The sequence below is a fragment of the Schistocerca serialis genome, chromosome 1 (assembly GCF_023864345.2).
Source record: "Schistocerca serialis cubense isolate TAMUIC-IGC-003099 chromosome 1, iqSchSeri2.2, whole genome shotgun sequence".
NCBI lineage: Eukaryota > Metazoa > Arthropoda > Insecta > Orthoptera > Acrididae > Schistocerca > Schistocerca serialis.
The window spans coordinates 809,462,589-809,741,501 of record NC_064638.1 but is presented as its reverse complement, the minus strand read 5'-3'; the positions used below and the strand labels follow the sequence as shown (position 1 = coordinate 809,741,501).

Below are 278,913 nucleotides of genomic sequence, written 5' to 3'. Positions count from 1 at the left end.
GCAATGTCATGCATGATACCAAAGAACACTTATGTGAGGAAATTAAGGCTTGTGCTAGGAATAGTAGTGAAGAAATGAGATCTGTTGCACAAGAATTACGTAATACACATGCAGCCAAAACAAAACTACTTAGAGATGAAATCAGTGCAATCGCCAAACAATGTTCAGAAAACACAACACAGTTACGCGACGAGTTCAAATTAATGTCAGCAGAACTTTCATGCACTCTGAATGCGAAAGTCGACAAGAAATTTGAACAGCAGAACAGCCAAATTGATGAACGTTTTAATCACCACCTAAAAAACAGTGAAACGCGTTACTGTAAATTCATGCAGAAACAGAACAAAGTAAAGAAACAAGTGATGGAAACAATTACTACACAGAGATAGAAAGACAAGCGTAAGTTGTTTACGAGAGCAAAAACATACGTAGACAACAACATTGCTACAGGATCAGACGAAATCAGTACTATCAAATAGCTGAACACTGAATTCCATGGTGAAGTCTCCGATCTTAAAACAAAAACAGACACTAACATTCAGACTTTGGAAAACAAATACACAGAAGATTTTCAGACAGTGACCAGTAGACTTAAAGAGTTGGAGTTAATACAGGATCCCGATGCCATTAAAGCAGACGTTAAGAAATTAAACAAAACCACACGTAAAAATGCTTGCCCAACGTAAAGTACCGAGAGACTGGAAAAAAGCGCAGGTGTCGCCTGTATATAAGAAGGCTAGAAGGACGGATCCTCAGAATTACAGATCAATATCCTTAACATCGGTTTGTTGCAGGATTCTCGAACATATTCTCTGTTCGAATACAATGAATTTCCTTGAGACAGAGAAGTTGCTGTCCATGCATCAGCATGGCTTTAGATAGCATCGCTCCTGCGAAACGCAATTCGCCCTTTTTTCACGTGATATCTTGCGAACCGTGGGCGAAGGGTATCAGACGGATGCCATACTCCTTGACTTCTGGAAAGCGTTTGACTCGGTGCCCCACTGCAGACTCCTAACTAAGGTACGAGCATATGGGATTGGTTCCCAAGTATGTGAGTGGCTCGAAGAGATCTTAAGTAATAGAACCCAGTACGTTGTCCTCGATGTTGAGTGTTCACCGGAGGTGAGGGTATCATCTGGAGTGCCCCAGGGAAGTGTGGTAGGTCCGCTGTTGTTTTCTATCTACATAAATGATCTTTTGGATAGGGTGGATAGCAATATGCGGCTGTTTCCGGACGATGCTGTGGTATACGGTAAGGTGTCGTCGTTGAGTGACTGTAGGAGGATACAAGATGACTTGGACAGGATAAGTGATTGGTTTAAAGAATGGCAGCTAACTCTAAATATAGATAAATGTAAATTAATGCAGATGAATATGGAAAATAATCCTGTAATGTTTGAATACTCCATTAGTAGTGTAGTGCTTGACACAGTCACGTTGATTAAATATTTGAGCGTAACATTGCAGAGCGATATGAAGTGGGACAAGCATGTAATGACAGTTGTGGGGAAGGCGGATAGTCATCTTCGGTTCATTGGTAGAATTCTGGGGAGATGTGGTTCATCTGTAAAGGAGACCGCTTATAAAACACTAATGCGACCTATTCTTGAGTACTGCTTGAGCGTTTGGGATCCCTGTCAGGTCGGATTGAGGGAGGACATATAAGCAATTCAGAGGCGGGCTGCTAGATTTGTTACTGGTAGGTTTGATCATCACGAGAGTGTTACAGAAATGCTTCAGGAACTCCGGTGGGAGTCTCTAGAGGAAAGGAGGCGTTCTTTTCGTGAATCGCTATTGAGGAAGTTTAGAGAACCAGCATTTGAGGCTGATTGCAGTACAATTTTACTGCCGCCAACTTACATTTCGAGGAAAGACCACAAAGATAAGATAAGAGAGATAAGGGCTCGTACAGAGGCATATAGGCAGTCATTTTTCCCTCGTTCTGTTTGGGAGTGGAACAGGGAGAGAAGATGCTAGTTGTGGTACGGGGTACCCTCCGCCACGCACCGCATGGTGGACTGCGGAGTATGTATGCAGATGTAGATACTAAAAATTACGATCAGGTAAAAGCACTGACTGAAAAATTTGATGAATTGGCCAGTCGTATCGAAAATAATAATGACACCAAATCAGACGATACGTCACCAGTTTCCTTCAATCAAACACCCGAATTCCAAAATATACAGCAGACAGTCAGTGAGATAGGTTCGTCCAACGATACATTACGTAGAAAATTGTCATCTTTATAGCAAGAAGTGACAGGAATGAGAAACGTTTCAGCCTGGAACACGTCACAGCATATGCCACGCAGCCAGTATAACTTAGGTAATTTGCAGAGGGTAAGTGACATAGATTCCGAACAGACACAGACAAACAGATTATCATACAATCATGAATCTGCTCTGATATTCAGAGACGATAATTTTGATTACAAGTACTTTCTATAAGGTATTTAAAAATGATAAAACACACCTGGATTGGATACAACAATTTGTTTTTGCATTTGTACCGGCTTGGCCTGTAATGCATAACTAAAATTTATTTGCAGCTTTTGACCTCAGGGGATTCATTACACTTCGATGAACATGTGCCGTAGTGCGCACAGGGCCCCGAGCTGTAGTAGTGCTATTTTTTCTTTAGTTTTCTGCACTGCTGCCTACTCTTTTACTATTCTTTACATCTATCAAAACAACTCTTCAACTATCGATCTATCTAGGATTAGGAATGAGTAAAGAAAATCTGATTTGACAAGTTTTACCTGAAAGTGACAGTTCTCATTATACGCTCCAGAAATGACAACCACCAGAACTTTAATACCAGACAAAATTTTAATTATCAGTATCGTCAAAATTATCGGCAAGAGCAAACTCATTTTGGCAACAGTAGAGGCTTTTCCCCACATCAGCAACAAAACCAGCCGGTTAGCATACCTAACCAACAACATAATGTGCGAGGTCAACCAAGCTTTAATGTTTCGCCGCCTACACGTATAGCGTCGGCTCCGCCAAATAGTAACCCACGACAACAAGGAAATCACTGCGTAGCTACAGAAGACAAATCATTTCAACTCCTATCGCAACGCGCCGTATAGTAATGACTACCATGACAGACGTAAAAGTACTGAGCGCAGTTTTCAGCGCACATTTTATAACAGCAGGTTTTGTCAGAATCAGAATCATCCACAGCAGATTATCATGAATAAACCAGACAGTCGATATCATCCCCAACCTAATACGTCAGGACGAAATTACAGAACAGTACAGATAGATGCCACAGCACCCGCCTGCAAATAACAGCACGTCAGAAAGAATTTGACTAGATACAGTACAGGTTGCATCTTCCAGCAACGTAAGCAATGCTTTTGTTACACAGAATCTTGTTCACGAAAATGTTATTACTTTTGACGACATCCGAGACACACTTTTACATGAAAAATCAGTTATACAAAAAACCATTTCCCACCCTGTTATTGAAGTAAAGATTTGATCATCCACATTTTCAGCAGTAATCAATTATAAATGAAGAAACTTTCAACGAATGTTACAAAGAGAACACATATCCTACGTTACCATTAGGCAAAACTAACGTAAAAGGAGCAGTATCTGGTAAACGAGTAGATGTAAAACTACAGACACACTTATCATTTTGTATTGCAGGTCATACGTTCCACACAAATTTTTGGATTGTTCCCTTACTGACAATAGACGTTATTTTAGGTACGAATTTTTGGTGCAACATGACGCAATTATTGACTTTCAAAGTTCCTATTTGATGTTAAAGGATGAAAAGGCACAACTGGCATTAAAATTTCAGCACGCTTTATCAGCAGAAGAACAGGCAATTAATCGAACAGAGATCATTTTTACATCGCGTAACGCAGAATGTCATTCCCCGTTGTTCACAGATACGTATGTACACAACTACAATACACCAGACGAAGCTGACTATGACGTTATGCAAATTATTTCTGAGAAGGTATAACAGAGCAGTGCAAATACAGATGACGAACGTACTCAACTACACAATATTCTTTTACAGCAAGCTCCAGTTTTTGACAACATTCCTGGTACTAAGTCGGGTTTTATGTATGAATTTCAAGTTAAATAGCACGACACGTTTAAAGCCAAACATTATCCCATTCCATATATTCACAGAGAACAAGTTAAGAAAGAATTACAAGCTATGCTAGACCAAGGGATTATTGGACCGGCAGTTAGTCCGTACATAAACCCGCTCCATATTGTTAAGAAAAACGACGGCTCACTTCGCCTCGTACTTGATTCGCGTCATGTCAACGACATTATTATTAATGAAACAGATCGCCCACAGACACTAGAAGAACTTCTACAGAAATTTCATGGTACTGCTATTTATTCCACATTAGATTTAAGATTTTGGCAAATTCGGCTCCACCCGAACTGCAGAAAGTACACAGCATTTCTCTGTTTTGGTGACTGTTTTAAATTTTGCAAATTATCGTTCGGTCTAACAATTTCTTCAGCAGCATTTATTCGCGGTTTGAATACTATACTTCCGACAGAACTTCAGACAGAATCACAACGTATATAGATGACATCCTTAGCGCAGAAGGTAACTAGTCTGAACACAGTTTGATTCCTGAACAACTGTTGCAAACTTATCATGCACAAGGACTCACAGTTAATCTTAGCAAATCGCACTTTGGCTAAACTTCCATAAAATTTCTTGGACATGCAATTTCAGCAGAAGGCATTGCGCCTGACCCGGAAAAACTTCAAGCTTTACGTGACATTACTGTTCCAACGAGCAAGATACAATTACACGGCCTTCTGGGATTAATTAACTTTTTCCGTAAATTTATTCATTACTCTGCTTTAGACACCCTTAGATTATGCCAGTTGACGAGTAAAAACGCTATTTGGTCCTGGGATAGCCATACCTTGTTGAATGCACCACTTTTATCACACCCAGATCCTACCAGAAATTTTTCCATTGCCACTGACAGTTCTAACACAGCTTTAGGCGTACATATTTTTCAGGAAATTGAAGAAGACGGTACTACAGTAATTAAAAACATCGCCTTTGCAAGTCGCATTCTGTCACCTGCTGAACGGAATTATTCTGTTACAGAACTTGAAACATTATGTGTTGTACGGGCATTTACCAGATTTAGACGTTTTCTTTATGGAAGACATACTGCCTTTTCTACAGATCATAGAGCTATACAGTTTTTACTTTTCGCTAAATTTACACATGATAGGTTAAGCAGATGGAAGCTTTATTTACAGGAATTTAATTTTACTATTATTCACATTCCCGGTACACAAAATATTGTAACAGACGCACTATCCCGTTCTTTCAGAAACAATCAGCAAGACATCGCAACGGAGTCCTGCCAAGCAAATTTTAGCCTCATATACAACAAGTTGCATTTGAAAATTTCATTGCGTCGTCATTATAAGACAGCGCAAGAGCAGAACAAGGACAACGTATGGAAAAAAATTAAACACATTTGGCTAGATAGGAATAACATTACCATCAGAAATAATTATATTGTACGCAACAACATTCTGTTTCGCCGCTTTCACCCTGGCAGCAATAACTGGTTGAGCTTGTTTACAGATTAATTTGGTATACTCATTTAAGTTAAGTACATTATGGAGCCAGAAAATGTTTTCTTATACTGAGACAGAACTGTTATTTTGCCAACATGGAGAAACGTATTCGACGAGTTTTAGCGTCGTGTAAAATCTGCCAGAAAGCCAGACATGACTTCACATATTCCTCCGTTACATCGCATTGTACACAATAAATTGAGACATATGGCCGCTGTAAACATTTTTGGACAGATTCCCAGATCTAATAGAGGTTTTTGTTACATCTTTGTCGCTGTTGAACTCACTTCGAAATTTGTTACCTTCACTCCGTTACGCAAAGCTACAGCTAAATCTATTTTGAAAGCATTTGTAAAACAATTTATATTTCATGTAGGACATGTATTGAAAGTAATTTCCTACAATGGACCACAGTTTCGATCTGCATTATGGACACATATGTTACGAGCTAGAAACATTTCTCCGATCTATATATCCAGGTATCACGCTTCTTCAAACCCTTCTGAACGTTTGATGAAAGAAATTGGTAAACCATGTAGAATATACTGCCATAAAAGACATATTGATTGGGACACATACATACTCTCATTCCAGGATGTAATTAACTCCATACCAAATGAATCTACTATGCCATCTCCGACAGTTATATTGAAAAACGTTGAACCGCCCGACAAAATTCAAGAATTAGTATCTTTTCCTACATCTCGTCGACTACACCATCATGAAATAATTGACATTGCGCTCAGCAACATCAAACGTGTTGCAGAACACAGCAAAAACAGGTTTGTACGCGCCGTGAATTTCACATATGACAGAAGATATTAGTACGTACTCACTATTTATCCAACAGAGGACAGAGTAGATGCACTAAATTTGAGCTTCTATACGCTGGTCCATATAGAATTCGCAGCATTCCTCACCCCAGTGTAGTACATGTCGAAACTTTGAGAACCAGAAAAACCAAGGGCAATCACCATATTTCCAATATCAAAACCCTTTATTGAATGAATATATGCTTTATGACTTTTCACACTGTAATGCTATTTCCAGATATTTATATGACCACTTATCGATAATGATTCTATTTTTTCTTGGCAAGTGCCCGGCAAGGTAAGGTTAGCAGGTCGCTTTTCTTGTCGTTATACCTCAGACCATGCACATTTTTGCAGATAAACTTACATATTATATGACCACTTATGCTCCTATATCTTTGTGACTACTTACTGATGATGATCATATTTTTCTTGGCAAGTGCCCGGCAAGGTAAGGTTAGCAGGTCTCTTTTCTTGTCGTTTTATATCAGACTGTGCACATTTTCCATTTTTTTATGTATATATGATGGTTTTCCTATCGAAAGCAGAATTTTCTCTGTATGCATTATGATATCTTTAAGATATAACAAACACCAGTCGACTTTGACATTTTGCCTTATAATATCCCAATATCTTGGCTATTCTACATTTTTTGCTACTACATTATAATATTGTGTGTACATTTTTGCACTTGAAAACTGTCTATGGTAGAAACAAGTTTTCATTTAATGGGTATATGAATTAAGTGCAAGATATTAATCCATATTCATCATTTTCAGAAAACAATACCATGTAAAAGAAATAAATTAAACAACCACAGTGGTTTACTATGAAATGGAAATTTTACCATTAGAATGAAAGAAAGGAAATCAAAATGGTAGTATGAATAATGAATAATAAAGTGTCTATTTTTTGCAGATGATAATAAATGATGATGAATAGTTATATGAAGCATATGGAAATATGAATAATGAAATTTTTCTTTGCAAATGATGATAATGAAGTCTATATATTAGTTAAGAGATGCTATGTAGTTATTTAAGTATTTGTTGCAGTTCTTTTGGACAGTATGTCATATGTCACGTAGTATAATGACTGAATGTTTTGGGAAAGACAGCTAGAGTACATACATATTAAGTACACGTTTCATTACCTGTTAATTCGATGTTTAATACTTTTCAGCATAATATGAATACATTTCTTCTTTCAGCTCAATAATTCACTTCGTATTTTTTCCAGGAGAAACTTTTCATGACGTTAAAATTATTTCTGAAATAAGTCATTATGTTATATGGTACAAGCACTTAGTTATTAAACCTGTTCTAGTACTTGCATTTTTTTTATCCAGTTGTCTCTATCATTCACGAATATGATCACATATAGTGTACTTGTTTGATAAACTTGCTACAGCTGACTCATGACAAATGACGTTAATAATGCTTACTTCCAGCAATAAGTCAAAAGCAAATATTTTCATGGCCCAGCAATTGACTATTGATCCCAATGCAATGCATTGCTAGCACAAAAAATTTTTTTAGTATTCTCAACTATTATCAGTATATAACAAAATAATGCTACCAGTTTAAGATATATTTCTAGTCCTAAATCTAATGCAAATTTTTCTGATGTATTGATTCCATTATGTCTATGTATTATTGGACTAAACACCTTGAGTACTAGTTCCAATGTCTTACATTTTATATATGTCTTACGTTGCTTGTATGATATGGAATATAGTCACCAGCAGCTTGTTTTTACATTGAATAACTCCTGTTTTGAATGATGGCTTCTGAATAATGAATAATAAATGCTTTGTGACTGGACAATGAGTGCCCATAATTACTGCAATGAGATGACTTCTTAGTAATGTTTTATAATACTCCAGTAATGAAATGACTTCTGAATAATGCTCCATAATACTCCATACATACTACATAAATGCTTTGTAACTGGCCAATGAGTGCCAATAATTATTGAAATGAGATGACTTATGAATAATGTTTTGTAACACTGCATTAATGCTATGCCAATAATTACTGTAATGAGATGACTTATGTTTTGTAACACTCTATACATACTACATAAATGCTTTGTAACTAGCCAATAAGTGCCAATAATTATTTAAATCGGATTACACACTAGTGTAGTTCTGAATGATGACTAGCATATGACTTAATGTATCCTTCACCTTCTGACATACACTCCTGGAAATTGAAATAAGAACACCGTGAATTCATTGTCCCAGGAAGGGGAAACTTTATTGACACATTCCTGGGGTCAGATACATCACATGATCACACTGACAGAACCACAGGCACATAGACACAGGCAACAGAGCATGCACAATGTCGGCACTAGTACAGTGTATATCCACCTTTCGCAGCAATGCAGGCTGCTATTCTCCCATGGAGACGATCGTAGAGATGCTGGATGTAGTCCTGTGGAATGGCTTGCCATGCCATTTCCACCTGGCGCCTCAGTTGGACCAGCGTTCGTGCTGGACGTGCAGACCGCGTGAGACGACGCTTCATCCAGTCCCAAACATGCTCAATGGGGGACAGATCCGGAGATCTTGCTGGCCAGGGTAGTTGACTTACACCTTCTAGAGCACGTTGGGTGGCACGGGATACATGCGGGCGTGCATTGTCCTGTTGGAACAGCAAGTTCCCTTGCCGGTCTAGGAATGGTAGAACGATGGGTTCGATGACGGTTTGGATGTACCGTGCACTATTCAGTGTCTCCTCGACGATCACCAGTGGTGTACGGCCAGTGTAGGAGATCGCTCCCCACACCATGATGCCGGGTGTTGGCCCTGTGTGCCTCGGTCGTATGCAGTCCTGATTGTGGCGCTCACCTGCACGGCGCCAAACACGCATACGACCATCATTGGCACCAAGGCAGAAGCGACTCTCATCGCTGAAGACGACACGCCTCCATTCGTCCCTCCATTCACGCCTGTCGCGACACCACTGGAGGCGGGCTGCACGATGTTGGGGCGTGAGCGGAAGACGGCCTAACGGTGTGCGGGACCGTAGCCCAGCTTCATGGAGACGGTTGCGAATGGTCCTCGCCGATACCCCAGGAGCAATAGTGTCCCTAATTTGCTGGGAAGTGGCGGTGCGGTCCTCTACGGCACTGCGTAGGATGCTTCGGTCTTGGCGTGCATCCGTGCGTCACTGTGGTCCGGTCCCAGGTCGACGGGCACGTGCACCTTCCGCCGACCACTGGCGACAACATCGATGTACTGTGGAGACCTCACGCCCCACGTGTTGAGCAATTCGGCGGTACGTCCACCTGGCCCCCTGCATGCCCACTATACGCCCTCGCTCAAAGTCCGTCAACTGCACATATGGTTCACGTCCACGCTGTAGCAGCATGCTACCAGTGTTAAAGACTGCGATGGAGCTCCGTATGCCACGGCAAACTGGCTGACACTGACGGCGGCGGTGCACAAATGCTGCGCAGCTAGCGCCATTCGACGGCCAACACCGCGGTTCCTGGTGTGTCCGCTGTGCCGTGTGTGTGATCATTGCTTGTACAGCCCTCTCGCAGTGTCCGGAGCAAGTATGGTGGGTCTGACACACCGGTGTCAATGTGTTCTTTTTTCCATTTCCAGGAGTGTAATTACCACCAATTACTGTGATATCATTATGTCCCGTCCATCCTCATGATCATGGAGCACTCTATTTGGTTTTTGCACTAATATTGCATTGATGTTAGAGTATGGATTCTACAAGAATGTGGTGTTGACGTCAAGCTGTCCCCCACCTTGAACGACAGAGATGTTATTATGGACCTACTGTTTGGTGTACCTAATGTACTACTAAAATGATAACATACAATATTAATACAATATTTCAGTGTCTTGGCTACACTGATAAATACTTCAGGGAAGGGAACTTCAGATTGTGTCACTTGGTGTTGTGCTTCTGTAGAAAGATATGGGCTTTTAGTGCAGCTATGTGCAACCCACTGTGCTACAACCATGATGCTATCCTTCCCATTCCTTTCCTAATTCTTGTAAAATGCTAAAGACTTCTACAGTGCATGTGCACTTTATTTATCTTCTTAATATGTTCAGTTCTTCAAACAATGCTAAAGACTTATACAGTGCATGTGCAATTTTTTTATTTCTCACTGTGTTCAATACAGTGCATGTGAACTTTACTTCATTTCTCATTGTGTTCAGTTCTTGTAAAAATGCTTAAGACTTCTACAGTGTGTGTGCACTTTATTTCACTTATTAATATGTGTAATTCTTGTAAAAATTCTTAAGACTTATACAATGTGTATGCACTTAATTTCATTTGTTAATATGATCAGTTCTAAACATGCCAAAGACTTTTACAGTGCATGCGCACTTTATTTCACTTCTCAATATGTTTAATTCTTGTAAAAATGCTAAATATGTATACAGTGTGTATGCACTCCATTTCATTTCTTACTGTGTTCTGTACTCATTGTGTGTATACTTTATCATTTCTTAATATCTTCCGTACTCAGTGCATATGTACTCTATTTCATTTCTTAATATGTTCTGTACTCAGTGCGTGTGCACCCTATTTCATTTCTTAATATGTTCTGTAGTTTTATTTATCAATAACGTTATATATATATATATATATATATATATATATATATATATATATACTCTGTGATTGTAGACCTAGTAAACTAAATAGGTTATAGAAAAATTTGTTGCTCATGGCAAGTCCAATTGACTTACCATCACTGCCAAATTTTTACCCCCCCAGTGGAGGGTTATGTAAGAGGTCCATGAATAAGGAATTTACTGCTAGCGCACTCGAACAGATGTAACTTCAATGGAATGCTCATGCGATGCCTACAATATGTAAGCTATAATAGAATCGCAGACCAGAGAGCAGTGTCGGAAGCAGTAGTAGTAGTAGTAGCTCACAGTCAGGCGGTTGGGTCGAAAGTCAAAAATTGCTATTTATAGCAGCGCGCATATGTAATTTGTAACAACTGATTTTGTACTACTGTTATATCAAGTCCCATGTAAATGTTTTTAGAAACATCTTTTAATAGTAATCTTTCTTATAAAATTAACTTTTGACAATCATTCATCTGAATTTAAAGATTTTACTAATTACTGCTATCCATGGTCATCCCGATTATTGTGAAGAAAAAATCAGTTCTTTCTTTTTATACATGACAAATCTAGCGGCCAGCATTGCACTGGGGTGTGCCAGAAAAATTTCTTATAGGAGCAGATACATACGACTTATTTCAGCTTATTCAGAATGACTTTTCAGGGCCATGACGCAGCATTGCTGACGTCCAAATTTACCAGTTTAGGTTCACAGTCAGTTAATTATTTAAAGGTTATGTGTGAGTCACAATTTTATTGGGAGGTTAGTCACATTTTAATTCTGTGGTTATGGGATTAAACTGTTGGGAGGTTACACTAAATGTGAATGTTAGAATTATTTAATCTCTTTGGAGGTTAGAATGTTACAAATTCCCGTGTACACATCTGCCAACAGATGCTGTGTTTACAGAGTTAGTGGCGGAATGACTTGTAAATTTCTCATGTCGGACGCTGCTGCTATGCGTTTATCTGTTTCCTTGTAGGATGTAACCCCATCTACTAAGATTTTATATAGACCTGATGCAGGCATCGTATAATTTCTGAACTGTGATCGGATATGAACAGTGGACACTATACAACTGTGCAAAGCTATATTGTGCTCGTATGATGTAAAGGTGGCAGGGGTAAAATACAGGGAGCGAAAGGCTATTTACAATTTGTACAGAAACCAGATGGCAGTTATAAGAGTTGAGGGACATGAAAGGGAAGCAGTGGTTGGGAAGGGAGTAAGACAGGGTTGTAGCCTCTCCCCGATGTTGTTCAATCTGTATATTGAACAAGCAGTAAAGGAAACAAAAGAAAAATTCGGAGTAGGTATTAAAATTCATGGAGTAGAAATAAAAACTTTGAGGTTCGCCGATGACATTGTAATTCTGTCAGAGACAGCAAAGGACTTGGAAGAGCAGTTGAATGGAATGGACAGTGTCTTGAAAGGAGGATATAAGATGAACATCAACAAAAGCAAAACAAGGATAATGGAATGTAGTCTAATTAAGTCAGGTGATGCTGAGGGAATTAGATTAGGAAATGAGGCACTTAAAGTAGTAAAGGAGTTTTGCTATTTGGGGAGCAAAATAACTGATGATGGTCGAAGTAGAGAGGATATAAAATGTAGGCTGGCAATGGCAAGGAAAGCGTTTCTGAAGAAGAGAAATTTGTTAACATCGAGTATAGATTTAAGTGTCAGGAAGTCATTTCTGAAAGTATTCGTATGGAGTGTAGCCATGTATGGAAGTGAAACATGGACGATAAATAGTTTGGACAAGAAGAGAATAGAAGCTTTCGAAATGTGGTGCTACAGAAGAATGCTGAAGATTAGATGGGTAGATCACATAACTAATGAGGAAGTATTGAATAGGATTGGGGAGAAGAGAAGTTTGTGGCACAACTTGACCAGAAGAAGGGATCGGTTGGTAGGACATGTTCTGAGGCATCAAGGGATCACCAATTTAGTATTGGAGGGGAGCGTGGAGGGTAAAAATCGTAGAGGGAGACCAAGAGATGAATACACTAAGCAGATTCAGAAGGATGTAGGTTGCAGTAGGTACTGGGAGATGAAAAAGCTTGCACAGGATAGAGTAGCATGGAGAGCTGCATCAAACCAGTCTCAGGACTGAAGACCACAACAACAACATGATGTAAAGTAAATGTTTTATGAAATTAGTTTTTTCGTTTTACGATTCGATAAGATAATTCAGCACAGAGAAATTGTGAAGAAGGATGTATGTCTGATAGGCCAGAAATATATTCGATCTAATATTATAGCCCGTTTTTAAGTGCAGAACGTTGCAGTCTTAGGAGTACGTGTGTTTATGTTCTCTCTCTTACCAATACCTTCCATGTATAGATCCTAGACTCTAGAACAATAATTTAGAGTTGATAGATCCGTAGATTTGGGTAAACATGTGTTCGAGAATTAACTGTGAATGGTTGTACTGAGTATTCATCTGTCCATGTTCACAATGATACTCGCAAATTACAGAAGGGATGGTTTAGCTGTGATACTGAAATTGGGGAAACATGCTGTCACATGTCGTCTCGAACTCCATCGCATATAAAAAAAAGTCTTTACTTGTTCTTCTTCACTATATTCTGTTACATTACGGCAATTTGAAATCTTTTACTATATATGGCTAAATACTTCTAAGCTCCTCAACATGATGACATCTCGCGAAATCTCGTGCATTTGGACGAATTAAAACTCGGAAAACTCATTCATTCACGCGACATGGAGTGTAGCCATCTTCTTCTGAGCGGTTGGGGATTAATTCTCTAACGATGCTGCAGGGAGGGTTGATAAATGGACTTTTACCCTAAGAAGGTGAGAATGTCCTGTGACTCCCATATCCAGAGAGATGGTAAATCAAGTACTATGCTCGAGGTCTTAAAAATATGTAGAGCGCTGTCTGGTATACATAGATGATTTATGTGTTCGAGAATTAAATGTGAATGGGTGTACTGAGTACTCATTTATCCATGTTCGCAATGATACTCGCAAAGTAGAGAAGGGATGATAATGAAATTGGGGAAACATGCTGTCACATGATTGGCCTGTGTTGGAGTTACTGTAAAATTATTCGCACTATCAAGTATGTTTCTTAATGTTAGAGTACATCTACATACATACTCCGCATTCCACCATACGGTGTGTCGCGGAGGGTACCTCGTACCACAACTAGCATCTTCTCTCCCTGTTCCACTCCCAAACAGAACGAGGGAAAAATGACTGCCTATATGCCTCTGTACGAGCCCTTATCTCTCTTATCTTATCTTTGTGGTCTTTCCTCGAAATGTAAGTTGGCGGTAGTAAAATTGTACTGCAATCAGCCTCAAATGCTGGTTCTCTAAATTTCCTCAATAGCGATTCACGAAAAGAACGCCTCCTTTCCTCTAGAGACTCCCACCCGAGTTCCTGAAGCATTTCCATAACACTCTCGTGATGATCAAACCTACCAGTAACAAATCTAGCAGCCCGCCTCTGAATTGCTTCTATGTCCTCCCTCAATCCGACCTGATAGGGATCCCAAACGCTCGAGCAGTACTCAAGAATAGGTCGTATTAGTGTTTTATAAGCGGTCTCCTCTGCAGATGAGCCACATGTTCCCAAAATTCTACCAATGAACCGAAGACGCTATCCGCCTTCCCCACAACTGCCATTACATGCTTGTCCCATTTCATATTGCTCTGCAATGTTACGCTCAAATATTTAATCGACGTGACTGTGTCAAGTGCTACACTACTAATGGAGTATTCAAAAATTACAGGATTCTTTTCCCTATTCATCTGCATTAATTTACATTTATCTATATTTAGAGTTAGCTGCCATTGGCTATTGGCAGTGTCTTTTCCATCCCAACTGTGCAATGGTGCGCTGCTGGTTACTGCATAATGATTGAGTGACAAGGCTTGTTTGTGTTGGGGAAAAAGTTTAGTGGATGGGTGACAACTTATGGCGGTTGCTAACAGTAAAACAGTGATTGCGTACATGAGTGCAAAATGAGGAATAACTCGAAATGGAACACAGGGCCATCATCTATTCCGTCACTGTGACATATGAGTTTAAACGTAGAGGTTGTCAATCACTTTGAGATGGTAGTCATCTAGTTTCCTTGTGTCATAAGTGTCTTTTATTTAAAAATCATCCAGTGTTATGCTAGCCGCCGTAGGAATATGATTTACACTGTGCGATGTCTAGTTTTCTGTGAGAGGTCGTGGATCAGAGGGTCTTAATGTCAATTTAGAATCTGACACAGACCTCGAAGTCGTGGCAGAAAACGAAATGTTTGGCAATCTACAAAAGCGTGCTAGAAAACAGTGTTTGAATCAGGACCAGAGGTATGATCACACTTTAAAGTGGTCTCTGCGGTGTCTGTACATTTAATATGATCGTGTCCACATAGGCAGCTGCAGTTTGAGGTGTCGAACTTGGTGAACCGTTAGGAATGCCTGATGGCTGCATGTTACACTATTCTGGGGAAGTATTGTGAAATCTCTTCCTTCGTGCTGGAATCTGACCGAAGTTATACGCCACTGCGCCAACATCGCCACCTAGGAGACTTGTAAATAGGATGAGCTTTCATAGTTTGTAATGTTGGGGTGGTTATAGAATTATGAAGATAGCATGTTGAAGATCTGTAGTACTTGTATCTAGTTTGGGGACGTACTACATTGCGCGCATTTCCACCGAATGCTCAAAACACAGTCCTGTTGCAGTAACTCAACTCTACACAGTTTGCAGAAGGTGTTAGATATGTCTTTCTCCGACTTCTGCTCACTTCGGACTTAAATTGCAACGAGCACTTGTGGAAAGCTGTAGAAATGGGTGCGACTACAAGATGTGTAGGGTGTGATTAAAACCAGGTTGTAATGTTACTGTAGCAGACAGGTTCGAGGAAGGTGACTCGTTTAGAGATATGAGAGTGCGTGAAATATGATTGACTTGCGGGTGTGAGGCGACGCAAGTACGTTTTTGAATGGACGTAATTTCTAACATTTAGCGTAATGCTGTAGATCTGAGAAGTTAGTGTATATTTTTCTTCTTACGACCTCAATCAGCACATCATCTACTATTACTGTCTGTCATCGCCTATAACTCAGTGGGTATATCGCTGATCATCTGATATGGTCTCGAAACAGAAGGTACTAGAAATACTATAGAATTATTTAGCTTGGGCTGTGCGAGAGAGTCGCAGATACCGTTTATATACAATGTTCCTTAGCAGACCGACTTCCAAATGAGGTAATTTTATCAGTAGGTTGGACCGTGGGCTTACACATTCCTATGATCACAGTCACGGTATTTGTCCAGAAAAAAGAAAATTTCCTAATTCATAGGTTATGTCATACTACAATTTGTAAAGCGGGTATAGCTTTTAACATGGATACTTGTGCGCACCTGTAGAATCAGGAGCTCTTGTGAGAGTAACATGCAATAGTTGCTGGGCTCAGTTTTTTTTCTTTAACATCTGGTCGATTACGTCTCTCTTTCTATGACATGGTGGTGGGACTTGCAAGAAGAACATAAGGGGCATGCACACGCATCGTTGATTTTCGGTCAGTATTATTTCGTATCGTAGGCAAAGTTTATTGACGAAATATTATAATTAGTAGTAGCTCTGGGTATGTGATATGTACATATTTGAGCATCAGGTTTATAAAGTATGTGTTTGTGGAAAGGAGATGACTATGCCCTGTTGTATGGAAGGTATGGATTTGACTTGGTGTACTGTGATAGCAAAGGGAAGAGTATGTTCAGTCGTAAGGCAGGTAAAGATATTTCCAGAGCCATCGCCTTCGGTAGGGTGTATTTCCAATACTTGGTTCATTGCCAAATGACGTTCAATTGAGACCGTGATTGTAAGATGGGCAGCTTTTGTGATCAAGCGGAAATTTGAGAAAATTGTGTATGGAGGTGCGTTTGCACTGTACTGTTACTCGCTTCCATGTAAATAGTTCGTTTGAGTGCTTCTGCACATTTCGGACCTTTATTTAGTTGAGAGAAGATCGGTTGTAATGTGTGCATGTGGCATGTAGAAGACACATTTGCTGTTCTCTAGACATGGGAAAGACCCTAGTTGGCTTGCTAATTATAGGGATGATTTGTAATTTGTTAGATGAGCGAGATCGGTATTCACGGATGGAGATATAATTCCTTATGTGTTTGTTTCTAGTTACTCAGTGATATAGAGCATGTTCGACCTATATATATGCAAAGAGTGTTTATGGATTGATTTTTTTCTCCATGTGCTGTTTAAGGGTTGTGAGCATCAGAGATGAAATATGGTTTGACGATTTAGTAGTTGTTTTGGTGGTTACTGCATTCAGAACCATAATAGTCAAGCTCATGTCCTCGGTGGAAATGCAGTGTAATTGAGAGATAGTATTTAAGTATTTGACGATATGTATGGCGATTGGCTATGTTTAGTTGCCGGTGCAGTATAGTGATAAGTGTAAAATAGTTGTTTGCTGTTGAAAGTCAAGTGTGCAGAAAGAAACAAAAGGCAGACCGTGCTGCCACGATCAGATGCATGAGTAATTAGATAAGAGCAAATGATAATGCTTGATTGATGTTCTGTGTTTGGATACAGGACTCTCTAAACGGCGGCGCAAACGAATGCGTATGTTGAAAGCATGAAATGTAATGCGTGATGTAAAGAGTGCCGTATTAGAAAATCGAAGACGAGCGAATTCGCGTTTTCCTTGTTGTTCTATCGATTGTGATGATGGTAGCAGTACACATGCGCACATCGGTGATGTCTTCCCAAGCATTATGTCCGCTGGTCAGGTTTTCATAATCACAGATAGCACTTGCCTTGTGTGCAGGATAAGACTTATTTGGCTTATGTTGTATAATGACTAGAGATGATGAGTGTGTATGCTATAGTGAGGGACATATAGATTCTACACATAGATAAAGGCGCGAGATTTTTTATGTGGAAAATTATGGGCTCTATAGATAGTGATATTTGACCACGAATGACAACAGTCAAGAGCAGAAATTACGTGTAAATCGGCCGCTGACAGAGTGTTCCAGCAATGGTAATAATATTTAATTGTAGTTGGAAGTGGTAAATATGGTCGTGGCTTACAATATTCTTGCGAGTGTGGTATGTATTTGATGATCTGTATACAAGCTTGCAGGTTTAACTGTCATTGGGATTTAGCGATCTGTGTAAAAATAATTTAACTGCTGAAAGTCCGATAAAGAAAAGGTGACTCGTGTTTCGATAGAGGCGGCAAGTAGTAAGGAAATCGAGAAATATGTATGTTAGAGAAGCAATTAACAAATCCAGCAATAAAATCAAATCAGTGTGGAATGTTAGAAGGGAGACACGAAAAGTAACCACTGGGGTAGGTTGTATTACTGTTAAAGAGAATGAGACCATTTTAATCAACAGTACACAGGTAGCCAATGTATTTAACAATCACTTCTTAAGTGTAGGAGAAAAAATTGGTGAGAATAGGTGAAAAGAAACGGCCAGGCAGTACATGGAAGAGTCAGTTTTGAAAAATTTTAGTCCAATTAAATTTCATCTAACAACCTCTTGTGAAATAAGGAAAATTATTAAACCTTTGGAAAATAAATGCTCTGTTGGAGTAGATGACATCTCTAACAAGTTATTAAAACAATGTGGAGCAATTACAGCTGATGTTTTGAGTCACATCACTGACTCAGGATATTTTTCCAGACAGGTTAAAATATGCCATTGTCAGGCCTCTCTACAAAAAGGAGGAAACCACAGATGTCAATAATTACTGGCCAGTATCCTTGCTTACAGCATTTTCAAAAATCTTTTAGAAAGTAATGTACTGAAGAGTGGTTTACCATCCCAACAGTAATGGGATACTTAGTCAATCACAGTTCGGATTTCAGAGATGCTGTTCCACTGAGACAGCAATATACCATTTCACTGTCCACATAATAGAGTCTTTAAATAGTAAAATGTCACCAGTAGGAATATTCTGTGACTTATCCAAAGCATTTGACTGTGTGAACCATGATATTATGTTAGAGAAATTACAATTCTATGGTATAAATGGAACAGCATATGAGTGGTTTAAGTCATATCTACAGAACAGGAAGCAAAAAGTCTCTTTACATGCTTCAAGTGATTCAAAGTAGTTTGCCACTTCATCTAACTGGGGTGAAATTACATTAGGTGTTCCACAAGGTTCGATCATGGGTCCCCTTCCGTTCTTGATATATGTGAATGACCCCCTTTCTTATGTGAAGCAAGATGCTGAACTGACAATGATTGTTGTTGATACAAGCATAATTATTAATCCAGTAAAAGAAAGTCCGATAGAAAATGACACAAATAAGGTCTTTGGAAAGGTTATTAATTGGTTTTCTATGAGTGGGCTTGCTCCAAACTTTGAAAAAACACAGTATATCCAATTTTCTGCTGCAAAAAGTAAATTCCTTCAATAAACATAATACATGAAAAGAAGTCAGTAACCAGGGTAGAGCATACTAAGTTTTTGGGTGTACATGTAGATGAGAATCTTAGTTGGAAAATTCATATTTTGGATCTCCTAAACCGACTAGTTTCAGAAACTTTTGCAATCAGAATAATTGCCAATTTTGAGGATGTATAAATTAGTAAGCTAACATACTTTGCATACTTCCACTCTGTGATGTCATATGGAATAATATTCTGGGGCAACTCAACACTTAGGCAAAAGGTATTCACTGCTCAAAAGAAAGTAGTTGGAATAATGTGTTGGTTTCATAGTCGCACATCTTGTAGGCATCTGTTTAAAAGGTTAGGAATTCTTACAATTGCTTCAAGTACATTTACACAGTAATGAAATTTTTTCTCAACAGCATGGACCAGTTTAAAATCAACAGCAACATTCATCATTAAAATACCAGAAAAAGGAAAGACCTATACTATCCTTTACTTAACGTATCTTTGGCACAGAAGGGGGCAAAATATGCTGCTATAAAACTTTTTGATAAATTACCAGATGATATAAAATGTCTGACAGACAGCAGTATAGTTTCAAAATCAGATTGAAGTCATACCTCGTTGACAACTCCTCCTATCTATAGCTGAATTATTGAATATGAGTAAATAAATCTGGAGATATAATATATGCATTTTGTGCCATTTAAGGGAATGGGATATAATAGAAATATTTATGTATAACACTATAATGTAAACAAAAAAAAGGTAAAACACTTGTTTCCTGTGCACATTTCTTGTGCATTTGAAATGTCCCACATCATAACAGTTTTTCCATGATATTGATCAATGTAACATGTAACTAACTAACTAACTGTAATTCAGTGTGTAAATTCGATAAGAGTGAATGAGGATGCTAGATTGATTGATTGATATGGTTTGTGGTGGGATATATGAGCATCAAGATAGGGCTGAACCCCCAGACAGGAAAAAGCTGTCTTTGGTCGATCCACTGGCGCTACTTCTATTTGATAATATCCACTCGTTGTGAAGAAATACGTACTTACACTGAGCCAAGTTGTCTAGAATCACTGTTATGTCTGATATCGGAAATGCATCAGTAAATAATAAATGTCGTGTGACTGGGGTCTCCCATTGGGGAGACCATTCGCCGTGTGCAAGTCTTTCGATTTGACGCCACTTCGGCGACTTGTGCGTCGCTGAGGATGAAATGATGATGGTTAGGACAACACAACACTCAGTCCCTGAGTGGAGAAAATCTCCGACCCAGCCGGGTAATGAACCCGGGCCCTTAGGATTGACATTCTGTCACACTGACCACTCAGCTACCGGGGGCAGACAGTGCATCAGTGATCATTTGTGCATTGCGTAATCTGTAATCACAGCAAAATTATTATTTTTTAGTGCCTTCTGGTGTTCTGGGACCAAAATTACGTGTAACCCCCAGGGACTATCGTTATACTCAGTAATACCGTCAGCTAGCTGCTGGTCGAGAAATTCTTCCATTATCGGTTGCATACACTTCGGGACTTAATCTGGTTCTTCTAAACTGTAGCATCATTCCCTGTTGGTATTCTGTGTTGCCTGAGTGGTTTTTCTGAACAGTGTGTGACCTTACCAGGTAGGACATCGAAAAAGTGCAAAGAAGGGCAGCCAGTTTCGTGTTATAACGCAATAGGGTGTAGACTAGATTAGATAAATACTACTTCCATGGATCATGAATACGATCTTTCGTAAAGATGTGGAATGAGTCAAATTTTCCAATACATGACATAATTAGGTTAATTTAACAACATAATTAAGTTAATATAACAACTTTTTTATTTCTTTTATAATTTTATTTCTTTTTTTAATTTACTTCTAAAAATTCCTCTATGGAGTAGAAGGAGTTGTCACTCAGAAATTCTTTTAATTTCTTCTTAAATACTTGTTGGTTATCTGTCAGACTTTTAATACTATTTGGTAAGTGACCAAAGACCTTAGTGGCAGTATAATTCATCCCTTTCTGTGCCAAAGTTAGATTTAATCTTGAATAGTGAAGATCATCCTTTCTCCTAGTATTGTAGTTATGCACACTGCTATTAGTTTTGAATTGGGTTTGGTTGTTAATAACAAATTTCATAAGAGATTATATATACTGAGAAGCTGCTGTGAATATCCCTAGATCCTTAAATAAATGTCTGCAGGATGATCTTGGGTGGACTCCAGCTATTATTCTGATTACACGCCTTTGTGCAATAAATACTTTATTCTTCAGTGATGAATATGATGCCATATGTAAGCAATGAGTGAAAATAGGCGTAGTAAGCTAATTTACTAAGATGTTTATCACCAAAATTTGCAATGACCCTTATTGCATAAGTAGCTGAACTCAAACGTTTCAGCAGATCATCAATGTGTTTCATCCAATTTAATCTCTCATCAATAGACACACCTAAAATTTTTGAATACTCTACCTTAGCTATATGCTTCTGATTAAGGTCTATATTTATTAATGGCATCATACCATTTACTGTACGGAACTGTATGTACTGTGTCTTATCAAAATTCAGTGGGAGTCCGTTTACAAGGTACCACTTAGTAATTTTCTGAAATACATTATTGACAATTTCATCAGTTAATTCTTGTTTGTCAGGTGTGACTACTATACTTGTATCATCAGCAAAGAGAACTAACTTTGCCTCTTCATGAATATAGAATGGCAAGTCATTAATATATATTAAAAACAACAAAGGACCCAAGACCGACCCTTGTGGAACCCCATTCTTGATAGTTCCCCAATTTGAGGAATGTGCTGATCTTTGCATATTTGAGAACTGCTTATTTCAACTTTCTGCACTCTTCCAGTTAGGTGCGAATTAAACCATTTGTGTACTGTCCCACTCATGCCACAATACTTGAGCTTGTCTAGCAGAATTTCATGATTTACACAATCAAAAGCCTTTGAGAGATCACAAAAAATCCCAATGGGTGGTGTTCGGTTATTCAGATCATTCAAAATTTGATTGGTGAAAGCATATATGGCATTTTCTGTTAAAAACCTTTCTGGAAACCAAACTGACATTTTGTTAGTACTTCATTTTTTCAGATATGTGAAGCTACTCTTGAATACATTACTTTCTCAAAAATTTTGGATAAAGCTGTTAGAAGGGACGGTAATTGGTGACATCAGATCTATCCCCTTTTTTATGCAAAGGTATAACAATAGCATTTTTCAGTCTATCTATCCCTGTTCCAGAGAGTTATTACACAGGTGGCTGAGAATCTTACTTATCTGTTGAGAACAAGCTTTTAGTATTTTTCTGGAAATGCCATCAATTCCACGTGAGTTTTTGCTTTTAAGCAAGTTTATTATTTTCCTAATTTCAGAGGGAGAAGTGGGTGAGATTTCAATTGTATCAAATTGCATAGGTATGGCCTCTTCCATTAACAGCCTAGCATCTTCTAATGAACACCTGGATCCTACTATATCCACAACATTTAGAAAATGATTATTAAAAATATTTTCAACTTCTGACTTTTTGTTCGTAAAGTTTTCATTCAATTTGATGGTAATACTGTCTTCCTGTGCTCTTGGTTGACCTGTTTCTCTTTTAATAGTATTCCAAATTGTTTTAATTTTATTATCAGAGTTGCTGATTTCAGACATTATACACATACTTCTGGATTTTTAACAACTTTTCCTAATATAGCACAATAGTTTTTACAATGTTTGATAGTTTCTGGGTCACTACTCTTTCTTGCTGTCAGATACATTTCCCTTTTCCGGTTACAAGATATTTTTATACCCTTAGTAAGCCATGGTTTGTTACATGGTTTCTTATGAGTATGTTTAACTATTTTCTTGGGGAAGCAGTTTTCAGATGCATTTACAAAAGTGTCATGAAATAAATTATATTTTAAATTGGCATCTGGTTCATGGTACACCCCATCCCAGTCTAATTGCTGTAGGCTTTCCCTGAAATTTGCAATTGTTAAATCGTTGACTGAAAGTACTACTTTGGAGGATTGTTTAGTACTGCTGAATGGAGCTATGTCATATATTTTAACTAGCTGTGCACCATGATCAGAAAGACCATTCTCAACAAGCTGAGCATTTATCTGGTTAAACTTATCTTGGTCTATAAAGAAGTTATCTATCAGTGAGCTGCTATCCTTTACCACCCGAGTAGGAAAATCAGTAACGGGTGTCAAATTGAAAGAACTGAGTAATTCTTCAAGATCATTTTTCCTATTACCCTCTTTCAGAGAATCTACATTGAAGTCCCCACAAATAATAATTTGCTTCCCCCTGTGTGACAGATAGCACAACAAGGAGTCCAAATTTTTCAGAAATAGATGAAAATTTCCCGATGGGGACCTATATACAGTTACAATTATAAATGTGCCTTTATTTAATTTAAGCTCACAGGCACATGCTTCTATATGTTTCTCTACACAAAACTTTTTTGTTTCTATACTTTTTGCACAATGATAACTTTTGACATACATGGCAACTCCTCCTTTCTCCATATTTTCTCTAATTACATGTGCAGAGAGCTTATATCACTTACATTTACCTTATCCATATCAGAAACAATGTAATGCTGAGACAGGCATAGTATATCTATTTCATCCTCAGTTTCTAAATCTTCTAAACAAACCAGAAGCTCATCTATTTTATTCTTTAAACTCCCAATATTTTGATGAAATATACTTACATTATTTTTAATTATACTTTTATGAGAACCTTTCCTTATTCTAACATTTGCAGTACTCTCCTGTCTGAGTTTTTCATTGTGCTTAGGCCTAGTTCCTATACCAGTGGTCACATGGTGTTCAGAGAGGCAGATTATGTCAACTGGGTTGGGTGACTTTAATTCATCAATGCAATTACGTAGGACTGAGATACAACTTGGTGGAGATAAAATTTCTGGTGATTGATGAAAATTTATAATCGACAGTTGTGATTGGTGATCCAATGTGCTAGAATTGTGCTGTTTATTTTCTTTCCTAAACTGAAGGTTTGTTTCAATCCTGACCTCTCGTAGAACTTGACATCTTTCTGTCTTACCTATCCTAAAAAAGGTGCTGCTCCAATTCCTGTAACCACTGGTATTTTACCATTCATGGCAGTGCCTCCCCCCCTTAAATTTCCTGATATTACCCCAGCCAGTTTACCCTTCCCTTTCCTGTTGAGATGTAGGCCGTGCTGGTATAGTCCCACCTACTGAGAGTATCAACAGGAACCACACCAATGAGCCCCTGCACCCAACCCAAGCAGCCGTTCCAACTCCAAATTAACTCTCCCAACAGAAGAGTTCAAATAAGGCTGGTCATGGCGGCTCAGGACAGATACAAATTCAACATTGCTGTCGCAATCTTTACCAGGTCACACTCTATACTGTACCCGGGATCTCTGTTGATACTGTTCCCTGGCCCTCCCACAATAACCACGGTGTCTTTCCTGGTAAATCCTTTACAGAGTAAACCTAAATCCTCTGTCACCTGATCCAGACTAGCACTTGGTTTGAAAAAATTTGTGACCTGGTATTCTGGTCCTAATTCCTCCGGCAGAAGTTGGCCTACACCTCTGGCATGAGAACTGCCTAACAACATAACTTTCTTCCTTTTCGATGACTTTCCTACATTCTTTTTCAGTTTCCTATTGAAAGTTTGTTGTGTCCTGTCTACACCTACCTCTGTTTGAGGCCCATCAGTTTCTAACTGAAGCAACAGCTCAAACTTATTTTTGACATTCACCACAAAACTGTCAGACTTAGTTCTAGGCCTGTTCCTTCTGTTACCTGTTGCCACTTCCCACCTCTCTTTGCCCTTCTCCCTCCTTAACCTGTCCAGATCTTCCCTAGCCTGATCTAGCTCAGCCTGAGGGGCAGCAATTTTCCCCTCCTGTTCCACTATCTTCCTATCTCTGCTGCAAATCCTACATAACCACTGATGAGCCTGATCCACTTTCCCGACACCCACGTCACTGCAGTCCTCCCAATGAAAAAAATTACTGCATCCATCACACCAAACCCCGGAACTAACAATTCTACGTCAAGTCAGGCACTTCTCACTCATGGCAAAAATAATACTTTAGCTAGAATAAATCAATTAAATTAGCGAAAATCAAAAAAGACGTTACAAGAATTAAGCCTATTCACAACTGTATATAAGCAAGTTTCTGATTTAAAATTCCGCTGTTTTTCTGAGATCTGTATTAAAACAATTAAGGTATACGCTACTTATTATATATTTCACTCGATGGAATGAAAAAAAAGGACAAGTAAACGAGATACTGTAAGTTTGATTCCCCAAAAACGTTACGAGAATTAGGCCTATAAACAAATGTATATAAGCAAATTTCTGATATAAAGTTACGCTGTTTTTTCTGAAATCTGTATTAAAACAATGAAGTTATACGCTAATTACGGTAGTTTACTTTTTTGTTACCGAGAAACTAGTCAAATTACCGTGAAACAAGAAACAAACAGGTTTACAAAATTTATGCCTAAACGCGACTTCGCGAAGTTACGATCTTTTCGTGTTTTCTGAAAAAATACGCAAAGAAAAGTGAAACCTTTAACGGCAAGGCTAAACGATACACTAATGCACGCATTTAATTTGTTGTCGGTGTTAAACTAAATTATATTCCTGTCTAAATCACTTAACTTTCTGGAAATAGTTTCTGGCGTCACTTACTCGGCGGCCATCTTGGAAGCCCAAGGTCTAGAATCTCTGTTATGTCTGATATCGGAAATGCATCAGTAAATAATAAATGTCGTGTGACTAGGGTCTCCCATCGGGTAGACCGTTCGCCGAGTGCAAGTCTTTCGATTTGACACCACTTCGGCGACTTGCGCGTCGATGAGGATGAAATGATGATGATTAGGACAACACAACACTCAATCATGTTAAAACGCAATAGGGGTGAGAGTGTCACTGATATGATACGTGAGTTGGCGTCGCAGTCACTGGAACAAAGGCGGTTTTCTTTTGCGGCGAGATCTATTTACGAAATTTCAATCACCAACTTTCTCTTCCGAATGCGAAAATATTTTGTTGACACCCACCTATGTAGGGAGAAATGCTCATGTAATAAAATAAGAGAAATCAGAGCTCGAACGGAAAGATTTAGGTGTTCTTTTTTCCCACGTGCCATTCGAGAGTGGAATAGTAGAGAAGTAGTATGAAAATGGTTCAATGAACTCCCTGCCAGGCACTTAAACTAAAGTGTGAATTGCAGAGTAACGATCTTCCGCCACTGGAATTTGCATATGAACTCTCGCACAATCCACTACATTGAACACATGTGATCCCGCTAGCAAATTGTTAAACTCCTGTAAAATCGGAACCGGGTATTTATCTGGTATTGTCCTTGCTTTTAGTGCCCGGAAATCGCAAGATCTCCACGTTCTATCTTTCTTGGGAACTAAATGCAACGGCGAAACCCACAGGCTGTCAGACGGACGGATCATGTTTTCCTACAAAAAATTCTCAAATTCTTATTTTGCTATTACTAGGTGGTAATTTCCGTGGCCCTGCAGACGCTGGTGGACCTGGTGTGGTTTTGATAAAATGTTGCGTATTATGTTTCAAGTCTTTCTTGTCGTATTGTGGTGTAACAATCTCGGGAAAGTGTTGAAACAGTTGCGTAAACTCATTTGTGACGAATGCTTCTCCCACCTGTTTCATGGGATAATGTGCCTGGGTGCCCCTTGTACTGCAACCGGAAGTGTTGTCGATTAGACAGCCATTCCTGACATCAGGCAGCAAGCTGAAATTCGCGAGGAAGTCTACTCCTATTATTGGTTCTACTACATCAGTTACAATAAACTGCCACTGACATCTCTTCCCCAGTCCGAAATCTAACGGCAGAGTTATTTCACTAAACGTCTTAATCACCGAGATGTTTGCTGCGGAAAACTGTAAAGGGCATGGGCTTCACACGAACATGTAACATCTTGTGCAGGTATAAGGAAGCATCCGACCATGTGTCTATGAGGAACTTGCACCGCGAAAGTTTGTCTGCCACAAAGAGTCCGTGCGAGAATGAATTGTTTTGTTTTGTTGACGTCAATGTGGGCTCGGGCTGTTGCTCCTAGCTGGTGATTGAGAAAACGTTTTCCGTCGTCTCTGATTTTTTTTCTCTTTATCGTCAACTTCTGTTTGCACATGCTGCACTGTTAACGTTTCTACTTGGCATGACAGTTGCTGTACTGCATTTGACAACTGTTGAAACTCGTCCTGTATATCTGTATGGAACTTCCGCTGTGTTGCTGCGGTCATCTCTGTTGACGCTGTGCAATGATGCTCTGTGATTGGAGGCAGCGGAAGTGAAATTGTTTCCTGTACTCGGTCAGCCATCTCTGCCAGCTTATCTAAATTCGATTCCATGCGTGAATGTACGATGGTTTGCACTGATACAGGTAGGCGACTTGTCCACAGCACTCACAGCATTGAGTCTGGCATTTCCGTGTCCGCTGCGAGGCTTCTCGGGCGTCGGAGATATTACGAAGGTGTCTTGTCTCCCATCTCTTCATGATGCAATAAATGTAGAATTTGTTGCTCAACCGACTTGGAAACCCGTTGTATTAACAGTGACTTCAGGTTTTCAGATGGTGGGCTGTCAATGATATCTTTCACCATCTTCTGGTCCTACTGGCTTACCACATAGGCGAACTTTGTTTTCTCGTTTGTTATTCCACTATACACAAAATTGGCTTCTGCCTGTACAAACCAAATTTGCGGGTTCTGTGGCCAAAACGGCGGTAAACGTAGAGCCACCCGCGAGATTAAACCTATGTCTCGACACGGATGCATTTTCAATTGGAATTGCTTGAACTCCACTGCTTTCGTCTTCCTGCCGTCCAATTTCTGTACGTGATCGAGTCCCTTCCATTCTTGTGGTCACTTTTTCTTGAGAGCTAATTTTTGTGTTCGTAATATCGGAGTCACCACTGAAGTTACTAATATAATATATTGCTCAAACAACACAGAACTTCTTGAGAGTGTTACTTGGCCTTTGTTGTTTGACTGCATCCACAAAACAAAATCAAATTAGCAATCACATAAAAACTCACAAAATAATTCCAGAAAACAACACGAAGTAGTCAGATACAAAAACTAAGAATAATCAAGGAACCAACGGGGCTCCGTGTGCAGTCATACTCCGCAGCGTTGAACGTTTCTGCTTTAAGCGCGACTACTCGAAATCACTGTCGTTCGCCACAGACTCACTTCATCCTGCCAAAACTATCAAGGCAGACCAGAACCATGAAATCTCTGTCCACATCACTGATGCATAGTATACTTCTGTGTACAAAATAGTGTTACTTATCCAGTTCTCCGTTAATTTCAAGGAATCTACAACATATAATAAATGTCCGCCTTGGTGGCCGAGCGGTTCTAGGCGCTTCAGTCTGGAACCGCGCGACCTCTACGGTCGCAGGTTCGAATCCTGCCTCGGCCATGGATGTGCGTGATTTCCTTAGGTTAGTTAGGTTTAAGTAGTTCTAAGTTCTAGGGGACTGATGACCTCAGATGTTAAGTCCCATAGTGCTCAGAGCCATTTGAACCACATAATAAATCTTTAGGTAGTCCATATCCATGCTGACACAGATCAACTTCCCTGAACCTTGTGGTATCGTATCACACAAACTGATTTTTAGTGCTTGTATCTGCAGTTCATTGGGTACCAACTTCATGATTAGTGAACATTGCGACATTGTAATACTCGTAGCTGTTGCCCCTAGTGGAAACAATGCCCCATCAAGTTCAATTGTACGTTGCAAAAAGGTAATTTTTTCTTGATGTTTAGTAAGAAAGTCGAGTCCCAGGACCTCGCTATACCCCTCGCCAACACATGGCAATATTTCTACATGATCTCGAAAACACTCATTTCCCACGTTAAAGCTGAACAGCGTTGTCCCCAATAACTTCGTGTCATTATGACCCACTCCACGTAACCTGTACTGTGACGAGCTCAGTTTCTTTCTGCCCAAAACATCCAGCCTGATTACGGACACGTGAGCCCCTGTGTTCACCAGAAATTTGTGTTTCGCAACATTTACTTTACCTAGCAAGCAACACTCCGTCTCTCATCTCTCCATACTCTTCTTCAGTCTCGTCTTCTACTGGGAATCCCGTCTAGTGGATGAAGCATCCCAGTTCCCGTTTCACCATCGATTATTAGGACGTTGCTTGTCCTATACTTTCTTGTGACAATCATGGGCTTTATGGCCCACCTATTCACTTTCACAGCATTTAGGCTGACGACATTTTTTCCCTGACATGACCTGTTTGTCCTCATTTAAAACACTTCACTTCAGAAGAAATAGCATTTCGATCACTCTGTCTTCGTGTAGAAATATCAGTCTCCTCCAATTGCGTAGCAATCCTAATGACAGCATGTACACTACTGGCCATTAAAATTGCTACACCACGAAGATGACGTGCTACAGACGCGAAATTTAAACGACAGGAAGACAATGCTGTGATATGATTAACTTTTCAGAGCATTCAGTCAAGGTTGGCGCCGATGGCGACGCCTACAACGTGCTGACATGAGGAAAGTTTCCAACCGATTTCTCATGCACAAACAGCAGTTGACCGGCGTTGCCTGGTGAAACGTTGTTGTGATGCCTCGTGTGAGGAGGAGATATGCGTACCATCACGTTTCCGACTTTGATAAAGGTCGTATTATAGCCTATCGCAATTGCGGTTTATCATATCGCGACATTGCTGCTCGCGTTGGTCGAGACCCAAAGACTGTAAGCAGAATATGGAATCGGTGGGTTCAGGAGGGTAATACGGAACGACGTGCTGGACCCCAACGGCCTCGTATCACTAGCAGTCGAGATGAACGGCATCTTATCCGCATGACTGTACCGCTACAGCCACGTCTCGATCCCTGAGTCAACAGATGCGGACGTTTGCAAGACAACAGCCATCTGCACGAACAGTTCGACGACGTTTGCAGCAGCATGGACTATCAGCTCGGAGATCATGGCTGCGGTTACCCTTGACGCTGCATCACAGACAGGAGCGCCTGCGATGGTGTACTCAACGACGAACCTGGGTGCACGAATGGCAAAACGTCACGTTTCCTGATGAATCCAGGTTCTGTTTACAGCATCATGATGGTCGCAACCGTGTTTGGCGACATCGCGGTGAACGCACATTGGAAGCGTGTATTCGTCATCGCCATACTGGCGTATCACCCGGTGTGATGGTATGGGTGCCATTGGTTACACGTTTCGGTCACCTCTGTTCGCATTGACGGCACTTTGAACAGTGGGCGTTACATTTCACATGTGTTACGACCCGTGGCTCTACTCTACATTCGATCCCTGAAAAACCCTACATTTCGCAGTATAATGCAGGACCGCATGTTACAGATCTCCAGATCTCTCACCAATTGAAAACGTCTGGTCAATGGTGGCCGAGCAACTGGCTCGTCACAATACGCCAGTCACTACTCTTGATGAACTGTGGTACCGTGTTGAAGCTGCATGGGCAGCTGTACCTGTACACACCATCCAAGCTCTGTTTGACTCAATGCCCAGGCGTATCAAGGCTGTTATTATGGCCAGAGGTGGTTGTTCTGGGTACTGATTTCTCAGGATCTATGCACCCAAATTGCGTGAAAATGTAATCATATGTCAGTTCTAGTACAATATATTTGTCCAGTGAATACCCGTTTATCATACGCATTTCTTTTTGGTGTAGCAATTTTAATGGCCAGTAGTGTAAGTCACTTGGGTTCTCCATTCTGGCCCTTCTTGAAATATCAGCAGATATACCTCTTATAAACACGTCCAGAGCTCTTTTCTCTACCTCATGCAGGATCACGGTATATTGGGCTCTGCATTCTGCGTAAGTTCATAGAATTACGAGTTCAGTTTCCTAATCCTGTCAGAGAAGGATTCCACTAATCCGCCGTATTTCTGCGATAGTGCAATGAGTTTTTCCCTAAAGAATCTCGCGCTGTTCTGCTTCCGATAGCGCTGTACTGGACCGTTAGCCAGTTCATCAAATGTCTGGGCCTTACTGAGGGGCGCGCGGGGTAGCTGCGCAGTCTAAGGGGCGCCTTGGCGTGGTCCGTGCGGCTCCCCCCGTCGGAGGTTCGAGTCCTCCCTTGGGCATGGGTGTGTGTGTTGTCCATAGCGTAAGTTAGTTTAAGTTAGATTAAGTAGTGTGTAGGCTTAGGGACTGATGACCTCAGCATTTTGGTCCCATAAGACCTTACCACAAATTTCCAATTTCTTTCTGAGGGTCTAGCTGTACATAATGCACGTTTTCGTGTCACCCACTGACCTTAATCTGCACACATTCAAGGATATTTTTTCCGACCATTTTCCTCCCTCCCCCCTCCCTACTTTGGCAGCAGCCTTTACGTCACTAATAACAATAGATACATCCTCGGTTGCTTTTACGGAAAATGGCACTATGATGTTAGCTGCTGTGATGAAATGGCCAGGTACACTCAACACAGTTTTATTTCCCCCTGAATCAAGGAGTCCTTGGGTCCCAATGGCTTCCACATTGCTCTATTCTCCTATGCAATGCTTCATTGCCTTGCCACTATCGTGTTGTAGTTTCTAAAAACATGGCTATTTGCCCCTTGAAAGTTACCACCATTTCATTCAGAGACGCTGCTCATGTGTCTGGCATTGGTGTAAATTCCATCTGCCAACACCAGAAAAGAAGGAAACTACAAATACAACAGGCAAAAGAAAAAAAATGAATTTAATTATACTCAATCTTTACGTCATATCGTACCTTAATGAGATTCCGCACGCTGTTGTGCTTTGTGACCAAGCCTTCTATACATACTACAGGTAGCTGATACAGCTTAAATATGTGGGAAAGTCATGCCCAGATAAATTACAGTGTGGACACCTCACTGGCTGTAAGTAAAGTTCTCTGGTGTTCCCATGGAACTGAGTCAAATCTCCAGGTTCCTGTGATTTAACAAACGACACTTTTGATGTAATTTAAGCTTCCTATAGCTCAACACGGCAATAAGAAAATATAGACAAGAAAGCAAACAAATATCAATCACTCACCACATTGCATAGTTGCGAACTTCAATTTGTAGCTGTTGACCTCACGTTGAAGCTGCATAGATGGTTGATTGTTGTTGTCCTAGATGTGTGGCTGTAATACCAGGTATAGATGTCTGTACCACTGGTAAACATTTGTTGACATCAGGTATGGGAATCCAGTCCAAGAATATTAAAGTCGTCAGGAGAGAGCCAGGCAGGATGTGATGGTGAGGTTCCAGCTACACTCAAGAGCCCCAAGAAAACATAACTGACAACACGACATTTATGAGGCAGTACTACAGGATTGTCTTCAAAACACCACATCACAGTCAGGCCTCAGCAGCAGCAGAAGGCCAGAATGTATTCGACTAGCAGTTTCGCCAGTGTAGTGGTGTTGTCACGGACCAGTCATTGACACTCGGACGCCGGCGGCCTCTAGCTCTATGTAACGGTCTCCAAAGTGCTCTCGCTAACCCCGAAAATTTGCACTCAGGATTGACGTCTCCAGGTCCACCTAAAGTACTCGCTGGCTTGCAGGGGTTGACTCACAGCTCCTGTTTAAGAGACAGGAGCGAGCAGCATTGGTGTCTGCCGCAGGAGTGGAATGAGCAGCAGAAGTGGCCCTCCCTCTCGAAGGCGGGTGACAGACAGTGTCCAGGTCATCTGGGTCAAGCCGCCAGCAGATCTTCAGAGTGGTGACGGCCTCTGCACCTCATCAGCATTGCCTCAGAAGTTGGCAGTACAGCAGTCAGCAGCAGCATCCTTCCAGTGGGACTCGTGATTCCGTAGGCAATCAAAGACAGCTAGGCAGGCCGAGGGTCGACCTCCATAGCCTCCTCTCTCACTGGATAGCTGCAACTGACACAGGGGCTGAGATATGCACTGGGCAGTTGGCAGTCAGCACTCAGCAGTCAGACATTTGTAAAGAAGGGTGAAGTGTTTATGTTGGCGCTTCCTGTGGGCTCTCTGGTGGTGGGGATGGCAATGACATCATGTGTTCTGGTTTTCCCTCAGTGTTAGCTCTTCTAGTGACTCAAACCACACACACACACACACACACACACACACACAAACTTCTGACTTTCATAACTTCATCTTCCAGATAAATCTTTTCTGCTGGTTTGGCAGCTGAATATTTTCTGTTGTGTTGTACCTAACCTTGCTTACGGCTCTCTGCTTTGTCACTAGCATAACAGTATCTTTTGGCTTCCAAGATGTCATTATGCTTCATTTGCAGACTTGGGCACTTGGTTGTTCTCCGGTGCTGCAGTAGTTTTCTAGCTTTCGTGTGTGCAGCAACTTGTTCAGCACTTCCCCCTAGCTGGCAGTCTACTGGTCATTGACAAAGACGGTTCAGCTTTCAGGGGCTGCCAAGGTAGAACTTCGAAGAATTTTTAGTGTCTGCCGAGGATACTATCCTGGGGCATAACAAAATGAATGACACAACCAACTCATAAACATAGGGCCTAATACATGTGCTGTTTGTGTAATTTCTAGCATAATATGTATTGTGTACTGCCTTCTCAGACATAGAATTGCCCAAATCCTATTCTTACTTTCATTGAACCTGCCGATCCATGATAGTCACGCTGGTGCTTGGGAAGAAGTAAGTCAACCACACTGAACAATAAGAAGTTGTGAAAGGGAAAAAAAGCGACAAAAGCAAAGAGGGCTGCAGAAAGTCAGTGCTCAAGTAGTGTAAGAATGAGATACTGTATTTAGTATAAAATATAATCAGAAGGAGGTCACGCCAAATTCTTATTCAAACAATGAAGAAACACTGATAGGTGTGAAAGTGTCTCTGTTACAGTCAGACCAACAAAATACGAATCCAATGGACAAGACTAATCTAAGAAGGGAAGAAATGTAATGGTTCAAACACCAACTGTCAGGACTGCAGCCCAGAAACTGAAACCAGGCCTCAATCCACCGTTCAATGCCCTGAGAACTCTGCAGCGTCAGCAGACAGGGCTTCTGCAGCCGTTGCTTGTGCATGAGGGATGCCATGCAGACTCCTGCCGCGTGATCGACCGACATGCTGATTATGCCACACCAGGCCATTGACCCCACTCCAGACTTTTCTGTGCGGTGTCGATACAGGGGGCCTTCCTCAACTGTCAGGCCTTGAAAAGCGGATTTAAATCACCAGGACTAGCATGTCAGCAAGTCGTCACAGCTAGGCCATCCAATGACACATGGCCCATGTCGGTTATCATTGCTTCTATGACACTGTCTCTACTGGGGCGCGAACCAACGACTGCTGCCCTAATGTCCACCCCTAGGCACAGGAACGTCACCCCACTGCTATACCGCCACCCTGCAGCCGCCAGCCGCCATCTGCCAGTATGATGCGATAGTTCGGCCACCGCTACCAACGGCAGATGCCTGCATCGCCACGCTCGTACTTGAGTGCTGGGGCCTGAGGATCATCTCCCGTCATGTGCAGCCTGTCTACTTCAGATGTGCTGAACCACGTCAGTTTGTGTTCATCAGTTACGTGTCCTGTCATCTAATGGCTGCCTTCTTCTTCCACTCCATCGTCAACCTCCAGCAGAGAACCACTCGCCCACTCCTACTCTGGAGTAAACCTTATTACAAGACTGTAGTCGACTAATACATCATAGCGATATACTTCGGTCAAGGAGGAGGAGGAGATTAGTGTTTAACGTCCCGTCGACAACGAGGTCATTAGAGACGGAGCCCAAGCTCGGGTTAGGGAAGGACGGCGAAGGAAATCGGCCGTGCCCTTTCAAAGGAACCATCCCGGCATTTGCCTGAAAGGATTTAGGGAAATCACGGAAAACCTAAATCAGGATGGCCGGAGACGGGATTGAACCGTCGTCCTCCCGAATGCGAGTCCAGTGTGCTAACTACTGCGCCACCTCACTCGGTGCTTCGGTTAAGGAATTACAGAACTAAAAATAAATAAATGAATACAATCGAACGTCAGGGGATTTCCCATTTGTTCCTGTAACTTCGAGGGCAAAAAGTTAACGGTAATGACACAGCGGTAAAGTAGTAGATGTCTTTAATTTCATACTGACATGGAAAATGCAGAGAATTGCTTTCTCTCATGCGACATATCGCAATTTAAAAAAAGAAAGATATTGTAAACGGGGTGTATGCTATTAATTGTATGTAAATCTGATACTGTATTTCGTAGTAAACTTTAATGAGTTTGGATTCTATTAAGGCAGTAAACAGAGCAGTAAGTTTCATCCTCAAATTAAGTGTATGTATTTAATTTTTAAGAAGCTATCATTTCCTCTGGTCACAGCGAGTATTACAATTGCAGTAGTAAATAATCGTAATTCGATACTATCGCAAATCGCTCTATAACAGAAAACAACTACATGGAATATGGCGTGTTATGTTTTGATTGTATAGGATAGGATGGGATTGGGTATGGTCCGTGGGCTTGTGTATCGAAATTTTGATACTATTTATTTTAAAAAGGAATACATGGTGGCTACAGAAATAAATCGTCAAAAGTAACCGATTGTGTGTATTCGTGTTTTGTTTTTTGTGGTGAAATTCTGAAAGCTGTTATGAGTGACTAGCCAACACGTTAGCATTGTGATCACTTGCTGGAATAATGTATTGTTTACTTGTATGATGGTGACACCTCCTGAAGGAAAAGAAACCTTGTTTTATGTGTAAGATTTTCACTTAGCTGAATGCACTTTGTTGCGCTTGAGTTGTTTATCTACATTTCCCTCGTATTTGATAGCGAAAATGTTTAAATTCTTTACTTAATTAAACGTTATCGTTTTTTCTCTCTCTTACAGAAATGAAGCAAGATCCATGTTTAAACTTACTGTTTAACCATATGCCATGGACGTCGAATGTGGAGGATTTACATTTTTATCGAATTTCGACTCCGGAAATCTGGCTCGTGTTGAGTTAGTACCACAGAAGTTCCATGGTGCGCAGTTTCGCTTTATTGTATTAATATTCCAAGTTCTCCGTTTGTATCAGTTGTCTATGGTTATTGGAAATTTACCATACTGTACTGATTGCTGACACTCATAAATACAGAAATAGCAACACACATATAGAGTAGGCCGCTCTGTTCTTTTTGTGTGTATGTTGCAAAAGCATTAAAGAAATGGTATGAGCTTTGATAAAGTGCTGTGTATATAATAATTTCTCAACTCAAGATGCCACATCAAGAAAGTGATCTTTCATTTGTGAAATCCAGAGACGTTTGAAGCTACTTCTTGCCCCATCATATGTTATTTTATCCATACACAATCCTTATAATAATATTTGAAAAGTAGCAAACCAAAATGGCATATTTAATAGTGTGTAGTGGTTATCTCTCCTGAAATCTTGGTTGTGGTGCTAAGTGATCTGGTGGCCAAAATCTGTATTCGTTGTTCCCAGCATTCACTCACAGCTTCAATAGCTTTGTACATAATTATCCATAGATTCAAACCTTATTTTGCAAGTGGCTCACATAATTGTAATTTACAACAGTATCTGTTCTTTCCAAGATTTGCTTCAGGTTTAATACTGTTTTCTTTATAATTAACTAAAATCACCAGGCACATTGATGAACATATTATGTATTAGATCTGTTTGTTGCATGTTACATACACATTCAATTATGAAACATACCAGGGGAAGGAGCATAACATATCTCAGACCTAGGCAGAAGTATTAGAAAATTGTATAGAAGAGCACATAAACTTCTCATAGTTTCCTTTAGTTATGATGATAGTTTAGTGAGAAAATAGAATTTACTATTGGAAAGTTAGCCACAGGTTTTCCTTCATATTTCATTACTTCCAGACTGTCATTGTGTACATTATCAGCTGTTTTTCTACTTCCTGTCATTAATTATGAAAAACACAAAAGAAATTGTCAAATATTTGTGCAGGTTTCTCTCTGTTGCCTGTTGTACTTTGCTATCTGGCATGCCAACTTTGGAATCTGCCCAATGTCACTTTGTTTTCTTCACGCTCTTTGTTTTCAGTTGTCTCTTGGTTCGCACACTGGACTCTCTTTTGGGAGGTTCATATCTTCCCCACCATAATCCATATTACGTTTTCCATGATTTTCCTAAATTGCACCCTGTCAATGCCGGGAAGGTTCCTTTGAAAGGTAAGGACCAATTTTCTCCTCCATCCTTGACCTTGTGCTCCGTTTCTAGTGACCTCCTTGCCGGCAGGCTGTTAAACCCTAATCTTCCTTTCTTTTTTTCATTTTCTATCTTATAAAATTTCCATTTCCTTCTTCCATCTTACAGGATACAGTCCCAAATATTTTAGTTTAGCATACTCAAGAATTTTTCTGTTATTATAGGCATATGCTTATAACTCTTGTCCTTTAAAAATTGTCTTATTCTTTGTGAAGGTTTCTTTTTATTTGCCTTCTTTATAAATGAAACATATTTTGCCATCTTCATTAATACATTTGTGAAGTAGGCTTAATTGCCTGTTTTGGCTGTCTGGATATTCTTTGTATTTTGAGGTGTTGAAGCTATTGTTTATTTCAACCTTAGTTCTACAAGCTTTTTGTTCATAGATAAATTATCATAGTCTACATATCTGACTTCCTGTGTGATGAGCCTCTTTCATTTTTGCTTTTTATCTGTTTCTACTTTGTACTTTAAGAGTCCATTATCACTTGCAATTCAAATGTGGTTTAGGACCTTTGCATCCTGTGTGATTTTTGTATTATTTGCTGGATGTAGTCAGTTTTATTTTTGTGAACATACTTTTGGAGTAAAAGTGACCGCTCGCAGAATCATTGAATCATTGACACACACACACACACACACACACACACACCAAAATTTCTACTCAACACTTCTGCCTCCCAGTGAGTGGTCTCCTTTACTCCAGGTATATTCATTCTACCAGAACTTTCGTACTATAACAGTTTTATTTTTAATTACATTCAGTTCCTGCAAATTTAATTTTCTCTTTGCTTTTCTTAGGAAGTGTGTGTTAGGACAACTATGTCCTCCTTTGCAAATTTTACAGTCTGACCTTTTTTTAAAATCACAGGGAGACTGAAATGTTGCCAACTCCCAGCACTGGCGGTAGAAATACGTAAAACAAAAAACAATGTGCCAAGTTTTCAGAAAATTGTCCCTTCTCTAGGTAGGAAATCTAGGGTCTGAATGAACAGATTCCCTTCTCCACTCTTCATCTCATCTAACAAATCCCTCATTCTGCTCAGAAGAAAGAATACATTGTTCTGAAAGCTAGGCGTATTAGTCTCTTAAGCATTTCTCTTGGTAGTCATGGAGACTGCAGATTCTAGATTTAAGCCCTGACGATCCTTCATACATCTTTGTGCTATTAACTACTTTGTCAATAGAATTTTCTATTTTAGCAGTAGTACTAGTACAACCACCTGTCATTTTGACCATCAGAGTCAAGGTTTCTCATTAAAGAATCTCTGTAGTCATTATCATCTTTTAATCGAATTGTCTTATCATTTATACGTCTGTAATTTGCTATAGATCTCCCACGTATTCATCAGAATGTGAACATGTTGATGCCTATACTCGAATTTAATGCAGTATTTTTGTTTAATTTTAAAACACACTTTACTAGTGTGTCTGACTTCGTTTTAATATGATGGCAATATTTTTAATTTCACCTTAATTTCCTCCCTGTTCTGTTGTGCAGTGTTCAGTCCTGCCAGAACCTGAAGAGTTTAGTGAGATACATGGATAATGCCAAGCACAGCTGTTTTTACGTTAGGCCCAAGTGCATATAAATCTCCGACTGGGGTCTGGATTGTGTGCCAGTCAAGTGCCTCAAATTCATATTGTCATTTTACTGTCAGTCTTTGTCTGGTTAGAAATGCATTTAGACCATAGGGTTACAGACTTCCACACCACCGCTGCTGTGTGGCTTAGTGAGCAGACTATCCATATTTATTCTGCACAAAATTATCCATCAAAATAATTACCGTAAAAGACACTAACAGATTCATTATTGTCATGACAAATCATCAGTTAAAAAGAGTCGACCGAAGCGTCCGATCCCACCCGTCGGCTTTGACCCATGACGTAAGGCTGTTGTGGTTTGTGACGTCACGACGGCACGGAATTTAGTTTGTGAGAGTAGCGTGTTTGTAGGTGTCGTTTTGATGCGATCGGTGGTGCTCTCTGGTGGTGTGTTAGGTGATGTTTTTGGTTTTTAGTTTGCGAGTGTGGCGTCGTTTGTGAATTTTGGTAAATTGCTTTTTTATGTCTTTGGTAGGTGTGTATATGACTGACAGGGTCAACAGTTTTCGGTTGTCGGCTATGATGGGGGACAGTGCGTTGTCTCTAATAAAATTTCTTCAACTATTCGGATTTTTGGATGAAGTTGTGAAGTGTTCAGTATGTCGTGAAGAAATGAGGCTTACTTAAAGTTCCGGCATCTCGGACCAGGGACGGCTGTATGTGGAGATGTCGTAAGGATAACAGGTCAAGGGAAGTGTTTGACCCCAATGTGTGGCTGTGAATGTTGGCATCTGAAGATGTTTTTGAGCTATATAGATCAAGGGAAGTGTTCGATCCCAATTTATGAGGAGCTGCTGTTGAGCTATATAGGTCAAGGGAAGTGTTCGATCCCAATTTATGGGATCGGGAGCTGCTGTTGAGCTATATAGGTCAAGGGAAGTGTTCGATTCCAGATGATATTGTGTTTAGTGGTATTTGGGGAGTTTTGTGACGTAGGTTTTTTTCGTCGTTTTGCGTGGTTTTGTATGGGGGTGGGTGTCTACATTTGTTTATATTTACTTTGTCCCCACCCAAAAACCCCCTATTTCCCGCGCTTGTCCCGTTAGTGTCATTAGGCTTTTTGTGGAACGTGTGTTGTTTGTTTTTTGATGTATTTTTGTCCTCATAATGTGTATGTAACTACTTTATATGCGCCATATTGGAATCGTGGTTTATGGTCGTTTCCGCCATATTTGTGCCATCATGGGTCAAAGCAGATGGGCGGGATCGGATGCTTCCTTATTTCTGTTAAAAATATTCCTAGTGTACAAACAATTGCTATGTTATAGAGGCAGTGAACAGTCAGTGTGAGAACAAAAACATGATAGCGCAAATCTTGTTTTCCAGAGCACAAGTGTGTGTGTGTGTGTGTGTGTGTGTGTGTGTGTGTGTGTGTGTGTGTTTAAAAAAAGGCAAATTAACCATCACCATATGTGCAGTAATGTGAAACCCAGCTAAATGTTCAACTTGCACACTATGTTTACACAACAAACTGTGCCAGTCCTTAAATGTTGTTGTCTAGTTGGTTATGTGCTACTCTGTTCTGCTGTTCCACACATCCCACCACATGATGTATTATGTGCTCACTACTCTAGTACATTTGGTGTTACAGATGAGTCTCATTCTACCTTAGGAGATTATGGTCATAGTCATGTTATTTTTTACTTTATCACAGTTCCAGTTGCACACATGGCAAGTTAATAGCTTGTTGATAGTGTTGTTTTTATTGGAAATACGGAAGCGTCCGATCCTGCCCGTCTGCTTTGAGCCTTGACGTCACAAATATGGCGGAAACAAAAACAAACACACACACTTTCCACAAGAAGCCTAATGACACTAACGGGACAAGTGCGGGAAATGGGGTGTTTTGGGTGGGGGGCAAACTAAATATAAACAAATTTAGACGCCTTGCGTAGCTACAACGTGTAAGTGAAGACAGCCATGCATGAATACCCACCCACCTCCCCAGGGGTCGTAACCCCTGCAACCCATAGAAGATAAAGATGCTTCAGTAGCTGATTAGTGTTTTTTGTCTTTTTTTAAAAAAAATCTCACGGGATAGAACGAACAGATCAGAAAGATAAATATAATAAACTAAAACAGAAATTGGAGGAAACAGATAATTAAAATAAGTTATAAGTGTTTTTAAATTTAAAAAAAACTCACGAGATAGAACGAACAGATCAGAAAAGTAAATAAAATAAGATAAAACAGAACTGGAGACAGCCACACTCAAACCAAACTCCGCGCCGTCATGACGTCGCACACGACAACACCCTTACGTCACGGGTCAAAGCCTACGCGTGGGATCGGACGCTTCTGTCGACCCTTTTTATTATTAGCTGCACAGCAAAACTTAAGAGTCATGGCTATTATACTATTCTTTGGGTTTTTTAACATTGTATTGAAACAGCAAGTGGAATTTCACAGGAATTGACTTTGGTAAATTGATCCTGGGTGTAAAGACTTTAAGTTATTGGGACAATTATTACATCACAATTTGACTGTGTGCTTGGTTTCGAAGCACGTGATTACTGTTATGTGCTCTGTATTAAAAAATATATGTGGAGCATATCAAACAGTGAAACAGCGTACTGGCAACTAGTATATGCTTGTGCTCTTGTTGCACCCAGAATAAACTCACATGCATTTTGACAGTTTTCTTCCTTTTCACAAACATCACATTTCCTCCTACAGTCTTTCCATTTGTGGTGAACATATGTTTGCATCCTGATTCATTACACAAAGCTTTGTCTCATCTGAGCCTTCATTTCTCGTAATTATTTTACTACTTCAGTTCACAGGCAAATGTCATCTTATCCAGTGCAACTAACATTACCAAGTATTATACTGGTTAGATGGCGTCAAACAACCTTTTGTGTAAGATTGTTTTTCTGAAATTATACTCTGAAATAAAATAAAATAAAATTCAATTCCTCTCTCACCCCTACTGTCTCCACTATATGAAACTATAACAAAATTCAATTTCTGACACTCTGTCCTAATGAAACTACAACAAAGCTCTGGTCCACAAACTTGAGGTATTTATATTACCAGAAGTACAGTTTAATACTGACCTGTAGCATAGTGAATTTCGGTTAAATTAAGGGTCTGAAACATGATGACACATGAACATAAGTGTGTAGATTTTCCAGATGCATCTGACAGATAGTGTTCTACTTGGTGTGCATAAGGAAAGATTACATAGTATGTTTCTCATTCAGCAATGACATTTGAATGTTCGTTGTTTGTAAGATGTTATTATGTGTCATATAAGAAGGAAAACCATGTACCATGTGTTATTATTCAACTGTGGCAGGGCCATGGTCTGTCAAAACCGTGGTTTATTTTCTATGATACCACTGCCCACATTCGTCAGGATCCTGCATTTGTCACACGAATATGGATTTCATATTCCATGCACAATGCTGTTTGTGACGAGTGCTTAAGAGGACACACATTGTTTGCTTGACCATGCAGAGTTTACAGCCACATCACATAATTTTGTGTCAGGAAATTGGCTTGTGTGCGGCAAGACGAGTATCTACACAATATGGTCAACAACATCTGGAGTGCATGGACTGTCAGTATGGCAACCATTTTTTGTGGCTTCCCTCGACATGACAGCAGAGAGACGTATGCCAAAAGTGGTGCACCCAGTGACAATACTAGTTACAGGAATGGCTCCATGCCAACTTTACAGAAGACTCCTAGTTCTTCATATGTAGAGGCTTTCAAGGAGAACTGACATTGCCAGATTATCGTTGTCATAGAGCCAAACATAATGATATGAAGTTTTGTAGGATACACTACACTACCACATCTTGTTCACACTACAATTTTGATTTTTTAAGGCTGGTGGCTATCTTCGAGGCCTCCATGGCATGATCTCTCAAGAAGAAAATGCAAGTTGACATGTTTTCCATACTGTCTTGACTTGACTGAATACGTACGGTGTTCAACTATTGTCCTGGACAGCATTTTATCCATATCTCTCTCTCACTGAAAACCTGATCATAAGTGACCAAGAGTCTGACACACATTCACTTGCCAGCTACTATGATTGATGAATAGTAACAAGGAGTTAAAGCAGCATAGAATGGTGTTCCTCTACCTCTCATCCAAGCTCAGTTCGATCTGATGCCTAGGCAGGTTAGAGCCGTTTTTACTGCCAGAGGTTGTTACTTTGCATATAAAAGTTTTCACTCTGTATACCCCCAAATCATGTACAAATTTAATTATGTATTCTTCATATTATGCTATATACACACAGTAAGTAAAATTTTGTTAACACATTAACTGCCATATATGTACGATGAATGTTTCATTGCCGGGCCAGGTCAAGCCGTCAGGAGTGAAGCTCTGCTATGGCCACCAGCAGCCTTGTGACAGTCATCATGTTAATGTTCTGATGTTGCAGTTCTAGTGGTCAGCTGTGTATGTTACTAATAGAATCCCATTAACTTTCTGTAATTCACTTTGCCACTGTACAGGTTTATTTGATATGTACAGATTGAAATTTGTTGTTGCATGTACAGTGACACTGAAGTGGCTATTCAGGGAACAACTAATATCTCAGAAATTACTAAAACAGTAGTTGCTAAAATGTGGACAAGTGCATTTTATTTGTTGTTATGTAGGGAGAAAAGATTTGTAGCTGCTTCATTTAGGGGTATTTTACATTCTTTTTGCACTTCAACCTTCGACTGATCTGTGTTTCGGTGTGGGAAATCACACCCAAATCTCTACTGCCATTGTCATGATATCTCATCTTTTTTAACAGTGATTACAGTGAATTTTCCATTGTTAGAAGCACTGCTGGAAGACGGCTAACTAGATGCTATGTGCTCAGTAACAGTTGTGATTCCATTTGATATTTGATTTTAGTTTATAAGCTACAGTTTAAAGTTGAATTTCATTTTAAAGAAGAGAATATAATCTTGAAGTGTTAGGCCAAGTGAGTACTCAGGGTATGGGACAATAGGTTGTTACACGTTGACAGAAAATTCTTTGTAGCAGGTGAGTTTTACAGATGCACATTATTATAATGCTGAACCGCTCAGTGGTTGGTTGAACCAATGGAAAAAATTTGTACATACAATTTCATCAGAGTATAAAGATGATGTAGCAGCTGAGGTGCGTTGTGATTGTGATTGAGAGAATGGCGTTATTTGTTGCAAAGATTACTACAGCATTTAATTTCATTGATCATAAGTATATATCCTGGGTTCATCAGTACTTATGACTGTGAAGTAAAAGGGGGGGGGGGGGGGGTGAGAGTTACATCAAACTGTCAGCACCAGTGTAGGTGCAAGTGAGAACCCTATAGCTTTATTGATCAATTATTATTCAAAGAAGAATGAGCACATTTTGCTGCAGTTAATGTCACCTTGAGGTCACCTTTCAGTGTGTAAGTTTAAAAACTGTGAAACCCCAACTATATTTAAGACACATTTGATTCTCTATCTTCTGACCTCATGGATCACTTCACACACTTCAGTGTTGTCACCAGACTTGTTCAAGATAGTGCCTGAGAAAAATGTTTCTTATCCTCTGGGGACTCTGATGACCTTTCAAGCACTTGAGTCTCTGATTTTAAAGAAGAGAGTATAATTATGAGGTGTTGCTCTTGCTTAACTTTTTGGAACAGTTAAGAACATGTGACTTTACAAAGATTCCACATGGCAAAATGTTAGATGAAGACACAGTAAGAGGTCCTTGACGAACAGTTTTGAGTAGAATACACTATGTGATCAAACATGTCTGAACACCCCCAAAAACATATTTTTTCATATTAGGTGCATTGTACTGCCACCTGCTACCAGGTACTCCATATCAGTGACCTCAGTAGTCATTAGACATTATTAGAGAGCAGAATGGGATGCTCCGCGGACCTCACGGACTTCAAACGTGGTCAGTTGATTGGGTGTCACTTGTGTCATACATCTGTATGCGAGATTTCCACACTCCTAAACATACGTAGGTCCACCGTTTCAGTGTGATAGTGAAGTGGGAATGTGAAGGGACATGTAGAGCATAGAAGTGTACAGGCTGACCTCATCTGTTGACTGATGAGACCACCAACAGTTGAAGAGGGTCATAATGTGTAATAGGCAGACATCTGTCCAGACCACCACACAGGAATTCCTAACTGCATTGGGATCCACTGCAAGTACTAAGACAGTTAGCCGGGAGATGAGAAAACTTGGATTTCTCAGTTGAGTGGCTGCTCATAAGCCACAAATCATGTTGGTAAATGCCAAACAATGCCTCGCTTGGTGTAAGGTCAGTATTACACTATCAAATATCTTTGTCAAAGAAATTTGATGTTGTAATAGGGAACTTTGTCAAATGTCGTCAAATATTTGATCAAATCTAGGGCCTCGCAGTAGATTTGATCAAAGAAGTCGCTTGTCTTCTGTTCTCTGCAATGTGGCATGTTACCACGTGGAGCACTAGCATCGGAGCAGCATTCTGTCATCTGTAGTGTTTTTGTAAACATTGCTGGTAAATACAATTGGTGTGTACCGACAACTACAAAATTAATAGAGGTGTATGAAGCTGATGAGGCAGTTTACAATGTGAGGCACCCTGAATACAAAAATAGATTAAGAAAATTGGAGACCTGACCTGACCTAACTTAACTTAACTTAACCCTCTCCTGTAGCTGGGAATCGGAGTGTTACAGTGAGCCTGTCTTCTGCAGAAATATCAGTTCTTAAGTGATTATTGTGCTTTGTGATATGGGGATACACTTCACTGAGGACATACAGAAATGTATGCTCATCCATTCTTAAGTAATTGACGTAAGAGTTGACGTCCTCCACTATAAGCTCAAATAACAAGTTTTGTTGAATGCTTTTATCGTGTCGCCGTAAAACCCATGGCTTCACTCAGGTACGTTTCCTTTTTCTCCCCCACTTCTCTTCTGCATGTGCACACAGTGCAATTGTGGTACATGCAACTGCTGCACTCAATAACAAGTTGTTGTTGTTGTCAGCCAGCTTGAACTTTGACAAAAAATATGATGACAGTGTAATACCCCTTTTTAGTGCCACGTCAAACATCTTTGTCAAATATATTTGACGAATATTTGATCGCATCTTTAATCAAATCTTTGACAAAGAAATTTGATAGTGTAATACCGACCTAAGGAACGTAAACATTGGATGAATGAACATGGAAAAACATTGTATGAAGTGACAAATCACGGTACACAATGTGGTGATCTGATGGCAGGGTGTGGGTATGGTGAATGCCCGGTGAACGTCATATGCCAGCGTGTGTAGTGCCAACAGTAAAATTCAGTAGCAGTGGTGTTATGTTGTGGTCATGTTTTTTGTGGAGGGGGCTTGCACCCTTTGTTGTTTTCGATGGCACTATCACAGCACAGGCCTACATTGGTATTTTAAGCTCCTTCTTGCTTCCCACTGTTGAAGAGCAATTTGGGGATGGCAATTGCTTCTTTCAACATGATCAAGCACCTGTGGTGGAGTGGTTACACGACAATAACATCCCTGTAATGGACTGGCCTGCACAGAGTCCTGACCTGAATCCTATAGAACACCTTTGGGATGTTTGGGAATGCCGACTTTGTGCCAGGCCTCACCGACCAACATTGATACCTCTCCTCAGTGCAGCACTCCATGAAGAATGGGCTGCCTTTCTCCAAGAAAACTTCCAGCACCTGATTGAACATATGCCTGCAAGAGAGGAAGTTGCCATCAAGGCTAAGGGTTGGCCTACACCATACTGAATTCCAGTATTACTGATGGAGTGGCCACGAACTTGTGAGTCAGTTTCAGTCAGGTGTCTGGATACTTTTGGTCACATAGTGTATGAAACTTTTATGAAATTTTGTGAAGTGTATAACAATATGCAGGGCATTAAAAAAAGTGTTGAATACTTTGGGATGTGGTAGTACTCATTGAAACATGAAAAATAAGTACAATAAACATGGGTCAGGAAACGTGTACTTTCTGAGATAAGTTCAATAAACATTGCCGGCAATGCATGCTTTCTGCGATAAACAATTGTTTACAGGGGGTATTCAATGTGGCGTCCATTCATGACAGTGCACTCCTCCGACCTCTGGCATAAGGAATGATGTACCCTTTGCAGTGTACCCAGTTGTTGTTGTACCTGCTGGCATATATTGAAGAGTGACCCTGTAGTGTACGTGCGTCGTCGATTGTCATGATGTTGACCAATTCCTTCAAGAGTCCCTAGGGGAATGAGGTCTGGGGAAAGATGAGGCCAAGGTGCCCCCCCCCCCCCCCTGTTCCATAGGGGAAATAGATAGGACATTTACACATGTGGTGATTCATACAGCAGCAGCAACCATACAACCACACGACCATTTCTGCACGAGCGGCTGCGTGCTGCTGGCAGCAACATTTTCACACCTGTTACCTTTCACGCATGGCATTTCATTAGCGTATCAGTCGTTCTCACAGCACCATGAGTTTTGGTACTGAGCATTTCATTTGTGAGGAAGAAATGCATCCTGATATTTGGGACTCAAGATGTTGCAAATACAGCAACAGGATTGTGAAACACAGAGCATGGGAAGAATTGTGTGAACTGTTCATTCCAGGATTTGCAAATGAAACAACAGATTCCAAAAACCAAAAAGGTATGTATTTAGAATTATATGTACAATGTGTTACATTATTATGTACAAATATTAGAAGTCCCCAGATCAAATTTTGTTGAATTGCCAACTCACTGCACCTTTTTCACTTGCAAAGAATTCAGCAAATTTATCTCTGATATCAGCGGCTGATTTGTCCCTTGTTCTTGGCAGTAGGGCTTCCTTGACTCCATGTAGTCCAACGATGTTCATTGTGTCTTTGAATGTGTACCCATCTCTACGACAAATGAAATTATGTAATATGCAGCATATTTTTATTATATCTGAGACCAAATCAATTGAAAAATTGAATGGACGATGGAATATTATTCATTTGTTGCTGAGTATTCCAAATGTACACTCTATGAATCATCTCACCCATCATAAACAATAATTATATATCTTTTTAATGACTGGCAAATTATTTCCACCATAGGGTCTTTGCATATCTTCTGTCAGACCAAGTATTTCATCATTTCATGACAGTGGCTCTCCTCCAGCACATATTGGTTTTGGTCTAGGAATGTTCAGTTTGTTGTCTCTTATCTTATTGAATAGCATACTGTTTTTAAAGATTTGTAAATATGAACTTTTGCCGTAGGACCCGGCAAAATTATAATTTGCATCACAAACTGCTAATGACACAATTGAGAAAAAATGTTTGTAGTAAAAGTGAAGTAAGCATCTATGCCGGCGCTTAATGAAATGCATGTGTGTACCATCTACTGCCCCTATACAGTTTGGAAAATCTGTATTTGTCTTAAAACCTTGTGCAATATTCAACCAGTCCTCTTCAGTAAGCATTGGAAATGTAGACTCTTTCAGAACATTCCAAATATTTTGACAAGTCTCCTTTACTATGCTTGAGGTGGTAGAAACTCCACATTTATATGTGTAATGTAGATCTGTGAATGTATTTCCTGATGCAAGATACCTGAAATCAGAAAAGAAATTTCAGCAACACAGTTGCAAAAGAGGTGGAAAATGTAAGAGATTTATATACTCAAGAGCTGCAAAAACAGAAAAAAGTGAAGAGTGGTTCAGCAGCAGATGCTAGACAGCAGTACATTTTCTTCAATCAATCGTCATGTGAAACTAAACCTCCTGTTGAGGAAAAAAAAAGACAGTATGACAAAAGAAGAGTGAAGCACTTATCAAGAACCATCTTCTACTGTCTCAGGCTCTAGTGTTCCCAAAAAGAGACTTCCAGAAGAGCATAAATTGTTTAGGATACTTGCAGAAAGTGTTCAAGAGAAATTAAAATTTATGGAGGAAGATCCTGATGGATTATTCCTCTTGTCTTTGCTACCTCACTTCATAGCCATATCTGAAGAAAAGCAATTTAATGCGAAATTCGAACTTAAGAGTGTGCTGCAAAAATACATTACAGATGGTACTACTCATGGAAACGTGGCTGTATCACAGGGAAATGTAAGTGGAACGCACTTTGCAGAACATGACTCATCTGCTTCCATGACCACTTATGCGGAACAGCTGGCTGAGTCAGCACAAAGGGCGACGTTGGAATCACAGTCTCAGTTTTTTGATACATCAGTGTACGAAGATTTGTTTTAGGATGTCTATACATATTGTAATTTTCTTATATAACACAAATTGCTAAATTAAAATTGTTTTACATCAACTATTTGTACTTACCTTAGTGTGATGGTCAACCTTTCCTCTGCAGAAATACTGTCTCTCATGCAAGTGTTTTGGTGTGAAATATGTGTTTTCAGCAAATGTTGTTCCTCAAAGGTCGGTACCAACATCGTGAAGTAGTTGAAGAACTTGTCACTGTCTTCACATAACTCACTATATAAAGTGTAGAAGTGTACGTATATTGTACGAGTGGTGCATATTGGGTGTTGCCAGTATTTATGTTTATGACGTTGGCACCTGAATTTTCTTTTGATCAACAAAACCAGAGCTAATACTTCTTTGTCTGAGTCCATATTATCAATTGAGTGGATTTACACGGCACGGCGTGAGAGTGCCAATTACGCACAGCAGCAGTGCTGCTAAGTAGAGAGAGGGAAGGGAAGGGAAAGGGGGGGGGGGAAAGAAGAAGAAGAAGAAGAAGAAGAAGAAGAAGAAGAAGAAGAGAGAGAGAGAGACGGTGGGGACCGACTCATGCTGCTCAGCAGTACTGCTGAAAATCACCCACGTGTAAGACACCTAAAACGTCTGCATCAGATGTTTGCGCACATTATGATGAAAGTGTCCTGGTGCACCACCATGCATGAACCACATTTGTATTCATTGCTGCAATGGCACAGCCTCCAGCAAGATAGGCAATACATTAATGAGGAAGTCCAGATAATGTGCTCCAGTCAACCTTTGTGGTAGCACATATGGCCCTATTAATCTCTCACCAAGTATGCCTGCCCATACGTTGATTGAGAATCTGTGTTAATGCCCTCTTTCCTAAATTGCATGAGGATTTACATCTTCCCATACATGCTAGTTATGGAAATTCACACCACCATCTCTTGTTAACCCTGTTAACATCCGCAGACAAGCATTGCACAGCCGTCCCTATTAACACGTGTTTATCTCGGAAAGTCTGCATTTCTGGACCCATGTTTATTGGACTTATTTTTCTTGTTTCGATGAGTACTGTCATCTCTCAAAGTATTGACAGATTTTTTTGTACGCCCTGTATTTAAGAAGGAAAAGAGAGTATATTGTTAATATCTGTGTTGATATTGTAAGTCTTAAACATTGTATTTTAGTGTTATTTCCAGAATTAAGAGAGAAATTGTTGTGATTGCTTGCAACCTCATTTTGTGATTTAGTTTACTAAATTATTTCATGTTAATTTTGCCATGTAATTGTTTCTTATGTTCAGGCAATGCAGCTCATACAAAGAACAGTTCTGGAGATGAAGTCCCTGACTTTGAGTTTAATATTTGGACTCGTCCAGATTGTTATGGAACGGAATTTGAGAACAGTAACAGAACTTGGTTCTACTTTGGAATAAAGGGTATGTTACTTTCTGAATATTTATTTACTTTCATTGTGAATTTTAGAACTCTCATTTCCCAATGAAATTCATTCACATTCTGCTTTTATTATGTGTATATCTGATGTCATCGCATTGTCTTTCATATTTATATTTTGAAGATTATGAAAAATATAGACTGTTATTCACTATGTAGAGGAAAGGCCTTCTTCTGAAATAGAAAACACACACACACACACACACACACACACACACACACACAAACACACAAACACAGCTCCCATCAGCAGTTTGGACACAATGGCCAAAGACAGTGGTCATGTGTGCGCAGGTTGCACTGGTGTGAATATGTGTGTGTGTGTGTGTGTGTGTGTGTGTGTGTGTGTGTGTGTGTGAGTGTGTTTTCCAGTTGAGAATAAGGCGTTTTCGCTGAAAGCTTAGATGTACAGCAGCCTTTTCGTTGCACCTGCCTGCAACTCAACTTCTCCTCTATATGGTGAATAGCAATCTATCCTTTTTATAATACATGGTGAACAGCAATCTATCCTTTTTATAATACTGTTGTTATTTCATCCTGGGCTTTCAATAGTTAGATGTACATTTTCCCTGGTTTCCCCCAACCTTTTTTAATTAGCATGTTGGTTCCTAAAAAGAATGCAACAGATTTGCTTTCCCATCCTTGTCCTATCCGAACTTGTGCTTTGTTTTTGTGACTTTGTCACTGATAGCAAGTTGCACACCAATTTTCCTTTCTTCCTTAATGTGACGTAATACAGGATTGACTATTAATGTGTACAGTTATACTAATTTGTGACTTGTTGTGATTTCCTTGCAAGAGATAAGTAAAATACTTCCCCCACCACTGAGAGCCAGCTGCCAAGGAACATCTACCTCATCACCCAATATCATCCTGGGATGGAACAGCTGAACTGTATCCTTTATCAGGGCTTTGACTATTTATCATCATGTCTAGACATGAGGGGCACCCCACTCACAGTGCTTGCCCACCTCTCCTAAAGCTCTGCAAAAAGAGTTAGTAGTTGTGGTCTGCTGACCACTCACCAGACCTAAACATCGTGGATCATCACTGTGTCACACTTACTCCCAACTCTTTTACCACATAGATCATACTCCTATGGAAGACCCAGGTACAAGACCTGTTTGATTCGCCTACCAAGAACATCTTACTCAAATCCTGTCATGGCTTATCTTATCCCATCAGAGGCAGGACCACTTATGAAAGCAGGCATGTCATATACCAGCTCTGCCACAATTTCTGCACAACATTTTAGGTGGGCATGACCACCAACCAACTGTCCATCCAAATGAAACTACCAGACTGTGGCCAAGAGCAGAGCTGATCACCCAGTGGTGGACTACACTGCTGAGTACAGTGTGCTAGAGTTCAGTGGCTACTTCACAACCCATGTCATCTGGATCCTTTGACCAAGCATCAGCTTCTCTGAACTGTGTAGATGGGATTCTACAATTAATAAAATATTCTGGGCTATTATGCCATGGTTGGATGCGTTTTACATTTAAACCCAGTGTTTCCTACCCATCTGTGGAGAACATTTTAAGGAGGATCATAGCTTCTTTGAACGTCTGATTCACACCCTGTCTTGCTACTGATGAGAGTTGTTCTTGCAACACATCCTTCATTTCCATAATCCTTTGGCCTCAACTTCCAGTAATACCATGCACCAACACCCTCTTCCCCATAGTTTGCCCTTCCTCTGCTCTATCATCCCTCTTGAGTCCACTGCCCCACAACGTTATGATAGTGTGCTACATGGACTCACTGTTTCTGATGCCTGTGTGCATACCTGTCCACTTGATACTAAATTAAAATCTGTTTAATTTTGTTCATTAGTTCATCTCTTTGGCTTTGCCTTTATTGTTGGTCTTTTTATCTGTGACTTTAAAGGATGAATACTTCACTCTTTGATTATAAATGAAAAAGAAATGTTTTTCTTCTGCTCTCACAAAGGAGTATATCATTGTGAACACATAAGATAGTTGCAAATCTTTTCAAAATTCTTCTGGGTATTTTACACTGATCCTGATTTGCTTCAGATTTCACATTTCCTTCTGTAGGTAAATAGAAGCCCATAATTTACATTATGTTGTTAAAAAACACAAAACAGCCTACCAAATGTAAATTGGAGTTCAGTATGAATGCATGAAAAATGCATTAACAGCGTAGGATTTTTTTTTTAAATTTAATTTAATTTTATTTTATTTTATTTTTTTATTTTTTTTTATTTTTTATACGAGAATGGGCCAGTGGAGTTCAGCCATTTTATTCAGACACTTCATTTGAGACAAATGTGCCAAGCTTAACAGTTTACGATGTTATTGTCAAGGAAACAGTAAGTCAAATCCTTGCTCCTGTAACTTTAAGAAATGGACGAATTAGGGACAGTCAATACATGTATTTGAATGCAGCCTGAACATTTCCATGTGAATATCAAGATTAATTTTGTGCTTATAATTTAAATTTTGAGTACAAATGTGTTTTTCCACACATCTGTCTGCAGAGCAGTCCAAAAGTGCGCTGCAAGATAGTTTTTATGTTTTTCTGCTTCCTTTTGTTGAAGCAATGAGGATAACTGTAACAGACCAACATTCATTCACTCATTTTAAACCTTACAAGAATCTTTCTCATTATGACTTGTATTTTCTCTGTTTGTAAGCCACATTATTGTTTTTTAAAGTCAGAATCTTTTGATATGCTTAGTTGTGTTTGCTTTATACCTTCATAAGTTTGTTTTTTGCTTTGTTTCTCATTTTTACTTACACATACAAAATACCCATAAAGAAATTTTTTCCTTATCTATTACATGTGAGATACAATAAAATATGTCAACTTCAAATAGCCTTCAGTGAAATTATTAGGCTCATACTTAGCACACCACTCTCTTCCACTGCTTGAAAATATTTTGTGTCATAATCTGAAGTAACTGACAGTGGAACTATTTCTTCCATTGTATCTCTTCAGCATCCTGGACACAGTACAAGTAAAATGAAGTTACAGTCTTACTTGACACAGCAAAAGAACTGACATATACCAGTATCCTGGAAGAAATGATCAGAAGTAAGTCTGTGCCTATGTTGACACAATGATTCTTGGAAACAGTCAAGTCTTCAGATCAAGAAAGTCAGACTGTGATCAAATTGTCAGATAATATAAGGGACAGACATGATGGATGACAAAGTGCACACATAGCAGCTGTTGACCCTACCAGAGAGAAAATACTAATTGCAAAAACTGTTGAGGAAGGAGTATCAAGATGTGTGAGGACTACCATTTGATACTCCAGTATTACCTTTTGAAGAGTAGATAATGTTTGTCACGATGCGACACAAGAGACAATGGATGTGAGAAAAATGATCTTCCATCAGGAAGTATATTGTCTCATTTATCAAATATAACACATCTGATTGACCAGCAAGTCAATTCCAGAATCAGATCTTACATCTGCACAGACATCACAGAATATGGCATTCATGAAGCTAGTGTGAGAAAGTGAACATGAATGGTACATGTACTTTTGGATTATTAACTGGCTACTGCAGAATCAATCATTTTTTGATAGCATTCTCTTGTTAGAATGAGAGAATAAGAAAGAAAGTAAATGTGCCCACAGTTAAGCATGTGTGACAATCCAGACTTTCTGAGAGAAAACATCACTGCCTGGATGCTGTGCAGAAATTGTGCTTGAGACATAATACCATATAAAAACAATATTGTCTTGTGAAGAGAACAGCATAATGTGGGAAGTCAGGTGGCACTCAGTTTATGTTTTTTGGATCTCACTATGTCATCCCAATCTGGAGGAATTATTCTATATTAGTTGAGTTAGTGTAACCATTACTGAGAGAGTGCACATTGTTACAGGTTATCTTCTGCAGACTTTTATTGCTTAAGTCTATCACCTTGGTTGTTAACATCTGAGGAAGCAAGAAAACTACAGCAGTAACTGAAGTTGAGAAGAGAAAACAAGAATTGATCTACACATAAAGTGTTTGGAATTTATCGTTGTTCATCAAGGAACATCACCTCATATGCAGCTGGACCCGTACCACCCTCAATTGCATTGTTCTGAACTGGACAGTTGAGAACAGTATCATTTGAATGCTGCTGTGTGTTGAAAGGAGGATCATGTGCAGATTGTCTTCAGTCTGGGCTGTAGCATGTTCTTGACACACTTGGAACAGTGGAACCTGTATGAAAAATGAACCTGAAAAGAGGAAAATTAGTGACAGCTGCAAGTAGTTTGATTTTAATGAGATGTAGGAGGCCTGCCATCCATTGATCTGAAGACTAAATGAATTGTATGGTTTGGAAAACTTTTTCAAATTTTTATTGCACTATTCAAACCATTAAGCAATGTAAAAGAAGAGTGTACTGTTGTAAATATTACTCATCTTATGTATCTGTGAATGTTATTGGTGGCCAGTTGTTGCAATACAGTGTTTTTTTATATGTTGTGTCCAACTTTGATAAATAAATTTATTTTCTGTTCTCTAATGTGTGTTGATTATTTAAAGAGCAACGTGTTAGAGGAGAAAATGTGACTGATGTTTGAATTACTTAGCAGAACATTGCTACACTACGTGCATCATGTAAGCATGCACATTGTAACATTGTTGCTAGTCACCATGCATTTTCCATTTCGTCTCTCGCAAAATTTCTGTTCCTGAATATGATTACAGTGGACCATATTTATTTTTCCTATCGTAGACTATATGCATTTTGTCATTAGAATTGTGTTCTGTGGTTTGAATTTCTGCTGCTATCGACAGCTCTAATATATCAATGATCGTTTTGCAAAGTAGACGATGATTTCATCAATTGGTTTAGAAACAGTGGCACAGAACTCCTTTATTGATATTATTGGAACTTACTGAGCAGAGACGTCTTGTTTTATGAGCTTGCAGCATATGTGTCTAGTAGGTCTCTAATTCTGTCTGAAGTACCGCAGTACTGTATTGAGGGGAGGTTTCTCAGAATTGACGTGCTTCATTACTATTATAAACATTTTTTTTCAGTAAATTTCAGTAGCATAATGTTCTTGTAACACCTTCAGCTGATGGTGAGCCTGCAGTGGCTCAAAAACATGTTCATAGTTGAATAAATCATAAAAAAGTGACTAGTTGCTTATTTATTACCAGATAAATCAACAAATAACTATTTTTGTACAACCTTTTCATTCTTTGTCATTGATTGTTGGTCTGCTCACACTCTCAGTGAAGTCGTTCTTTGAGAATTGGTGAATGAATTTTGCTCTGTACTGGTACCGTCATATAGCTTCTGCCCCTGGTAAAGGCTGCCAGAATACATATTGATTAAGGCAAATTGGATTCTGTGTTGACAACATCTAACATCTAAACATTGAGTCAGCATCCTTGATTACATGGATCACATCCGTATAAAGAACAAACTGTACCCAGTTCTCTACTTCGTCTTAAAGGGTAGCATATCATGTTTGAAATCGAAAGTGTTGTTATGCAATGCAGGTAGGCAGTGTTTTGATGGAGAGGGTGTGTGCATAGCAAACTCTATAATTTCTGTGGAAACCACTGCATATTAAAGAGAGAGAGTAGTCTGGTTTGAGTTTTAGTGACCAGTCAACATCATCTGCAACAAAATGAATTGATTATAAAGAGATTTCTATGTAGAATTCCATACTGGCAAATCAATAGAATATGTGCTAGAACATTTTTTGACAGAAGCAGTTGTCAGTCATGATCCAACATTATACTCATATGACCAAGTATGAAAGATGTTTCCCAGCAATAACTGAACCATAGTATCACATTTCTGCATTGGAACAAGAATAAGTCTTTAATATATCTTTGACACAGATGTTATCCGGTATGTTGAGACAACAGTCTTTTCATTTGAAATTATCCTTTTAATAGTAAATAGTATAAGGCGACTGTAATAAATAATCTTGATCAATAATCGGTAAGCTGGTCAGTGTGTAACATTACTGACCTCAACCTGTTGTTTTACAACTATCACAGACATGGAGGAAAATTCAACAGTAGTTTCTGCCCAAGGTGGCAGCCAGTCCACCATCATCTTGAACCATGCAACCATGATATCAGACTCTGGGGACAGGTGTCGGAGACGCCAGGCAGGTCAGACAAACACACCAGAACTTTTTTGATACTTTCATGCAAACTCCCTTCTCAAGAATGACAAACAAAACAAATCACTGAAGCCTTGTCTCGATATCAGGTACTGATTGCAGCAATTCAGATAACAAGATTCACAGATGAACATTGCTGTGAGTCACAAGGTTGTAGAATCTCCAGTGGCAAGACTGGTAAATGTGCTCTGTAGTAAAAAACATCCCACACTTAGGCACAGAATTTATTGACAGCAGAAAGTTTTTGGATTTGATTATAGACTTAACCTCCCCTGACAGCATAACCACTCTTTATTTTCTCTGTGTAAAGAGAGTTCAGACAGTGGTGAACATACACGTGTCAATCAAACAGGCAAATAATAAGGATCCAGATGGAACAGTCACATCCTGGGAGGAACTGGAAAATATTCTCTCAAAGACACCCAACAAACACTCCATCATTCTACTTGGCGATTTCAATGCCCAGCATGCCAAGGAAAGAAAATATGAATATGGGAACTGCCCAACACATAAGAGAAACAATGACAATGGAGAGAGACTAGTAGAGTTGTGTAGAGCATTCAATCTCGTCCTGAAGTCTAACAGTTTCAAATGTGTTCAGAAAACAAACTCCAACCTGGGCGAATTACAGATTGACCATACTGCCAGTGCACAGAAAGCACAGTGAGAGATCCAGAATGTAGAGGTTCTGAGAATGCCAGCTGAGACTCGGATCACTAGCTTTCAAAGATCCAAGTTTGACTAAGTCCAAGGAATATCAAGAAGGTTGCTACCAGAAAAAAATGTTAAATTTGGCAGAGACAAACTAAGGAGTGATCAAGAATTCACCCACAAGCTTGAAACTATAACTCTGAAGAACAGGAAACAATTATAAAAGGCTATAGTCAGAGCAGCTGAGGAGACTGCCCCACTCATCAAATCAATGAAGCATGTTCATGTTTGGTGGGATAATGAATGCAGTGCAGCAGTACAGCTCAGACAGATGGCTTGGTGGAAATTGAATTGCCAGAAAAATTAAGTGAACTAGGTCAAGTTCTTAAATGAGAGAAAATCTACAAAAACCATTCACAGGGTGAGGGACACATTTAATAAAAATTCGTTGATACAAATTGAGCAGGTCTCCCAGAAAAATAACACCATAATTTCTGTAAAACCTTCAAATGCAATGTGAACAAATACAACTCCTCAGTTCAAAGATTCCAAAGGGAAACAAGCCCATAGTGACAGAGATAATTGCCAGATTCTAAAAAGTTAACTTTGAATGTCCTCAGAAGCTCAAGAGACTCCATTCATTCATGAATACAACCCAAATAGTCACCAGATTTGTCTCCACCCAAGAAGGAAGAAATCAGGCAGAACATTCAAGCACTGAAGAACAAGAAGACACTGACTGCAGATTGGTTATTTGCTGAACTGTGGAAGCATGCAGGGAACAAGACAATTGATAAACTTGTGCAGTTGTTCAAGAGATCCGGGAAAGTAATTAAAAAAAAAAAAACAAACAAACAAACTTGCAACTGGATGAATCTGTGCTCCAATTCATTCATTACATAAGAAAGGGGACAGAACAGATGTGAACAACTGCTGTAGCATCTCTCTCCTGCTAACAACTTACAGTATCCTCTTAAAACTCTACAGAACGGGGAGCAGAACAACAAATCAATCCACAACTGGGGGGCTTCAGCAAGGGACAATCACATGCTGAGCTGATTATGAATCTGAAGTCCATCCTTCCATACCTGAAAATCATAAATAGGGAATTTGTTGATTTCTGGAAGGCGTATGACGTGATTGATTGAAACACCCTATTTCAATTAATTGAAGAGTTTGGTGTAAATAGCAAGACAAAAGTGATTATCCAGCAAACCCTGACCAACACCACCTTCAAAGTGATGTTCAGGGGAGAGATGCGTAATGCTTTTGAAACCAGGGAAAGAGTGAGAAAAGGAAATAGATTATGGTGTCTGCTCTTCAACTGTGCTTTAGGAAAGGTCATCTGTGTGTGACAGAAAGAAATGAACAATTCTGGGTTAGAAAATGTGGTAAGAACAGACTACAGGTAAAAGAATCTTATAATTGACTATCTAGCCTTTGCAGGTGATTTGGTGGTCTTCTTGGATTCTGTAGATACAGCAACAGAGCAACTTAACATACTGGAACCATAGGCTGTGAAGGCTGGGCTTCAGATCTCCTTTCAGACGATGTACTATATGGCAGACATAAAATAAGCAGGTCAGAAAATTTTAAATACCTATGTGAATGGACATAGCTTAACCCATCAGAGAAAGAGGCCTTCATGTCCGGCATTAACAAAATGGAAATGGCCTACCAACTAACTAGAGTTATATAGAATAAAAGACTGACACCTTAAACACCAAACTGAGACACTAATGTGCTGCTATTTGGCTGGAGACTCTAAATATGACAGCGACTCTTGCAATGAATAGGAAAGGCCTAACAGAGAAACTTAGAGCCAAAGAAAAATCCTGGGACCCATCAAAGAAAACAATGAGTATAGAAGACGTCAAACCACAAACTATATAAGCATATGGAGAAGGTAGTGACATGCTTTGGAAGATAAAGAGTGCATTTTATGGCTGTGTGACACAAATGAGTCCAGAACCAAAGGAGCGCATGCTTCACAGAAGTTGCAAGTTGAAGAACTGGAAATTTCTCCTAAAGATATCCAGGAGTGTGAACCACTAAAAAAAAAAAAAAACACTGTGAATACACAAAGGTATCCAGGAAAAGCTGAAGCTGAAGACAGGGAAGGTGTGGACCCAAGAGGGAAAGTAACAACATGAGAAACAAATGCAGTGGCATTGGGTGGCAGTTAAAGCTAGGAAAGAGGGACAATTGAATTGATGTAGTCCCTAGTTGGTTGAAACGAAGAAAGAAATACCTGATGTTTCATCTTGTGGGAGGACATTGTTAGGTTCATTATCATGAAATGAAATGCGAGAAGAGTTATACTTTCCATAGTGCTATCAGAGAGTGTTGATGAGAAATATAAGATGACCAACATCTTCGTTGTATAGTTAGTAGCAATCTATCCTTTTTGTAATACTGCATTATTCCATCCTGGATTTGTCATTATTTGTTTTCATAAATACCTGTTTTCATTTTGCCGTTGGCCAAACTAATGGTCCATGCACTAACAAAATGCAAGAGCCTCAAATTCTCCTCCAAATTTCATTCTTTACATAACATACACATGCCAATACTATTTGCTGAGTTTAGATATACCCATTTGAATACCACTTCATATAATGTGATTTATCAGTCTACAAAAATCTTCATCCAGCGCTCCACAGACAATGACAGCATTGTTTGTTCCACACTAAGCAATACTATTTGTTTATTCTGAAGATTATCAGTTTCTGGATACCAGCAAGACAATGAAAATCAAACCTATCATGTCTTGGTAAGTCTGCCATTGACCACTATACTGAGCTGCAACAAGTTCTCTGTGGCATATGGTATGTACAAGGTGTGGACAAAAACACAACAATTTATCATGCCTAATACAGTGTACGAAAACTGTTGGCATTCAAAACCACTTCCATTTATCTTGAATGGATACATACAGGTCCTGTATGGTTTTCAAGGGAATCTTATACCATTCTTCCTGCAAAATAGTGACAAGTTTAGGTAACGATGATGGAAGTGGATAGTGATTATACACCACAAGTGCTCAATAATATTGAGATGTGGTAACTGTGGTGACCAGGGGAGGTGCAACAATTCTTACTTAAGCTCACCAAACTAGGCTTGGATAATGTGAGCTGTGTGAGCAAGTACCTTGTCATCTTGGAACATACTATCATCATTGGGAAACAAACATAGTATCATGGTATGGACCTGATCAGCCAAAATGGTCACATAATCCTTGTCATTAAAGCAATCTTGCAGAGTAAGCATGAGGACCATGGAATACCACATTATGGCTGTCCAAATCACCACCAAACCCCCACCATATTTCACTTTTGGAACATAAACTCGGCTGGAAGATGGAAAAAGTGTGAAATAAGACTCAATCCACCAAGTGACATTCTTACAGACATTTACATCACTAATGAATGAATTCCAGCTTGCCCAGCATTTCCCTGTTTCTGGAGCTTCCTTCATGTTGTTTTGATGCAGACAGGGTTTATGAGTGTGAATTTAGTTGTGCTGTGACTTTTGCAGCTGGCATTTCTGTTATTTTTCATCATTCACATCTTCAGTGACTATCCATCACAATCACTCACTCTCTCTTTCATCCATTTTGCGACTTAGTGGAAGTTTTTTTTTTCTGCTTTCCCTATGTGCAGTGTAAATACTCGATACATTTTCTCTTGAAACCAAAAACACTTCGGCTATCTTGGTTACATAAGCACCCATCATACAAGCAACAATGATTTGCTCATGTTTGAATGCAGTGAGTTGTGACATAATGCACTCACAACTACACAGAACACATGTAACATATTGAGGTCATTCCACAGGTGCCATCCATGGTCAGATAGAACACTGCAATCTGCGGACATGGCTAGCTTCTGCATTTATGTTCACACATTCATTTGTTGTGGTATTTCAATATTTCTGCCCATGCCTTGATGTCTGTGTTCTGTTTATACTGTATGTATTTCCTGTCAGTACATTTCTTAAGTCTGAGTGATGTTAGGGTTAAATGCTTTCAGTCATTTCCACTTCACAGTAGAATCTCTGATTGTAGTATGCCTGAATTTTGATGCTCCTACTATATTGCCTTGTTTTAACTTGCTCATTTCTTTGTATTGTCTCATTCTGTCAGAAAACGTATCTATGGGATTAGCACACTGTGTCTGCATTTTTACACCATTAGATGCAGAGCGTGATGTGACAGTTTAATGTGGTTTGTTCAATGGCAACTCCAGACACTTGGCAATATAACCATGTGTGATTTCTTTGAACAGGAGGAGTGTCAAATACTGTAATGAGTCTCAGATTAATTTGTTTATGATCTGACTCAGCCTTGGGTGTCAATCCAGAATACTTCTCTATGTATTCTTTGATTTCATTAAGGTATACAATGCCACCTAAAATCTCAGTATGACCCATCAGCTCCAGAAAGATAGTTGATGAATTCTCCCAGTATAAAATGGTCCTTGCAGATAATTTTGTCCCTTAAAAAATGCTTGAGGTATTGTTAAACCATTTTGCTCAGGAGAGTGAAGGCATTCAGTGTAATATGATTTGTTTGCTGTTGCTATTAATAATCTAGCATTAACAGTGTATCACAATCCCTTTTTGTTGATGATTTTTCATTTACTCACTTCACTCTCCCACCAGACACAACCATAGCTACTTACTTGCAACTGATCCTTGAGTATGATGAGTAATCATTCAATAAGGGTTGTAGTTTTTTTCTGCAGAGCAAGAGAGAGAGAGAGAGAGAGAGAGAGAGAGAGAGAGAGAGAGAGAGAGAATTTAATTACGCCTCTTCTGTTTTTAATTTGTCCAAACTTTGAGCCTTAGGCACTGTTCTGGATTTAAAAATTGGCAGGAGTTGTGAGAGAACACAGACAGTTAAGAATTCTAGACATAATATATTAAAAAGAAATTCTGAAGCCAATAAACTTTGTGCAAAATGGTCGTGTTTGTTGTTTAAAATATTTTGTTCAGTGACATTGTCTTTATAGGCTCTATGGACTAGTGTGATATCCATCTGAAAAATTCATTGATTCCATTCATTGTAAATGCATGATCTATCACAGAGGCCAGTTCCAGCCAAATCTCACTGTTAAGACAGATGAGTCAATACATATCATTTGCAAACAGCTTCCTTTGATGCAGCAAATGTTCATTCTGCCTTGGCTGAAACTATTTGCAAGTCATCTTTCAGGTAGACTTAACAGGATCGCTCATAAATTAAACAACCATTCTCTGCCTAAACAAGGATCATGAGAAGGAGCATTAGGCAGTAGACATTAGTTTTCTGAAGCAGAAATTGAAAAATATGTTGTTTCTGATTATCACCAAAGTAAGTTTCAATGTGACACGCTATAGTACGTCATTGAGACCTTTTAAGATATGTGGAACTTTATTCTGTTGTGTGCAAGTTGGAAGACTCCCATTGGTGTCTGTTCATCTTCCTGCAACATGCATTTTCAGATAAAATTAAAATACAGTATACTCCTGATTATTTGGGGTAATGTGTGGGAGAAGATGCATGAATAACAAAAAAAAGTGAGTTATCGAGATATTTTCAGTCATGTATTGTTTGCTCGAAAGTGTATTCAGGTTCTGTGCATATGTACTTAGGCCTGTTTATTTCTTAAAATAGTCTGTGAGGTCTGCTTCTGAGGAAGCTGAAATTTTTTCGCTCAGCATTTCTAATTTGTCTCACAGCAATATTGTCGTTGTACTGCCACTACCTCTGGCCCATAAAATCTAGAACAATGTCAACACACTGAAATGCGGCACAATGACAAGGTCATATCTTCATCCCGACATTCATATTACTGTCCTTTTCTTTGTTTTGTTGTGACAATTTCATTATCACTCATGTACTGGAAGCCAGGTTCACAGGTGTCGATCGTCAGCCACTCATTCAAATTTTCTTCATCAGCATCTTCAAAGCAATTTGAACCTGTTACCAGATTCATTATTTGTGCAGCTGTTGCTTCTTCATCACTAATACCTTGAAAATCACTTTCTTCTATATCTCCAAGAATTTTTCTTCATGACCTAATTAGTGTGTGTGGTTTGACTTCCCGCAAGGCCTCAGAAATCCCGTGTATTGCATCTAGAATTGTCAACTTCTTCCAGAATGTCACGAAAGCGTCCTTGTCAACTAGCTTCCTCAGTTGACCAGCCTGGTAGCACCATTTTAGTAATGCAGCTACATCTTGGTCCATTGGCTATATACTGGCAATTACATTAGCAGGTAAAAACTGAGTTACAATGAGACCATCATCATATATGACAATCCTGTCATCGGAATGTGAAGGGTGTTATCAAGCAATAGAACAGCCTTCTGTGGCAGTCTTTTGTCTTCTGGCAATCACTTAACTTGTAGTAGAAGGTGTCTATGTGGAACAAGTTTTTGAAAATTTCACTATCCATCCATGTCCCTTTTGGTTGTAATAATGCATAGGGAGATCCCTAGCTCCAATATCCTTGAATGCCCCACGTTTTTATATTATTTTTTCCCAAACACTAGTAGTTTCACATAGTGTTTCCTATAGGCACAAGCTGTGCACAAAATTGTAAGACATTCTTTAGACAGCTTATGTTCAGTAGCAATTGTAAGAGTCGAGGGGCATGGAAGGGAAGCAGTGGTAGAGAAGAAAGTGAGACAGGATTGTATACTGCTACCAATGTTATTCAGTCTGTATGTTGAGCAAGCAGCAAAGGAAATCAAAGAAAAATTTGGAGTAGGAATTAAAGTCCAGGGACAAGAAATAAAAATTTTGAGGTTTGCTGATGACACTGTAATTCTCTCAGAGACAGCAAAGGACTTGGAAGAGCAGTTGAATGGAATGGGCAGGGTCTTGGAAGGAAAATATTGAGCTGAACTTCAACAGAAGCAAAACAAGGATAATGGAATGTAGTCAAATTAAATCGTGTGATGGAGAGGGCATTAGATTAGGAGATGAGATACTTAAAGTAGTAGATGAGTTTTGCTGTTGGGGCAGCAAAATAACTGATGATGGCCGCAGTAGAGAGGATATAAAATGTAGAATGGCAATGGCCAGAAGAGAAGTTTTTTAAAATAGAACATAGATTTAAGTGTCGGGAAATCTTTTCTGACAATATTTGTAAGGAGGGTAAGCATTATGGAAATGAAACGGGGATGATAAACAGTTTAGACAAGGTGAGAATAGAAGCTTCTGAAATGTTGTGCTATAGAAGAATGCTGAAGTTAGATCGTTAGATCACTTAACTAGAGGGAGCCTGAAGAGAACTGGGGAGAAAAGAGATCTGAGGCACGACCTGACTAGAAGAAGGGATTTGTTGATAGGACATATTCTGAGACATCAAAGGAACGCTAATTTAGTACTGAAGGGAAATGGGGTAGGGGGCAAAAATCATAGAGGGAGACAAAGAGATGAATGTAGTAAACATATTCAAAGGGATGTAGGCTGCAGTAGTTATTCGGAGATGAAGGGGGCTGCACAGGGTAGAGTAGCGTGGAGACCTGCATCAAACCAGTCTTGAGATTGAAAACAACAACAATCCAGGAGCACGAACTTCGCTGTTAAAAACAAGGGTTCTAGTTGGTTGACATTTCCAATACAGGTCATTTTTGTTTGTGTTACAGTTTGGTATGGTTTGAAATTCTCTTCTTTCACAAATTTCTGGAACTCTTCCCCGAAGGAATCAGCTGCTGCAACATTTGAACTAAGCTGCTCTCCATGCACAGTAAATTCTTGAATCATGTGACATTGTTTGAATCTGGTTAGCCTTCCAGATGAGGCATTAAATTCTCCCTCTAAGCTTAGAGCTTCATGAAAAAGTTTATCTTTTTCGGCACATGTCACACCTGAAACAATGACACCTTCTTCCCATATTTGGCTAAACCATTGCAAAAGAACAGCATCTAATTCATCAAATATAGATCCTTCAGTCTTTTCATGTGGATCGTCCAGAAGCAGAATCACATTTTCTGATACAGTTGTGTGTTTTCTGCTAATTCTTTTTAATGTCCCAAGCAGTCTGCATTCGAGTACCATTATCAGCACTTAGTTTTGCAGCAATTTCCCTCTTCTCAGATCGTTAAGTTAATTCTAATTTTTGTTTTAATGTCAACACATATCTTTTGTTTGTTCATCATCTGTTTTACAGATTTCTTGTAACTTGTTTTGTTGACACTTACACCCCAATTAACATTAGAAAACTGAACCTGTTTTCAGTTTATACAGAACTTGCTGTCTGGTAACAGTGGGAACAGTACTCTGTTGTTAAGGGGCACTTGGTTAAACAATGAAAATGGCACTTGTTGTCAAGAGTGGATTGATTGTTGCTGTTTCCTAGAGCTTTTTTTCCTTTTTAAAGCACAAATAATCTGCAAACCAGATAATCAACACACAAGTAATTGGGAGTACATTGTATGTGATTTCAAACATTATGCAATACCAATTGCATTGGGCCATTTGAAACACCTCGACTGAGTGAAATCCCTTATCTGTTGTGATTACTTTAGTCCTCGCAAATGATAAAGCAGATGTCCAAATACCCAACATTGTTTACATCTGCAATGTGTAAAACACTGTTCAGTGTATGGTGCAAGATTAAAAAGATCTTGTGAAAGCACTTTTGCCTTATCAGATAATTTATCTTAATGCAGTTAGGCGTGCTTGCACCATGTGCCTTGCTCACTTATAAGTATGTATATATGTAAGCTTTCATCTGTTAATTGAAATTGATTTGCATTAACTACAAATTTAATTATTTGATTGAGTTAAGTGAAGAAGATTAAGGGAGCAGTGTATATGAGGGGCTTTCAGTAAGTAATGCAACACTTATTTGTTTAGAATTCCAATACACCATATTATTCCCCACTCTTTTGGCTACAAAACCGTGTTTTTCAACATAATCTCTATTCAATGTGACAACTTCATGCCACCTTACTGGGAGGGTCTGCATGCCTGCACAGGGTCCAGTCAAGTTTCGTTAGTTCCTCTTCAGTGTGCAGACTTGTGTGAGGTCTTACATTCTAATGGGGAAGGAGAAGTTTGTTGCATCACATTGGATGAGTGTGTGTGCACATTCCGACATTGCAGTAGTCACAGCTTTGTGCAGTTGGCTGACACATGGGAGACTGGACAGGTTTGTGCACCTTGTTGCAGTGGTGACAGACACCATGTCCCAACACCTCACCATGCTTTTGTTCACTCCCAGGTCCCTGTAGACATTCTGCAAGGGCCTGTGGATATCTGTGATGCTGTAGTTTTCCACGAAAAGAAACTCTATTACAGCTCTGTGCTTGGAACACACCTGTGTTACAGACACCATTTTGAAGGCTATGTGTAGCACCACCAACTATGTGAACTTCATGAAACTATAGGGGATAGGGGCTGATGTGGAAAGATTCCATGTCCCACAACAAATTCTGCATTTTTGTCAACCGACATTAGCCGGGGGGGGGGGGGGGGGGGGGGAAGTGTTGCATTACTTATTGATTGGCCCTCGTTTTTTCAATTTTTTGTCAGAACACTGACAGAACTGAAAGCATTACTCCAAGCATCAATCTTATGTTACCAAACTTTGTTTAGATGCTAATCACATTACTAGTATTAAGTGACTAAACTTTCATTTAATTCAGAACTCATGCCAGTCATCATTGTCATCGTAATCACCACCACCATCACCTTCACCACAAGGTGCCACTCTAGAGGCACCGAATTCATTCTTGTATTCATTGTGGAATGGAAGCAAATACCTTCCAAATGTCATGTTGAGGAATTTCATGCCATATGTGAAACACATGCTATGTCACTTCATGAAGATTGCTAGCTGGAGGCTGGTTTGTTTTAAAACATGATGCTGTACATGAAATAATTTCCTGTTCTGTGCACCAACAAGATGTGTCATTGTTAAGTCTCTTTTTCTAAGCACGCTACAAAAGACCAGAAAATTCCAGATAGTAAGTTTAGCTGGTAAGAATGTTCAGAGCAAAGCAGATTGGTGAGTAACATCTACATCTACATTCACATGCTGCAAACTGCTGTGAAGCACTTGGCAGAGGATGCTTTCCATTGGACCACAAATTAAGGTTTCTTTCCATTTCATTTCCAGAAGTAATGAAGGAAGGACTGTTTAAATGCCTCGTGCTCACTTTTGTTGTGGTCTTCACTCAAAGACAGATTTGATGCAGCTTTCCATGCAAATGTATAAGCTGTGCGAGCCTCTTCACTTCTGCAAACCGTTGCAACCTACTCCACTTAAGCTGCTGACTGTACTCAAACCAATCACCTTCTACAAGTTTTGTACCGTACATTACCTTGTTGTTGTTGTTGTTGTTGTTGTGGTCTTCAGTCCTGAGACTGGTTTGATGCAGCTCTCCATGCTACTCTATCCTGTGCAAGCTTCTTCATCTCCCAGTACCTACTGCAACCTACATCCTTCTGAATCTGCTCAGTGTATTGATCTCTTGGTCTCCCTCTACGATTTTTACCCTCCACGCTGCCATCCAATGCTTAATTTGTGATCCCTTGATGCCTCAAAACATGTCCTACCAACCGATCCCTTCTTCTAGTCAAGTTGTGCCACAAACTTCTCTTCTCCCCAATCCTATTCAATAACTCCTCATTAGTTACGTGATCTACCCACCTTATCTTCAGCATTCTTCTGTAGCACCACATTTCGAAAGCTTCTATTCTCATCTTGTCCAAACTGGTTATCGTCCATGTTTCACTTCCATACATGGCTACACTCCATACAAATACTTTCAGAAATGACTTCCTGACACTTAAATCTATACTCGATGTTAACAAATTTCTCTTCTTCAGAAACGCTTTCCTTGCCATTGCCAGTCTACATTTTATATCTTCTCTACTTCGACCATCATCAGTTATTTTACTCCCTAAATAGCAAAACTCCTTTACTACTTTAAGTGTCTCATTTCCTAATCTAATCCCCTCAGCATCAAATGATTTAATTTGACTACATTCCATTATCCTCGTTTTGCTTTTGTTGATGTTCATCTTATATCCTCCTTTCAACACACTGTCCATTCCGTTCAACTGCTCTTCCAAGTCCTTTGCTGTCTCTGACAGAATTACAATGTCATCGGCGAACCTCAAAGTTTTTACTTCTTCTCCATGAATTTTAATACCTACTCCAAATTTTTCTTTTGTTTCCTTTACTGCTTGCTCAATATACAGATTGAATAACATCGGGGAGAGGCTACAACCCTGTCTCATTCCTTTCCCAACCACTGCTTCCCTTTCATGTCCCTCGACTCTTATAACTGCCATCTGGTTTCTGTACAAATTGTAAATAGCCTTTCGCGCCCTGTACTTTACCCCTGCCACCTTCAGAATTTGAAAGAGAGTATTCCAGTTAACGTTGTCAAAAGCTTTCTCTAAGTCTACAAATGCTAGAAATGTAGGTTTGCCTTTTCTTAATCTTTCTTCTAAGAGAAGTCGTAATGTTAGTATTGCCTCACATGTTCCAACATTTCTACGGAATCCAAACTGATCTTCCCCGAGGTCCGCTTCTACCAGTTTTTCCATTTGTCTGTAAAGAATTCGCGTTAGTATTTTGCAGCTGTGACTTATTAAACTGATAGTTCGGTAATTTTCACATCTGTCAACACCTGCTTTCTTTGGAATTGGAATTATTATATTCTTCTTGAAGTCTGTGGGTATTTCGCCTGTCTCATACATCTTGCTCACCAGATGGTAGAGTTTTGTCATGACTGGCTCTCCCAAGGCCATCAGTGGTTCTAATGGAATGTTGTCTACTCCCGGGGCCTTGTTTCGACTCAGGTCTTTCAGTGCTCTGACAAACTCCTCACGCAGTATCTTATCTCCCATTTCATCTTCATCTACATCCTCTTCCATTTCCATAATATTGTCCTCAAGTACATCGCCCTTGTATAAACCCTCTATATACTCCTTCCACCTTTCTGCCTTCCCTTCTTTGCTTAGAACTGGGTTGCCATCTGAGCTCTTGATATTCATACAAGTGGTTCTCTTCTCTCCAAAGGTCTCTTTAATTTTCCTGTAGGCAGTATCTATCTTACCCCTAGTGAGACAAGCCTCTACATCCTTACATTTGTCCTTTAGCCATCCCTGCTTAGCCATTTTGCACTTCCTGTCGATCTCATTTTTGAGACGTTTGTATTCCTTTTTGCCTGCTTCATTTACTGCATTTTTATATTTTCTCCTTTCATCAATTAAATTCAATATTTCTTCTGTTATCCAAGGATTTCTATTAGCCCTCATCTTTTTACCTACTTGATCCTCTGCTGCCTTCACTACTTCATCCCTCAGAGCTACCCATTCTTCTTCTACTGTATTTCTTTCCCCCATTCCTGTCAATTTTCCCTTATGCTCTCCCTGAAACTCTGTACAACCTCTGGTTCTTTCAGTTTATCCAGGTCCCATCTCCTTAAATTCCCGCCTTTTTGCAGTTTCTTCAGTTTCAATCTGCAGTTCATAACCAAGAGATTGTGGTCAGAATCCACATCTGCCCCTGGAAATGTCTTACAATTTAAAACCTGGTTCCTAAATCTCTGTCTTACCATTATGTAATCTATCTGATACCTTTTAGTATCTCCGGGATTCTTCCAGGTATACAACCTTCTTTCATGATTCTTGAACCAAGTGTTAGCTATGATTAAGTTATGCTCTGTGCAAAATTCTACAAGGCGGCTTCCTCTTTCATTTCTTCCCCCCAATCCATATTCACCTACTATGTTTCCTTCTCTCCCTTTTCCTACTGACGAATTCCAGTCATCCATGACTATTAAATTTTCGTCTCCCTTCACTACCTGAATAATTTCTTTTGTCTCGTCATACATTTCATCAATTTCTTCATCATTTGCAGAGCTAGTTGGCATATAAACTTGTACTACTGTAGTAGGCATGGGCTTTGTGTCTATCTTGGCCACAATAATGCGTTCACTATGCTGTTTGTAGTAGCTAACCCGCACGCCTATTTTTTTATTCATTATTAAACCTACTCCTGCATTACCCCTATTTGATTTTGTATTTATAACCCTGTAATCACCTGACCAAAAGTCTTGTTCCTCCTGCCACTGAACTTCACTAATTCCCACTATGTCTAACTTTAACCTATCCATTTCCCTTTTTAAATTTTCTAACCTACCTGCCCGATTAAGGGATCTGACATTCCACGCTCCGATCCATAGAATGCCAGTTTTCTTTCTTGTGATAACCTTACAATACCAAATTAACAGTTCTTTGATCCTCAGATGTGTCCTATCATCCAGTTCCTTCTTTCAGTCAGACTGTGCCAACAATTTCTTTCCTCGGCACTTTGATTCAGTACCTCTTCATTAGTTTTCTGATCCATCCATACTATCTTGGTGGGTTCGTTTGGCTACCGTGGGGCCTCAGCCTTCCAGCATCTTTTCCCTTCCAAGCTGCATGTCTATCCTCTCGCTATTCTTTTTTAACTCCCTTGGGGAACATGTCTGGGATGTTTTTGGGAATGTGCTCTGCATTTTTTGTGGCCTGACATCAGAACAGTCTCTCCACCGTTTTTGATTCCACTTTTCTTCCTTCGTTACCCTTCTCCTATTCTTCCTTTGCTTCGGCATTTGAGGATCCTCTTTTTCTTCTTCCTCCCTGTGCGCTCCTGAAGGCCAAGCCATGCCTCTGATGCACGACTGGGAAATGCGTAATTCCCAGCCCCAGGTTGATGGGTAGTGTTCGCACATACCCCGGGTACATGCCAGGCCCAGGAACGGGTGATTGCCTGAGCTGTTACCTTTGTAACCTTCACAAATTGCCAAGTGGTTACTCTGTCAGGTGTTTGGAATGTGTGACCTGAGGTGTGAACAGTCACCTAAAGCAGGTGTGCCCTCCCCGCCCCCCCCTCCCCTGAGGGTTGCCCCCTCCCCCCCCTCAGTTGGAAGGAGTGCTCCATTGGAGGTGCTGGCAATTGTTTGGGATTCTCTCACAATGAGCCAATACTCTTCTTCACAGTCTATGTCTACTTAACGGAAACGAAATGAGGCTAATGATTCAAAAGCCCTCCCAGCTGCTCTGTGGGTTCTCATGGGTACATGTATTGAAGATGGTCAGTCCTTTGCAACAGTGGTAAATCCATTTATTATTCAGAAAGATGCTGATCCAATTGCTGGCCCTATGAAATCCTGCTCTTGTTTATGCAATTGCTCTTTGATTTTGGAGATGACTTCTGATTCTCAAGCACAACTGCTTGCAGCTTCCCTCCTCCACGGGTATCTTGTTCGTTTTGAGTCCCATTGCACGCTGAATTCTTTGCCTGGTTTTATTTACACCAGGCTGCTCGATGGTCTGACCGAGGCAAAAGTCCAAACATTTCTTTCTGATCAGGGCATCATTGCAGTCCACTGGATGATGAAAACACACACTCTTTTCCTGACTTTTGATATCATTACAACCATACTCAAATGTCCATTGATCCCCAGCCAAGTGTGTAACCTTGATGGGGATGCTCGCAAGGGTGATTGTCGGCTTCCTCCTCCCCTCTGTATCAATCACAGTGGCAGCCGAACAGCCTCCTGAGATTGTTCAATGTATCTCCATGAGTGGGCCATCTAGGAGATCTGGGTGAAGGAAAAGGTGCCTTACCCTGTAGCCACAAGTTTTTTGGCTAGTCCGAAACTCTGCGTTTTATCATTTGGCACTTCCAGTACTGTTCTTGCTACATCTTGCTCCACAAAGGACGTTGCCACACAGACATGCGATTTTAAATTCAGCATCACGGTTGTAAGATCACCCAGTGTCATGGTAGCATCCCCATCTCCTCCTCCTCCTCCAGCTGTGCACCTCACGGGGCAAAGTCATCTGCTATACCATTGGCTGGCTGGAAAGGACATAACGAATACTTCCGTGATGACTTCTTAAATCCCTCCAGCCAACAAACATCTGAATTGTCATCTGCCATCTACAAAGGCTCCAAGAAATCAAACAGAGGCAAATGGTCTTCCCCTTTGCCAATTTGGAGATCCACTTTGATGGTGTTGCCATGTGATACCCTCACCCGGCCGACCTCCATGTTGCCGGTGCACACTGCCAACAGTTTTCCTGCCCTGGACTCCACAGACTGGCAGAAGGAGAATACCAATGCCTCTGCAGATCTCATGGAGCCGGATCCTCCACACTCTGCAGCCAGAATCAATGAGTCTTCGTACGCTGGCACTTGGCAGCTGCCAAGGTGATGCCCCTTCATTTTTTTCCCTCCTTGCCTTTCCTCATCATGACTTTCCTTCAGTGGAATGTTCGTGACCTAAAAAGAGGAATTACAGTTGCTCTTGGAATCACAGCATCCTCTTGTTCTCTGCCTCCAGGAAACAAAATTGCATCATCAACCGCTTTGACCTCTCGCATTTTTTTCTGGTCCACTTTGACCTTCCCGCTGAGGACAGCATTCTATCTCATGGCTAAGTCATGCTGCTCCTCCGGGATGATATTCATAGTGAAACCATCTCCCTAACTACCTGGCTTCAAGCAATTGCAGTCCACATTTTCCTTCCCCACTTCACCTTCTGCACTTCTCTCCTTCTGCACTGCCCAGCTTGCCCATCGTCTCGAGTGGTCCATTCTCTCTGACATGTACTCGATTGATCATTTTTTGTGTGCTATCTGTTTCCTGACTCCTATGTGGCCCATATGCATGCCCAAATGGCAGCTTTTAAGGCCGACTGGAGGCCTTACTCCTCCCTGGTGACCTTCAACGAACAACATTTCCCAGTTGTGATGACCAGGTAGACTACCTTACCAACTTTATCCTTACTTCTGCAAAATGTTCCATTCCTTGTAGTTAATCTTTGCCTCACCATGCCCTGCTCCCTTGGTGGACTGAGGCATGCCGTGACGCAATTCACGTGTGGAGACATGCTCGGTGCGTTTTTAACTTCCATCCTATAATGGCAAACAGCTGTCATTATAAACAGTTACATGCACATTGTTGTTGCGTTCTTTGGGATAGCAAAAAAGCTAGCTGGATTTCACTTACTAATTCTTTTAACAGTTCCCACTCTGTCTTCCATTGTGTGGGCTAACCTCTGACGGCTCTCTGGGACTGAGGTCCATTCCCAGTTTCCGGCCTGACCGCAAAAGATGATGTCATAGTGGACCCTATTGCTATCCCCAGCAGCTTGGGCTGCTATTTTGCGGAGATTTCAAGCTCCAGCCACTCTCGCCCAGCCTTCCTCTATCACAAATGAGTGGAGGAGGCTCAGGTGATACCCTTCTCTTCTCAGAATCGTAAGTACTACAATGCCACCTTTACTAATCCCAATCCTCCGCGACAGGGCCAGACGATGTTCACATTCAGATGTTGCAGAACCTTTCTCTTGTGAGCAAGCACTTTCTCCTTCATACATACAATCACATCTTGGCAGAGGGCATGTTTCCCAGACACTGGTGTGAAGCCACTGTATTACCTTTACCTAAGCCCGGTAAGGACAAACGCCTTCCTTGTAGCTATCGCCCCGTTTCTCTCGCCAGCTGTGTGTGAGGTGATGGAACATTGATACCTGCTCTACTGGCATGGTGGCTCAAGTCTCGCAATTTGCTAACCATTGCACAATGTGGATTTCGAGTGTGCCATTCTGCAGTTGACCACCTTGTCACTTTGTCAATGCATGTCATGAATGGCTTTCTGTGGAAATACCAGACTGTGGCCATGTTTTTCGATTCGGAGAAAGTCTATGACACCTGCTGGAGGACAGGTATCCTCCATACTCTCTTTAGGTGGGGTTTCCAGAGTTACATGCCCCATTTCCTTCAGAAAGTTTTGAAAGACTGAGTTTTCAAGGTGTATTTGGGTTCTGCCTTGTAGGACACCTTTATCCAGGTAAACAGTGTGCCTCAGGGGCCTGTCCTGAGCATCATCCACTTTGCTCTCGCCATTAACCCTATTATGGCCTGTCTCCTGTTGGGTATCCCCAGCTATCTATTCATTGACAATTTTGCCATCTATTGCAGTTCTCCATGGATTTGTCTCCTTGAGTGGCGTCTTCAGCATTGTCTTGATGGTCTTTACTCATGGAGCATTGACAATGGCTTTCACTTTTCCACTGACAAAACTGCTTGTATGAATTTCCGGCATCACAGTTTGTTTCTTCCACCATCTTTACATCTTGGACCTGCTGCTCTTGCTTTCATTGAAACTATGAAATTCTGGGGCTCATGCTTGATAGGAAACTTTCTTGGTCCTCCCACATGTCTCACCTGGCTGCCCACTGCTGCCGGTCCCTCAGTGTTCTACATATCCTCAGCAGTACTTCATGGGGACCAGACTAGACCACGCTTCCCCATTTGTGCTTCTTTTATGCGTCTGCACATTCATCAATCTTACACTGCCTCAAACAATCCACCATTGTGGCATCCATTTGGCCACTGGTGGCTTTTACACTAGCCTGGTTGAGAGTCTGCATGCAGAAGCTGCCGAACTACCGCTGTCATACGACGGTGATTTTCACCTCAGTGGATATGCGTGCTATTTGTCTGCCACCCATCCTATGCCTCCTTCTTCAATGACTTCTTTGATTGCTAGTATGGGGAATGTCACCTTTTCTGTCAACTCCTGGAGTTCACTTTCAGCTATTGCTTTAGCGGCTTAACTTCACGCTACCTGCCACTTTCCCAATGGGTGTGAACCCTTCACCACCTGGGCTTTGTGCACCAGCCCATGATCACTTTGGACTTCCCGCACTTCCTAAAGACACTACTTCAGACTCGCTCTGTTGCCTCGTTTCTCGACCTTTGCATGGAACTTCACAATAGTGCCTTTGTGTACACTGATGACTGTCAGACTAACCGTGGTGTCAGGAGTGCCTTTGTCATTGGCACTGGCGTTTTTCAGTAGCAGATTCTGGAACACTTCTCAATATTTACAGTGGAGCTCTTCACACTGTATCGGGCCATGTAGTACATCTGGCAACACAGGCTTTTAAATTGTGTCATTTGCTCCGACTCTCTCTGTGTCCTTCAGAGCCTTGTGTGCTGTACACTATCCACCCCTTAGTGCAATGGGTCCAGGAAATCTTTCACTTGCTCACTCATGATGGAGCCACTGGAATGCTTAAGTGATCTGATGGGCAATGAGACACTGACACTGCTGCCAATGCTGCAGTCCTTGAATCTTGGCCCACTAGGTTTTCCATTCCCTCAGATGATCTCTGTGCTGGTCTCTGTCAGCAGGCAGTGTCATTTTGGCATCACAACTGGTCTCTCCTTCATGGGAACAAGCTCCAGGGAATTAAACCTCTTCCAGCGGCTTGGCTGACCTCTCGGTCCTCTCATCATGAAGTGATCATTTTAGCTAGATTGCGTATTGAGCACTGTCTTTTTAGCCATTGCCATTTGTTAAGTGGTGATTCCCCATCATTTTGTGCTCATTATCCTCAACCTTAGATGGTTTGCCATTTCCTGATGGAATGCCCTTTTTCTAACCACTTACATTCTCATTTATGTTTGCTATCTGAGTTATCAGCCATATTAGCAAATGACAGTTGGGCTGTCGACCACATTTTACTTTTTATCCGTCATAACAAGATGGCTCTGCAACTGGAGGGGAAGAGGCCCAGAGGAAGACCAAGAGATAGATGGGTGAAGGGAGTGAAGGAATGTGTGACGAGAAGAGGAGAGAACTGGACGAAGGTGGAAGAGGGGGAATGGTGGAAAGACAGAACACGATGGAGAGGCTTGTGTTCCCGACAGACCCAGCCAGTGGCTGGAAACTGTCCAAGATGATGATGATGATAACAAGATGGCGAAGGACATTTAATCTTTAGTTCAGGGCCTCCGTTGCCTCTATGGTGTATTTTATCGACCTTTTTCCAAGTCCATGTTTTTAGCTGTCTTTCGTTCTTTCGATTGGGCTTAACATTTTTAACTCCTTTCTCATCTTCGTGTTCTGTGGTTCTGACATGGGTGCGTATGACCCTAGTTGTTTTTATGTCCTAAAACAAAACAAAACATCCATACTATCTTCAGCATTCACTGGTAGCATGTTTCAAAAGCTTCCATTCCTATTTTTACTGTTTATTGTATAAGTTTCACTTCTTTTCTTGCAAGGTTACATTCCACACAAATACTATGAGAAAAGGACTTACTGCCATTGAAATTTATGTTTGTTAACTGATTTTTCCATTACTTCTTGGTATATCAACTTCACAATTGCAACTGAAAGTCACAGTGTTGCATATGTTCTACAGTATTAATTTGTTTTATTAACTGATTTTCAGCATACAAAGCCATCATCAGACTTTTGCTGACTTTTGAAGTCTGATGATGGCCATGTAAGTTGAAAAATGATTGATTAATACTGTACAACATACACAGGAGTGTGCTGTTCATTTATAAATTTATATTAGATATTGAAATATTTCTCTTGCACAGAAATGGTTTTCTTTCAATTGGCTGTCTACATTTTACATCTTCTGTACCTTCGCTCTTATCACTTACTTTGCTGCCAAAATAGCAAAACTGATCTACTGCTTTCAATATCTCATTTCCTAATTAATTCTCTCAGCACCACCAGATTTAATTCAACAGCCCTTCACTATCCATATTATACGGTTGCTGATATTCCACTTTAATCAGTCAAATTTGCCTTTGCATACCCTATGGGAATCATATGTAAGAGGAAGAGAGGTTCTTAGGTTCATCCCTCAGTATTCCTGCTCGAAATTTTATAATTAGTCTTTTGCAGTTTAGCTGGTGTTTGTCTTGTTTGTCTTCAAGTATTTTCCAGTTCAGCTTTTTCAGCACTTTGGTGATTCTCTTATATAAGTCAAACCAACCTTTTACAATTTTTGCTGTTGTTGTTTGTATATCCCCTGTTAGTCCTCTTTGATATGTGCCCATCACTCTTGAGTAATACAGCAGGATGGATTTGACAAATGTTTTCTTGGAGATCTTCTTTGTAGGCTGACAGAATTTTTCCCAGTGTACAACACTGAATCAAAATCTGCCATCTGCTTTATGTATGCTGAACCCTGCATTGTCACTCCATTTTATATCCCCACAAATTGTTACACTCTGGTATTACTAATTGCAATTGTGGCTCATTTGCACAGTAATCATACGGTACTATTATTTTGCATTTTGTAAGGTAAATGTTTTTGAACAGTTAAAGCACATCTTTGCACCACCTTGAACTCAAGATCTAATTGGACATCTGTGCAGATTTTTTCAGGTAGTACTTCATTATAGGTAATTACATTATCTGGAAAAAGTCTTAAGTTACTAATGATTCTGTTTGTCACATCATTAATATAGAGCATGAATAGCATGTTTTCTGACATATTTCACCGGGGCACACCTGAAGTTACTTCTACTTCTGTCAGTGACTCTCAGTCAGAGATAACATGCTGCCTCCTTCCTAACAAGAAATTCTCAACCCACTTAAATATTTTGTTTAATATTCTATATAATTGTACTTTTTTAGTAGGTGCTAGGGTGGCACTGATTCAAATGCTTTACAAAGTCAAGGAACACTGCATCTACTTGATTGCCTCAGTCCAAGATCTGAACTTGCATTCAGACGTGCATCCAGTCATCCAGATTTAGCTTTTCCACGATTACTCTATATCACTCCAGGAAAATTCTGGGATGGTTCCTTTGAAAGAGGATGGTCAATATTCTAAAATTCTACAACATGCGGTGTCAGTGATATTGCATGACACTTTTGTGGTTCACTTGTGATATCCTTGTAGTGTGACCCATGCTTCCTTTTCGTGTGAGGAATTTACAGTATATTATCTTCAAGAGAGGGACTAATTCAGCTGCACAGTCTGTATAGAATCTGTCAGAGATTTCATTGAAACTGGGAGTTTGCTCAGTTATAGCGATTTTAGCTGTTTCTTGTTGCTGTTGACACTGACACCTATACCACTCAGTTTTAAAGTGGTGCAAGAATTAATCTGGAGCAGTATTCCTGGATCTTCATTTACAAGGAAACATTTGAAAATGTATTCCAGCTTTTCTGCTTTTGTTTGTCTATTCTTAGTTTCTGTTCCTGTTTCTGGATACTCGCTTTATTGCCACTGACAGTTTTAAAATATGAAATAACTTGTTTGGGTTGTGCAAAAAGTTTTTGTCTATAAAACTATCTTCAGGAACAGCCAATAACACACATAAAACAGACTGAATTCACCAGGAAAGAATGATAATGAATAATATAGGGTGAGGCAAAAGTCTGGATATTATATTTGTGTGTGTCAGAATTGTCACAACTATGGTGCAAAATTGTTTTAGATTATATTGTCTTGGACCAAAACTGGCTACATTTAGCACAATTGGGTTAGCCATGTGTAGACTCTACATAGTACGGGTGTTTGAACACAGCTCACACTGCTGGAGGTGTAGTAGTCTACAGGTGTCCACAGTCACAGGGAGTCTGTTTATCCTGGAGGCTCCACCTCCGCAATTCTTCCTTTTTTTCAATTTCAGGGAATAGTCTACTGAGAGACTTACAGGTCATCCATTCCTTGCGGTGGTGTGAAGTGAGTTCTGTGGAGGGTTGACCAGTCACTGTGCAGTTCATTTCCACAGAGGCAGTTGTGTGTAGTGTAGTATCATTGAGGGTCTAGCTATTTCTAGATTTGAGCCATTGATGGACTGTGATGAAGCCGTACAGCAGATTTATTGCTGCAGTTAATGCTCTTGTTTTCTGCTTTGTGGTTGCTGCTTCTCGTCTGATGTCCAGTGGTGTAGACCAGCAAGACAACACAGCATGGCTTGCTTGTTGGCCTCAGGCATTGTGTTATGATACAGTATGGTTTGTTAAGGCAGGCGGTTCCACTGCTGTCCAATCAGGCAAGGGCACTCTCAGTACACTAACAGGCAGGCATAGGTAGTGCAGGCTACCTGCCAGATGGCCCTACTGCACGCATTCTGCACATGTGTGAGCTGCTAGGCCCACCCAGCCAGCATGTGCTCTGCCATCGCAGTCTGCAACTTTCTGTTTACTTTTGTAAAATGTTTTATGTAAGTGAGCATCCTTTCCAAGGTGAAACCTAAATATTTTAGAGTTCCACGGTGCTCCAGTGGAGTACCTTCTCAAGTAAGCTGCAGGATTCTTGTAACCTGCCTGTTATACATTGTGTCACAGACATTTGAATTTTAGTAGGATTTGCTGTGGGCTGTTTGTCCTTGTAATAGATAACAAATTGTTCTATAATGACTGATAGATAGTTCTCCACGACCTCAAAGGTGTGTTTTTGGCTGTGATGGGACCATCATTACCATATTAAAAATTTTTTGGCTGTTGAGGGAGGTGATGATCGTTAGTATATTTGTTAAAAAGTATTAGAACAAGTACACTATCCTGTGGGAGGCCATTATTCTGTGTTTTCTGTCAGCTCCTCAGTTCTTGAAAGTCTACATAAAATCTTCAGTTTTGTAGAAGTTTATGATAATTTGTGTCAGCTTGTAGTTCTTGCTAAGAGCTTATCATTTCTGTAACAGTTGTTGGTGGGTGAATTGTTGGCCACTGAAAGATCCAGAAGACAACCCCCTTGATTTATATGTTTTCGGAGCTGCCTTCGATGTGCTCCATTAATTTCAGCACTTGCATTGTACTGCATTTACACGATCTGAAGCCAGCTTGCTGTGAGATGACTTGGCCACCTCTGTAAGATGATAGAGTAGTCTTTCTTCAAGAACTTTGAGTAAATGGCACAATAGAGAGATTGGTCTGTAGCTTTTAAAACTGCCCCATTCGCTACATCATTTTAAGACCGCAATCCCTGCAGGTTTTCTCAAGCTGCAGATTTCAGATTTGCTGGGTTTAACTCAGTTATACATGTTTTCCATCATCCATCCTTTTGTATGGGGTCTGAAGTGCTGTCTTTGTTGGTCTCACACTTCTCTGACACTGGCTGCTTTACAGTTTTTTCATTTGACAATTGGTATATCCAGTTCTGGCATGTCTGTGGTATGTATGGATTCATGCTCCTCATGCATTGTTGTGATTGGTTTCTCGTTATGAGCAGATGTTGTGCAATTTGGGCAGATGTTGTGCAATTTGGTTCAGTTTAATGTTTGTGTGTGTTGTTCTTTTAGTAGAGTCACTGGCTAGAAATATTAAGTTTCTCCAGGCCCTTTGGCTGCTTGTATTTATGTCAGTATCCCTCATCAGCTTAAGCCTTCTCTCTGTCTTTACCTTCACTATTAAAGAGATGATGAGTATGTCATTTGTGTTGGTTTTTTTTTTTGCCAAAAGTGTTCCCCTCAGAGGAAACATGATATTCATGCAGTAAGGCAGCAATTTCCTGTATGCACCCTGTACATAGTTTGTTCTGTATCTTATGCTCGAGGATGCTCAAGAACATTTTTTTCTAGCATCTATCTATGAAGATATCATACTTTTCTGGGATAGGGCTGACAGTTTGAACTGATTCACTAGTCGACCTTTGCAAAGTTTCGTCTTGCCCTGAAACGAATCTTCTGCGGCCTTGTTACCAGCAGCATTTGACACTATTTTTTGACTATATATTTCAGATGGGTGCACAGACTGTCTTTTGGCAGTAGTCTGCTATTTCTTAATTGAGAAAAAGGAGGAAAATGTTGTCATAGCCATGTGTGGAGATACAAACACGAAGATAAAAGTGGAGAGGCTGTAGTGGTATGGAGCCTATCAAAGGTTGTGTCACTCCTCCATGACAATGAGCTCCCACCATCTTTTAATAACAATAGATAACACACATTAGTTACACTTACATCGCCATAATGTACACATGTTCGTATTATGATTCATAGATATACTTAACAACTCAGTCCTTGTAGAAAGTTCCTTAAAATCCAATTTGGACAAAACCTTCAATGTAGTTATTCGGAATAGGAGGCATGAACTGTTCATACACATTTTACAATACATATAACAGTCAGACTACAAGAACATGCATACAGTGAACTTGTTCCAGAACTGATCTGATGCATAACTATATTTGTCTCACAACCTGTGGTGTGTCTATACAAGTTAACATAATGAATGAGACTTGCAGGCATGTACGGTGAGTACCCAAGGTGATCCTTCTTATCCTATGCTTCCATTTTCCTAAGGAATATCATTATTTATCATACATTCAAACTACTGATCATTGACAGGCTGTTACGCTTTTGTGCTTGCACTACTGTTTCCCTGAAGGTTATTGTTATTTGCTGTACGTTTGAATTGCTGATGATTGACAGACTACTAACCTTTTGCAGATTCTTCCCTCACACACAGACTTCCCAATTGCTGAAGTGTGTCATATTGATTCAGTTTTAGTTTCAGTAGGAGACAAACCTCAGGAATGATGGCATAGACTGTTAGTATAGTAATGCGAGTCCTCCCTGGTTCCTGCATTCCTTGTACAGGTCTTCTAGACGAACCACTATCATTCAAATTGACGACTAGTGATAGCTTGTTTACTTCCAGGAGAGGAAATGCTATCTTCAGGAGACAGTAGTACACGATGCATAGCTCATAACTGTTCAAATGTTAATGTTTTCCTTCCCCCCCTCACCCCCCCCCCCCCCCCCACCCTCAACAAAGTAGGTAATCTGTGAAATTTTTCAACTTTCATCCTGTGAAAAAGTATCTTGTCCATGTCAACCAAATGTCTGGCATGTTCAGCACATTTATTTTCATGGTAAAGGAAAGTCTTGGTGAAATATAAATAATTTAAGATGTAAAAGTAACCAATTACCATATAGTTCAGATGTTGATTCACTGATAGGCACATAAACAAGACTAGAGATATGACTAATTTAAACAGCCCCATTACCACCTGACAAAAGAGTTGTACCACAGGTGGATACTATCTATATTATTAGCAAAGTAAAGGGCAGGGAACACTTAGCTTTCTATAAAATTTTGGTGGTATTAATTTCTTTTTCTTGAAGGTTCCAGCCTTCCTAAGGTTTTAATATTAGTTTTTCAACTTCCTGCAGATCAACATTAGCATTATTGTAAGTGTGCTAACTCAGAAAACATCCATTTCTGGGTGTGAGCTTTTCCAATTTAAAAGCCATATTTGCAAAATTCTGAAGTTGATCTGGAGACAGATTAAAAAAAGGAAGTAATATTAATGTCTTAAGAAGATTGGTCATATCCTCCTGTGCTAAAAAAATACTAAGGATCAGTATGGAACATCAAAAGTGGCACAATATCAATAAATTTGTGTGAGGAGCCAATGCCATATATGCTATCAGTGATAACATATCATAGCATCACTGACATAAATGTCATCCTACCCAATAATTTTTTTTACATCTCATTCACTTGTGAAATTCTCTTACCCATGAATATCTTATTCTAGATGCTAATCTCGAACAAGTGAGGTGGTGCGGTGGATTGGTTATCTCACTGAACTCTATTCAGGAGAGGTGATGTTCACCCTATCTTGTTGTCTGTATCTAATGAATGTGACGTTGACAAAATGTTAAATCCTAATATTTTTTTCTTCCTTCTACTCTTGATTACACTCTGCTTAACTTCCTCAGTTAGGTAATTTCATAAATCACAACCATATCAGTATGGAACACAAAGCTTCCAGCATTTATGGCAGTAATGAGAAAAGCTACATCAAATGTCAGTGAACATCGTCCTCTGCTGGAGCTGTAGAAATTGTGATTTGCTGTCACTGATGAAAAGTGTTTATAATTAGAACTTTTCCACTTGTCCTCCCTTTTACCTTGAAGTGTGTGTGGTGTTAATGGTGGTAGTGATACACCGATTAGTTTATGAATCTGCGAATGTAGTACATACTACTAAATCAGAGAAGCATATGACATTTGTGTGGGCATGTAGCCATTAAGTCATTCCAGAACAACTGAGTCTCCTACAAAATTCCCAAAATTGTGTTGTTGTGTAGTGGTACAATGGGAAAATGTGTTTTCTGAAATTTCATTTTTGTGAAGTGTGCAAAAAGCAGATACAGGGTGCTTGCCTCCCCTTTCCATGGAGGGGGAGAAACGTGGTGGCTTTAGGTATAGGCATTGAACCACACAAAACTGGGTTGCACTGATATAACTAGGTGGCTGTGTTGGCACTAGAAGGAAGTGATTATGGTTGGATTTGAGCCTTTTCACTCACAGTAAATAGCCAGCATCAGTGTGACATGGTGAAAGATACAAGAAATGAACTCAATCACTGCTCTGTTGTCATCTGTGTTCCTGGCTGTTTTGTCAGAAATGTTCCTGACTTCTCAAGTTAAGTATCACTCTCACTGCAGACCATTGTAGTAGTGCCAGGTTCTGTCTTCTTAAAAAAGTCTTGGTGTTATTTGGTGGCTGCTCACTATTGAATCTGAGATCCTTTGCCTGGAGGACCATTCCTGCTAATGCCACTGCTGTTGCGTGTCAACTCGCAGATGCCATGCTGCTGCCTGGAGTTCCCACTGTGTGGACCCAGCAGCTCAGTCCATACAGGCTAGGCTAGGCTGCAATTCATGACATGTAAGTCAGGCATGGCTTACTATAGCGATTGAGAGAAAACCAAAATACGAGGGTTGGAACTTTAATATATTTATTTACAGCTCATAAAAAATAGATACTTCTTTCAAAGTTTTACTGACCTTCAAAGTAGTCACCACCATTGTGTATAACCCATTGCCAGTAATGTGGAAGTTGTAGGATACTCTTAGCAGTGCCAGTTGTGTGACAGTTCGAGTGGCGCAGTCTATTGCCCAACTTCCTGTTACCAAGTTTCTAAATGCACTCCTCACTCCTATTTTGCTGTTTTATCTCCCCATAATGGACATTTACATTTATTATGATCTAATCCAATTTCCTAATTTTAAGGTTGAATTATTTTCTTTGGTCAGTGCTTTACAAATATTGTATCTCAATTCATACAAAAATTGGTTACCTGTTCCATGTAAATGTAATGAGACTACTGTAAGTGGCCAAATAGTCTAATTGCTGAAAGGAAAAAAAGTCATGGTCATTTCTTGTTACAGTTATTTCATAAAATTGATTGAGACATATCATGTGAATGTCTGTTACAGGAGGAGCACCATTTGCAGTTGTGAAACTCAATATTGTGAATTTGAACAAACAGTCAAAGATGTACAGTCAGGGTATGGCACCAGTTTATCGAATAGTACCTGGACGGAATAGCTGGGATAGAATTAAGGAGAAGCCTACTTTTGTTGTAAGTGTGTACTTTTTGAAAAAAAATTCTTTTCGTGATAGCTCAAAAATTAGAGAATACAAATAAAATAATAGAGTGACTTATGTTTCATTTGCTTTCATGTAATGACAAGGATAGTGTCAATTTCCTTTATGTTGATGCATATCGTTATTAGTTTAAAATGTGTTTTAGTTGTGCAAGTGGCAGTGGTTGTGAAAACCATGTATTAATTTTTACACAGTCCATTGTATAGTCTGCAATAGCTTTGAGAAGCACCAGATGTTATCTATAACAGTAGGTTTCCACCTTTCAAGATAAGCAGCTTTAGGCAAAAAATGGGAAACAATAAAACTAATATTGAGTTAGCTTGTGGTTGTTGTTTGTGTTATAGGTAAACTGATATAGATCTATTTAATTTTCATGTTTCAGATCGAGGATAATACATTTATATTAAGTTTCAAATATCGAACTCTGGAAAATCTACGTTCCATAACATATTTTGCATTTACATACCCATACTCCTATACGGATTTGCAGAATATGTTATGCTCTCTGGACACAAAATTTAAATTATCAGAAGGTATGTTCTAATACAGGTGTTAAAACTGTGCACTTGTGTCATTTATTATAATATTACCAGGATATTGTATGTAGCTGTTTTAAAGTGAAACAGAAAGTGAATACCAAAACATAATCGGAATGAAACTATTCTGCATTTAACTTTGCCAAACATTTTAGACATATTCACTGAAATAATTTGTATTGTAATAGTTTTGGTATTTTCTATTAGTATGCAGCAGTTGATGATGTTTTTAGCAGTATTAAATAAAAAGTTATTCATAAATGTATTGTGTACTTTGTATTTTCTACTGTTACCCTGTTAATAGACTAGAAAATAGGATGTGCTTTTCAACAAGCATAATCTTGAACCTCTCCACTGCTAGAGTTTTTTTATGCCACATAACTGGGATATGTGCCTCAGATGTTCTTTCATTTAAAACAATGGCAGATATGCACCATATTTTGACATCAGACTGAGTTGTCATCGTCAGGTGCACTGGTGAAATGTTGCCTATGCTGCAGTGGTGGACCCATCCCTTCCGGTCAGTTCCTCCTGACCCGGGGTGCTGGTGACTTTTTTGAATACTCCCCAATTCCTAAACCTCGCCAGTCCTTTTCCTTTATCCTTATTCCATCCCCTTAAGCATTTCTTCCAGAAGAAGGAGACACTGGCTCCGAAAGATTTCACATGTACTTAACTTTTATTTATGTTTTCTCTTGCCCCTGCCTGGGAGAGTAGATTTTTGATCCATCCAATTACATTATGTTTTCCAAAATTAATTATTTTCATTTATGTAACATCTCCACACTTGGCTAAATTCTTATTCTAATTGATGGTATCCAAGAAAGCTTTCCTTATGTATTGTTAGGAACTAGAATTAAGATTCATTGGAAACAAAATGCGAAGAGAATTCTCATCTTAAACACTGACAACAGAAAGAGATATGCAGATAAGAAGCTGACGTAATTTTGAAGAGTGTAGGAGTCACACATGAGACAGCCATACCCCTTCCCAAGAACAAAATGATATTGTTAACTGGTCTTCACTGTTTGAAACTAACCAATTTCTTGGGAGATAGGATCTCTACAGCTGTATATTTTATTAAAAGATCATATACAAAGGCTTTGCATGAGACAAAGGTGGAAGAAATGTGAGCAGAAAGAAACTAGTTCTTTGCCGTTTTGAAAGGATAGAAGAAGATGCAGTTTAATGTCATGTTATAATCAATGAAGAGTTGTGTACAAGCTCATATTGGATAAGGATGAGAAAGAAAATAAACCATTCACTGTTCGGCAGTATCATTCCAGTATTCAGTGAATGGGGAGACTTGCTCCACCCACGTCTGAGTTCAATATTTCACCACACTAGAACTTTAAGCAGATACATGGTACAGTAATGAAACATACATCTTCATTACAAAGTCTTGACATATAACTTTGTAGAGGTTATTAAAAAGAAATTTTAACATATTACTTATTTCAAAATCGATTATCAAAGAATAATAGTATAAGGTAAGACATGTTATTTTCAGTTGCGAAAATATTCAAAAGACTCTAAAAGACTGATACACTTGTGGTTGCTTACATGAGCAGGATCAAGAGAAATGCTATAGTCTCACTTATTTGCTAGAACACAATGAAATAGGTGTTTGATCCACATCTTCATCTATAGTCAGCAAACCACTTTGTGTGCAGTTGAGGGTAATTTAGATACCACTTCCATTTCCCTCATTTCTTATTCAGTTTGTGAACAGTACACAGGAAGAACAGCTATTGGTAAGCTTCTGCATGAGCTGGAATTTCTAGTGGTTTTTCTGTTATGATTGTTTCATGTCTGGGTATAAATAATTTGTTGCTTGGTTCTTCTTGGAACATGTGTTTCCAGGTAAAGTGGCAGATGGAGTGAGTTGAAAAGGATCATAAGAAGTGCTAGCAGATCCTTTGGTGTTGAAACCAGCAGTTATTTATGAGACATAATTTTAAATGGTACTAACACCGATGAGTCTCATTACTCTTGAGGAAACTGAGCATAAGAAAGTACTGCTGTTTCTTCCAGGTGGAAAAGCAACACTCTCCAATTTGGTTTTCCATAGCACATTGTGAGGCAACTGTTAAAATCAGTCATGTTCTATTGAGTAGAATGGTCTGCCAGTGAATACTCAAGGATGTACTTGGTCACAGTTTGCCAATGGCATACATACATGTGGTCATGCCCATATAAAAATTATTCCATTGGTTACACCAAAGCTGATATATGCCATAGCTCCTTTAGTAGGTGGCATTACACTTGATAGGAAAGACAGTAGTAGTAGTAGCAGCAGCAGCATCAGTAGTAGTAGTAATAGCAGCATAAAGATGACATAGGCCAGGTTGTTCCATTGTGGATTTTAAATTTAGAAACCTTAAGTAAGATTCAGTGATAATAGATGATACAAAATATTCAAGCATCCTTGTGCCATTCCTACTCCCAGCAACATGCCTTGTGAATCATAGCAATTTGAATGATCCAGATATAAGACTTATCCCATGCACCTGCTTTGCATTTCATACACCATTCCTGTCATTGGTTTACCATGTCCCATCAAAGCAGGGCCTTTTGTGAAAGCAGCTGTACAGTTATCAACTCTGCTGCAACCATAGCACAACTTTCTATGGGAGAGCTAAATAACCAATAACCTGTCCATCCATAAAAATTATTACTCCCTAGTTGTAGTGTAGGTTGCAAAGCTGCTGTAAAAATTGATCAAGTTAAGTGGGGTCACTTGATGGCAGAGCATGCTCCTCAACACACAATCATTAGTTTCTGTTCTGTCAGTTACTGTTTTACAGTACTACTACCTACCACCCTGTTTTCATAAACTTATCTTTGATGGGGAACATAAATGCATGGTGAGATTTACCTAAATTGATTTTGGCCCATCAGTTTGTTGTATAGAGACCAACCACATAATTCTGCAAAACAAGCCCTATTTTTTTTTTTTTAATTGCAATTTTATAAAGTTCTTGGCAGGCTTGTTAACTGCAATATAAATAGATTACTGTACTGTAGATGGAGTTGATTTTTATTAAATGAGCTTGTCAACACAAGGAATTACTTTATATATCTAAAAACAAAGATGATGTGACTTACCAAATGAAAGTGCTGGCAGGTCGACAGACACACAAACAAACACAAACATACACACAAAATTCAAGCTTTCGCAACAAACTGTTGCCTCATCAGGAAAGAGGGAAGGAGAGGGAAAGACGAAAGGATGTGGGTTTTAAGGGAGAGGGTAAGGAGTCATTCCAATCCCGGGAGCGGAAAGACTTACCTTAGGGGGAAAAAAGGACGGGTATACACTCGCACAAACACACATATCCATCCACACATATACAGACACAAGCAGACATATTTAAAGACAAAGAGTTTGGGCAGAGATGTCAGTCGAGGCAGAAGTGCAGAGGCAAAGATGTTGTTGAATGACAGGTGAGGTATGAGTGGCGGCAACTTGAAATTAGCGGAGATTGAGGCCTGGTGGATAACGGGAAGAGAGGATATATTGAAGAGCAAGTTCCCATCTCCGGAGTTCGGATAGGTTGGTGTTAGTGGGAAGTATCCAGATAACCCGGACGGTGTAACACTGTGCCAAGATGTGCTGGCCGTGCACCAAGGCATGTTTAGCCACAGGGTGATCCTCATTACCAACAAACACTGTCTGCCTGTGTCCATTCATGCGAATGGACAGTTTGTTGCTGGTCATTCCCACATAGAATGCGTCACAGTGTAGGCAGGTCAGTTGGTAGATCACGTGGGTGCTTTCACACGTGGCTCTGCCTTTGATCGTGTACACCTTCCGGGTTACAGGACTGGAGTAGGTGGTGGTGGGAGGGTGCATGGGACAGGTTTTACACCGGGGGCGGTTACAAGGGTAGGAGCCAGAGGGTAGGGAAGGTGGTTTGGGGATTTCATAGGGATGAACTAAGAGGTTACGAAGGTTAGGTGGACGGCGGAAAGACACTCTTGGTGGATTGGGGAGGATTTCATGAAGGATGGATCTCATTTCTGGGCAGGATTTTAGGAAGTCGTATCCCTGCTGGAGAGCCACATTCAGAATCTGATCCAGTCCCGGAAAGTATCCTGTCACAAGTGGGGCACTTTTGTGGTTCTTCTGTGGGAGGTTCTGGGTTTGAGAGGATGAGGAAGTTGCTCTGGTTATTTGCTTCTGTACCAGGTCGGGAGGGTAGTTGCGGGATGCGAAAGCTGTTGTCAGGTTGTTGGTGTAATGCTTCAGGGATTCCGGACTGGAGCAGATTCGTTTGCCACGAAGACCTAGGCTGTAGGGAAGGGACCGTTTGATGTGGAATGGGTGGCAGCTGTCGTAATGGAGGTACTGTTGCTTGTTGGTGGGTTTGATGTGGACGGACGTGTGAAGTTGGCCATTGGACAGGTGGAGGTCAACATCAAGGAAAGTGGCATGGGATTTGGAGTAGGACCAGGTGAATCTGATGGAACCAAAGGAGTTGAGGTTGGAGAGGAAATTCTGGAGTTCTTCTTCACTGTGAGTCCAGATCATGAAGATGTCATCAATAAATCTGTACCAAACTTTGGGTTGGCAGGCCTGGGTAACCAAGAAGGCTTCCTCTAAGCGACCCATGAATAGGTTGGCGTACGAAGGGGCCATCCTGGTACCCATGGCTGTTCCCTTTAATTGCTGGTATGTCTGGCCTTCAAAAGTGAAGAAGTTGTGGGTCAGGATGAAGCTGGCTAAGGTAATGAGGAAAGAGGTTTTAGGTAGGGTGGCAGGTGATCGGCGTGAAAGGAAGTGCTCCATCGCAGCGAGGCCCTGGACGTGCGGGATGAATTACTTTGAAATTTAATAGTTTATCCACCAAAACACAACCCTGTTGCAGTGGCTCTAGATATCTCGGCAACTAGCAGGCAGCCAAATTCATGAAAGCTAACTCAGTCCCTTGCAGTATGTAAATAAATGACCAAACTGTTAATTGTACAATATGTATCACCATACCTGTTTAAAAAAAACTTAATAGTTCCTCTGTGGTGTCACCTGTGGAATAATTCTAAGTCAGTATGTAAATTTGGCTCATGAAAAATCAAAGTTAAAACACTTGTACTAGTGGCCACTTGCCACCCAGAAATCAAATTACCCACAAACTTTACAATAATGCCTTCTGTAGACAGAGTCTGACGTTCCCTTCGGCTATTACACTAATTTATTGTTCTTTGCAAATCGATCTTCATTCAGTGCAAACTTAATATAGCAGGTAGCCTGACACTCTGTCGAGTTAGAATGTGTAATGTACAGTGGATTCTTGTTGCCAGTTGTGGTCTCTCTGCTGTTTTATAGCCACCATAAACTATCACTCTCAGGTGGGCAGATGCCTTGCCGCCTTATGTCATCACTTTCCTATGTCGTAATTCTTTTCTGTCGCCTGCGCGTGACACTGAGACTGGCAGCATGCCTAGTTTCTCTAAAGGTTGACTTCTCAACCATTAATAACCTCCCACAATTGAACAGCACTGTCACCATGACCTGCTGCTTGCTTGCACTCACGTTAGAAGCCACAATGCTGGAAACTCAGTTCCAGGCTTGTAGAATTTGGATATTCAAGTGTACAATTATATTACAATACTGGCTTGCTTCTGCACCTTTCCCTCAGTAGATTCCGTTCTGTACTGTCAAAATCATCTTTACACACACACACACACACACACACACACACACACACACACACACACAATTGTCCTTATTTTACTGTCTGTTTCTAATTCACTGTTTGGTTTAATCCTTTCAAGGTCTTTTTATGATTTCTGTAAGCTTTAATTTAAATTTTGAATTGACCTTCTAACTGTTTCCACCAGTCAGCAGGCTTCTTCGAAACATTCTCTCGCTTGGGCCTCTCGCCAACACAGCAACAAAAATTGACCTGTGTGCCACCATATAGTGTAATGTCATTCACATAAAATTAAGAAACATTTTGCTACCATACGGTGTTATCATTCATCATTAACATAAAATTAAGAAATGTTTTCTTCACCTCTCAAATGAAGCATGATCGTTACAAGAGTGCCTCAGTATTTTTGTCTAAATGCCAAGTCCTCAATGTTTTCATTCCCCTGAGTCTCAACACACCTTTCCAGCTTACTATGCTTTAACATAACTATTTCTATCAGCTGGCTTCCTATTGGCTACTGCTATTGTCTGTTTTGTACTATGCTGTCCTGGTGCAGTGATGTGCATTACATATTAATAAAACAGCTCTAGAACCAATCAGCCAACATTAATAAAATGATTTTCTTAAAAAATGGTGCTCAAACACTGATCAGAAGTGAAATTACACAAATTCCTTTACTGGTCTTGTACAGATATGATTTTGTCTATATAGAATGAAGCGGTGAGTGAAAATTTGTACCAATGCTAGGAATCAATCCCTTGAAACTTCTCCCACGTGGGTCTCTCATCCCTGCAGTTGTGTGAACTGCTGTGCCAAGGAGGCTTAGTGGCTAATGCTCCTGCCTAGTAAGCAGGAGACCCGGGTTCGATTCCCAGCTTGGGTCAAATTTTCACTCACTACTTCAGTCTATATATGTAAAAACATATCAGAAAGATATAAAACAATATTCATTGAAGTGCCAAAGAAACTGGAATAGGCATGCTTATTCAAATACAGAGATATGTAAACACGCAGAATACAGCGTTGTGGTCGGCAACGCCTATATAAGACAACAAGTGTCTGGCACAGTTGTTAGGTCAATTACTGCTGCTACAATGGCAGGTTATGAAGATTTAAGTGAGTTTGAACGTGGTATTATAGTCAATGCATGAGCGATGATACACAGCATCTCCGAGTTAGTGATGAAAAGGGGATTTTCCCATACAAACATTTTATGAGTGTACCATGAATATCAGGAATCCAGTAAAACATCAAATCTCCAACATCACTGCAGCCAGAAAAAGATTCTGCAAGAGCAGGACCAACGACAACTGAAGAGAATCTTTCAGTGCGATGGAAGTGCAACCCTTCCCCAAATTGTTGCAGATTTCAATACCGGGCCATCAACAAGTGTCAGCAAGCAAACCATTCAATGAAGCATCATCAGTATGGGCTTTCAGAGCTGAATGCCCACTCATGTACCCATCACTTCATGACACAAAGCTTTCCGCCTGGCCTGGGCCCGTCAACACCGATGTTGGACTGTTGATGACTGGAAACAAGTTGCCTTGCCGGACGAGGTTTGTTTCAGATTGTATTGAGTGGATGGACGTGTACGGGTATGGAGACAATCTCATGAATCCATGGACCCTGTACGTCAGCAGGGGACTGTTCAAGCTGGTGGAGACACTGTAATGGTGTGGGCTGTGTGAAGTTGGTGTGATGTGGGTTCCCTGATACATCTAGATATGCCTCTGACAGATGACACATACGTAAGCATCCTTTCTGATCACCTGCATCCATTCCTGTGCATTGTTCATTCCGACGGACTTGGGCAATTCCAGTAGGACAATGCAACACTCCATACTTCTAGAATTGCTACAGAGTGGTTCCAGGAACACTCTTCTTAGTTTAAGCACTTCCACTAGTCACCAAACTCCCTAGACATGAACATTATTGAGCGTATCTGGGATGCCTTGCAATGTGCTGTTCAGAAGAGATCTCCAACCCCTCGTGTTGTTGTTGTGGTCTTCAGTCCTGAGACTGGTTTGATGCAGCTCTCCATGCTACTCTATCCTGTGCAAGCTTCATCACCTCCCAGTACCTACTGCAGCCTACATCCTTCCGAATCTGCTTAGTGTATTCATCTCTTGGTCTCCCTCTACAATTTTTACCCTCCTCGCTGCCCTCCAGTACCAAATTGGTGATCCCTTGATGCCTCAGAACATATACTACCAACCGATCCCTTCTTCTAGTCAAGTTGTGCCACAAGCTCCTCTTCTCCCCAATTCTATTCAATACCTCCTCATTAGTTATGTGATCTACCCATCTGATCTTCAGCATTTTTCTGTAGCACCACATTTCGAAAGCTTCTATTCTCTTCTTGTCTAAACTATTTATCGTCCACGTTTCACTTCCATACATGGCTACACTCCATACAAATACTTTCAGAAACGACTTCCTGACATTTAAATCTATACTCAATGTTAACAAATTTTTATTCTTCAGAAACACTTTCCTTGCCATTGCCAGTCTACATTTTATATCCTCTCTACTTCGACCATCATCAGTTATTTTGCTCCCCAAATAGCAGAACTCATTTACTACTTTAAGTGTCTCATTTCCTAATCTAATTCCCTCAGCATCACCCGACTTAATTCGACTACATTCCATTATCCTCGTTTTGCTTTTGTTGATGTTCATCTTATACCCTCCTTTCAAGACACTGTTCATTCTGTTCAACTGCTCTTCCAAGTCCTTTGCTGTCTCTGACAGAATTACAATGTCATCAGCAAACCTCAAAGTTTTTATTTCTTCTCCATGGATTTTAATACCTACTCCGAACTTTTCTTTTGTGTGCTTTATTGCTTGTTCAATATACAGATTGAATAACATTGGGGATAGTCTACAACCCTGTCTCACTCCCTTCCCAACCACTGCTTTCCTTTCATACCCCTAGACTCTTATAACTGCCATGTGCTTTCTGTACAAATGGTAAATAGCCTGTATTTTACCCCAGCCACCTTCAGAATTTGAAAGAGAGTATTCCAGTCAACATTGTCAAAAGCTTTCTCTAAGTCTACAAATACTAGAAATGTAGGTTTGCCTATCCTTAATCTTTCTTCTAAGATAAGTCGTTGGGTCAGTATTGCCTCACGTGTTCCAACATTTCTATGGAATCCAAACTGATCTTCCCCGAGGTCGGCTTCTATCAGTTTTTCCATTCGTCTGTAAAGAATTTGCATTATTAGTTTGCAGCTGTGACTTATTAAACTGATAGTTTGGTAATTTTCACATCTGTCAACACCTGCTTTCTTTGGGATTGGGATTATTATATTCTTTTTGAAGTCTGATGGTATTTCGCCTGTCTCATACATCTTGCTAACCAAATGGTAGAGTTTTGTCAGGACTGGCTCTCCCAAGACTGTCAGTAGTTCTAATGGAATGTTGTCTACTCCGAGGGGCCTTGTTTCGACTCATGTCTTTCATTTTCCCTGTCAAACTCTTCACGCAATATCATATCTCCCATTTCATCTTCATCTACATCCTCTTCCATTTCCATAATATTGTCCTCAAGTACACTGCCCTTGTATAGACCCTCTATATGCTCCTTCCACCTTTCTGCTTTCCCTTCTTTGCCTAGAACTGGGTTTCCATCAAAGCTCTTGATATTCATGCAAGTGGTTCTCCTTTCTCCAAAGTTCTCTTTAATTTTCCTGTAGGCAGTATCTATCTTACCCCTAGCAAGATAAGCGTCTACATCCTTACATTTGTCCTCTAGCCATCCCTGCTTAGCCATTTTGCACTTCCTGTCGATATCATTTTTGAGACGTTTATATTTCACTTTGCCTGCTTCATTTACTGCATTTTTATATTTTCTCCTTTAATCAATTAAATTCAATATTTCTTCTGTTACCCAAGGGTTTCTACTAGCCCACGTCTTTTTACCTACTTGATCCTCTGCTGCCTTCACTATTTCATCTCTCAAAGCTACCCATTCTTCTTCTACTGTATTTCTGTCCCCCATTCCTGTCAATTTTTCCCTTATGCTCTCCCTGAAACTCTGTACAACCTCTGGTTCTTTCAGTTTATCCAGGTCCCATCTCCTTAAATTCCCACCTTTTTGAAGTTTCTTCAGTTTTATTCTACAGTTCATAACCAATAGATTGTGGTCAGAGTCCACATCTGTCCCTGGAAATGTCTTACAATTTAAAACCTGGTTCCTAAATCTCTGTCTTACCATTATATAATCTATCTGATACCTTTTAGTATCTCCAGGGTTCTTCCATGTATACAACCTTCTTTCATGATTCTTAAACCAAGTGTTAGCTATGATTTAGTTATGCTCTGTGCAAAATTCTACCAGGCGGCTTCCTCTTTCATTTCTTAGACCCGGTTCATATTCACCTACTTCTCTCCCTTTTCCTACACTCGAATTCCAGTCACCCATGACTATTAAATTTTCGTCTCCCTTCACTATCTGAATAATGTCTTTTATTTCATCATACATTTCTTCAATTTCTTCGTCCTCTGCAGAGCTAGTTGGCATATAAACTTTTACTACTGTAGTAGGTGTGGGCTTCATGTCTATCTTGGCCACAATAATGCATTCACTATGCTGTTGGTAGTAGCTTACCCGCATTCCTATTTTTTTATTCATTATTAAACCTACTCCTGCATTACCTCTATTTGATTTTGTATTTATAGCCCTGTATTCATCTGACCAGAAGTCTTGTTCCTCCTGCCACCGAACTTCACTAATTCCCACTATATCTAACTTTAACCTACCCATTTCCCTTCTTAAATTTTCTAACCTACCTGCCCGATTAAGGGATCTGACATTCCACGCTCCAATCCGTAGAATGCCAGTTTTCTTTCTCCTGATAACAATGTCCTCTTGAGTAGTCCCCGCCCGGAGATCCAAATGGGGGACTATTTTACATCCGGAATATTTTACCCAAGAGGACGCCATCATCATTTAATCATACAGTAAAGCTGCATGCCCTCGGGAAAAATTGCGGCTGTAGTTTCCACTTGCTTTCAGCCGTTCGCAGTACCAGAACAGCAAGGCCATTTTGGTTAGTGTTACAATGCCAGATCAGTCAATCATCCAGACTGTTGCCCCTGCAACTACTGAAAAGGCTGCTGCCCCTCTTCTGGAACCACGCGTTTGTCTGGCCTCTCAACAGATACCCCTCCATTGTGGTTGCACCTACGGTTATGGCTATCTGTATTGTTGAGGCACGCAAGCCTCCCCACCAACGGCAAGGTTCATGGTTCATGGGGGGGAAACCCCTCGTACTCTTATGAATTTGTGAACAGCCTCGTAGTCGACTCCTTGCCAAGTCATGTTGTGGCGCTTCTTCGTGCTCGTGGGGCCCCTACATGATATTAGGCAGGTGTACAAGTTTCTTTATCTCTTCAGTGTATATATAAAATGAATTGCTTTTCATAAAACATTACATTAATGTGTATATTCTATTGCTAACCTAAGACATTTGCTGCCCTAAGACATAAGTAATCTACAATTTTCAGTAGTAAGTAATGATGTAGGTTTACATAAACACGGTGTCAGCATTGCGTGCTGTGGTGTGTGCGTTAAATGTTTGTAAGTTTGATTTGGTGGAATTTCCACCCATCCACGCATGGTAAGGGCTGCATCTCTACCCCTTTGAAGATGTATTGGTACCTGATACCTATACCCCTTCTTAGCTACTGGTGTAGCTGCTTCAGCTGTGAAGTACCATAATCACTCTTAAATCGTGTGAATGATTGCATTCAGTAGAATAGCACCCCTGTCAGTTTCCTATACTGGAAATACCACAGTCCCATTTATGTGCAAAGACATCCTGTCCAACAGTATTTCTAAAGGAAATCACTACAAAAGTTTTCTAAGCTGGGCTGCAAGCTCACAGCTCACATTGTGTTTTAAGTGTTCTATATTCAGCATTCTTCACTGGAAATCTTTAATAAACTTAAACCCATACTCAGGAGTTCCCCAGTATCTGTTTGCATTGCTTGCAGTACCAGTCCAAGCTACTCAGAACAGTATTCTCCATGCTGAAATAACTCTTGGAAATTTTCAGATCTGCTTAAACTAAACACAGGTGTTAGTTCTGGAATCTCTCCATACTTGTCATCTGGGCTGCACACCACCACACCAAACACTAGCCTTTTTAAACTGCGCAAGTGAAAACTGTTGTTCCAATACACACTTAGTCCCACAATCCTCCTAGCATCAATATAATATCCTGTACTCTGCTTTCAGCTCCTCCTCTGCTTTAGTTCCCATCCATACCCCTTTTTCCATCTTGTTTCTTGTCCATATCTCTCAAATAGATTCAAATTATCTTTGTTCCACTTTAGCGAAATTTATAGTGCTATCACAACCATCCACATGATTCTGTCAGCAGTCTCTCTTTGGGGTCACATTTTACTAGAAATAATGAAGGGTGAGTTCGGGGAACGGAAATATCTTACTACGCAAAATCACATCCTGAATGTGTCAGTATGGAGGATTATGATATTATCTCAATGTCTGTGAATAAGATTATGATATCCAAATATTAGATTAATCTTAAAATGGAAGAAAACAGAGGAGATCAAGAATTTTGCATTTCTAGAACTCATGGATGGTCCACAGTTAGTGACCAAACTAGATGAACTGTACACTATTGGTAAAGTAAAATTTTTAACAGTGGTCTGTGACTCCTCATTGGCAAACAGTATTTCAAAGGCACAAAAGATATTGTAGATCAGATCTTGGGAAAGAATAAATAGTAAGACACAGGCATCTCATTTGGGAGGAGTGCAGTAGAAATCCCTATCTGACCATCTAGATTCATGTTTTCTGTGGTTTCCCTAAATTGCTTAAGGTAAGTAATGGGGTCATCACTTTCCTTTACCATCTGTCCACAAACCAAGCTTGTGCTCTATCTCCGATGACATTATCATTGAGGGAATGTTAATCACTGATCTTCTTTGAAAGAATAAGACTGCCACATGACTGGATAATGCAACTAGGAGTGCACAAGAAGTAACTGAAAATTGAAAATCTGCTATAGGATTTTTACTTAAATCACACAAAGCAGATTTCACAAAACACTGAGAAGTGACTAATTATTTTTCAATAGCTGTAGCAGAGTGTATGGCATTCATTTCATCAATATGTCTTCTGTATTTATGGCTAGAAATAAAAATGAAAGAAATATTTACACCTATTAAAGCAAATATTAACTTTTTCTTTGAGGCACTTTACCTGTACTGTGCGATTGTAAGGCTTGCGTAAGTAGTACAGCCATGTGGTGATTTTGCCTGTGAAGTTTTGGAGGACTTCCGAACATCTGATTATGTATGCTCTTTTGGGATGCTGATTACAAATGAAATTGCCACCTCATTTTTTCTCACAGAAATATAAAACTATTAGAAAATAAGAAGCTGTGTAATAGAAATAAGGAACTGGAAGAAGCCGGCACCCACGATTCCCCAGAATCACTTCTTAAATCTACATGAAATGTTGTAATTCTTCAGTTTCTCATGATGTATTTGTTGATCGAATAGTCCGCAGGTGTAATGCCGGTTCTTAGTATCCAACAGACACAACATTTTGGTGATCAGACACGTCACCATCATCAGGCGTGCATACGAACTCAGCTCCTGGGGGTGTTTGACTGATGTATATCCCCTCCCCCTGTGAGCCATTCCCTCTGCTCCCATTTCAGATGCAGAAAGTCTGCCCCAGGAACTGGAACACCTCAAAAAAGTGTCAAAAAAAAAACCATTACTCAGAATGGCAGATTAAGAATGCTCCTCACACCACCACTACAGTACAATCTGTGAAGTTAGAAGAAGTCACTGAGGAAGAGAGAGCCACAGGCTTTATACACTAGTGCACTATCGGGAAAAGTCAGGCACATACTGAACAAGCATTTGAGTAAGAACTGTATTTTGACCACCCAATAAAACACAGGCATTGTTGGGGAGCATCAAAGATTACCTCGATTTGTGGAAGGCCAGGGTATATCAGATTCTGTGCCATTGTGGAAAGGGATATACTTAACAAACAGTGCGCATCATCAAAGATCGATGCTGAGAACACCAGTGGCTGACTGATGTATTCCAATGAGTTGGTGGTCGCAGAGCACTGTTTGTCAGGTGATTATGTGATGGAACATGAACGTGCCAGGATTTTAGCTCAGGCTTTGAAATACTGGGACAGTGTCATTAGAGAAGCCATCAAAATTCGCAACGGGAACGTTCTCATCAACCAGGACTGCGGCTATAATCTTAACAGGGCTTGGGAATGAGCATTGGGTCTAATTAAGAAGATACTCAGCAAACACAATAATTTGGCAGCCAGGGTGGGCATAGCAACTACAACAACTGTCACAGACACCGGTGCAATCACCTCCACATCTGCGAAGGTAATGGCTCACAGAGAGGGAGGGATTTAAGTCGGCCACACATTCCCAGGAGTCAGTTCATCAGTGTAAATGATGATGGTAACATGTCCGATTGCTGAAATATTACGCCCATTGGACCCATGAACTGTCAGTGCACCCAAGGGTTGACTGAAAAGTAATGCCTCCATCTTCATAACTCTTCAACAGTTGGCAGCATTGGTATGCTGCAGGTACTGGCTTGTTCCGTAGCCTCTTCTCTACAGCTCCAGTTGGTGGGAAGCTTTAGCATTGAACGGTTGTGTTGTTACAGTGTTAAGTATGGAACCCTGTGCAGACGGTCAGTCAATGCGATTTAAGCAACATGCAGTCATTGAATTCTTGAAAGCAGAAGGTGTCACCCCAAAGGAGATTCATCAGAGAAAGAAAGCAGTTTATGGTGACTGTGTTGATGTGAGTACTGTGCGTCATTGGACGAGTAAGTTTAAAGATGTCGAGGGGGGACCATCTGACCTGCATGACAAACAAAGAGTTGGACATCCTGTGACAGCAATCATCGTGTTTCACAAGCAAAATATCAACAGATTGATTCAGGACGATCATCGTATCACTCAGAGAGAAACTGCAAGCACAATCGGCATTTCACAAGAACTTGTGGCTTTCCTTGGCTATCGGAAGATCTGTGCACGACGGGTACCCTGGATGCTGACTCCTGAAATGAAAGCGCAAAGACTTGAAATTTGCCAGCAACTCCTCTCGCGTTACAAGAATGAAAGTGACGCCTTTCTCCATTCAATTGTGACAGGAGACAAAACGTGGGTACACCATTATGACAGAACTTTGAGACTGTGGTTGCGAAAACAGTGTGTCAACTTCTTCTGTGATGGCTACAGAAAACTTGTTCATCATTGGCAGAAATGTATCCAATTGGCTGGTGATTAAGTGGAAAAGTGAATATCGGTAATTAAAGATCACATTCTAAGGATTATTTCTGCATTTGATTTATTAAAATATTCCCATCCAAACCCAATTAATGAAGGTGGAGGCATTACTTTTCATTCAACCTCGCACATGAAATGTTAAATGTTTTTTACTATAGCCCCTGAGGCAAAGCAATGATTTGTGTGAGTCTGCCATTGGATGTTTTCTTCCATTCTCATTACTCCAGTAACTTTTCATGTTCCACTCAATGTTACAGTAAATTGCGATGAGCCATAGGTTCAGTCAGAAGACGTGAGGCAATATCATCCATAATTTTGTTAGTATAAAGCATAAGCAAAAATGTTTATTTGTTGGTTTATAGCGTCCTTTTCAAGATCAAGATTTTTAATTGTGGGCAGTGCAGCGCAAATTTGGATCCTTTTACAAAGTGTTGATGAACATCTACTTTCTCTGATAGGAGAAATGTGAAGTTATGTCTTACCTACTTTTAAAGTACAAGAACGGTATATGTTCGACATTTGTGTTGTTGATTGGATTTAGATGATGATATAAAAATAAGAGGGATTTTACCTCTCAGCGAAGTTTTGCACACCTGTAGAAATTAACTGACTTTTATTTTTCGTGTTGGCTAGGAAATTTCCTGAGAGATAGTAGCTATTATTTTCCCACCAAAAGTTATTTCCAAAGTAATGCTTTTATCTGTTCTTCTAGTTCATTCAGTGTTTTTGGAAGTATTGTCAGAATATCCATAAAAACAATTAACACTTCTGATTTGGCTTTCACATATGCAGCATATCTATCACAAATTGATTGAAATGGAAGGCGCTACCTTTCACACAACTTTAAGCAGCAACAACACACTATCAATCACAAATTTAGTATGCTCCAAATTTATATCATTTAGTGATTTGAACACTTTATGTTGAAGAGAGGCAGTACATTTCCATGCCCCATTTTTGTGAAATAAGGACAAAGGATATGGACAAAGCACGTATGTCATGCATTTTTCCACATCTTTGCCATACTCTTTACCTAATGTATTCTCTGGAGTAGGGTAGGTGAGCTGATCGGAACCAGTCTGTCCCATATTTTATTCCATTACCCATAATGGCAAAGTGTTCAGTCTGTCACTCCTTTTGAATTTTAAAATCTGGAGATCACCACTGACATGTTCCATGCACTACAAGCCCTCTTCCCAGAACTAGCCCATTCAATGAACACCAGGAAATGAATGAATGTCGTGTGACTAGGGCCTCCCGTCAGGTAGACCGTTCGCCGGGTACAAGTCTTTTGATTTGACGCCACTTCGGCGACTTGCGCATCGATGGGGATGAAATGATGATGATTAGAACAACACAACACCCAGTCCCTAAGCGGAGAAAATCTCCGGCCCAGCCGGGAATCGAACCCGGGCCCTTAGGTTTGACATTCTGTCACGCTGACCATTAAGCTACCGGGGGCAGACAAGAACAAGAAATGTCAACTAGGAGAAAAAAAATTCTTGTAGCTGCAAATTTTTGAAATGATAGGACTGTCATGAACAATAAACTAAAAATCCTGATCAGTGTGGCGAGGGAGTCATGTAAAGGTAACTTTTTAGGTTTGCCTTGAATATCACAAAAACCACACCTTGTAGCAGAAATGTTTTCCAGTTCAGAGTTAAACTACATTGAATTTCCTACGAAAAAATCTTTTATTCACTTTTCTTTAGGACTTAAGTTTCCGTGTTACAGGGGATGGAAAAATAGCAGATTACTAAAAATTCATTTCAATAATATAAAATTAATGTTTATCGTAAAATGAAGTGGGTTAAGAACAAATATTACTTGTGTGTACTGCATCTAAGTGTAGCAGAACTGCATTAAGGATAAATTGTATTCTACAGTTCTAGTGGTGTAACAGGATGGGAAGGAAAATAGGCTAAGGAAAATAGGTTTCCAGATTATGGTCATGCTGTTCCCTCCTTCATAGGTCTGCAAAATGAGAAGCGAGCAGGCAGTTCCCCCCCTTTTTTTTACCACACGGTGTCACAAAAAGCAAATACAGGATATTTCACAAAGTTATACCGACCCTTCCGCAACTCACCTTATGAATCAGAGGCAACGCACTGTGCAGGCACTATGGCAGGAAGGGAGAGAAGGGAGGAGGTTGGGGGGGGGGGGGGAGGGGGTGTTTTCCACGAAGTGTGTTAACACAACATTGAGTACAAATATGAGTTGCTAATAATAAAAACACAAGAAAGACATAGGGTCAGATTCTAAGTAAATCTCTGCGTACTGTTCCATGCTGCTACAGGGGAAATTAATTCTTAATTATGGTGTATGGCAGTTGTAGCATTCTTGCAGGAGAAGTAACTTCCTCCACCATAAGTGCTGCTCATGTTTCAGTTTACAGGTAGACTATGTCCCCCTAGCAGTTCCTCTCCTGTTCTCTTATGTAAGGAGACAAAATAACTTCATTGAACTAGTGTTCTATATAGTGTTGTTCTCAGTTTATTGAGTGAGTATTTGTTTGCAATTGGTAAGTGAGCTTTAATGTAAAATATCTTCCTATAAACAATGGCTGGGAAGTGCTTAACTTGTAAGTGTGGTGGTGGAAAATAGAATGGATTGGTAAACATGGCATCTTGCAGCTGTCTGCCATTGACAGCATATTGTAAACTTATGTTGTAGCTGTGTTGTTGTCACTTGGTGGTGAATTAATGAATGACTGGAAAGTTACTGCATTTCTCTTACCATCAATTGTGTTAGTTCTAGAGTGCATAAATTTCTTCCATTCAGAAATTACTGGTACTTGTAGAGTGGGGTGCACTGTGTGGAGCCACTACTACACGTCCACAGCGTATCTTCCAAGCTTGGTGTCAATAGGTCTGATGGAATATGACTGATTATGGTTAAATCTAGAACAGTAATCCATAGTAAAGAATTGTTTGACTGAAGTTGAAATATCAGAAGTTCCGTAACACCTAGGTGACACACTTTTGTTACAAAGGGACCCAGTTTAAGCCTCTGGGCATCTTCAGATGCCGGAAGAGCTGAGGCTGGGATGATGGATTTCATACCCTCAAGCTGCAAACAGTATTTCAACCATTAATAGTGGATACAATGAAATCAAGAATGTTGAATTCATATTGACAACATGTTACACTTGGGACAGGCTCTTCAGTACGATTGACAGTTGGCAGTTCCAGCTGTTGAGCTTTTTTACATAATAGCCCATTTAACATCTGCAAATAAATACTTACTTAATAAACTGAAAATAACTTCACTATATTTGTAGAACAGTGTTCAGATTTTAGTAATTTGTATTTGTATTCCGTCTAGTGTTAACGCACTTTGCAGAAAATAAACACTTTGCCTCCCCTGGAGGTGTCTGCACGCTGCCAGTAATTCATAAGGTGAGCTGTGGCATGGTTGGCAGAACTTTGTGAAAAGCCTGCTGTTACTTCATCAAAATGCCAAGGTTATGGTTTTACTTAATTTAGTATAGAATGGTGTTACCTGAAAATCACAGTTTTCAATTTATAAGCCAAAGAAAAAAGAAAAGAAAAAACAGAATTTCTTTTGCGTATTTGCCTTTTTTTAAATATCTATGGGGAAATTTTATGCTCTCGAAGTAGAAACTCATATTGACCACTCCAAAAATGTAAACGAGCAAAATTTTTTGGGTGAAATGTTTATTTTGTTGTATATTATTTCTTTTACCTTTTTGTATTTCACACAGTCTGAAACAATATTTGTTCTTCAAATGACTTTCATCATAAGAAAGTACTTTTACATATGCTTCAGTTGTCCCAAATTCATTTGTCTGTGTCCTGGCAGATTAAAACTGTGTGTTGGACCAAGATTCACACTTGGGACCTTTACCTTTTGCGGGCAACTGCTCTACCATCTGAGCCACCCAAGCGTGACTCACGACCCATCCTAACAGCTTTACATCCGCCAGTAATTCATCTCCTACCTTCCAAACTCCACAGAAGCTCTCGTGTGAGACTTATAGAACTAGCACTACTGGAAGAAAGGATATTGCAGACACATGGCTTTTTCCACTGCAGAGTGAAAATTCATTCTGGAAATATCTAACAATTATTTTTATGTTTCTTCTTCAGGGCTTAAAAATTACTTATGTAAGCCCTTAATATAAAACCCCAAATTATCTTGCTTTTATTATTTTGACAGAAACTTAAAATCCCAAGTATACTGGGCCAACTTAAGGACAGACCTTCAGAAAAATAAAAGTCTGCTCATATCCATTTCAGCATTGGTAGCAAAGTGTTCAGCCACTAGAGAGCATTCTGTCCTACATTTCTGCCTGGCTGCCACTAAATATCATCCTTACTGTGTGCAGCTTTGGATACTCGACAACAAAATGTGCGCTTTCAGCTTCTATCCTGTATTGTTGTTGAGGCATTGCTTTCAAAAAAAGGATGGCTATATTGATCCAGAGTTTGGCGTTGGATTTAGCAGCTCGGGAAATGAAGAAGAATATGGTGTTACTTCATTAAAGTCTGAAAGTAATGACAATTTGTCAGTTGAGTGACAATTAGTGCTCACCAGTAGTATGATATAAATACATCCACTGTGCCCTTGCTAGCTCCTCCAAGATTTATGTTCACTGTTGAGCTTCAAAAGCTCTCTAGATTTATGTTCACAGAAAACTGTTGTGAAGTAGATGGTTAGATTTCATAGCTATGCAGAAACTAAAGAAAGTTACTTCAAGTTTCAGGATATTTTAGTCCAATTCCAGTCATGAGTATACGTGGGATTTTGTTATTGGTGATCTTCAAAATTTTGCAACTCCTTATTTTGAGTTTTAAAAGCTATCTTATATGTCTTTGTGTAATGTTTTATTGTTGGATGCTTTTTGTTAGTAAACAATTTTTTTACTGTAATTTTAAAAAAAAAAAAAAAATCATTATGTTAAGGGGCTAAAATAAATACTGGCAGGTTCTGGTTAGAATACCAACAGCAGAAAGGGTAATGACCACCACTCACTGTATACCTGAGGCATTAAACTTAGAACTTAGCTTGTTTTGAGCTAACACACACAACACACACACACACACACACACACACACACACACAGAGAGAGAGAGAGAGAGAGAGAGAGAGAGAGAGAGAGAGAGAAAGAGAGAAAGAGAGAGAGAGAGAGAGAGAGATGGGTGGGGGGAGGGGAAGTGTTAGCTCAAGAGTAGGACATTTCTGAAGCTTACCTGGAAATTCAATCTTTGTTCAAATGGCTGGCTGTTATTCAGCATCTCTTTGCAGTGACTATTTCTACATATTTACAGGATTAATAAATCAGTGTTAAAATTAGCTGCAATATACAAAAAAAAGCTTGCTCGTTGAAAGTAATAGTCCCGCCTAAAGAAGTGGTACCTTAGAATTGGCATGCTTCCTGCTATAAAATCCTCAGGCAAATTTGAAAGGTACTCTAAAAACAAAGGCATGTAGTGCCAGAATATTGAGAAATTACTTGTAAGAACTGTATAGAGGATATGTTGAGGTGCAGATAGGCACAACAAAAAGACTGCTGTACATTTAAGCTTTCTGCCAAAACACCTAATGTAGAAAACACACACACATTCTTGCAAGCTCAACTCATGCACATATGACTACTGTCTCTGCCTCAGCAACCACAGATAATAGTCATGTGAATGTGAGTTGGGATTGTGTGTGTGTGTGTGTGTGTGTGTGTGTGTGTGTGTGTGTGTTCTTTAGAAGAAAGCCTTTTGGATGGAAGCTCAAATGTATAGCAGTCTCTTTTTTTTATGCCTGTCTGCGACTCAGCATCTTTTCTATATGGTGGATTGCAATCTACCCTTTTCATAATGTTGTCGTTATTTCATCCTGGATTTTCCATTGTTTGAAAAAACAATTAAGGCTGTGCAGGATGTATTGTTCATGAGCGCATAGAAGGTACACAGTATTGTTGTGTTATTGTTAAGAGTGTTATCCCATTCAAGTGAAGAACTGTATCTGAAAATAGTAATCAATAACATGATAGTAAAAGTTATACAAAAGTGGATTAATTATCTGAAGATGTCCTAGACAGTGTATGAAAATTGGAAAAGTAATAATAGCTAGAGAAAATAAAGTGTCTCAGAAGTGACCTGAAGGCTATAATAAATTATTCTATTATTTATAAAGTAATATTGGCACTCATCTAGTACTTTGAAAACGTTTTAAAAAATCTTTTTGGCGTGTGCAAAGACCAGTACATACCCTTTCTCTAACCGTAAATCCTGTTATTGACTACCCAAGTATCCAAAAAGATTAAATGGTGGCATAATTTTCCCAAAGTAAGAAAGCCTCCTTTTGACAATGGTTTTAAGAGCACTAGCATAATTAGATGAGAAATGCTGAAGGAGTTATAAATATAAAGTCAGCTTGTGAAAGCATGGAAAAACTGAGTTGTGATGATTGAACTAGGATCTGAATGTAATACTCCTTGAATATTAACTCATTGTTGTACCTCTATAAGAAGTGTTCAAATAAAAAGATACAAAACATCATAACAACCAAACCAGTTAATATGTATCTACACATCTCAAGGCCACACAAAGTTAATGACCATGTTCAAGTGGGAGCAGTGGGAGCATCCTCCATACAGCCCAGACATGTCGCCCTGTGATGTCCATGTGTTTGGTCCACCAATTAACATCTCAAAGGGAAGCACTTTAACTTGGATGATGAACTGAAGGCACAGTGGAAGACTTAACTCATGTCACAGCCACAGGAATTCTGACAACAGGGAACTCTTCGAGTCGTGAAGCAGTGGGGTAGTTGCTCTCTCAGGCCTCTGGTGATTACTTTTGAATAAAGACTTTAGTTAAACACACAGTGTTGTTTTGTACCTTTTCTTTTGATCATCCTTCATATATTACCTTGTTTGACACAAAGAAATTGATAAATGTGGGTCATATATGTTAATTGTGTTTTTGAAAGAAGCTGCTGAAAGAAAAAGTGTGAGAGTGGAAGGTGACATGGTAGTAATATGTTATGTGATAATGGGTAGTCTTATCTTCATCAATTCCAGTGAAAACGTTACCTGCTGTGGACATTCAAAAAACTACTTTTGTATGTTTTGTGGTCTTCATACCAAAACCGACAAGGTGGCATAATGGCTAGCACACTGGATTTGCATTTGGGAGGACAAAGGTTAAAATGCCTGTTCAGCCATCCAGATTTATATTTTCTGTGATTTCCCAAAATCAGTTGATGCAAATGCTACGATGCTACCTTTGATAGGGCATGGCCAACTTCCTTCCCCATCCTTTTCTAATTCAATTTCAGCTCTGTCTCTTAACAGCTTCACATTCCTCTTCCTTCCTTCAGACCAGATCTGAACACTGGTTTGACGCAGGTCTCCACACTAGTCTGTCCTGTAAAAACCTCTTCATTTCTGCATAACTACTACAATCTACATCCATTTGATACTACTTGGTATTATCAAGGCTTGGTTTTCCTCTTCAACTTTTATCCCCCATACTTCTCTCCATTGCCAGATTGATAATTTCTAAATGCCTCAGTATGTGTACTATCAACTGACTCCTTTGTCTTGTGTCATTAATTTTTTTTCTCCCTAATTCAGTTCAATATCACCTAATCAGTTTTCTGATCTACCCATCGAATCTTCAGGATTTTTCTGTAGCACCACATTTCAAAAGCATCTATTCTCTCTCTCCTTTTTTACGAACTGTTTATCATATGTGTTTCATTTTCATACACACTCCAGACAAATTTCTTTAGAAAATACTTTCTAACATTTTAATTTCTATGTGATGTTCTTGTTTTCAGAAACACTTTTCTTGCTGTTGCCAGTCTGCATTTTATTTCCTCTGTATTTTGGCTGTTCTCAGTTATTTTGCTACCCAAATAACAAAACTCATCTACTGCAGCGAGTGTCTCCTCTCCTAATCTAATTCCCTCAGCATCACCTGATTTAATTCAACTAAATTCCATTACCCTTTTTTTAAATTTTGTTGATGATCATTCTATAATCTATTTGCAGGACACTGTCCATTCCATTCAACTGCTCTTCCAAGTTATTTTCTCCCCATTCCATTCAACTGCTCTTCAAAGTTATTTGCTCCCTCTGACAGAATTAATGTCATTGGCAAACCTCAGAAGTTTTAATTTCTTTTCTCTAAACCTTAATTCTGTTCTCATATTTAGCCTTGGTTTCCTGGATAGCTTGCTCTCCCCCCCACCCTCTCTCTCTCTCTCTCTCTCTCTCTCTCTCTCTCTCTCTCTCTCTCTCTCCCCCCCCCCCCCCTCTCCCAGCCCCCCTCCCTCTCCCTCCCCCCCTCACTCCCTCTTCCTTCCTTTCCATGCCCTTTGACTCCTATAACTGTAGGTAGTGTTGGTTCTGTACATGTTGTAGACAACCTCTGTTCCCTGTATTTTATCCCTGTTACCTTCAGAATTTCAGCGAGTGTATTCCAGTCAACATTATTGAAAGGCTTTTTAAATCTACCGATGCCGTTAAGTTAGGTTTGATTTTCTTCAGTCTATCTTCTAAAATAAGTCAAAAGAGCATTATTGCATTGCACAATTTTAACTGATGATTTGGTAATATTCAAACCTGTCAACATACATAAAACCATTACCTGTTTTGGAATCAGAATTTTTACATTCTTTGAAGTCTGTTAGCATTTTGCTTGTATCATATGTCGTGCAAACTAGTGGATTAGTTTTGTCATGGATAACTGCCCCAAGAATCTCAATAATTATGAGGGAATATTGTTTATCCAGAGGCATTGTTTTGATTTGAATCCTTCAGTGCCATGGAAAATACTTCTGGGGTATTGCATCCCCCATTTCATCTGCTTCTTGCACCCATTCCACAGTGCTGTCTTCCAGTTTGTTTTCTTTGTATAGCCCCTATGTATATTTGTTCCACCGTTCAGCTTTTCCTTCTTTACTTATTATTGACATCATATAACTACTTTTATTTCCTCCAAAAGTTTCTCTAATTTTGCTGCAGGCAGCATCTGTCTTTCCCATAGTCATGTATGCTTCTACAGCATTGCATTTTTCCTCTAGTCATTCCTGTTTGGCATTTTACAATTCCTGCCTATCTCATTTTTTAGATGGCTGTATTCTCTTTTGGTTCTTCAGTTTTATATTTTCTCCATTTGTCACATATATTCCTTATATTGTGCACTGTCCTAGGATTTCTACTGGACCATGTCTCTTTGCCTGTACGTATACATGAAGTATTGTCACTTTGCAGCTGACATTCATTGAAGGTTTAGCATGGCACATTTTCATTAGAACATTACCTTGAATATCTCAAATGTTGTGTACTAATAGGGTGACAATCTAGAGTACTTTGATTGTGACTGTGATACAAACAATGTTTAATTTGACTGTGAGCAGAGAGATATCTAACCTTCATGTAATATTGGTTCTTTTCTTCTTCATGTTCAGCATGGGGTCACACAGAAAAATGAGAATTTTTGAAACAACCAACGAAAGAATTTTATTGACAGCAGTTGCACCACTACAAAGTGCCTTTTAAGAGACAGTAATCCAGTTTATCGGTGTTAAATTTCATCCTGTAGATGTTGTTTCCCCATACATACGCATTCTTCCAGTCTGCTCTTGAGGTTCCTCATAAAGAGCTGCAGCTTCTTAGCTGGGATATTACAAATTTTATCTTGAATTCTTTGTTTCAGTACATCCATTGTTCTTGCATGAATCGTATAGACCTAACTCTTAAGGTACCCCCACAAGAAAATGTCACAAATGGACATATCCTGTGATCTTGGGTGTCAGGGGATGTCTCTGAATCTCACAGAGCTGCCATTGATTGACTTGCAGTGTACGATTTTGCACCGTCCTATTGAAACCAGGTTTTGTGAAGTTATGGAATATTGTTTAATGCCAAGTGCAACTAAAGATTGCAACATCTCAACATACTGATCTGAAGTGATAGTCACTGTGATCTATTCCTCACTTTCGAAAAAGTAGGGTCTGATGACCCCGTGTGATGAAATTGCACACCATACTGTCAGTTTGCTGATGTGTAAAGGGTGTTCATGTATTTCATTTGATTATAAACTTCCCAGTAATGGTAGTTCTGCTTATTCACATAACATATGAGATGAAAGCAAGTCCTTTTTTTTTAATGGGAAAAGCATGCAGTTGACCGTTACACTAACCCATGTTTACTAAATGGTGAGAGTATTTACAGCTCAAGGCTCCTGTTCCAGAATGTTGCCAGATGGATATGGCTGCCACAAAGCCTTTCAAAAGTTCCCATTTTTCTATGTCACCCCGAATAAGTTTAAAATGTTTTCTGTGAGTTCATTTGAGATGCTTGATCCTAATATTCTGAAACTTATTGCCCACATTTTTTTTCTCAAAATTACACCTTAACAGCTCGTTATTTTTATCACGCTATGCAGTGTTAACAGTTTCTCGTGGATGTATTTCTACAGCAGTTTACATACAGACTGTAGCCAAAAAATCATTATAGTAAAGTAATACCACTTGTAGAACCTTGAAATGGAGTTCTACTATAACGTTTATCTTTTTTGTGAGAAATGTAAGGGAATTTCATAAATTTTCACTGCTAAATTAATGTTCATATTTCCCTAACTTGCTTAAGGATAAGAAGCCTTATGCGTTACATCCACTTGAATGTTCTTCATACATGAAAAAGTACTAGTTAAAGCAAGTAATAATTAATTAAAAATTCTTTTGATCACCATAGTACTTTATTTGGTATACTCTTGATGCAGATGGTAGCCTATACACTTGCATTCCTCTGCCTGGAGAACTGATACAATCATCTCATTATAAGGGAACCTAACATTTAATCTGAAATTTGGACAGTCATACAGTACTGAACTTTTGACATACAAATTCTCAGACGTGAAGAAAGACCACAGAAAATTCTCAGATGAACATTTTTGTAGCTACTATATCTTAATGCACATAAGATTGTGAAAAACATTCAACAGTAATGAATTCCTCAGATGCTTCTCATGGTGCAAATTACACAGATATAATAATTCATTCACGTATTTCACTTAGAGAACTAGTAGTGTAATCATAATGTAAAACAGTCTTTGTTTTGTTTTTAATGTTCGTGGCCATACTACTGATATATTAAAAATAACATAAAAATTCCTGTAACTCTCCACCAAGCAAAAAGTTACAAAAAAATGCAGTATTATGTTTTTCATTATAGCTGAGTATCAGTGATTCTATCTAAAAATTTTCCATCACCTTTGAGGTTTAGATTTTTCCTGTTATTCATGCCGGTATTATTACCCTGACATGTACTGGTTGTAAGCAGTATTATTAAGAGACATGTAGTGCTATTTGTTGCAAGGTCCGACTGGAAAGTTAAGTTCATTTGAAAGAATTATATGTACATACACAGAATTCCTCTTTTTCCAGAGAGTACTCCTAAACTGAATTTGGATGATATTTATTACCACCGGGAGTGTGTGTGTTACTCATTGGAAAGGCGGAGAATTGATCTTATTACTATCTCATCATACCACAACATAAGCCTGGAACGTGAACCAAGACTCAGACATTTATTTCCAGAAATAAATGTTCCTCGTCCATTCAAGTTCCTTGAGAAAAAGGTAAACAGCACCAAACACATGAATAAAGATGAACATGAATAATATTGTATATAGTAACTGCTGTTTTACCATTGACAATAATTTGAGTGGTTTATGATCCACAGTTTGTTTCTGGCAGTTACTGTGGACAGAGTAAAACACAAGATAATATTTATCTTAGTGTAGTCTGAAACTGTAATTTTTTTCTTTATTAGCAGTTGACTTTTCAGTAAGCAGGGTATATTATAGGTTCCTGAATGTGCCCTACTCTTTATACAACAGTTGTGCCTTCTTGGGTGGCCATTTTAATTGATGAAGGGGTACTGACTTACTAGTTGCTGGAAGTAACATTGAAAGTGGGATAAGAAATATCGATGACAATAAATTGCATGTGTTCCCTGGATCATGTCAAAAGGCAATCAGATCATGGAATTTGGGTAGTTTTGCTTAGGAACAGGCATTTTGAACTTCATATTCGCAAACTGTGGGCTGATGAGTGTCAGCAGTCCACTATAACCCTAAGCTGCATGAGTACTTCAGCAGCTACCACTTAAATGGAAAGCTGTGTCACAGGAAACAGGAATCATGACTTTACCATCTATATTGTAAAGATGGTATCAATATTCATTTATCATAAACTCAACTTAGAAGCATGCTGTATGCCAGTGGGGTGGATTGTTTCCCAGGCAAAACAGTCACTAGTGGGTAATCTCAGGAGTTCCTGATGTGAGCTATTTGTATTAGGCTTACCTAGATATTTTGGGCTCTGCCTGGGCAGCCTTTTGCATGATGGATATGGAACTTATATATCAAACCTAGAGTGAGTGTTGGACAGTATTATTTACCTACCCTGTTAAAAGACCATGGTAGGTCTTCATGAGGCCCCATCAACACAACATTGAAGATTAGTAACAAAGCACATCTACTGTGTTGAATTATCTGAATAGTTATCATAATAATTTATGCAACTTTTGGCAATTTGCTGTATGTCCATTCCTCATATGTATAGAGGAAAAAGTGGAGTAAAAATGTGAGGCCATGATAGGAAATAATTCACAAAAAGTTGAAAATTGATTTATTTGTTATGCATTTGAAGTTTAGTACAGTCACACAATGCATTGTTTCTAACCAAATTGGTGCAAATTTCACAGATATAATAACTCACATATTTCACTTGTAGAACTATGAGTGTAATCATATTGTAAAACAGTCTTTGTTTTGTTCTAATTCTCCACCAAGCAAAAAAGTTGCAAAATAATGCAGTATTATGTTTTTCATTATAGCTGAGTATCAGTGATTATATCTAAAAAAAATTCCATCACTTTTGAGGTTTAGAATTTTTCCTGTTATTCGTGCCAGTATTCTTACCCTGACACGTACTGATTGTAAGCAGTATTATTAAGAGACACATACTGATATTTGTTGCAAGGTCTAATTGGAAAGTTAAGTACATTGAAAGAATTAATGTGTACATACATAGAATTCCTCTTTTTTTTCAGAGTGTATTCCTGAACTGAATTTGGATGATTTTTATTACCATCAGGAGTGTGTATGTTACTCATTGGAAAGGCGGAGAATTGATCCTATTACTATCTCATCATACCACGACATAAGCCTGGAACATGAACCAAGATTGTTTTTTCGATTAAACATATATAAATTGTAGTGATGATTCTTTCCAAAATAACAGTTAACCATTATTGAAATGGAGTTGCTGCTCATTTGATTGCCTGGAGCTTCTTAGAACTGTTGAAATTCAGAAAATTTGATTTAGTCTGCTTGTAACAGCTTGTCCTGCTTTTTTAATGGATCACCGACAATATATTTTGTTCTTCAAAGTGATATGAGTCCATTTCTGTTCTCTCTTCTGCTATACTCTGAAAGCTAGGTTATCAACATGTAGGAAAAGACAGATTGCTACTTACCGTAAATTCTAGCATCTCAGGCCAGAATGCATCCGTGATGTGGGACGCAAGCAGCAATCTGGAGGGGGTGGGGAAGGGGAAGGGATAGTAGTGTATGAGTGGGGAGAGAGACAGACACTGTCTGGTGGAATGTGCAGGGACTAGACTGCCAAAAGACACAGCATCAGGAGGTTTTGGGGCAGAGAGGCCCTGATGCTGCACCTGTTGCCAGTCTAGTCCATGCGCACTCCACCAGACAGCATCCGTCTTTCTGCCCACCTGTACACTGGTATCCCTTTCCCTTCCTCACCTCCTCCAGATTGCTGCGTGCATCCTCTGTGATAGTTGCGTTCCGATTCGAGATGCTGGAGGTGGTTGTGTGTGCATTAGGTCCGCTTGCTTGTGTGTATGAGTGATGTGGGTTTCTCTGTATATCTTTTGCTGTTGAAACCTGTGACCTAAAGCTTTGTGTAAGTCTCCTTTAATTGTGCCTGTCTGCAACTTGATGTGTCTTCTTTACCGTAAGTACAATCTGTCTTTTCCTACATTGTCGATATTCGTACTTGGAGTTTCTGTTGTTTGAAAGCTAGGATATCTTTATCTTTCATTGTAGCTCTGAAAGTTAGAAAGGTACTTTTAATTGAATATGAGACACACAGGTTTCCCTGTCACTAATAAATTTATAACATAACACTGTTTTTTATATACGAGGGTGGTTTGAAAAGTTCTCGTAACAGAATAGAAAAAAAAAGTACTTACATCACTGAAACTTTTTCTTATTTTTCAATTTAATTTCCTTGTAGATTAATGCACTTGCTCCAATGATGTTCCAGTGCCTTGATCCCTTCTCGAAAATGAGTTTCCTCCAGGCCTGCAAAATAGTTGTCAACTCCGGCTATCAAATTTTTGCTTGAAGTGAATCTTTGTCCACAAAGAAAAATTTTTAGTTTTGGGAAGAGATGAAAGTCTGATGTAGCCATATCAGGTGAATAAGGTGGCTGTGGCAACAATTCATACCTTAGTTCGTGTAGTTTTGCCACGGTGACGGCAAGTGTGCGGGCACACATTGCTTCATAGAAGATGACTTTCTTCCTTGCTAATCCTGGCCTTTCTTCACATATCTTTTGTTGCAATTTGTCCAGGAGTTTAGTATAGTATTCTCCAGTAATTGTTTGCTCAGTGGGGAGATAATCTACAAATAGAATCCCCTTCACATCCCGGAACACTGATGCCATGGCCTTTCCCACCGAAGGAATGGTCCTTGTTTTCTTTGGTGGTGGAGAATCAGCATGTTTCCACTGCTTTGACTGTTGTTTTGTCTCTGTGGTATAGTAGTGCACCCAAGTTTCATCTGTGTTCACAAACTCATGCAAAAAATTTTGTTTGTTTCTCCTAAAACAGGCCAAATATTGTTCCGATATGTCCACTCTCATGCGTTTTTGATCTAGCGTCAAGATTCGTGGCACTCGTCTTGCACATAATTTTTTTATTTCTGATTTTCAGTTAAAATGTGATATACCCTTTCAGATGACATCTGGCAAGCATGAGCAATTTCATGCACTTTCGGCGATCCTCCATGACCATTTTGTGCACTTTTGCAATGATTTTGAGAGTAGTGACACATCTTGGCCACCTACCGCGCAGATCATCATCTAAGCTCTCCTGATCAAATTTAAATTCATTTTTCCTCTTGGCAACAGCTGAATATGTAGGAGCAGAGCCCCTAGTGTATTCTGGAAACTGGCATGAATGTCCTTTGCTTTCATACTTTTCTTTATAAAATACTTATTCACTGCTTGAATCTCGATTTTTTTCCATCTTCAAAAATCACTACGTGGGAACAGCAAAAAGAGCTATGTCACTGCCACGGCTTTCTTCCAAGAGCACAGACGTGGCATGTGTGTACAGGAAACAGTCCAATGAATATCACGTGAACAACTCATTGTGGTAGTGCTGACAGTGGTGATTCTGAGAACTTTTCAAACCACACTCATGTTACACTTAATACATGCAATGAACACCATTTAAATGTAATTTAACAGTCACAGTAAGTGTACATACAGCCAGGCATCATCAAGAAATACAAAAGGTACCAAAAACATGGAGAAAAACAATAACAACAACAACTCAAAGGAAACACATTTAATAATGCTTATAAACTTTGAGTATCTATGGCTCTGACTTATCTGTGTTGGCTCTGATTCCTCATTTGATGTTTTCTCACTGAATTCGTTTGTCTGTAGCCGAGGTTCCTTGGTGCTGTCAGTGATGGGTACTTAAATGCAGTCTCTCTGCTAATTATGTTGTTAGCCATATCTATTTCAACTGCTTTCCTTAATGACAGCATCCCAGAATGCAGAGGCAGAGAAGATGCTGTGTCTGCATCTCATTTCACTGCTTTGTTTAATGATAGCATCTCAGTATGCAGAGGCAGACAAGATTCAATGTCTGCGACGCATTTCTCTAGTAGGTGCTCTGGACATCAGTGTCACCTGGGATAATGTTATGGCCCTGTCTGTTGGTGCCTGAATTTTTGTAGTGAACCAGCTTCTAAGTTTGTGCACAGCTAGCTGCAGTCACGCATGAAGATGATGATCAGCTACAGTCAAACTTGAAGGTGATGAGCAGCTGCCTCGTAGAAATATTGTGCAGTTTAGACAATGCCATCTGACACAATGCCCAAGAAACTTTCACACTATGAATTGGTTGTCTGCAGAAGAAAGAGGGATGAATTTGGAGGTGCTTGACACCTGCAAGGGGTGAGAAAGTAAGTTCCACTAATTGGTCGAATTTCAGGAGGAGGGCAAAAGACATTACACCATGAGCAACCCCCCCCCCCCCACCCCCCCTCTACCCCCATCCTACTCGTGTGTTGTTCCATAAATAATTTGATGCTTTACATATTTCATTCTGTTAATATTTTTCATTCAGTGTGAATTTAATGTCTTGAATAGAGTGAAAACTCATATATGTGTAACATTCACAAAAAAAAGTGAAAAATTAAATTTTTGAGTTCATATATTTCCTATAGTGTCAAGCCTATTTTTCTGGAACAAGCATTTTTGTAATAAAAAATTTAATGCTGTAAAATTTTTTCATTATTCCTGCACATTTACCTTTCACTTAACAGTTGGCTGTTGTTGTTGTTGTTGTTGTTGTTGTTGTGGTCGTCAGTCCTGAGACTGGTTTGATGCAGCTCTCCATGCTACTCTATCCTGTGCAAGCTTCTTCATCTCCCAGTACCTACTGCAACCTACATCTTTCTGAATCTGCTTAGTGTATTGATCTCTTGGTCTCCCTCTACGATTTTTACCCTCCACGCTGCCCTCCAATACTAAATTGGTGATCCCTTGATGCCTCAGAACATGTCCTACCAACCGATCCCTTCTTCTGGTCAAGTTGTGCCACAAACTTCTCTTCTCCCCAATCCTATTCAATACTTCCTCATTAGTTATGTGATCTACCCATCTAATCTTCAGCATTCTTCTGTAGCACCACATTTCAAAAGCTTCTATTCTCTTCTTGTCCAAACTATTTACCGTCCATGTTTCACTTTAAAGAATTAAAATAAATTTTGCAAGGCACAACTATATTGTAAGAAGTTTGTACAAAAATTATTTCTGTGTGTGCATGTGTGTGTGTGTGTGTGTGTGTGTGTGTGTGTGTGTGTGTGTGTGTTGTCTTTTTTGTACATTTATTCAACTCAAATTTTTAGACAATATTTATTCTATAATGTAGTGGACACACATGTCTGAAATGTGCCATATTTGACCAAGTCGCCAAATACAACAGGTGGAATGCTGTTTCATGTTTGGCAAATGTATACTTTTACTTGGATAACACAGCCCAGAATTGGTTCAAGAAAAATGAAGAGATAGGTGAAGAGATAAATGAAGGGATAAATTCCAGGTCAAACCAAAGAAAATGTTTGGCAACAATCAGCAGCATTGTGGAAGAACAGTTTCAGAACATTAACTGAAGAACATTGGCAACATTATAGGGAAATGACAAAGATCTGTAGGGTATTAAAAAAGCATGTAGTCACGTGTCTATAAGAGATGCTGGAAGTGGTGGCCATGGGCATCCAGGCATCGCTGACTTCGTGTGATGTTGTTTACAACAACACACAATTCTGCAGAAGAGATGTTGTTAATTTATCTAGTGATGCTTTGTTTAAGATCATTTATTCTATTGTGTGAGGATTGTCACCACACACTTTGCTGTTTAGTGTGCACTGTAAATAAAACTCAAACAATGTTACCTCCCTTTTGCGTTTTTGTGTTATGCGTCAATGGGAAGAGGAGTGGCTGACAGTCTGGTCAAGGCCACCACGCGGCCATGGCGTACGTCTTACCAGTCATGCAGGCGGGATGAGGTTCTCCTCACTCACCTCCGCATTGGGCACAGTCCCTTAACGCATGGTTTTTTACTCCAGCGGGAGGACCCCCCAATCTACAGTGCTTGTGGCATCCAGATTACTGTCCGCCACATTCTACTTGACTGTCTTTTATTCTCTGACCAGAGGGCGGTGGTTTCCTTGCCACCAGATTTGCCCTCTATTTTGCAAGATGACGCAACGACTGTGGTTAAGGTCATACGGTTTTGTGTCCTGTCCAATTGTTGCCTCGTATTTTAGGGAGAGGATTTTAATGTGCTGCTGGGTGACTGGCTCACCCAGGTTTTAGTTAAGATGTCTGCCAGTCACGATTACCTTCTTGTTTCACTTTGATTTCTGTTCTCTTTTCCTTGTGTTTCCTTTCCTTTTTTAGTGCATTTCTTCTCCTCTTGTTTTGCCTCTGTATGTGAGGATTTGGAACTGCATCAGATCTGTGTCTTCTAGCTGTTCTCCTTGTTCGCTGTCCGTCTTCGTCCCTTCACCGCATGTGTTCCTGTTTCTATGCATTTGGGCGCTGATGACCACGCTGTTTAGCGCCTGAAAACCTCAAACCACCCACCCACCCACACCCACCCCCCACCAGGGAACACATTGGTGATGTGGGCCGTAAGTGTAAGTGGGTGCTCCATCTTGTTGAAATAGTGCATACGGCTCCTCTGCATGCTGCTGCACTGAGCAATTTTTTTGTTCACTGCTCCTGGTGAGATATTGTGAGAGGGCCATAAGACCCTACCGGATCAGACAAATAAGCAATAAATAAATAAATAAATATACTGTGTAGTAAGAAATGCACCAAGAATCACTCATCAAGAAATATGAAAACTGTTTTGCCATTCACTATGAAACTTATGTGTTGTAGCCTACATTAATTCTAGATTTTCATTTCTTTAAAACCAATGCAGCATTATATAACCAGATAAGAAAATGAATAGTGAATTGAATAAAAATGAACAGGATCTAAACAGGACCAGTAACCAGTGAACTAGTTTCCTGAGATGTATGAATTTGCTCTTCTCCAAAAGATGTATGATTAAGGTGAAATACCTTCAGTCTTGAGGAAAAAAAATTAATAACCTCATTTTCAAAGAAGGCCGCTGCAGACAGATTTGAGTATTACTGAACCATCAGTTTTCCTAGGTCCATCTTCTAAGATGAGTGACGTCTTGAGCTGCTACATTTCTGCATAACCCAAACTGATCTTCCTGGAGATGGGCTTCTACCATTTTGTCCATTATTTTGTAAATAATTCATGTCTGTGTTTAGCAATCATGAGTTATTACACTTATGGTTCAGGAGCATTCATGCCTATCTGCACCTGCTTTTTTTTGGAACTTAAATTATTATTTTTTTCTCAAGCCTAAGGGTATTTCAACTTTTTCATGTATCTTATAGAGACTAGTTGACTGGTGTCTATTTCTGATTGGATCCTTTTCGTTTTCACTCATTTACCATTACTTTTTTTATCTAGTTGTATCACGCTGTATTGGTTTCAAAGAAATGAAAATCTAGAAGTACTCTATGCTATAACATATTAGTTTCATAGTGAATAGCAAAATAGTTTTGACATGTCTTGACAAAATTGCTCTGGGTACACTTCTTACATGCCAGTGTAGTTATGGCTTATATTATTTATTTATTTATTCTCCATGGACAAATACAAGGATTTGTTGTGGATAGTTTACATATATACAGATCGGAGCGTGGAATGTCAGATCCCTTAATCGGGCAGGTAGGTTAGAAAATTTAAAAAGGGAAATGGATAGGTTAAAGTTAGATATAGTGGGAATTAGTGAAGTTCGGTGGCAGGAGGAACAAGAATTCTGGTCAGGTGACTACAGGGTTATAAACACAAAGTCAAATAGGGGTAATGCAGGATCAGGTTTAATAATGAATAGGAAAATAGGAATGCGGGTAAGCTACTACAAACAGCATAGTGAACGCATTATTGTGGCCAAGATAGATACGAAGCCCACACCTACTACAGTAGTACAAGTTTATAAGCCAACTAGCTCTGCAGATGACGAAGAAATTGAAGAAATGTATGATGAAATAAAAGACATTATTCAGATAGTGAAGGGAGACGAAAATTTAATAGTCATGGGTGTCTGGAATTCGAAGGGAGAGAAGGAAACATAGTAGGTGAATATGGATTGGGGCTAAGAAATGAAAGAGGAAGCCGCCTGGTAGAATTTTGCACAGAGCACAACTTAATCATAGCTAACACTTGGTTTAAGAATCATGATAGAAGGTTGTATACATGGAAGAACCCTGGAGATACTAAAAGGTATCAGATAGATTATATAATGATAAGACAGAGATTTAGGAACCAGGTTTTAAATTGTAAGACATTTCCAGGGGCAGATGTGGACTCTGACCACAATGTATTGGTTATGACCTGTAGATTAAAACTGAAGAAACTGCAAAAAGGTGGGAAGTTAAGGAGTTGGGACCTGGATAAACTGAAAGAACCAGAGGTTGTACAGAGTTTCAGGGAGAGCATAAGGGAACAATTGACAGGAACGGGGGAAAGAAATACAGTAGAAGAAGAATGGGTAGCTTTGAGGGATGAAATAGTGAAGGCAGCAGAGGATCAAGTAGGTAAAAAGACGAGGGCTAGTAGAAATCCTTGGGTAACAGAAGAAATATTGAATTTAATTGATGAAAGGAGAAAATATAAAAATGCAGTAAATGAAGCAGGCAAAAAGGAATACAAACGTCTCAAAAACGAGATCGACAGGAAGTGCAAAATGGCTAAGCAGGGATGGCTAGAGGACAAATGTAAGGATGTAGACGCTTATCTCACTAGGGTAAGATAGATACTGCCTACAGGAAAATTAAAGAGACCTTTGGAGATAAGAGAACCACTTGTATGGACATCAAGAATTCAGATGGAAACCCAGTTCTAAGCAAAGAAGGGAAAGCAGAAAGGTGGAAGGAGCATATAGAGCATCTATACAAGGGCGATGTACTTGAGGACAATATTATGGAAATGAAAGAGGATGTAGATGAAGATGAAATGGGAGATACGATACTGCGTGAAGAATTTGACAGAGCACTGAAAGACCTGAGTCGAAACAAGGCCCCGGGAGTAGACAACATTCCATTAGAACTACTGACAGCCTTGGGAGAGCCAGTCCTGACAAAACTCTACCATCTGGTGAGCAAGATGTATGAAACAGGCGAAATACCCTCAGACTTCAAGAAGAATATAATAATACCAATCCCAAAGAAAGCAGGTGTTGACAGATGTGAAAATTACCGAACAATCAGTTTAATAAGCCACAGCTGCAAAATACTAACACGAATTCTTTACAGACGAATGGAAAAACTAGTAGAAGCCGACCTCGGGGAAGATCAGTTTGGATTCTGTAGAAATGTTGGAACACGTGAGGCAATACTGACCTTAAGACTTATCTTAGAAGAAAGATTAAGGAAAGGCAAACCTACGTTTCTAGCATTTGTAGACTTAGAGAAAGCTTTTGACAATGTTGATTGGAATACATTGTAATTCTGTCAGAGACAGCAAAGGACTTGGAAGAGCAGTGGAACGGAATGGACAGTGTCTTGAAGGGAGGATAGAAGATGAACATCAACAAAAGCAAAACGAGGATAATGGAATGTAGTCGAATTTAGTCGGGTGATGTTGAGGATATTAGATTAGGAAATGAGACACTTAAAATAGTAAAGGAGTTTTGCTATTTGGGGAGCAAAATAACTGATGATGGTCGAAGTAGAGAGGATATAAAATGTAGACTGGCAATGGCAAGGAAAGCGTTTCTGAAGAAGAGAAATTTGTTAACTTCGAGTATAGATTTAAGTGTCAGGAAGTCATTTCTGAAAGTATTTGTATGGAGTGTAGCCATGTATGGAAGTGAAACATGGACGGTAAATAGTTTCGACAAGAAGAGAATAGAAGCTTTCGAAATGTGGTGCTACAGAAGAATGCTGAAGATCAGATGGGTAGATAACATAACTAATGAGGAAGTATTGAATAGGATTGGGGAGAAGAGAAGCTTGTGGCACAACTTGGCCAGTAGAAGGGATCGGTTGGTAGGACATGTTCTGAGGCATCAAGGGATCACCAATTTAGTATTGGAGGGCAGTGTGGAGGGTAAAAATCGTAGGGGGAGACCAAGAGATGAATACACTAATCAGATTCAGAAGGATGTAGGTTGCAGTAGGTACTGGGAGATGAAGAAGCTTGCACAGGATAGAGTAGCATGGAGAGCTGCATCAAACCAGTCTCAGGACTGAAGACCACAACAACAACAAACAACAGTTTACATATTGTTCATTTCCCCTTATAACATTGTGGGAAACAATTATATACAATAAGCCTACAGATAAAAAATTATGTTGCTTTTTTTGGTACTATTTATACAAATGAAAGTTTTCTACTCCTCTGAGGGGAATTCCTCAATACTATAAAAACACTTACTGCTGAGGAACTCCTTCAAGGCAATTTCAAAGCACCTTCCACTTAAGCTTTTTAATGTTTTTGGAAGTTTGTTATAAAATTAAACTGAATTTATCTGCGCCAAGAATTTGAATTCAAACTCGACTTATGGAGACCAGTTTTTCCTAGGGGACAACACGTACACTTGAAGGAAGCTTCATGTCCCCATCAAGATAGTGCGCAGTAATAGCAATTGAAGGTCGCACTCCACGGGAAGTGTGTGGATGATGGGGAGGTCATTGATGAAGCAAGACATTGGCTGTGACATTGACCAGTGGAATGCTACCATGTGGGCATACAGGCCCTCCCAGTAAGGTGGCATAGGGCCATCGCATTGAATGGAGATTATGTTGAAAAATAGGATTTTGTAGACAAAAGAGTGGAAAATAATGTGGTGTATTGGAATCCTGAATAAAACCAGCCTGCTTTCGGAAAAAAATGTGTTGCTTTACTTATTGAACACCCCTTATTTATTATATATAAATTAATTTTTACGTCAGTTAATAAATTACTGATCATGGATGCTGAGCAGTAAAGAACCAGACGTCAAAATTTTGAGGATAGAGAGAGTGCTAACACAGTGAATTAAAGGAATGACAATTCATATGGAATGAGAAACGATGGAACTGGAGTGAAGAATGAGCAACCACTTATGAAAGAATGAGTCTGACAGAACAAGACTGAGGTGGGAACAAGACCAACCAAAGCGAATGGTGAATTCCTCTCACAGTTTCAGATCTCTCTCACCTCATCTTCATCTACTTTCTGTTCCTTTTCCATAATATTGTTTCTGCCCTCATTCTCATGCAGGAGGTCCCTGAATTGAGTGACCTTGTCATCAACAAACTGTACATTTCGTGCCTATTGTTCTCTGTTAGTGAAGACTGCCAACTTTAGCGTTTTAACCAATATTGTGTAACGAGTTTTGTCTACCATAATTTTATAATGATTATCAATAATAAGTCTCTCTTTATGACATGAATATCTTTTTAGTGTGGTTTCATGAAAAACTTTTGCTTTCTGTATTTTACAGTTTCTCGTGTTTTACACTTTTTTGGGCCAGCCTGCTGAAAAATGTAAAAAGGTGGTTTTACTGTCTTCCTTATATCTTTCATCTTCCCATTCCTTTCTTAGTACTGGCTTCACATGTGAGCTCTTGATATCCATAAGGCTGCTGCTTTTTTTGTCCAAAGGTTTCTTTCTCATAATCATATACACTTGTATAAATTTGCATCTCTCCTCTTGCCATTCCTGCTTCTCCAGTTTGCACTTTCTGCATGTGTCACTTCTTATGTGTCTTTGTTCAGTTTTGTGTGCTTTATTTGATGAATTTTTATATTTTCTCCTTTTATCAGTTGAATTGTATGTTTCCCAGGTATTTCTACTTTCCTTGTCTTTTGCGTATTTAATACTTTACTGCCCTCACTATTTCATCTCTCTCACCTTCAATTGTTTCCATTTCCCCTGGGTCATTCAATCATTGCCCAATGTTCCCTTTGAAATTCTTGACAACTGTGAGTGAGTTCTTTTAATTAATAAGGTCCCATCTTGTAAATTTCATACCTTTCTGCAATTTTATGAGTTTTAATTTTCAGCTGATAACCACATCTGCCGTAGAAATAGTTTGCAGTTTCAAATCTGGTTTTGAAATTGATGTCTTATTATTATATAACCCATCTGAAAATTTCCATTGCTTCCTTGTCTCATCTATGTATATCTTTTATAATTCTCAAACCAAGTGTTGACAATGCCTAAATCATACTGTTTGCAAAATTCTGCCAAGTAGCTTTCTCTTCCATTCCTTTTCCCCAGTCCACATTCCTTACTGTTTTTTCTCCATAGCTTCTTTATCCCAGTATTAAATTCTGGTCACAATCGAATTAAATTTTTGTCCCTTGTAATGAATGTAGCAACGTTTTTCTTCCCCCCCACCCCTCCCCCCCTTTCTCTTTGTCATACATTTCTTCAGTCTCTCATCTGTGGAGTAAGTTGTATTTATACTTGCACTACTGTAATTGGTTTTGACTTCGTTCTTGTCTTTGCTATGACAATACCTTCACTCTACTGTTCATGGTACTTCCCGGTAGCTGAGTGGTCAGCACAACAGAATGTCAATCCTAAGGGCCCGAGTTCGATTCCCGGCTGGGTCAGAGATTTTCTCCGCTCAGGGACTGGGTGTTGTGTTGTCCTAATCATCATCATTTCATCCCCATCGATGCGCAAGTCGCCGAAGTGGCATCAAATCGAAATCAGCGAACGGTCTACCTGACAGGAGACCCTAGTGACATGACACTTACATTTATGGTAGTTCCCCACACTTGTATTTTCTCGTTTGCTCTTAGTAGTACTTCTGTGTTGCTCCTATTTGATTTTGTGTTAATATCCCCTTGCAATTTACTAATTTCTGCTAAGTCTAACTTTAACCTGTCAATTTCAGTTTTCAAGTTCTCTACCTCAGTAATGATTTAATTACATCATAGATGTATTCTTTTCCTTTTGTTGTGCAACCAGCCTTGTACTCGAACAGATTTCTTCGTGTGCTGTGACATGTTGGAACTTAACTGAGGTCTGGTCTTCTTCGAAACCCAGTGTAATGCATGTGATTTTCTTTTGTTGTGTCCCATGAGCTCATGCGAGCTGCCCTGTAGCCTTTCCATATCTTTGATAACATACTGTTCAGTTCCACTGATCATATTCTTGTGATTATCAAACTTACAAAACCTGTCCTAAACACACAACTGCTTCTTCGTACTGTATGCCCAACAAAAGATGCATAATCAAGGTGGGAGTCATTTCAGAACACTCTGTATTGCTTATTTGTTTTTAGCAACTTCTTTTTAATGCATTTTGTTAATGCAACTATTCATAACAGGCAAAAAGTTATCTCAGAATGTATGCAGTTGCAATACAGAATGTTCAGAAGGCAGTTATTTGGCAAAATCGTTTGAATTCTTCCAGCCTGTACTAGTGAGCCAGAATGTCTTGGCAGATAGTAGCTCATCATGGCAGTTATTCCTAACTTGATCTTGACTTAAATAACTCATTATTGTTATTGCTCATTTTTCCCATTTTCTTCTCAGAAATATATTGTCCCCTCAATGTAATTTGACCCTGTACCTCTTTACCGGCGCTCATTGTTTCTGGCTGTCTGTTTTCATATGATTGTGACAGAGTACACAGTGTTCTTTTTTCTCAGATACTTCTTTTATAATAATTGACATTCTATGACTTGCCATTTGCTTTTTGTCTTTGCTGTAGGGTGACAGTCTCTGCGCAGTCAAATGTTTTCACCAAATTTGTTGAGTTGTAGTTTTTAAACTGAACACTGGTCATACTCTACCTTTGACTCACAATTTCTGCCTTACATGTACGAGTATCAAGAGCTTAGACAATAAACCAGTCCTAAGCAAAGAAGGGAAGGGAGAAAGGTGGAAAGAATATGTAGGAGGTCTAAACAAGGGAGAACAACTTAAAAGCAGTATTATAGAAAGAGAAGTGGACATGGATGAAGATAAGATGGGAGATGTGATACTGTGAGAAGAATTTGTCAAAGCTCTGGAAGATTTAAGTCGAAACAAGGTTCTGGAAGTAGACAATATTCTGTCAGAACTGCTGATAGCTTTGTGAGAGCCAGCCATGACAAACTCTTCCATCTGGTGTGCAAGATGTATTAAATAGGCGGAATACCCTCAGACTTCATGTAGAGTGTAGTAGTTGTAATTGCAAAGAAAGCAGTTGCTGACAGATATGAAGATTACCTAACTATCAGTTTAATAAGCCATGTTTACAAAATACTAAGACAAATTGTTTAAAGAAGAATGAAAAAACTGGTAGAAGCACAGCTTGGGGAAGATCAGTTTGGATTCTGGAGAAATATAGGAAGACACGAGGCAGTACTGACCTTGCAACTTATCTTAGAAGATAGCTTAAGGAAAGACAAACCTACATTCATAGCATTTGTAAACTTAGAGACAGCTTTTGACAATATTGGTTGTAATACTCTCTTTGAAATTCTGAAAGTGGCAAGGGTAAAATACAGGGAGCAAAAGGCTATTTACATCTTATACAGAAACCAAACAGCAGTCATAAGAGTCGAGGGGCATGAAAGGGAAAGAGTGGTTGAGAAGGGAGAGAAACAGAGTTGCAGACTATCCCTGATGTTATTCAATATGCACGTTGAACAAGCAGTAAAGAAAACCAAAGGAAAATTTGGAGTAGGAATTAAACTTCAGGGAGAAGAAATAAAAACTCTGATGTTTACCGATGACATTGTAATTGTGTCAGAGACAGCAAAGGACTTGGAAGAGTAGTTGAGCTGAATGGACAGTGTCTTGAAAGGAGGATATAAGATGAACATCAACAAAAGCAAAGAAGGGAAATTGAATATAGTCAGATTAAATCAGGTGATGCTAAGGGAAACAGATTAATAAACAAGACACTTAAAAGTAGTAGATGAGTTTTGCTGTATTGGCAGAAAAATAACTGATGACTGTCGAAGTAGAGAGGATACAAAATGTAGGCTGGCAATGGCAAGAAAAGCATTTCTGAAGAAGAGAAATTTGTTAACATTGAATATAGATTTAAGTGTTGGGAAGTCTTTTCTGAAGGTATTTGTCTGGAGTGTGGTCATGTATGGAAGCAAAACATGGACAATAAACAATTTAGATAAAAAGAGAATAGAAGCTTTCAAAACATGGTGCTACAGAAGAATGCTGAAGATTAGATGGGTAGATCACATAACGAATGAGGAAGTACTGAATGGAATTGGGGAGAAAAGAAATTTGTGGCACAGTCTGAGTAGAAGAAGGGATTAGTTGATAGGGATCACCAGTTTAGCATTGGAAGGAATAGTAGTAAAAATCATAGAGGGAGACCAAGTGATGAAAACAGTAAGCAGATTCAGAAAGATGTAGGTTGCAGTATTTACTTGGAGATGAAGAGACTCACACAGAATAGAGTAGCGTGGAGAGCTGCATCAAACTAGTCTTCAGACTGAAGGCAACAACAACAACAGCAACAACAACAACAACAATGTGTCTTCCTTAGTCCGTCCTTCAGAATGATGTATCCTTACTTTTACTGCCTGTGTGTTTTTCTTTTCTTTTTTCCTTCCTCTCCATTTTCTTCTACTACAAAAATTTCAGATATTTTTCTTTAACACTGTGGCTATCACACAGCTGTTTAGCTTAAAGTGGATAGACATCATGAAAGAAGTCAATACAAGAGTTGTCATTAAAAAGTTTTAGAAACAACTTCCAGATGACATTATTGATATATGACATCACTATTTTTTAAAAAAAATTTTGTCATTTGTTATTGTGAAAACAATAGAAGCTTAGAAACTGTCAAAATAGTTTGTTTACAGTGAGCACTCGAGGAACCATTGTTCTAAAGAAATAGAAATTTCACATGGAAGTTTTCGATGAGTGATTTTTAAAATTTTCATAAAGGTTTAATTTGCAAGTAATGTGTTGGATACATTAATTCAACTTTCAAAAAAGACTATGTACCATAGGTTTGCAGAATTTTGTCTTGATTTTACCATCATTGAGACATTTCATGAAGGTCATGTTAAATCAGTTGCTATTCAAAAAAACATCAAGGATGTGTGCTACATGATTGTAGAGGACCAGCATTTGACTTACTGTGAGATAGAGTCATATTGGCTTCCTTAGGCATGCTGAAGACTACAGTATACTCATTTTTGCATGTACATTTAACTATGAAAAAGATCTGTTCCCAATTAATTGTGCACAATTTGTCTGAAACTCAAAAATAGCTTTATGCCAGTTGGTGGAAAGAAATATTCGTAATCACTTTTTCACTCTGCAGTGGAGTGTGCACTGATATGAAACTTCTTGCCAGATTAAAACTGTGTGCGGGACCAAGATACGAACTCAAAACCTTTTCTGTTTGCGGGCAAGGTAGGAGATGAGGTACTGGTGGAAATAAAGCTGTGTGGATGGTTTGTGAGTCATGCTTGGGTAGCGCAGTAGAGCACTAGCTCACAAAAGGCAAAGGTACAGAGTTCAAGATTTTCTCCAGCACACAGTTTTAATTTGCAAGGAAGTTTACTGTTCATAACATCCCACAGAGTAAAGACAAAATCAGTATACAATATTGTAATAGGAGATGAAACTTGGATACATTTGTACAAGCTAGAAACTAAACAGCCATCAACTGTTTGGGTGAAATAAAATTAACAAAAATTATTTGTTTGTGAAGCATTTCCAAGAAAATGACAGCTTGTTTCTTCAGTTACACTGGATCATTGCTTCAGATGATCAAAGAACAACTCATTTTCCACAAATACATTGAGGAGGGAACGAGAAATGTCACATCATTCTTCATTATTAAAATTCCAGCTATCAGATACTATGTTAAATAATTCATTATCTGATGCAGAGAAAGTTAAAAATACTGTGTCATTGCCAATATTCACATGATTTATCATCTAACTAGTTATGTTCCCTTATATCAAATAAGAAAATATATGGAGCATAATTTTCACCATATCAAGAATCTGTTGAATCCTTCCCAAACTATATTTTGAAATATCAATATTAGAGTGGAAAAACATGTTTCGAGGATTGGTTCAAATAAATGCAAGAAAGTGTATGTATTTCAAAGGCCAATATTTTGAGAAAAAGTTAATTTATATTGAAAAAATGTTTTTTTATTGTTTTTGTAAGAATGTACAAGGCAAAACTTTTGTTTTTTAAATGTAGGATCAAGTTTGTTATATCATTTTAAATACTGCAGCTGTGTTTTAGGTATAGTTCTTGTCATATTAGACATTTTTAGATTACAATAATTGAACTGCAGTCATTTTATATGTTCTTCCTTGTTTACTTCATTCCATTTCGCCAACTTCTAATTTGTGTTTTCTTTGAAAGCAATATGATCTTGAATTTTTTTATTCAGCAGAATGTGTTTACGGATATCCTTCAAAGTTATTCTAACTTCTTGCAGGTCTTTTTCTATCTCCGTGAACTAAGCCTCCTTGGTTTTTACATGTGTATAAAATCCATGATTGTGTCATCTCCTGAATCCACCAATTTCTTTGATTGGACCTAGAATTTTTCTCAAGATCTATCTTTCCCTTATTTATAATTTCTCTATTTATAATTTCTCAGTCGGACCTTTTCTATTCGTAGCAAGATGTTCTCTGTCATACAGAGCCCCTCTGATTATATCTTGGCATTAAGTAATATTGATTTCTCCATGTAGACACTTTTAGTTAGTTTTATATGTTGTCTTCTTTTCCTACTGTGTGAAGTAAACATGTTTTTGTCAGAAGTGTTTGACTTCATCCACTCTCAAAGATATTTAAACTGCTCTGTTTGTTCGACATCTGCTTCCTCTACCTCTAGTACTCTGAGTGGTGACTTCATGTTTGTAACAATTTAGATGATCTCAAAGGCAATCTGGAGTCCTATCTTTCCTGCTTGTTTCTTCAGTTGTTTGATTTTTCTTTAGCTGCGTCTAGACAACTAGAAAAGATTGAAAGGTCTTCTGCAGGGGCCAGGGAGTCAACTGTCAAATTCATATTTCTATAGCCAAGCTTAACTACATTTGCAACACCTTTGTCAGTCATTCCATTATGCCACTCACAGATCCCCCGGTAGCTGAGTGGTCAGCATGACAGAATGTCAATCCTAAGGGCCCGGGTTCGATTCCCAGCTGGGTTGGAGATTTTCTCTGCTCAGAGACTGGGTGTTGTGTTGTCCTAATCTTCATCATTTCATCCTCACCAACGTGCAAATTGCCGAAGTGGCGTCAAATCGAAAGACTTGCACCCGGTGAACAGACTACCCAATGGGAGGCCCTAGTTACACAACATTTACATTTTATTTACAGATCACTAAGTCAGGTACACAGTAGATTTCAAAAGTATGTGAAATCTCTCCATAAATTTTGCTTTGTAGTCGGTATCAGTAAGACTCTGTCAGATAATATCCTAGTTTTTAAATCTAAGCCAGATTCTTTTTTAAATTATATTATTCATTTTACTTCATTCAAAGCAAGAGTCTGTTTCTGGATTGCTAATTGATTTTGAATGTATCTAAGATCAGACAATGTTTTTATGCCAGTATTATGAAATTATGTACAATGACATCAATCTTTTACTCATTTAGAGCAAGCCCCCATTCATTGCACCAAACAGAAATTCTATCCAAGTCATCCCGTACCCTCCACAATCATTCAAAAACAATACTCTTCACTGCGTCACTACAGATGATACCTTGGTTTCCAATGAACACTTGCTTCCCGGACAATGTACTGGGTTGTATTACTTAAAAAGTTTTCAAGCCACTCATATATCTGAGAATTTATTCCGTATGCTCAGATATACATTAACAGTGTGCTGTGTGGCACTGTTGTCAGTTGTTTTTTTGTAAATCTAGGAATATGAAATCTGCCTTTTGCCCTTCATCCGTGGTTTGCAGGATATCATGCGAGAAAAGGCAATTTGAATCTTGCATTAGCGATGCTTTTTAAATCTGTGTTGATTTGTGGATATAGAGTATTCTCCCTCAAAGGAATTTATTATATTCAGACTTAAAATATACTTAAGAATTCTACAGGAAAACAGTAAGTTGGAGCTTTCTGCTGGGCAAGTGATTCTGTAAAACTGAATTGTGATTTCATTTGGACATGGTGTCTTACTTGGTTTTAAATCTTTCAGCTGCTCTTTAGTGCCAGGGATGTCTATTTATATGTCCTTATTACAGGTATTTGTAGAAGAGTCAAATGATGGTATGTCTATACACTCCTCTTGCATGAGTGATGTTTTTTAAAAGTGAGATTTAAAACTTCAGCTTTCCTTTTGTTGTGTTCTGTTGCCACATCAGACTGGTCTGTCGGGAACTGATCTGCTTAACAATTTTACATGGGACCAGAATTTTTTAGGATTTTCAGCACAAGTTAATATATGACAGTGGAAGTAGTTGTATGCTTTGTTCATCAAACTTTTTATAGACTCAAAAATTTCTGCTGTTGCCGATCAACATCTGTATTCTCATGATTTTGCGAATTTTGTTATTAAACCCCATACTTAATGCAAATGCCTAGCTCATATTTCTCAAGATCTTAAATTGCAATCAGTTTCAACTTTGACCATAATTTCTCTATGTCCATCACATTGGAAATAAATGACAACCATTCATTAACTAATTAGGATGCTAACAACTGCTTACCTGTTCTTTCCAGCTTAATACCTCTCCTAGTCTTTTCGCTACATTTATTGACCTTATTAACCATTGTGCCAATGGTCTTGCCATTGTGGTGACTCCGGTTCCCATCAGATCATCGAAGTTAAGTGCTGTTGGGCTGGGCTAACACTTGGATGGGTGACCATTCAGTCTGCCGAGCACTGTTGGGAAGCTGAGTGCATTCAGGCCTTGTGAGGCAAACTGAGGATTTACTTGATTGAGAAGTAGTGGCTCCAGTCTTGTAAAATGATGTATATCCGGGAGAGCAGTGTGCTGACCACATGCCCCTCCCTATCTGTATCCAGTGACACTTGTGGGCTGAGGATGACATGGCCAGTCGGTACCATTGAGCTTTCATGGCCTGTTCAAGCAGAGTTTAGTAACCATCATGATTATGATGACATTGTGAGCAATAATCTCTATATTTCTATACTGACAGAGTCAATAATGTCAGGCTTTTTCTACCTATGAAGTCTAGAATATTTGCTCTGCATGTGCATTGTCACTGTAGTTGCTCAAGACAGTTTTTGAAGTAAGTGTTTGGAACTTCTTCCCCAGACTGCCTCTCTGTACAATGTGAAATGTATCTGTAGACACCTTAGTCGATCCTTGGTGGTTTAAAAGTCACCTCCAACTAACATTGCTTGATAAGTGTACTTCTGTCCTTCTGAGTGAAGACTTTTTTTTTTAATGATTCTGTAACCGTTACATCTGAGTGGATGATAAGAACAACCAATGTTTAGTTGAGTTCACCTAAGGTCATTACTCCCATCCAGATAACTTCACAGTCGATGTTATTAATTTTGTCGATTGCAGTAAACGCTCCCCACCTCTTTTTATGCCTAACCTATCTTTACAATACAGATTACATGCCTCATTAAATATTACAGAGCACTCTACTTCAGGTTTCATCCAACTCTTAGTTTTGAGTATAATTTGAGCATGACGTCTTTCCAGGAGAGTGGTAAATTCATCGATTTTGTAACAAATGCTTTGGCAATTTACTGTTAAAGTCTTAAGATTGCAAGCATCTCTGACATGTGTGCAATCAGATTTCAGTCTTTTGCTTTTTCTGCATTGATTGATGACCCTTTTTCAGAGGACCTCAAACCATCACCTAACCTTTTTTAAAAAAAAAATAAATAAATAAAAAGCCAGGGGCTCCCCACATGTACTTTGCTACACAAGAGGCTCCTTTGTGTAACACATCTCTGACCTATGTACGGACATCTTAATATTCTCCACCCAATGACACAGGTACAGAAATGTGCAGCTGAGACTATTACAGAAACAGTGGAGTCTCTGGCAATGCCTTCCAGTCAACTCCAAATCAAAGGATCCAAATTAACACTGGATATGATACTGCAAATTGTAATCTCTCTCTACTTTCATGCCACAGACAAGACCAGCAGTCTCCACCTATTCTGCCTGCTGCCTGTAAGAAGTGAGGATGGCCTCAGAACCCCAGCAACAGGAGTCATTGGTGCTGACGTGAGTCGCAATTTGAAAATGATTGCATCCTGCACCATCAATAGCCAGAGGCAGAGCCTTTCCCACATCCTGGGTGAGCCCACCCACCCACCCCCCTGCCTCCTGCCAGGCGTATCGAGTGTACATTGGATTTCCTTCTATCCTCAGACTGCATTCCCTAATAGGCTCCATAATGTACCTAATGTTGGAGCTGCCAATAAGTAACAAACTCGCTGCCAATAAGTAACAAACTGCCCTCCCCACCCCCCTCCCTCTGTGTTCCTGCCCAAACCCTGCTGAGAATTGGTCACTTGTCCACTCATACTGTGAATGCCCGAGGCTATTCAGCCAGTCGCCCAGCCCTGACATACACCATTCACCTCAAGCGACACAAATATGTTACAACTTGCCATTTACCCGGAGGTGAACAGTTCCCCCACATCAAGTGCACCAGACAGTGCCTCAGTAGCTGAGCATGTGGGTGCAACAAGTGGCACCGTAGGTGTCCCATTTGATGCACCCTTTTCTCTGCCACTACTACATCTCGAGGCAGCAGCCTCCAGATGGCTGACCATGACCAGCAGATCTTTAGCTGATTGCAAACTGCGGCCTGCCCCTCCTGCTTTGACACAAAGCAGACACACTCCCGATCTATCTTAATATTAAATTTATAATGGAAGATAAATGAGCCCTGTTGTGGGTCTCTAGCAATGGCAAAAGTTTCAAATGGATAAGAAGTGAGTACGACATTCATTAAATTATCAATAGTCTTTTATTGTCGTATAACATTGGGCTGCTTTAATTTCCTGTACTATCTCCTTGAGTTCTACATAAATGTTTATTCTTGTAGCTTTGTGCCTGAATTCAAAATTGATCTCCATTGTTTTTATTTTATCTTTTTATATAGACTAACATAATTATTGTCTTCCCATTCATGTTTAGGCCATTGGTAAAGTGTCAGTAGCCATTTTAACATTAACATATCATCAATTCCTGAATGTTCAGGTCTCATTTCTCATTGCATTAGTGTGTATGGAACAATCATCATGCCATCGCATGGTTGAAATAAAGAGTTACAGCTGTATACTGAGAAAATAATTGAAATGCACTGATCATGTAACACAAAGTGTACTTCTATTTTAATTTTTCATTCACTGAGTCTTGTTGAGTTCTACAAATACATTTATGATCTAGTCACTTCATTTCATTATTTATAGGTAGACCAACAAGTGACTTCTTATGACCTTACAAGCTTTGAGTAGTTCAGTTTTAGTTATATATCAAAGTGCTGAGAACAGTAATATGTATTATTAAGATATGGAAGAACCAAACAAATGTAAATGGACAAGCATAACATACAAAAAAGACAGAAAGAAGCATTATAATAAGACAGAAAGTGAATTCTGTATTATAGGTGACTCAGTGTTGACAAACATAATTGTTCCAAGCTCCAATATGAGCGTTCAACCAGGAGTCAGGATGCATCAGTTGCATACGCCCTAAACAACGTCTTAAACTCAAGAGAGAATGCAGCAGATAAGCATAACAGAAATCCAAAAGGTGTTTTTATGAATTTGGGAACAAATTCACTTTGAAGCAACAGTGTGGAAGAAATTGTAAACCACACATGGAACCTCATCCGAATGGCCAAAAGACTATACTCCAATTGCAGAATAATAATAAGTGCCATTGTGTACAGGAGATCGGTGAGTGACAGCTATTTGCAGAGGATAAATGAATATTAAAGAACAGTGCAATAAACTAGGAGTTGTCTTCATTGATCCCATCAAATTTCTAAGTGCAAAGTGTCTTGCCAAAGATAGTCTACATCTGAATGGGTTGGGCTCAAAAATAATCAGTAAGATGTTCATAGATACTTGCCAGGTCATACAAAATACGGGAAACCAATAAGTAGTGATGGGGGGCGAAAAAACTTGTGTAATATTAAGAAAGACAAAACCAAACCATTATCTGACAAGAAATGTGCCAAAGCCCCTAGCTAATAGTCAAAGTAGATATGTTATCCACTGGAATATAAATGGTTCAAACACTGATGCTTCAAACAGTGAAAGCTCCAAAATAGATGAATTTGAAACCATTCTGTCAGAATGTGCAAATATTAGAGTTGTTTGTTTAAATGAGCACTGGTTTACTGAGGCACAATTAAAATTTTAAACAAAATACGGAACTTCAAATTAGCAAGTAGCTTTTGCAGAAGAAACAAGTCACATGGAGGCTCACGTATACTTCCACATAGTCATATAAATTATGAGACCAGAAACTGTTTTAATTATTTAAATGAAGAATGTGTGTTTGAGATCTGTTGTGTAGAAATAGCGGACTCGCTAGCAAACGCGACAATAATCTCAATATACAAAGTTCCAGGGACGTCAACAACAGAACTATTCTTTTCTAAGCTTCAAATTATACTAGAAGACCTTTGTAGAGAAAAAAAAGAAAAAAAAATATTGATATCACATGTGTTAGTAGCTAAGCTTCAAGATTCACTGACTTTGTAAAGAAATATGGTTTCAAATTGAATTTCTTTGAATCTGCTAGAGACAATAGGCAATCAGCAACCTGTATTGACAGTGTTCTAACAAGTTATGTGTATGAAGATGTGTATAAATTTTGTATAGATCTAGGTATTTCAGATCATTGTGCATTGTTCATTGAGCTGCTATTGACAGACTGGAACATTTCACGTATGAGAAACAATATGAGTCTTTAGCAAAGAAAACTTGCTAACATTTAGTGAGAAGCTAAAAGAGAAAACATAGCCTTTTGATCATTGTAACTCAAGTGATTGAAAACTTTGAGAAATTCCTAAGTAGTTTTCTTGGTGTCTTTAATATAATATTTCCACCTAGATGCTGCAGCCATAAAATAACAAATAAATTAAAGTGGATTACCCAGGGCATTAAAATTTCCAGTTTAAGGAAAAGGCAACTGCACAGAGAACTAAAATATAATCTACATCTACATCCATACTCTGCAAGTCATGTGACGGTGTGTGGCGGAGGGTACTTTGAGTACCTCTATCGGTTCTCCCTTCTATTCCAGTCTCGTATTGTTTGTGGAAAGAAGGATATTGATTTCATTAAATATGTCTATAAAACCATATTTAAAAGAGTTGTCAAGGCAGCAAAACAACTGGCAAATAACATGCTAATTTTAAATCATAAAAATAAGACAAAGGTTGTGTGGTCAGGTGTTAAACCCATCTTCTTTCTTTTAGTGTTCAACCCTGAGGTTGGTTTGCAGCAGAGAAGCCTCTCTTCTGTCTGCCTTCCTCTTCATTTCCACATATGTGTTACATCCAACGTCATTCATGATCTGTTGCATGTATGATATCCTTGGTCGCCCCCGCCGATTCCTTCCCTCAACAACTCCTTCTGCTATTGTTCCAATGATGTTGTTGTGTCGTAGGATGTGCCCTACAAGTTTTTCTCTTCTTATTTGGATGTGCCTCCACAGAGATCTGGTTTCCTGTACTCTTTTAAGCACCTCTTCGTTTGTTACTTTGTCTCTCCAGATCATCTTCATCATCCTTCTATAGCACCACATCTCCAGGGCCTCTAGCCATCTTCTCTCTTCTCTTCCAATCATCCAAGTTTCACATCCGTATAGGGTCACACTCCAAACAAAACCTTATTTTCAGACTGATGTTGTTGCTGGTGAGTAAGTTCCTTCTCCGATTAAATGCAATTTTGGTCTTTTGTATTCAGGTTGCAATTTCTTTCCGGCTTCTACCATCTCATGTGATTTTGCTTCCCTGGTAAGTAAACCTGTTAAACCCTGTAACCAAGAAATTTCAAAAAATTTACATTGAAGGAAATATTATTGTAAGTCCAACTCAAATACCAAAGCACTTTAATGAATTCCTTATAAGTATAGCGAAGTCCAGTGTAGATGTAACAGATTATCATAACAAAGTAAATCCCTTTGGCCTAGGTGAAAACTCTGAAAACTGTACAAAATTCTTAAATGTTTCTATGGAGGATGTAGAAAATGCTATTCTAACATTAAGAAACAAAAAATCCGCAGGTTGGGATGGAATAACCAAGTGGTAGACATAAAATTGCAAACCCACTGGCTCAAATAATAAATCAATGTTTTGAAGACGGGTGTTTCCCAGAGGTTCTGAAATATGCTGTAGTGAAACCATTCTTCAAGAAGGGATCAAGAAAGACCATGGGAAATTATTGTCCTGTCTTGATTCTCCCAGTCATATCTAAAATATTTGAAAAACTCGCTGTTGCACAAGTCTGAAACTTCATTGCAAAATACTCTGTTATTCTAAACAATCAATTTGGTTTTCAACAGTGGAAAAACACCATAGATGTAGTGAACATTTTCATTGAGAAAGTAAGTGCATCATTAGACAAGAGAAATAAGGTGGCAGGAGTTTTCTGCTACCTCACAAAGGTGTTTGATTCTGTAAACTGTACATTGCTTGTTTACCAACTCGAAAAGTATGGCCTTAGTGGCAGTGCCCTACAATGGGTTAATTCCTAGGTATCAAACAGAAAGCATCTCTTCAAATGGCTTATTTTTCTGACTGGAAAAAAAATATCTCCGGGTGTTCCACAAGGCTCCATATTAGGCCCAGTCATATTTCTCTCTTGTGTTAATGACTTACCATTAAATATCAGCTCCCCATCAGTTCTGTTCGCAGATGATATTTCTGTTTTAATTGAAGATCAGGATTTGGAAAAAATTCCGAAATCTGTGATCAGGACCCTCAGCACCTTAGAAACTCGGTTTCAGCTAAATGGGTTGAATATTAACATATCTAAGACTCACATGATGTAGTTCAAAACCAAACAGTCAAAATGTGAGCAGATTAAGATTGTACACAACAGCCAAGATATAGAAGAACTTGTAGATACAATTTTGAGCTGGCAGGCACACATTGAATACTTAGCAAACAAACTGAGCAGCTTTGCATTTGCAATGCAAATATTATCAACTGCTGCTGACATGGACCCACAAAAAGTAGCATATGCATTATTAGTTATGGTATTATTCTTTGGGGTAAATCTACAAACATAGTGTGGATACTAAAAATACAGAAAAAAATCATTCAAAATATGTGCACTGCAAATCACAAAGAACCATGTGGACCATTATTTAGCAGACATAAAATATTAACTCTCTATTTCCATACATATATGAGATTATATTTTTATACACTAGATACGAATTATTTGAGGGAAACCATTTCGTACATTCACATGACACTAGAAACAAAGAAAATTTTATGCTCTGCATCCACTACCTCAGACTGTTTGCCAAGGGACCTCAATACATGGGAATGAAAATTTATAATAAATTAAAAGGGAACAAGTTGATGCAGATGAATTTAAGTCCACTTAAAAAAAAAAAAAAAAAAACTATATGAGGTACTGACACTGAAGTGTTTTTAATCAGTGGATGAATTAATGCATGACAAACTGGAAATTTGAACTGGATACAATATGTTACATATTCCAAGAAATATCCATATAGTGTTGTTATTTATTGTAGTGCTGTTATTTATTATTGAAAAAATCATTGTAACTTTATTATAAATTTTTGATATGTCTCCTATATACAAACCAAATGGATTTCAAATGTTTGTCATGAGATGAATAAAACACAATTCACTTCCTTTTTTTTTTTTCCAGGTTGTGTTCATTAGTGCCCGTGTTCACCCTGGTGAAACACCATCAAGTTTCGTGTTGAATGGACTTCTCAGCCTCCTGTTAAATCGAGATGATCCAGTTTCTATTCTTTTACGTAAAACATTTGTGTTTAAACTTGTACCAATCTTGAACCCTGATGGTGTTGCAAGAGGACATTATAGAACTGACACACGTGGTGTTAACCTTAACAGGGTATATTTGAATCCATCGCTTACTCTGCATCCATCTATATTTGCTGCTCGCGCACTAATCAGGTACTATCATTTTGGGCAAGAAATCGAAGAAGCACTGTCAGATGCTCCTGTGGCAAGTGTTTGGAGCTGTGCTAATTCATCGTCATCTGATACTATTTTACATGATGAACCAAATGGTGAACCACTATCTTCAAGTCCTGAAGATAGGACAGATGCCTCAGAAGATCAAAACAGAGTCTGCACTATAGAAAGTCAGGTATCAGGACTGAGTTTGTATGAAAAGGAAAATGAAACTGTTAATAACGCACCTATTGATAGTAATGTGATATCCTCAGTGAAAGCTGTTTCTGGAAATCTTGAAACTAGTTTTACAAGTGCAGATAATAATGTTTTCTCTGCTGTCTGTGAAACCATATTCAAAAGTGTTGCAAGTGTCTGTGATGGCATTTCGAAGGGTTATACTGCTACTTCAGTAGCTCCAAATATGACGTGTAATCAGAATTTTTCAGATACTTCTTCAAGTGTTGATGAAACAAACACTGCAGGAGCATTATCAAATCTCTTCATCCAGCAGAAAAATTTTGTAGCAGCAGCATCAACAAATGGTGTGAGTTGCTCAGGTGTTTCAGTGACTGTTAGTAAATGTAGTTCTTACACTCCTAGTGTTGCTGCATGTGATGTTTTCTGCAGTGATGATACAGAAAATGGTGCGAGTAATACTGTGTCATTTGTGGGTATAGAGAAAAACTTTAACCCCGAAGATTCTGGGCTTTTCCTGTACATTGATCTCCATGGACATGCTTCAAAGAAAGGTAAAGTAAAAGCTTATATTGAAAAGTTATATGTTATTAAATTACATATTTTCACAAATAAGTATACTTGTGTTGCATGATTTGTCTTATTAAAAATTCATAGTCAGTGTGTCATTAGAAAGTGTAATTTTTTTTCCGTGGTGTACTATAGTCAAATTTATGGAACATTTCATAACTGCCAAATCAATGTGATGATGAAAAAGCACATGAATTTAGGCTGCTTCTGCTCAACTAACATGACATAGCTTTGGCCACCATTGTTTCTTCTGTTATCTTTGCTTCATTTTGAAATTCATTGACATAGCAATCTTTAAACATGATCCTAGTGAGTTACTTAACAAAACCCTGCTTTTGTTGTGTGCTGTCATGGATTCTGATGGTGGTCAGTCATAGATATTACACGAACAACTGTGAGAGACCATTTACAGAATATGTGCTGTCTTAAAGTGCAAAATAGTAAAAGGCTGTCTGATTATAAGTGCTGCTAGAGCTTAGGAACACACTGCAGTAGCTCCAGGAATGTGCCACAGCTGTTGTTTCCAGCCAGCAATACTGAAATTAATATCCCAGCCTTTTTACTGTGTGGTCCATCGTCATTTGTGACACTGACTGTGGTTTAACAAATGTTGATGTTGTATTTTAATCCATGTAGCCAAGTGATTGACATTACATCATTTAATAATTGAGATATTTCATTATTTGCATAAACATTTCATTTGTTTGTTACTAAAAAATAATTGACTACTGTCAATAGATCACTCATGGCACTGTAGACTAGACAGAATATTTCAGATGCAACTCATAAACTGTGATGTGGTACAACCTCAGAAAAAATAAACATTGTGATAAGAGCTATGACCTCCAGTTTTTAAATTTATGCAGGTAGTGGCAGGGAACAATACTTCCAGGTACAGAGTATGGTTATGTCATTCTCTAAAGGTTTGAACACAACAGTACTTTACTAGCATGGTGAGGTGGTATGTTGTTATGTTCCATCAACCTTTGAACTGACTTATCCAGCCAGTTGCAGTGGGACTTAACAGTTTAACAGGGGCTCTGAGCGATGGTGCAACTTTCATGTCACCAGTGAAAGAAGTGATAAATGACAAATTAAAGTCCTAGGACTGGCTGGGGATCGAATCCCAATCCTTTGGATCTGTAGTCTGTCACCTTGTCACTTAACCCCCGAGCCTAGTATTCTACAAAAAGATGCGAAACCAATAGGCAACTTTCATGCAGAACATGCTTAATTTTTCTGTTTCCTGTATCAGTTTTTACAAAACAAATTAACCATATTGGTGTTAAGACTTACAGTACATAGAATTCCTGTTTTCTGTTCAAAGAGAAGATTATTACACATTTTATAAAATGTTATATTCTTAATTTATGCATTTCCTTGCTTTGAATTATTCTCATCCATTTCCTTATTTGAAAGAGTTAGAATAGATGCACATGCCTAGAGTATATTTTTGGAACTGTTCCTTAATCACCCTGTTGACTGTAATGAGAGCATTTTTCATCAAGTAAGATACTTTATGGAATCAGGAAAGAGGAACCCAGATAATGCTTCATACAGTGTTGATTACCATATTTGTAAGTTACACATTTAATGTGCATCAAAAGAAAAGGATTACATGTAATTTATGTAGGTGGCCTTTGAACAGAAAACCTAAAAGATGAAACGTGGAAAACTTTGTTAAACTGAGACAAGCTTGTGATATAGGTATCCTACAGATTATATTAGTTAGAACCGTGGGGAAGGGGGGGATGAGTTGTCATACTCATCATCTTCTGGCAATGTGTTGAGGTATGAGGATGCTGTGATATTTATACTATTGGAGTGACCCCCTTGCACCTGATTGTGTGACCATGTGCTGTCTGGCTGAACAGCAGGCAGGGAGGGGGGTGGGGTGAGGCTGCAGTGGTGGGGGTAGCGGGTGCTCCATTTGCATCTTTGTGCGGGCATTTCGGCTGTGTATTAGGAGTTGGACAGTGTTGGTTGCTCTCTCATCGTATTGCTGCCAAAGCCAGAGTCTGTGCTGAACTTAGTCCGTATCCTTCGTCTCTGTTAACAAGATTTTCGTGAACCCATATTTCAGTGAATTCCTTTATGATGCCATCCTAATAGGCAGTTTCTCAGCAACGCACCTTGGTCTTGAGACTATGCTCTACTGTCACTGATTTTCCTGTCTGTCCCAGCTGTGCACGCTTGATGGGCCCCTCGCAACAATTCGAAATGCACCGCTGCATTTGCCCAATCTACTGTTGGTCGCATTCGCAGGGGATGCTGTATATTTCCAGTACATTCATTTTTACTGGATCTTCCGCAGAGCAAAACCACTCTTTTGACTTCAGTGGTGGTTGAAAGATGGTTTTTATGTTGGATCTTTCAAGTAGCCTCACGATTTTGGCTGAGAGCGGTTCCTGGGACAGAAAGAAAGTGAGTGTCCTGTCTCTTTCTTCCTTTTCCTAGTTCCCGGCATCTTGTATCTTCCTGAATGCCCTAATAAGCTGTGCTTCACTGAACCCATTTTTGTGGAACACTGCCTTCAGGTGCAGCTTGTTTGAGAGGCTTTCTTCATCACAGATGATGTATACTGTACGTATCAGGGTGGTCAGCACTTTCTGCCATTTCACTGAATGGTAGTTGTTCTTGGTACCCAGGTACAGGTCTGTGTGTCTTCTTCCTGTGTACTGAATGGCTTAGTGTACCATCTGCCTTCTTCCTTATTAGTATGTCCAGAAAAGGGAGACAACCATTCTCCTGTACTTCTGTAGTGAAAGCAGTGTTTTCAAACAATGAAAAATCCAGGATGGAATGTAACAATACCAGAGAATGAAAGTTGCTACTCACCATATAGCAGAGATGCTGAGTCACAATAGGCATAACAAAAAGATTCACACAATTATAGCTTCGGCCATTAAGACCTTTGTCAGCAGTAGACACACATTGTGTGAATCTTTTTGTTGTGCCTATCGCGACTCAGCATCTCCACGATATGGTGAGTAGCAAGTTTCCTTCATGGTATTGAAATCAGTGTTTTGATGGATGCCATTAAGGTGGGCCAGAAACTCGTCCACTGTCTGTCGAGCATACTCCCTTACCACAAACGTATCGTCAACATAGTGGAATAAATGCTTGGGTTTCCAGTGAGTGATTTGAAGAGCCACCTCCTCAATGTGTTTCATGTAGATGTTTGCTGTTTCTGGAGCTAGTGGGGATTCCATGGTCGCTTCATTCATCTGTTCATAAAACTCTTCATTACACACTTAAAGTGGGTGGCCATCAGTGCATTTACAACAGAATTTAACTATTTGTGGCTCAGAATGTTGAGATAGCAGTGCCATGTAGTCTTGCCGAGGAACTGTCATGAATATCATAGTAATGTTGAAACATTGCTTTCACTATGGAAATATTTTACCCAAGAGGACGCCATCATCATTTAATCATACAGTAAAGCTGCATGCCCTTGGGAAAAATTACGGCTGTAGTTTCCACTTGCTTTCAGCTGTTCGCAGTACCAGAACAGCAAGGCCATTTTGGTTAGTGTTACAAGGCCAGATCAGTCAATCATCCAGACTGTTGCCCCTGCAACTCCTGAAAAGGCTGCTGCCCCTCTTCAGGAACCACACATTTGTCTGGCCTCTCAACAGATACACCTCCATTGTGGTTGCACCTACGGTACAGCTATCTGTATCGTTGAGGCACGCAAGCCTCCCCACCAACAGCAGGGTCCATGGTTCATGGGGGGATTGGAGCGTGGAATGTCAGATCCCTTAATCGGGCAGGTAGGTTAGAAAATTTAAAAAGGGAAATGGATAGGTTAAAGTTAGATATAGTGGGAATTAGTGAAGTTCGGTGGCAGGAGGAACAAGACTTCTGGTCAGGTGAATACAGGGTTATAAATACAAAATCAAATAGGGTTAATGCTGGAGTAGGTTTAATAATGAATAAAAAAATAGGAGTATGGGTAAGCTACTACAATCAGCATAGTGAACGCATTATTCCGGCCAAGATAGACATGAAGCCCACACCTTCTACAGTAGTACAAGTTTATATGCCAACTAGCTCTGCAGATGACGAAGAAATTGATGAAATGTATGATGAGATAAAAGAGATTATTCCAGTAGCGAAGGGAGACGAAAATTTAATAGTCATGGGTGACTGGAATTCGATAGTAGGAAAAGGAACAGAAGGAAATGTAGTAGGTGAATATGGAATGGGATTAAGGAATGAGAGAGGAAACTGCCTGGTAAAATTATGCACAGAGCATAACTTAATCATAGCTAACACTTGGTTCAAGAATAATAAAAGAAGGGTTGTACACATGGGAGAAGCCTGGAGATACTGAAAGGCTTCAGATAGATTATATAATGGTAAGACAGAGATTTAGGAACCAGGTTTTAAATTGTAAGACATTTCCAGGGGCAGATGTGGACTCTGACCACAATCTATTGGTTATGAACTGTAGATTAAAACTGAAGAAACTGCAAAAAGGTGGGAATTTAAGGAAATGGGACCTGGATAAACTGAAAGAACCAGATGTTGTAGAGAGCTTCAGGGAGAGCATTAGGGAACGATTGACAAGAATGGGGGAAAGAAATACAGTAGAAGAAGAATGGGGGAAAGAAATACAGTAGAAGAAGAATGGGTAGCTTTGAGAGATGAAATAGTGAAGGCAGCAGAGGATCAAGTAGGTAGAAAGACGAGGGCTAGTAGAAATCCTTGGGTAACAGAAGAGATACTGAATTTAATTGACGAAAGGAGAAAATACAAAAATACAGTAAATGAAGCAGGCAAAAAGGAATACAAACGTCTAAAAAATGATATCAACAGGAAGTGCAAAATGGCTATGCAGGGATGGCTAGAGGACAAATGTAAGGATGTAGAGGCTTATCTCACTAGGGGTAAGATAGATACTGCCTACAGGAAAATTAAAGAGACCTTTGGAGAAAGGAGAACCACTTGTATGAATATCAAGAGCTTTGATGGAAACCCAGTTCTAGGCAAAGAAGGGAAAGCAGAAAGGTGGAAGGAGTATATAGAGGGTCTATACAAGGGTGATGTACTTGAGGACAATATTATGGAAATCGAAGAGGATGTAGATGAAGATGAAATGGGAGATATGATACTGCGTGAAGAGTTTAACAGAGCACTGAAAGACCTGAGTCGAAACAAGGCCCCCGGAGTAGACAACATTCCATTAGAACTACTGACAGCCTTGGGAGAGCCAATCCTGACAAAACTCTACCATCTAGTGAGCAAGATGTATGAGACAGGCGAAATGCTCTTGATATTCATACAAGTGGTTCTCCTTTCTCCAAAGGTCTCTTTAATTGTTTTCTCTAATGCTGCAGTTAGTCAGGTAGGTAGGAGGCTTAGAGATTCCTTGTAAGCACACCTTAGCAATGGCACTGGATAAGCCATCCGTCCATTTCTTTCTTTAGCATACATATTGTCTTGCATACTTCCTGCTCATTTACTTCCATAAATTCAAATTCGGTACACAGAATGTCGTGGCATGGGGTGTACCTATGCATCTGTAATAGGGGTTGATTGGTCAACAGAAATGATGTAGTTATTAAAAATATTGCACACGGTATCTCTCTCTCTCTCTTTCTTTCTTTTTTTTAACTATCATGTCTATGTAACTATCATGGTTCCATGTTCGTCTTATTGGTATCTTATAATGCTTGTCTGTTGTCCGCCCCGGTAGCTGAGTGGTCAGTGTGACAGACTGTCAATCCTAAGGGCCCGGGTTCGATTCCCGGCTGGGTCGGAAATTTTCTCCGCTCAGGGACTGGGTGTTGTGTTGTCCTAATCATCATCATTTCATCCCCATCGACACGCAGGTCGCCGAAGTGGCGTCAAATCGAAAGACCTGCACCAGGCGAACGGTCTACCCGACGGGAGGCCGTAGCCACACGACATTTCCATTATACTTGTCTGTTAGCTCCCAAAATGCTTATGTTGTCAGTCTGTTCTGTTGCTTTGCTGTTGACCTGTTTCCTTAGGTTAACGATTTGTTTTAAAACTTTGCTTTGCCTGATTGTATTTTTACTTAAAAACCTGCACATTAGTGGCTTTGTAAAACAGGTTTAGATCATGTATACTCTGCCTCAGGGTAATAAAATTTGGTGGGAATTTTAGTCTAGCATTACTTCCTTTTGGCAGTATTTAGCTATCTTATGGATTTCTCTGACTGGACAGCAGTATTCATAATGATTCAACAGGGTTGAGTAGAACTCACTCCATTTGTCATCAGACCATTTCACCACATTCACAGAATCCCATTTCTCATTTGCTAACTTGTGTTTAAGGACATTAATGTTTGAGTTATTTTTGGCACAGCTAAATTTACCTACTCTTATCACCTGACAAAAGTGGCCAGAATAATGAAAATCTGTTATTGTAGTTTAACTTATCTATACAATCATTGATTATGGCATAAGCTGTTGTAGTGGAGCATTTGTCCATCACTCTGGTGGCAGAGCTTACTATATTTGAAAGATTGCGTGAGCTTAATGTATCACTGAGCTTCAAGTTTACTGTACTATTTGAACTTACATCTATATTAAAGTCACTTAATATAATGAGGCCATTAGGACCAGCCTGACCAACTGTACTATCAAGTGTATCCATAAACAAAGTTATGGCAGCATTTGGTGGCCAATGTACCCCAGTCACTTATGCTTCTGTGACTTAAGATCACTACTATTGAGCACTATGCCTCTCATTTTGATTGCTTCTTCTTTGGTGTGGTGTTCGAGAAGAGAAATTTTTTTAACTGCTATGTCCTTAATAACAAAAATTGCCACATACCGCCTTCATGGTTTTGCCTGCTAACTGTTTGCTAATAAATAACTCTCTAATCTACAATATATTATTTCACTGGATTTTAGTCTACGTTCACTTCTTAGTAATACATTACCATTTTCTTCCTGTTATGACATCTTTACCTCTCACCTTGTGCAATCATTGTGACACAGTGCATACCAATGTACTACCTTTGATGTTCTTCTCTCTCTGCCACTTCTCCATTTATCATTCTCCTCCTCACCCTCACACAGATGGGTCCATCTTAATAGGGGACTGATGACCTCAGATGTTAAGTCCCATAGTGCTTAGAGCCATTTGAACCATCCATCTCAACCTGTGGCCTGAGTGACCTGCCCTCTTCTTTCTAACTGTCCCTATTCTATAACCCTTAGTTTAGGATAGTTTTTTGTACTTCTAAATGTGTCTATTCTCACTACTTAGAATTTTGCGTCTGGAAGGAAGTATTGGGCAGCCGTTCTGTCTTGCAATGTTCAGCTGTCAAGACATAGCACATGCAGGGCTTGGAGATTGCACTTTGTGTCCAGCATTCTCAGCCATGGAAACAGTAACTTCTTCAACAATCTGTGGCACAGTTGGCTGTTGGCCTCTCCCAGGAACAGATCCCAAGTCGCTATTTAATTTGAACTTCTGAATCATGTTGTTTAACCCCAGTATTGAAAGAGGACCTCTGTATTCCTTTAATGCACTGATACCCATGAAGAATAGCACCACTAATGCTGTTGTTATGATAAAACAGATTTATGTGTAAATCCCTGCTCACCTTGTCCGTGCGGTTCTAGGCGCTACAGTCCGGAACCGCGGGACTGCTACGGTCGCAGGTTCGAATCCTGCCCGGGCATGGATGTGTGTGATGTCCTTAGGTTAGTTAGGTTTAAGTAGTTCTAAGTTCTAGGAAACTGATGACCTAAGATGTTAAGTCCCATAGTGCTCAGAGCCATTTGAACCATCACCTTGTCCAGATCCCAGTTGACTGACTGCATCTAAAATGCACACTGATGCTTATGTTCCAACCCTACGTTGCTGTACTAGTACTGGCTCCAAACAGCAAGTCGTGACTCTAACACTATTAACAACAGAAATCCTACAACATACAGTCTGAACATCATTCCTATAAATTGGGTACCATTACGGTAAACAGTTTTTCATCATCACTGGTTCAAGTAGCAAATTTTAATTATAACCACCCTGTATGCTCTACTTTTGTTAAGAGACTGAGCCTGTGGAAAATGGGAAGAGGAAATCAATGTCTTTTGTGATCTTCATAGTTTGTGTATGACTCTTGTTCTTGTATGGTTAATATTGGAGGTCATAAGGCGTAAAGTAAGAAGGAAATAAAATATTCTAAATTTTTTTGGCGTTATGACAAGTTACACATAGTGAATCTCTCCCTATTCGAATTCCACCTACCATTCCTGAAGATTTACAATGTGAGAGCAGCCCTGAAAATGAATGTGATGATACTGATAATTATGAGCCAGAAAAAGACCCTGCACCAGATTTATTTCATCAAAACAAACTAAATGATTTAACTCATGACTTAAATCTGACAAAAGATGCCACCTAATTGCTTGTGTTAGTACTGAAATGCAAAACATCTTCTACTACCTGGAGCATCATTCATTTGGCACAGGAACTGAGAAAAGGAATTAATAAAAACGATGAGAACCTTATGGTATTTAGTTGTGTTGTTAAAGTTTTATTGACCTCCTTTAATGTCACTTATGGTCCATATACACACCACACCATAAAGGTGCATAAAGACATCAAAGCTGTGTTGAAATGCATGAACTATGAAAAACATTTGTGGACAATATATGGGAATTTGAAATTAGTTGGCTTGTTATTTGGTCAACAATCTGGCTACACAAAAATGCTGTATTTCATTTGTGAGTGGGACAGCCAAGCCAAAGACAAGCATAGAAAGAAAAACAGTTCACAAAAGCAGTTCCAAAAGATGGAGACTGCATCCTGTACTTGGTAATATAATTTCCCAGATTATCTTATGATAAACTGAATCTTCGTGGGGCCACAGATCAGAAATTTTAATGAAAGGCAGTTTTTTGGAGGTACAGATGAATCCATTGGGAAAAGAGCTTGGATTTCGATTGAAGAAGTTGTGCTCAACTTTTTGGGCAACAATAAACATCCAAATTATAAAACTATGGTCAAAAAAATGTTGTGGAGTTTCATGAAATTAGGATGTGACATGAGTGTGAAGCTTCATTTTCTCCATTCACTTATCAAATTTTTCCCTGAAAACTCTGGCAATGTCAGTGAAGAACAAGGGGAACCATTCTACAAGGACATCAAGGAGATGGAAAAAGATCCAGGGAAGGTGGCCTGCAAACATGATGGCTGACTACTGTTTTATTCTAAAGAGAGATGGCACTGATGAAAAGAGACAATCAAGGAGGAGACGTTTCACCCCTTATCTACTCTACTACAGTGCATAGTGATTGTATACAAGATTATGAAGTAAATAACTTAGTTTTAATCTTATGTTAAAAAATTCCCTGTTGAAAAAAAGAAGTGTTTTCAGCTCAAACTTCAGATGTGATTGATAGAAAAATCTGGTGTGATACAGAATAACCAAAGCTAGATATGAAATCAGAATGAAAAATACTTTAAATATTATCTGATAGTCATAAAAGATCATTCCAAAATTTTTAAAGTGCATCATAGTATTATGTTGCAAAGTTATGAGATAACATCAGGACAAATAAACTTATATATCATGAGAAACACTCATACTCTTTGTATAAACTATGTATATTTCTTTGTTCTGAACCTAGTGGTAGTTGTTTAATTTTTCACAAAAAAAGGCTATGAGCTTAATAGTAATAAGTTATAAATCATTCCAGGCAAATGCCAAGACTGTTTGTCATAGGCAGGCTCAAGCTTATCAAAACTGAAATGATGAAAGGTTGTAAGTAGCTTAGTAAACTTTAATTAAAAGTTAGTAAGGTGTTGACATCCTAAGAAAATGTTTTTATTTTATACAATACTTGTACATTTATTTTGTGTGTTTCCATCTTTATTAGTATTACAACATTCTCTTGTAGAACAATAAAGACAGACAAAAGGTATAACTTCAGTCAAGAACTGTGTTACAAGCTCAACGGTAGTGAAGGAGGTGAGGGCGCACACCATGTTTTGGAACCAATAGTGGTGTTATTCAGAGTAGAGATGGCAAGATGAAAAAAAGGAAATCTGAACATACTAATGTAGAGAATAAAGAGTAAATACACTCAGGGGTGCCTTAGGAAGAGAAATAAGAATGGGAAGGGGAGAAATACCAAATCCTTGTTCTTTTTCTTATTTCTCTATCCTGTGTGGAAGGACAGTTGTAAGTTATCAAACATAACAGCCAAATGCCAAGACAGTCTGTGCATTAAGGCTAAGGATTATCAAAATTGAAATACTTTTTTTTATGACTATCTGGTTGTAAGTAGCTTATCAGATGGTTGCGGCTTCAAAAAACCTAAGTTTCAGTCATCTTTTATTTGTAAATATGAAACTGATAATATTTAAAATTGCTGTTGCTGGGCTGTTTCCATATCTTTACTTCATTTTATGTTTCTTTTTTATTATTTTTATTTAGTAAATGTTAATAGTGTGCTCTCTTTTTCAGGAATCTTCATGTATGGAAATCATTTTAATAATATTGAAGATAGCATCGAATGCATGCTGCTTCCAAAGATTATGTCACTTAACAATCAAAATTTTCATTTTACTGCATGTAATTTTACAGAAAGGAACATGTACTTAAGGTAATCTTAGTTAGAGATTCTTTTCTTTATTGATGAGTGGGACAATTTCTTTCTGTAATGTAATTGTACTCTTAAAGATTTTTGTAACATGAGGAACAATATGCAATAGCAGAAGCTGATTCTGCTTTATCTCGATGGGATGGTTTTTGAGTCATCATTGTCACGTAGAATAATAGTTATTGTAGTAATGGTAAAAATCAGTGATTTCATTTTAGTTTGTAGTTTTAACATAGTCAGAGAAGGAGAAGGAAAAAACGTGTCAGCAGTATTATACACTGGTGTCCAAAACTAAAACAACAAACAGAAATTTTGTAAGGTTGCTTTTATTTTGCCACAAAATGGTATAAACAGGTGGTAGTAAAGTAAAAACAATGAAAAAGATACAGAACATAATCAATTGCAACATACATAATGGTAGATAAAAATGTACTTCATTTTTTTCCGACTTAATGGATTTGCACACACATCCTGACTACTGGTTAATGTGTTCAATACGAAATGTTACCACCTCTGGCATCAGTACAGACCTGACAATGATGGAACATGGTGTGAATCTCATGTTGAAGCAATAATACCCATTTTTTCCACAGAGCTGCTCTCAAGTCTTGGAGAGTGGTTGGTGGATGCTGACATGATGCAACCTGTCTCCCTAGTGCATCCCAGACATGCTCTATCAGATTCAAATCAGGAGAGTGAGCAGGCCACACCATGCATGCAGTATCTTCAGTTTCCAAAAACACATCAACCCCTGTGCTCTATGAGATCGAGCATTATCGTCCACCAGTACGAAGTCTGGGCCCACAGCCCCTCACAACAACTGTGCATGAAATCTCAAGATCTCCTCACAGTACCTGCCAGCCTGCCAGCAGTTAAATCTTGCTGATTCAGCTGTACAATTTCATGATGATGTGTTCAAGTAGTCAACAAAATCCCTGCACACACCATTAGTGATCCAACTCAATGTTGGTCTCTTTCCACAGTGTTTAGGCTCTGAACCCATGTTTTGAATGCCCTCCAGGTGCAAATCCTTCAAGAATCCCTCTCCAGACCAAACCAGGACTCATCCGTAAAAAGAATATTTGCCCACTTTCTTCCATCCAGGTGGCTTTTTGACAGCTCCACTCTAGATGTTCCCTTCTGTGAAGACATGCCAGAGGTAAACAGAAAGGAGGTCTCCAACAATAAAGACCACTCTGCTGAAGCTTTCTGTACACCATTTGCCTTGATAGAACGTGTCCAGGGGATGGTGTGAGATCAGATGCCAGTTGTAGTGCAGTAGTAAGGCGTTACCATTGTGCCCGTACAGCCAAATAACAGTCCATTCATTCTGATGTCTCACGTGGTCGGCCCTGTCCTAGTCTCCAGGATACAGTTTCGGTCTCTGTAAACCATCACCCCATCCATGAAACAACAAAACGATTCACATTAAGCCATCAGGCCACAACAGTTTGCAACTCTCCTGCTTCCATTCTTACTATGGCCCTCCACAGTAGAGTTTCCATATGCGTCTTCTCTGTGCCATACTGCACTGTCTGTTACTGTGTACACAGTGGTTGTGTATGTGGGACTACCCTGCAAACACTACCCCGCTTGATATGTTCCCTGATGTCATTGCCGGCGTTGTTGTCAATTTATCAGAATGCCATCTTCCTTAGAGAAAATGATCGTAATGACAGCTTTTGACAGTGTGTCATTGTATTGTGAGTTAGACACAGGATGGGAAAATAGCTGGTTGTTGCTTTAATTTTGGACACCAGTGTAGATTTCATTTAGCAAACTATTCTGGTATTTTAGTGGTTTACTGTTCACTATTGAAACTTTTATTCAAGAAAGAAAATAAATAATAATTATAATAATGTAGAAATTGCAGTTATCACTGTTCATGAAGATATGTGATTAGTCTGTATCCAAAAGAGCAGTCAGTTAATTCAGTACTACAAATTTATAATGTTTTTAAGGAGAATTGACTTCAGAATGAAATTACAGTTTAAGAAGGAATGAATCAGTATCAACTTCCAAAGTGGCAGTATGGTGACACATATGCTAGTTTTTGGATTTGTTGATTTCTTCATCCATCAAGAGAGAGGAAAGTGTTGGAGAAATTGAGGTTAGCAGGGATGCTGCAGAAAAGCCTCTTCAGACCCTAGGTTAGGGAGATGTAGCAAGGCAGGTTAAAATAAATAAAAATCAGTTGTTCTAAATTCTGAAAGTTATTGTATGTGGGAAACTTCTTATAAGCAGATGTCATTTCACTGTTATTTATTAACCAGATCAAAACTCATCCCTAAGAATAGGCCATGAGTAGACAACAAATTGCATACTTTTTCATGGGAAAAAAACAAAAAAAAAAAATAATTATAGTGGATTTAAGTAAGCTGAATGATAACCTACACACCAGAAATGAGATGCAGTCAAAATATGAAGGAAAAAAGTTTGTGTGTGACCATGTCAGTGAAATAATTAAAGAAAGACTTGAATAGAATAAAACTATCTATGCGAGCAGTGCTTTGAATAGTAATAGGAATGTTACTAAATACATAATGCACGGATGAAGTCATACATGAAATCAGAGTCATTGGCCTTGGACAGTTTGATGAATATAAGATTAGTAGCAGCTTATGAAAGCTACAGGGAGGCAAGTAAAATGATCAAGGGAAAAAAAAGAACAACTCTGCTAGCTATCTTAATTTAAACTAAAGATGTGTGATGCAGTAAGTGTGACACGCAACTACTAAGCCACGAATGAATCTGATCTGAAAATGTATCACCACAATGTACAATTCTTGCATAACAAAATTGACAAAATTAATGTACCACTGACAGATGAGCTAAAAGATACCTCAGTAATATGCATTTCTGAATATTGGCTTGACCCTGAATTAATTCAGTGTATAAAAATGACTAAATTCATTTTGACTTCTCACTAATGCAGAAATAATAACAAATTGGGTGGGTGATTTTAAGGAATATATGGATTATACTACCCTACCTCATTTGAACAAATATTGAAAAGGACTATTAAACTGCAGCTATAATAATTAGCAAGTTCAGCTTGGTTACTGCTGTAGTTTACTGATCATTTTCTGGAAATTTTGAATGTTTCAAAATAAACTGGACTCGGCTCCAAATGAAGTAAATAAAATGGAATGTTATTTTATCATTTGTAGAGACTTCAACATCAATTTTCTTACAAAAAGTAGAGACATGGAGGCTCCTTTCAACCTTGTTGCATCCTACAAGTTAAATGTTAAAGTAAATGTTGCTATCCAAGTAACAGAAACATGTGAAGCAGCTTTAGATCTGTTTCTAGTCAAGATTTTTTTCAGCTTTTCATTAACAACATCCAGCAAACAATTTAGTGACTATGTAACTCAAATACTAAGCTTGAAAGTAAAAGACAGTATTGGGAACATCATGTCTTTCTGGAGTCAGAGTAACATAAACTACTCCAACACTTTGCTAAACAAAACAAAAATGGTAACAGGTTTATAAAATGAATGTCCTAAATGAAAGAATTAACACATTCTTTGATATATTAACCCATTAGTTTCAAATTACATTTCCACAGAAAACTGTATCCATAAAGAGCAGTTCTGGAACAAATAGTGGGATCGCAAAGAGGACAAGTGTTTCATGCCAAAATAAGAGACTGCTTTGTAAAATGTGTAACTTAAGTAATTCATCAGTTGAATGATATACATATTCCAAAGTACTATGGAAAGTAATAAGAGCAGCAAAAGTAATGCATAGTGAGTGATACATTCCTTTATAATTCAACAAAAAGGTGAAAGAGAGATGAACTGTAATAAAACAAAAATCTGATGAAAACTAAGTATCATGCAAAGATGCAACACTATCACAAGAAAATTAAAAAGTAGCCAAAACATTTAACATCTGTTCCACAGATGTTCTGGATAACTTATTAATCAAACATAAATAAGAATACCCAATCCAACAAACATAAAATAAGCACATGTAGTAGGTCAATGTACATCAGCTCTGTCTCACAAGATGAAGTGGCAAAAGCAAGATAAGGACCAAAAAACTCCAACTATGTGGGCACTGATGGTGTCCCTCCAACAGTCTTGAAAGACTGCTCTAAACTTACCCACTTACGAAACTGCTCATTTCAAAGAGGCATTTTTGCTGGTCTACTGAAAACTTCCAAGATAATGCTAGTATTTAAAAAAAGGTTGGAAAGATAATATAAATAATGAGAGGCCAATCACAATTTTCTCTTGCATTTCAAAAAGTGAGAAAAAGTTATGCATGACAAACATATGAAATCTGTAAATAAAAACAAACTGGTATGTAATGAACAACACTCATTCAGAAATAAAATGTCAACAATAACAGCCCTTTATGAGTGCATTAATTGTATACTAAGCCTTATGGGCAAGAAACGGGAATCAACAGGAGTATGTATTGATCTGATGAAATCTTTTGACGTGATATTTTGTAAGATTCTTTTGTCAAAACTTGAAAAGTACAGTGTGTTAAATTCAAGTTGGTCATCAGCTGCCTTGTCCTGAATTGGTAGAAACTGGTAGAGATTGGATGTCTTTGATTGGTAATCATTTAGTTTTGGCTGCAGCCAACGTTATCTAGCTGAGTGTAATGTGTGAGATAGTCATTGTTGACTGTTGGGTTTGTGTGTTGTACTTCACTCTATTTCATACTGTTTCCATTCGTGGTAATAAGTGTATGTAATTGTTGCAGTTTCAGTTTTGATTACAAGCAACATTTAAGCAATCTTTACCTCACTATATGAATTCTGCTTTTGTGTAAGCATGAACCACAGGTTGAGGTGCCTACACTGTGGGAGGCAGGCAAGGCAGGCCTTGATACCCCCCTCCATCAGCTCTTCACCCCATGCCATTCTATGTGGGGACCAGGCTTGCTTCGTCTGCTCCCCCTAAACTCTTCCAGAATCGACCAACTTGCAGTTGACATACTGTATGATAATCGAGATCTATCCAACAGCTGGATCAGTTCCTTCCTGAATAACTGTAAGCAAGAAGTTAGCATCAGATACACTAATCTCAATCTTAAAACTACTTCAGAACACTTTTCAGAGTATAATTTAATTAAATATGGTGTACACCTATGATCAATAAGAAGATCACTTTGATTCATTCTATGCATTAATGATATAAGCTTAAGTGTGGATGCACATAATACAATCATATTTGCAGATGACACTAAAATTCTAGTAAAAGGAGAAAATAAGAGAGAGTTACAGAAATTAGTAAACACTGTCACAACCAAATCAGCAACTGAACTAAAAAAAACAACAACAGCACACTAAATTTCACATTGTTTTAAACAAGGATATGTACATTTTGTTTCCCTCTATCAACAATAAACCAATTGGTAACAATACGGATACAAGATTCTTAGGCTTATGGTTGCAAAGTAATGTAAAATGGATTAAGCAAGTAGAATATCTTAACACAAAATTGAGCAAGTCATGCTACCTTCTTTCCTCACTAAAACCCTCCTGTATTGAGAAAACAGTAAAGAGTCCATATCACGCCTACTTTCATCCCCACATTAAATATGGGGTCACATTTGGGGGAAACTCTGGACCAGCTACTATAACATTAAAACTGAAAAAAGGCATTAGAATCATGTTTGGATTTAAACCTAAGGACTTATGTAAGACTCTGTTTAAGGTCTCTGGTATTCATGCTTTACTCTTTAAGATAATTATAACAGGTAAATACAGTAGACTGCAAAAAACTGTGAAGTTTACCAGACAATACAAAAACTTGCATGTGACCCAAATCAACACATCCCAACACCAAAAAAGTACTTTCCACATGTGAGTTAAATTTAATGACAAACTTTCCAAAAATGTAAAAGCAACTGCTGAGGTCAAAATAACTGTAAAATATTTAAAGTCATATTTATTTTATCTCATGATTCACTCCATTGAAGAATATTTAAATGCATGTCATGTATCATATAGATACTGAAATTATGAAGTGTATTATTTGTCATTTTAAATATGCATGTATGGAAATCACTTTCACCTGTGTACATGTAAATTGACTAGCCCAGTATGTTATAAATGAACCATTTTTGCAAGCAAAAAGACCAATTAAAATACTATACAATGAAGGGATAGAACATAATGAAAAGTTATAGTCAGCTGCTGCTTGTAATATAACAAAGATAGTAGTTCATTAGTGACAATAAACTTCTTTGCCAAGATCGCTAATAGTAACCTGGTGATCAAAGTTACAATCTTCAGATCACTACAGACAGGTTACTGCATATGTCTTAAAATAGCTGTAAAAGTACTCTTTGTCCTGAATTGAATTGACAGGTATGTAACGGACTAGAAGACTGATGCACTGGCATGCCAAAATTAAAACAACTATATACACAATGAAAGTCCTCAGCTGAGCAGTGAGCATGCACTGCCTCTGGATGTGCAACTGTACATATTATATTTACTGTATCATTTCTCTAATTTATGTTGAAAACATTCAAAATGTATTCCTCAAAGAATGTAATATTGTTTTGCTCTAGTTCAGCCATTCTTTGTTAAATATATAATATGTTTAGCTTTTCAAGAGACTTTAAAATAACAAAACACACTGCCTGATTCAGCATTCATTTCCCAGTTTACATTTCATCAGATATGTTTGCTTTTTGTAGTTGAAAATTGCTATGCCTGATCCTGATCCTTGCTTAGTTTTACTCCCATCAGTGAGTTCTTCTGTCTAGTACTACCTCTTCTTATTTCTTTCATTAAGAATAACAGTATCAGCTGTATGAGGCCAGTTTTTGTGAGGAACATTAGCTTCTAAATTTTTTTTAGTATTTACAGCTTTAATTTCATTGAATTCATTTGCTATTTCCTTTATTTCAATAATTATTGGTGTTAGACCTGACACAATATACAGCACTTTGTTAGATACTGTCCTGTAGGCTTTGGCAGTGTAAATGTTAATTAATTGTTGTACTTATTGCAACAGTTCTGACTGGTTAAAGTAGTCCATACTGGAGATTCCTATGATAACATACTAGCTAGTATTATTCCTCTGTAGATGATTCTTAGACCCTAGAGTCATAATTACAGTTTAAGTTCAAACAGTTTACATCATTTGCCTTGCCTGTGTAAGTCAATATGTAAGTAACGTTTCTGCAACAAAGAACATTAATGACACACCACAATGTCCTGTTCAGGCACCAATAATAACACAGTAACCAAAGCACAGACACTGATTTTGAGTGAAAAATGTATACCGTATTTACTCGAATCTAAGCCGCACCTGAAAAATGAGACTCGAAATTCAAGGGGAGAGAAAAGTTTTAGACCGCACCCCCAAATCAAAACTAAGGTGGTCCATCATAACATGAGACGCAATTTAGGTTGAATGGATGAAGATACACCCACAGTAGTTTGGTTCGAGTCGTACGCTTAACAGTTAAGCTTTACCAAGTAGCCATTGCAATGTGTCAAGCGCTCTGTCTGTATTTATATGGGTACCCTTCCTTTTTCACGTGCTTCATCTGGTTTGAATCGATTTTCTATTTTGCTTTGATTTGATAAGTGACATTCTCTTTGTTATAGGTGTTTACGTCACTCTAAGCTGAAAATCCATTATTGTACTGTGTCATTCTGATAGTCACATTCTGATAGTGAGTGTTAATGACCTGTCGCCGCTCGTGGCATTGCTTGCTTTTGTGCGCGCTACCACGGCTTACAATTAAAAAAAAAAAAAAAAAAAATTAAAAAAAAAAGAGAGGCATTGTCTCATAAGTGAAACAACGGCAGGAGACTGCTATTTATTGTTACTTACACTGCTGCTTTCTTTGATAATGATCAACAAGAACCAAATAATAGACTGTGTATGATAAAAGATGTTCTGAACAAGAGTTAAGCGAAAAATTTTCTCCGTTTGAAAATCTTTGCAGACTCCTCTTTAGTACATTATACTCTGCACAGACATTAGAGTCATCTTGGATTTAAAAATCTAGTCAGTTGCCGTGCTTCATTTCTGACTGTATCACTATTCAGCATAAGAATAATACGAATATAAACATGACATGATGTGTATATTCTTCTGCGTTTGCTGTTGTCTCACTCTAGTTTCGTAGTTTATTAGGCAGACAGGATTTAAATGAGATAGCAGCAAACACGAAAGAATACATGGCATAATGTTTACATTCTTCTACCTTTTCTTTTAATTTATTTAGTGACACACAGGTTTTGGCACCAGTATTTATCTTTGTGCTTGCAAAGCATGCCTTTGTAGCGCTACATATATTCGACGGCAGAAGTTAGTTGTGGTGGCGCCTACCAACATTTTTCAGAACTTTTGCTTACTTTGCACTCGATTTGAAGCCACAGGCGGTTTTTTGGATTACAAAAACAGGTAGAAAAGTTCGGCTTAGATTCGAGTAAATACGGTATATTCTGAAAAATACTTGTTATGATTGTACTTACAGTATAAGTTGCCAGAAAGCTGCTGATACCCAGAAGTTTCAACACAGGATGCGTGATAAGAATTGTACAGGTTCGAGACCTCCCTCGGGCGTGGGTGTGTGTGTTGTTCTTAGCATAAGTTAGTTTAATATAGTTTAAGTAGTGTGTAAGTCTGGGAACGGAAGATCTCAGCAGTTTGGTCCCTTAGGAATTCACACACGTTTGAACATTTGAATTGTACGAGTGGTCAGAGCACAGTGTCTTTCACTTGGCTACCAGATATATTCTTGTTTTGTCATTGAATCTGTAGTCTCGTTTAAACTAGTTGTCACTTGACGTTTTGAAAGTTGTGGCATTGTCTGTCAAGTACAGTCTGCAGGCAGCCACCACAGCACATCATTCCCTGTTGCAATAAAAAATCACTTTAAAGCCACTATATTCCACAAAAATCAAATAAAAGGTCTCAAATTCACAAGTGCTGTAGACCTCTATAGTGCCTCTCAGCATGTCAAAAATATGTTCTTAATTTTAATCAGTGAAATAGTTATGTTAATTTTTTTGAAACACATTAAATTTTCGCCTTTGTAACCAGCTCAAACTCACCATGCCACGTCTCAAAAACTAATGCTTTCACAGCAAAACTTTTTTCCTTCTGTTGATTACTAAAATATGTTGCTTGGCAATGAATCTTTTTAAATTTTCATACCACATTGCATTTCCTTTTTACATTGATCTGCTAGAACATTATGACCACCTACCTAATAGCCGTTATGCTTGCCTTTGACACGGATAACAGCAGCGATGCGTTTTGGTATGGCAGCAGTGAGGCCTTGGTAGGTCGCTGGAGGGTGTTGGCACCATATTTGCATGCACAAGTCACCTAATTCCTGTAAATTCTGGGGAAGGGGCGATGAGCTCTGATGCCACATTCAGCTACATCCAAGATGTGATCGATCAGGTTCAGATCTGGTGAGTTGAGGGACCAGCACATCAATTGGAACTCTTCACTGTGATCCACGAACCACTCCATCACACTTGTAATATGCACATTATCTTAATGAAAAACGCCACTGCCATCAGGAAACATGATCATCATGGAGGGGTGTACGTGGTCTGTAACCAGTGTACGATACTCCTAGGCCTTCATAGTGCATGCCCCTGTGAATGTTCCCCAGAGCATAATGGAGCTGCTGCCAGTTTGTCTCGTCCCACAGTACAGGTGTCAAGCAGATATTTCCTTGGAAGACGACGGATTCATGCCTACCCATTGGCATGATAAAAAAGGTATAGCTATTTGTCAGATCATGCAGTGCTCTGCCCAGTGCAATGGTCACATCCTCATTTCAGTCGTAGATCATGATGTGGTATTAACATTGGCACATTCATGGGTTGTCAGCTGCGGAGGCCCATCATTAGGAGTGTTTGGTGCACTGTGTGTTCAGAAACACTTGTACTCTGCCCCGAAATAAAGTCTGATGTTAGTTCTGCCACAGTTTGCCCATGTTCTATTTTACTAGTCTGCACAGCCTGCGACATCCGACATCTGTAATGAGTGGTGGCCGCCCGACCCCACAACTTCTTGACATGGTTTCACCTTGTGATTCTTTAGTTTCTCCCAGCGTATTTGATAATCAAAATATCCACGGGTGTACTGCTGGTCTACAGTGTCCAACGGGCACAATATTTCGGTGATCATACATGTCACCATCATCAGGTGAACTGATGGACTGAGCTCCAGTGAACGTGCCGGCACGGAGATCCGTACGCTATGGTTGCTCAGAGGGAACTGGGTTCGGTCGCGGCGCCCATCACACCGACATCATCTCAGACGCCGTCGCAATCTGTTCCACCGCGCGACCGTGGCGCGGGGCGTGGACAGCGGGGGGAACGCGCCGCAGGCAGTGGGTATTTAAATTGGCCGCCACCGCGACCGAACCCAGTTCCCTCTGAGCAGCCGTAGCGTACGGATCTGCGTGCCGGCACGTTCACTGGAGCTCGGTCCGTCAGTTTACCTGATGATGGCGACATGTATGATCGCCAAAATATTGTGCCCGTTGGACACTATAGACCGGCAGTACACCCATGGATATTTTGGTTTCACCTTGGTTATGTCACGTGTTGTAGACACTCACCACAGCACTTCTTGAACACCTTACAAGTCATGCAGTTTCCAAAATGCTCGTACCAAGCCTCTGGGCCATCACGATATGCCTTCGCACGAACTCGGATAGATCACGCGTCTACATGTGGACAGCACACTCACTGATAATACATGCACCACGTGTGTGACTGACTAGCAAGCATTCCTCACCAAGTGATGCTGCAGTCGCCTGGACAGGGTTATATCGTTAGTAGGTCAGTGGTCATAAAGTTCTGGCTGATCAGTGTGTCTGCTTCCAAAGACTGCATTTTATGCATCTGTGCCAGTATTTAACTCATAACAAGTTTAAAATCAGTATCTCGTACAAGAAGAATGTAAAAATCCTGAAATTTATCTATAGTATTACTCTCAGTGGTATCTCTCAGCACATCAGAAATCTTTTCCTAATTTTAAATAGGTTCGCTGTTACGTTGGTTATTGAAACGAGAAAATATTCCCTCTGGAAAAGTTTCCTTCTTATCATTGCATATCTTGAAAACTATTACACACATGAAATGACATCTTGGTGTCTATAAAAAATTTGTAAATTATGAAAAGGAAAGTTGCTACCCACCATATATTGGAGCTGCTGAGTCGCAGATAGGCACAACAAAAAGTGTGTCACAAAAAAGCTTTCGGCCATTAGTTGACACTTGCGCGCGCCCACACACACACACGCACACACACACACACACACACACACACACACACACACACACAAACGCAACTCATGTGACGTGTATATTGTTGACAACGCCGTAGTGGCTGAAAACTTTATTTATTTGTGACAGTCTGTTTGTTGTGCCTATCTGAGAATCTCCGCTATGTGATGAGTAGTCACTTTCCTTTTCATAATATTGTTACATTCGATCCCAAATTTTCCATTGTTTGATCAAAATTATCATATTTAACATACAGTTTTAGGAGATGATGGGAGGTGGATGAAAAATATTCCTTGGTATCACGACAGGAAAGAGAAATTAATGAAAATAAAATCACAAACAGATGATTTAATGGAAGTAAGATGTTCATTGAAGTTCACTATACACTACATACTAATAAGACAGTGTGAAGAAACTGCTTAATTCAGAGTCAGAGTCAGTGGAACTATCAGTGTCACTGTTCATATTGACAAATATTATCAAGTCTTCAAAACACTGTTGTAACACATCCTCATTGTTTCATGCTTTTTGTATCACTCCTTTCACATGATCTGTTACCTTTTGGAAGTCTTCTGGTGTCACATTTTCAACTACCTCTTCAAAAGCCATACCACTTTGGTCAACATAAACTTTTTTTTATTTTCCACAGCAGTATGATGTTTAACAAGAACCGAAATCAATTCTGTTTGTGTTGAAGTGACACTGATAGGGAGGCACTCTGAGCACTTTATGTCCACTGCTGTTTCATCTGAATTGTAAACTGAGTTCTTTGGATTGTGCTGCAACTAGTTCTAATAATTCTGCCCTTACTGTCAATGACAATGTGGACACTTTGGGTATTATGGGTCAACTCATCTGATGATACAGTGATGTGGTATTAAGCTCTGAGGCAACAGTGCGTATGTTTTCAATGACAACACTATGCACTTTGAGCATATGGCCTGCCAGTTCAGCAAATGTCTTAAAAGAGGTTGCATTTCGTGGGTGTCACTTGAAAGGTGTTTCCCCTGTAATGTTTACAGCAGCTTATCCTAGGTAGTATTACTTTCCTTTAACCTGCATGGATTGTTAGGGAATTTATGTTCAGTTGCCTTCTATAGGAGCAGCTGATAAATGTGTTCCTTATTTGATGTGTGATATGCCATATGAGGTTTGATTTAAGTGGCTCACACTTGAGATTTTATTGTAGGTGTCACTAATTTAATTTATTTAGCTAATTCGGAGCTGTTCTACATCTTCTGTTTTTCTCTGGACAAACATACTCTTGTAAGAAAGTAACAAAGAGAAGTGTAAAACAGTTTTCATTCTCATGCTATAGCACTTATCAAACCTCCATGACCTATTGAAGACAGAAGTTGTTTAACAGTATTATGGTATCAAAAAATCCTTTGCGACAGTTGTTTTAACCAGGGCACTGTATTCGGTAATGTGAAATATTATGCTACACACAACATTTCATATAAAAATGTTGCCAGAAACAGTTTCTGAATACAACAGAAGTGCAGCAGATGTAGATATTGCAGTTCAGACAGGACTTAATACAGTGAGACTATGTTGGAACTGTTTAGTCACCACATCTGAGGTGATATGTAGTGACTGAATTGAAGCTCAGGCAGAGTAAGATAGCCATGTGGCCAGAATTTAATTTTGGAGCTGCTGCTACTAAAAAGTTGTAGATAGCCTGTGCTGATGCAGAATTCACAAGAGAGAACAAACTTCTCCCAGAATGAAGGCCTCCGGAGTGAGTGTTGGGCTCCGCTAACTGAATGAGAAGTCAATCTTTCTGCTATGCTTATTGTTGTATGCATTGCTCTTCTATTGGGAATTACAGTTCCTGCTGGGCAGCAGGGGGATATATTAATGATGAGTATTTTGAAACGGATAATTAAGTTTGCAAGTACTTAGAATTTGGATGTAGTTATGTGAAGTTTGGACTGTTAAAATATTTGTTTGTTCTTTGCACTCATTTACTACAAAAAGCTTTGGTTATCTCATGCAAAATTAAGATATTATTGTAACTGTTGCTGAAAATAAAATAACTTTTGCTCAGTGTAGAATAATAATCTCTACAAGTCACAATAGAAGGTGATTTTATTTAATGCATGACTGGTTTCGGACTTGTACCCATCTTCAGGTGGTTTACATTCAGTTACATGTTTCAGTGTTCAGTGTTTAAGCTGTTTAAATAAAATACAAATAATGTGACGAAGACTAAATTGCTAAGTGACATGTGTTGTAAGTTATTATAGTGCTTACTTACAGCTCTATTATCCATCCACAACGTTTCCACTTACATTCATCACATTTTTACAAAAATATGCCAATTTTTTACATGTACACCGTGTAGCATTCACCATGGTAATTATTGGTACTTCCACTGAGATACTTTGGAAAAAATATGGTGAATGTAATATGGAAACAACATGGATATGCCATCTGTATGTAAGTACTATAATATTTCATAACACATGTCACTTAGCAACTTCCAGTTGTTTCAGATGGATCTGTTTGGTCAGTGTCGCATTATTTGTTTTTTATTTAAGCAGTGATCTCCAACATTGAGCATCAGAATATGAAATCAAATGTGAGCCATGTGAAGATAGACACAGCCCGAAACCGATCCTGCATTAAAGAAAATCATCTTGTACTGTGGCTAGTTGCAGTTATTATTCTGCACCCTATAAAGGAACAGTCACAGAGTTCAACTGTGTCCATTATGAATGAACTTCTCTTTCTTCCCAAGCTATCCAGTTTATTAAATTATGTATGTAACGATAGAATTTGTGAGCAAAAGATGTGAGTACACTGTGTGCCAGGTTAATGTGACATGTATAGAAGATATCAAGGATGTATCTGGTTAGTGCAGCTTTCCAGGTGGAAGTGTCAAGGCACTCTTTATTGGAAGAATTTATCTTTACCTGTGCTAAATGTGCAGGAAAGTTGGGCGTATTCCACTGTTTGTGAATTCTACTCACATGTTCCAAAATTTCAAAATAATCAGTTGTTTGAGCAATGTGTATGTTCTTTCGTAGGGACCGCCGCGATGGAATGAGTCGTGAAGGTTCTGGTCGAGTTGCAGTTTTAAAAATTACTGGTTTGGTGCGCAGCTACACCCTCGAGTGCAATTACAACACTGGGCGTTTGGTGAATATACTTCCATCATGTTCTCGAGACAATACAAAATCACCACCTGCACATGTGATACCACCAAAATATACACCACATATTTTTGAAGAGGTAAGTTCTTAATGATTTAAGTTGTATTATTGCACAACCAATAAATAAATGTGAATCATGCTTATCTTCCACATTTGAAGCAATACTAATGTTTTACTAGCACAGAGTGGCAGTATTTTCATATCTTAGAGACAATTCATGTTGTCTGTCATTACAAAGAAACAGACAGATATTAATCCAGAGGAAGTGGCTGTGTTTCTTTACCTGTACTTGAAGATTCCAATCTAGTGTACTCAGTAACACAATGTACTAAATTCATACAAATTGTACAGATGCCTTGTCTTTGTGATAAATAAGTCTTTACTATGTCAGTGGAGATAAATGGCACAGAATCAAGAGTTAACACCTCTGAAAATTTACAGAGAACCTGTGTGTTTTTGTGGGATACTGATATCAGTAACAGCAGTGTATAAAGTATAATGCTATGAATGGAATAGTAACCGTGTACTGTGTGTGCAAACACTAGGTCCATAATGAAGTTCTGTCTTCCTGAAAGAGTACTTTGTTGTGTTCAGTATCAAACTGAACTACTGAATATTTTAGGCCAACCAGGATGGTAGTCTACAAATACAGGTCATGCAGTTATGGGGCTGTGGGAGTCTAGATGGTTTGCCAAGAACCATTCAGCATGTTGAAAGTGAGTTGGCAGCTGTATACTAGTGTTGGTGCCTGTGGTCTAAAGAAAAGTGCACATCTGTTATCCTGATTGCAGATGAAAAATTGCATCATGTAAGCAGGCATTGCTTACTGTACAGTTATGAGAGGGGAAATTAGGACCAATTTTGTGTCCAGGATATCAGCTAAGGCTTTGAGGAAAAAATTTCCAGAGCTGAATCAGAGTAAAGTTTCTGCTCAACAGACACCCATTTTACATCTCATTACTATGCAGCCAAGTGTAATGGTACAGTGAAAGACCTGTTTGGAACCAAGCATGGAAAAACAGCCTCTGATATCTCCCAGGGTCTTGAAGGGGGTTGTAGTTCCCATACTGACTCTTGCCTGCCACCATACCTGTCTAACACAGAGGGGTTGTCAGTCCAGCCGCAACTGGAAGCTTTGGAGCAAGCGACGGGGGTTAATCAAGAGCACTAAGTCTCTATTAATGTCATAGGGGCTTCATGTACCAGACCAGATTAATTATGCATCCTAACAAACTTTGGTTGGTTGGTTGGTTGGTTGGTTGATTTGGGGGAGGGGACCAAACACTGAGGTCATCAGTCCCATTAGATTAGGGAATGATGGAGAAGGAAGTTGGCCATGCTCTTTCAGAGAAACCATTCCTGCATTTGCCAGAAGTGAATTAGGGAAATCATGAAAAACCTACATCAGGATGGCCGGATGTGGATGCCACCTCGCTCGGCCTGGATGAACTTTTATTCATGGTTACCCCTCAAGGCATTAGCAGTCAAAGTGGTTTCCACAATGCTGTTACTCAAATGCTTGCTTGAGGTATCTCCCTCCTGCTCTCTTCCATCCCTGCCCTCCTTGAAGTCCCTAGATGTTTGAACACAAACCAGCACCGAAGGCCTTCCACAGGTTGCTATGTATATGGTAACACCCAAAACTCTAATGAGCAACTGGCTTCAAATATCTAAGACTGTGGGCTGATCAGATTAAGAGATAAAAGAAATCCATGTTCATCATATATGGAAGTTTCCTATTGCTGAAGATTCACTAGTTGCTTATGAAATCAAGGAAATATGTGCAAATGTACATTTCAGTAGAGTGTTAGTGACATACACTTCCTGTATGATTTTCCTTTCAGCAGGTGTGTTAGTTAATTTTAGTTTTAATTATAACTGAAAAAGTTGTGTGTTAGGATGAAACATAGTTCAAGTATAGAACGTATGGTATATGACCAGTAAAATAACTAATGAAACAAAATGAAGAATTAGCTAAAAAGAACGCAGTTTCACCAGAAATTACAAAATGCATATTCTTTTTTCCAACAGATAATATTGAAGCTACAAATGTTATCAGACCACTGAAAAACAAAAGCACAAAGGGCCTAGATGGAATATTTGCAAAAATTATCGGACACTACTTGCAGTATCTGGTAAAGCCTTTGACATTCTTAATAAACTTGGTAATAGAGAAGGGTCTGTTCCCAACGTGTCTGAAAAAGAGTAAGGTAATGCTGATTTATAAAGGTACTGACAAGGGGGATCCACCCACCTTATCAAAAATTGTAGAAACAGCCGTAGAAAAACAGTGTTATAAAATGCACAAAAGAATATTCTAGATTAGGTACAGCAAAGATTTCGGAAAGGAAGTACAGCTGTGACAGGATTCATGGCAAACATGATCAAAGCATTAAAAGATTAAGAGAAAATTTGTTGTGTATTCCTGTATCTCTTAAAAGCCTTAGACAGTTTACTCATAGATCAACTTCATATATAATGGTATGAGTGGGAATGCAGTCAGTTGAATAAAACCTGTAAATATACATTAACATGTCCCACACTGATCCAGTGCATTTAGCTCTTCATCACACGTTGTAGCCCTTGGTTGAAACATTTGATGACAAACTGCTTATAACACACTATTTTGCAAGCTTGTGCCAATTATAACACTCTCACAAACTACTAGCATTACCCTTTGGGAGGAATTTTAGTTGTTTTGACTGTGTGTGTACCTAATGGACAGAGGGTATTGAACAATAATTTTGTATATATGGCACTCAATAGGAAACTTAACAGGCTTTACTTTGGGAGTAATGAAAGTAGAGAAGAGCATACAAATGAAATAACAAATGCTCACCAGCCTAATTAGGCATAATAATTTGAAACATTGTGTTCAAGGAAATTGAATATGAGTAGCTAAAGTGACTTTCGTTAACACTCCCTTTGAATAGTGCTTTGGATACACACGACTACAGCGCGAACTAAGTTATGGGTAGCAGTAGTTACCATTTATACAAACCAGTAATCATGGGAAGCTAAATAGTACTCCACTCATGATAGTAATGGTTACTATTGCAATCATTAATCAACACAGCACAGTGATGTTACTATATGAAACACTGGACTGAATTTGGGCATGAAAAGAGTTCTGATTTAACTAACATATACATACCACATATGAAATTGATTAATACTATATAAACACTTTTTATACTCTCATTTTTAGCAATGACACAGATTTCTTTTATTAGCAATGAAAATCCTAATTATCTTTCTTGTAAGAGAAGAATATGGTGGGATCCCATAAACTGATACTGTCTCTCCAGGCAAACTCTATGATTATTATTTCAGAACCAAAGGGCATTTCACTAATATTGATTCCTAACCTCACTTGGAATGGGTTATATTTTCATTCTTTAAAGCAAATTACTCACAGTTAACCTCAGAAAATAGTTCATGTTAACAATCAATGCTAAACTACGTTGCATATAAGTTCAATTTATGTGCCTTTTTCATCACCTGAGAAGCAGGTATTTTAGATAGAAACATTTACACCCTTTGGCACTGAACTTTTGCACGTTTAATACGAAACCAAATCACTATTTAGTTAGAAACAGGATACTTGGTTTCTGTACATTTAGGATGGGATCCTGCATTAGTTCATGATTAGGATAAATTTAAGGTTCAAACACAGGTTTATAGCACTTGAATTGTTGTTGAAAAACACTGACACAAATATACTGGTCCACGCTATTATATACAGGATGTTACAAAAAGGTACAGCCAAACTTTCAGGAAACATTCCTCTCACACAAAGAAAGGAAATATGTTATGTGGACATGTGTCCAGAAACGCTTACTTTCCATGTTAGAGCTCATTTTATTACTTCTCTTCAAATCACATTAATCATGGAATGGAAACACACAGCAACAGAACGTACCAGCATGACTTCAAACACTTTGTTACAGGAAATGTTCAAAATGTCCTCCATTAGCGAGGATACATGCATCCATCCTCTGTCGCATGGAATCCCTGATGCACTGATGCAGCCCTGGAGAATGGCGTATTGTATCACAGCCGTCCACAATACGAGCACGAAGAGTCTCTACATTTGGTACCGTGGTTGCGTAGACAAGAGCTTTCAAATGCCCCCATAAATGAAAGTCAAGATGGTTGAGATCAGGAGAGCGTGGAGGCCATGGAATTGGTCCGCCTCTACCAATCCATCGGTCACCGAATCTGTTGTTGAGAAGCGTATGAACACTTCGACTGAAATGTGCAGGAGCTCCATTGTGCATGAGCCACATGTTGTGTCGTACTTGTAAAGGCACATGTTCTAGCTGCACAGGTAGAGTATCCCGTATGAAATCATGATAACGTGCTCCATTGAGCGTAGGTGGAAGAACATGGGGCCCAATCAAGACATCACCAACAATGCCTGCCAAAACGTTCACAGAAAATCTGTGTTGATGACGTGATTGCACAATTGCGTGCGGATTCTCATCAGCCCACACATGTTGATTGTGAAAATTTGCAGTTTGATCACGTTGGAATGAAGCCTCATCCGTAAAGAGAACATTTGCACTGAAATAAGGATTGACTCATTGTTGGATGAACCATTCACAGAAGTGTACCCGTGGAGGCCAATCAGCTGTTGATAGTGCCTGCACACGCCGTACATGGTACGGAAACAACTGGTTCTCCCGTAGCACTCTCCATACAGTGACGTGGTCAACATTACCTTGTACAGCAGCAACTTCTCTGACGCTGACATTAGGGTTATCGTCAACTGCACGAAGAATTGCATCGTCCATTGCAGGTGTCCTCGTCGTTCTAGGTCTTCCCCAGTCGCGAGTCATAGGCTGGAATGTTCCGTGCTCCCTAAGACGCCGATCAATTGCTTCGAACGTCTTCCTGTTGGGACACCTTCGTTCTGGAAATCTGTCTCAGTACAAACGTACCGCCCCACGGCTATTGCCCTGTGCTAATCCATACATCAAATGGTTATCTGCCAACTCCGCATTTGTAAACATTGCACTGACTGCAAAACCACGTTCGTGATGCTACTACAGATGCTTGATGCTAGTACTGTAGAGCAATGAGTCGCATGTCAGCACAAGCACCGAAGTCAACATTACCTTCCTTCAATTGGGCCAACTGGCGGTGAATTGAGGAAGTACAGTACATACTGACGAAACTAAAATGAGCTCTAACATGGAAATTAAGCGTTTCTGGACACGTGTCCACAAACATCTTTTCTTTATTTGTGTGTGAGGAATGTTTCCTGAAAGTTTGACTGTACCTTTTTGTAACACCCTGTATATCTGTGTTCCTGAAGTTGGCGGAGCAGTGGCGCAATATTGATGGCAAGCAATATGGCAGCTAACTGGTCTCACACTCTTGGTGTTGAATGCTCTTTACAATTTCTTCTTGGCGATGGATTTTTCACAGTTTAGAGCCGTTCCATAATAACAAGAGCACCGTGCAACAGCCAAACCACAAATTTCCATATAAAACGGCTTCTAAATGCCTCACTTGGCACCCTCGATGTTTACCGTACAACAGCTAGCCACTGACTGCGTAGCATTCCCACCAAGTAGCCGCCCAGATAGACCGCCAAAACCACCTTTAACCATGAACCAAGTGACTTCTGGAGCATAGCGGTTCCCTACAGCTTTTATCCTTAACAATACAAGTTCCCTAAGCAGGAACCAGCTTCCAATATATAAATTCTCTTTTGTGAACAGACATATATTACGAAATTTCACTATTTTTAAACATCCTTTAGTTTTTGCAATACGTACATTACAAACTTTAACTTTCCTCACACAAATCAATGACCTTAATTAGTAAAGAACAACCACTTCATAGTCACATACACATAGTTATGTTGTTGAAAAACACTCACACAAATATACTGGTCCACGCTATAATATCAATATTGGTGTTACACGCTTTTCAGAATTTCCTACTACAACTTAAGAACAAGTAACTGCCCGGTCACATTCATCAGTTTGACCTGTATGTAACCTGCAATTGGCTTATTATGACAGTTGTAAAGTAAATAATACCTCAATGCCATTAGGCCATGCTGACTATCCCAGTAGTCTTGTCTCATTATATAATAGAGATAACACAAAGGGACTGGGCTGATAATGGTTTACAGATGGTTATTTTGCATAGCTCTACTATGCTAATAATTCTTTTGCTGAGTTATTGTTGCATTTGCCCCCTAATTTATAACCAAAGAAGGTGCACAGTGATTAACATGCTGTAGTTTCATTTGAGAGAAACGAGGTTTAAATCCCTATCCATCCAAATTCAGATAATGACCACGGGGTTAGCAGGATGTTGAACCCCTTTCTTTCTTTCTTTCTTTCCTTTTTCCTTTTCCTTTCTATGTATCTTGCAAGTCAGGTAGAATAATTTTTTCATGCTCATTTCTCCCAAACGTCTCAAGTCTGAGGAAATGTCACCAAGTTCAGGTGCTTTACTTCAACTTAGGTCTTTTACTCCTCTATCAGATTCTTCCCACAGTATCACATATCCATATTATCTTTATTTAGTTCCTCTTCCCTTTCCATAATATTGGCTTCAAGTTTTTGTCCTTTATAAAACCCTTCTAGATACTCCCTCAACATCTGAGCCATTCTTTCTTTGCTTAATACTAGCTTTCCATGTGAGCTTTTGATGTTCACATAGCTGCTTCTCTTTTCTCCAAAGGTTTCTTTAATTTTCCCCATAAAAGGCATGTATCTCTCCCATAGTCATGTATGCTTCTACAGTTTTGCATTTTTTTTTTCTGTCAGTTTTTTTAGAGTCTATGTTCACCTTTGAGTACTTTATTGCTGCATTTTTACATTTTCTCTTTTCATCAGTTAAACTTACTATCTCTCATTTGTTAGCCATGATTTTGATTTCACCTTGTCTTTTTATCTAGTCGTTGCTGTGCTGCCTTCACTATTTCACTTCTCAAAGCTACACATCCATATATCATTGTATTCCGTCTCCTGTTTTAATTGACTTTACCAAATGCTCTCTTTTAAACTCTCTACAGCCTCTAGTGCTTTCATGTTAGTGAAGTCCCATCTCTTTAATTTCTTACTTTTCTACAATCTCTTCAGTTTTATACCGTTGTTCATAAGCACTAAATTAAGGCCAGAATACACATCTGTTCCTCAAAATGTTTTGCAGTTTCATTTCTGGTTTCTTTAATTGTGGTTTTATAACCAATGTGAAACATCTGAATGTCTGCAAGTAGCTTCCATGTGTATAGCATTCTTTCATGGTTGTTAAACCAAATATTACCGATGGTTATATTGTGCTGTGTACAAAATTTTACCAGATGCCTCCGCCTTTCATTCACTTCCTTCAGTCAATGTTCTCATACTATTTTTCCTTCCTCCCATTTTTCTACTGCTAAATTTCAGTCCTCTGTCACAATTACATCTTCCATTCATTCTTCTGCCTATACACCATCTGTGGAGATAGTAGGTGTATATTCTTGTACTAATGTGGTGGGTGTTGGCTTTGTACCTATCTTGGTTCTGATAATGAATTCTGTATGCAGTTCATAATAGTTCACTCACATCCCTGTTTTCCCATTTCAGTATTAAACCTATTCCTGCATCACCTCTCTCTGGATTTGTGTTGATAACTCTATACTCACCTGACTATTTTCAGAAAGCATATTTACATCTTGATTGTGGATGGTAGTAAATTTTTATATTACTGACTGTACTATGATCACTACAGCTTAGTGGTGATGCCATCATTTCAGCTCCATTTCTCTTCTCAATCTAACCTATCTACCTGATTAATGGATGTAAAATTTCACACTTCAACCTGTAAAATGCCTTGTTTATTTTTTCTGTTGACAACATCTTCCTAAGTGGTCTCAAAGATGTGAATGGGGGCAGTTTTACCTCAGGAATATTTTACTTAAAAGGGTCATCGTCATTAAGCCATTGGGTAGAGTGGCATCTCCTTGGTAAATTTTTGGTTGTTGTTTCTAACCATGCCACGGTACCAAAATAGTCATCTTGACTAATATTGCCAGGCCAGATAAGTCAACCATCCAGAATGAGTGCTGGAACTATTGACAAGCCTGCTGATCCTTGTCAGCAACCCTATGTTAGTCAGATACCCCTTTGTTGCAGTTGCACCTACAGTCTGGCTGGCCATATTGTTGAGGCACACAAGCCACCCCTCTGTGACATGGTCCACTCTTCCTTGATCCAAACTGTGCTTCATCTCTAAAGATCTAATTTTCAATGGGATATTAAACCCTAATGTTCTTTCTTCCTTTTTGAATGTTCGTGTTCTCAAAAAGCTGGTTACATTTCTTTCATGTATAAGTAACAAAGATTTTATAATTCATGCTCAAACACAACCAAATTTGCTTTTACATATACTAGTGTCACTGACATACATTTGGTAGCATAGCAGTACCTTGGAAATTCGTTTACACAACTAATTTGATGTCTTGGTATTGAAACATGTTTTATGCAGGCAACTTATTGTTGCCATTAGAATACTACAGTGGTGTACTGGATTAGTTATCCATGGTGATACTGTGGGTGGTAAGCTACATGTCAATGCAGGTGCTGAGTATATGCAAATACTAATTGCTTCTACTTCAAAAGAATACTACCAACTCTATTGTATAGGCAAAATTATGAATAATTAGATTATTTTTCATTGATTGCTATGCAATGCACATAACATGTCATCTGAATAAGAAAGTGATCACAATATGGAGGAATTGAAAACAGTATTAGAAAGATATGCACTGCTAACATGCAGTGAATAAGTAGACATGTCAGGGTTGCTCTAACAAGTGTATGGTTAACCATGATGTGACAGCCTGTACTCATTTGATCTTTGGTGTGTGCAAACTGTGCATGTAGGTGACTCTGATTTCATTATCTTCTTAAATAAAAATACAAACAAAGGAAGTACACTTGTATATTGACATGTATTGGTGCATATGTCTCCCAGAAGAATAATGCGTGAAGCTTACAGTAATTACTGCTGTTGAAAGATCTCTCCCAAGACCCTCAGAAATTCTGATCAATTGTGAAGGCTGGCAGTTACATAAAATTAAGTGTTCCAGAAGAATAATGCGTGAAGCTTACAGTAATTACTGCTGTTGAAAGATCTCTCCCAAGACCCTCAGAAATTCTGATCAATTGTGAAGGCTGGCAGTTACATAAAATTAAGTGTTCATGCACTTTTAGCAGGAGAGAGACCAAAATAGATAATAGCAAAATGCTAGCTAAAAATGTGGAATTCTGTCTTCAAATGTTACTTTGCTTACAAAATCGAAGGATGTTGCTACCATTTATTTTTCATACTTCTGCAAAGATGAGTGCCACAGCAGTCAGTGTGTGTAGTGTTGGAAAACAGATCAGTAAAAACTTTACAAGCCTTACAGCCAGTGGGTTTCCTGTTAGGTTGTTAGATTCTGTACTAATTTCCCAGGACAGCAGGTTACCTGTCAGATTCTATAATAATTTTGGGCAGGTTAGCTACACTATGGACTGTAATTTACCAAATATCTCTTTAATGCCCTGCAAAAGGCCATGTATATGAGTAAAGTGAGCTAAGAAGTAGTTACGAGGGCTATCCACAAAGTACATTACGTTTTGGAATTAAAAATAAATAAAGTATTGGAATTTTTTTTATTATATACAGATGAAAGCCACACTTCAATACTAATTTTCTACATAGTTGCCATTTAAATTAAGGCACTTATCGTAGCGATGGGCGAGCTTGGAAATTCCTTCGTCCTAAAATTCGGCCGCCTGCGCCTTCAACCACGTGGTTACCTCTTCTTGAAGCCGTGTGTCATCATCAAAACGCTGCATAGCCAACCACCTCTTCATTGCTGGGACTTCACGAGTGGCATTTGCCGTGTGGACCCGGGCATTGTCGTGAATCAGCAAGATCTTTGAGCCCAACTTTCCCCTGCGCTTGTTTTGTATTGCCCTTCTGAGGTTGTGCAGAGTTTGGCAATACCTTTGAGAGTTTATTGTAGTGCCTCTTTCCAGGAAATCCACAAAAATCGTATTTCTACCGGGTTACCGATTAACCACGTGGTTGAAGGCGCAGGCGGCCGAATTTTATGACGAAGGAATTTCCAAGCTCGTCCATCGCTACAATAAGTGCCTTAATTTAAATGGCAACTATGTAGAAAAGTAGTATTTAAGTGTAGCTTCCATCTGTATATAATTAAAAAAATTTCCAATACTTTATTTATTTTTAATTCCAAAACGCAATGTACTTTGTGGATAGCCCTCATATCAGTGTAAGTAGATCAGCACAAGTCATAATTAGTTGTTAGTATACTATACAAAAGAAGCCTGCAGTGATTGCTTCTGCCAGTTATATACAGCATAATTTGACTCATTCCATGGTTTAGCTCATGATGGAATTTATGGAACATAATGTTTAAATAAATTTAGAGAATCTGAAGTTATACTATTCACTAAATGTAAGACTGAATTAGTAAGTATAAGAATGAATGTCTTACACTGCACAGTTAATGAATCATAGTTTGAATCAGCCATGTCGTAAAAATACCTGGGTGTAACAATGTCTAGAGATTAAATAAAATCCATTGCAGGTAAAGCAAATGGAAGTTATCTACTTACCAGCAGGATACTGGGAAACTATAGTACACCTACGAAAGAAAATAATTGCAAAATACTTGTATGGCTCTGTTCATGAGGTCAAGAAGATTGAAGATAGCAGAGTCTAAGTTGATGTCATGTTTCTTGATATCTGGAAAGTCTGTCAGCCTACAACATCACTGGCTAAACAAAATAGACACTTAAAAAATGTTACAAACCAAATCTGAATTAACTGAAAACTTTCTAGCAAACAAAACACAGTGTGCCATTCTTAAGTGGGAGATATCGTCAGACATAACATTGGCATCCACTGTATCTCTAGGAAATATGATAAAATAGATTTTGTTCACAATACTTCCAAACAACCTAGCAGTCAATTTTTTAGCTCTCTGAGGATACTCGCAGATAATGCAGCTGTACACAGAGAAATGACAGAAAACTATTCTGAAATGCCATAATACATGAAGATAATCAGTACTTGATGCAAAGACTAGCAGAATATCTGCCACACAAATAAACGGAAATAAATAAACAAGTAGAAATAATACTTGACATTAGGTGGCTGCACAATAAATGGTCAATTACTGGTCTCAGTCACTGCCTGTAAATATCTTTGAGAATCTGTCTGAAGTGATTTGTTGTTGAATGATCATATAAATCCAACTGTAGTGAAGTCAGATGTGAGGCACATTTATCTGAAGATTCCAAGGACATTTAATTCATCCACAAAATCCATGGTCAACCCAACTCTTAAATACTGGCTGTTGATTTGGGACCCTTAGCAAGCTGGATTGATGGAAAATATAGAGAAGTTCCAAAGGGAAATTGTGTGCTGTATCATGGGTTTGTTTAGTCAAATCAAGTGTGTCTCGAAAAAACTTGAATAAGAGATGCTACAAGAAAAGTGTTGTGATCTGCAGAGAGGCTAACTTTCAAAATTCCAACAACCTACAGTTGCATATCACTCAGGAAATGTATTACATTCTCAAACTTACATTTTGCATAATGATCACAAGGAAAAAATTAGACACACAGAGTGGGGGGTTAAAGACTGCCTTTCTACTCCTGTACTGCCCTACAAAGACATACATAGAAAATGACAAGACCTCACTTTCAGAGTGGAAAACTATGTCTTGCTACATACTCACTGCAAAGATAAACGTGTACCAATCTACCAATCACATCTTGCACAGATGTGTACAACCAGGCACTGTTCCCAGTTTCCTTGTGTGATTGGAACATTAAGAAACCTAAATATATATGGTGCAGTGAAAAATACACTCTGTGAGCTGTACTAAAACAGTCTGCTTATACTGGCACCTGCAAAAGCAATGGCTCATTGTATTTTGGTCTAAGAAGCCCTGATAGTAGTTACTCACATTAACTTCTTCAAACTCTGAATGTCTTCAGATTTTATTGAATCTGTTTATAATTGGGAACAGCTAGGCAGCACTGACTCAAGGTGAAAAGGAAATTCATACATCCCATAATAAGTGATAAATATTCACTTATTTACTAATAAACTGTCTATTCACTTATTCCGGAAAATACCGAGCGAGGTAGCGCAGTGGTTAGACGCTGGACTCGCATTCGGCAGGACGACGGTTCAATCCCGCATCTGGCCATCCTGATTTAGGTTTTCCGTGATTTCCCTAAATCGCTCCAGTCAAATGCCGGGATGGTTCCTTTGAAAGGGCATGGCCGACTTCCTTCCCCATCCTTCCCTAATCCGATGAGACCAATGACCTCGCTGTCTGGTCTCCTTCCCCAAAACAACCCATTGCAGCAAATACAACTGTCTTTTATATTCTTCAAAGCCCTCTTGTGACCTTGGTGCCTGCAGACTGTCAGTATACTCCAACTGTGTATAAGTAACAGGGTCTGATACTGTCCAAAAAGGTTCCAAAGTCCAGCCAGTCCACATAAAGTCGAAAACTGAGTGCCATATAAACTTAGTGCAGTCTGTGTACAAGAGTAATCTAAGTGCACCACACCCTCAAAATAGTTCAAGAGTCCAAAATCATATGGAAACTGTTGAGAGTCTGAACTGTTCAAATAACTTTACCCACTCATCCCAATGAAACTGGTCACTACAGACTGCTCTCCAAGACTGTCCAGTAGAGACTGCCCTGTGCATGTGCCCCACTGGCTTATATGGCCATTCGAATATTGAATACTGTTGCTACCGGCTACCAAAGTCTCATTTGGTTGCTTATTTAAATTTATCGTACATAATATGGGATTCAGACCTATCAGTAGGTGCAACGTTTGGCCAAGCATCTGGCTACGTAGCCACAATTTTGATGTAGCATTGAATAATTATTGAAAAAATGAAATGTTTTTCTGTCTTATTAATCTAATAACAAAGAAAACATTATTATTTACTATGCAATACGCTATTGTTCTTGGAAGTGGCAGCTGGTTATCATGTGTTAATATGCTGTAGCACACTGTAAATATCGCACTAAAATTTTGCCATTTCTCTTCAAATGAAGGCAGAAATTGCACTAAAATTATGCTATTTCTCTATGAGTGCAACTGGAAATTGGACTAAAATCACACTGTTTTTATTTGAATGCGTGCTGGTATGTACATAAAATGGGCAAAAAGATGTTTTTTATTGCTCCCTTCATGATAACTAGAAACAAGTGTCAAGTGCTGAAATTGTGGTCATCTGTGCTAAGATCAACTCAGAGAAGTGACACAGCTGCCTGTTTCAACTGTGCATTCTCTGATGTGACATCTTTCCTTCCTGCACTGAGAGTGCCATGTGGGTCACAGCACCAGGTCAATCTTTTCCATTGAAATTGTTTGTAATGTGTTATACGAGTGTAGATTATGAAGGGTTTTTCAGGGGCTGTTGCAAAAATGGCTTTGTGGGTGAATGGTTAGCTGCAGTGACTTGTAATGTATTGGCCTGTGTTCAATCCCCACTGTTGCCAACATTTATCACATTTATTCCTCCCATTGTTAAACAGTTAATTGTAAAATTTAAGTATATTTAAACACTTTAATTTATATACATAAAATGAATATATTAAACATAGTTACAATTCCTGCCTTTGAAAGTCAAAAGGCTACAGATGGTTGTACAAAGCACATATACAACTAAATTTAGGATGAAAGGTTTGCCCTCCCCACAGAGTGTACCACACAACTAGTTTCAGCCTTCCAGACTGTTCTCAAGTGATTTTGTGGTTCTGCAGTAGAAAGCTACGCCTTTCAAATTGAAATGTCAGCATCTTTAAATTTGTGTTTCCTATTCATTTTGGTTTACAAATACTGTTTTGTTGGTTTGACAGCTTGACATGTACTAAATTATTACACCTTTGTAAATGTCAAACTGTTAAACCAACAAGACAGCATTTGTGATCCAAAGTGAATAGCATATACAAGTTTTAAAGACATTGACATTTTAATATGTAAGGCATAGTTTTATAGTGGAGAACTACAAAATCACTTGAGAATGGCATTGAAGGCTAAAACTAAATTATTGCCGCAACAGTGGAAAATGCCACCTTCTTTTAGTATGAAATTATCTTCTGTAGCTGATTTGCTAAAGAGGCCCTTTTCCAGTAGCCCATAGAAGGAGAAAGAGAGATTTAAAGAATTAGTTAAACCTTCTCCAAATATAAATCCATCAACAGGAAGGCATGGGACAAGGCTCTTCGATTTGGCTCAAACTATGTGAACAGAAGGGGGTAGATGCTCCTTTCAAGTCCCTATAATATTTTGTCTGAGTGGGTCATATGGCAAGGTAAAACACACACTAAAGATTTATCCATAGAGTATGAGCAATAGATAGCAAAGTGGTTACAAGTATGGACTTGTAGCTTGGTGGTTGGGGTTCAAATCCTGCTGGTTTCATCATTGTTTTACTTTAATTTTATTTTATTCCTTGCAATGTGAAATGATTAATTATAAAACTGAAATATATTTAAACAACTCAGTTTATATAAATAAAGTTAATATATTCAATTCAGTTACTACTACTACCACCCTTGTAATTCAAAAGGCTATAGGCCACCACACTGTAGCACATTTGTAAAAGTCTGCACAACCTGCATCTGATTATTGGGTTTGTGAAAGGACAAATAACCAGATTTTATGTGGTGTATGTTTATTTGACTGTGTTCTAAGCTTTGGTTCTAGTTTCAGTGACTGAAATAACAATAACTCTTTTTTTTTTTTCGATTCCAAGGTGCCAAGTTTTCATGTATTATTCTGTAAACAATGCTGCACAGTTTCAGTGCATCTGTATGCAAAGAACTACATCAAGGAAGCATAAAGAAAAGGGCAGTGATATTGTTCTTACTTGCAGACAACCAATTTCAGTCAAGTGATCATCTTCAGTTCGTGGTTACAATAACACTTAAAGAAAGGTTCCTTGGTGTCAAGTACAGCAGCATCTGTCACTTACACATGAAGCCATTGTCTTATACATCTTTCTTCCAGTCACTAAATGCATGAATTGACAGTCCATTTCACTGTTCATCATACTGACTCACCAAGACAATAACAATGAAACTGGCCTTTGAGCTTGTACAGGAGCCAAAGTAAAAATTCATGAGATTTTGAAAATTAGACATGAAAATGAAATTATATAGTAAACCCTGTTCAGATGTCAAGTTGTTTCAATGAATTCTTCCTAAACGTAGTAAGATCGGATGTGGATATGACATTCTATCAGGGCATCACAAATTTGGAAAACAGCCAGAACACATCTTTTAAACAATTTGAAAAAATAACCCAAAGGGATGTGGAAAAGGAAATATTGTCTCTAAAAAACAAAACCTCACATGGGTGGGATGAAATAACAACATCTGTAATCAAGTATGTGTATGATATTATTTCCCAACCACTGTCAACTATTATAAATCAATCTTATGAACAGGGATGCTTTCCAGAGGTATTGAAATATGGTGAGATCAAACCTCTATTCAAGAAAGGATCGACAGAAGATATGGGGAATTACCGCCCTATCTCTCTCTTGCCGGTCTTCTCTAAAGTGTTTGAAAAGATTGCAGCAAAACAAATTAATAACTTTCTTACTGTAAATGATATAATTTTTAAAAACCAGTTCGGATTCCAACAGGGTAAAAGCACTGCGAATGCTATAAATGAGTTTATCCAAAAAATATGCTCCACGTTAGATAAAGGTAGAAAGGTCACAGGTATTTTCTGTGATCTGACTAAAGCTTTTGATTCAGTGAACCATGCATTACTCCTCCACAAATTACAGATGTATGGAATCAGAGACACTGCTTTAAAATGGTTTAGCTCTTACCTGTCAGGTAGGAAACAAAGAGTAATTTTAACTTCAAATGGAACCAATTATTCATCAGACTGGAAAACAGTTCCCCAAGGAGTCCCACAAGGTTCGATATTGGGTCCCTATCTGTTTCTTTTTTACGTAAATGACCTACCACTTGCTATTGATGTTCATTCAGTCTTATTTGCTGATGATACATCAGTTCTAATTGAAAATGAGGTATCTGAAAATATTCCAGAAAAAGCCAAAAACACTTCAGAAAAACTTGAATCTTGGTTCTATCAAAATGGACTAAAACTAAATGTAACTAAAACCAAAATGATGCAATTTGAAGCTAAATCAGTAGAAAGGAGTGAAATAAAGATAACTTGCAATGATCAGGATATCACAGAAGCAAACCACGTGAAGTTCTTAGGCCTAAATCTTGACAAAAATTTAAATTGGAAGGTACACATAGATTACTTAGCAAATCAACTGAACAACTTAGCATTTGCAATGTGTATTTTGTCAGGTGCCACAAACATAGATACCAGAAAGATAGTTTATCACTGCTACTTTGAGTCAGTTATTCGTTATGGCATAATCTTCTGGGGAAATTCAGCAAATGTCACTAGGCTCCTAGTATTACAAAAGAAAGTAATTAGAAACATGTGTGTTGCAAAAAAACGGGAATCCTGTCGACCACTGTTAAAAAATTTAAAAGTACTATCTATCCCCTCACTTTACATATATGAGATGGTGGTGTTCCTATATAGAAATCAACATACACTAGACAATTTCCGTTTTGACCACAACTACAGCACTCGCCACAGAGATAACTTCAAACTTCCAACACATCGTTTAAAACTTTATGCCCAAACGCCAGAGTATATGGGGTTAAAAATTTTCAATAAAATAAAAGGCAGTAATATATTTAAAATGGAGATTGGTTCACTGAAAAGATTGATCTTTACTCTCCTGGTGGAAAAGTGTTATTATTCTGTCGATGAATTCATTGAGGACAGCTTCACAATCTGAACACAGGGATTGTAATACATTTATTATTTTATGTACATGTGTAGCTGTAACTTAGAAATGTAAAATATAATGTAAACTTTTGTAGTTCTCTTAAAAAAGTGAAAAAGTTTCTTTTGTAAACCTTGACATGTCTCCTGTACATCAAATCAAATGATTTGAAAATTGTATGTAATGAGATGAATAAACCACATAACATAACATAACATAACCATTGTTTCTTCCTTTTTGATATACTGGCCACATCTTGATGTTTTTGGATAGGTTAGGAAATGTCCTCTTGCCAGTTGAACAGTTTAGTAGATATTGATGGTTATCAGTTTATTTCTGTGTTACTTAAGTAATCTAGATGATATGTCATCTCAGCCACTGGATGTTTTTGAGCTTTGAAGTAATTCCAGGACATCATGTTCTGTAAAATCCACAGGAAAAATAAATAAGTAATTTTTGTTAATTATTTTGTGAAATTATTCACACAGAAAATGCTTACTCTCATAATTAAAATATGAGTATAATTTCGTGTTTGGTGAGTCTCATTTCAAGTACTTACGTCTAGAAGCTACATTTTACCACACATGACCATTATTTTGATTTTTGCATTTGTTTTTCTCATTTCAAGTGCATAAGTCCTTAAGTAGATCAAACTAGTTTCTAATTGTATCAACAAAAGTATTCTACAGCTTGTTTCATTTCAGAAAATTCATCAAACCTCCAATACAAACATCCATTTCATTACATGACACATCATTTGTAACAGTTACACAGATGACAAAATCACTGGCATATACCATTTTGCTCTTTAAATCTATCTTTGGCAAAGTTTTTTGGTCTCACACCTGGTTGCATCACAATGAGAGTAGTGCTAGTAGTTTTGTTCATAGGTAGATCACTTTTATAAGGATAGGTGGGCATGTCTTGCAAGAAATCTCTTGAGTGTGATGTTGCAAAAGGCCAATGATATTTACAGTATTTGATTCCCCACATAATGTCTACCATGCAACCAAAAAATTGGCTTCTAATGGCAACAGGGCCACAATATTGGCTGCTACTGGCAACAGGGGTGTGACTGGGGGTATCCAGTTATGACTACAGCATGAGGCTATGGAGCGTACTTGAACTGCTTAGTCAATGAGTAACTCACAACAGTGCTACAGTGCCAGTGATGTTGATACAAAGCAGAGAAATGGCAATGATAAACAAAGGCATTATATATACATCGACAGTTGCTTTAGTTGACATGTCATTGGAAAACAACCCAAGGAATTCCACAAAGAGAGAGTGGCAACTGAACCATTAGCATTGCTGTAATATGAGTCAGTGGAATATGTGGTGTCATATATGCTCAACTGTGAGGACAGTGTACGTAAGGAGTACAGTGATGACGTCACATGCTTAACAAGTGCAAATGATACTGAAATAGGTGTCGAGCCATAGAGTTCATCATCGTTATTGCACAGGGAGCCACAAATCCTGTCTTCAGTGAAACATAGCAAAGGACAATCGTCCAAGGGGTGCATACTGAATGTAGTTATGCACATGGAAGATCATCCTCACAAAAGTAAAAAATAAATAAAAAAATAAAGAAAAATCAGTTGCGAACAGATTTGTAATAAATCCACAGCAATATGCCCATGCAAAAGCACACTGAATTACGCTACTTTGGATTGTAAAGTGCTGTTGCAGTTTTAATTATGCTTCTTGCAAGGGTTATGAATTTATTAAGCACCTCCCCCTTCCCCAACCCCACTATCTGATTTAATTCTACAAGTCATATAGGTGCAATAGTCAGCAGACATATAGAAGAGAGACTGTGATACAGTACCCTGACACTGCTCCCCTCTCCCCTAGTTGCACAATGTTGCCCTGTAGTTGAGGAGAATAATTATGAATTAGTAGGAAACTGACTGCTAGTAAACTGAAAGTAAGCAAATTTGCTTCCAGCAGCTTTTCGATAACACATTATGCCATAACAAACAGTACCCACTCTGGTCCAATAGCGCAAACCAAGACCTCATTCTAGCATATAGTAATTTCCAGTTTAAGAGAAACCCCTCCCGTTGTTGTCTAATATTTGCTACACACTACTGTAGAGAGATTATTTAGGTTTTCTTCTCAAAACCAAAGCGATCAAAGAGCCATAAGCACACATATCTGCATATCAGTTTGCAATAAGTATACTCTTAAAATTGTTGTGTTGTATTTCCTCAAAGAACAAGATTACTATGGAATATGGGAAATGTAAGGACATTTGCTAATGCCAATTAGTTTTTCTTCGTTACAGGTCAGATAGTTCCTGCTCTTGTCCTTATGAACAGTTGTTTACAAGCATTTACTATAGGTGTTCATCTCAACACTAGATTCATTTGTTATTATTTGATAATAACAGTTCCAGATTTTGAGGTGATAACACTATTAAATGCTTGTATACAAGTGTTTTTACTTAGTTAGGAAGGAGAGAGAAAAATGAAATAAGAATAGCTTTGTCTTGGGCTCATAATTATTCTATGAATTGCTCAGGACAGTATTTCCTTTTATATTCGCCTCATGTGAGCCCATGTTGAATGTGTCTCTTGTAGTATATTAGCTTCTCAATTTTTCACTGCCAGAGGAACATTCCTTGGGTGTTTCTGTGATGATCAAACTATCAGTTGGGGATGGCAGAGAAGAGCAGTTTGAGATAGAAAGCTTTTGTCCAGAAAAAAGTGAGTCAGAAGTTATGGAATCCAACTGTTATAACCTGTAATCACCAATAACTGCGTGGACATACAAACGTAGAAACAATAGCTGGTTACATGCAAACAACTCAGTATCTGTCATTCGACTGCCGTGCTGTGATGTGCGGCCGGCGCCGTTCGTAGCTAGATGGCGCTCCCGCGCTCAATCAAGTTGCGGAGCGCCTCTGTCGCCGCTTGCGCATACTGTCGTGGCGGCACTGTTAAATGTCGAGGGCACTGCCACAACACTTTTCCCCCCTTGAAAAAAAAAAAAAAAAAAAAAAAAAACCCTCACTTCCTTGGAGACATGGACAGTGCGGAGACATCCATGGCCTCTTGTGAGGCCCCAAGAAGATCCCACGGAGAGACACGAGAGTATGGTCGAAAATGTCCAGGATGGAAGCTCGTGCGTGGAACGTGCCTCCTGGACGAGATGATGGGTGAAAACTCCGGAGCAGCATCCATAGGTGTCGTGGACCTGGGGGTGTGCTCCAGCGAGATGGGTCCCGGAGAAGGTGGCGTTGCGACTGGGGCCGGTTCCGGCGTACTCGGAAGCGGTAGCGACGTCGGCTGCATCAACACGTACGGTAGATCGGCAGCAGCCACAGGACTGGCTTCTCGGGCTGGTGGAGGCGAAGGAAGGGGCGGTGGCACCCGCGTGGCCACCACTCGTGGGCGCATCTGGTCGTAATGGCGAACAACCATGCCGTCGTCCATACGTATTGCACAAAGCCGGCGGCCGCGAAGAGCCTTGACCACCCCTGGAATCCATTTAGGGCGAGATCCGTACCCTCGTGCCCACACGTCGGCACCCACCGAGTATTTTCCCGCACTAGGGGACACAGCACAAGGCCTGACAGGGTGAAGCAGGTGCAGTAGAGTGCGCGGTTGGCGGCCATGCAAGAGTTCAGCAGGGCTGCAATCACCCAGAGGCGTGAAGCAATAAGAACTCAGAAATTGCAGCATAGCATCATCTGTGAAAAAATCACTAAGGAATTTTTTCATCTGGCTTTTGAAAGTGCAGACAAGGCGCTCGACCTCCCCATTCGATTGCGGATGGAAGGGCGGTGCTGTAACGTGATGAATCCCTTGTCCAGTACAAAAATCACGGAAGGCCCGCGAAGAGAACTGAGGGCCATTGTCCGTGACGATCATGGATGGAAGACCTTCTAGCGCAAAGATTTTGGGCAAAGCCAGCGTCGTCGCTGCAGTGGTGGGCGACGGACATCGAACAACAAACGGAAACTTCGAGAAGGCGTCAATCAACAGTAGCCAATAAGTACCGAGGAAGGGGCCAGCAAAGTCAGCGTGCACCCGTTCCCATGGCTGCGCCGGATCAGGCCACGGAGAGGGCATTGTACGATGTGCAGCCAGTTGTTGAGCACACTGACCACACACAGCAACCATGTGGGCGATGTCCGAATCAATACCGGGCCAATAAACGTGCCTGCGGGCCAGGGACTTAGTCCGAGAAATACACCAATGGCCTTCATGCAACAGTTTGAGAACATCTTTGCGAAGAGAGGCTGGCACCACGACCCGTGGAGATGCGCCATCTGTGGCCAGAAGAACAACACCATCACGAACAGACAGACGAAGGCGCAAGGCATGGTAGTTGCGAAGGGGATCCAATGCCCGGCCCTTGGTCCTGTCCGGCCAACCCCGTTGAACAAAACTGATCACCTGACGCAGGACCGGGTCCCGCGCAGTAGCCGACGTGACCTGCGAACCTGTAAGTGGAAAACCCCCGACTGCACGACGTTCTTCCTCATCAATGTGGAAACAGAGTATTTCATCACGATCGAAAACCGAGTCGGGGCCCATCGGCAATCGCGACAATGAGTCAGCGTTGGCATGCTGGGCCGTGGGGCGATAGTGAATCTCATAGTGAAAACGAGACAAGTATAAGGCCCAACGTTGCAGGCGGTGAGCTGCCTTATCCGGAAGCAACGCCGATGGGCTGAACAGAGAGACCAGCGGCTTGTGGTCGGTGATGAGGTGAAACTTAGAACCATACAAAAAAATGCTGAACTTTTTTAGAGCATAAATGATAGCGAGCGCCTCCTTTTCGACTTGAGAGTAACGCCGTTGCACATCGTTGAGGGTCTTGGAAGCATAGGCGATGGGTCGTTCCGACCCATCCTTACACCGATGGGCGAGAACAGCCCCTGGGCCATACTGTGACGTGTCAGTCGCCAGAACCAAGTGCTGACCCGGACGGAATGTGGCAAGACAAGGCGCCGACTGCAAATGAGCCTTCGGGCAGACAAAAGCCTGCTCACACTCGTCGGACCAACAGAAAGGGACGTTTTTGCGTAACAGCTGATGCAGAGGATGAGCTACCACTGCCACGGATGGAATTAATTTGTGATAATAAGCAATCTTGCCTAGAAAAGCTGTTAATCTGTCTATCTCAACCTTGACCGGTGCACGCAACGCCACCAGAATAGGGCGTGCCTGGAAAAACTTAGGGCGAGCTGTAGGTTTAAGAGTAATGTGGGCACGACCCAGACCAGCAGAGAACACGGATGAAAATTCAGAACACAATCCATCCAGCTGTTGATACGGAATATCCTCAGATATGAGGTGCACATCATCATCAATGGAGAACCCGAACAACTGGAAAGCATCATAACCGAACAGGTTTTCAGTGCCCGCATGATCCACCACATAAAATGTGAGGGGCCTAACAACAGACTTGTAGGCAGTGGAAGCATCAAACTGGCCAATCATAGGAATTTTCTGTTTATTATAAGTTCTCAGATTTTGCGTAACTGGAGACAAGGGAGGGGAGCCCAACTCCAAATAAGTGCGAGAATTAATGAGAGTTACTGCAGAGCCAGTGTCCACTTGCATGCGAATGTCTTTATCCAGAACACAAACAGTAACAAACAACTTATTTGTTGGAGAAAGCACACAGTTAACATCCTTGTCCGATGCCTCGTCCTCATTGACCGGAACTTTAGGGGACTGACACACAGAAGCAATGTGGCCTTTTTTCCTACATGAATTACACGTGGCCCAACGTTTTGGACACGCGGCCCTGTCATGCTGTACGAAACAACGTGGACAAGAAGGAAGTGCGGAACGAACCGGCTTCTGTGGTTGCTGTTTTCGCTGCGAGCATGGCGGCCCAACGTGACGTTGTTGACACAAGTGAACCACTGCCACATCTTCGTTCTCCTGTGAAACAGGCAAATTGTCCGTGTCGAAAGTGGACTGTACAGCGCCTACATCACACCATGCGTCTATTTGCACACCAGCAGCGTGAGACACTTCAAAGGATTGAGCGATGCTTAGAACTTCCGACAGTGACAGGTTTGGCAGTTGTAAGGCACGTTGCCGAACTTCTTTATCAGGAGCAAGCCATAGAATAGCATCCCTAACCATTGAATCAGCATAAGACTCATGATGAGTGTCCGTGACAAACTGACATTTCCTACTCAGACCGTGTAGTTCCGCCGCCCAAGCCCGGTAAGATTGATGGGGCTGTTTACGACACCGGTAGAACGCCACGCGGGCGGCAACGACGTGGGTGTTTTTCTGGTAATAGTTAGACAATAAGTCACACATTTCTTGGAAGGACAGAGAGGCAGGTACCCGCAGAGGGGCTAACTGAGATAGCAGCTGATAGATCCGTGGGGAAATCCAAGATAGAAATAATGACTTACACATAGGAGCGTCGACAACGCCGAAAGCCAAGAAGTGTTGCCGCAAACGCTTCTCATAATCCTCCCAGTCTTCAGAGGTCTCGTCGTAAGGAGGGAATGGAGGCAGAGAAGAGGAAGACAGACGATGAGTAAGCGACGTCGACAACGCCTGAATAGCAGCCGTCAGCTGTGTTTGTTGTTCAGTGAGCACTTGCATAAGCTGTTCCTTGTCTGCCCCGTCACGAACACACAAATCCACAACACAGTGAAAAAAAAATATCCGACCTCGTCGCCAAAAAGTGTTATAACCTTTAAATCACCAATAACTGTGTGGATATACAAACGTAGAAACAATAGCTGGTTACACGCTAACAACTCAGTATCTGTCATTTGACTGCCGTGCCGTGACATGCGGCCGGCGCCGTTCGTAGCTAGGTGGCGCTCCCGCGCTCAACCGAGTTGCGGAGCGCCTCTATCGCCGTTTGCGCGTACTGTCGTGGCGGCACTGTTAAATGTCGAGGGCACTGTCACAGCACCAACGTATTCTTTCGCCATAGGGTGGTGGGGTTTCATGTTCCGCTGGATAGGTCAAGAGTCCACTACACCCAACAGGCAGCTACACGAGTAGCTGGGGTTGTGTGGCATGGACTGGGCAGCTTTTTAGGTTAGATGGAATCGGGCAAGTACAGAAAGGGCAACAGCCTCAAAAGGTGCGAGGCAAAGTCAGGACATGCGGGGACCAAGCAGCAGTCGGTATTGTAATTTTAAACTGTCGAAGCTGCGTTGGTAAAGTACCGGAACTTCAAGCGCTGATACAAAGCACTGAGGCTGAAATTGTTATAAGTACAGAAAGCTGAATTTTTTTTTTCTTTTTACAAAGGCACAGACAGTGTTTAGAAAGGATAGATTGCATGCAACTGGTGGTGGCGTGTTTGTCGCTGTTAGTAGTAGTTTATCCTGTAGTGAAACAGAAATCGATAGTTCCTGTGAATTATTATGGGTGGAGGTTATACACAACAACCGAGCTAGGTTAATAATTGGCTCCTTTTACCGACCTCCCGACGCAGCAGCGTTAGTGGCAGAACAACTGAGAGAAAAATCTGGAATACATTTCACATAAATTTCCCCAGCATGTTGTAGTCTTAGGTGGAGATTTCAATTTGCCAAATGTAGACTTGGACACTCAGATGTTTAGGACGGGTGGTAGGGACAGAGCATCGAGAGACATTATACTGAGTGCACTATCCGAAAATTACCTCGAGCAATTAAATAGAGAACTGACTCATGGAGACATCATCTTGGACCTACTGATAACAAACAGACCCAAACTTTTCAACTCTGTAAGTGCAGAACAGGGAATCAGTGATCATAAGGCCATTGCAACATCCCTGAATATGGAAGTAAATAGGATTACAAAAAAAGGGAGGATGGTTTATCTGTTTAGCAAGAGTAATAGGAGGCAGATTTCAGACTACCTAACGGATCAAAACGAAAATTTCTGTTCCGACACTGGCAATGTTGAGTGTTTGTGGAAAAAGTTCAAGGCAATTGTAAAATGTGTTTTAGACAGGTACGTGCCGAGTAAAACTGTGAGGGGCGGGAAAAACTCACCGTGGTTCAACAACAAAGTTGGGAAACTACTGCGAAAGCAAAGAGAGCTTCACTGCAAGTTTAAATGCAGCCAAAACCTCTCAGACAAACAGAAGCTAAACGATGTCAAAGTTAGTGTAAGGAGGGCTATGCGTGAAGCGTTCAGTGAATTTGAAAGTAAAATTCTATGTACTGACTTGACAGAAAATCCTAGGAAGTCCTGGTCTTACGTTAAATCAGTAAGTGGATCGAAACAGCATATTCAGACACTCTGGGATGATGATGGCATTGAAACAGAGGATGACACGCGTAAAGCTGAAATACTAAACACCTTTTTCCAAAGCTGTTTCATAGAGGAAGATCCCACTGCAGTTCCTTCTCTAAATCACCTCATGAACGAAAACAATGGCTGACGTCGAAATAAGTGACCAAGGAATAGAAAAGCAACTGAAATCACTCAATAGAGGAAAGTCCATTGGGCCTGACGGGATACCAATTCGATTCTACACAGAGTACACAAAAGAACTTGCTCCCCTTCTAACAGCCGTATACCGCAAGTTTCTAGATGAACGGAAGGTTCCAAATGATTGGAAAAGAGCACAGGTAGTCCCAGTTTTCAAGAAGGGTCGTCTAGCAGATGCGCAAAACTATAGGCCTATATCCCTGACATCGATCTGTTGTAGAATTTTAGAACATGTTTCTTGCTCGCTTATCAAGTCATTTCTGGAAATTCAGAATCTACTCTGTAGGACGTTGTTGGTTCAAGAATCATGAAAGAAGGTTGTACACATGGGAGAAGCCTGGAGATACTAGACGGTTTCAGATAGATTATATAATTGTAAGACAGAGATTTAGGAACCAGGTTTTAAATTGTAAGACATTTCCAGGGACAGATGTGGACTCTGACCACAATCTATTGGTTATGAACTGTAGATTAAAACTGAAGAAACTGCAAAAAGGTGGGAATTTAAGGAGATGAGACCTGGATAAACTGAAAGAACCAGAGGTTGCACAGAGTTTCAGGGAGAGCATAAGGGAACAATTGAAAGGAATGGGGGAAAGAAATACAGTAGAAGAAGAATGGGTAGCTTTGAGAGATGAAATAGTGAAGGCAGCAGAGGATCAAGTAGGTAAAAAGACGAGGGCTAGTAGAAATCCTTGGGTAACAGAAGAGATACCGAATTTAATTGATGAAAGGAGAAAATATAAAAATGCAGTAAATGAAGCAGGCAAAGTGGAATATAAACGTCTCAAAAATGATATCGACAGGAAGTGCAAAATGGCTAAGCAGGAATGGCTAGAGGACAAATGTAAGGATGTAGACGCTTATCTCACTAGGGGTAAGATAGATACTGCCTACAGGAAAATTAAAGAGACCTTTGGAGAAAGGAGAACCACTTGCATTAATATCAAGAGCTCAGATGGAAACCCAGTTCTAAGCAAAGAAGGGAAAGCAGAAAGGTTGAAGGAGTATATAGAGGGTCTATACAAGGGCAATGTACTTGAGGACAGTATTATGGAAATGGAAGAGGATGTAGATGAAGATGAAATGGGATATATGATACTGCGTGAAGAGTTTGACAGAGCACTGAAAGACCTAAGTCGAAACAAGGCCCCGGGAGTAGACAACATTCCATTAGAACTACTGACAGCCTTGGGAGAGCCAGTTCTGACAAAACTCTACCATCTGGTGAGCAAGATGTATGAGACAGGCGAAATGCCCTCAGACTTCAAGAAGAATGTAATAATTCCAATCCCAAAGAAAGCAGGTGTTGACAGATGTGAAAATTACCGAACTATCAGTTTAATAAGTCACAGCTGCGAAATACTAACGCGAATTTTTTTACAGATGAATGGAAAAACTGATAGAAGCCAACCTCGGGGAAGATCAGTTCGGATTCCGTAGAAATGTTGGAATACATGAGGCAATACTGACCCTGCGACTTATCTTAGAAGAAAGATTAAGGAAAGACAAACCTACGTTTCTAGCCTTTGTAGACTTAGAGAAAGTTTTTGACAATGTTGACTGGAATACTCTCTTTCAAATTCTGAAGGTGGCAGGGGTAAAATACAGGGAGCAAAAGGCTATTTACCATTTGTACAGAAAGCAGATGGCAGTTACAAGAGTCGAGGGACATGAAAGGGAAGCAGTGGTTGGGAAGGGAGTGAGACAGGGTTGTAGCCTCTCCCCAATGCTATTCAATCTGTATATTGAGCAAGCAGTAAGGGAAACAAAAGAAAAGTTCGGAGTAGGTACTAAAATCCATGGAGAAGAAATAAAAACATTGAGGTTCGCCGATGACATTGTAATTCTGTCAGAGACAGCAAAGGACTTGGAAGAGCAGTTGAACGGAATGGACAGTGTCTTGAAAGGAGCGTATAAGATGAACATCAACAAAAGCAAAACGAGGATAATGGAATGTTGTCGAATTAGGTTGGGTGATGCTGAGGGAATTAGATTAGGAAATGAGACACTTACAGTAGTAAATGAGTTTTGCTGTTTGGGGAGCAAAATAACTGATGATGGTGGAAGTAGAGAGGATATAAAATGTAGACTGGCAATGGCAACGAAAGCGTTTCTGAAGAAGAGAAATTTGTTAACATTGAGTATTGATTTAAATGTCAGGAAGTCGTTTCTGAAAGTATTTGTATGGAGTGTAGCCATGTGTGGAAGTGAAACATGCACGATCTACATCTACATCTACATCTATACTCCGCGAGCCACCTTACGGTGTGTGGCGGAGGGTACTTATTGTACCACTATCTGATCCCCCCTTCCCTGTTCCATTCACGAATTGTGCGTGGGAAGAACGACTGCTTGTAAGTCTCCGTATTTGCTCTAATTTCTCGGATCTTTTCGTTGTGATCATTACGCGAGATATATGTGGGCGGTAGTAATATGTTGCCCATCTCTTCCCGGAATGTGCTCTCTCGTAATTTCGATAATAAACCTCTCCGTATTGCGTAACGCCTTTCTTGAAGTGTCCGCCACTGGAGCTTGTTCAGCATCTCCGTAACGCTCTCGCGCTGACTAAATGTCCCCATGACGAATCGCGCTGCTTTTCGCTGGATCATGTCTATCTCTTCTATTAATCCAACCTGGTAAGGGTCCCATACTGATGAGCAATACTCAAGAATCGGACGAACAAGCGTTTTGTAAGCTACTTCTTTCGTCGATGAGTCACATTTTCTTAGAATTCTTCCTATGAATCTCAACCTGGCGCCTGCTTTTCCCACTATTTGTTTTATGTGATCATTCCACTTCAGATCGCTCCGGATAGTAACTCCTAAGTATTTTACGGTCGTTACCGCTTCCAATGATTTACCACCTATGGCATAATCGTACTGGAATGGATTTCTGCCCCTATGTATGCGCATTATATTACATTTATCTACGTTTAGGGAAAGCTGCCAGCTGTCGCACCATGCATTAATCCTCTGCAGGTCCTCCTGGAGTACGTACGAGTCTTCTGATGTTGCTACTTTCTTGTAGACAACCGTGTCATCTGCAAATAGCCTCACGGAGCTACCGATGTTGTCAACTAAGTCATTTATGTATATTGTAAACAATAAAGGTCCTATCACGCTTCCCTGCGGTACTCCCGAAATTACCTCTACATCTGCAGATTTTGAACCGTTAAGAATGACATGTTGTGTTCTTTCTTCTAGGAAATCCTGAATCCAATCACAAACCTGGTCCGATATTCCGTAAGCTCGTATTTTTTTCACTAAACGTAAATGCGGAACCGTATCAAATGCCTTCCTGAAGTCCAGGAATACGGCATCAATCTGCTCGCCAGTGTCTACGGCACTGTGAATTTCTTGGGCAAATAGGGCGAGCTGAGTTTCACATGATCTCTGTTTGCGGAATCCATGTTGGTTATGATGAAGGAGATTTGTATTATCTAAGAACGTCATAATACGAGAACATAAAACATGTTCCATTATTCTACAACAGATTGACGTAAGCGAAATAGGCCTATAATTATTCGCATCTGATTTATGACCCTTCTTGAAAATGGGAACGACCTGCGCTTTCTTCCAGTCGCTAGGTACTTTACGTTCTTCCAGCGATCTACGATAAATTGCTGATAGAAAGGGGGCAAGTTCTTTAGCATAATCACTGTAGAATCTTAAGGGTATCTCGTCTGGTCCGGATGCTTTTCCGCTACTAAGTGATAGCAGTTGTTTTTCAATTCCGATATCGTTTATTTCAATATTTTCCATTTTGGCGTCCGTGCGACGGCTGAAGTCAGGGACCGTGTTACGATTTTCCGCAGTGAAACAGTTTCGGAACACTGAATTCAGTATTTCTGCCTTTCTTCGGTCGTCCTCTGTTTCGGTTCCATCGTGGTCAACGAGTGACTGAATAGGGGATTTAGATCCGCTTACCGATTTTACATATGACCAAAACTTTTTAGGGTTCTTGTTTAGATTGTTTGCCAATGTTTTATGTTCGAATTCGTTGAATGCTTCTCTCATTGCTCTCTTTACGCTCTTTTTCGCTTCGTTCAGCTTTTCCTTATCAGCTATGATTCGACTACTCTTAAACCTATGATGAAGCTTTCTTTGTTTCCGTAGTACCTTTCGTACATGATTGTTATACCACGGTGGATCTTTCCCCTCGCTTTGGACCTTAGTCGGTACGAACTTATCTAAGGCGTACTGGACGATGTTTCTGAATTTTTTCCATTTTTGTTCCACATCCTCTTCCTCAGAAATGAACGTTTGATGGTGGTCACTCAGATATTCTGCGATTTGTGCCCTATCACTCTTGTTAAGCAAATATATTTTCCTTCCTTTCTTGGCATTTCTTATTACACTTGTAGTCATTGATGCAACCACTGACTTATGATCACTGATACCCTCTTCTACATTCACGGAGTCGAAAAGTTCCGGTCTATTTGTTGCTATGAGGTCTAAAACGTTAGCTTCACGAGTTGGTTCTCTAACTATCTGCTCGAAGTAATTCTCGGACAAGGCAGTCAGGATAATGTCACAAGAGTCTCTGTCCCTGGCTCCAGTTCTGATTGTGTGACTATCCCATTCTATACCTGGTAGATTGAAGTCTCCCCCTATTACAATAGTATGATCACGAAACTTCTTCACGACGTTCTGCAGGTTCTCTCTGAGGCGCTCAACTACTACGGTTGCTGATGCAGGTGGTCTATAGAAGCATCCGACTATCATATCTGACCCACCTTTGATACTTAACTTAACCCAGATTATTTCACATTCGCATTCGCTAATAACTTCACTGGATATTATTGAATTCTTTACTGCTATAAATACTCCTCCACCATTGGCGTTTATCCTATCCTTGCGGTATATATTCCATTCTGTGTCTAGGATTTCGTTACTGTTCACTTCCGGTTTTAACCAACTTTCCGTTCCTAATACTATATGCGCACTATTTCCTTCAATAAGAGATACTAATTCAGGAACCTTGCCCTGGATACTCCTGCAGTTTACCAATATTACGTTAACTTTTCCTGTTTTTGGTCTCTGAGGACGGACATTCTTTATCAACGATGATAATGTCCTCTCTGGTAAGCCGTCAGGTATTTTATCGTTTCGCCCAAGGGGGGGTCCCTCTAACCTAAAAAACCCCCGTGTGCACGCCACACGTACTCTGCTACCCTAGTAGCTGCTTCCGGTGTGTAGTGCACGCCTGACCTGTCTAGGGGGGCCCTACAGTTCTCCACCCAATAACGGAGGTCGATGAATTTGCAACCATTATAGTCGCAGAGTTGTTTGAGCCTCTGGTTTAGACCCTCCACACGGCTCCAAACCAGAGGACCGCGATCGACTCTGGGCACTATGCTGCAGATATTAAGCTCAGCTTGCACTCCGCGTGCGATGCTGGTTGTCTTCACCAAATCAGCCAGCCGCCGGAAGGAACCAAGGATGGCCTCAGAACCCAAGCGGCAGGCGTCATTCGTTCCGACATGTGCTACTATATGCAGCCGGTCACACCCAGTGCGTTCAATAGCTGCCGGAAGGGCCTCCTCCACATTACGGACGAGACCCCCCGGCAAGCACACCGAGTGCACACTGGCATTCTTCCCCGACCTACCCGCTATTTTCCTGAGGGGCTCCATAACCCGCCTAACGTTGGAGCTCCCTATAACTAATAGGCCCGCCCTCTGTGACTGTCGGGACCTTGCCGGAGAATCGGCCACTGGCCCAACAGGCGAGGCACCCTGTGGTGGCTCGGAAACGATGTCATCACCACTAGGAAGCACCCCGTACCTGTTGGAAAGGGGTAAGGCAGCTGCCACGCGGCCAGATCCCACCTTCGCCTTTCGGCCAGGCCCGCGCGAGCCCACCACTGTCCGCCATTCACCCTGGAGTGATGGCTGACCGGTAAGATGCTCACTGCCGGAAGATGCAGCGACATCAGGGGTTCCATGTGATTCCAAGGCCACCGAAGTAGGCATAGGTCTCACCACAGTTGCCCCAACGCCACTACGAGCCGACGCCTGTGCCTCGAGCTCGATGAGCCTAACAGACAAAGCCTCCACCTGCCCCCGAAGAGTGGCCAATTCTCCTTGCGTCCGCTTACAACAACCACAGCCCCTACACATGACTATGTTTACCCTACTCTATACGGTGACAAATTCCCAAGATAATCTTCTGATGAGCTACTCTGATAATCAAGAAACACTCACTGAAATACGAGACGCGAAAACTACGCTAGGTTTTCCCAGAAAAACTATTTAAAAGCTAAGCGCAGCAAATAAGTACAAAAACGCTTTATACAAACAGTACTCGCTGCTGCTGGTGCTGTCGCTCTGGCTGTCACAAGACAATTGCTGATTCAAGTGACTAGTGGCTAACGGCCGCGAAACAAACAAAAGACGGTTTTAGGGCGCTTTCTGTTCTAAACGATCAAGAAAACACTAAGAAATCTAACACGAAAACTACGTAAAGTTTTATCAAGAACTGTTAGTTACTATGCAGAGCAGATAAACACAAATAGAACCCCTTCCTTAGTGGAAGGTCGTAAACAAAATGCAAAATAAACGCTTTATACAAACAGTACTCGCTGCTGCTGGTGCTGTCGCTCTGGCTGTCACAAGACAACTGCCGATTCAAGTGACTAGTGGCTAACGGCCGCGAAACAAACAAAAGACGGTTTTAGGGCGCTTTCTGTTCTAAACGATCAAGAAAACGCTAAGAAATCTAACACGAAAACTACGTAAAGTTTTATCAAGAACTGTTAGTTACTATGCAGAGCAGATAAACACAAATAGAATCCCTTCCTTAGTGGAAGGTCGTAAACAAAATGCAAAATAAACGCTTTATACAAACAGTACTCGCTGCTGCTGGTGCTGTCGCTCTGGCTGTCACAAGACAACTGCCGATTCAAGTGACTAGTGGCTAACGGCCGCGAAACAAACAAAAGACGGTTTTAGGGCGCTTTCTGTTCTAAACGATCAAGAAAACACTAAGAAATCTAACACGAAAACTACGTAAAGTTTTATCAAGAACTGTTAGTTACTATGCAGAGCAGATAAACACAAATAGAATCCCTTCCTTAGTGGAAGGTCGTAAACAAAATGCAAAATAAACGCTTTATACAAACAGTACTCGCTGCTGCTGGTGCTGTCGCTCTGGCTGTCACAAGACAACTGATAAATAGTTTAGAAAGAATAGAAGCTTTCGAAATGTGGTGCTACAGAAGAATGCTGAAGATTAGATGGATAGATCACAGAACTAATGAGGAGGTATTAAATAGAATTGGGGAGAAGAGGAGTTTGTGGCACAACTTGACTAGAAGAAGGGATCAGTTGGTAGGATATGTTCTGAGGCATCAAGAGATAACCAATTTAGTACTGGAGGGCAGGGTGGAGGGTAAAAATCGTAGAGGGAGACCAAGAGATGAGTACACTAAGCAGATTCAGAAAGATGTAGGCTGCAGTAGGTACTGGGAGATGAAGAAGCTTGCACAGGATAGAGTAGCATGGAGAGCTGCATCAAACCAGTCTCAGGACTGAAGACCACAACAACAACAACAACAACAACAACAACAACAACCTGTATTCCATATAGTGTAAATGCACTGTATGGAAAATAAAAACTCCCTGGCACACCTGTGCTTTGCACTTTGACTAGTTTACTCCATTGTAGAATATTGTGCTCCTGTACATGCTCAGCTGAATAACACAATGGGAATTACCAGTGGTACATTAAGATCAACTCCTGTCGAAAGGCTGGTCATATTGACCCACATTTTGCCCTGTGAACTTTGATGAAAGGCAGCTCTTCTCCATGAGTTTAATGACATACAAGGCAAAGCACAACTTCCTATCCATCAAGCCTCCATTGTCCTCAGAAGAAACCAGTTTTGATTAAGAAAATCATCCACAAGAACGGCCATGGAACTGCATATATCAGCGTAACTGAGTCATTGGAATGAGACTGGACAGAGGCTTGCCTTTCACATTGGCAGATCTTCCCCTGTATCACAAAGGAACCCTCTGCCTCTGGTCACTTGCGCTGAACATGAATACGTACCACTCATGGTACAAGCATAGATTATCTTCGTAGGTGGGGTAATGTGTGAAATTCATTAGCTACAAGTTCTAGTAGAAAACTGCTTTGATAAGGGTAAAAGTGTAGGCCTCTGTTTTATTGACTACAAAAAAGCATTCGATAGAGTACATCATAAACTCATGGAAATTCTCAAAAGAACTGATATAGGTGAGAAAGATATCTGCTGTATAGAGAATTTATATTGGAATCAGACAGTGCAGATTAAATTTGATAATGAGGTCACAGATTTGGTCAGTATATGAGTATGTAGAGGAGTCCAACAAGAATGCATTCTGTCACCCCTGTTATTTAACTTATACTCTGAGAGTATTTTTCAGGAGGCACCTGATGATGCAGAAAAAGGCATAAAGGTTAATGTAGTGTATATCAATAACATTTCCTGTGCCAATGACACAGTATTGATAGCTGATAATTTAGATGACCTTCAACAACTCGTCATCATAGTAGGAGATTACAGCAGTACTCTAGATCTGAATATTTACATCAAAAAGGCTAATTTTATGATTGTCACACAAGAGTCCGACTCATTTAAAGATACAAATCTACAGTTTCAAGGGTCTGTAAATCAAAGAGTTAACAAGTTTAAATACCTCGAAACCTGGCTTTGTGAAGACTGGCAAACAGACTTGGAAATAAAATGTTACATAGAGAACACCTGAAATTTCTTCATAAAATTTAGAAATATTCTTACAAGCACAGACCTAGACCTAAACCTTAGAGTCTGGTTTGTAAAATGCTACATCTGGTCTGTGCTTCTACATGGCACTGAAGGATGGACACTAAATATGACAACAATGAAGAAGTTAGAGGCCTTTGAAATGTGGATGTATCACAGAATGCTTAAAATACCGTGGACTGGAAGAATAACCAACACCGAAGTACTGGAACAAATGAACAAGCAGTGAGAAACGTTGACATGCTTAAAAGAACAAAAACTGCATACCTAGGACATATAGTGTGGAACACCAAATATATGCTTCTGCAGTTTATAATAGAAGGGAAGATTGAAGGAAAAAGAAGACAAGGGCAAAGAAGAACATCTTGGTTGGGCAATATAACGCAGTGGACAGGACTATTAAGTGTAGACCAGCTATTATATACTGCGGTTCACAGAAGAAAGATGCAACATGTGGTCATCAACATCTGTTCATGGATAAGCAACAGAAGAAGAAGAAGGGGGTAAGGCTCCATCTTCAAAATGTGATTGTGGAGCACCCAGGCAAACCATTCACCCCCTTTTTTGTTGTTGCATTTTGCTTCATTTCTGTCTTTTTCTTTCAATTTTCCAGCTTGGTTCTAAAGGAATGTTTTCTTTTCAGATGTTTGTTTATTTTGGTAATTGTCAAGTCAAAGCCTTCTTATGTTTATCTTAGCTGCCATGGTACTAGTAAATTTGCAATGCATTTTAATATTGAGAACACAATCAATAATGGAAGCTTACTCTACAGTTCATATTGGATTGGTGTCTGGCGTGTACTGAACATTCTTCCTCCACCAATAATCATATTGGCTGTTTCTGAGATGGGCACCACCAAACAAACATGTGTTAGCGATCTCAGCTGGAGTGTGACTTATTGTGTCTGCCTTCCACTGAGGGGGGGGGGGGGGGGGGGGTGACATGTGCTCGGCTTTATTCTTATTGAACTAGTGCGTACTGTACATTTGTCTCTAAAATGTGTTCTAATCTACATATGGTGGACAAGCACCTGATGTATGGATTTGCAGAATTGCAATGTGTTTGAGGCCAGATATTTGTATGCTGATAGATTTTGTAGTAGACATTTACTGAAGAATAACACCTTTCAAAGACCACTTGAACATTTTATGGAGACAGGCTCTTTTGCAAGAAGGTTATGTCATTGTGGAAGACCAGTCTTAGAACCCCTGATGTAAAAATCGAGCATTTCATGCATTGAGGACAAAAATTGTAGCAGTGCCAGAGAAACAGCAGAAACTGAGAAAGGAATCGTGTTACAGTGCGGAAAGTGTTGTGAGCTCAACTCTTTTATACACATCAGCTTCAGAGAGTGCATGATCTTACGGAATCAGGTTTTCAGTCCAGAAAAGCTTTTTCTCTATTTGGTTACTGAGGATGTGTGCTCAGGGCCAACACTTTTTGTCTATAATCCCATTCACAAGACATCAGCATCAGTTTAGTGTTAATGTATGGGCAGGCATGATTGGAGACAGATTTATTGCAGCTTTCATTTTGCATGGAACAATGAGTGGAGCATCATGCAGTGCTTTTTTAGTAGAACATTTACATATTTTGTTGGAAGAAGTTCCACTACACTTACATCAGAACATGTGTTCTGTGCATGGCAGGACACCTCTTCATTTTGCTCTACAAGCAAGAACAATTTTAAATCAGCATTTCCCAAACAAATGGATAGGTCATGGGGTGGCAACAGCTTGGCCATCACTAATCAGTTTTGGGAAAAATTAAGGTACATAGTGCATTCAAGACCTATTGTGAATGTTAAAATTTGTCACTAGCATATTTAAGAAGGATTTCAGCAGGTACAGCAAACACCTGGAATATGGGAGCGTATAAGACAACCCACAATGCGGCGTTTAGAAGCTTGTGTTATAGTTAATGGTAGAGATTTTGAGCATTTCATTTGGCCACGGGAAAACAATATCTGACAATAAAAAATAATTGTAGACCCAAGTTGGAAATCTGAAAACAAAACAAAAACAAACAGAATGAAGCAAACATGTAACAACAAAAAAGTGGCTACAACTAAGAAAATTAAAAAAAGTTGACTGTATATACACTGATCAAGCAGAACATTATGACCACCTACTAATAGCTAGTATGTCCACCTTTGGCATGGATAACAGTGGCAATGCATCATGGCATGGAAGCATAGAGGCCTTGGTAGGTCACCAGAGGGTGTTGGCACCACATCTGCACACACAAGTCAGCTAATTCCCATAAATTCAGGGGAGGGGGGCGATGAGCTCTGACGTAACGTTCAATCACATCACAGATGTGTTTGATCGGATTCAGATCTAGTGAATTGTGTGGCCAGCACATCAGTCATAATTCGCCACTGTGTTCCTCAAACTGCTCCATCACAGTCCTGGACTTGTGACATGGAGCATTATCTTGTTGAAAAATTCCAATGCCATTGGGAAACATGATTGTCATGAAGTGGTGTATGTGGGCTGGAACCAGTGTATGATAGTCCTTGGCTATAATGCTGCCTTGCACAAGCACCATTGGATCCAGGGATGCCCATGTGAATGTTTCCCAGAGCATAAGGAGTTGCCGCCAGCCTGTCTCCGTCCTGCAGTACAGCTGTCAAGGAGTTGTTTCCTTAGAAGATGATCGATTTGCACCGCCCTCATCAGCGTGATGAAGAAGGTATCATGATTCATCAGATCACACGATGCTCTGCCACTGTTCCAATGTCCAGTGCTGAAGGTCATGTGTCCATTTCAGCCATTGGTGCCGATGTTGTGGTGTTAACATTGACACATGCATGGGCTATCAGCTGCGGAAGCCCATTGTTAGGAGCGTACGGTGCACTGTGTTTTCAGACACACTTGTACTCTGCCCAGCATTAAAGTCTGATGTTAGTTATGCCCTTAGTTCACTGCCTGTTCTATTTTACCAGTCTGCCCTGCCTACAGCATCCGACATTCTGTAATGAGGTGTGGTCGCCCAATCCCACAACTTCTTGACATGGTTTCACCTTGGTTTCATCACATGTTGAAGACACTCACTACAGCTTTCCTCGGACACCTGACAAGTTATGCAACTTCTGAAATGCTCGTACCGAGATGCCGGATCATCACAATCTGCCCTCGGTCAAACACAACTAGATCGCATACCTTCCCCATTCTACATACGGACAGCACACCCACTGATACTAGAGGCACCGTGTCTGTGTGTGTGTACTAGAGGCACCGTGTCTGTGTGTGTGTGTGTGTGTGTGTGTGTGTGTGTGTGTGTGTGTGTGTGTGTCTTACAAGCATTCATTCCCTGGCTCACTTTGCAAATATTGCCCATCAACAACTGTGTGAGAAGTAGATGTAGAAAGAGATGGTCATGGTTTTTGGCCACCTTATTCACCTGATTTCTTCTTGTGGGTTCACATGAAGAAAATATTGTGTACAAAACATCTGTTGAGACTGAAGAGAATCTGCTAGGTACAACTGCACTGACTTTGTCTTTATTAGAGAAATAGATGTTTCTTTTCTGATAAAACTTTTCCGAGTATGTGACCGTTTCGTCATATTTTATAGACCACTGTTTTGGTTGCTGTGATCTTCATCTGGATTGTGTTTTTCCTAATCAGTCAGTGCCATATTCAGATTTTGTGTAGTATTAATGAATCCTACTCCTAAAGTCAGCTCATCAAGCAGTGCAGGAAAAAACACATTAAAAGGATATGAAAATGTGTAAGTTTTCAGAACCAATTGCTCCTTCTTCTGGCAGATGGATTGAAGGGAAAGTACCAAATAATCAAACATTGATTATTTTCCTTGATATACTATTCCTAGAGTCAGTTTGTCAAGAATGCTATTGTAGTGTATTTTTGATTGCACATGCTAAACAAATTGGCTGTTTCAATGTGTACAACAGAACTTTGTATGACACTGTTGTGTCTATTTATAATCTGGGGCTGTAACTTTGAACAGTTGCTGTGACTGTAGCAGCTTGTTCCAAGTTGTAGAGGTATCTGAAATTATTACAGACATATGCCTAATGGGATATCTGTCATCATCAGCAGACAAACATAAAACTTGATGGATTGTAACACACTGACATTCATATTCAGGAGGGAGGCAGTTCAGATCTTCATCTGGCTATCCAAATTTAGCTTTTCTATGATTTCCCTAGATCCCTTAAGGCAGCTGCCAGGTTAGTTCCTTTGGAAGCGCATGACCAGTTTCCTTTCCCATCTTTTCTCAATCCAACTTATGCTCCATGTCTAATGACCTCATCATCGATGATATATTAAACCCTTATCTTCCTTATCAATAATAATTTTGTAATTGTTTCACTTATGAATTCCAATTCCCTACTTATATGAGGTACCTTCCACCATGGACTATACAATGGCCTGCAGAGTATATATGTACATACCTAACAAAAGCTGATTTTTAGTTACAGTGACAGTTATGTAAAAAAATCTTTTGTGTTCTCTAATTTGTTATCTGCTCCATAGGTTGGAAGAGCTCTTGGCGTGTCAATATTGGACCTTTCAGGACAGAACCCATGGAGTCGCATACCCAATTCTGAGTTCCGTTCTCTAACTGGGATAAGGGACTGGCTGCGTGCTCATTGTATTCCAGAGCAAGCACATGGACACAAAATGTCAAGAGCTCAGAGGCAAGCACGTAACTCACAGCCCATCTCACAGGTAGGCGAACAAGTTACGCTCTTGGATGACATAAATATCAAGGAGTGCTGTATATGTTAGTTTTCATTTTGACTGAAGAATTATAAATTCCTATATCATTACTCGCACTACAAATTGTTTCAGTGATGTCTGCATTTGAAGCATGTTTATGTAGAATGTGATAAAAAAATTATTTTTAAAATGTATATATAATAGTTAAAATTGTGAGACTGAGATTTGTCCCATTTAACTTTAGTCTTTCGAGGACCGTACGTAATACTACGCCTTTAATATAAGGGACCATGCAAGATTTTTAAAATATTTTTTATATTAGAGTGTTATTTTTGTAATTCTGTTATTTACTTGGGCATTTTTTTTTAGTTTTTAAATCATTGTGTTCAACTGGTATATGATATGAAACAGTTCTCTTTCTAAATTGTACGGTTTTTTGACAAATACATCATTTCATACGCCTATTGTGTATGCATTTAGTTCTCCATCCATGCATGTTTAAGAGTTCCTGTTTTATAAGCAGTCTGCCTCTCCCAGGCTCTGTAAAGCATGCCAGTCAATATAAATAGAACTAATGACTGCATTTTTGCTGAGGATTGAAGTGAGAGAGTCTTTGCCAGGTTGCTGCAGCCAGCAGATCACCACTGCGGCCATCCAGTAGTGATACTGCCCTCAAGAGCATTCCACGTGTCCGAAGACTGGCTCCCCTCCCAGCAAAAGCTACCAGCAAGCTGAATGGTAACTGCCCTCAAGGCATTGCAGAAGAGAGGAAAGAAAATGTTTCAGGTTTCCCTGTAGGCACATCTCGTACTGTGTCAGATGTGAGGACTGGTCGCAGTTTCCAATCATCCAGAACCCCTGCAAGCCCATGTTCTCTACAGCGATGTCATTTAACAGGAACAAAGAGAGTCAGAGGTACTCCAGGTGCTGCAGGAACATGTGTTTTTAAGCAGATACTTAGTGTTAAAACTAAATGTGTATCTGTTGCTACAGTTGCTGCGAACTCAAAGAATGGGAAAAATATGGTTAATGGAAGAATACTTGGTAATGTTGGAAATGGCAAGAGAAGTGAACAGAATGTTTCTACCTCATACAGTCATTCTTCCAAAACAAGAGTGCCAAGCTCAAAAAACTCTCACGAAAATCGATTTGGATTTCAAGGTGCAGATATCCAAAAGGATAAGGTATTGTTGAAGCAGGTATCTCGTGGAAGTGGCATTACAGTAGGGAGAATAGTAACACCCAACAGGATAAAAATTATTAAGGATGATCACAAGGCACTATGTGATCAGCACATAGTGAAACAAGGATCAAAACGTCTAAAAATATCTCCTGTAAAGGGTGATCATTCAATTTTCCATGCTGCTTCACAAGTTGATAATGAATCAGTGTCTAATGGAAATTTAAGCTGCAAAGGTGCTTTGTCATTAAATGCTGATACAGATATAAGTATGTTAAGAGGTTTTAATACTCTGGATGAAATACCAAAATTTTCAAAAGATGTTAATTATTCTGAATGTAACAGAGATAAGTTGCACTGTAATTCCTTACTGAAGGAAGATACTGATGATAGCTGCTGTCACTTGTCTCAGGCTAGGAAACAGAAACCACTCACAAAACTAGCAAATACTGTGGTTCATAGCTGCAAACATGAAGGTGATAATGTCACTGGAACAAGTAAAGATAAATATAGCACTAGGCTTGATAAGCAGGCTAAAAGTAAAACTACACACCTCTCACCCGTTAAAGTACTGAAGAAGTCACCATCATTTGGGAAAAAACTGAATACTGATGTGACAAAGAAACGAGTAAAAGTCTCAGTTAAAAGTCTCACTACTGTTGCTGCTAAGCTGAAAAAGTCATTTAGTGGAGAACTAGCAATAGACAAAAAAAGGAAAAAAAGTAAATCTAACAAGCTTTAAGAAAAAAAAAAAAACTATACTTTACTTGAGTAGCCTGTGATAAATGTATGAAATATGTTGAAAATATTATGTTTATACTGGAATATATTGATAAATCTTCATAAATATATTATACATTTTATTCTTAGCCTTAATGAATGTATATGTTTATCTTTGTGGAGAAGTCATGTATATACAGCCACAATACTTCAGGACTACAGGGTTTGATTTTTTTCACTTGCAAAATTACATTGTTGAGGTGGTAACTTCATACCACAAATGCATTACTTCTCTATGGGGGTAATTATTTGTTCTTGTGAGAATACTTTATTGTATTATACAATTATACCAATTCTTCTGTGAAGATTAATATGAAGCATTAATTAGTTTGTATGACACTGGTACTGAATTTTATCTGTAAAAATACTTGTGTGTTTACAGAGAACAAGAGATAGTTTCTATCTTCTGTGTACAAGTGCTGCCACTGTCTTTCTGTTTCCTGTATGCACCATTCCTTGTTACTGATCATTGTTAATATAAATTATTTTAAACTATGTGCTGGTTTGTTCATGTTGTTGCAATGTAATTGTTGTAGAAAACATAGTGTTCTGAGTGCTGCAACTAATGTGTTTACTGCCTCAGTGTGTATAGTAAATGTGCAACAAAATGAATTTTTGAGGTTTTACCAGATTTTTTGTACTTCAGTGTTAATAGATCATTGATTTAGAGATCTGAATGCCCCTTGGTACTTAAATGATATATCTACTAAAATAAAAATATAGTGTTGTTGTGCCCCATAAAATTAAATTTAGATAGGCTTTAAGACTGAAACATTTTCAGGGAAATGTTTCATGCATTGGTACCTTTCAAACATAATCTTTTTCCACACAATTAATTGCTTGTGGAAAAGTAAGACTTGTGTTGTGAAAAATTTGTACTTGGTGGTTTATTGTTGCACCATATGAGCACTAGATGTTTTTTTTTCAGATAAAAGTAAATGAATTAATTATATTGTCTGCCTTTTCTGCCTGTGTGTGTGTGTGTGTGTGTGTGTGTGTGTGTGTGTGTGTGTGTGCACTTGCGTGCGTGCGTGCGCGCACGCGCGCAAGCGTGCGTGCTGTTCACAAGCTTCTTTACTCATCTTTTACAAGTATGCAAGTATGTAGAGGAAAAATAATTATGTGAATGAATCTTTGCTTTTATAAAAACAAAACACATCATGTTTTGTTGGTTTGTAATATTGAAGCATATTAAACTTAAAATGTGCTGAGCACACATGAATATTATAAAACAGAAATTACTTGATTTTTCAGTGTGACACGTGCTCTCACAACTATATTCTTAATTAAAAATGTACTTATTTTGTTTTTCTTTTTATGAATGTGCTGTATTAGTCACATGCCATAGGTACCTTCATGTTAGACAACAATTAAACATAATTACATATATTTTGGCGACGTCTGCCCTGACTTCCTGACCCATGTGTGCAGATTCCAAATTATCTATAACATTACAGACCAAATAGGGCATGTGTATAACCGCACACGTGTGTACACACACACATTCACATATTAAATAAATTGTTATTAGAGTACTCTTCTAGTCCTGAAATGGATCTACCATCAGTTTGACAATTCAGATATCATGGAAAAATAGTTATACAACACTGTTGAAAACACTTAATGAATATTTCCAGATCTAATGTGAGATTGTAACAGGCAATAAGAGAGTGTTTTCCACAATATCGTTAAATTTTCCTCACTTTTTGTCAGATTATGTTCTGCTTATTTGTCAGAGTACTCTTTATGTAGCTGATGTACTATAAATATTAATTTTGAGTTGTCAGCCACTGATGTCCCTGTAATTTAATAATCACCTTACCACTTCTTAAACTGAAATGTGAATGGTATACACATTAAAATCACCCAAATCAGTATTCTCCAGTAACTGTCAAAATACAACTCTGAACCCTCATGTGCAGCAGAATTCTCCACTTTCAGTTATCATTGCATTATGTCTTGTTACAAAAGCAGAAAAGATATTTTGTTTCCATTTGTAAATTTTTAAATTAATGAGTTCTCCTTCATATAAAAATATTTATGGTTATGTACTAAAACCCAGAAATTTAAACTGGCTATTTTGTAAAGCTATTGCTTAAATAATATTTGTTAGAAACAAAGCATTCACAGAAATCCACTTGGTATTAAAATATCCTATGTAAATAAATTGTTGACATTTGTACACATATATTATGTCAGTTTTCACACAATTTCAAAACTTGACTGTTTCCTTTTCCCATTACTGAGTGAATATATTGTTGAAAATAATAGCAGTCACACATAAATTCATTTTTATCTCCTTATCAAACTTACCATTTTTCCTAAAGTCCATTTGTATAAGAAACTACTGTGTGTGTGTGTGTGTGTGTGTGTGTGTGTGTGTGTGAGAGAGAGAGAGAGAGAGAGAGAGAGAGAGAGAGAGAGGGGAGAGAGAAAGAGAGAGATAGTGGACTGAAATCTTATAAAAAGAAGACAAGATTCATTTTATTTTGATTAATTATTTTGTGCATTTCAGACATTAGTGTGATTCATGATGTGCATCAGTAAATAAAGCTAAAGTAACTATATGTTCTCTTAATTTAATGTAGTTATCAGGTTCCGTGGAAAAAATGTGAGCTATAGCTACACAGTAATGTAATGAGCCATTACATAAAAAACAGAAAGCTGATAAGTAACAACACCAGAGAAGGAAAGTTGCTACTCACCATACAGCGGAGATGCTGAGTCGTGATAGGCACAATAAAAAGATTCACACAATCATAGCTTTTGGCCATTAAGGCCTTTGTCAGCAGTAGACACACACACACACACACACACACACACACACACACACACACACACACACACACACACAAATACTACTTGCACACACACGCCTGCAGTCTCAGAGCGCTGAAACAGTCTCAGAGAGCTGAAACTACAAGAAAATTTAAAAACCAGAAAAGATGATTATTTAAAAACTTACACAGAAAATGCCATAAACAATGCATTACAGTGCAGCACTCTCAAACACTGCTAAGAACTTTTGTACAAGATAAAAGAAGTAAACTACAGAGAAGCATGTCAACTTAGATTTTAAAATATGAGGTTTATTGGACAGTTGTCAGTCACACTTGAAACCTGTTAAAAACAGAACCTGCATAATAGTGCAAACCTTCTGTACAATGGCTAGAGAAATGTTACCCAACAATGAACTGTTCTTTCCATCTAGTGGCTACTGAATGTTTGAATGAGTCCTTATTACCTACCACAAATCCCATGAGGGAGTAAAAGTAAGGAAATAAAGTGTATTGCCTAGATATCAGCCTATACTCCCAGACTGGAGTTCTCTCTCTCTCTCTCTCTCTCTCTCTCTCTCTCTCACACACACACACAACACACACACACACACACACACACACACACACACACAGAGTACAAATTATGGATGACATCAAGCAATATATTTGAGCATACATTAGTGCACACACATATCCCACAAACTGTCAACATCTGGCAACAGACAGTGGGACTCAGTTTTCATTGTTATGCTGCTTTTGGATGCCAGTAATGTCAGGAACAAATGCATGACATTGCTGAGAATGGGACCAATAAATTACATAATTGGTATGTAAAGCAGTGGAAAATAATTTTGTGAAGTGATGACATGGGGCACTGTGTTGGGCACCTGTGGATCTAGTTGATGTGCAATGATAGGTATTGATAATTGTGTTGTGATTACAGTATAATTTGGAGGAGGCTGTTTTCCTGGGATCAATGCTTTTGATTAATGGCGAAATCGACTCGTTTTTATGAAAACATTTTAGATAATAATATGTTGTCCACATATCTGTGAGAGAACTGAATCAAGCAGTAACACTCCTGCCCCTGTAGTAAGGACCATTGCCCCATGATTAAAAGAAAATTAAATGGATTTGCTAGACTGGACTTCCCATAGACCTGATATGAGCCCCATACATCTTTGGGATGTAGAAGAGTGTCTTTTGCCTATCAAGCAAATTCACCCTAAAACTCAGCAACAGGCAACAAATGTTTCTCAGGAACAATGAAAAAAAAAAATCCACCTTTCATTGTGTCACTTATTAGTGAAAACCTTTCCCTGAAGGTTAAATGCTGAAACAATTCCAAAAGGACATGCTGCAGACTACTAGTTGCATGGTTGGTATCTTGAATGAATCTGCAGTGGATTTTAAGATACTTTTGGTTGTGTAGTGTAAATTTGAGTGGAATTTCTGTAATGTTTTATAAATTCTAACCACACTAATCTCCCAAAAGACATTACTGATGTGTGCACAGGTTGTATCATCATTGCACTATCACAATTATTATTATCATCATCATAGCTGAGTGGTCAGCACTACGGAATGCCATGAAAAGGGGCCTGGGTTCGATTCCTGGCTGGGTTGGAGATTTTCTCTACTCAGGGACTGGGTGTTGGGTTGTCCTTATCATCATTATTTCATCCCCATCGACATGTGAGTCGCCAAAGTGGATTCAGCTCGAAAGACTTGCACCAGGCGAACAGTCTACTCAACAGGAGGCTCTAGCCACACGGCATTTCTCTCTCTCTCTCTCTCTTTTTTTTTTTTTCATGTAATCGGACTTAAGAACTCTATATATGACTTATGACTTCAGTGGTGACCAGTATATCTTCTCCAGTGTGACAGTATGTACTCCATAACAAAATCTTTGTTAATGGTATATGCCTTAGAGGAACCATATTCACTCCTCAGGATACAGTGATGACGGGAAAAAGTTTCAGTCAAAACTATTTCAGGGTGACAACATTCCAAGATATCATGTTTGGCTCTTAGAAGTATCTCACAGTATGTTGACCTGAAGATAAGAGTGTTGGTGCCTTTTGTATATGTATTATATCTTTTGGTGCAATGCAACTAAAGAAAAGAAAGTATTTATTCGGTATGAGTGTAAAGTAGATAACTGCACATCTTACAGAGGCCTAATTGATCTTGGTTTTCTTACACTCACTTCCCAGTACATTATCCTGAGTGGTTTTTGTTTCTGACAATAAAAATGAATTACAGCTTAACTACGATCTGCATAATGAGAATATAAGACACAAAAATAATTTCTATGTATGGTGTGTCTCCATGTCCAGAGTTCAGGGTGGAATTATGTACTCTGATGCAAATGTATTGCACAAGATCTCATCTAACATAAACCAAGAATTGTCAGACCGTACCTTTTCAATATAAAATGAAAAATTACAGACTCCAATGAACTGGCCATTAAAATTGTGAGACCTTGATGGTGATATACAACTAATATCAAATTGATACAAATTGTACTACTTGCTTGGATATGCAAATTATACCACATGAAGTAGGTAGTAGTAATGTCCTCTTAAAATGCTGTTAATAAGAAAAGATTACACACAAGGTTTCTCATCCAGAAATTATTTACTAGTAGGCAATACAGACCATGTAGAACCTTGGCCTCCTTCAGCACCTCCTTTCATTCCTCTCTGTCCTTTTCTTTCCTTCTCCACTTCCTGATTCCCATTGTTTTGAGGTCCTCTTCCATACCTTTAAGCCATCTTGTCGTCCTCTTCTCCTTCTTCCCTCTGTCTTTCCCATAAACACTTTACTGACATTCAGTGTTTCTGACACTCTCTGTACATGATCAACCCATCTTATTCTGCTTTGCTTGATTTTCACTACAGTATTCAGCTGTCCAAAAAGTGTTTGTAGTTCCGCATTAAATGTTATTCTCCAGCTTTATTCCTCGCTTAGTGCCCCACATATCTTTCTCAAAATCTTACTTTCCCAGTTGCCAACCTTCTTCTTTTGTATTCATCACCCAGCTTTCCAATACATACATTACAATAGGTCTTAATATTGTCAGATATATTTTGATTTTTGTATTCGTGCCAGTTCTAGACTTGAACATAATCTGCAAGGAACAATAGCATTGGTTTCCACCTGCTGACCTTCCTTGAATTTTTACTGTTGTCCTGTTATCTTCTATTATTATTTATCCCAGATATTTAAATGCTTCCACTCATTTATATTATTTCCAGTTCCTTCTTACTAAAGCATCTTCTCTATCCCTACAAGGATCTTCCGTCAACATATATTTGTTATGTCTGTATTCACTTCAAGTCCTAACTTTTGCACTGTTCCTTCGAATACAGCATAATTATCCTTCAGAGCTCTAACTTCCCTTGCAGTTAATGCTATATCATCTGCGTGTGCCACCACTTGGGCTGGCCAGTTAAATATTGTTCCCCCTGGGTTTGTCAGCATTTGGCAAATTACCTTCTGTAGTGCTAAGTTAAAGAGTAGTGCAAAGATCACATTTTCCTGCTGCAGTTCCCTCTCCACATGGAACTTTCCTGACAACACTTGTTCTACTCTGACCATGCAAACTGTTTCTTTTGTTGTCATTTCCATCAACCTCAGTAATTTTAGCAGGTTTCTGAAATCATTTGTACTTTGGAGAATTGTCATTCAACTGCACATTTGATGAAATATCCACATCTAAAGACTGCAAATTTGCACAAGTCACATCAATAACCAAGAAATGAAATAGGAACAATTCATTGAATTGCAAACCCATATCATGGACATCAATTTGCACTAAGAGTTTCAAACATACATGGTGTTTTAAATATAATGAATTACCTTGAAGAAAATTATCTACTGACATGTAGTCAACATGATTTAAGAAAATATTGTTCTTGTGAAACACAACTAGCTCTTTATTCACATGAAGTAATGAGCGCTATCAACAGGGGATCGCAAGTTGATTCCACATTTCTAGACTCCCAGGAGGCATTTGACGCCGTTACTCAGATGTAACTTTTAATCAAATTGTGTTCCTATGGAGTGTCGTCTCAGTTTTGTGACAAGAGTCATGATTTCCTGCCAGAACTGCAGTAACTGACAGAAAGTCATTGAGTAAAACGTAAGTTATATCAGGCATTCCTCAATGAAGGCTCTCTGTTGTTCGTAATCTATGTAATTGATTTAGGGGACAATCTGAACAGTCCTCTTAGATTGTTTGCAGATAGTGATGTCATTTATCATCTAGTAAAGTCATCAGAAATCAAAACCAATTGCAAAATGATTTAGACGAGGTATTTGTGTGGTGTGAAAAGTGGCAATTGACTCTGAGTAATGAAAAATGTGAAGTGAACCTTATAAGTACTAAAAGGAATCAATTAATTTTCAGTTACACAATAAATCACACAAATATAAAGGCTTCAGTTCAACTAAATACCTGTGGATTGCAAAATGAGCAACTGAAATTGGTATGGTCACATACACTATGTGATCAAAAGTATCTGGACACCCCCAAAAACATATGATTTTCATATTAAGTGCATTTCAATATTAGGTACTCCATATCAGTGACCTCAGTAGTCATTAGACATCGTGAGAGTGCAGAATGTGGTGCTCCGTGGAACTCACGGACTTCGAACGTGATCAGGTGATTGGGTGTCACGTGTGTCATACGTCTGTACGCGACATTTCTACACTCCTAAACATCCCTAGATCCTCTGTTTCCGATTTGATAGTGAAGTGGAAACGTGAAGGAACACGTAGAGCACAAAAACATACAGGCCGACCTCATCTGTTGACTAACAGAGACTGCCAACTGTTGAAAGAGGGTCGTAATGTGTAATAGGCAGACATCTATCCAGACCATCACAAATGAATTCCAAACTGCATCAGGATCCACTGCAAGTACTATGACAGTTAGGCAGGAAGTGAGAAAACTTGGATTTCAGGGTTGAGTGGCTGCTCATAAGCCACACATCACGCCAGTAAATGCCGAACGACACCTCGCTTATTGTAAGGAGTGTAAACATTGGACGATTGAACAGTGGAAAAACGTTGTGTGGAGTGATGAATCACAGTACACAATGTGGCGATCTGATGGCAGAGTGTGGGTATGGTAAATGCCTGGTAGACATTATCTGCCAGCTTGTGTAGTGCCAACAGTAAAATTCGGCGGTGGTGGTGTTATGGTGTGCTTGTGTTTTTCAGGGTGGGGGCTTGCACCCCTTGTTGTTTTGCGTGGACCTCAGCATCTTTCAACACAATCAAGCACCTGTTCATAATGCTTGGCCTGTGGCGGAGTGGTTACATGACAATAACATCCCTGTAATGGACTGACCTGCACAGATTCCTCACCTGAATCCTATAGAACACCTTTGGGATGTTTTGGAACACTGACTTCGTGCCAGGCCCCACTGACCGACATCGATACCTCTCCTAGTGCAGCACTCCGTATGGACTGCCATTCCCCAAGAAACCTTCCAGCACCTGATTGGACATAAGCCTCTGAGAATGGAAGCTGTCATCAAGGTTAAGGGTGGGCCTACACCATACTGAATTCAAGCATTACCCATTTAGGGTGCCAAGAACTTGTAGTAATTTTCAGCCTGGTGTCTGGATACTTTTGATCACATAGTGCAGATAATGTTGTGGGGAAAGAAACCAAAGATTGCATTTTATTGGCAGAACCCCTAAAATATTCAACAGTGTATAAAGAGACTGTCTAAACTATTCTTTTCTGTTCTCTTGTGGAGTATTGCTCCACAGTCTGGGATACTTACCAGATATTATTGGCAGACAATATAGAAAAAGTTCAAAGATAGGCAGCTCGTTTTGTACTATTGCAGAATAGGGGAGGGAGTGAAACAGATATGGTAAGCAGTTGAGGTGGCAATCATTAAAAGAAAGCTATTTTTTGTTGTGGCGAGGTATTTTAATGAAATTTCAATGACTAACTTTCTCCTTCAAATACAAAAAACATATTGTTAATGCTCACATGCATAGCCAGAAGTGATCATCATCTTAAAGTATGGGAAATCAGAGCTCGGACTGTAGGATTTAAGTATCTGTGTTTCCTGTGCCTTGTTCGAGAGTGGAACAGTAGAGAAATAGTATGAAGGTGGTTCAATGAACATTCTGCCAGGCATGTAAGTGTGAATTGCAGATGTAGTCATATAGGTGTAGATGCAGAAATAGAGTTTGAATATAGTGTGTTTGTGAGATGATCATTTCATGCCTTGCATAAGAAAGAGAAACATCTACCAGCACATATCGGAACTCGGCAGCAGCAGGTTTGTGGACTATCAAGACTGAGGTTTATGATTCCATGATATTGCTGCTCGGGTTGTTCAAAATCTCACAACTGCCATGCGAATATGGAATCTGTGAGCTCAGAATGGCCATTCTCAGCATCATGCAGGATCTGAACAGGACCCAAGAGAACAGACATATCGTTCACTCAGCCATGCAGGATCACACAACCATGTCCTATCAGTCAGAAAATGGGCTAGTTTGCAGGAACACAAGTATCCACACCGACCATAATCCTTAGCAATACAGACTATCAGCATGGTGACCAGGGAGCCACTGTTGTGACTTCCTATGGCCAGCAGTCAAGGAAGGTGCACTTAGAGTGGTGCACCCAATGACAGCTCCAGGTGCAGGAGTGGCGCCACATTGTCTTTTTGATGAGTTCTGGCCCTGCATGTGGATTAACAATGGATGTGTCTGTGAATGGAGATTGAGAGGGAAATGAACATTGCCAAATTGCATTCGTCATCCTCATCCAGCCCTAGCAGCTGGCCTGATGGTATGGAGTGTCATTGGGTGCACAACTCCGTCACTTGTGGTTTACATAGCTGATAATTTGGATAACAGCCATTACATTTGTGAAGTATGAAGACTGATAGCTGTGACCTTTGTTTGAGGGGTTGTCACATTCTCTATCAAACAGATAATACAACACCACATGTTGACCATGCTCTCCTCACCTACCCTAATACAGAGAGTGTTTGACTGTTGCCCTTACAAACACAGTCTCCAGCTCTCTCACCCATTGAAAATATGGCGATCAGCTTCTGAGAGGCTGGCATGCCGCACAGGGGGCGAATTTCTTCAAAACCTGGGTGTAATAGATAAATGGCTACAAAGCCGCACAAAAACTGTGTTCTTTTTAGATTTTGGGAGGTCACTTATTACAAATCTGATGTCAGAATTACAAAATTCAAAATGGTGGATCCAATATGGCTGACCAAAAATTGCAAATTTAGCATATTCAAGTCAAATTTTGTTTATTAAGTATTTTGAGATCACTGACAACAAATTAGGATTTGCAGTTCCTGTATTGAAAAGTTTTATTTGATATTTTACATTTTTCACATTCCTTGCTTGCATCATTATCACTATCAGATGGGTCACTGCTGGTGTGCCTACTGGAAGATGGTTTGAAAAGGATATCTTTTACCTCTTGTGGCATCTGTTTATCTTCTTCTGTTGTCATTTCCTGGAATCTCAAGATGAGTTGATACAAAGATGCCAGAAGCTGATGAAATACATCATGTATCATTTCCTCACAGATATATTTGTGTGTAAAATGTTTTTTGATAACACTGGATAACCTTATTCTGAGCTTCCTGTGTGTCTTCAGACAGCCAACCAGTCCGCAAAGGAGCAGCTTTGATCGTGGCATATTGGTGGATCAGAAATATCTCGACTGATGTCAGCATTGTGTGTCATACATAGAAACATATATACCATTTGTCCATATTCAAGCAGTACACTATAACTTTCTCGATGTTAATGGCACACTCACTTAACATTGTCTGCCAGATTGCTTTGCTCATTGCCATCAGTCCCTCATCAAGTCTCAAACTTTGTGCAGTTAAAGGCGCATCACCAAAAAAGTGCCTAACAGTACTGCTGTACAGATCTGCTTCTCAAGCCATCCCCCAGTGGACACCCCAACAACTACCCTTCTTTTAGCAATAATGATACAAGCAGAGAATGTGACTCCAGAAATGTTTCAGTTTAGCTGGTGAGTCCGTAGATGATGGTATAAGAGGCATACAATATAATTGACCATACTTTCCCACCCGAGTATTGTGATAATTAAGCCAATCTGTCCTTCAACTGACTTAGTGAGCTGCCACATAGGAATTCCTCCTACTTGTTATATAAAGATCCTTTCATAATGTTATGTCCCCTTGTAGAGTCATAGCAGAGCCATCCGATTCTGAAAATGCATTGCTACTGTCTATGTTTTATGTAATGAAGTGGGAAGAGGGTTTTTTATGCAAATAATTTTTACACAGGTTGCCATTGTTGTATGTTTATCGAAGAAACTCCATAAAATTAACTTGTTCATAATGATTATAAGCTAACTATTAATGATACAAGAGTATGGTCTGTTGCATGACTTGATTGAAAAGCATTCTGTTGATGACTGCTAACTATGGTGCACAGTCTGTAACTCGAGTGTATAATTGGGATAGTTTGTGTAAAGTCGTACATCTTCGGTTGTGCCAAAGTTATTCATTTATATATTAATATCAATGTTTCCTGGCATTTTAATATTACTGAAAGACAGTATTTATTACCCGTGGGCTCCTCCTACTGTCTGTGTGGCAAAAGGCAACTTTTGTTAGCAAATATTTATTAATAACAATTACTTGATTCACGCCAGAATAAATGTACTTTCCCTATGTATCTCTTTGCCGACATCATGAGCGATATCTGCATCTCATTTCACTGGCTCTGGAAGTGCCAGATGATCAACCACCTCTGTTAGCCAGTGTGGGAAACTACGTCACTCTACTCCGTACGTACTGCAGCACTGATACATTCACTTCACATATGTGTAACAGCAAAACTGGAATTAAAATAAAATAAGTTCTTATTTGAAAATAAGAGGTACCTCACAAGTTCATCTCCTTATCAACAAGTGAATCAATGTTGTTAAATTGTTTCAATAGCTACTTAGAGATATCACAATGTTGAGCCAATAATTTCCACAATATTGTGCATTGTTACATATTAATTGTGTACCATGTAGTACTGCGACACAGAAAAATGGCTGTCCACGAACAACATGTAAACATGTGCATGCAAACACATTTGAACTCTTTAACAATACTGTAAGGTAGTAGGAGAGCCATTTAGAAAAGTGGAGTCACACAGAGGAAATTTTGTAGTCAACAATTTCGCATAATATCAGTAGTAGCTTAGTTTTAATGCCAGTTAAAAATTTCATAAGCATACCTTCTGGAGTACTAGTCAACTTATTTTATCCTGAGAATTAGGCAGGATTGTGGTCATATATAAACAGGCCACACACACACTATCTGAAAAATGTGTCATCATCTGATTCGTTGTTTACTGGCAGCTGTCAGGGCACATATAATATCAACTTGTTACTGGAATGCCACCGGAGCATTGGACAAGTATACACTAGAGCCATCTATACAAGATTTTGTGTGAGTAAGCTCAGAATGCCTACCCTTTTCTATTTCTGTTCCGCCCAGGTTGTGAAGTGAGATGGCCCACTGTGTACTGCTGCTCCCCAGCAACTGCAGTTGATGAACTCTGGCATATGTTGCTACCATGTGAACTAAATTTTGCCTCACATACAGCCCCAAATCAGTGATAAAATTAATTATGTATTCTCCTTATTATACAGTATAAACACAACAAGTAGAATTTTGTTGTTCACTATACTTCCTGGTGTTTCAATTTAATGGTCAATAATGTACATTCTTGGATTGAAATTCCCTGTTAGACACATGGCAGGAAGCAGTGTTCAACAAGAAGTGTACTACAAACAGCCTATTTTGTTAGAGATGTAGATAACTACTTTCTTGTAAAAATTAAAAATATCAGTGATGTCAAGTTAATATACTGCCTGACAGAAGAAAACGTGAAGCACCCATAAGGGAAGGAGGAAACAAAATGAAACTTCATGGGTTGGGAGGGTATGTTGTGTTATTTCAGTGATTACAAACAGAGCCAAATTTTCAAAGAATTTGGCAGTACAAGCCCATTTATCAGTATGATATTTTATCACCTCTGGCTTGGATGCCTTCCCAACTAAAGATTTAGCTGTTGTATCCTCTCCAGAGGCAAGCTGGTGATTGTAAGTGTTTCTTGATATCGTGGATGCTGGCACTGGGATGGAATTGATGTTCGAGCTGGTCCCACCCATGTTCTATTGGGGAAAGATATTGGGATCTTGTTGGTCACATCAGTACCTCAGCCTCATACAGGCACTTCATAGACAGGCATGCAAAGTGTGGATGAACATTGTCACATGAGAGGTAACATAGGAGGATGCAACATGTCCATGACGTGCTGTTGTGCGAGTTCTCTCAATTCGTACCAGCCAAGACCTGAAGTCATAGTTGGTGACTCCCCACACAGTGATGTCAGGAGTCACACTGCTTTGCCTCTGTAAAACCTCGGAAGAATGGGACCTCTTTCCAGGTTGCCACCATACTTGCCACCATTGGCCATCCAGTATAGTGTAGGAACAAAATTCATTGCCGAATACAATGTGACACTTTTCATCAGCAACCTATGCATGAGATGATAATTCCATAGCCTGACTGCCACTAGTTTCGCAGTGATGGTGCAGGATAAAACAGAATGTTGCTGGGAGTCTCTTTCTGTTCTCAGATCGCAGGCACAGATGTGAAGAAGTTGTGATGTGTGTGATGCGCAGTACAATATTCCATTGGTGACGGTTACATTTAGTTGGCATGAGTGCAAACAGTGTTAAGGAATATAGTGACAGCTATTATTGATACAGTGTACAGCTCTAGCTTCTAATAGTTAATTTTCTGTGATTATTGTATACCATGAGTCATTCCATGTCACTGAAGGTTCTCTTTCATGACAGGAAATGTGGAACACGGTGGGGCGAAAAAATCCTATAATCACAGTCTTTATTATAAAACAAGTGGTCTTAAATATTGATTCAATAAACATAGGTGCCGTGGCTTGTAATGTTCACCTAAAGCCATGTCCACACCAGCTGTGCTGTGTAAAACCAAGACTGAGTTTGGCGTGACCAGTGCGTTCTTAAAGCTTCACTGCTTTGCACAATAATGAACTTGTTCTGTACTGTGGTGGTGCATGAAAGGAAATAGATCGTTCATATGCACTCTTTTTCTCTAGTGTTTCTCATGTTTCATTTTTACTGACATGTGTATGCACACTGGAACACTGCTGTGCATCTATAAGCATGCCCTGAACTGTTGTGTCCGACATAACACTGTGCGGTGCGGCACCTTCTAAGTGGACATGGCATAAGATATTACCAAAGAAGGTATGACATGATTCACTCACTTTTGATGTATGGGTGTGCACCAATGATGGCAGCGGACACTTTCGTCCTTCACAACTGAAATAATTAATACCAGTATGTCAGTCAAGTCAAACTGTGGGCTCTTGGCAGTTGTCTAGCTGCCCCATGAGAATATTCATGATTCAAGTCAATGTACTATTACATATCAGCCTAACAGTCGTCTCATTATATAAATGCCAGTTTTAACACTAACCTGTCGGAACTCTTGGAACAATATGTAGGACCATTTAAGGTACTAAGACAACTGTCCAGTTTTACTGTCTCTTAGACAGCTGGAAAATAATGGATGTAATATACAATTTTTAAAATGAAGCATACCAGAATCATAAAGATTGGGATCATTATAGGAAGTTTAGTGGTCCACAGCAGTGGATTGTAGCAAAAATGGCATCAAGGTCAATGCCCCCAATAGGCTACTGCATGGATAATGTGGTAAGTTTATGTATTTACAAAACAAGAGGATGCTAACTATGAATAAATATACGATAATGCAGTTCTGATATTGTGGCAATGAAGTAAGTGGCATTTTCTCAGCTCCCAGCCTCAAAGGATTTTACACGAAGTTTCCTGTTATTACCAAGGTTAGGGTTTTTAGGTGCAAATTTAAAATGAGAAAAGGAAGGGAAAAGGTGCTCAAATAAGATAAAAAAAATGGACAAAAGATGCTGGTTTATTCAACTAGTTCAATGATTTCTCTTGCCTGTATTCTAGCTTATTGAATTACAAATCAAATTATCACTTGTCAAAAGAAGGAAAAAACATGAAGCTGTTGTACTTCAAGACATTAAGCCTCTCTACATTTTTAAAAATGAGTGTGTTTCTATTGGGAGATAGAATGTTTTTGTAGATGATAAGCTTCTTTTGAAACCCACAGAAACCAGAGGAGCAATTGTTGTAGTCACTCAGAATGACAACTCTACAGATGTTGCAAATTCCTCATTGTCTGGATTCTACTGAAGACTATACTCAAGTTTGTCTTCGGGAAAGCCGTCCAACTGCTTCCTCACAGAAATAAAAATATCCCATTGTTTTTCCTTTTCCAGACCTTGTTCTTCTAATCATTTAATAGCTGTGTTCAGGTACTTGTACCTATTGACACAATATAGTTCTGTCTGCAAATTATGTATTTTCTCCGGTAACAGAGGTTGCTGTGCCGTGGAAACTGCACCTGCATGGGCTGGATGCAAAGAAAGCACAGACTCTCTAATTTTGTCAAAATTCTCACACAACACACAGCATACTCAATCCAGGATCCCCAACCAGTAATGACCAGGAAATTTGGAAGGGGCAGGCCAGGGGTTTTCCTGTATGGATCAACATGATTCGGAGCTTCCAGTGGAATCCTCTTCAAGGCAGAGATGAACTGATTTGCGATGTTGTATTCGTTCCTTATAGGTTCACAAACCCTGTGAAGGACATGAACCAAGCATGCCACTTGCTTCAACTTAGGAAATAAAGGGTTTCAATTGATCAGCAGCTGAAACTATGAAGCCTAGTCTGTAACCAGAAGTAGTTCTTGAAACTTGATACCAGTAGGCCAGAATTTTTTGCAGAAGTCTGTAATTGATGGCATAACTGCATTGGCATTTTGGCTTTCTGCAACTCATATATTTTTAACAACATGGGCTTAACTTTCTACCCTGCAAAAGGAAAAACTAAAATGTTCAAAACATGTTATTCCCTTGAGTCAGTGGTTTTATCCACTATGATTCCACATTGCAATCAGACACTTTCTCTTTGATTATTTGTATGGTTTCTTGGTAAACAGAATGCATTTAGTATTTTCTTAAAGCACTCTCATCAGGCACTGACATCCTTGTGTATTTTTCAGGAAATCCCTGGAAGGCTGGATCATGCACCTTACTGGAATTCCTGCTTGTGTAAAGGCTCACACAAATCAATGTTTAATTCCTTCAAATTTTGGCTCCTTGAAGAACATTGTTGAAATGCATTTATTAGTTGAGGTTGGTGCAGTTTGTTTGCTTCAAGAGTCTTATTCATTTGACTCTTACAAGAGAAAGGCCTCAGACACGGCCAACCAATTTGGCTCAAATTTGGCAGGTCACTTGTGTGCAACCTAAAACGAGGGTCAACACCCCCGCGTTTTTGAGAAAATCACCCCTAAAGGTTATGACGAGCAATCGATTCAAAATTGGCGGGATTGGTAGATAATTGTAAAGAGAGCATCCATCAGAAATGGGGTCCACAAACGCAAACTTTTCCAGAAATACAGGAAAGAAACTCTTACAACTGCTCTTGTGTATCCACTTGATAAACACTAATCGCCGACAGCGCAACGGCCAAGGTAACTGGCTGGGATTCGGGAAACCCGGGTTCGAATCTCGAAGAAACTTAGCGGAAGTTGTTCTTTTCAATTTGTATTTTTCCATATGTCAATTGATAGGGATAGGAGGGTTAATAAGGTAAGTAAATCAATAAGGAATTATAATAATAAGGTAGGCAAACTAATTTCCCAAACGCCGTGAGTTAGTAAAGTATTAAACTTTTAAGCCTTGTCACATGAAAACAACTCCGAGTAAGAGTGCTGCGAGGGATCACGGTTCACAGATAGCCAACCGCGCGGCGCTTGTTTACAGCGAGGCACAGGACAGAATGCACGCGGGGAGAGTTAAATTGTCCCGGTTGCATCTTCGTCATATCATAGTTGTGAACCTGGAAGAGTGAAGGTGCCCAGCACGAGCCTTATAGAAGTCAATCGGAAAGAGTTGTTTTCCGTCATTAGGCTGCCGCGAACCTCGCGGATACATGTAATGATTTTTCCATCGTTAATGCGCCTAATGAAATACGTTTTGTGAAAGAATGTAGTGTTCTAAACATATGACGAGTACTGTATGTAGTTTGTAGTAATTAGCTCATCTGTTTCTGTCGTAGTAACTAGTTATTGTTTGTTGTCATATCTTTCAGGTGCATAATCTGAATAATAGAGGATGTACACCCTTCGACTAGCGCAGTAATATATAGTTGGGAGCCTGTCACAGACGATGGCAAGCGGGAAGTTGCCGACGCTGTGTTTTGGTTTGTAAAAGAGTTGCAAGACATATGCATTATAAGTGCACAACCGGAATAAGGCAGCTCTGTTTCTCGGCGTTCTAGATTCATAGGAGCGGCTATCGTCGAGCGGTTTTTGGAGCTAACGAACGAAATGACTTTTATTGATACTGAAGTACTATACCATGAAGACGAAGCAGAAGGTGATTCAGTGGAAGATATCCCGACTAGAGAATCGCAAAATGCTCATAACACTTTGGAAATCTCCACGTCACTGGGAATATGTGCTCCATCTGTTTCCGATGAGTATTACAAACCGGTTACTAAACGATTGAACTACGGCGCTATACCCCTTGAAGTAAAAATAAAGGCGGTAGCGCTAGCCAGGAATCATCCAAATTGGAACTTACAAACACTGCAAAATAATGGAGCAACAACAGCCCTGAAAAGGAAGGAGGACTTGAAATTGTGGGAAAGTGATATCGTTAAAGGAGGACAAGATACGACAAATACCAGGCGATAAATAAGTGGAAATATGACCGATTTGTCGAATCTCGTTGTCCTAACGAGAATGTAACAACGAGAATACTTAAGGATTGGGCTGCAGGTGCAGCGCATCAATATAGCCAGCAAGAATTTTACGTTTGCTGCATCATTATCTTGGGCAAGAAAGTTCAAATCGGAGTATAAAATTCGTCAATGGCACGTCACTTAATACGTCTCTCATAAGGAGGTACAAAATATAGAAGATATGAAAGTGGCAGCTCTTTTCAGTACGCAAACGGCGTCACTTATGACCGGTTTTAATCGTGATTACGTGATCAACACCGATCAAACAGGATGCGAGTATCGGGTGAACATTCGACGCACGTTATCGCATAACGGAGAAAAACGAACCCTTGTCGCAGTTGGCAGTAAAAACAAACTAACACATTCGTACACGGCGCAATATGCCGTCACAGCCTATGGAAAAGTGTTGCCTAAGGTTTTCCTGTGTTTACAAGAAACGAATGTTTACATTAAACATTTGGTCCTCAGGTTATAGAAGAGGTCAATCGTTTAACCGACTTGTTGAAAAATGTTTACATTACCTGCTCCAAATCCAGGAGACTGACGAAAAAAAAAGGCGAAAGATTTATTCGCTTTGAAGCGAAACCATTGGATTCCTGGAGTGGGCAAATTAATACTGCAATATATGGCACAATGTTTATAGATGGCGAGGGTCAGTAGAAGTGCACAGTAAAAGTAATACTGCCAAACTGCACACCTGTGTGCCTGCCGTGTTAATTACTTTATTTCCAGGCTTCAGAATTGCAGTGTGCTTCTGGAAACCCAGCGGGAATTGCACAACCGCACGGATGCAATAATTATTCACAGCATAATTCATAACCAACTTTCAGCGCCGATTTTCAGGCAGTGATATCGTATGAGTGGTACGCAGCAAAATTAATTCCCGAAAAAGACATATTTTGAAATGTAAACCAAGTTTGTCTTCCGCTGACTCTTCGGAAGGAAGAGTGTAGCTGTCGAAAGATTGCATTCATTAGATATTCCTGGTGCAGTGAGTATATTTGTTTCGAATGTTTATATGACAAGTACCATCCATCTAGTTGTTCGAGGAATAGTGACTGGAAGCGCCGATGTAAAGTGACCAGGAGTAACATTTTAGTTGTTTACTATCCCAAGAGGTTTGAGAAATTTATTTGCCTACCTTATTATTATCATTCCTTATTGATTTACTTACCTCATTAACTCTCCTACCCCTATCAATTGAGATATGGGAAAATACAAACGAAAAGAAAAACGTTCCGCTATGTTTCTTCGAGATTCGAACACGGGTTCTCCGATTCCCAGCCACTTACCTTGGCCGTTCCGCTATCGGTGCTGTCGGCGTACAGTGTATACCATGTCGGTACAGAAGCGGCAGTTGTAAAAGTTTCATACCACGATTTCTGGTAAAGTATGCGTTTTCGGACCCCATATTTGATGATGACAAATGCTCTCCTTACAATTATCTATCGATCCCGCCAATTTTCAGTCGATTGCTCGTCATAACCTTTAGCGGTGATTTTCTCAAAAACGCGGGGGCGTTGACCCAAAATATCTTAGATTCCTTCGTTTTAGGTTGCACACAAGCGACCTGCCAAATTTTAGCCGAAACGGTTGGCCGTGTCTGAGGCCTTCCCCTTGTTGGAGCTGGAAATGTGTTGTTTGGTAAGTTCCAGTAAGAAAAGAAGGAGAATGGACATCTCAAAGACAGCTATTATCATGCCGCTCGGTTTGTTCCAATACATCTTCATGCCGTTCGGCCTAAAAAACGCGGCACAAACACGGTAACGTTTCATCGACTCAATCTTACGACAGTTCGAGTTTTGCTTTGCATATCTGAATGACATACTCATTTTCAGCAACTTGGCTGAGGAACACGAAAATCATTTATCCAAAGTCCTCCAGACCTTGAACTCCAAAGGCGTCGAGGTCAACAAGGACAAACTCCAATTGCGCCAGTCTTCTGTCACATTTTTGGGATACACCGTCTCCACACACGGACTACTGCCTCCCAAATCCTGCGTGCAGGCCATCACGTCACTGCCGCCTCCGGCTACTTGCAAAGAACTTCGACGTTTCTTGGGTACAATAAATTACTACCGTCGGCATCTGCCTTATGCCCCGCTGACAGACTCGCTGTTGGGCAAACAGACTTCAGGCCTTAAATCAGTTCGATGGACTGAACCTATACTGGAGGCCATCAAGGCTCTAAAAACTTCCTTAGCACACGCCGTGACACTCGTCCATCTCAACCCGTCGGCTGAGTTGTTCATCACTACAGATGCCAGCGACAGCGCAGTGGGGGCAGTACTACAGTAACGCAAAGACGACATGGTTTCTCCCCTTCATTTCTTCTCTAAAAAACTCTCTACAGCTCAGAAGAAATATTCTGCTTTTGATAGGGAACTACTGGCGGTCTATGAAGCCGTCAAACACTTTCACCCCGATGTCGAGGGCCGTTCTTTCTTCATCCTTACTGATCACAAACCACTAGCGGACGCTTTCTGCAACCCTCCCGGGGACCCACCCCCTCGGCGTTTCCGCCACTTTGATTTAGTCTCTCAAGTCACAACAGACGCTCGCTACATCAAAGATACTGAAAACATACCCGCTGATTTCTTGTCGTGGATCAATACTGTCTCACGCATCATCGACTTATCCAAGCTGGCCGCTCACCAGGCCTCTGACTAGGCATCTGAAGCTCTCCTCGCAGATCGTCAAACATCTCTTGTTTTTACCAAAGCCAAGCTCCCTGCCGTTTTGGACAAGGTGTGATTCTTCTACTGGCACCCTGCGGCCGTTGCTCCCGCCCACATTGCGCCAGCAAGCCTTCGACACCTTGCATAACCTCACTCACCCTGGCGTCCATGCCACCACACGGCTAGTATCCGAGCATTTCATTTGGAAAAATATTAAACAGGACTGTCAGACCTGGGCACGCAGCTGCGTCTCCTGTCAACGCAATAAAATTGGCTGCCACACCTCCCCTCCACTAGGCAATGACATTCCACAAGGAAGATTTCGTCTTGTACATATCGACCTTATCAGTCCACTACCACAGTCGGAGGGCCACAGATATATTCTCTCCACAATTGATCGCATCTCTCGCTGGGTGGTAGCTGTTCCTTTACCCAACATCACGCCTGAAACCGTGGCCAAGGGTTTCGCCTCCTCATGGATTGCCATGTTCGCTTGTCCGACCACCATCACCACCAACCAAGGTCGGCAGTTTGAGTCTGTCCTGTTCACCATTTTACGTAACATCTGTGGTATTAAACAAATTCATACAACAGCCTACCACCCACAAAGCAATGGGTTAGTTGAACGGTGGTGCTGCTCCCTCAAAACTGCCCTGGGGTACCATGACTGCCTCTCGTCTGAGACACTTCCATGGGTGTTACTCAGTCTCTGTTCAACCTGTAAACAGGGAACCATCTCTGAATTCTTTTTCTGGGAGAACCCAGTTCTACCAGGGGAACTTATTGTGCCTCAAGCACCCGGCACCCGAGGATTTCCCCCCTACCCATATTTCATTACTCGCATGCACACTCACTTCAAACATGCACGGCTACACCTGCCTATCAGCCATTCCCCGCAGGACATATACGTGCCAACCGCACTCAACACTTGCTCCCACGTTATGCTCAGGGATGATTCCGTTATACAGCCCCTGCAATCATCCTACCTCAGCCCCTTTAAAGTACTCTGTTGGGGCGAGAAAACGTTCGACATTGTGGTTAAAGATCGTCCTCAAACTGTTTCATTGCACAGGCTCAAACCTGCTTTCGTGGACTCTGACACCCCTCTGCCATCTCAGGCAGACCCCCCTGACGACTTTTCTGATGCGGAGCCAGAAAATATTTTGTCTCATCTCATGCCACTGTTTTCTCCAACCCATGATTCGTCGTCATGATTCACAGGTTTTTCAGGCACGTCGCCATCCACCCCATGTGCGGGTTTCACTGCCACTTCACCAACTGTGGAGAATCGCTCTCCCACATTCAACCTGTGCTGCAACATGCTACCACACCACGTGGAAGACGTGTCGATCGTCACCTTCGATGACGGTGTGCTCATGCTCCTAACAGACACCGCAGCCTCGCCCTCCAACAGGCAGTTAAATGTCAGCGTAGTGCATAGCCTGTCCCTCCCCCGCGAGTGCAACCCATCAGAAATTCGCGCGTTCATCTCCTTGGACGGCACGATCTGCATTCGGGGTGGGGGGGGGGGGGGGGGCACACCTGCACCACGCTGCAGGCCATTCCACACGCCTGCTCTCAGGCCAGCCAGTGCATCGTCTGCCCTGCTGGTTGGCTGACTACGAGGTGGACCTGCCGCTAAACACTCTGCCTCCACACTCCATCTTGAAATCCCGGTCATGTGCCTATCACCTCGCACGACTACTACCGATGCCAACACCCACATAACCTCCACTCAAGCCTCACAGGTGGTACCCTGTAGTGTGGCAGGGGAGGGGGGGGGAGCTGTGTGGCCTCGATAGGTCGTATCGACAACGATCAACACCATCTTTGGACTCTTATTGCTCTGCCGAGCCTCCATGTTAATTTTTAGTTCTGTTCTGTATCTCAAGCTGTGTACACGTTTATGACTAACTAGGAAACAAATCTCTATGTGGAATTTAATGGGAATAGTTATTGCATTCGTCCCATAATCGTATCGTGTCTCTTTCCCATAACCACATTGCTGTAGAAACTTTAATAATACATTCTAATATTTACTAACCATATTTGGTAAATATGATAAAAATCACATTTTATTTTAAGCGTACTTATTCTTCGATAAAGCCTCTTTTTTTGCCCTGGAACCTTATCGGAATACTCAGACAAAACCTTAAATGTATAACTTCTGTGCTTCGTTTTTTTAAAACTATTTATTACAAGTGTTCCATGAGCCTGATGCCTGACTGTGGCAGATAATTTACAACGTTTTCTTTAGGAAGTACATGTAGAGCATAGAGGTAAAAATAAGGGGAGTTGTCATGATGTCAAAAACGTGAAGCCATCTTCCGCCATCTGAGTTGCCCCAAAACACTACCTTCAGGCGTTTTGATTTTTTCGAGTTGTGAAAGTTGTTTGATCAAAAATACCAGGTTGTGTCTATATTGAATGAATAAAATTATAGTTGCCTGTGATTGGTTGAAATATTAGCAGTGGGTGATCCTTCTGCTAATCCACACACACTGCTTTCTTAATCACGGATTTTCTGGACTTCAAACGTTCGGAACGTTTAATTACATAAAACTTGTCTACTTATCTCTTACACAGTTCATTTTAAGGCGTAAGATGTTGTTTCTGCTTTTTGAAAGTTTATGTCTGAGTCGTATCTTTCTCTTTGTTTATCTGTAAATCAAGTTTATAACAAGCAATTCTCATACTGTGAACATGTTCTGGTGTCCCCAAAATGTATTTTGTAGTTAGCCACAAAAATAAGACGATATTGTTCATATGCCACAGGGGTTGGATGATTGTTCTCTGGTTGCAACTGGTATAATTTTCGAACATTTATTTCTTGGGGTAAATGTAACCGTTTGCTATGATGGTTTGGTCTGTGGCTTCCAGTGACTGTTTACCTTGATGCACGTTAGATGCAGTTTCTCTTTTAAATTTGTTTGGTCTAATGTTACGTTTTCCTGTGGTATCAACATGTGTCCCCTGTGGCAGTCAGTGCCCTTTTGAGAGTAATATGACGTCTGTTGGCGATGCGATGCCATGCCATGCCATGCTTGCTGATTGACATACCTGAACATCTCTTCAATATGCACCTTATAGACATAGGAAAAATCATGACATGCAGCTTCGTCTGGACTTTTCTTTGGCGTTCTAAGCATCACAGGATTTTTTTTTCTATTATTGGCCTGACACTGAATAATAATTTATAGGTAAAATTTCAAAGTGAGGTGTGTAAACTACAATGTCAATGGCGCACAGACAGTCTAATAATACAAAAACTCAGTTCTGCATGGACTTAAACCTCCATGCAGTTCTATTCAGTCCACATTTCAAGAATCTTTCTTTCACTTTGTTGACATCCATAAGTCATGATACCAAGCCTTGCTTACTTCTTTCCACATTGCACACATTTATGGCCTAATACAGAAAACGTAGGTAAGGTTTTTTTTTTTTTTTTTTTTTTTTTTGCAAATGTGAACTTTAAACATGTTGTGCAGATTTGATCTGAAAGTTGAAAATACAACGAGTAAGAATCAGTAGCAGTAAGCAAACAAACACTGATTGTGGGTTTCTAGCTTCGTCAGCTATCGACACAAATACAGTAAATGAAGATTTAAATTAATTACTAAAGCAACATCTTCAAAGTGGATAGGTATATGACATGGGCGAATCATAAAAATAACAAGTGTAGCTATTTATGCGTATGAGAGATTTATGTAAACATGAAGTGTCCAATATCGTTGTAAGAAATGATCCACGGACAAATAAAGAATAAAGAATGGCCCACTCTTCTCATCTTGGTTACTTGAAATGTATAAACAAAAAGAAAATTACATTTAGGGGGGAATACGTTGTATTACTGCATCAAATACGCATTTAAGACCAGAAAAATGTTTTAATCCGAAACTCGCGAGGTGTGGTCTCTCAGACCGGGCGAATATTTTCGAACTCACTCTCCAACTTCAGTTGTGGTGGAAGGCTTCTACACTCCCCCTGCTCTCCTTAAATTGCCAAGCCTACGATGTTTTGTTGTCGGTTGCGTTATCGCCTTCTGTGTTAATTGTTGACACGTGTCACTGATACATGTTGGAGTCTCCTAGACCATGCTTTGTACCGTATAGCTCAAAATGTGTAGCCACGAATGTGTTAGTTGTAACTTTCCCAAGTTTGATGAAGTTGTTAGTGGGTCTATGGAGGAAGGAGTCAGTGATATAGATCAAGGAATAAACGAAAAAGACGACGATTTTACATTAGCCAGTGATCACAGTTCTGCTATCGAACAAAAGTGTCATTCAGAGAAAGTACGTCAGGATAGTTGTGATAGGGATCTGTCTGTTTCTTCAATGAAATACTAAAAGTGTCTGTTAAAATCTAATGTGTTCTGAGTGGTGATAAAAATGTAGTTCCCAGCAATGAATGTCAATTTGACAGACTTTCTTTTTGTACTTAAGGGGATGAATTTTTATGTGCAAATTTAAGCCCTGGAATTGAGTTTTATCTGGAAATTTATTTGCTACAGAGATTGTATAATTTTTCAGAATGTAAAATTCAGCCTTCTTAACAGTCTATTTATGTGTACTATTTAAAAGAACCACACAAAATTATGTGCTTTTGTGTGATAAATAGTAAAATGCTGCAGGCATTACTTAGTGCAGTAAAATAAACTAGAAGCATTTAAATAACACTTAATACTTAAATCTCGGTTTAAACAAAGGGATCCCAGACACCCCACTTTGTGGTATACGTTAAAGAAAAGTAACCCCACGAGTTAAGGGTTAAAATGCATCTCTAAAACAATGTTATTAGTGTGAGCACTGTAATATATACTATACAAATAAGTGTCCCATGCACATGACAGAAATTACGAACAAAAAGCAATTGTAAACAATCTCCATGTAACCAATAGTCTGGTAACGTTTCAGGGCATTTAACATGGCGGCATCAGCTTCAAGACAACGCATAACCAAAGTCTAACTAACGTAAATCTGTAGCGTCATCTCCCCTTAGTTTTACCTCCATGATATAGAACATTGATGAAACCTTTATTTTAAAGCCACTGTGAAGAATCTGTCTTAAGAAACATGCCATTCAAATCAAATCTGTTTAAAGATACTCTTTATTTTATGAGTAAGGAACTGTTGAGTCACATTAGTCATAATTTTTGTGATTTGATCGACTCCTGTTTCATTATTTCTATATTTTCGTCTGTTGCTTCTGCTTAACGATCCAGTGTATTAGACTGACATAATTTTTGATCCGGAACATTAATGCAACAGAACAGGAAACAGGAAGCATAAAAGGTGTTTCAGTTTTCGTAAAGCTACTCACTTGGTATCACTATCAGCGATCTGATATACATATATAAAGTTCTAAATGAATTTCGAAATCTAAGTAAGCTGCTTTGGCACTTACATACTGATATAGAGAAAACGGATGGAACAAAGTGCAGTCTCTTCTTCTGATCGTAATTCAACTTCATCACAGTACATAAACTTTTCCAGTACATATATGCCTTTCGCCATCCACCTTGCATGATGGATCCCCTTGAAGCATGGAAAGATAGTCCAAGAGATGATTGCAGTTAATTCAAAAATTATGATCCCTTGGAGCACAGAAAGATAGTCCAAGAGATGGTTGCAGTTAATTAAAAAACTATCTACATCATCATCTCATACATCTTATAGATGCAAGATAAATGCAAGAGATCGTTTTCTAAAACGTTTACAAACAAAAGACACACACCTATAAAAGTGGTGTTATTTGATGCTTTGTGAAAGAAACTAATGGTCTGACTAAAAAGGCATTCAGCACAAGTTTCATGGACAACTTTTTCCCACTCTTTTCCTTAATAAGTTAAATGACTGAACTATGTGTGCTGTACCTGCAAAGTAAGTTGACACTCGGTGTGATGGCTGCTGGTAGCGACCGAAAAGACATTTATTGTACGTGCAAACAAAGTTGACCCTCGGCGCAGTGGCTGATGGGAGCGACTGTAAAGGCATTTCCCATTTACAGCCGCTCCCACCAGCCAGTGCGCCAGTTGTCAACTTTGTTTGGAGTGTAATACTACATACAGTCGCTCCCATGAGACGCTGTGCTGAGCGCCAACTTTGTTTATGCATAAAATATAATTGTCAACGCTGGACTAGTAGTGAACTTTAATTTTCTTTAATTTTCACATACATTTCAGTGAAAAATTTATATTTTAAGTAGTATATTACTATGTATCTAATGAGCTGTTGAATTTCATATTCATTTCACTGTCGTCAGTTAATGACTGCCTGTTTGCTCAGAATTTTCTGATGATTGATTCCATGCATGAACCTTTCAGTTGCTGGCTAATCATAAATGGTAATCCTTTTCGACTGTAAAGATTTTCGAAGCAATGATGTATGATATGTCGTGAGGGTTTTGAAAAAGTGTCTTATTTCTTTTTCCTTAGGAAATTATGTAGTTGCCCCTATTGCTGATATAATGCTTCTAATTTATTATGTAATTTCTCTGCTCCTGCGCCAGAAGTCATTTTTTCCAAATAAATCTTCACTTCCCACACGAAGTACGGCACTTTGATGTGTGGTTAATTTACGCACCTGCGCATTGTAAAACAGACTGTTGGTGTCGCATTGACAAATGACTGTTTACCAAATGACAGTTTACTTTCATTTATTTCATGCTAGTACATTAGAAGCGAGTATATTTCATTTTCTCTAAACGAACCGAAAATGAAGGCACTGTAGTTAATACGATTCCGAGCTTGTCTTGAAAGTAAATGAGGGTTATGGTGGTCCGAGCTGGGTCGTAAACTGGTTCCATTATCCGCACTTCCGTTCAAATTGCTCTGGCCTCTCTGTACTGGCTTGCGTTGATTGGCCCATTACGTCAGCCGACTAATGTGATACTTTCTAATGACACACGATTTTCAAATTTAGGACAAGGTGAATCTAGTGTCAACTGCGATACCATTCACACAACATGATACATAATGTGTGTAATATAAACAAGTGTTTGAACCAACATTAGACTGTGTGTCAGGCTTCCCTATTCACTTAACTTAAAAGCAGTCGACAGTTCCTAAGTTTTGTAGAGCTCGTCTATCATCTTTCTCCATGCACAAACAAGTTAAAGCTGAACTAGATGGTTGCAAAGAATGGGAATTATATACCTAGTATCATCTTGGCATCTAGATCACAGTTGTAGTTAATAAACCAAGTGGATCACTTCGAATTTGTGGTGATTTTAGGTCTACTGTTAATGCTCAAGCAAATGTCAGTCTGTATCCTAGGCTGGAGGAATTGTTGGCAAAATTGGCTGGGGGACGTAATTTTTGAAGATAGATTTCGCTGATGCCTAACCTTCATAGATGATCAGATGAGACAGGTTTTAGTGATTAATATACTATTTGGCATGTATCATGATTGCCATTTTGGGTCACAGATAGCCCGACAATATTTCAGAGATACCGTGAGCAACTCATCAGAGGTATCCCAGTTGTGTTAATTATTTAGATGAGTTGCTAATCACCTAGGCCCTGTTAGAGCTGGAGCTGTGCAATGTATAAATGTCTGAGCAGCTGCAAATCCATGGTCTGCATTGTCGCCTCAAAAATGCAGTTTCTTTGAGCCAAGTATAAAGTATTTAGGGCATGTCTTAAGGGGCTCCGGAAAGGCTCAAAATCATGAAAAGTTCAATTTTTACTTTTTTGCGTTTTCTAAATCTGCAGACTATTACCTTTTAATAGATATATAATTTATTCAATTCCGACGACTACAACTATTTTTAAATTTTTTTTTAAATGTGTTCTACATGGGTGTGACCCACTGTGGTGCTGTTAAACTGCTGTCAAATGGTGTTATTATTAACGACCGTGTTCATCAGGTACATTTTAATGATGTGAGATAAAGTATGTGTTGTGGCTAACCTGTGATGGTTCAATATATATCGCTGGTGTGATTGTCGATTGTTTCATGTTTATTTACTCTGTTGTTATCTCGAAAATATTCGTAATTTATTCTGTTTCTTGAGTCTCTGTTTTGTTGAAGTATAATAATGAGTAAAAGTAAAGTTATTAGAAATCCTCTGAAGGCTTTTAAGAAAAGGAGAAATGTTGGAAAGCCAAAGGTATGTGTTATTACTGTAAACAATAAAGACGATAACCAAGTGAGTGAACCTAACCTCTCAAGTACACCTGCCCATAGCAGTCAAAGTGGGAAAGAAAATACTTCACAGAAGAAGCTTGGTTCAATGAGTGAAAACTATGAATGTTTTATGGGCGAATCGGATGTGAATGAAATATTTGATATGTCGGTTCTCAAAGAAATTTTTTCAAATTGTGTAAGATGTATTCATTGTAGTGAAGTTGGTCTGGAACTCTCCATAATAAAGCACGTAGGACTTGCTAATGAAATACAACTGAAATGTGATAAGTGTTCATACATGACCACCTTTTGGAACAGTGTTGCAGTAACTGCAACTGAAGAAAATGGTAGCAAAATCTACGAACACAACAAAGAGCGATGCTTGCTTTAGACAAGGAACGCCTTCGGGCTGCAGACAGGGCTGTAAAGAGTCTAGAAATACAAGCAAGAGTAAACAGGAGGAGGAACAAGAGGAAGCTGGAGGAGGAGTTTGCAGAGGATGAAGATAATCCATCCTATGGACCTGGGATGCACTAAAAAGTTAATCCAATCTTTGTCGCTCGATTCCCAAAACTTTTATTTTCTCATACTAATTACATGTTTTCTAAGGATCTTCCAAACATATTTGTTTCAAACTTTCAGTAAATGTTACACAGTACCTTCTGCATAATTTAACACAGCCTTTTTCCAAAAAAACTGTTTATTTTTGAATATATAAATAAAAAATTGCAAAAAAATGTTGTGAATTTTCATTACAATTGAAAAAAAATCATCTTTAATAACGGAACTAAAATTTTGTAAAATCCCTGTGTTAAGTTGTAGCCCATATTCCAATAAATAATCTGTAAAAAGTTCAACTTCCTACCTCAAATACTTTGTGAGGAAAGATGTAATTTATAAGCGTTATTTTAACATTGCAAGTATAGGGCGTTCCAGAGCCCCTTAAGTAAAGGAGGGATCACCTCACATGCACAGAAGATTATTTTGACACAATCACTAACTTATCAGATCCTAAGAACCTCAAAGAACTGCAGTCGTTCCTAGGCAAAGCAAATTAATATACGAAATTTATTCTCAATGCAGCCCGGATTTCCCATGCACCTAACCATTTATGGAAAAAAGATGTTAAATTATTATGGTCAGAGACGTGCCACAAAGCTTTTGTGTGACTTAAAAACTGCCTTAGTTCAGCCCCTTGTTAAGCAATGTTCCATCCCAGTAAATGTTTAACATTTGCCGCTGATGCTTCAAATCGTGGCATTGATGGCATGTTGCAAGAACAACATCCACTGTTGCAGCTGCTGCGCCATCTTATTGGGAAGTTTCGCTTGGGCCCAAATAGTGACATAAGGGGCTTATTTCACTATTTGGTCCCAAGCGAAACTTGCCAATAAGAGGGCATAGCGGCTGCAACAGTGGGCGTTGTACCTGCACAACTATACCTACTATACCCGTTAATGGTCCTCCAGACAGCACTCAAACTTAAGATACACTTCCCTGCTTGCTGTGCGGCCCAGATGTAGAGTTTGGGGCTGAAAGTGCTGTGTTTCGCCTTAGACACTAATCAACGACACATCCTTGACGAATTCCCAATTATGGTGAATGAAGTAGCAGCAGAAATAGGTTACGATTCGCTAGTTATCAGGGTGTTGTCTGCCGGAGGCAAGGAGGGAACGCTAAAGATACCTTGAGCTACCTTTTCTTTTACCGTAATAAGAAATAATCAAGTCACATGCAAAGTTTAACAAAGCTTTACTTAAACTGATTATACACATATACAAGACAATGCCATCATATGATATAAAAAAGTTACAATTGTGGTTCTCTTCCTTAAATGATGAATTCTATGCGCCTATTCTTCCCGACAAATTGGTTAATTACATCGTCAATAGGACAATCAATGCCAGGGTGAATGTTCAACTGAGCTATGCCATTAAATCGATCCTCCTTCATTGTCGACCTTAGCCATGTCTTTGTACGCTGCAATGTTGACAAACTTCTTTCTACTGTAGCAATGGATGCAGGTAGGCAACCAAATATTTTGTACAACGTGTGCAAAATAGGATAGTCAGATCTAGGAGAAACAGACAACGTTTGCATAATAGAATCACTATCATTAAGCGCGTTTATGCTCGTTTGCTTGTTCTGAAGAATCTCTCGCATTAGTCTCCTTTTAATGACAAAGAGTGAGTCTTCTTCAAAGAACGGGGTCGGCGCGCGTGGCAATGCAGACGGCCGCACACGGGGGAAAGGGGGGGAGGGGGGGTCGCGCGCGCCGCATCCCTATATGTATCCGCCACTGGCCGTAGGGTGGGGTTCAAATGGCTCTGAGCGCTATGGGACTTAACTGCTGAGGTCATCAGTCCCCTAGAACTTAGAACCACTTAAACCTAACTAACCTAAGGACATCACACACACCCATGCCCGAGGCAGGACTCGAATCTGCGACCGTAGCAGTCGCGCGGTTCCGGACTGAAGCGCCTAGAACCGCTCGGCCACCGCGGCCGGGTTTGGGGTTCGCCAGAGCACCTACTTATGAGCACCGACCCGTGTGGCGCACGTATTTTTCATTACACAGCTAGCTTAACGTCATTGGTAATGACTATGGACGATTGTGACCACCGGATAGTAAATCTTCACACACTCGTATACTGTATATCAAGTTCATCCACACAGCACGTTGGAGAATGTGCAGAGCGAAAGTAACAGTGCAGTGTTATGTGAACTCGCCATCTCCTGGTCAACCCCCATAAATGCTGGAATCTGACCCTGCTGATCGCGACAATGACCATCCGCTAGGGCCTTTGGTAGGGCTCCTTCCTCGATGAAGTTGGTACAGCAGTTTGCTAGTGTGATATACACTGGCTTACAATCAGCAATAGTAATTTTGTCTGTTGCTTCATGGACCAGTTGTGCAATGTCTGCTGCTTTAAACATTGTATTTTTTTCTGTCACATATCTCTTCACTTTTGCCCACAACAGATCTATGGGAGTGTAATGGCAATGATAAGAAGGTATCATGTGGACATGTTGCAGAGCTGTGGAATTAATTTCGTATTTTTTACTGCCTCTTTTTGAAATCTTAGAAAGTTCCAACAGCTCTGCTCTTCTTTGTGTTTCGGCATGTGGTATACACGTATTATTACTTAGTATGAAATAATGTCACTTTTTCATGCGTTTGCAGTGGGAGACCTGTTGAGAACAACAGAGTCTTATCTTGCATTGGCCATAATAATGACAGAGACTGGATGCAAATAAAGCAACAGTTACATCTGAAATTATTGTTCATCCATTCATTTCGGCATAGTAGTAAGAGATGGTTTTCGATTTTGCTCGGAATACAAGTTTATTTTCAGGCACAAATCCGGTAGCAGAGGAACAGGTGTGACATATTATTAGAAGTCCTTCTTTTCTCACTGGAACTTTCAAGCGGCCTTGGCCCTGTGTTGTTTGGCAAATAAAATTCCTTATGTAGTCTTGATTTACGCAATTCTCGTTCCTTTTGATATGACTGCATGTGTTGTTTTTAGAAACGTCATCTTAGCAGCAGCAATATCACTATGCTCCATTAAAAATATCCATCCGCCATTGGATTTTACATATTTAAATCGGATGTTCTTCAATACAATTTGCATTGATCGTACACTTCCTTCAGAACCAGTAGCTTCATGCATAACAGTGAGCAATTTCTCTGCCGTGAGGAACTCGGCACTTGCATAAAATACCTTGATTGAAGTCGTCGATTCCTGTTACCCACTTTGGCACGCTATGTTTGTTTTCTGAAGACCGAAATTCCATATTTCAAGTTGCGAGCTGAGACAGCTTAGCCTCCTGCACAATTCGTCTGAAAGTTTTTACAACGTCGCCACAGGCCGCTCCAATGTGTTCCTGCACCTTGGCTGCTTCTCAGACCGGCTCGCCTAAATCTGTCTCACGTTTGAAGAACGAATACATTTTAAAAATAAGATCCCTTACATGTTTGTGAAACACTTGGCGCTGTCTAGGTGTTTCACAGAAAACACAGAATACTTCAGAAATCAGTCCATCGCAGTTTCGTGCGCGTTACTCACGATAGAACGCTCAAATACACTACTGGCCATTAAAATTGCTACACCCCGAAGATAACGTGCTACAGACGCGAAATTTAACCCACAGCCGGCCAGTGTGGCCGAGCGGTTCTAGGTGCTTCAGTCTGGAACCGCGCGACCGCAACGGTCGCAGGTTCGAATCCTGCCTCGGGCATGGGTTTGTGTGATGTCCTTAGGTTAGTTACGTTTAAGTAGTTCTAAGTTCTAGGGGACTGATGACCTCAGAAGTTAAGTCCCATAGTGCTCAGAGCCATTTGAACCATTTTTTTAACCGACAGGAAGAAGATGCAGTGATATGTAAATGATTAGCTTTCCAGAGCATTCTCACAAGGTTGGCGCCGGTGGCGACACCTACAACGTGCTCACATGAGGAAAGTTTCCAACCGATCTGTCATACACAAACAGCAGCTGACCGGCACTGCCTGGTGAAACGTTGTTGTGATGCCTCGTGTAAGAAGGAGAAATGCGTACCATGATGTTTCCGACTTTGATAAAGGTCGGATTGTAGCCTATCACGATTGCGGTTTATCGTATCGCGACATTGCTGCTCGCATTGGTCGAGATCCAATGACTGTTCGCAGAATATGGAATCGGTGGGTTCAGGAGGGTAATACGTAACGCCGTGCTGGATCCCAACGGCCTCGTATCAGTAGCAGTCGAGAAGAGAGGAATCTTATCCGCATGGCTGTAACGGATCGTGCAGCCACGTCTCGATCCATGAGTCAACAGATGGGGACGTTGCAAGACAACAACCATCTGCACGAACAGTTCGACGACGTTTGCAGCAGCATGGACTATCAGCTAGGAGACCATGGCTGCGGTTACCCTTGACGCTGCATCACAGACAGGAGCGCCTGCGATGGTGTACTCAACGACGAACCTGGGTACACGAATGGCAAAAATTAATTTTTTCGGATGAATCCAGATTCTGTTTGCAGCATCATGATGGTCGCATCCGTGTTTGGCGACATCGCCGTGAACGCACATTGGAAGCGTGTATTCGTCATCGCCATAGTGGCGTATCACCTGGCGTGATGGTATGGGGTGCCATTGGTTACACGTCTCGGTCACCTCTTTTTCGCATTGACGGCACTTTGAACAGTGGACGTTACATTTCAGATGTGTTATGACCCGTGGCTCCTTTATTTGATCTCTGCGAAAACCTACGTTTCAGCAGGATAATGCACGACCGCATGTTGCAGGTCCTGTACGGGCCTTTCTGGATACAGAAAATGTTCGACTGCTGCCCTGGCCAGCACATTCTCGAGATCTCTCACCAATTGAAAACGTCTGGTCAGTGGCGGCCGAGCAACTGGCTCGTCACAATACGCCAGTCACTACTCTTGATGAACTGTGGTATCGTGTTGAAACTGCATGGGTAGCTGTACCTGTACACGCCATCCTAGCTCTGTTTGACTCAATGCCCAGGTGTATCAAGGCCATTATTACGGCCAGATGTGGTTGTTCTGGGTAATGATTTCTCAGGATCTATGCACCCAAATTGAGTGAAAATGTAATCACATGTCCGTTCTAGTATAGTATATTTGTTCAATGAATACCCGTTTCTCATCTGCATTTCTTCTTGGTGTACCAATTTTAATGGCCAGTAGTGTATGACGGAGATTTGCTCAGTATGGAACTTAAACACCGACTGAGCGCTGATTGGCTACCTGCGCAGCTGTCTACCCCACAGCTCCATACCAGAGGCCATAAACGCTGTCGCTGATCATAGTGATGTGCACCCCCTTCCCTGTACCTCCTCTCTCGCTCTGTTCAACTGACCCAATGCGGAGGCACGTGCAGCGTCACTGCCAACCGATGCGTGCTGAGGGACGTTGGCGGGACTGCTCATCTTTGCAATATACAACTGCAGTAACTGTACATCATACGGTGTGGACATCATGCACAAATTTAATAATTTTTCAGATAGTTTATATTCACTGATCTAAAAAAGATGTTCCACCCCTTCCTCCACACTCTTAGGAGTTGATTGGTTTCCTAAGTTTTTTTTTCTTTCTTCTTTTTTCTTTACTTTGTTAATAAGCCTTTTTTCTTCCTCATGTTCTTATATCCATACCAAATTTAATAGAAGTTGGTTCAGCAGTTTAGGTTTGAAAACGTAACAGAGAGAGTAACTTTCACGTTTAATAATATGAGTGTGGAAATACGGATTAAACACATTGAGGATTATATGTATAAGCATTGTATTCACTACATTGACTCATATCAATCAATAAATGTATTTTCAAAAGTATGATGCAATTCAGACATCAAAGAGTAAACAGCTTGTTCAAACAGGCAGAAAGACATGACAGTCTTACAGTTTTATTAATAGTGTAGATGAACCACAGTTGGAATCAGTCAGCTCATATAAATACCTAATCCAATTCTCATGAAATAAAGCCTTTACGTTGCCTCAACCTATGCCCAAGTTACCTGTGGAAACCACTTGAAAATTCGTCTTGAAATTTTGGAGATTAAAATGATCAAACAGAAATGGCTCTGAGCACTATGGGACTTAACTTCTGCGGTCATCAGTCCCCTAGAACTTAGAGCTACTTAAACCTAACTTACCTAAGGCCACCACACACATTCATGCCCGAGGCAGGATTCGAACCTGCGACCGTAGCTGTCGCGCGGTTCCAGACTGTAGCGCCTAGAACCGCTCGGCCACCCCGGCCAGGGATCAAACGGACACAACAGTCTTACAAGTTAATTATTAGTGTAGATGAATGACAGTTGGAATCAGTCAAGTCATACAAATCGTTGGGTGTAACATTTTGCAGAGATAGGAAATGGAACGATCACATAGCGTCAGTTATGGTTCTATCTGATGTTAGGCTTCGATTAGTTGGTAGCATACTGGGCAGTGCAGTCAGTCTACAAAGAAAATTGCTTAAAAATCACAAATATGACCCAGCCGAGGATACTGATCAAGTGTGTGAGAACAGGGGATGAACAGGGGATATTGAATGGATACAAAGAAGGGCAGCACGATTCGTCATAGTTTATTCGTCCCATGGAAGAGTGTCACAAAAATGCTGAAAAAACTGACCTGGTAGACTCTTGGAGATTTATGTAAAGTATCCTAGGTATACTACAACCTCCTACGTATCGCTTCCATAGGGATGGTGAAGACGTTGTGCCACAAAACAAAGCAAACAATACAGTTTAAGAAGACACGAAAGCATAAAATCTGTTTCTCTAACAGGAGTGAACTCGACCAGAATAAGTTATATGAGGGTGGTTTGAAAAGTTCTCGGAATAAAATAGAAGAAAAGTACTTACGTCACTGAAACTTTTTTTTTATTTTTCAGTTAGTCTCCTTGTAGATTAATGCACTTGGTCCAACGATGTTCCCAGTGCCTTGATCCCATCTCGAAAATGAGTTACCTCCAGGCCTGCAAAATAGTTGTCAACTCCGGCTATCAATTCTTCGTTTGAAGTGAATCTTCGTCCAGCAAGAAGAATTTTCAGTTTTGGGAAGAGATGGAAGTCTGACGGAGCCATATCAGGTGAACAAGGCGGGTGAGGCAACAATTCGTACCTTAGTTCGTGTAATTTTGCCATGGCGATGGCACATGTGTGCCGACACGCTTCCCAGAACACCGCCGAAGGAATTGTCTTTGATTTCTTTGGTGGCGGAGGATCAGCATGTTTCCACTGCTTTGGCTGTTGTTTTGTCTCTGGGGTATAGTAGTGCACCCAAGTTCCATCTGTGGTCACAAATTGGTGCAAAAAATCTTGTTCATTTCTTCTAAAACGAGCCGATATGTCCATTCTTATGCGTTTTTGATCCAGCGTCAAGAGTCGTGGCACCCATCTTGCAGATAATGTTTTCATTTCTAATTTTCAGGTAAAATGTGATATACCCTTTCAGATGACATCTGGCAAGCGTGAGCAATTTCACGCACTTTCAATCGGCGATCCTCCATGACCATTTTGTACACTTCTGCAATGATTTCTGGAGTAGTGACACCTCTTAGCCGACCACTACGTGGATCATCATCTAAGCTCTCCTGATCAAATTTAAATTCATTTGTCTACTTGGCAACAGTCGAATATGAAGGAACAGAATCCCCCAGTGTATTCTGGAAATCGTCACGAATGTCCTTTGGTTCCATACCTTCCTTTACGAAGTACTTAATCGCTGCTCGGATCTCGAATTTTTCCATCTTCGCAAATCACTATGCGGGAACAACAACAGAGCCACGTCACCGCCACAGTTCTCTTCCAAGAGCACTGACATGGTACGTATTTACAGGCAACAGTCCAATGAATGTCATGTGAACAAATCGTTGGGCTAGTGCTGACCTCTCGTGGTGTTTCCGAGAACTTTTCAACCCATCCTCATAACTTCTGATGTTAGCAGACGCTGTCATAGTCCCATGTTTTACACACAGGTACAAAAGGCACACGCACATCGAGTAGTTGGGTTTGACCAGAAAGTCACTCGAAAAACGGGTTCAATAACTCTATGAAATTTAAACTCATTGGTTCACACTCAATGAACTTCCGACCGAAGCGAACGCGCTACAGTGAACGAGAATTCTCGCTGATGTAAATACTAGGTGTTGATGCGTGGTGTTCGATCGTGTGTAGGTCATATTTGCAGGTCTTCGCTTGTGATCTGCTGGTTGATGTTGTGCGTGTTTAGAGCGATGCATCATGGGAAGCTTGTGTCCTCCTCGTTTCTGCACTAGCTTCGGTGTGATAAACTGGGTAGCCTACATTTCACAGGACTTCGTGCACCATTGACGTGATTTTGATGCCACATGTTGTGAGACGAAAAGCACTGTCTATCGACTTTTGAGATCGTTCGGTTCACAACACACGAGGCAAACACGACGTTAGGAAACAATGAGTTTCACCTTGTTCAAGTAGAGAAAAGTGGGGATTATGCTTTTTCTTTACTATAGAGTTGCATTCATGTGGACTAGGCAGTGGAAACGGGAGGGATTAAAGAGTTTGCAAGAAATAATTCCTAAACCTACTGAAAATGTTTTACTAACTATTTGTCTTCATTATGCCCTCATGAATCCCGAAAGTGACACGTCTTGCTGATGTACGGGCAAAAAACAAGTTGAAGCCAGCCAGCATTGAATCTAATAATGTTAGGCCTATATTCAATAGAGTTCATTAATTTCTGTAATTGGAAAGGATGGGTAACAGTACCAGCAGGCGAATTGAAGCAGCAGCTCATTTATCGCATGTCCTATTATAAATGTTGCTTCAAACCAGCATTGAGGATCTCTTGAAAACGCGCTGTTATTGGTAACATTTGTAGTAGTAAAATAATGAAAAATGTCGTATTCGTGATTAAACATGTACTTTATCTAAAGACGTTCTTGATTGGTCGAGAAGCGGCCTAAAAGAACTAGCTCGGAAATCGGTACACGTGCGACAGCATGTTTTCCCTAATATGTTTCAGAACGCCGCGCTTAAAAACGAGATTCTACCAGGGCGCATACTACCTTAGGTTCTGCTGGTGATAGGAACGTGGGGTTAAGCGTTTTGGATAGCCCTTTCGCAAGGGACCACTTGTATACTCAATAGGAGGATCGTTTTAGTGTCACTATCCAACAATACAGGATCAAAGTATGCATATTACACACTTCCTGCCGTGCGGGGTAGCCGTGCGGTCTTAGGCGTCTTCTCACGGTTCGCGCGGCTCGCGCCGTCGGAGGTTCGAGACCTGCCTTGGGCATGGGTGTGTGTGTTGTCCTTAGCGTAAGTCAGATTAAGTAGTGCGTAAGCCTAGGGACCGGTGACCTTAGCAGTTTGGTCTCATAGTCCTTACCATAAATTTCCAATTTACACACATCCTCATGAGGGCAAATGGAGTAGATCGTCTGGTTCTACGGTGGAGCTTAAGAGACTTAAGAAGATACCATTAATTCATGAGTGGTTACGTAGAAAACCTGAAAAAGGTTTTTTTACCGTTTTTTTGTACGAAAACCGAACCGTGGATTCCAAAACGGTTATGCACAGTAAATGTCTGAAATTTTTAATATATACTCCTAAGATTCTGATCTCGAACAATCTTGAAAACATTCGTGATATTTTTATGTGTTTCCAAGATACAGAGGTTCAAAGTTACCTTACTTGTACACACAAAATGCGCTCGTAAAATCCGTTATGTGGCAAAATCTAAATAATAAATAACCGCAACAAATTGCTAAAATTTTAACGGCACACTTTTCTAGGCGTTTATATAGAAGTGCCATATTATTTGTTCATGGACGCTTCCGTAGAAAACCTCAAAAAATCGTTTCTCTACCATTTTTTGGCACCGAAACAGAGCCGCGGTTTCCAAGACGACTATGCACAGCAAATGGGTTAAATTTCTTACGACATATTCCTAAGGCCCCGATCTCGTACAGCCTTGATAGTATTGTTGATACCTTTCTCCGTTTCCTAGATACAGAGGCCCAAAGTTATTAGCTCTAACGTGGTTCGTTAGAGAACTCGCGCAAAAAGCGGTTTTTTTAAACTATTTTATTGTACCAAAATCGAGTTGCGGGTTCTAAGACGGCTATGCACAAAAAATGCCTGTAATGACTCTGAGCACTATGGGACTTAACATCTGTGGTCATCAGTCCCCTAGAACTTAGAACTACTTAAACCTAACTAACCTAAGGACATCACACACATCCATGCCCGAGGCAGGACTCGAACCTGCGACCGTAGCGGTCACGCGGTTCCAGACTGAAGCGCCTAGAACCGCACGGCCACACGGGCCGGCAAATGCCTGAAATTTTTAGGATGTATTCCTAAGATCCCTATTTCGAACAGCCTTGAAAATTTACTTGGTATCTTCATCCGTTTCCGAGATATAGGGATTCAAAGTTACCCTACTTGCACACATACAATACCCACGTAAAAGCCGGTGTGAGGCGAAATCTACATAATAAATAACCTCAGCAAACTGCTAAAATTATAACATTATATTCTCTAGGAATTTATCTAGGAGTTTCACCTTCCCTTTTCAATAATCTTTATCTCTTATCGAGAAAAACTCCAAAAATCTGGTTTTTGAGTACCAAAACCGAGCCGCAGATTCGAAGAGGTCCTGCGCAGCGAATACCTGAAATTTTTGCGATGTATTTCTAAGATCCCGATCTTGACCAGTCTTGTAAATGTTCTTGATATCCTTATCCGTTTCCAAAATACAGGATTTCAAATTTACCCTACTTGTTCACGTAACATACGCACGTAAAATCCGGGGCGAGGCGAAAACGTAACTTATAAAGTAACATAGCACGGCGAAATATGTTGTAAAATGTCTTCGTTATCCTCAGAATGGTTTTGGAAACGCCATGTGTAGGACCGAAGCACGTGAAAATTGGGGCACCGGCTATCTCGTTCTACTTTCCTCAGCGCCTTTAAAAATTGTCCCAAAAGTTGTGGCATCTGAACATATTGGAGAAGGAAATTAGTGTTTAACAACCATCGGCAATGAGGTGTTTAGAGACGGAACACAAACTCGGATTAGGGAAGGATGGAGAAGGAGAGCAGCCGTGTCCTTTCGAAGGAACAATGCCTACATTTGCCTTAAACCAATTAGGGAAATCATGGAAAACCGAAATCAGGATGGCCGGACACGCGTTTGAACCATCGTGCTCCTGGATGCGAGTCCAGTGTGCTGACTACTGTGCTACCCCCTCGGTGCGAACTTATTCGCGCTTTTTTATGCTGACAGAGAAGAGGACATTGACAGTTGGAAAGAGACTGAAAAATAATAAATACTGGAAGGTAGTAGACAGTGTTTGTGGCAGAGAAAGGGCGAAGAAGACAATGACAGTTGAGAGAAAGAGAGGAACATGACAGCGCTAGGGAAAGAGTGAAGGAGACAGTGCCAGTGAGAGAGCACTGAAGAGAGGGAGAATGTGGAAATGGGTGTGAGCCAATGATAATGAGAAACAGAGTCTATGAGAATAACAATGGGGAAGAGGGAGATGGTGACAGTGAGAACAGACAGCAGCAGGGGGAAGGAATGAACGAGTTACTAGCAGAAAGTGAGAACAATAGGGGAACAGCGACAGTGAGAGGAGATAGTTAGGACAAAGCGAAGGAGACTATGGTTGTGAAACAGGAGACAGTGATAGTTACAGAGACACAAAGACACAATGACAAAAAAGTTGGCCTGAATGAGTGATAGGACTGGAAAATAGCAGCCAACCAGTTGCAGAATGAGAGGTTTGTTAACCCTTTACCATGATTTCGTCAAATTCAAATTTGTCTTCTCCAAAAGGATCTATTTAACATATTAACTACAGAATAGTTGCAAGTGTCAAACAGAGAAGGAACCATATTCGATAAACAAAATTACAACAGTTAAAATGCATAATTGAAGGTAGCAGCCCAGTACTGTAAGAATTTGACGTAAAACATTTAAAATGAAACACGCATAATAATGGTTCCAGTGGACGTTTAGTATGGCACTTACAAGGCTAGTGACATGCACCGACTAAGATACGCAGGCATTTGCAGTAGGTAAACTATGATTCGCGGCGCTTACTGCGTGAAAGAGTATGCACATAGTCGCACTGTGCACCAAATGCTCGAGTCAGCAGGTAAAATGTTTGATAGCTAGAATTAAAACAGAAAGAGACTAATGGAAACAGGAAAAAAGGGCGTGAGGAGGGATGGAGGCTACGGTCATACGGCACGCAAAGAGCAAACAGGCTCAAGTAAGCAGTGTTAACTGTTTGTATATATGTGCATAAAGCAGCACGAGAAGAACTTGTGAATAAATACGGGAATGTACCAAGTAATAGTATCTAAAACAAATACACTTCTTAAAACATGTTAATATAGTGTAAAAAGACATAAATACATAGAGCCGTATTAAGCCGCACTCGACGAACATGAAAGTATAGATTCTTAATAAAAGGAGGGAATTAACAGGTTAGAATACAAGAAAAATAGGGAGGAGGTAATTATAACATATGAAGTGACATTCCAGTGAAAGTAGCTGTGGACTGTAAACAAATGACAATAGGATGGAAGTGGCATTCTGGGGAAAGCAACGTAGAATACAGTGTAAACTGTTAGAATAGTTGTTAAAAACGAAAATGTGTGCAGCCACACTGAGAAGAATGCACATATTTTGAAAGAACTGGATATGTAAAAACCTTACGCAAATTAAAATACAATAAAAAGGAGGGGTGAAAGGGGGCAATCAGGTACATTAAATACGAAATAATGAAACAGAGAATGTAGGTATGAGAGACGAAGTAAGCTATGTGAAATTACAAACTGAAAGAATTGCTCAATACTTAGAAAAACTAGTATCGCGCGGGCGCCAACATCGAGCGGCGAAACAGGGCTATGTGGTCAGAAGTAGCGGCCTTCAAGGAAATGTCTGGTCGTTTAAAAATACTGTCGCCGTTGCTCGCAAACGTTTGAAAATTTCAAGTTTTCCGTTAAATCTAATCTCCTCCGTTTCACCTCCTTCGAAGGTCGGATTGTGTACATTACCACCTTTCTTTCCCAATAAATATTCTTTGTATCTCACTTTGATTGGTCTATGTTCGTCTTGTATAATGTGGTAATGTACACAATGCACCTTTGCAGCACATTTACTTACTGCTGATCATTCTCCGAGGAATTTGGTGTATACCATCATTTTACACAACGAGGTTTAGAGGGTAATTTTGATTTATGGGTAGAACCTGAAATTTTCAAACGCTGACAACGACGGCAATATTTTTAAACGAACAGTTCCAGCTGGCAAGTAGACGTTTGCTTGAACGCTTTAAGCTGCTACTTCTGGTCGCGTGGCCAGGTTTACCACTCCATGCTAGCCTCCACGTGATGTTTGTTTTAGTCAGAATTATATTTCCACTTATGAACCATACTTTCAGTTTGTAATTTCACATAGCATTCTTTCCATTCATAAGTACTTTCTATGTTTCATTATCTTGTATTTAATATAGCTGCTTGGTTCCCCTCCTCCTTTCCCCCTCCTTTTTATTGTGTTTTAATCTGGATAAAGAATTTTAAGTATCCAATTCTTTAAAAATATGTGCATACTTCTCCGTGAGGTTATACACATTTTTGTTTTTATTAACTGTTCTAACAGTTTACGATGTACTCTGCGTTGAATGCTACTTTCGTCCTACTTCGATTTGTTCACTTGGCATGCTTTATCATTCACGGCCACTTTCCCTGCTATGTTAGTTCATAGGCTGTAATTACCAGACCCCTCCGCCCGTCCGCCACGCCTTTTTTGCCTGTATTCTAATTTGTTACATTCCCTCCTTTTCATATGTATCTCTTCATTCATGTTAACTGAGTGCTACTTAATACTGCTCTGTGTATTTATGTCGTTTTACGAAGTGTATTTGTTTTCGATAGTGTTACTTGGCATATTTCGGTATTTATTTACATATTCTTCCCGATCTGTTTTATACATGTATATACAAACAATTACATTGTTTACCTGAGCCAGCTTGCTCTTTACATGCCATCTGACCTTAATGCCTCCCTGCCCTCCTCTCCTCTTTTTTCCATTTCTCATTAGTCTCCTTCTGTCTTAATTCCAGCTATCATGGCTGGAATTTTCGGTGTCCTACAGCTGCTGGTCTGGAGATGTGCTTATGCCACAATGGCGGATGAGGGACAGCATCCCACCTGAGATGGATGGTCTGCTTCAGTCTGTAGGGGCTCGTATGCCCCAGCACAAAGGATGTCTTGTGAATAAATAAAGCATTCTGGTCGGCTCTTACTGAATTTACTCATCAAACTGCTGCTGCAGCTGGTGTGGAAGCACTGTCCGCCATTTTTTTTTCTGCAGACGAGACTTTCAGTGGCCAAACTATTTTGTACAGATCGCCATATGCACTGACAGTTAAACCCTGCAGAAGTGGTCTACACATCGTCAAATACATCCCACGTACTTACTGTGCCACAGTGCAATGCCGACGGAGGGAACTGCCGCCGTAAACGCGGCCTATAACCGAAGCTGTGGAAGCACGTGTCAGCCAGAGAGAGGCCAGCTGGCCATGGACGACAGCCCCCCACCCCCCACCCCACCCCCACCATCATCCCAGAAGTCGCAGGAGTTTTAATGCTATCAATACCCACTGAGCAAACACTCGTCACATTGAATATTCTCAAATTTCCGCAGAGTATACACGCGACACACTCGGTCCTTAAGGCGACTCAACGCAAACTGGGTATTAGTTCACTATTCACCAGTGCAGGAGGAGTCGCGAGCCAAATCGTCATAAGCCGGAAACTTTCTTGGACTCTCTGAACTGGTGTACAAAGGATGGGCAAGACCCAGCCCGGAACAAAGGCGTTTGCTGAGATGCTGTTTCCGGCACTGACCTACTTGGTTGCTGCTATGCTTTCTATGGCCATCTCCAGACTCACAAGAATATTGGGAATCAGGAGCATATTTATCAGTGTAACTACAATTAAATAGGATTGCTGCAGCAGTCTGACACCGAGCCATGTACTGGAAATGTCTCCTCTTGACGGCTGTGGTTCTGGAACGAATCTCAGTATCTACAGCACACATAGTTTTCCACAGAAAAAATCTTTCATTCCCCTTTCGGCTATCGCAGTTTTCCATGTAAAATCTACACGTCCCTCACGATAGGACACACAGTTATTTTCTGTGGACAAGCCAGAATATAAGCCACAGTAACTTTACACTGCAACATATACACATTTCAGACACGCAGTGTAGTTACTGTTTACTTGTATACCGCACCTGAAAAAATTATGGTATGCCCACACTCACACCAGCTACGTGTCACGACTCTCTTCACTTCTAGGAAATTATCTGATGTTTAAGTTTTCCAGTCAGCGCTTCCTGCCAAGACTCTCTCAAACAAATACTATAAAGCACAGGAGTCCGGCATTATGTGATAATAAACAACACTCCTGCGGACGAACGGGTTGGAAAGACAATAGCGATACGGGTTGGTGTAATGTAATCAACATTACTGTCGATACTTCAACAAGGAAAGTGTGAGGATACGTTTAGGGTTGCCGATGAGAGGACGTTTTGTTACAGCCGTATTTCCCATCCTGTTTGTACACCATAACAGCTCCAGTTGAGCCCTTGCATTGCTGTTTCCAAAACGACTCTGTCACCCCTTACGTTTGATATTCTCCTCAACCCGTTGAAATCACAATTCACCACGTGAAATCTATATTTCCCTTACAACTAGACGTACGTAATTTTTTTTTACGTGAATTGTAGTTTGATTACTTCCCACAAACGTCTCTTGATATGTCGGAACATAAGCCACGGTACCTTTACATTCAAGCAGCAGCATAACGTTTCTATCAATCATAGGTGAAAAAAAGATTATGATACCTCCACACTCACACCAGATAGTGTCATTCTCACACTGCAGAAAAGCTTCCCGTCATCACACATTTGTAGATGAGTAAAGGATGTAATTACAATTTAAAAAGTCCTAGCGTCTTTTCGGTTTATCGATTTCGCTACTTCCACGAAACCTTTTCGTATTTTCGGAGCTTGTAAATCGTGCCGACACACAGTGGCGTCTTTTATATATTTAGACAAATCGGGGTATGTGTCAGTACGTTGCATGGATAGCGTCCACCACCCAGATCACACAAATTTCCCTTGACTAAGAAATTATTGTGAGTGCACACTTTGCACACAAAATAACGCAGTTCAGCTAGGAGTTAAGAGTTGGACTGCAAGCACAATTAAATTTAGAATGTATGACCGGAAGGTCACGTGACCGGAAGTGCCGCTATGGTGGATATTTAGAGTATATAAGGAGGGATGAGAGCCGCAACCGATCAATCTCCTGCGGTAGTTGAAAGTGTCATCGTGGACTCCTCCAAAGTGCTTAACATGCCTCAGCTGTTAGGGAGGAGACGAGACCAACCGACGAATGCATTGGTTTATGGCTATTACTGGAGAACCTGGACAATCTTGTTTCTGACATTGCCCAAATAAATTACATCGAAAATGTTAAGCTCCTTAGGAAGAAGAATTTAAATGTGCTTACTCCTGTTAAAGAACCGTTTGCGATAACATTATGATAGTTAAAAACTGTGGTCAAGGAGCCTGTGAGGAGCAGTTAGAGAAGGGACGACCTTTAATTTTAAAGGAGGAGATGTGTATCTCATTTAACTATTGTCTACGTAGTAAGTTCTCCTAATCCTCACTGTAAAACATAGTGTCAAATTCCAGCCATTTTTCTCTTCTGTAGGACAGTGTTTCGAATTCTGTTCGCGTAATTGTTCTGATTTTCCCGTCTATGCTTAGACAGTGCTTTCTTTCCAAACAACAAGATTGCTTTTATGCTAAACGGTGTTTTTGCAAGCATGCACAGACATGATGAAGGCTTTTAGTGGTGAGAACGTGAGTGAACGTTACCGTTTCTGAGACGCATGTCGAAAGTAGGACATTAAGATTTCTGGGATGGGTAACACGTGATGGATGGGGTGCCTCATTAGGACCATCAGGAAGACTGCATTTGGTATTATTCAGGGCTATTTTTGTAAACATGTCTTGTTAGGACAAGAATTTCCATGCAGACAAGCTGAAACATCACGAAATCTCCTACAACAAGAAAAGTGTCCATTAATTGTTTCTGCGAAACTTAACAATTTCCAGGAAGGGACTAATATGTATTGGATGGACTGTCACATTAGGATTGCTAGGAAGAATGTATCCTCTGTTATTCTGGGACATTTCCGTAAACAGTTTCTGAGAGCAATTCAAAAGATTTCTATGGGGCATCCAGAGGGAGACTTGGCTGTTTCTTACAGACATGAGACGTCAATATAACACTCTTTATGCTGCATCTGTGAGGGTGAGTTGCTAGGCAAACATCTCACTGCGATGCATCAGCCATGGTGGCTAGGTAAACACATGTTTGGACAGGAATTTCTCACGTTTCAAGTATGAAATTGATGCTGCCACCTCATGCTTATGTTAAAGGATTAGCGTCACATCCAGTCTGTCAGTTGTGGGACCCAAACGGACACTTGCGTTTGGCTCGGCATCTGAGGGCCACATCGTCACTTTGCAAGGGCCACCGGTGCATGTTAACTCTTGGGAACATGTGGGGTGGCGTTTTGTCCAGTCCAGTGGATGGCGTATTCTTCGGGATCGAAAGATTTTTAACTGTGTAATTATGTGTGATAGGTGTTTCATGATGGTATTACTTGCGTGATTGGAATAAAAAGAAAACCTATCGATTTAATTGCTTTTTACAAGAGCTGCATCTTCCCAAAGAGTGGAGAATGATGAACAAGAGAAATACAACCCCTGCAAACTGAATTTTTTATAAATAAACAATATACCCCTGAATTTCCTGTCATGAGATCCTTCCTCTCCACCACAGCCGCCAAATTCCAGGTAGAGAAGGGTACAGGGAGAGGGAGGGTGGGTGGGGGGCTACTGGAGGATAGGTGTTATTTAATTAATCCATTTAATTAAGTAATCAATCAGATTGATAAGAGTGAGAGGGGGCTATTAGAATAACTCAGACCTGGAAGTGTAGCTGTATTAGTGAGGGGCAGAGGGTGAGTTGGAGGTTTTCTGAGGGGTTGGTGGGCAAGGGAGCAGCAGGGTGCCAATTGGTTAAGGACCTGTCAATCAAAAGGGTAGGTTATCCCCAGGGGGTCAGCACCTGTCAATCAAAGGAGGACATTAGATTTGCCCCTGACTGTATAGTTTCCCCTGATGCAGGCAACCCGTGCTAACAAAATGCACCAGCTCTCTCTTTGTTGCCCTACTGCTGTCTATCGCCCAGGCAGGTTGGTTGCAGGTCCCCAATTGGCTTCCTTCTAACCAACACATGGTCATCACTGGCACCGAGGCAGAACCTGCTTTCATCAGAAAAAAACAACAGCCCTCCTCCCTACCCTCCAACGAACTCTTTCTTGACACCATTGAAGTCACAAATGGCGGTGGTTTATGATCAGCAGAACACACGCTACAGGGTGTCTGGCTTGAAGGTGTCTTTGTAGTTCCTTATTTATAATAGTTTGTTGTGTCACAGAGGTACCAACTGAACCTGAAATTGCTCACAAATGGCGGTGGTTTGGGATCAGCAGAACACACACTACAGGGTGTCTGGCTTGAAGGTGTCTTTGTAGTTCCTTATTTATAATAGTTTGTTGTGTCACAGTGGTACCAACTGCTACTGAAATTGCTCTACAGATGCAGTATGATGTGCCATAGCCATACGCCATACGCCATACATGATGGTCTTTCTCTCAGTAATGCCACGTGGCCATTCAGAGCCCGGTCATCTAGCAATCGTACATTCTCGTAACAACCACTGCCAGCTGTCATGTACAGTGACTACATTCTTGCCACTGGACTGCCTTTTGATTGACAGGTTCACTGGAATGACAATCCAGCTTTTCGTTGCTCTATTACATGACCTCGTTCAAACTCAGTGATGTGTTTACAATGGCATCTTTGTCGCCTTAAGGGGTCTAGACTAACATCAACTCATCTCATCCAATCTCAAATGTAAATAATGCTCATGACCAGTATTGTCTCTTTAAAGCAAATCTGATTTGTTATCTCGTAGTGGCCAGACCAAGAAATACAACAATCGATCGAGATAAGAAGGCAGCTGCTTATAATTCTTCAATGGAGAAAATAAGAGCAGTGACCCTATGGCAAATAAGGAAGTGGTAATTAAAAAGAAAATCATACAACTTACCTATAACTCCAAGCTCCCCTAACTGTAGCTCATTACCACCCACTAGACCAGGACTGTAAGTTGCTCATGCCCAGCCGCGCAGAGTGGCCGCGTGGTTTGAGGCATCATGTCACGGACTGCGTGGCCCCTCCTGCCGGGAGTTCGAGTCCTGCCTTGGGCATGGGTGTGTGTAGCTTACATAGTGTGTAAGTCAAGGGACCAATGACCTCAGCAGTTTGGTCCCATAGGAATTCACATACATTTGTACATTTGCTCACGCCTGTCCATCCCCACTTGCCCATTCTCAGTTACTCATTCAACCCAACTTATTGTCATTATCCTTTTGAATCTTTCGAACTGTAGCTGTCTCCTGTCTCCCACAGTCTCCTTCATTCTGTCCTATTACTACTGTCTCCACTCATTGTGACTGTCTCCCTCATGCACTCTCTTACTGCTACTGTCTCATCCAGTCAGCTGTGGAACAAAGACAACCCCACTCCACATTGCATTGCATTGCAAATTTAATCAATATGGCGGATCCAAGATGGCGGCCATAGATAAGGCAACATCGCAATGACACCAAGACAGAAAGTTCAGATTTTGGTAGAAAAATAGGTCTACTAACCTAACCCTCCTCTGCTCCCCTCTCCCTTCCCCCTCCCCTCCCCACCACCATCTGGAAATTTGCGGAAAAAGGACTCAGTTTGTGCTGGGTTGCTGGACAGGATGGATGTAAGTCTCTATTCAGTATGCATTGCTCTCCTTTCCCCATCTGGAAATTGATGGGAAAGATTTCAGTCTGTGCTGGTCTGCTGGGTAAGATGTCTTTTTTTATATGTGTTGTTTATGTAAACAGTTTGAGTTGTCATAGACAGTGGCTCCATCCAGTGTGATCTGCAAGATGTCCAGAGTCCAACTGATCTAGTTCACAACATTGCCACCAGAGGGCGCTGTTGGGCCTCCCTCTCACCCCTCCTGTGACATAATCCAAGATGGCGGTCTGAGGAAAATGGAGGGAAAATGACTTGGTCTATGTCTAGCTGCTGGACTGGGAGGATGGATGTAATTGTTTACTATGTTCAGTGGACGAGATTTCTGTGCTGGAGAAGGAGTTTAACAGGTATGTTGGTTGTAACCATGTAACTGAGGACTTGTGTTGACAGCGATGATATTTGGTGAAAATGAATGTGCTTCATCAGATAATGAAGATGCAGCAGGATGGAGCTAATTTACACTTCGTAATTCATGTTGATAAATGCGTGTGCTGTAACTGTATATCTATCGATAAAAGTCCAGTCAGTCTTCTGAATCTTAAGAGGCAAGACGTTCACTCTGGTGCATGCATTCTGCTGGAAGAGAGGCCACCCCCCTGGGTTCATGCCGAACCACGCGGTAGTCGTACGAGCGTACTTCCTGTCGCGATGGAAATACCACAGCCTTCCTCCTTTCCACACTCAGTGAACAGCCGGCCGGGGTGGCCAAGCGGTTCTAGGCGCTTCAGTCTGGAACCGCGCAACCGCTACGGTCGCAGGTTTGAATCCTGCCTCGGGCATGGATGTGTGTGATGTCCTTAGGTTAGTTAGGTTTAAGTAGTTCTAAGTTCTACGGCACTGATGACCTCAGATGTTGAGTCCCATAGTGCTCAGAGCCATTTGAACCATTTGAACCCAGTGAACAGGTACCCTTTGCCGTTGGACATGAACTGCTTTGAGAATTATTACAGCTGGTGTTTAAGCAATGTGTGGAATATTGTCACATACATAACTTGATGATGTCACAGGAATTAAATGTGTCAGTGCACAAAGAGAGAGAGAGAGAGAGAGAGAGAGAGAGAGCTTTGCAGATGACATGAGAATATTTAAACAATTACACGTTTTATTCCGAGGAATACCACCACCACCGCACCTGAACACTGACCCTACAAAAAAAATCGTGACATAGTTGTGAAACCACCCCTGAGTCAGTTCGTGCACTTTTGTGGGAAATACGTTTATCTTTGAGCAAGAGCTGGTTCAGGAGTTATTAAATCCAACTGAATATGTCTCTAAATACACTTTCAAAAAGATCGCTGCACAGAAGCTTGCTTAAGTTTTGCAATGTATACCGCCACACTTGAACACAGACTCCAAAAACAGATTGCAGCACACTTGTGAAATATCTCAGCCTTCCTACACTACTCAGGAATATTTGCCTGCTTAACCAAATTAGGTAAAGTGTTTAACGCTTCAGTACGTTTGCAAATGTTCCTTTAAACAATTTGTTTCAAATACATTCGCACGCAAAACATATGGAACGGAAATACATTATGGCACAATACAGTCGAAAAAAATACATCGCTAAAATAAATGAGTGCAAATACACAGTGTCGAAACTCTGTAGACGATCGTGCCTCACGTTAAAAAAAATGATAAGTGCTCTATCACAGTAGTTTGCTACGCGAGGCACAGTTGTAACTGGGGACCCGCAAAGTGGCGGCGCGTCGGTCAGCGGCTGCAGCTCGCCACAGAGTGAAGTGCCGATCGGAAGTGAAGTTTTCCGGATGGATTCACAAGGCACGTAAGCCGTGGCTGGCCAGACCAGCTCCAACTTGTCCTGCGTGCTCAGACCAACATTCATCTGCAGGTGGGGTAGAATGGCGCACTCCTATTGGCTCCCTGGGTAAAATGGCGTGTGGAGGGAGTGGACGTTATATAAACCGTCGCCGTGGTACAGTCACTCTCATTCTGCCTTTACCAGTTCACCTGTGTGGTTGATTGTGTGCTCATCAGCATTCCTAGTCTTCCTTTGTTCGCTTGTGTGCTGCTCATTTACATTACAAGACGAAACATTCAGCCAGCTACAGCATCAGCAGCGATAGCACCAAACGCCTTCGCCAGGACAGTCTACCATGTAAGTTAATTGTTCTAATCATTCAATGTATCTATGTACGCTACGTAATTTTAGTATCTATCACAGCATTTGTTTAGGTCATAGTCGGTGGAAGCAAACCTCTATGCTACTGAACTTTTGAAAGGCTCGTTGCTATAATTACTCCAGTGGAAGACTCTGCAGGAGAGACGCTCAGTAGCTCGGTACGGGCTTTTGTCAAAGTTTCGAGAACATACCTTCACCGAAGAGTCAAGCAGTATATTGCACCCTCCTACGTATATCTCGCGAAGAGACCATGAGGATAAAATCAGAGAGATTAGAGCCCACACAGAGGCATACCGACAATCCTTCTTTCCACGAACAATACGAGACTGGAATAGAAGGGAGAACCGATAAGAGGTACTCAAGATACCCTCCGCCACACACCGTAAGGTGGCTTGCGGAGTATGGATGTAGATGTAGATGTAGATTATAGAGTGTGACGAATTTTTATTCCACAGCTGGTATTGCAGCCATTCTTTTTTCCTTGTCATTGTAGCTTTCATCGCTGAGATGTTGGCTGGTCTACATCGGTAAATGGGGGCTGAGGCACTTGCAGCAACGGCCTCCAGCAATATTAACTGAATCAGCACAGCAAGGACGTAAGTGCAATTATTTTTTAATTTTTTTACATGTGGCTGTTAGAGAAAATATTTTTTTGTTCACGTAATGTATTGTGGTTCTGATGATGAAGGTTGGGGAATGTATATACATTTATTTTTCGTAGCACGACGCATTCAGCTGTCTGAGACATAGGTATTTCTATGGATGAGGAAGGAGGCATGAGATATGTGTTGAGGTCGAGAGCCAGGAACGATCGATTCAGTATTGTAAGTAGCAGAGTACAGTTTTCAAATTCAGTATGTTTCATATATAAGTAATTTCACTGGAGAATACGATTTTCTTTTTATATTTCAGTGAGTTAATGAAAACAATTTTCAGTGCGATATTCTATGTGTGTATGTGTCTAACATTGTCAACAAATAATTACATTCAGTATCTTATTGTTGTAGGTAGCGTCAGTGAGCAAGATAAATGGCCCCAATGTAAGGGTTAAATACCAGAGTGGTTACATGAGATGGCGGCGGTTGCAGAGGAAGCTGTAAGCTGAAAGGCAGCACCATCTTGCCCTTCCCGGGAGCGAATGCAGAAATACTGGATTCGGAGGGAGAGCTACTGCAAAACCCGACTGAACTGTTCAATCCTTGGAGCCAGAGTGTAAAAAGTGATTACATTGCAACAATCGTCGCTACAGAACACAATTATTATTATTCTGAAATGTTGTTATTTGTTTACTATATATATATAATTTTTTTAAAAAATCTTGAGCTTTATATTTTGATTTTTTCCTTTATTCATATGTTAGACAGGCGCCACAGCACCAGCGCCACAACAGCTAGTTGTGGCATGAGTGCCTAGTGCATTGGTTGCGGGGTTCAGTCAGAAGAACAGCAACGATCTCTCTCTCTCCCCCCCCCCCCCCTTCCCTTCCCAGGCTGGCGGTGGTGAAGGCCCTGGGATGCTACAGTAGCAGCATCGCTGGACACCAATGCCGCAACCAGGGTGTTGCCATTGACCCTCTCTGCCACCGCCTCATACTACTACGGCTGTGACTGGTCGCTCTCGCCAGCAATGGAAGGTATGTGTGCATTGGCACATACCCCTGTGCACCTCACTGACTCCATCGACGACAGGATGGACGTCATCACCCTGCTGTAGTAGTAGTAGTAGTAGTAGTAGTAGTAATAGAGAAGATTCTGTGGCTAGCGGCAGTTCCTTCTCCTGACCTTTTAGTGAAGGACATCAGATCAGCGACACCATGCTGCAGTCAGAATACTTGTTGATTGCAGAAGCCTTTGAGAAGGGAATCTCGTTCACAACGGTCGAGGATCCGGCAGGAGGGTACTGCGCCCCTGTTGTGTTTTTAAAGGCGTGCCTTCCTGTCGTAGAAATGCTCCTCAAAGTAGTCAATGATCTGTGGTGTCCCGCCATTAAATGCAGTGCAGTGCAGTGCGCCGAATTACTGCAGCGCCCGCCATCCCCCAAAGTTGTCTCAGGCATTGAAGAGACAAGTCTCCATTATCTTTGGGGCGCAAGTGGCGTGATAACGCAGAGCATGTCAGTCGCTGAATGTTTTCGTAAATCCACCTTGGGTGCTATACTGCCCCAGTTTTCTGAGGTGGAAGTGAGAGGGTCAGCTAAAGCACTCAGCTGAATACTACAACTGATCATCCGTACAAATGTCTATGATTTGGTAAATGGAGGGCTCCATAAGGACATAGTTAATAAGCAGGAATGCATTAATGTCGAAAATAGAAAGGATCAGGCTTGTTTTGCATGGTCAATCCTAGCTTGTGAAAGAAATTACAATTACAGAGATCATCCTGAGCGTCCAAGTACATTCCATGTAGGTGGTAATATTTGTGGGTGTTATGACTTTGATGGCATCGAGTTCCCCATCAAGACCCAGGATGTACAAATTTGAGTACCAGAATACCGGAATATCAGTTAATGTTTATGGCCTGGAGTAGAAAAGCAAGTCAGATGAGCAGAAAAAGCTTATAGTCGTAGGCCCCCTCCATTTCTCAAAATTTTACGGTGAGCGTAAGATGCATGTAAACATGCTGCTCTTCTCTGACAGTGATAATTATCATTATGTTTGGATGAAAGACAGGTCCCGCCTCCTTTCGGCCCAGCTGAGTAAGCACGATGGTAAATGGCATATTTGCTTAAGATGCCTGAATTATTTTTCCTCAGACGAGCTCTCAGCGGCGCATCTAGTATATTGCACTTCCAAGGTCCTGGTACGTGTTGTTATGCCTACTGCAGAAGACAAATTCATAAAGTTCAAAAATGCTCACCACCAGGAGCAATGCTCGTTTGTAGTGTACACCGATTCTGAATGCCTGTTCATTCCTGTGGCCCGCTGCGGAGGTGACCCTACAGCCTCTCATACCACCTTTACATAAAAACACATTCCATAAGCGGCTGTGTACCCAATTGTATCGTCGTATGATTCAAGTCTTTAACTGCTACAAATCTTATGTCGGGGACAATCCTGTTGTTTGGCTGCTCACTGAGCTCGAAAAACTTTGGTGGGAATTTGACGAGCTTTACAGCGACAATGTTCCTATGACTAAATCGAAGGAGAATGAAGATTTGTACAATAATGCAGTTGACTGTCATATTTGTGGGCTGCCATTAGACAGAAAAGCGGGAACTCCTCTTAGGGACCACTGTCATCTTAAGGGGAAGTTCTGCGGCTTGGCTCACAAAACAGGCAATTTGAAGCACCAGCTACCAAGGCACATACCCATTTTCTTCTATAATTTAAGTGGGCATGACACTCAATTTCTTGTTGAGCACTTGGCTGATTTTGCCATGGAGAAAGATCAGGTCAGTGTCCAACCTGAGAGCATCGAGAAATACATTTCATTCTCCAAATGAATGACGCCGAGAATTTCACTTCGCTTCCTTGACATGCTACGTTTTCTGCAGACGCCTCTCCAGAAACTCGTTGAAACTCTGCCTCAGGAGGATATGTATATTACTCAAGCTACATTTCCCAACGAGGAAAATTTTCAACTTGAGACTAGGAAGGATGTTTTCCCATACGAGTATGTGGACAGTATGGCAAAACTCAACGAAACCAGGCTAACCGACATAACTGCATTCTCCAGAAACCTTACTGGCAATGTCATAACGGAATTCAACATTTCCCTTTTAGGAGAATATGACAGCTTTATGTATACACAGCCATGCACTTGATTGTGGACGATTTCGAGAAATTTCAGAGTCTGTGCATGACCACATACTCTCTGGATCCCGCCTTTTATTACGCAGCACCTGGGTTGTCTTGGGATGCAGTGCTCAAGAAAACGAAGTCCATCAAATTATTGACCGATGCTGACATGCTTCTTTTCTTTGAGCGAGGGATCCATGGGGGACTTTGCCAATGTGTCCATAGGCAGGCGAAGGCAAATAACTCATGGATAGGCGAAAGTTCAGTGCATCCCTTGATTCGAATTACATAATGTATCTGGATATAAATAACTTCTATGGGGATGCCACACAACAGTCACTGCTGATTGATGGGTTTCAATGGGTGCCTAAAGACGAATGCATGGGATTTTGTGGAAAAATCGTGGAGGGTATGACAGCTGATTCTGATGTAGGGTATGTGGTGGAGGCCGAATTCACATACACTATTAGTTTGCACGATGGACACTTCGATTTGCTGCTGTGTATCGAGTAACTAGTTCCACGAGGATTCTACACACCAAAACTGATGATGACAACATTGGGGAATAAGCGGAGATACATTATTAATTAGTGTAATCTCCAGTAGCGTCTCAGCTTGGCGATGGAGCAGGTTAGAATCATCCAGGCTATCTCCTTCCAGCACGTTAAAGGTTATATTGATTTGAATACGAGACAGAGAGCTTCTGTGACATGTGACTTTGAAATAGACTTTTATAAATCAATGAATAATTAATTTTTTGGCAAAGTAATGGTAAAATTGGGGTAACGACGTGAAATTTTGATTAGAAACGAATGGGTTGGGCGTTATAGCGTAAGAAAATGCATTGGCAAACTAAATTTGAAGTGGGTCACCATATGTAATAAGAACTTTGTTGCTGTAGAGATCGCGGAGACTGCAGTAGCATTTACAAAATTTATTTATTTGAGCCAATAATCCTTACGGTATTGTTTCATTGAACAAGAAGGTTATTGGCATTATGAGGCGAATGGATTACCAGTTGTGGAGTTTGTATGTGTATCGCACGTTGGAAGGCGCCACCAAGAGGTGGGCTAAGGCTGTGCATCATATAGCATCGTGAGCCCTCTCTATTGAAGACTTTGCAATACCTGTACAGCGGTGTTCGCTGTACTGCACTGCAACCGCCATATACAGTACGGCAAACTAGTATTCGATCGAGAGGACGTGAGGTGTCTAAAATTGGTCTGTCGCCTCATGATGATAAAATGGTCATTTGTGATGACGATATTGAAACTCTCCTTTGCTCAAACAAATCACTTGTAGCGAGAGAAGGGCTGGTGGTCTTCGGTTGAGTGAGAGTGAAAGAATGAGAGAGAGAGAGAGAGAGAGAGAGAGAGACAGACAGAGAGAGAGAGAGAGAGAACATGCAAAGTAGTAGTACGACGCTTTTATCATGGTGCAAGTAATTTTGTGTGTGTGTGTATGTGTATCTTTTGTAAATATTTATGTGTACTATGTATATGTGTATGTAACACACAGACCATATGTGGAACAAAAGATAAAAAAACAAAGCGAAAAAATGTATTTACATGCACACCATGTGTGTGTGAAAAAAAATAAAAAACGTTGCAAAAAGCATAAACAAAAAATGTATTTAGATTTATTAAAAAATCATAAACAGAAAAAAATGTTTGTATAATTATTTATTCATGTGTAATGTATGTGTACCCTGCAAATATACAAGGATTGCCCAGAAAGTAATGCACCACATTTTTTTTTTTTTTTTCTCAGCCGAAAATAATGCTACAAATGCGAAACGTTACATATCTCTTATTTGGAGTTCCTGACTGAGTGCGCCAAGTTTTCATCACTTCTGACAGATAGTGCAGCGGCAAGACAGTTTCAAAATGGCGTCTGTAGGTGATGCACCATACAATCAACGTGCAATCATTGAATTTTCCAAGCAGAGAAAGAAACTGTAAGGAATATTCACAAACGCTTGTGTAAAGTCTGTGGAGCATCTGCTGTCAACAGAAATACAGTTAGTCGCTGGGAACGGACGATGAGGTCATCAGAAGGTGGTATGGCGGAGCTCTACGATTTGCAGCAGTCGGGAAGACCATCTATGGCTGTCACACCTGACATGTTGCAGTGAACTGATGTTGTCATTCGCGTGAACAGATGCATTACGACTCAGCAGTTGGCGCTGCATCTCTCAATCAGCAAAGGAAATGTGGATGCAATTATCTGCACTCTTGCATATTCAAAAGTATGTGCCAGATGGTTCCTGCGGTGTCTAACAGTGTATCACTAATCACACAGAAAAAACTTTTGTCTTGATTTGTTGCAACATTTACAAGCTGAGGGGGAGGCCTTCTTGTCCCGGATTGAGACAGGTGATGGAATTTGTGTTCACTATTTTGAGCCCAAAACAAAACGACAGTCGATGGAATGGCGCCATTCCCAGTCCCCACCAAGGAAAAATCAAAACAACTGCTTCCGCCAGTAAGGTCATGATCACCATGTTGTGTTCCACCCTACAGCCCTGATCTAGCCCCCTAGAACTTCCACTTGTTTGGGCCATTAAAGGAAGGCCGGCCGGAGTGGCCGAGCGGTTCTAGGCGCTTCAGTCTGGAACCGCGCGACCGCTACAGTCGCAGGTTCGAATCCTGCCTCTGGCATGGATGTGTGTGATGTCCTTGGATTAGTTAGGTTTAAGTAGTTGTAAGTTCTAGGTGACTGATGACCTCAGATGCTAAGTCCCATAGTGCTCAGAGCCATTTGAACCATTAAAGGACGCCATTCATGGAAGACATTTTGAGGATGATGAGGTGATTCACATAGTGACGTACTGGTTCCATCCCAAGACAAGTATTGGTACCGACGGGGCATACACAGAGTTGTGTCATGCTGGAGGAAGGCCATAGAATGGGATGGAGATTACGTGGAAAAATAAGGTGTGTAGACAAAACATCATTCTTTCGTGTTTGCAAATCTCATTACGTTCAATAAAGAATTCTTGAAGAAAAAAATGCGGTGTATTAATTTTTGGGTAAAGTTTGTATAACTACACACCAAGTGCGTCTTGTAAATAGGATAATCGTGACATGTGCTTCTTGTAAACAAAATAGTTTTTATGTTTTCAACTGCGGCTAGCCACCCATGTCAGATTGGTTTTTAAGTGTATATGTATCTATATAGCTCACAGTCAATTAGAATAATTATTGTAAAACCTTTGCTATTGGGGGTGTTAAAATTAAATTCTAAGTGTGCACAGTCCATCAGCATCATTTAAAAGCTATGCTACTGGGACTGTGGAATTTAGTTGTAGTATTAAAAAATGTACACAGTCCATCAGAATTATTGTAAAAGCTATACTACTGGAACTATGGAATTTAGTCGTAGTAGTAAAAAATCCTCTGCATTAGTTTTTAGAGTAGATTATCTATCCGAAAAAATTGTACACATTCTCATCCAGTGTTACTGAGGAAAAACTGAAAATAAATCTCAGCCAGTGTTGCTGTTGTAGTATGTAAGTTAAAAGTATCTCTGCATTGGAATATCAGAGTCAAATTGTACCTCAGTAACTGAACTATAATTTAGAGAACTTGAACTGTAATCTCGAGAACTGAACTGTTATCTCAAGAACTGAATAAAGAAAAAAATTCGTCACCATACGTCTTTGTTGTTGTTGTTGTTGTTATTTACAAGAAACCTATCCCCTATTACATTATGTATGTATATATAAAGGCTGTTCAGAATACAAATGACTTTAGTTTTTCTGAAGATGAGTGCTGTTAAGGAGGTGAAGTTTAAGACAGAGAATAACAAAATATATAGAATGTTTGCACGTGATTACTCCTATCATGCACCACAATTGGGTTGTGGAAGCAGGGTCACATGGCCACATCTGCTTCCAAAGAATTATAGCAAACATATCTAAATTATATTCCCGTGCTTGAATAAAACCATAGGCATAGTATCTGGGCGAAACTGAATACTGTCAAAGCGGGAACAGGGTGAAGGGAAATCATAAGACATATTATGAGGTAAAAAATCATTTATTTCACATCGAACTTAATAGTAATTTGTATTTTCATAAGCAGACGCAGCAACACTATTCCCACATATCTTCTTCTTGAGTCGATGGAGAGCAGGACACCCATAGAATTTCAGGTCTTGAATAACAACAAACTTGAAGATTCGACGCATCCATGAGATCTTATTCTTTCCCTTCATTAGATGATGGTATCCATGTGGTCGAATGATGGAAGCGACATCACCATATCTTTACGGTGTACACCACGATCATCCCACTGAATTCCAATGTAGAGATGTGTCACCTACTTTGCACTGTTCCGTGTTTCAGCACACTTCACATCCTTGAAAGACCTCGGTGATGCAATGTTTGCTGATAATGTCACTATTATTCCAACATCTTCTATGTACGCTACGAATGCAACCTTTTTAAATATGAACTATCTACCTCATCGTCATAGAAACCCTGAGTGTCTGAAATGATGTTCACACCTCGAGATGTCATTGTGGAATGCTCGGGGTGTAGTGTAGCACCTGTTCATGTATACAGCTCATTGTAAAACACCGGTGAGCGGCCAGTAGTTAATCATATGGTCATGTAGAACTAGATCATATGCGGCAGTGTGTTCTGCGAAATTTGCTGAAGATTCAAATTCAGTCCAGACTTAATTATCTCGTTCTGTTTCGAGCGGCCTATTACGATTGAATTTCCACGGACTGAGTAGACACCTTCCTCCTTCTTATTCAAAACTTTCATAGAAAGGAGCACAAAACCTCGCATACATGTCTTATGCTAGACTGTATACATTTTCATCCCACTGCAGGTGTAAATTGCCACCATATTCGTCGATTTCTGAATTCAGGTATAATTCGGCATTTGCTAACTTGCAGTTGTCGAATACAGTGGAATAATTTGCTTTATTCCCTCTTCTGTTAGTCTGAAATGCAAGTATGATGAATCTGGGCGTCTCTAGTTGTGAAGAGGTTTTAATAGCCCATGTGTGTCTGCTTGCAGTTGGTAGCACTGAGTACTCGAAAACCTCCCAAGAGTGGAATGTTAGTGATAGATATATACTGGAATTCAGAACTTTTAAAAGCTTCAAACACTTCTCGTCTGATACACTGATGTGAGGCATTTTCCACATTATCTTGCTGATTGTGATCATATTCTCCTCTTGAGCTTCTTGAATGTATAAGTTATTATCCATCGCACTCCAGAATGAGTACCTGTTTAGCATTCATAATAATATGCTTCATGTCCTCTAAGTAACCCATAAGCATTTTTAGAGGTATGCATGCAGTAAAACATTTGTACTCTGCAACTGTTCCGTCTATGAACCATCCCGCATTTTCTAACCATTCAAATCCGTGGGTAATGTAGAGGCGTATGTTTTAAGGGTTGGTGTTATGCCGACATTGCATGTATAGTCGATCTCAAACCCGTTGTGTTTCTCTTGAAACAGGAATGCTAAAGCCTTACTTGTACGCTTGGATCCCAATGTAGTGCTGCCAACGGTTTTCTTAAATGATCCCTCCAAATATATGAAACTCTTGTATGGAAGCATCAGCACGTCTTGATGCTGAATAACAATTCTAATTTCATCATTCTTTTAAATGCGGTTGAAGCATAAGGTCTATGTGAGAAGTATTCCTGACGTATAATTCGCTCATCATACTCTACTGGACTTATTATATTGAGTGAGGATGTCATTGTGAGGTTTCAAACCAACTGATTTAAGAAACTCAAAGTTCGCACGTGTTATCTCTTTGTGGTTCGGCAGTGAAGTGACATGCTGTGGATTGAGTTCTCTGGTTTTGTAGCATATGCCCATCTTGCCTTAGATGTAATCACACAATGATTTTCTCACCAGAAATGTCAATAAGTTCGTTATTCTGGTCCAAAATACGCAACTCTAAATAGTCCAATGTCTGAACTGTAACTGGAAGGTATATTGCATTGGTGGGAGTTTCAACAGTCTTATATCCTATTGCAACTGAGGGGAAGGATCCGCAAATAGTATGAATCAGACTGTCATTGAGATATGAGTTCCCTGCATTGTTACACTCGACTCAGATCGAGCTGCCTGGCAGTATATCCACAGTCTGGTCTGACTCGAAAAATTAACTAGAATCCTTCTTAAAAACCTGCCTTTTTGCGAAATCCAGTGGGCGTCCTATTGAACATTTCTGGTTAAAGTCAATCGTTGCATTCACAGTATTTATTTCAGATTTAAGGGCGTTAATGTTTGCACATAGCTCAACACCTTTTCCAGGCTGTTTTAAGACGTTGTTTAGTTGAGGGAACATCGATTGTGGTGTGAGCATCTAGCAAGAGAAAGGCAGGTTGAAGACAGGTTTTCTGGTTCTCTAGACATGAGAAACACCGCAGTGGACTTAGTAAATTAAAGTGATGATTTGGAATCTGTTACATCACCGACATTGGTATTCACTGTTACATCACCGACATTGGTATTCACGAGTGGAAATATCAGTTTCCTCTATTTTTTTTCGAGTTTTAATGTAAAGGTCTTCACAGATGAGATACGTTTCTAGTTAATCAGTGGTTCAGAGCAGGCTCCACCTTGCTCAAGTTTCAGGCTTCTAGAGAAATAATTACCAGTTTATATCTTCGGGATTATATTGCTCAAGTGATACTGCTATGCAAGCGATATTGCTATGTGCTTGATGTCGAGATGTATCGCGTAAACGGTATAATATTCTGGCAAACCATCTGGAAATACATGTGTTCTTGTAATTCCAGAGTCTACAGATTGGTGTAGAAAGCAAGCAAGCAGGACCAGAAATGGTGACGTCTTTGTGTGAGGCGGAAAAAATGTTCAAATGTGCGTGAAATCTTATGGGACTTAACTGCTAAGGTCATCAGTCCCTAAGCTTACACACAACTTAACCTAAATTATCCTAAGGACAAACACACACACCCAAGCCCGAGGGAGGATTCGAACCTCCGCCGGGACCAGCCGCACAGTCCATGACGCCAAGGGGAACTGACGTAGCCTTTATCCAACAGTCTTCTCGGTATATGTACGAGTGTCCCGCAAAATGGCATGATACTCTGGCAAACCATGTGATATTACATATGTTCTTCTAATCCAAAGTCTGGAGAATCGCGTAAAAACAAGCAAGCGAGCAGTTTGGGACCAGAAACAGTAACGCCCTAGTGCTGAGGGGAACCAACCCTGACTTTGTACAACAGTTCTGAGGGTGACTTCGGTCCTCTGAGGGCGCTCTGGCCACATGTCGGTAGTGGATGCCCTCCCGACCTTGGGGGAAATATCTAGTGGAGTGAGGAATATACCTACGATGCATGTGCTTATGCTGTCTGTCTTCGTGGTATATGTACGAGTGTCTGGCTGTCGATAGCTATATGCATGACGCAAAAGGGGCGATTTTGTATGGCACAGGATACGAATTGTATGTTTACTACATCAATACGGTGTGCGGTGATATATTTCCGTGTTGAAGATCAGTTTCACACTCTAATATTCAAGCTTTCGTTCTCCGTGGAAGAGCAGCGTAATTGAGCAAGTGTCTTCCCATATTTGACGATCTGTAGGTCACTTTTGCAGGATTTAACTGTCAGTGCAATATGGCGATCTGTCCAGTGTAGTTTTTTGCCGCTGAATATCTCGTCTGCAAAAGAAAAAAAGGTGGACAGTGCTTCCACACCGGTGGCATCAGTAATTCAGTGGGTAATAAGAGCCAAGCATAATGCCCCAATTATTCAGAAGACATCCTTTGTGCTGGGATGAAGGAACCTTTATGTAGTGGTGAGAACATTTGCGTTTTCGAGATGTTTGTCGAAAGCAGGACTTAAAGATTTCCAGGAAGGGTAACACGTGGTGGATGGGGTGCCATGTTAGGACCATCAAGAGTAATGCATTCTGCCTTATTCTGCGTTATTTTCGTAGACAGATTCTGATAGGACCAGAATTTCCATGCAGACAAACTGAGACATCATGAAAGCTCCTACAAAAGCGACCGTTAACTACTGTATTTGCGAGAGGTGGACTTGGCTCTTATTTTACATAGCCATGTGACATCAGAATAACATCAAGAACCTTTTAGATGTGCTTGCAATGGAGCTTAGCTATGTGAGCATTTGGCGGCGATGAGTCAGCTACGCTTGGCTGGTAAATGCGTGCACGGCTATACGGAGATCGCACAGATTTCTGCTGCATATGTGAGGGTGAGTCGCTCGGCAATTAGGTCTTCGCTGGACCGCTGGTAGAGGGGATTTCATCAGCAACTGTGAACATGTATGCGTCCAGAGGATTACTTGGCTCTTATTTACAAAGACATGTGACATCAGTATAACACTCAAAGAACTCTAACTGTAGACACGACTTTCACCCACCGTCAGCAGCGCCGGAGAGCATTGGCTCGCACCCCATGCATTCATCTATCCGGCGGTGACTCACGGCGGCGGCAACGCATGTGTCATTGGAACAGTATGCTGTACATCGTGGTTGATGGTAGTTTGAAAGTGTTTCGTTATGTGCAATGAATGTTTGTGGGCTGCATTATTTTCGACTGTTTAAGCGTTGTGAGGGTGTTTGCATAGTGTTACATATGCATTTTCTTCTGACAATTTACGAGTTGTTTTCGTGTCTGTTGTATTATTTTGTGAACAGGTGTGCAGGCTGTGCAATGGATGATTTCGAAAGCTGACGATTAGCAAGCGTGTTTGCAGACCCTTTTACATGCATTATTTTGAAAAATTAGGAGCTTTTTTTGCGTCTCTGCACATTAGTTTACTGCTTTATTTAGGTGATTTACGAGTAGTCTGCAGGTCTGTAGACTATTTACTGCGGCCTCAAGTACGCCAGGGTGAGTGTTTTGTATCAGTGTAATAAATAAAATACGTGAAATCTGTCCCTAAATAAATTGCATGCATTATTTCGACAGTTTATAATTAGTGAGCATGTCTGCACATCAGCGAACTGCATTATTTTGGCATTTAAGAGTATTTTGTCGTTCTGTAGACTGCTCAATGCATTATTTCGACAATTTACGAGTTGTTTGCGTGTCTGTACATCAGTGTACTGCATTACTTCGGTGATTTACGAGTAGTTTGCAGGTCTGTAGCTTGTGAATTGCGACCCCAAGCACATCAGAGTGTGTGTTTGGTATCAGTGTAATAAATTAACTACATGAAATATGTTCCTAAATAAATTGTTCTAAAATAAATAAAGTACACTGCTTCCTCTCCCCAGCAGCCCAGCACAGGCTGAGTCATCTTCCCGCCATTTTTCCCCCAGATTGTCATGGGATAAAAGCGTACTCTGGTGGCAGTACTGTGTGCGAGGTCAGTTAGGTTAGTGGAAGTAGCCCAGTTGACCTATTTTCCCACCAAAATTTGAACTTTCCTCCACGATGTTATTGCGACATTGCCATACCTATAGCCGCCATATTGGATCCGCTGTATTGAATAAATTAGGCAACAATGAAGAGTGGGGCCATATGAACTTTGTTCCACTACTGTAACTGTCTGCTGCATTTATACCTGTGCGGCTTTCCATGCACACTAGGAGTGTGCGGTTGTTTTACAAAGAGGTAAGGAGATGTATGCACCAGTTCAAAGACATAAAGCTTCTTAATTGTGTTTACAGGCCACTGTACGCAGAAACAGGCGTCTCTCCTTACCAGATGGGCCGAAACGGCCTCTACTTGTGTGTGGGTCAAGCACAACCGTATGGCGACTATCCTCAAGGCATACACGTATAAACGCACCTTTACAGAGAGAGGAAATATACCGATTATGACGAGGTAGATGTGGAAATATTGTACATCAGAGTCGGCCATTGTGTGCCAAACTACACGTGAGCACGGTGTGTGGACCGCCTGTGGGCCAACGCATGGTCTATCCCGCCACTGCACGGTTCTTTGCGGAAGTACTTGGTACGGCGCGAAATTTCATGTAGTGTAGCGATGCTGCGCTGTTTCTTCTGGCACATGGTGCGGTATTTTTCGAAGTACCATCGCTGTGCATTCCTCGCTATTTCCTTGTGATATAAAGGAAACGTAAAAGAACAGCAGTTGTTGCAATGGTAGATACACTCAAAAAGAGGCAATCCTGCAATATGTCGTCTCACCATCTGCATATGAGTGGGAGTTACGGTACTTTTTCGAAGAGAAGGATCGAAATTCTCAGTGTCTATTATTCAGTCGCATAATCGCCAGGTGCTGTAGATATGCTATGGAATAGCATTACACCAAAATGCACGAGGAATTTAAAGTTTTTGTTGGCAGTTAAAGAGAAAATAAGTTGGCGAATCTAGAAAGGTAGAATGTGGCGCAGTGAGCTGATCTCAACGTGAAAATCATTCTGTTTGTGCTGTTTGAATTTTTTTTGCATAACTGCCGGTAGGAATCCAATATGTTTACAGTCCGTCATACATCCCTTTGTTTCTTTGCTTTTTTGCTGGCAACAAAGAAAAATTGTTTATTTCTAGTTTCTGTTACCAGTCACTTTTTTATTTTATGTTTAATCTAACATAATGCACTGCATTTCGAACATGTTCTGTTCATCTTCAGGCGTTTATACATACATACATACTGCAGAGAAATGTTACTTAAACAGTCTTCAACTAGATTAATTTAGAACTCTTTGTCCATTGTTTGTTACTGTAGCGGCTGGTGTGGCATTTGGGGGAGGGGGGGAGGAGGGGGTCAGTGTATGGCTAGAAATAGATATCAGCAGAAGATATCACTGATTTCGATTTCTAGCCATACACTGCCCCCCTCCTCCCCCCAAATGCCACACCAGCTGCTACAGTAACAAACAATGGACAAAGAGTTCTAGATTAATCTAGTTTAAGTGTTTTACTATAAGTAACATTTCTCTGCATGTATGTATGTATTTATAAACGCCTGAAGATGAACAGAACATGTTCGAAACGCGTTGCATTATGTTAGATTAAGCATAAAATAAAACAGTCACTGGTAGCAGAAACTAGAAATAAATAATTATCCCACACAGTCACATTTCACAAACATAGCCACTATGGCTGAAAACAATAACAAAGAAAACACTGTAGCGGCCCATCATTTAAAGCAAGCTACAAAATAAAGCTCAAAATGGTTAGATCTAATAAGCCTTTTAGTGATGGCGAGTTCATTAGAGTGCACTGTTAGGGCAGCGGAACTCGTGGTGCCATTGGAGGTACAGAATGTTTCCCAAACAAATTTTTCGCGACAAACAATAACTGCCGCATAGCTGTCAAGGAAGCAGGTGTCTGCAAGCAGCTAATTGACATCCCAGCAAATTCATTGTATTCTCGACTGTTTTGGTCGTGCCGATCGACTTTTCAGAGACGACTCGTGATTTATAATCGTGGAGTCGACAACAATTTGCACGTGACAAAAGAACCATTAGCTCTGGTACCAAGAAAAGACACGACGAGAGGAATCTACTTGCTAAAAACTGTTGAAATGGTAACTGGAGTCGTTGGCCTGAATTACTAAATGTTGGTCTCAGTTACAGCCTATGGAGCGCTAGCGATGCGAGGGCCACAAAATGGGCTCGTAGCATTGTTGCGCAAAAAGTACAACGGTCAACAGACGATTTATATGGAGTTCATTGTTTCACATATCAAGAAGCACTTTGTGCTAAATTTTCAGGGATGGAGCTCGTCATGACACTGATGATCTGAATACTAAATTATCTAAAGTCACATGGGTTATTGCATTGTCAATTGAAATAGTTTTTGATGGAACTGCAGGAACAGTATGAAGATGTGATTTACTACTGCGGCGTACATTGGTTAATTTGAGGGGCATGCCTGAACAATTTTCCGAATTAAGATCTGGTACTGTTCAGTTTATGAGGAGGAAGGAAATCAGGAACGAACATTATGGAATGGATTGCTGAACTTGCATTTTTAGTGGGCTTGATTGCACACTGGAACACCCTCAATAAGACGCTGCGAGGTGAGAAGTAATTAATGTCTCATTTAGTGGAAAGCTGGATGCATTTAAAATGAAAATCACACTGTGGAAGAGACAGCTTCTGAAAAAGGACACTACCCATTTCCCTAAGTTCTCTGGTGTTAAAGAAAATAGGATTTTTGAACAAATCATTTCGCTTCTGGAATAAATACATGAAAGGTTTTGAGATTGTGCACTGCCAACCTCGTACCTGTTTCTGAGACCAAATGCTATATCATTTGGGCGCCCCTGTTCATTTGCAGATTGAACTGATCCATCTGCAGTGCCCGATTAAAAGGCAAATTCTATTTAGTTAAAACTGTCCAGGATTTCTTCAATGGTTAACTTCGAGAAGAATTTCCGTCTCCATAATGAGGCTGCAAAGTGATATCCATGTCTGGTCAACTTATGTTTGTGAAAGTTTTTTTTCGGTAATGAAATTGTGTAAATCACAGCTGCGTCGCAGCCTCAATGACGACAATCTGATAAACTGCCTGTGGCTGTCAGTGTGCCGACAATTCTTATCAGATATCACTTTTATTGTGACTATAGCGAATAAAAATTAATTAGATAATGATGAAAAATTGTGTTTTGTTCTGATATGTTTTGTTGAGTGCTGCAACTACGGCACTGTTGCTAGAGAAGTAGTAGGTAATATATACACATTTTCCTTTCACATGATTCCAGCCCTAATGATATTCTGTAGAGACTATTTGTTTTTGCATCTTTTCATATATCCAAGCTGAAATGCTGTAAAAAGTTTACATTGAACTATGTGGCTCACACAATATTAATGACATAATGAAGTTGCAAACTCAACTCCATTTTTATTTTTTATTTTTGTACATATATACACTTGTGCCAAAAGTCAGTAAAAGTGTAATGTTGATTTTCATGACACATGGTTAAGTGTTTCGAATTTCATAATATTAAATAATACGAAAACATGCTACATGGAAGCCAGTCCTTGTACTGTGTGCGACTGTTCTGCCATCTAGGTGGCGCATTTGCAGGTTCCCCAACATTTCCAATCAGATAGCATAGTGGGATGGTGGGGAAAACGTGCACTGAGACGAGAGAGAGCGGCTCGCATGGCAAAGGGCCGCCCGCGTGCAGAGTTTCTGGCTGCCACTTTTGTGCATAATTGTTTAGATATTGTGTGCACACGTTTATGAAATATAATGACGAGGCAGAGATGGAAAGAGAGAGAGACACACAATTACTGGATTACTTTGCTAGGTATATATATATATATATATATATATATATATATATATATGTGTGTGTGTGTGTGTGTGTGTGTGTGTGTGTGTGTGTGTGTGTGTGTGTGTGTGTGTGAATCTTGGAACATGACCGCATTCTATGGAATTATCTTTGTACTTCACACCATTTCAAGTAAACTTACATGATTTCTTCGAAAATAATACATACAATATCTTTCAATTTGGCCCATTTTTTAGGAATTCAGGTGATAAACTGCCACATTTTAATGTTAAGCTGAGTGGAGAGTCGAGGGGGGAGAGAAGGGGGACTTGAGGGTGTACAAAGCACAACTGGGCTAGTTCCACCATCTTGGTTTTTTAAATTTCTCACAAATGTGCTCCTGCATTTATAAAATTTGCGTTCTTATATTTTTTAATTTCTTCTAACCTCCATCTTCGATCTTCCGGTGACTATACCATGAGTTTTGGTGGGAATTTGAACTGTGTGCTGGAGTCCACAGAACATCCTACTTATGACCATTTGTGCTGCCATTCTCTGAATATATTCAATATTCCCTTCTTAGTCCTGTTTAGTACAGATCCCATTTGTTGAATTAATATTCTAGGTAGGGCCTCATGATTTGTAGGCAATTTATTTTGTAGATTGCTTCTATTTCCCTACTACTCTATCAATCAACCCATGCCTGCCACCTTCTCTACCTTCGACTGAATCTATGTGATCATTCCATTTCATGTCCCTAGAAAGAGTTACAGCCAAGTATTTGTATGAGTTGCCCAATTCAAATCGTTGTAATCTGATGTTTTTTTTCGTTTTTTGAAGTGCACCATTTTAAGTTTCTCAACATTTAAAGCAAGTTGCCAAACTTTGCACCTCTGAAATCTTATGAAGCTCCGATTTAATATTTGTAGAGCTTTTTTCATGGAGAACTTTATAGTAGGTAACTGCAGCACCTGCAAAAAATCTTGGGTTATAATTATATTTTCTGCAAGGTCATGAAAATACAACATGAACAGAAAGGGTTCCCTGGGGCACATTCCATTTAAACAGCTACTGCCTTGACCATTTAGATCGTTCAATTGCACCTTTCACATTTTTTTAACAGTTTTGAAAGGATAGCTACGAACGCAGACTGCAGCAGAACTTCCTTCAATATGAGTTACTGCCCCGAACTGCAGTATCATTTGCGAGAGGGTAGCCACTTGGCAGTGAAAGTTCGTTCCTAGACAGACAGGAACTGGGAGACATATATTCACAAGCTGATAACGTCTGAAGGATGAAGAAAAGAAATCTGATGTTGGAAGGATACCTAATTAAGCTGGAAGAGGAAAGCCTACAATGAATAACATTCTCAGGATCCACGGAAGGCAAAAGAAGCTGAGGAAGCCCACATACAAGATGGAAGAATGATACCAACAGGGATACACAGGCGATGGGCCTGAGAAAAGGAGAATGGATGTGAAGTGCTACGATAAGAAACCCAGAGAGTGCACACAATGAAACAACATCTTCAGAATGGTTACAACAAAGGATCAATACACGATCCGCTCGTTTTACTTATGTACGCACTATAACCAACGACATATTTAGAAATAATGCATGAGGTTGATCCTCTAAATCAGTGGTCCCCAACTTTATAGTAATTACCCTCTGAGGGATAAAATGAAGTTTTCTGAGGGATAAAAACAAAAAGGTTCGATTATTTGTAGGTCACAGTGCTAAATTATTTCTAAAAGATCATTACTATAATCACTCTTCCACAAGACAGTAATACTGATGAAAGGGTCCTGTAGCCACCTTTCGTTAGTCCGGTAACCCATTTTCACTACCATTTCTCTTTCTTTTCCTTGTTTATCTTTTCTCGTAACTCTCATAGTGATGTGATTGAATGAATGTGGTTGTGTGTCACGCTGCTAGACGGTGGCGTAGTCTGCTGCAGAAAGTCTGCGATAGTGATACAGATTCAGCAGTAACTGTACAGAATAGTCAACTCTCGTAGTGTTCAAGTAGGCAAAGAGGTTTGCGCTACTTCTGAGAAATCCACCTGCGTTAGGTTGGTGGTGGAAATGGCATCTTTGGGTTTTTCGGGCCACGCGGAGCGTGGGGGAGACTGGAGGTGAAAAAGGGAGGCAGTCTGCCGCTGGTACGGGAAGCGTCCACAACTGTGCTCCAGTCGAAGAAGGGTGTGTTAGACTAACCACGTGGCGAGTTGTTACTTGGCGAGGGGAGAGCTGTTACCTTTTGGTCTCGCTTTTCAACTCTGAAAGATTGCTTTGCCTTGTCGCAGCAAGGAATGCAAAACTTTGGCAGATTTTTCTTTTAGTAAATTTCTGTAGCAGACTTGGATCCACTGGAAGAGCGCCACACAAAGGTGTCGATAAGAAGTGAGCACTCGCTTCTGTATGAATGTCTGCTTGCCTTCAGCTGCGCCTGTATAAGCTTTCATTTTTCTAAATATTAATAGCTTTGCCTTCTCGTAAATTTGCCTTGCTTTGTGTATCTTTCATCCTTGGGGAGCCGACCACGTGGTTGAACATTAAAGTTTGTTGGGCTACCGTCATCACTAACTGTCCGGTCTCATGTTTGTTTTAAAGAATGTTAACTGTTCATGATTGTGTGATGAGATATTGTTGCAACTTGGCCACGATACCTAGAAATTGCATCTCCACAAACCACGTGGGCATGCAGGTGTACTGCAAAACGTGTACCGTTTCACGAGTTATTGCGATCAGTTATCAGGCAACAGCAGTTGTATGAATAATTCACATCAATGATTTTAGGTGTAGATTATAACGGTGTATGTTTAGATGCTTTTCTTTAATGTTTTAGGAATGAATGTTATCAGGAATTGTGTACATGCCTCACATCCATATCTTAGGAATAAATGATTTTATACACAATTTTCTCTTGCATTCCGAGGTTACGTTTTTGCACCTAAGCCACTCACCACGTAGCTTTCCTGTTAGCACATCCAACGCGTTTCCTTACGCACAGGTCCAGTGACTAGTGGCCCGGAAAACCCAAAGATACCATTCCCGCCACCAACCTAACGCAGGTGGATTTCTCACAAGTAGCGCAAACCTCTTTGCCTACTTGACCACTACGAGAGTTGACTATTCTGTACAGTTGCTGCTGAATCTGTATCACTATTGCAGACTTTCTGCAGCAGACTACGCCACCGTCTAGCAGCGTGACACACAACCGCATTCATTCAATCACACCACTATGAGAGTTAGGAGAAAAGATAAACAAGGAAAAGAAAGATAAATCCTAGTGAAAATGGGCTACCGGACTAATGAAAGGTGGCTACAGGACCCTTTCACTAATTACAAAATTACTATAATTACATGTTTTCAATACTAGCATTAATGAGTGACAGTGAGGTTGAGGTTACAGCTTCTGAAACGAATGTATGAACAAGATCTTTCTTAATAGAGTCCACCCACTACATACATACTTTGAAGCATGCATCTATGACAGTGAAATTGGGACATATACGTATTCTCCTTTCTTCTTAATTGTCGCTCTCGGGTGTCTACTGGCTGCACACTTTTGCTTAGCACTCTGTGAAAGTGGAAGTCGGCTGACTTTGGGATGCTCCAGAATGTTAACTGGCGCTGCCAGCATTAGCTATGTAAAAGGGGTATATACGACAATCCGCTGCGAAAGGTACTGGTCCCGCGCGACAGCCCTCTAGCGGTAGAACGAGTGAAAGTACGAAAATAAGGAGACATACTATCCGTGCGCTAGAATAGAGAGCAGTTCTAAACTGCCTTCAATCTGCGCATGCGCACTACACAGCGATAACTCGCACATGCGTGGCAGGGGGTACCACAGTACTTTCTCCTTGTTATTTGGTTATTGTTAAGTAGCTAGTGTATAATTTCAGATTTTCGTGTTGGAGATTTTCCGCATTTTTTTCAGTAAGTATGTTTTTATAAATGCAAATTTTTTTGGGGCTCCTGCACTTTCTTTCATACTAGCTGTGTTCGAAAGAATTTTCTCTATTGATTGCTTCATGAAAGAAATGGAGCAAAGAGGCGTTGAGCGTCTTAATTCGGCATAAAGTGAGTAAAGGTGTATGTATGACTCTCTGTATCATAACAAGGTACATCTACAATCGTTTACTTCTGAGTAATATGCATGTAACGTTACACGGTGAATTTCGATTTGTATCGTAATACCTTAGCTTACAAAGGTTCCTGTTTGATTTGATTGCATCTCTTGCTTTATTTCAGCATACCAGGAAAGAAAACTGGCGAGAGAGTCCGTGCAGTTTCGCCCAGTGCGATAGACAAGGACTGCGAAACTCTGACCGGCACATATGAGGGGGTCAGAAGCAAAGTGATATAAGTAAAATTCAGGTATTTTTGAAATGAATGGCTTTGAACTTCACCTGGTTATAGGAAAATCAGTTTCGATGGCACAACATTGTAACTTTGCAGAGATATACTTTAGAATTTAGACGTTCAAAAAAATGGTTCAAATGGCTCTGAGCACTATGGGACTCAACTGGTGAGGTCATTAGTCCCCTAGAACTTAGAACTAGTTAAACCTAACTAACCTAAGGACATCACAAACATTAGATGTTCAGCAGACAAAAGATGACACTAGTTCATACAACCATTCTGGGTGAACAAAGGGCCTAAAATCACTTACATTATTTTGATATGGAAAAGGTTTAGCGGAAAAGTAATACAGGTGCACGTGAACACATTAATAATTTTATTATGCAGTAACTATTACACTTTTGAACATTTTAAATAACATAGGGTAACATTTTAGTCGTAGTCACTGTCCAGAATGTCTCTAGCAACATCTGTTAAATCGTCTGTGCCTGTTGTTACTTCCCTAGGCCTATCAACACATTCTTCTTCATCATGACGACATTCTGCCTCTCCATGTCGTCCTGCTCCTCCTCGTCGTCCTCAACATCCTGAGCTGCTTTTACTCGAAGATTGTTCCTCATACTTAAGATTATCAAAGAAATCGTGGTGAATAGGGGGAATGAAG

The 278,913-nt window shown here is 39.9% G+C and overlaps 1 protein-coding gene across 1 annotated transcript; it reads left to right on the top strand.

Annotated features, from left to right (window-relative positions):
* The first annotated feature begins 35,822 nt into the window (after positions 1-35,822).
* LOC126484145 (cytosolic carboxypeptidase-like protein 5) lies at positions 35,823-208,009 on the top strand. The gene is made up of 11 exons (XM_050107543.1): positions 35,823-36,137; positions 36,270-36,406; positions 50,689-50,823; positions 84,616-84,761; positions 85,170-85,320; positions 111,712-111,905; positions 138,995-140,018; positions 150,491-150,629; positions 164,904-165,108; positions 203,625-203,819; positions 204,431-208,009. The coding sequence occupies exons 2-11, from the start codon at positions 36,316-36,318 to the stop codon at positions 205,730-205,732; spliced, it is 3,582 nt and encodes a 1,193-aa protein (XP_049963500.1). The 5' UTR covers positions 35,823-36,137; positions 36,270-36,315; the 3' UTR covers positions 205,733-208,009.
* The last annotated feature ends 70,904 nt before the right edge of the window (positions 208,010-278,913 follow it).

Coding starts and splice junctions, on each gene's coding strand:
- LOC126484145 (XM_050107543.1), top strand. CDS start 36,316: ATGGACGTCGAATGTGGAGGATTTACATTTTTATCGAATTTCGACTCC. Junction 140,019..150,490: donor TGGACATGCTTCAAAGAAAG/GTAAAGTAAAAG, acceptor TCTCTTTTTCAG/GAATCTTCATGTATGGAAAT. Junction 150,630..164,903: donor GAAAGGAACATGTACTTAAG/GTAATCTTAGTT, acceptor GTTCTTTCGTAG/GGACCGCCGCGATGGAATGA.